This window comes from Rissa tridactyla, chromosome 12 (assembly GCF_028500815.1).
Source record: "Rissa tridactyla isolate bRisTri1 chromosome 12, bRisTri1.patW.cur.20221130, whole genome shotgun sequence".
Taxonomy (NCBI): Eukaryota; Metazoa; Chordata; class Aves; order Charadriiformes; family Laridae; genus Rissa; species Rissa tridactyla.
The window spans coordinates 4,685,812-4,920,689 of record NC_071477.1 but is presented as its reverse complement, the minus strand read 5'-3'; the positions used below and the strand labels follow the sequence as shown (position 1 = coordinate 4,920,689).

The 234,878-nt window shown below is 50.7% G+C and overlaps 11 protein-coding genes and 1 long non-coding RNA gene across 23 annotated transcripts; 8 read left to right on the top strand and 4 right to left on the bottom strand.

Annotated features, from left to right (window-relative positions):
- The first annotated feature begins 2,964 nt into the window (after positions 1 to 2,964).
- STK35 (serine/threonine kinase 35) lies at positions 2,965 to 21,986 on the top strand. Its single transcript, XM_054218720.1, has 5 exons — positions 2,965 to 3,066; positions 3,604 to 3,854; positions 3,918 to 4,582; positions 10,225 to 10,972; positions 17,827 to 21,986. Exons 1-4 carry the CDS (start codon positions 2,965 to 2,967, stop codon positions 10,935 to 10,937), a joined length of 1,731 nt encoding a protein of 576 aa, XP_054074695.1. The 3' UTR covers positions 10,938 to 10,972; positions 17,827 to 21,986.
- Positions 21,987 to 31,076: 9,090 nt separating this feature from the next.
- On the top strand, positions 31,077 to 35,773 carry FNDC11 (fibronectin type III domain containing 11). Its single transcript, XM_054218719.1, has 2 exons — positions 31,077 to 31,148; positions 34,229 to 35,773. The coding sequence occupies exons 1-2, from the start codon at positions 31,077 to 31,079 to the stop codon at positions 35,135 to 35,137; spliced, it is 981 nt and encodes a 326-aa protein (XP_054074694.1). The 3' UTR covers positions 35,138 to 35,773.
- A 205-nt stretch (positions 35,774 to 35,978) lies between these two features.
- HELZ2 (helicase with zinc finger 2) lies at positions 35,979 to 67,570 on the bottom strand. Of its 5 annotated transcripts, none has more exons than XM_054218083.1 (20): positions 67,427 to 67,570; positions 56,598 to 57,739; positions 56,315 to 56,498; positions 55,820 to 55,927; positions 54,643 to 55,166; positions 53,640 to 54,272; positions 51,810 to 52,593; positions 51,147 to 51,222; positions 46,260 to 49,773; positions 45,325 to 45,410; positions 44,787 to 44,918; positions 44,370 to 44,537; positions 43,961 to 44,102; positions 43,405 to 43,521; positions 42,626 to 42,818; positions 41,698 to 41,832; positions 41,231 to 41,449; positions 40,762 to 40,918; positions 40,157 to 40,324; positions 35,979 to 39,637 (listed from the first exon to the last, which is right to left on the bottom strand). In XM_054218083.1, the coding sequence occupies exons 2-20, from the start codon at positions 57,599 to 57,601 to the stop codon at positions 39,513 to 39,515; spliced, it is 8,469 nt and encodes a 2,822-aa protein (XP_054074058.1). In that variant the 5' UTR covers positions 57,602 to 57,739; positions 67,427 to 67,570; the 3' UTR covers positions 35,979 to 39,512. The 5 variants fall into 5 exon arrangements, with proteins under 5 accessions (XP_054074058.1, XP_054074055.1, XP_054074056.1 ...); XM_054218080.1 differs by lacking the exon at positions 67,427 to 67,570 and adding an exon at positions 63,913 to 64,109; XM_054218081.1 differs by lacking the exon at positions 67,427 to 67,570 and adding an exon at positions 63,113 to 63,247.
- A 2,741-nt stretch (positions 67,571 to 70,311) lies between these two features.
- Positions 70,312 to 88,450, bottom strand: GMEB2 (glucocorticoid modulatory element binding protein 2). 2 transcript variants are annotated; one of them, XM_054218547.1, is made up of 10 exons: positions 88,351 to 88,450; positions 85,180 to 85,371; positions 80,368 to 80,465; positions 79,442 to 79,569; positions 77,915 to 78,018; positions 75,550 to 75,707; positions 73,815 to 73,886; positions 73,104 to 73,241; positions 72,415 to 72,537; positions 70,312 to 72,208 (listed from the first exon to the last, which is right to left on the bottom strand). In XM_054218547.1, the coding sequence occupies exons 2-10, from the start codon at positions 85,308 to 85,310 to the stop codon at positions 71,562 to 71,564; spliced, it is 1,599 nt and encodes a 532-aa protein (XP_054074522.1). In that variant the 5' UTR covers positions 85,311 to 85,371; positions 88,351 to 88,450; the 3' UTR covers positions 70,312 to 71,561. The 2 variants fall into 2 exon arrangements, with proteins under 2 accessions (XP_054074522.1, XP_054074523.1); XM_054218548.1 differs by lacking the exons at positions 85,180 to 85,371; positions 88,351 to 88,450 and having other exon boundaries at positions 79,442 to 79,564.
- A 187-nt stretch (positions 88,451 to 88,637) lies between these two features.
- On the top strand, positions 88,638 to 94,869 carry LOC128916616 (uncharacterized). Its single transcript, XR_008469024.1, has 3 exons — positions 88,638 to 88,681; positions 90,934 to 91,034; positions 94,692 to 94,869. It is a non-coding gene; the product is annotated as an uncharacterized LOC128916616 (long non-coding RNA).
- A 3,884-nt stretch (positions 94,870 to 98,753) lies between these two features.
- On the bottom strand, positions 98,754 to 111,033 carry STMN3 (stathmin 3). The gene is made up of 5 exons (XM_054218448.1): positions 111,005 to 111,033; positions 101,772 to 101,867; positions 101,138 to 101,313; positions 100,127 to 100,318; positions 98,754 to 99,191 (listed from the first exon to the last, which is right to left on the bottom strand). Exons 1-5 carry the CDS (start codon positions 111,021 to 111,023, stop codon positions 99,132 to 99,134), a joined length of 543 nt encoding a protein of 180 aa, XP_054074423.1. The 5' UTR covers positions 111,024 to 111,033; the 3' UTR covers positions 98,754 to 99,131.
- Positions 111,034 to 117,048: 6,015 nt separating this feature from the next.
- On the top strand, positions 117,049 to 167,425 carry RTEL1 (regulator of telomere elongation helicase 1). 4 transcript variants are annotated; one of them, XM_054218804.1, is made up of 36 exons: positions 117,049 to 117,078; positions 117,490 to 117,607; positions 118,757 to 118,955; positions 119,319 to 119,412; positions 120,340 to 120,421; positions 121,027 to 121,087; positions 121,323 to 121,398; positions 122,123 to 122,207; positions 123,337 to 123,402; positions 125,290 to 125,443; positions 125,763 to 125,801; positions 126,460 to 126,538; positions 127,224 to 127,321; positions 128,643 to 128,698; positions 131,117 to 131,191; positions 132,088 to 132,169; positions 136,259 to 136,391; positions 136,550 to 136,663; positions 138,980 to 139,020; positions 140,141 to 140,226; positions 141,010 to 141,087; positions 141,798 to 141,875; positions 144,254 to 144,397; positions 145,224 to 145,339; positions 146,154 to 146,277; positions 147,369 to 147,522; positions 149,107 to 149,261; positions 151,602 to 151,697; positions 153,672 to 153,882; positions 155,156 to 155,293; positions 155,859 to 155,975; positions 157,827 to 158,069; positions 159,673 to 159,849; positions 160,434 to 160,619; positions 161,132 to 161,235; positions 166,377 to 167,425. In XM_054218804.1, exons 2-36 carry the CDS (start codon positions 117,506 to 117,508, stop codon positions 166,449 to 166,451), a joined length of 3,918 nt encoding a protein of 1,305 aa, XP_054074779.1. In that variant the 5' UTR covers positions 117,049 to 117,078; positions 117,490 to 117,505; the 3' UTR covers positions 166,452 to 167,425. The 4 variants fall into 4 exon arrangements, with proteins under 4 accessions (XP_054074779.1, XP_054074778.1, XP_054074780.1 ...); XM_054218803.1 differs by lacking the exon at positions 117,049 to 117,078 and adding an exon at positions 117,221 to 117,345; XM_054218805.1 differs by lacking the exons at positions 117,049 to 117,078; positions 136,550 to 136,663 and adding an exon at positions 117,221 to 117,345.
- Positions 167,426 to 175,307: 7,882 nt separating this feature from the next.
- On the top strand, positions 175,308 to 183,323 carry TNFRSF6B (TNF receptor superfamily member 6b). The gene is made up of 4 exons (XM_054218468.1): positions 175,308 to 175,674; positions 176,222 to 176,600; positions 178,805 to 179,002; positions 182,385 to 183,323. Exons 1-4 carry the CDS (start codon positions 175,633 to 175,635, stop codon positions 182,660 to 182,662), a joined length of 897 nt encoding a protein of 298 aa, XP_054074443.1. The 5' UTR covers positions 175,308 to 175,632; the 3' UTR covers positions 182,663 to 183,323.
- A 14,111-nt stretch (positions 183,324 to 197,434) lies between these two features.
- Positions 197,435 to 210,351, bottom strand: ARFRP1 (ADP ribosylation factor related protein 1). Its single transcript, XM_054218397.1, has 8 exons — positions 210,252 to 210,351; positions 208,775 to 208,874; positions 208,301 to 208,388; positions 207,728 to 207,810; positions 207,190 to 207,271; positions 206,876 to 206,946; positions 199,943 to 200,043; positions 197,435 to 198,336 (listed from the first exon to the last, which is right to left on the bottom strand). Exons 2-8 carry the CDS (start codon positions 208,865 to 208,867, stop codon positions 198,249 to 198,251), a joined length of 606 nt encoding a protein of 201 aa, XP_054074372.1. The 5' UTR covers positions 208,868 to 208,874; positions 210,252 to 210,351; the 3' UTR covers positions 197,435 to 198,248.
- Positions 210,352 to 210,578: 227 nt separating this feature from the next.
- On the top strand, positions 210,579 to 218,576 carry ZGPAT (zinc finger CCCH-type and G-patch domain containing). The gene is made up of 6 exons (XM_054218580.1): positions 210,579 to 211,600; positions 212,367 to 212,500; positions 213,279 to 213,437; positions 214,491 to 214,622; positions 215,457 to 215,874; positions 216,341 to 218,576. Exons 1-6 carry the CDS (start codon positions 210,966 to 210,968, stop codon positions 216,477 to 216,479), a joined length of 1,617 nt encoding a protein of 538 aa, XP_054074555.1. The 5' UTR covers positions 210,579 to 210,965; the 3' UTR covers positions 216,480 to 218,576.
- A 90-nt stretch (positions 218,577 to 218,666) lies between these two features.
- Positions 218,667 to 226,449, top strand: LIME1 (Lck interacting transmembrane adaptor 1). Of its 4 annotated transcripts, none has more exons than XM_054218584.1 (7): positions 219,076 to 219,926; positions 220,971 to 221,241; positions 223,270 to 223,422; positions 223,962 to 224,013; positions 224,113 to 224,200; positions 224,399 to 224,826; positions 225,173 to 226,449. In XM_054218584.1, the coding sequence occupies exons 3-7, from the start codon at positions 223,307 to 223,309 to the stop codon at positions 225,575 to 225,577; spliced, it is 1,089 nt and encodes a 362-aa protein (XP_054074559.1). In that variant the 5' UTR covers positions 219,076 to 219,926; positions 220,971 to 221,241; positions 223,270 to 223,306; the 3' UTR covers positions 225,578 to 226,449. The 4 variants fall into 4 exon arrangements, with proteins under 4 accessions (XP_054074556.1, XP_054074559.1, XP_054074558.1 ...); XM_054218583.1 differs by lacking the exon at positions 219,076 to 219,926 and adding an exon at positions 220,361 to 220,848 and having other exon boundaries at positions 220,946 to 221,241; XM_054218581.1 differs by lacking the exons at positions 219,076 to 219,926; positions 220,971 to 221,241 and adding an exon at positions 218,667 to 219,029.
- A 4,602-nt stretch (positions 226,450 to 231,051) lies between these two features.
- SLC2A4RG (SLC2A4 regulator) lies at positions 231,052 to 234,570 on the top strand. The gene is given in 8 exon segments (XM_054218877.1): positions 231,052 to 231,874; positions 232,736 to 232,845; positions 232,927 to 233,171; positions 233,547 to 233,647; positions 233,758 to 233,980; positions 233,982 to 234,023; positions 234,161 to 234,240; positions 234,333 to 234,570. Coding segments are annotated over 8 exon segments (990 nt in total). The 5' UTR covers positions 231,052 to 231,797; the 3' UTR covers positions 234,445 to 234,570.
- Positions 234,571 to 234,878: the final 308 nt, after the last annotated feature.

Sequence of the window (234,878 nt, the reverse complement as noted above, 5' to 3'; positions counted from 1 at the left end):
CCCACGTTTGGGTTGCCAGGCTCTGCTCCCCAGAAAGCATGTGGGACCCCATGGCTTTTGCTTGAAGGTGGATTTTGGCTCACCCGGGCTGGGGCTGTACCGGCACGGAGGGACTGAGGGATGCAGGGCATCCTGCATCTCCCCAGGGATGATGGAGGAGATGTCCCCCATGGGACCCATCCCGGGAGGCAGCAGCACTGCGGCAAAGGGGTGACAGAGGCTCAGGCCCCGCAGGGGCACGAGCAAAGGGCAGCCACGGACCCCCCGCTTGCTGCGGAGTGTACTGGGCTGTGCAGGCACAGAACAAAGCCGAGGAGAACAAAACGCAGCTGCAAACCACCACAGACACACTCAACTGGGGGCTGCCAGCATCCCCCCAGAGTGGGTTTAACCCTTGCTGCCGGGACCAGCGGTCCTGTGGGCACCGCAGACACGGTGCAGAGGAGCATTTCTTACACCAAAACCCATTATTTCTACCAAGTAGCCCTCCCAACCCCTCAAATCCTTCCCTAAAAGCCAGCCTCCCCAGTCCAACCTGTTATGTAGGCAAATGGCTCCGTCCAGGAGCCGTGACACGTCTCCAGGTGAGAGCAACAGCATCACCCCAAAGGCCGGTGCCTGCCTGGGGACAAGGAACGTGGAGGGGAGAAGGGTGGCCACAGCTCTCCCCCCAAAAGCAGACCTGCACCTCCCTGGAGCACAACAGCCCAGGGATCAGCCACCTCCCCATCCAAGGTAATTGCACCGGAGGGAGATGCGCTTCTGGAGACAGAGCAAACCCCACAGGAACAGAGAGAAAAGTCATTTGTAATAAGGTTACTTCCTCAGGGCAGATTCTCTCTGCTCCGGGAGGGAGGTCGAGTTACTCCTGTCCCCAGAGCATAGTCGTCTGATTTTCTACGTGTGCCGCAGATGTGCTGAGCCGGGCGAGAGGGTCCTCCCCGGGGCCGGTCGCGGTCTGGGCAGGCGTGGCGGGTGACAGGATCCCCCCCGGGAAAGGAGCTGGGAGCGAGCCCACCCACCAGCAAGTTTAATTAATATTCATCTGCCGTTTCCTAATGGGAAACTGTCTCTGAGTCACACTGACATTTCCCTGGGACAATGGTAATTAAGCACCTGGGTAAGAGAAATGTGCGGTAATAGAAAAGTTAAGTTTTCTTAACTACGTGAGTGAAAAGCGGGTTTGGCGAGGAGGGGGACGAGCGTGCGTACCAGGCTCCCGCGAAAGCAAGTGGGAGTTAACGGCAGGTAACGTCACCCGCGGCAGTGGCACGGCTCTGCCCCGACACCCCCAGCCCAGACACGGCACCGCTGGCTCCGCAGCCACGAGAGTGCCCGGCTCCCCGTCCTGAGATGGGGGTAAGTTGTCCCCACGGGCAGGATGAGCAATGCCAGCCACCTGGGCTGTCCTCGAGCAGTGGGACCGCGACAGCGCTGCCAGCGGGAGCACCCCACAGGAAGGCAATTGCTCCACTGCGGTTCCTGCAGCACCATCAGCTTTGTTCTGTTCAGTGGGATGGGGCTTTTCCAGAAACTCCCAAAATGTTGACTCTCCCTGCTGGCCCTAAAGTGACACCAGGCTGCCACGGGCAAGGCAGGAGGTGGCCTTTTCGCGGGCAGATGTGGGCACAGGGCAGCAAGGGCTCCCTGCGGCTGCTGCCGGGCTGCAGGTTGAGGGATGCATTTTGTGGGTCACGAGACCCACAACTCCGTGGGGAGAATTGCGGGGTGGGGGTTAAACCTGGGGGTCTGCTCCCAGCTGCCCACAGGAGCCGTGCAGTCTCCGATTGACCACGACAGCACCAGGGCAAACCTCCGGTGGTGGCACCGGGACAATCTGGAGGCAGATCCCAGGCAGGCAGCGCAGAGCAGGGGGTGGTCACTGCTGCGGGGGATGCGGCAGCAGGCACAGCAGCAGTGTGGGACCAGGAGCCGATTCAGCCCCTGCCTGTGTCACAGCGCAGCAGCCCATGCGGGCACACGTGCGGGCACATGGTGACCTCCCAGCGTTGGCAGGAGGCACAAGTGGCCACTCAACACCAGTACAAAAAGCAGAGCCCACGTAAACACAGCGAGTCACGCTGCTGCCATCGTCCCCGCCGCCGGCACACATCGTGCCAGGCTGCCGAGTGGCACCGGGAGCACGGGGCTGCGGCACGGCCCCCGCATCCCCAAGCTCAGGAGGTGAAGCGGCTGCATTTAAAAGCAAATTGAGTTCAAACCACTTGCAGGAGCTGCAGCCCGCGCCCTGCCACCGAGGGTCAGCCCCGCCATGGGAGCCATCACCCACACTGCACGTCGGGCCCTGGGTTGCCAGTGGTTCTGGGGGTCTCCGTCCCCCTCTGTGGGGGACGCACCAGCATGATGCAGCCCAACTGCGTGATCAAAAAGGCACATGCCTCAGAAATGAGTCAAGAAAGCAGTAATTTTTCGAGCTCCTCCATAAAGCGGCTCTGAGGATGCTCTCCTTGACCGTCAGCAGAGCGCCTGCCACTCACGTCACCCGCGTGGGGGGCAGGAAAACACAGGGAGAAGAGTCTGGAAAAAAACCACGTTAGGGTATTGCCATTCCCCCCCCTTCCACCCCATGGGGAGTGGCACAGCAGCATGCAAAGCCCCAAAACCTGGGGGCCACCAGTTGCCCACCCCCAGCAGCACGCAGCCCGGCATCCCAGTGCCAGGAGTAGCCCCCCCCGCACCACCCAGGGTGGACGGATGTGTGTGAGGTCCCCAGCCAGGGGGTGAAGAGCAGTTTGGGGACGGTGTGTGTGACAAGCTGTGTGGGGACACAGCCATCCCACGCCACCTGCCTGCGGGAGCAATGAGGCCAAGTGGGGAGAGGGGACCGCACTCACGGGGGACACGGCCATCCTGGGGGACACACCACCGCCCCGCAGGGTCCCAGTGCACGGCAGTCGTTGTGCCCCGCGTTTGGTGACGGACATATTTCTTGTCCCACGGGTGATGCCCCTCCAGGATCTCAGCAACTTTCCCGGGGAACTTCCAGCTGGAAACCCCTCGGTGAACCCCGGGACGGAGGAGGTCGCACCGTCCCTGACAGAGCGAGTGCGGTGCCCGGGAGGGACCCCTAAATGCTGCCGGGGGGCGCAAACCGCCCCCGAGCTCCGCGCCTGCCCTTCACAGTGCGGTTGCATGGCGCCGGTGCATCGGCCACCGACCGGCTACCCAACAGCCGGTGCACCGGGTGCCTTCTCCCGCCGCACGGCCCCCGGGGCGTCACCCCCTCCCCAGGGCATCACCCCCCGCTGGCGTACTGACACCCCTCCCGGGGCGTCACTCCCTCCCGGTGTACTGACACCCCTCCCGGTGTACCGACCCTCCTCCCTGGAGCATCACCCCCCGCCGGTGTACTGACACCCCTTCCGGGGCGTCACTCCCTCCCGGTGTACCGACCCTCCCCCCTGGAGCATCGCCCCCTCCCGGCGCACCGACCGTCCCGGTGCGGTGGGAGGGGGGCGGGTCACCCCCGCCGTTACATAAGGGGTTACGTCAGGGCGCACAGCCCCGTTCTTATCCCGCCGCCGCCCCGCCCGTTAACACGCCGCCACAGTGCCCGGCCCGGAGCCCGCCGCTGGGCCCCAGGTGAGCCGCGTGAACCGGGCCCATACCGCCCCGCCCCGCCTTCCCCGCGCCGTGCCAAGCGAGGTCAGCCCGGGCTCGGCCGGGGCGGCGGCAGCGGCGCAGTGCGGCCGCCCCTATGACCGGCCTGTTTACACCGGGGCGGCGCCTACCACGGCGGCGGCGGGGGGGAGAGTGGTGGCCGACCGCCGCGCTGAACCCCCCGCCGCGCTGAGTCGCGCGGGCGGCTCGGAGCCCCGGTTACCGGACACCGGGTGAGCGGAGCGGGCCGCCGCCGCCTCCACCCGCCCCGCCGCTGGGGGGTGGGAGTGGGACAGTCCTGGTCTCACCGCCGCCCCCCTCCCCTTCCCCCCCCCCCCCGCCGCCGCTGTGGTTCGTCCCGCCCCGCTGCGATTGGCCGAGCGCTTAAAGGGGCAGGCAGGGCGCGCTTTTCCGCCCTCCGACGCGGCGGCGCGTGCCCCCTCGCCCGCGCGGCGCTCGCCGGCTCCGCGCTCCCCGGCGGGCGGGGGGCGGGGGGGGGCGCGCGCGGCGGCGGGCGCCATGGAGCCGGCGGACGGCGGCCGCCGCGGGACACAAAGGGCGACGCGGCGGCGGGCAGCGCGGCGGGGCCCCATGGCGGCGGCGGCGACGGCAGCGGCGGTGGTGGCGGGGCCTGGCCCGGGTATCGGTGGTAGCAGTGGCGGGGCTCCACGGTACAGCCTGCTGGCCGAGATCGGCCGCGGGGCCTACGGCGTGGTGTACGAAGCGGTGTCGGGCCGCAGCGGCGCCCGGTTGGCGGTGAAGCGGATCCGTTGCGACGCCCCCGAGAACGTGGAGCTGGCGCTGGCGGAGTTCTGGGCCCTGACGAGCCTCCGGCGGCAGCACCCCAACGTGGTGCGCTTCGAGGAGTGCGTCCTGCAGCGGCACGGCCTGGGGCAGCGCATGAGCCACGGCAACAAGCGCAGCCAGCTCTACCTGCGCCTCGTCGAGACCTCCCTCAAAGGTACCCGACCCTCCCACGCACACACCACCCCCAGCACCCTCCTGGGCACCCCAGGGTCATCCTCCCTGGATGCCACCCCCACCCCCAGTGTCACCCCCACCCCTGGGTCTGCCACCTCCCTGCTGTCGTTGATGCCCCCATACCAGGTAACTTCTGGGATACCACTGGTATCACCCCCCCCTCCCCTTCCCAGACACCCCCTGCACCCCAGCATCACCCCATTGCTCACATCCCTCCTTGGCATCACTCTGCCCTCAGAGGAGCACCCAAAGCTCCCCCCCCCCCCACCCCACCTCCCTCCACTTTTAACTCACCATTTTTCCAGTATAACCGCCCCCAGGCTCCCCCCACTGCACCTCTGGTCATCCCACTCTCCTCTGTCACCCCTGCCAGCCCTGGGGGTCCCTCCACAGTGCAGCGGTACCTGCCCAGGTGTGCTCCCTGCTGCTCCCATCATCCTCCTGGGTCCTGTCCCTGAAGGGCTCCCCCACAGGGTCCCTCTGCTGCCCCAGCACCCTTCTTTGCTGCCACCCACCCCAAGCAGCCCCTGGGACCCCTGCAGAGTGTCACCTGTCCTGGGCTGTGCCCCGTGCCATGCCCTTGGGCTCTGTCTGTGTGTTCCCTCCACTTTCTCCCCTTCCTCCATCTGCTCCTCCCAGGGACACCCTTCCCTAAGTCCTGACCCTGCGCCTCAGCATCTCTGTGCCCTGCCTGTGGGGTCCCTCCCTGTGCCCTGCACCTCTGCAGCACCCCAGCCCCATGCTCCCCCTCATGAGGGACCCCATTGTCACCTCCAGACTCAGACCCAGCCCTGGGGAGCATCCCTGTGTGCTGTCTTCAGCCCTCCCTGCACCCCATGCCAGCGCTTTCCTCCTCCTCCATTACACCCCTTTCCTGGGGCTCCCTCCACTATCCTGACCTGTGCCACAGCCCACGCATGTCCCTCAGGGACCTTCACTGGTCTCTGCCCCAGTCACACCAAGGGGACGTCTTCCCCCTCTCCACCTGGTGCACAGTCCCATCTCCTCTGAGCACCCCAAAGCTGCAGCCCGTTATGGTGCCCTGTGTGCACCGGTCCTACAGATTTGGGACTGTTCTTTGTGCTCTCCTGTCCCTGTTCCCCCCACACTGTGGCCTCTCTGGGGACAGCCCTGGAAGCACCAGTGCCTGTAGCCTGGGCTGACACCCCCGTCTTCCCCTGGGGTCCCTTAGCAGCATCATGGGGCTGTCAGGAGTCACCTTCTCCTGCCACAGCCTATGAGTGTGATGGTGACATCTCTGAAATGCTCCCTCCCTCCCTCTGCTCCCTTGGCTGCTTGTCAGACCCAGCTCTGCCAATGTGCAGTGAAGATGTGGAAAAATACCAGAGCCCTGTATCCTCGATGCCCTCGTGCCCCCCAACCTGTCGCAGCCAGAGCCAGCTCACCCCAACCCCTCCCTTCCCCAAACTTGTGTGCCAGGGCTCGTGTCTGCTCCTTGAGGAGCTCAGTGTCCCCATGCTCCCCAGCGCAGGCAGCCTCCAAACCCTGTGCCAGGCACAGACTTCATGCAGGGCTGCTGAAACCCATCTCCGAGCAAAGCTCTGTCTCTCAGACTGTCCCTGCCCTCCGTGTTCCCTCTGCACTCCTGGGGGGACATGTCCAGACCTGATCCTGCTCTCCCTTCACACTCCACACACAACCGCCCACGGCAGCCTCCCCAGGAAGGGCAGTGTCCTAATTTCTGTATAGCCTGGGTGCTTCCTTTATGTGCTCTCACGGGCACAACTCGCCGGGAGAGGAGCCAACTCTTCCCTTTGGGTGTGTGACCAGCTGTAGCAACTCAAGCTCTTTCTGGCAGATGTAGGAGTTCCCTGTCCCCCCGCTTTGTCACGTTGCACACCCCGAGAAGAGGCAGCGTGGCATGGCTTGCGGGGAAAGCTCATGGGTAGCTATAGATGCCTCCCATCTCTAGGTGGGGAGAGAGCCCCCTGACTTCCCTACCGTGGGGAGAGCTTTGCTTGCGCCAGTCCTGCTGCAGCCCTCTGAAGAGGGGAGCAGAGCTGGGTTCTCCATCCCAAGGCCAGAGAGCAGCAGTTTCACTCCCAAACCCAGAGTGCGTTCTCCCCTCCATCTGCCTTCCTCCTGACTGCCCTCCGGGCTGTGCTCTGCTGGGCAGAGGCTGTTCTTGCTGCCTTCCCAAGCGTTGAGTCTGATATGGCACCGATAAATATTTTCAGAACAAAAGCTAGAGCTAGATGAGCCTCCCAGGTCTGCTCGCTCTCCTTCCCTGTCCGCAGTGCACGGGCTGCGTGTGTGGAGCCGCCGTGCTGTCACTCCAGCCGAGGTAGCCAGCACGTAGCTGTGCTGCCGTGCCATTCTGCACGACCGCAGCTGGGCTATTTACAGGCCTGCACAGATGCTGTGCCAACGCGCCGGGGCTCAGGGCACGGGGCGGGGGGGATTAGTCGGAGACTTTCTGGATCGGGAGCACAACTGTCGGGATACCAGGCAATGTCGTGTCTCGGCTACAGCGTGGAGCCTGAACCGTCATCATTTTAATGAGAAGTGGAATAATAAATTTAAGGCCAGAGTGCAAAAAGGAAGCTGAAAGCCCAGCACTGAGCCTGGAGGAGAGGTGTGTCCTTGAGCAACGTGCTTGGTGCCCCGATACACATTTTTGGGGCTTGTGCACAGCCACGTGCCCCTCTTGTTTTTCCTAACCCATGGCAGGTGAGGGAGCTACCTTAAGTGAACCCATGTAGGGCGTTGCTTCCTAACTGTCACCCACGGGTGACAGCAATTCGCTGCCGGTGCTCAGCCGCGCTCGCAGGCTGCCCTGGCGTCGCCCACGCATGTTACCATCGGTCCGAGCACCCAGGCTTTGTGCTGCTGGTTCTCATCTCTCTGGCACAGCCTCTTTGCGCAGAGGGAGTCGGAGGTTGCACACGGCAGTGGGATGCTGGTTCTGCTGTCTTTAGATTATTATTTCTTTTTCCCTGCGATGCTAAACAAATTAACAAGGTGTTAATGAGCTCCCAGGATAGGTGGTGGGAGGGCTGCTGCAGGTTTGGAGAGGTTAGCGTGTGCCGCCCTGTGTTTGGGCAGGGAGCGTGCGGGGATGCTCCCTTCGTGACGGAGAACAGGTCCAGCCTGTCGTCTGCATCTCTTCAGCTCTGGGCTGCTTGACTTCAGTTTGCTAACATCTCATCTTTAGGAAGCGGCTTGCCAGCTCTTTATGTTTAAAAGTGTTGGTTTTGAAGGCAGGAAGATGATTTAACAACTAAAACACTTTCAGATTATAGAAAGAAAATGAGGAAATATTACTCTTGGCTTAAGCGTCTCCTAGCAGTGCTCCACCCAAAGTGAAGTGCATGGTGCTAGCAGCTACTGCTGGGTCAGGGGCGTCCTCCCTGCGCTTGCCGACGTCCAGGGGCCAATTTTTAAATCAGAGGCTTCGTTATGCTAAAAACAAACCTCGGCTTGTTGGAGCCAGCAGGTCCTTGCTGCTGGTGAGCTGGTGTTTGAGCTGATTCCTTGTGGGAAGGGGCTTTGGGCAGCGCTGCCGTGTGAATGCTCTTACCCTCCCACCTGTGTGCCCTGGCTTGATGCTCCTGGCCGTGCGTGGGCACGGGGCACTGCCGTGCTCCTCGTCGTGGGGCAGTTCCTGGCTGAGAAGCCCCAAACCCTCCTACTCCCCGTGTTGGGGCTACATGGATGCTGACGGGAGCAGGAAAGCAAAGGTGCCCTGCTGTGCTGGGGTTTAGCAAAGCCAAGGTGGCAGTGGCGGTGGGAGCTGGGGCTGTGCAAAGGTCTCTGCTCCCGTTTCCATGCTGTCATGCTAGTCTCGCCAAAGGGCGGCTTGCACCAGAGAACCTGCTTTTTTCCTCGTTGGTGTTTTGGTCTCCAGAGCCAAGCTGTCCTGGGCTGCTCCCAGTTGGCTTGGGATCACGTGCTGAGCCCCCCTCCAGCACTTTGGGTGTCTCATTTGATGCCTCAAAATGCACCCAGTCCCCCACGTCTCCAGCCTGTTGATGGTCCCTCCCATCCCCCAGACCAAACCTTCGTCTTCTGCTGAGGGCAGGGAGGTGCAGCCAAATCTTTCTGTTGTGCAGACTTTCATTTCCATAGCAGTAGCCATGGATACAGACTGTTTGTGCAAATAACCAATATTCCCACCCACACTGATCACTGACCATTGCAGGCACAGGCGCTGGGCTTGGTGTCTGTGGTAGTCATTGGCTTTACCTGCTGCTGGAAGTTTGCTTTCCCAGATGCTCTCTAGGGCTTTGCTAAAACAAAACCCAACTTTGTCAAATGGGTGGAGTTATTTAACTGCTTTCAAAACACTTGGATTCGTCTCTGTGACTTGTTAACTGTGGCAGGGGTGAGTGGCGTCCTCCAACTTCTCCCTTATGGTGCTTGAGGGTGGAAAAAAACCCCAGTTCCTAGAGCAAAACGACGCCCTGGTTGTGTGTGCAGGCTCTGCCTGTCAGCTGGGTGCTCTGTGCAGGTGATGTGGGATTTGCCAGCAGGATTTGCATCCTGGCATCGGCTAACGGGGCCGGGTCTGCCGCCGGTGGTCCCCAGGACATCCTGGCATCGCATCGCGATGCCAGGATGTCCTGGGGACCACCGGCGGCAGACCCGGCCCCGTTAGCCGATACGATGCTATTGCATTTCTCCACGTGTCTAGTTTATGTGCAAGAGAGTGATTTGCCTCGGCAGGGGGGTTGTGGAGTAAAACCAGGATGCGATGAATTGGACGTGAAACGCTCTGAGCTTGAAGAGCTCAATGAGATGTCTGGTGAAGGAAGGAAGCTGTTGGGGGGCATAATACTGAGCAGCAGCGCTAAGGAGCGAGGCAGCATTTATATTCATAAGCGCGGCTGAGATTGCACTTACACGTTTGCTGTTTGGGCCTCCAATTTTCTGCTCTTTAAAGACTTGTTGGCACTTAGCGAAAGCTGTATGAAGTGGCAGAGCTCCCCTAGCGCAAAGGCAACGCTTAAACGCGCAAATTTTAGCCTAAAAAGTGCCCGAGTGCCGCAAGGCTGTGACACTGGTGTGACTGCTGTTAGCAAGGCTGTAGTCGCACAGCGTTAAGGGGTGTGATTTACTCCCCACTTGCAGTTATACTAGTAAAACATAAGGTATAAGCTAGCCTTTGCCCCCTGCAGCAGAGCTCAGGTGGGACAGCTGGCATTCATGCAGAAATGATTTTTTTTTTTTTTTTTTTGTGTAGACTTGCTGCTAATTGTGCTTTTAGTGCCTGCTGCTTTGGTTTTCAGAGCTTGGAGAGAATTGCTTGATGGTAGCACAGGAAAATAACCCTCTGCTCCCGAGTTCCCTGCAAGGAACTGAGAAGACGTGTGCTCGGTCTCACTCGCACGCCTGCACTTTGCTCCAGACAGGTCCCTGAGCTGGCTCCCAGGCAATAAACGTGGTGCTGGTGTGTGACACTCAACAGGATCCTAAAGCACTTGAAGCCACAGCAGCGCCAGCATCACTGCTGGTACCCTGCAGCGCGATAGGTCCCGCTCACATTCCTAAGGCCTTCACTATCGGCGTAAACCAGACCGGTTCCTTGCCTGCGCTGAGTTAGTGTGGACATTTTGCAATGTGTCTGAAAAACCCTCTCTTGTTTTTGTCCCTTTTGGTTAGGTGAGAGGATCCTGGGTTACGCGGAGGAGCCTTGCTATCTCTGGTTTGTCATGGAGTTCTGCGAAGGGGGAGACCTCAACCAGTATGTGCTCTCACGAAGACCCGACCCGGCGACAAACAAGAGCTTCATGCTGCAGCTGACCAGCGCCATTGCCTTCCTGCACAAGAACCACATTGTCCACCGGGACCTGAAACCAGACAATATCCTGATAACCGAGAAGTCCGGCACCCCTGTTCTCAAGGTGGCCGACTTTGGGCTGAGCAAGGTCTGCGCCGGCCTGACTGCTCGGGGCAAGGAGGGTGCGCATGAGAACAAGAATGTGAATGTGAATAAGTACTGGCTGTCTTCGGCTTGTGGCTCCGATTTCTACATGGCGCCCGAGGTCTGGGAGGGACACTACACTGCCAAGGCCGACATCTTCGCCCTTGGCATCATCATCTGGGCCATGATCGAGAGGATAACTTTCATCGACGCGGAGACCAAGAAGGAGCTGCTGGGGACCTACATCAAACAGGGGACTGAGATTGTGCCTGTTGGGGAAGCGCTGCTAGAAAACCCAAAGATGGAACTGCACATCCCTCAGAAACGCAGGACTTCCATGTCTGAGGGGATCAAGCAGCTCTTGAAAGACATGTTGGCTGCTAACCCGCAGGATCGACCTGATGCCTTTGAGCTTGAAACCAGAATGGACCAAGTTACATGTGCTGCTTAAATTCAGGGCAGGGCACTGCTGTGCTTTACCGCTGGGTGAGTGATCCACAGTTTTTATATTATTCTGTCTGCTGCACCAGCCTGATAATGCACTTTGTAGTGACACAAAGGAGTCTTTTATGTTCCCAGAGCTATTTCTATAGTGATTCATCAGAGCACTGCTTCGTAATTTTTTTTTTCCCACCTATTCTACTGCAAAAATAAAGTAGAGGTGGGAAACAGAATTAGCAGCTGCACATTCTGCTGCTGCCCAAAGGCCTGGCAGGGCTGTGTAGGAGCCCTGCTCCCCAAGAGGCCCTGGCCAGCGGCTGAGACGGGCTGGTGCATGGCGTAGAGACGCCGCGAGCACCCTCTGACATCAGCTTTGGGTACCTCAGCCTCTCCCAGGGGCAGGGAAGGAGCTGCCAGTTCTGCTGCCTCTTCTGCATGGTATAACTTCTGCGGTCAGTGGTGAGAGCACCTTGCTGTCTAGCACAGTCCCCTTCCCCTCTGAGACTCAGACGGGACGCCTCGGGGCTTGGCTGGTTCGATGAGCAGGCACTGAGTGGAGTGGCAGGTCCTCAGCGCAGACAAAGCTGTTCCCTTTGCTTTCACCTACAAGGCACGTGGGTCCGTCTCGTTTCGTTTCCTTGCTAAAGGCAGGACTTCCCTTTGGTGTGAACTGCAGTTGTCTAAACCCAGTAGGATGCTTTGGTCTCCAGCATCTGTGTTTTTCAGACCTGTGTCTGCTCAGGAAGGAAGCTTACAAAACAGTTGTGCTCAGAGTGAGCTCAGCTCCGTTCAAGCAGAGTCCCCTCCCTCCTCCCCCCCCCCCATCTTGGTTCCTAAATAGTCCCAAGCTCAGAGATCCTGGTCCTGAGGGTAGTCACACATGGTCTGCAAGGATCCCCAGGGATGTGGTGTCATTAGCCAGTGACACCAAAGGACTGGGAGGTGCTGCCTGCATGGCAAAGCAGTCTGTAAACAGGAGCTGTTACTAGGGTTTCTCCCGGCCAGCAAACCCCCTAACCAGCAAACACTCAGCTTGCAGCCTTGCAGCCGATGGCTGTGTGCCTGGTCCGCTCCCGAGAGTGAGCCTCCAGCAGCAGGGTGGTGGGGATGTTTGGGCAGGTTTTGCTAAAAAAACCTCATTGCTGCCCATCTGAGGGTTCCTGAGCTTATGTAAAGTGATGCGCTACCCATCCCCTCTCCATGTGGAAGAGGGTCTAGTGGGAGGTGTCCCTGCCCGTGGCAGGGGCATTGGAACTAGATGATATTTAAGGTCCCTTCCAATCCGAACCATTCTATGAGTGTGCCCAGGTGAGCTTTGTGCTGTTTGCAGAGGAATAGGAATATAGAAATGGAAAGGCCTACGGGCTAGGTCTAGTTCTGTCACTGCTGGTTTGTCCAAACTGGTCCACAAACAATCCCCTCCGCACCCCGGCACAAAATATTTAGCGCCCCTAAGATCTCTGGTGCAAGTAATTGATGTGACTGCTTCTGCCTGGGGCTGGGACTCGTTACTGGTCCCAGCGCAAGTCTGGGCTGGGGATTAGGGTGGGGGAGTGAATCCGCAGAAATGCGAGCCCTTGAGATGGGTGTGATAAAAGTCCCAGGGGCAGAAGCGGGGGCACCCCACCTCGTGCTGCAGGGCGAGGTGTGGGTCTCCCCTGGCTGTCCGGAGCGGCTCTGCTGCGTGGCAGAGGGTCGGGTCGGGGTTTGCGGCCGCCATCTGCCATCGCTCTGTGCTGACACGATGCTGCTGAGTTATGCAACCCCCGTGCCCTCTGGGGAAAATTCATCCTGCGCATATCTGCAGAATAGTACATGCAGGGATAACAAACACCGAGGGGACAGTCCTACCCCGGGGCTGTTTGCTTAAAACCCAGCTGCCTTCTGCAAACCTCCCCCCCACCTCCATCCGAGGACGGAGCCAGCCGTGAGTCTGCACCGATCAGTGACACAGCTGCAGCAGAGATGGATGCACTTGTATAACACAACCCGGCAGACATACATAGCGTGGCTGCTTGGCCCAGATAGGAACCCGGCGCCGGGCGTATGTTCACCACAAACCCTGAGCATTGCGCTGTGCGTCAGGAGAGAATTCCTCTGGCTTGTTTATGGGGCAGCAGAATATTTGGTGTCCTTTCCTATAAGGTTTTTCTGATGCGTCTGTGGATTTGTGCATTCAAATCAGCCTGCCTCTGGCTGTTGTTAAATGCAAATCTTAAATTGGAAACCCGCTTGAGAAGCTTAAAATGGGATTTAGAGCAGGACCTGAACCTGAATTCTGCTCTCAGGTAATTTAAGTTGACCGAGAAACTCAAGTAACCTCTTCCCAACTTAATTGTGGTGCTGGCACGTAGCTTATAGGGCTGCTGGGTCATGCAGTGGGTTCTTCTTCCCCAGGACAGCTTCAGACCCTGCGCAGCCTTGGTTCATGTCATAACCTGGAAAACTGTAACCCTCCCTGACCCAGGCAAGCAGATGTTTGCTTATTCTTTGGTATGCTGCTGACCTCTTCTGATTTTGCTTCGTGTTCCAGCCTTTAGTTCTGCTACAGATGCTGCACGCACCTGCCAGTCGGCAGGCTTCGTGCTCTGTTACCCTTCCAAAATGTAGACATTAAATGTCAGTTCTCAGCCAGGAAAAGCGTTCTGGGTTGGTTTCTGCCGGACACCAGGGTGTCTGGGGGGGTTTCTGCTGGGGTGGAGACAAGCCTGCTCATCTCCATGTTCCTCTCCCCAGTGCTGCTGGTAGCCCTGGGGTGGTAGGTTCAGCGGAGGTGGGCAGCATTTTCCTGGGCAAAACAAAGGTTTTCTTTCTTATTTGAACACTGTGCTTCCCCACCTTCTGCAGCAGGCATTATCTAAAGCTCGAGATCACTGTTCCCAAAAGCATGCCTTTTGGGCAAAGAGGACAAAAGCCTTTCTAGTACAATTTGGGAGTGGCTGGATTGTGCTGGGTACCTGCTGATGGTCTCTTGTTTGCCGTGTGATTGCCCAGCACTGTGACTGCACCGCACACTAAGGAGTATTTCACCCCTCCTTGTCCGTACCAGAAGGTTGGGGTGACTCTCCTCTCTCCTCCTTTCCTGGACATCTTTTTCTTTGCATGTTTTGTAGCTGCCCTGCGAGTTCCCCAGGGCAGGTGAGGGGCCTCCAGTGGACACTGCTTTGGTGGGACCCTCTAACATTGGGGAGTTCGTGCAGTGTGGATTGAGCACTTCTTAGATAAGTCATTGAGGAGCGAGGTACAGCGAGAGCACATGGCTGTTTGCTGCTCACTGGAGTAGCACTGGTGGTCCTGGCCGCAGAAATAAGGGGGTTACATGGGGAGCAAGTGGCAGCATTGCCCAGAATTCTACATTTAAGAAACTTTGTCATTTTAATCATGTAGGACATCAAACGGTAATGGTTGTGCTTGGTGTAGAAGGCAGCTTGTTCTGGTAGATTGTATCCCATGATATTTTCACTGTGGATGAAACAGTAGGTCTGATTTTGGGATGGATGCTCGAGGTGAATGGCAGGAACGTGTGCGTGTGGTGTGGTGCAGACTGCAGCATCTCGGGGGCTGCCTTCAGCAGAAAGGTGTCTGACAGCCGAGACCAGCCTGGTTCCCTCCAGCACTCCTCCTCCTCCTCCTCTCTCACTGGTTTTGATCATTCCAGTTTCAGATGGAAATAACTGTTTGCACTGGCATTGTTCTCCTCTTTGCGTTTTCAAAATGCAAGGGGAGCTGACGCTGAACAAGCTCGTCGGCTCTGCGTGATGGTGTCTGTCCCCAGAGAGAGCTCGCTGGTGCTGTGCCTGCTCCTGAGCACCGCTAATAAACTGCTGTCCTACAGAATTTCAGAGCTGGAGGGCAGGGATCGGACGCACATCGGCAGTGCCTGTGCTGGTGAGCTGTCAGCAAGTAGGGCCGTTGCATCCAGTTAAGTCTTGTCTGTTAGTACCACTCAGCTCAAATTCTACCATGCGGTAGAAGTGCCTTGACCCCGCTGGCCAGAAACAGGTGGGCAAGTCAAGGAAAAGGACAGTGGTTTCATTTCTCAGTGTTGGCTTTGACTTCAGAGTGGTTTCGGTGTGGTTTGTGAGTCTTGGCACGGTCAAAACAAGCCACGGGGCAGTGAAAGCAAGGTCAGTTCCTCCTCTTGGCCATAGCAGCGGGTGCAGCATTGCAGGGCCACCCTGCGGAGTAGTGACACCTTTCTGGGCAGCGGTGACTCTACCTGGAGAGAACCAGGGCCCTGAGGATGAACTGGTTCACGTCACCTCTGGCCAGATGTGTTAGTCTTTTCGTTTGCTCACCGTCACCCCGCTCTCCCTCCCGGGGGAGGCCACTGCAGTTGGATTTAAGGGAGCTCCCAAGGAGTGCGTCACAAACGTATGTACAAAGCATGAGGAAGAATTTAGGAGATAAAGCTGGCTCTCGGCCCCCTTCTCTCGTACCCTGTGTTCCCACGCAGGGGTCGATAATGTGATTAACAGAAGAAGGTGCTGGGTTATCTCTCCCTTTGCTGCCACGCAGACTGCCTTGCCACCTCCCATCTCTGCCGTGACCCACGCATTAGTGTCATCTTCCTTAGGTGCTGGCTGAGGACTCCATGGGCTGCTGGTTCATATCCTGCTGATGCCGAATGAACAATTCGAGCTGATTAAAACTATAAGTGGCATCAGTGGAGGGATTAAAAGCTCTTGAACAAGCCCCTGAAACAACGTGCGTCAATGGAGTGAGCTCTCCTGTCTCAGAGCTGTGAGCTCGGGGCCGCTCAAGGAAGCGCTTTCCCTGAAAACGCTCCTACTCCAGGGAAGCACAAACAGGAACGCTGCCCTACTTGCTAATGAAGCTGCGCCACAGGAGAAATCTTCCAGAAAATTCCTTGCGCCGTTGCCCTCGACCTGATATCGGGGTGCCTCTCGCAAGCTTTGCCTTCTCAAACAGAAAGGCTTTTCTTTCTGATCGCAGCCTGCAAAGGCAGCATCTCCTGGTTAACCTCTCTTGAAAAGCAGCGTGCCCGTGGCCCCGGCTTCTGCTCCGAGCAGCGGAGGCCAGAGGCAGCCTCTTCCTTCAGAAATGTGTTCCTCAGACATGGATTTCTTTAATGAGATTTCCTAGGGCTAAGGGATTTGAGTAATTTGCTGGGCAGTGGCAGTTTTTCTTCAGCAGGTCTCTCCCACTGCTCCGTCGCTCAGTGTCTCTGCGGAGTCCCTCGCTCGTTCCCAGTTAGGAGAGGACCTGGCCGTACTCCCCGGTGTGGATCTGCCCCTGTTGAAGGGGGCAGCTAAATGCACCCCCCCATTTTTTTTTTTCCATGTAACTGTCTGAGCTCAGAGCTCAAGTTTGGGGAAGAATCAAGCTGCGGGTAACTCCTGGAAAATTCCCACCTGTGCATAGCATGAGGGGTGACGAAGTGGAGCAAGGTCCTCCCCTTGGGGTGAAGGTTTGTGTTTCAGTGACTTCCAGCCCCGTCCCCCTTGAGGAGCCAGTGGGCAGAGCTGACAGCAGCAGGGAGAGCCCCAGGTCCCTCCATCAGGCAGGTGGGTCCCAGCTTTCATCGAACCATCACCGCCACTTCCCAGCACAATCCCTGGCCTCAGCTCTGCTGGTCCCCGCTCTGAAGGTTGAGACACCCTGAGTGATGTTGTTTCCAATACAGAAGTGACATGTCATGCACATGCGCTGTTCCTCTGCTGGGTCCGGCCTTGCTGCTGGATGGGACATCCACAGGGAGTTTGCCGGATTGCAAACAAACTGGGAGGAAAATGCTGGTGGCTTATGGGCAGAGTTGGGTGTTTCTGCGTCCGTGAGCTGGGAGAGCAGGAGGGTGCAGTGCCAGGGCTGTGGAGGAATCGGTGCAGCACCCTTGGTGTCTCAGGGCTGTGGGGGATGCTCTACATTGTGACTTTGGCCAGAACAGGGACTGGCGCAGCAAAGAGCTGCTTGTTCTTCCCTGAAATCCCTGGCACGGAGCATCCTCGTCTCAAGTGCAGGTTGTGGCATGGCTGCGCTGCGAACCCATCCTGCTCTGCTGTCAGCTGCACCGAAATGGATTTTAACCGCCTCTTGCAGAGCCACTTGAGAAGCCTGAGCTGCTGCTGACGCACATGCAGGGTGTCCTCGGTGTCACAGCTTGTTCCACCTTTCCCGGTGGAGAATCGGGAGCCACAGCGAGCGAGCACATCACGTGGACCCTCAAGGCCGAGCTGTGCTGTGGTAGCGCTCATCCTTCCAGCCAGGCTGTCACTGCAGCGAGCCCTGTGGGAAGGGGCTATGCCCCCTAACAAGGGGCATACGGAGCGATGCTCAACTCCCAGCCGACCCGTCCCAGCTCAGCCCGTGCACTGGAGCGGCTGGAAGCGTGTACTGACCTTGGCAGCGTGCTCTGCGCAGGGCTGTCTGAATCACTCCTGAGAAAGAAATGACTGTAAACCAAACCCAGTGCCTGGATCGATAACAAAAGCACTGTGAAGTAGAGAGATGTGTCAATGCTCCTCTCGGGCTAACTGGAACCAGTGGGAAGGCTGTGGGACTGGGTGTCCTCCAGCCCTTCCATCCAGCAGCCGGATGGCTCCAGCACCAGTCTGGTTACCTTTGCACCTTCCACCCGGAGCAGTTGTTCATAGACATTGCTGTTCGCAGTCATTGTTTGGGACCATGTAACAAGAAGGCGTGCGCTCATCTCAAGTTCTCCCAGTCCCTCAAATGATGCTTTAATTAAGGCTTGGGAATTAAAGGAGAGAGGCAGGGTGCACACTGCACCAGCAATCCTGCTTGCTTTACTTACCTGCAGCCTGGGTTGGGTGACAGCAGGAGGGCTGGCAGGACGTTGTCACAATGTAGTAACTGGGACAAAACTGCTGACACACCTGACCTCTTTTTTTTTTTTCCCTTTCTTGTTTTTCTTGCAGGTTTATTTTCCAGGGACCCATAATCTCCATTATTTACGTGCAACAAGGGAAGGCAAAGATAAGGGAAGATGATGATACAGAAGATCCCTGGTCTGCAGGATCTCCGGCAATGTGAAATCTTTGGGTGTTAATTTGTTTTGTTGGGAAGAGGTGTTCTGGCAGTGCGGGAGGGGGCTGCAGGGGCCTGTAGAAGAGCACGAGCTGGCAGTTGTCATGCTCACAAGGCTTTTAAACAAGATCCAGAAAGCAGAGCTGCCCTTGCCCAGCCCTCCCTGTGTCTCCTGGGCTGCCGTTTAGACTCGGTAGATGTTTCTAGAGAAGATCTGGTTCCATAAGGAGGTGGGAATTGGCATCCCGGCAGAGAGGTGTGCTGCCAGGCACCAGCTCCGAGTCCAGCTGGGCACAACTTTAGGTTTAAAGGTATTGCTTCTGTCTAGGGGAAACGGGAGCAAAGTGATTGCTGGGTTTGCGTCGGGCGTGCAATGCTTTAGAGAAAGTGAGTCTTTTGGACCAAGCAGCTAAATAATTTCATAGCCAGGCAGTTTCTCAATAGGTGGATGCTGCCCAGGCTATGAGCGGTTGACATTAGGGTAGAGTAGCATAAACAAGCTGGAAAACCATTCAGCAAGGCAGGTCTGCTGCTGCGACGGGCAGACCTTTGTTCTCCCCAAGCTGGATTTCACTAGTGACGTTTGTTACAGTCTTTCTCTACGGAGGGCGACGGGGAGCCCATAGGTACGTTTTCAGGTGGACATCGTCTCTGTACAAAAGAAACAGAAAGCAGTCCACTACTCTGAGCCATTTCATGCCAAACTTCAGTTGTTAAGAACAATACTCGGGAGAGGAGGAGGTTTGGCCTAAATGGCTCACAGGCTGGAATTCTAGCCTCCTGCGAAACACTTTTCCCTGCTAGATAACTGTCTTCAGGAAGCAAAAGGCAATGCTGCTGTTTGGGTTTGGTTACAGTACAGCTCAGGTAAGGAGATTGGAACCTCAGGCTGAGCAGTTAATACTCTATTTCCTTGCCTATATTTAGAGCAACACTAATATTCCAGGGCTGAGCCCGCGTTGATGGTCTTTAGGCTTTGCTCACTGTAAATGCAATGTAAAGCACCACCTCTTCGCACCCTGCAGGTTCTGAACCAACGAAACCATTTCTCATCAGGCTAAACCACCTGGTGGTGGTTTGAGGGGTGGGCTGGGCTGACCCAGCACCGCTCACGAGCTGCCCGGGCGCCCAGCCCTTACCGCAGCCAGGACTGGATGAGGCCACAGGGTCCCTCCGACGCCCTCGTCCCTGGCTGTGGGAGCTGCTCCTTGCCTCCTGCAGCTTTCCTGTGTCATCACTGACACATCAGGTTCCTGAACTGGCAGCACCTCCTTGTATGCTTTGCTGACCTCACAGGAATGAATGGAAATGCAGGAAATTCAGGTGGGCTAAGGCAGAGCTAAAGCAGGGAAAGGAGGGAGGGGTATCTTTTTTTTTTTTTTTTTTCCCATCTCTATTCTAGGACACAAAGCTAAGGCTGTTGCTGCAGGAAGGCCAGGTCCCTCTTAGGAGGACGATGCCAGGAGGTTCCAGACCATCAGTCTGTGACTTGTGAAGGTTCCGACAATACAAATCCAGCGCCAAGCCCCTGTTCCCACGCTGCTTTTTTGTTTGTTCTTAGGGATGCCTCTGTGGGCTGTGGCCAGCCACAGCCAGACCATGACTGTACAGACCCCTTCCAGGCTGGTTGCTGGGGTTGGAGCAGTTTGGGGCTGGGTAGCAGGTGCTGTGCTCAGCCCTGCCCGCAGAGCACTCGTGGGGGCTGTGAGCAGCACTTTGCTGGCTCTCGTTTCTCTCTAACTAGCAGCAGATCCCTGTGGCGGCCGTGCTGGGGGGCTGCAGGCGGGTTTCTCCCCCTGCTCCCGGGGAGGGCTTGCAGAGCCCCGCATCCCGCAGGAGGGACAAGAGCTGAACCCTGTAGTTCACAAGTACGGTGTTAGTGCCGTGATCACTGGACCATCCTTCCTCCACCTGACAGAGCCTTTGCTCCTGGCTGTTAACAACTGTTATAACCTAACCCTGGCTTGAACCAGTGCAGTAAGAGGGCTTTACCCTCCCAGCCCTGCTCGGGTGGCTTTCCCTGCTGGAAGGGCCCCTCACCAGGCGTTACATCCCAGTTGAAGGGACCTTTCCATGTGTGGAAACCAAGCCTGAAACGCAGGATGTGGAGGTGGAAGGTGGTGAGTGAGTTGCTCACCGGGACCGCTGCTTCCAGCTGGGGACAGGAGCGAGCCTGGCGGGCAGCGGCCAGGCAAGCCCTGGGAGGGTCAGCCCTCTTGGTCCACCGCTGTTTCAGGCTGTCTTCAAACCACACGTCTCCACCTCAGCTTTTGCATTGCAGATGTGTTTTTAAAGCAGCTTGATGTTAGTGAGCTAGACCGTAGTGCCTTACTTTAGGATTTAGCAAACACTTCCAAGAATGAGCTAGGGCTGCTAGCCTTTGGCTACTGTGGATGCTTCCCTGATTAGTTTGTTCTTTTAAGAGCCTTTCTCCCTGATTGTTTTGCTGCTGTTTGTGCTCGACTCCCCAGACTATACGGGAACCTGCCTTGTGTTTACAGCTCCCAGCATCTCTCCTCCCAGTTACTTTGGCCCAGACCAAGAACCTCTCGAACAAGGTGGGAACAGCTCAAACCTGCATGTGCTGTGGGGTGGAGGATGTTTAGGCTTTTCTTCCCAGGTGGGTCTATCGGGCATCTCCTGCCCAGTTCCTACAGGCTGAACTTCTCCCTCCGCTGTAGATGTTTTTGGCATTAGGATGCGCCACTGGGAAAACTCAAGCTTAAGAAAGCAGCACCGAGCCTGCAGCCCATTGCCCAGCCCAGGGCCAGGCTGTCTCCATCTCTTCCTGGCCGCAGCGAAGCTGAGCATCCAGGTGCTGGGGGGGGTCTGGTCAGCGTGGGGGGAGCCAAGCCCCCTCTCGTGAAACCCTGCTGCCCTCTGAGCTTGTGGGGCCGCAGCCGGTGCCCGTGCTGGGGGAGTGATTGTATGAAACTGTTTACTTCTGATTACGCTGTTTACAAGAGGGATGTGGGGTGGGTGGGGGGAACAAGCCAAGCCTCAGGAGGATTGGGAAACGTGTTATCTGCACCAGCCTGCAGCAAGGCTGACACCGCCGGCATCGTGCCGGTGTCACGGGGATCTCCCGACCAGCTTCAGTCCACAGGGAGGAGAGAGCAGAGGTGGCTCTAGCCTAGAGGGGATAGATTAGCTCCCCCTTGTCCCCTTGCTGCTGTGTTTTGAGGTTCAGCGGTGCTAGTGACAGATAAGAGTTACCCCTGTGGTCTTCCTTTACTCCTCAGGACCCAGCTCCTTCACATATCAGAGGCTCCCAGAGCCTTTCTGGAGCAATAAGACTTAAAACAAGCATTACCATCGTCGTGGAAATCCTCCGTTGTGTGCATTGTATGTCTCCTCCGTATGCAGTACTGAGTCTGGGTTTAAGCCTGCCAAGCGTCATGGGGCAACTGCTTCAGGGCACGAACTGGGATGGGTTTTCCCAGGGCTTTCTGCAGGTCACGAGAGCAGGGAAACCCATTGCTGCTTTCCTTCCTTACCCCAGGTGTGCGCTGCCCAAGCCTCACACTACAGCCGCCTGGGGCGAGGGGGGGGGCTCCTGGTCCCCTTTCAGCGACGCTGCTGCAGCATGGGCACGGGGTGCTCAGCCCCGGCTCCTCGCAGCCTCCCATCCCTGCGGCCGGGCTGCTGGGGTCCGAGGCTTGGCAGAGGGGCAGCATCCGGAGAGTAGAGCCGGATCCAGGGGAGCCGGGGGATCCAGGGGCTGATGCTCATGCTGCTGCTTCCTCGCTAACATCGCTGGTGGTGGGGAGAACTGCGCCAGCAGCTCCTCTGCTGCTCAGCTGGTTACTGGGCACATCCCAGCGTGTGGCCCTTGGTGTCCAAAAGCATTTCACGCTTCAGAGCGGGGTGTCGGGGTGGTGGGCACAGCTGGAAGGAAAGTGCAGGGAGCTGCTCTCTTCCAGCAGCACCCTGACAAGTTCCATTTCTCTGCAGTCTGCCCAAGTGCTTTTCACTCTGAGGGTGATGTCCAGGCTGCTGGAAGAGCTCACAGGGACCACGCGGGAGTGCTTGGTGTCCCCATGCTGGCACCCCAGCAAAATCCAGGAGCTTTGCGAGCCGCTTCCCTGCCCCAGCCCCTGTGCTGAGCTAGCAAGAGCAGAAGGCTTAAACCCAGACTCCAAACTAAAGATAATGATAATTAGTAAATGAATCTGTATTTTTTTTTTTTTTTTTTTTTTTTTGCACAGAAACTGGTAATCTAGGACCTACGTGTGAACAAGTTTATATAAATATTTTTTGTACTTGGTTTACTTGGGTTGGTATGAGACGTTCTATTTAAGTTCTTTGAACACTGTGGATACCCTGATGTGTATGAGTGGCAGAGGCTTTGTAAATTAAGGGGCGTTTGTGTGAATAAAGCTATTTGATGGGGTTGAAAAGCCACACACAACTTGAAACAGGAGCTTTGTGCGTTTGTCCTCAGCTGTGCTGCTGGTCTCTAAGTAAGGAAGGGGAATCCCCGAGCAGCGGTGGGCAGACCAAGGCCGTAAAGTGGTCTCAGCTCCATCCTGGAGGGCCGGACCAGCTAAGCCTGGGCTGGGCTAGCTGGCCTGACCCCAGCCGGGGGCACTAAACCAAGGTACGGTGGCCAGTGCCAACCAGAATGTGGCTCCCTGGCAGGCGGCACCCACAGTCCTTTATCCTTGCCCCGGATTAGGATTAGCCCCGTTCTCGCTGCAGACACCAAGTAGGCCATGGTGATTAGCGGGGCAGGCAAGCGTGGCCTCTGCCCGCGGAAACGCCTCCCCGTCCTCCCCCTTCCCCGGCAGCCCCGCAGCTCGGGAGCCAAGGAGGGCGAGCAGCCTCTCGCCCAGCTGGGCCACCCACTCCGGAGGCGGCTGCAAACCTAGCAAGGAAAACGCCCTGCAGAACCGCTGCTTCAGTAGCCACAAATATTTAATCCCTTTGCGCAGATCCTCTGTCCCAAATCCCACATGTGCAAACCAAAACCAAGCCGCTGGGAGCCCCCATAGCCCTGTTTCCAGCCAGGCCCCCCAGTGCCACGGCTGACATCCGTGATGGGAAAACCACAGCATGGCTGAGCCGTGTCCTGCAGGGATGAGTTTTCCTTTGGGCAGGGAACGGCAGGCAGCGATTTCCCGGGTGTTGAGCAGCGTGGGGCCACCCTGCGCCGGTGTGGGGACACAGGGTGTCCCGGCACCGGGGCCATGCACTGCCGCTCGCCAGCCCTTGCGTAACAGCCTCGAAACCTTGTGCTGGGACGTGCTCAGCGGCCAGTCCTTCCCCCCCCCCGGCAGCCCCAGCATCTCCGGCTGCGTGGCTGCGGGCTCCCCCCACATGGCCGTCAGCATTGTGCTGCTTAATTGCTGCCGACAGAGACCTAAAATGGATGCTTTCAGCCCAGCGGGGCCACGGCGGAGCTGGTTGGCCCTGGCCAGGGTGGTGCCGAGGGGCCAGAGCTGCCCCGCTCGCTGGCAGACAAGCAAGGGGGGGCCCAAGCTGCATTTCCCCTGCCCCCTCCAGCTTCCAGCCAGGTTATCTTGGGGCTGAGGGGCATTGACTGCATGGCACCCACTGCGAGGGCAACACTGGGTGCTCAAACATTCCCCCCCGGTCCCTCCCCAGCATCCTTCCTGCAGGCAGGGAAGGGGCCGGGTTGGCTCTGGTCGCACTGGGAGGTCTGGGACAAGCCCCAACACTGTCCCTGTCCTGGTGACAAGTGCAGCTGCGGTGAGCGGCCGTGCCACACTGCTGCCGCTGCGTGGTCACTGGCTCGGTGCTCACTGGGCGAGTGGGGATGCTCACACAGTCACCACAGGCTGGGGAGCAGGGCGGGGGCCCTGCCACCGGGTCTGGATCGGGATTGCTGGCATCCCACCAGAGGAAGAAAGGTTTGTTGGGAGACGCACGTTTCGACCTTGCCTGTAGAGATGTAATCCTGCTGCCCTGGGCACGGCCCACTGTCCCCCACCACATGCAGACGCCCCCAAACTCCCCAGCACAAATGCTGCTGCCCCTCCAAGGAGGGTCCTTTTGCTCCTGTGCCTTCCGTCTGTTTTAAGCTCCACCAGTGACAAGGACCATTTTGCCAGCCTCCAGGTTCATGGTAGCGTGCACTTTGTGACCAGACATGTAACATGCTCCGTGCGGCCCCCAGCTCTCATTAGCTCGGCCCCTGCAAATGTGATGAAGATGAAAACCAGCAGGAGCTTGGGGTGGGAGCCCGGGTCAGCTCACACGTGTGCCACCATACTGCAGGCAAGAAGCCGGTAAGGGCAGGTGACCGCATGGCACAGCCGACAGCTGAAAAGCTTTTAACATCATTAACAGAGAGAGAGGTTGGTGTCAGTCACCAGGAGAAATGTTTCACTCCGGATTTGCTCCCTGGAGACCTGCTATTCCGTATGCAAAGAGGGCTGCTGAGCTCCACAACAACACTTCAATGACTTGATAGACGACAAAAGTACCCCAGCACCAGCCATCCCCTGCCCCGCGGCTCCTTGGGGACCAGGAGAGGCCACGTGCTGGGGAAGAGCTGCACGTGGCAAAGGCCACCGCCAGGCAGGAGGGCAAGGGTGGGACAGGCAAGGAAACCCATGGCAGCTGCCATGGCCACCAGGCCAGATGTGGCCCTGGGTGCCAGCCGGGCAAGCACCAACCTCACCCCGGAGGGATTTAATGTCAGAGAGCCCATGGTGAGATGCTGCCACCAGCTTCACTCCCCCTCTCCCTCTCCCTGCTTCGACACATGGTAGGAACATTTTCAAGAGCTTCCTCTCCACAGAGGCTCTGGCATTGCATTTTATAGCTAGAGCACTAAGTCACTCGGTGCAAAACGTAAGTCTATATTTCTTTTAAGATCTCTTGAGCTCCTCAAGCAGCAGCCACTTAAGCAGTCCTCACTGGGCCACAAAGAGACACTACCTGCTCGAGCTGGTAGGAGGAGAGCAAGGCCCCTTTTATTGGTACAGGACATTCATCTGCCTCATCTCCACGTTGATGAATAGCTCTATTTTACCCCGTGTCAGGCTCCAGCAAAGCAGAGGATGAACAGCTAAAGCTGCGCTAAGCCCACACACTCCATTTAGCCGGGAGATGACTCAGACGAGGCTCTTGGTGCGGGTGGAGGTGACGATGAAACACGAGGGTACGAAAGCCGGCAAGCAGGGGCTCTGCTCTCCCCACCGGCCGCCGTGCTGCAGGGCAGGAGGGTGGACCCTCCTCATCCTCTGTCCCTCTCTTCGGTTGCAGGACAGTCAAGGGGGTCCTCGGCAGAGGGACAGCCCAGCCCCGGTGCTCTGCCACACAGCAGAAAAGGCCATGGATGGCATCAAGCTGTCACTTATTAAACACCTTTTATCCCAGCAGCTCTCCAGTGCCAGCTCGGACGGGAGCAGTGCAGCCCGCAGTGTTCGTGGGACAGCCATGGTCACCCCATCCTTCCTCCTGCAGAAACCCCAGGCAAGACCCAGTGATGCCAGCCCTGCCCGGGGGACCCGGGGGATGGAACAAGGGGTTGCCCAAACCACCTCCCGATTCCAACCAAGCCTTTGGAAGAGAAAGATGGCCAAGTCAGAAAGCCAAATATATTTTTTTGCCTGGTATCTGCCTTGAACGTACGTTTGTGGAGCCGCGCAGGGTGCCCACCCCGCACACCCTCCGCCTGCCTCTCCCCACCGCCGGGACCGCGCGTGGCGGAGGCGGCAGCTTCGCCCACGGCCGCTTCAGGTCAGTCTTCTGAAAAGCCACTTCTCATCTCCAGCTCGTTTCCTGCCAGAATTAACGGCCTGCGCTCCTCTGGGGACCCAGCCCTTGCGAAGGCGCGCTGGGAGGCAAGCAGCAAAGGAGGGAATTAAGACCTTATTTCCTCTGCCAGAGATAAGATCTTTAAACAAGCTTCTCAGCCAAGAACTTTAATATTATTTTTTTTTATATAGGTTTTTTGCAAGGGAATCTTGTTCTCCAGAATTGCATCCGCCTCCAACCCACTTACAGCTGCCAAAGCCCGCGCTTCCCCCGGGACCAGCCTGCGAGCGGCAGAGATGGATGAGCTGACACGAGCGTGACTTCACCTCTGCTGTCCTGCCGCCGGAGCCCGGGGCTGTCGCTGTTCCCAGAGCAGCCCCCCATGGATCAGCCCCACGGACCAGCAGCCCCCTGCCCCAGTGTCAGGGCTGGATGAAGCCCCCCGGGGCGAGCATCCCTGCGAGCAGCAGCAACGCCTGAGCCAGCCACACACCGCTCCGACCTCCAGCTCTGCTCGGATCTGTCTCCGGAATCACTCCTGTTTTAACCCGAGAAGGGCCAGCATCTGTGGTCTTGCGAAAGGCGCCCGTTCCCCCTCTGAAAAGACTTCTAGACATGAGTGAGGGGCACTAAAGTGGACGCCCAGGGTTTACCTCCCCTCTTTCGCAAAGCCAAGGTTGTTCTCTTACCCTGGGCCTCAATTCCTCCTCAATGCCCCAGTACTGGCCCTGTGTTTGGGAACACAGACAAACGTCCCCTGAGCCTTCACCAGCAAGAAATAAATGCCCCAGCCTTGCTCACGCCCTGGGGGTTTGCAGCCCTCCCTCGCTTGGAGGCTGCTGTGGGAACGAAGGCTTTGGGCTAATTTATCCGGCACATTGGCACTGCAGATTGACGCGCTGGCCCTGAGAGACGGCAGGGAATGGGAGCCGGCCGGCCAGGCGATAAATCACGGGACGCAGGGTCAAGCTCTGCCCGCTGGTACTAAAGGTGCTGGTCACCACGTTCCCAGCGGGACGAATGTTCCAGCCTCAGCGCTGCTTTTGTGTCCCATGCCCTGGGAAGGGGGGGACACCCGGCTCTGTCGGATTGCCGTGTCCTGATGTTAGCCCCCCTGCGCTCCCCGCCAGCCGCAGCCCCGCAGGTGACAACCAGGGGACAAGGCTGCAGGCTGAGTGAGTTTCCCACTTTCCGTCTTCGCTCTCTGTCCCACATCCAAGCAAACGTGACCCCCTTGGGAAGTTTTCCTGGAAAAAGGGGGCACGGATGCCCGCTGCTCAGAGGAGCCTGCCAGCAAGGGCTGTCTCGTGGGATCTGGGACACGGCAGCCTGCCTTGAACTTCTGCTCAAGGACGTCTGTCTTGTAAAGCGCAGCACAGCACGAGGATATCCTAATGGGCTTTTGATGAGCTTCCAGCAAGATAAACGAGCTTCCGTGACCCTGCTCCATCTTCCTGAGCCAGATCATCGGTAAAGGAGCTCCTGCCTTAGCCCGCAGCCCAGAGGAGCTCTCACCTCTTGCATCCCGCACGCGCGCCTGGGTACATTAATCTATGTCACCTGGGTACTCAGATTAATGTCACCGCTGGAGAATGGAGGGACTGTCCGTCCTAGGGCTCCCCTTGGGTGCCAAGCCCTGTCCAACCATCAAACTCTCAGCAGGGGAGGGAAGGAGAGCTAACAGATGACGGCTCCCTTTCCCGAGGAAATCCCGAGCCCTCAGCCCCGCACGCAGCAGGTCTCAGGGCTGGGCACAGACCAGGCAAGATTTTTGCCCCAAACCAGTCTCCAAACCCCCAAATTTCTTGGCTTGCTGCAGGCAAACAGCTACCCCAAGCTCCACCCGGGTCCAGGCTGTGGGGCTCCCTCCCTGGGTGCCATTAGTAGGTGTAATGAGCTGGAGATAATTGCTGCCTCCGGGACACAATTAACTCCTTCCTGGCCTGATCCAGCTGGGGCTTTTGCATCCCAGAAGAGCAGTTTCTCCCTCAGGTTCCTTAGAAAACTTCCATCCCTCTTCCTTCCCAAAGTGAGCCTTCTGAATCACAGCCCGACGAGCAAAGTGGGTTCACTGCTGCGTGGCGATGATTTAGATTTGGGATATATCTGGAACGTATCATTTATTTCAGGTATATGAGGCACCAGCGAAACTGGGAGGAAGCAGTGAGTAAATCAGTCACACCCTTGTGACGATAATGGGGTTTGAAGCCGCTCGGTGCAGCCAGGTGACAGGCTGCCCTGCTCTGAAAGTCCTGATCCCGTGGGGCCAGGCAAACATGACGAGATACGGGTACCGTCCAGGGATGCAGGGACACAGTCAGGAACCCTGGAGGGGGTGGTGACATTGCATTGGGAGACTTCTATGCCAGCACTGCCAGCAACGGCCGTGGGGACACAACCTCTGGCTGAAAGAGGCACAGGGCAGACAGCCCTCTGTCCCCGGGACCTTGAACCGGGCACTGCCCAAAGAGCTGCTCCAAACCTGACGCCCACCTTCACCCAGGAGGTCCCGCCTGGAAGCAGCAGAGGAAGAACCAGGCACAAAGTCCGTCCTCCTCCCTGGCCCCCGTGGTGGGTTTCCTTTGCAGCAAATTCCTGTTTCAGAAATGCAGAAGACATGAAATATGAAGACAGAAATTGCCGGCGACTTTTAATTTGGGTTCTGCCAATTTCTCTGTTCCAGATATTGATTTTCCATAAAGATGAATCCCCGCTCCCGGCTCTCTCTGACAGGCACTATCTGGGTGTTCTGCCTACCCCGAGAGTGGAAATATGTTTTATTAAGTGTCAGAGCTCACTAATGAGAAGAGGGAGGAAAATCAATTGTCTGCTTATATCTTGATCTCAAAGACAGGACTAACAAGGTCTTTATTTTGGTGCTGTGGGCAGGAGGACGGGGCAGAATGACAAACGTGACAGACAACGGCTGTCAGCTCTGCTACAGAGAGAGCTCAGCTGATGGCGGGGGGGGAAGTGGTACATGGTGTTTGAGTGCTTCAAACACATTTGTATTTGTATTAATTCAAAGGGATTCATAGAGTGCTATAAAATCCTATAGTTGAATTGATCCCTGATGCAAAGCTGCTGAAAACAGTAAAATTTCAGCTGCAGACTATAAGCAGGTTTATGCTCGTATTCCTAAAAGCGAGACGGCGGCTTGGCCTGCTGTGCTGGCTAGGGCAGCCAAAGGGATTCCATTTTTCCATGCTGAATTTGGGATGAAGGTTAGCATTTATGCCAAGGAGAAGCGAGCTCAGTGCAAAAGCCTCTGCACAACTCCGGCAATAAATCCTGTTTCAAAGGCACGCCATGCTGGGCTCATAGAGAGTGCTTCAGGTGACATCCCAACCCTGACAAAACGAGGAGCAAAGCTTGCTAAGCCCAGGACTTCGCCTTTGCTGCCTGAGAAGCTCAGCCGCGGCGCTCAGCTCAGCTCCGCAGTACTTTTGTCTTCTCCCTCCGCCTTTTCCAGGTCAGTTCTGGGGGACAGGAACACCCTGAATAGCCAAGACCTCGCCAGCTCGATGGCAGGCGTGCTCTCCACCGAGAGCTGTTAATTACAAAGACACCATCGCATCTTCAGAGATCGTGGGGTGGGAGGGCACCAAGGGAAACGGACACAAAGTGCAAGCCTTGCTTTAAACTCCTCCCGGGGCGCCTGGCACAGGCCGTGGCTGGAAGAGGAGGCGAGGTCAGCTGGACCTCCACAGGATTCTTCTTACGTCCTTAGGCCCTCAGACCACCAAGGCCGAGGGAAAAGGACACGGGCAATTCCCAGCACACGCAACCCGAATGACAGGGTTGGGACCCATGACACCACCAGGAACATTCATTTCCTGCAGAAACTTGGTGTTATTACCAAATGCTGATCTCTGCTAGCCCTCCCCGTCAAGCAAGGCTATCAACCTTCTTTCACTCATATTTGTTATCTTGTCTGTTAGAGAATCACACCTGACAATCGTATAGTTAATCTCTTGGCAGCTGTGAAATGAAATGGTAAGCTCCGGCTGCCTCAAGGAGATGCATTGATTTCTTAAAATGACAGATCGCCTCCTCCCTTGATGTTCAAGCAGAAGCTCAGGGCTGGCGTTGCGGATCTTGCCTATCATTCAATTAAAAAAGCTTATCAGAGATGCACCCGCTAAGCATACACGGCAGCATTAAGGCTAAGCCCTGACCCAAAGATTTAATCACAGGGGGTACGAAGGCACCTTCAGACGCAGGAGGCCTGTCCGGTTTGGTGATGAACACACACACCGGTCGCGGCATTGAGCTCACTGTGAACCAGACGAGCCCGGCTCTTCTCCGCCGTAACGCAGCTGACTGGCCAGCCGGGTCCCGCAGCAGCGCAGAGCAGGAGAATCCCTTCCTACCCAAAAAACAAAGTTTGCTGCACTTAATGGAGCCGTTTATATCCTATTTCAACACATCTCTTTAATAAGGATTATGTGTTTAAGTTAATGAAACTCCTGACGCTTTGTGAAACAGCCTGTCTCCCTGGGGAGAGCAGAGCACCGGAGCGTGTCCAGCCTCAGATGTAAAGAGTCACCCTCAAAAAGCGAAAATACCCCCCCACCCCACAGCACGCCGTAAAGCCCAGCAGATCCCGTTAGTCCCCCAGAACCACCCGTGCTTTCCTGGGCAAATATTAACGTGGGCAAAACAGCAAAGAGCAAAGCTGCAGCCTACGTGTGGGCATCCAGCTCAGGGTCCCAGGCAGAGCAGCAGCGGGGTGCTGAGGCTGATGTCCTGATGCTCAGGAACTCAGGGCAGCGTCACTCGCAATCCTCCTCCCAGAAATGCTACAAACAGCGCAGTTCGGAGCAGCCTGGACTGAGAGGACTCACCAGCCCCTGGGTAGTGTTGACCTAAACCTCCCGACTCAAAACCCAGGCGAGGTGCCTGCGGTGGGAGAAACAGGGCACCCGAGTGCCAGCAAGGCCCTTGGCCACGGCCACCTCGCAGGGTGCCACCGGCACGACCTTAAGGATTCCTGGGATGGAGCCAGCTTTTCTGCTACACCTTGCTCTCAGCCAGCATTTACCATTTTCTGGCTGTCCTGCCTTAGCTGCTTCCTCTCTGCCTGCAGGGACCCTTGGCTCGAGGTCGTGTCCTCATAGTTTGCTGCTGAGGTCTGGGCTCTGCAGGGAGAACGGAGCTTTAAAGCAGCCCAGAGCGAAGCGGCTCAGTCTCAGACTCCTCGGCTTTAGAGCTGGGACTCAGAAAACACTGAGGCCGCTGCCTTTCACGGAGCAGAGGCGAAACATGCTGGGGGAACAGTGTGAACGTCTCGCACAGGAGAGCAAAGCTTTGGAAATCGTATTTTGGGTGCCGCAATGGTCACAAACCCTGCACATGGTCCTTTCATCCGCGTAGCATTCCCACAGCCCCATCGCAACAGCAAGGGCGCGAGATGGGAGTGAAACCAAACGTGCCGGTTCAGGGGGAAGCACAGAGCCCTCGGCCCTTCTCCTGCCTGCCCCCGGTGGGGTGGGAGAGTGCCCGGGCACAGCCCTGGGCTGGGGGATGGAGCCTGCTCACACCTCGGAGAGCAGGACACCCAGCCCGAGGGTCACTCCGACCCCTCGCCCCGTGCCCGGCGCCGGGGGATGCGTCACATTGTGACTCCAGCAGCCAGGCATTGTGTCCTGGCGACCCCAGCCACCGCCGGCGGGGTAGAAACAGATGCCACTAACTAATCAGGCAGAGGACAACACGGCCACGCATGTGGCCGTCTCCCCCTGGGGCCAGACTGGTGTCACCAGACCTGCAGGGACCCCAGGTGCCACCTCTCCCCAGGGACGAAGTGGATTGTGACCGAGATTTACGGAGGGGAAGGTAGAGACGATTTTGGGGCCTCCAGTCCCGTAGACAACTAGCAGTATGTCCCCACAAACCGCCACCGCCAAGGGCAAAGAAGCATCATGGTGAAAAGTGGAGCCTTAGGGGGGACGTCGGTGGGTGCTGGAGGCTCGGTGACACCAGCCGGGGCATGGCTGGGTGGTGGGAACCGACAGCAGGGAGAGGGAACGGCACCCGCGTCCGCCCAGGGATGCTGGAGCCTTGTCCCTGGGTGGTTTGCCTCCGGCTCCCCAGGCCTGGGGGGTGGCGATGGCAGGCAGGGAACCCTTGGCCTGGGGGATCCCAGGGCCACGCAGCCCCCGGCTCGGGCAACTGGACATGGACTGGTTGGAGTGGGGCCAGAGGAGGCCCCGGAGATGCTCCAAGGGCTGGAGCCCCTCTGCTGGGAGGGCAGGCTGAGGGAGTTGGGGGGGTTCAGCCTGGAGAAGAGAAGGCTCCGGGGAGACCTTAGAGCCCCTTCCAGTCCCTAAAGGGGCTCCAGGAGAGATGGGGAGGGACTCTGGATCAGGGAGGGGAGCCATGGGACGAGGGGTAATGGTTTTAAACTGGAAGAGGGGAGATTTAGATGAGATATTAGGGAGAAATTCTTTTCTGTGAGGGGGGTGAGCCCCTGGCCCAGGTTGCCCAAAGAAGCTGTGGCTGCCCCATCCCTGGAGGGGTTCAAGGCCAGGCTGGACGGGGCTTGGAGCAACCTGGGCTGGTGGGAGGTGTCCCTGCCCAGGGCAGGGGGTTGGAACTGGATGATCTTTAAGGTCCCTTTCAACTCTAACCAGTCTGTGATTCTACAACTCCAGCCTCCCAGGCTGCAAACATAGCAGCGCTACTGGGGAAAAAAAAGCCATTTCTGGCAAGAAAAAAAAAACCAAAAGAGATATAAAAACAGAAAGGCAAAACAAGCACAATCACAGCTCTGTCTCTGTGGGCAAACAGACTGCTGCAGAGAGCCAAATCGCTCTGAAAGCGGGGTAACGTAACCTGGTGCATGCGCTGTCCCTGTTGCGCTCCCTACGGGGATGCCAGGAACCGGCACTGCTTTGGTTTGGGGTTTGGTTTTGGGTTTTGTTTTTGTTTTTTTTTTTAGTGGAAAGCAAAACAGTGAAAAGGAAATACAGCTTGTTTTTTCAGTTGACAGCTCTCTTGGAAAAAAAGTGGCTGTGGATGAGCGAATTAGTATAAATTGTAGTGCAGCTAGGGACCAGACATCTGAAAGGTTTACAAACACTTGAAACTCCTACAAGGAACCGTTATTAGCTCTGTTATGTCTATTTAGGGAAAATGAGGCTGAGAAAAATTGCTTTGTCAACTAGATATCACCATCTAGCTTCCACAAGACATGTAAGAATTAAAATATCCCGGTTAGCTACTAGAAAACTTAAATAATTATAACCAGAAAATTACATAGAATGAGGAAAGTTACCTGTTGCTAGATCGTATCACCGCAGGCTGGCTGGGGTCACACAAAGTCTTACTTTCGGGATTCCCTGTTTTTCCCAATCAAGCGTGTTCAGCTTGCGAAGGCCAGGTTCGCAACGTCAGGCTGGGTTCTCGTTACAGTATCGCCGACGGCGGGGACACAGGCATTTATTTAGGTGATTTCTGCTTGCGATACGTACGGTGTGAGAGCCACGGGAACTGCAGCGAAAGCAAAACAGGGAAACACCGTCCATCGTGGCTCAGCAGGAACCACCAAGCAGGGCCCGGCTTTGTCAGTAAATGGAACGGCCAAGACTAAGACAGAGAGCAGATACGGCGGTGCCAAGGACCACTACCCAAACACCTTCTTACCAGCAAACCCTTACCTCTCCACAGGCGCTTTACTTGCATTTCAGTACACTGTTTACGGACCAACAGAGTCCTTCTACAAGAAAGCGAGGCGATATCATGGGCCAAGCTGATGATGTAAACTAAAACCAAAGACAGGGAAAACAACACATCACTGAAAATGCTGCTGTTGAAGGAAAACAATACCTCGCCGACAATGTTGCTGTTGAAGGCAGAGGTGCAAGGAAAACCGCTAATGTTCCTCTTGAAAGCTGTTGTGAGGCGGCACTCGGCGTTCTGCGTGGTTCTGCCTGCTGCACAGCAGCTCGCTCGGGGGGCAGAGGGTTAATTTGAATCACCAAGGTGATTATGTAGCTGTAGGAATTGGCTTAGAAGACGGGTCTCAAACCTCAACAGCCTGGCAGATTTTTACAAAAAGAGAAAAATAGACATCTCCAGAGATGTAGAAGAATGGAAAGAAATGGCTTACAGGAGTACAAAAGGCATCTAATTAGAATGAAACAGAAGATAATAAGATAGGGAGACATTTTGGCAGAGTATATCAGAGAATAATTCCTGACAGTGAATCTATTAAGCAGAGGTAGAACCTCTCAAGGGGGAGTAGCAGGAGACCAGTTGGTTGGAATATATAAAAGTAAGCCTCTACAAAACATTAGAAACCATTTAACCAGAAAGGAAAATTCCTCTGGAACTACACCTAGCCTAACAGTTCTTTCCCATCTATAAATTTATAAGCTAAGCTTTATCAGTAAGAGAGGAGAGAAGAGTCTCAGCCATGATTAGCCATGACAGCGGGGTTGGACTAGATGACCTTTAAAGGTCCCTTTCAAGCCAACAGACTCTATGATTCTATGATTACTCTCCCTCAACGGCTGCTTTTCCTTTGCTTGTTGATGTTATTATTGCTGCTTTCTCACACAGCAACTGAGCTTTGGAATCATGGCTGAGGCTTTGAATGGATTTGAAACCAGTTCGGAGAGTGCTGTGCACGGCGGAGAAGACAACAATGCCAGCTGGGAGCAGTACCTGGAAAGGAGAACCCTTCTTCTGCAGTTCCTGCGCTCCGACCTGAGCCTCCACAACCTCCAGCACCACTGGAACAACGTCGAGCTTCTGAAGAAGTGTTACTTTTACTTGGAGGTTGAGCCCAAACACGTGAACGTGAGAGACCAGAACGACGTGCTGCATTGCATTGACATCTTGCAAGTAATAGACCCCATCCGACTGGAGAGGGTGAAGAAAGTGGGAAAAAAACAGACTGAAATCCAGCTGTTTCTTTTAACTGAGCTGCTAGAACAGCTGAAACGGGGTTGGGAGGAGCTGAGCTGTTACGTAGAGACCTGGGACATGATAACTTTCCTCTCCAGGTGGGACCTGATTGTGCAGAGAGTGTCCCAGCTCTCCATGTCGATGAAAAATCTCCGTTCCTTGCAAGAGCCAGGAAAGCTCTATATCAAGCACCGTTTGGTCTCACATGCAGGTCTTAGAGGCACCAGGCTCTCCAACATTAGGCTTTCTCTCTATACGAAAAGGCCACTGATTTTTGATCGAAAAGAATCAGTTGCACACAAGGACTGGGCTGAGCTCAAGTGGTTTACCGAAAACCAAGAGTCACACGTCGAAGAATGTGAACTGCATGTTAAGTTGCTGACAAATGGGAGTCAGACGGAAGTGGGATACGGTAGGCTTCAGCAAGTCACCTCCAACACATGCATAGTCCAGAACCTGCAGCCTGGCAGCTCGTACGAATTCACCATTCGAAGACTGCACACTCTAACGCTTGTCTTTGTAAGGTGGCACGATAGCATTACGCTGAAGACACAAGAATAACGTTGTTGAAGACATGGAAGCAGCCCCTAAGGCACCAGAATGATGAGATAACACACAAAAACGTTTTCCTTATTTTATCCATTTGAAAAAGCAGAATGAGAAAAATTAAAGGTTTTCAAACATTTCGCCTGAAACGGAACTGGTTTTGTTTTCAACAACAATTTTGCAAGCGCCTTCCCCAAATCTTTCCAGGTTCACAGTAACCCATTCCAAATTCTTCACACAAAATAACACCTTTAGGCAGCATTCAGGACTCAACACTCACTTCCCGCTGCCAGAACTCACGGGCGGGAGCAGGTCGCGGCAGGCAGTCTTGCAGGACACCTTGGATGCAAAGCACAGGGGATAGAAGCCTCTCCATCATCCGGTGCTTTCCATCCACCAAAAAATGCTCAGTGCCAGCTTCTTGCAATGATGTTGGGTTAGGTTTTTTTACCCCAAGTTTGTTTTTTTTCCCCCCCACGTCCTTCTTTCAAAGCACCTGAGCTCTTCAAATCACTCACCCTAACTTATCTCCGTCTCTGGTTCCTCTCACCCTCTACGCCCTGTGCTTAATAGGTCCAACATAAGCATGATTCAATGCTCACCCCCCTACAGTGCACGAAAAGATCACTGATTAAAAAAATACCCCCAAAACCACCAACAAAAAAACCTCAACCAACCCCTCCAACCCCCCCCAACAAACAGCGAAGGGTAATACATCCACACGACCAATCTGTAGAAAACAATCTTTTTCTGCCACGTACTGCAGTTATCGCCCATTTTCTTTTTTACCATTCGGTTCAGCCCAAACATAGCTGTCCCCACACAGAGTCTGGTCAAACCATCACATAAACAGGCCTTTTAGTAATAAAATTTATTATTTAAATAAATTCAAATCATTTTTACAATTATGGCTTAAATATCAAAAAAAGGAATGTTGAGGTTCAATCTTAGAAATGGTAGAAGCAGGTAGAAATATTTGTATTCAAAACGTCATTTGAGGTTCGCTGGAAGTCACGGACATACAAAAGATAAAAACCCGCCACATTTCAAGTTAGCCTTGATTTACACTTCATGACACTTAACATTTCATTTCTATTTAAAAAAACAAAACCCAACAATTTATTGCAGTAAATTGATCGTCCTACACAGATCTGTCCAAATCCTCAAAAACAGTCCAGTGGGCTTCTCCTTTGCCAGCTGGAGCCCAGGAGAGCTTTCCTAGTTCTGGATGTCTCTAATTTCACTGCCAGTCGGAGCAGGACGCATGGTGATGACTGCAACCGCATGGACCTGCTGCGTGCGCAGGTTCCCGGCGTTCAGCTTGGGCTCCAGCTCTGCCTAGTGCCGAGGAAATTAAGTTACCCTGTTGGATGAGCCCACATTTGTGTCCCGCAACAATGTTCTTTTGTCTGCGAGCCGGCGGCAAAGGTAGAGCCTGTGATTGGACAGATGGCCTGTGCACCACAGAATCACAGAATCGTTGTGAAGAGACCTTTAAGATCATCACGTCCAACCGTTAACCCAACACTGCCAAGTTACCACTAAACCATGTCCCTCAGCGCTACACCTACACATCTTTTAAGTACCTCCAGGGACGGTGACCCAACCGCTTCCCCGGGCAGCCTGTTCCAATGCTTGGTAACCCTTTCAGTGAAGAATTTTTTCCTAATATCCAGGCTAAACCTCCCCTGGCACACGTTGAGGCCATTTCCTCTTGTCCTATCGCCTGTTACTTGGGAGAAGAGACCCACACCATGCTGCCAGGGGTTTCCTACTGGAATTACCAAAGGTTTGGTGGTTTTGGTTGTTTTTGTTTTTTATAATTATTTTAAGAATATGTGCTTGAACATAAAATTCTTTCAAAAGTAAATTCAAAGCTCTGTGTGCAAATGAAACCAGACTACTTTGAACTTTTTCTCTCTATTCATTTCTATGATTCTCTCTATACACGAGCACAAGGGCAAGAACACGATATTCAGCTGGTGCTAACAGTCTATAAAAAGTTTCATTAATTGCACTTTCTGCTATCCCTGACTATTGCAGCTGCGGGACCAACTCTACGGGTACCTGCTCACAGCCCAATTCTAAGCACCAGGTACAAAATGCATCTTCAGAGTTAAAAAAAATATATGTATATTGTCTTGCAACACAGAGGTGACCAAGCATAGCATTTCAGCCTAGGCTTTAGCCTCCAAGGAGTAGCAGTAAACATTTTTTTCCCCCCACTAAGGGCAGGAGGAGACACTTTTTGAAGCATCTTTCTTGGTCTATACAAACACATGACCAAACCCCATACAAGAGCACTGGACTAAGCCACTACGCTTGGGTTGAGTCTCCTCATTTGTGTTACGTGTAATGAAATAACCATCAAAAAAAGGAGGGGAGAAACTCTACACTTACGTTAGGTCATGAAAATGAGACGCCCTGGTTCTAAAGGGACCAAGAACGACGCTGGCACCATGCTAAAGTATTTATCCCAACAATTCTAGCGCCTTTGCAATTCTCCACATCATCTTGGAGATACACGATTGTATTTCAGTAGTCCACAAAATGATTCCCATACAAGCTTATTTTGGAATTGTAATAATATTTGCAATTTGCAATGGCAATATGCAAAATCAGGCTGGCGCAGAGTCTTTTAAGATCCCAGGTGGGATGACTTCAAAGAGGAACAATGAACTTTACATCCTACCAGCTTTTATCAAGCATCTTTAGAACCAGCAGGAGGTATTTCCTACAGGCTTTTGTCCCTTATGGAATCGCCAGCCATATGCCCGATATTACGCTTCAGTAAGACGAGAGCAAGCCTGGGGGTTCTCTAACGTACAGATCAAGCCCACCAAATGCAGAAGTGCAGGAAGGTACTTTAAAATAAGGAAGAGAAGAACCAAATTTCCCCATAGGTTCTCGAGTCAAGTTTAACACAGTCATGAGAAGAAACACAGCGTTAAATAAGGACTTTTCCAGACACAACGCTTTCTTATTGCACATTCCTCCACACCGGAAAGAGCCATGCTGCATTTTCAGTTGCAAACAGGACAAAATTCACCCTTGCCATGGCGCTGTGAAGTCACGGGGACCCCTCCCTTAGGCCAAGGAGGACTCGTGTCCCAGCACAGTATATACCTGTTGCAAAACCACCGTGTTTGCATCTTGGCTCCATCCCACGTGAACGTTTCGCCACGGCCAGGCGCGTGGTCCTGGGGAGAGCTGAGGCAGGCACTTCATACATTCAGAATTGAAATGAGATAAAAGACACCCTCCCTCGAAACTATCAACCTTCACAAAAGCAGCTGCGTGATTCAGCAGAGAGCACCACTTCCCCGCTACCCATCTGTATCAGCCATACGTAACCGGGCAAAAGCAGCCTTCTCTAGTGAATCACAGCTTCCAGTTCACAGCAGTTTGGCTACTTAAAATAATAATAATAATAATAGAAAAAAAACACATTATACACAAATATGCTGTGGTACGTTTATCAAATTTCCATCCCCGCTCTTAAAAACTCAGGCCGTAAGGCTGTGAAACAAATTCACAGAGTTAAAAAGTTAATAAATTAGAAGCAGCTTTAAAAAAATCTGGAGTAGGAAAGGGGGGCTTTTACAGGAGGAGATTTCAGATAAGACTCAGAACAGTTTAAAATATGCTTACAATTTCCAACGGTCCCTGGTAGGAGCGGTCCTCGCTTTTCATTAACTTTATACTGGTGAGGACAACCTCCTTTGTAGAAAGAATAAGTAAATCTATTTACAAAATCAACTTGGCCTCGGCTCTGTGATATTTACACACTTGGAGAACAGCGTTTTGGCTAGACAAAGAGTGGTACGTGGTTCTCTCTTTGCTTTCTTCCTTCATTTAAAAAAAAAAACCAAAATGACGACAACAAAAAAAACCAAAACAAATTGTTTTTCTGCTTTGAGAAAAAGAGAAGCCTTAAAAATTCCCTGGCCTTGGTTTTAAAATGAGTGGTAGTACCCAGAAGCTTTGGTCCTCTATGGCAAATCGCAGCTTGCACACGGTCATTCCACCCTCGACGAATGGACTGAGTATTTGGTCCCCAAAACGCAGCTGCACCGGCAGATAGGATGGGGGCTCCACTGAGCATCTTACAGTTACAAAAATAGTGTCATCAATAAAGTCACACACCCATCCATCCATTTCCAATGATTTTTGGTTTGCTAGAGCTGAAAGTTCCTGTCCAAGGTTGCACTGATTAAAAAAAGAAACCACCCCACGACGCCAAAGCACACACTGAAGCTGAGCTGTCGCTGCGCAGGGGAAGATGCTGGCTCCATGGGTCATTAAATAATGGAAAGATTGCGTCCTTCCCAAGGCACACGTAACGCAGTTCAGGTAGAGAGGGACGAGCTCATCGAGCTGCAACCCATCCTCATCGGCGGATGGATGAAGTCTTCCTGACAAAAATCCCCTGGGCTGCAGTAGAGCAGTTGTGCTGTCGGTAATGCTGAAGCAGCCTCCTCCACAGAGGGTTGCACTCCAGGAGGTACCGGTTCCCTGTTGGCACGGGGATGGGGACAGCGGGTTAGTGGCCGGGAAAGGCTTGGATGATACCATCACAGACCAGTCACGGAAAGTTCTGTCTGACATTTCTAGCCTAAGGGTGCTGGATAACTTGCAGGGACATTTCCTTCGGACATTTCCTCTGCGGAATCCCAGCTCCCTTTACAGTGCTGTCATATCTGCGAGCAGCTCCCCTACACACCACAGCCCATCTGCGTGATTAGGAGGAAAACAAGCAGCCAAATGCTGTTAGGAGAGAGCTCTAGCATGCAAGTGATGGAAACAACATGGTCCAAACCAGAGGGTGAGAAAAACTAATTATACATGCTGTACCGGAGCCACGCAGGATCTCTGCTTTGTGCAGACTTCCCAGATAGCCCAGTTACAAAACCACAGACAGCCTAAGGGCAGAAGAATAAAGCAAGGCCATCGGTTATACTAGTTTGGATCTCCACCCCTTTATCCAAGCATCCTGTTCCCCTGCAGGCCTGTGCACGCTCCCAGGAGACCCACCTACAATGCAGAGTCCTTCCTGAGCTCGCGTGATGCCCACATTGACCTGGTTTGGGTCAGTAACAAACCCCAGGTACTTCTTCTGCCAGCTCTTTGTGGGCTTCTTATCAATCTCTGATCGGGGGCAGGAGCGTACGGTCGACAGGATCACGTATCTCCACTCACTTCCTAGAAAGCAGAATTGAAAGATTTTTTTTTAGAAGGAAGCATCTGGCCTCCCCTCCACCCCACAAGACACTCATTTCTCTACAGCGAGACCCACAAAACTGCAGCCACCGTTTGGGTTTCTCTAGCTTTGGAGGCCATGGGACCCCTGGTCGTTGCTCTCCAAAGAGTATGTGCTACGGCAGTTCTTTAACACCCCCTTCTGACATCCTCCACTTCCCTACCTTCATCAGTCTCACCCTGCCTGGGCACTCCAGAGTTTCCCAAAGGATTTATTACAATGACAAATCACCCAGAAACCTGGCCCAGGGATGCTTCCTCCATGGCTGAAATGACCCTGGTGTAGGACTTGCTCAAAGACCATCTCTGTGATAGGTTGCTTCCGTTCTGGGGAAGGCAGGAGAGCACAGAACCAACCCCCGCCTCTCCTGCCAGCTCACCTTGACTCTTCATGATGGTGCAGACGGTCACTCCACGGATGCCCTCCTTCAGGAGGCCCTTGCTGATCTCGGACACCTGGGCGTTGTAGGGGCTCAGGATGGCGATATTCTCTGGCCGGATGGTGCCATCTAGTGTCAGCTGCTTCGCTATCCTCACCTGGGGAGAGCAGGATCCTGCTCACTTGGGAGCGCGGTGGCTGGAGGGAACCAGTCCTCCAGCAGCCTGTCCCCAGGGCAGCCATGGTGCCCGGCTGCGCTGCTTGCCCTGCCCTGGGTCACGCTTCCCTACAGCTGCCTCTGGCCAGGAACATCGTGGAGTGCTCCAGACCCGAGAAGACGCCAGGCAGATACTGCACCCCACTGATCCTTGTCCTGTATCACTACCCATCATCCCACCATGATCCCCAGAGTCACCCAACACAACACCCTCCCTTGTACATCTCCAGCAGTTCCCCAGGACCCTCCTCACCGCCTGCTCCGCTTCTTCTAGGTTAGCTTTGGAGTTCTCGTTTCCTTCCTCAGTAGAAATCATGAGGCTCTGCTCCTTCCCTTCCATGTGCCCAAAGATGATGGGGCAGCAGCCATTGTCTTTGTGGTGGAAGACACTGGGTTTACGAAGAAGCTGGGGACACGTTTTCAGCCGCATTTCATAAAACTCCTGGGATGGGAACTCGCAAATGTCTTTGTGCTGGGAGAGAAAAGGGGAGAAACTGAGGTGAACAAAAACCAAGGAACTTCTCAACCTGCAGCATCTTTTTGGGGAGGCTTCACCTGCAATGCCACTGTGCTACAAGCCAGCACCAGGCGAGGGCATTGTTCATCACTCTAGGAAAGGAAAGCACTAATGGAGAATATCTGTTTCCCAGTGGCTTGAGGCAAGCCCCGATAGCAGCATTTTCTGTGATAGAGAAAAGACAATCCACTCGAGGGCCTCACCATGCGGTACTGCGTATCCAGCATCCACGCCTGATGCCGGTAGCGCTCAAAGAGAGACGTCTCCATGCCAAGACTCTTGCAGAAGTCATTGTTGACCACAGGCCGCAGCTGTTTGTGATCCCCAAGCAAAACAACCTGAAACGAAGAGTGGACACCTCAGCTATGAGGGTGGGTGGCACTGGTGAAGGCATTCAGCTCTTTGAAAAGCTATTTGCACACAGATATTTGGTGCTCCTTATTTCTGTTATGGTTAAAGCAACCTCAATCAAGGAACCATGTTGGGCCTTATATAAAGATCTCGACCCAGATAATGCAGAGCCTAGTTCTCTTCCGATAGAACTCATCATGCAGTAAGTCTGCTGAGATCTGCTCCATGCTTCTTGTCACGTCAATACTTTTTACCTGGGCCAGCACAATTTTTGGTGGCAGTGACACCCACCCTGTAAAGAAGCACCAAAAATCCAGCCACACCACCACTTGGTTTCTCTTGCAGAAAGGCAAGAGGAAGTTTAGAGGAGACACTATGGGTGTAACTGTTTGGAGACAAGGAGCTGAACTGATGCACGCAGCAGAGAGGTGAGCAGATGCAATAGTTCTCCACCACAGCTTTCAGGCCTACAGCAGGTCTTACGACTCTGCTTTGTGCGATACGAACAGATAATGCACAGCTCATACATCTAGTGAGAATACTTACGTACCGCATCTACCTCTCTGTGCCTCAAGATTTTCATTATAGTTAGTGAAGTTATACCACAAAGCAAACAACTCCCTGAAGGCTGAGACACTGACGCACCATCATAGATGCCACCAAGAACAACCCTCAAACCTGGTAAAACTTGGAAGAGTAGCATGGTAAGGGTGGAAGACATGCAAAGGTCTGAGAGCCCTGAGCAGCCATCCTAGAGACACATCTTTGGAAGGGACTTACCTTCTCAGCATGGCGGTGGCTGACCAAGGGGATGAGGGTCTCAGGCTCCGTGGACATGGCACACTCATCGATGATTACCTGCTTGACATTGAGCTGCTCCAGGGAAGAGGCGGATGCGGCGGAGCACGTGCACAGGATGACATCGTGGCCTGCCAGTTCATAGGCACGAGCAGCTGACAAGTGATTTTTGTACCTGGTGGTTGATGCAGAAGACACCAGGTCACGCATAGGGGAAACATCTCCAGGTTCCTCATGCAGGAACCAGGCAGAGGCTACACTTTCCCAAATGACTATGGCTCCGTCTCCCTACCCAGGATGAGCTGGTGTTTCCAGAAAAGGGCTTTGGATGGACACTGTAGGAAATGCATTTTGTCCTGAACTCAACAGGGCAGGGACTCAGGGTGGAGGATGCAAGTGTCACACATGCACAGTATGACTTTTTGGTCCAGAGGGACAACAGCACCAGAGCAGAAGCGATGCGGATGCTCTGCACTGTACCACTAACCCTGAGCTAATCACTTTTTATCATCATTCCAAACACACAGCTTGATTAATCCACCTCGATGCTGTCACCTAGTCCCTTGTCTTGCATGAGCCAGGACAAAGGCGCTGACTTTCACGCAGCCTACGAGTCTGTGTCAGCTGAGACCCAGCAAGTGTAGCCCCAACCTCTTCTCGCAGGGGAAGGAGATTGCTGCACTGCGCTCCTTCAGGCAGCGCTTCAGAGGTGGCACAAGGCCAGAGTCAGCCATCTCTCACCAGGGTCTCTTTCTACTCACTTCTTTGTTTCTTCTTCTGTTATAAGCTCTCCTTTCTTCATCCGAGCGTCAAAGTTACAGATCTCCTGCCATAAAGGGTTGGGCGGCCGCCGGATGCGATGATGCAGGATTATTTCGCTGAATAAAGAGTCAATATATAAATATTTTTCCCCACACAGACCCAAGTGATCTCTTGTACAGTGAAGTATACCACATCTGTCTATGTGGAGAAACCCCATTAGCTAAAGAAGTCACAGCCAGACTGTTCCATCTTTATAGAGCTCACCCTCGAGGACACAAAATACAACCACCTTTCTTTAGTAGTTGCAAGCAGGAATGAAGTCAGAGACACTTAGAGCTGTTCAAAACAGAGATGAAAACATCTAGGGTGTTTCCTGACTAGGTGCTACATTAGACTATACACCTTCACTTGAAAAAATTAAGTACAAAGCAGGTTAATAGTGCTGCTCCACAGTAGAGAGTGGAAACCACATTTGTTCTGGCTTGTTCGGCTTTACCGGTGCAGAAAACATCGCTCCCCAGCGCTCTCGCAGCCTGTGGGGCCATGCAGTCCTACCTGAGCTCCCGCTTTGGTTTTGCATCCCGCAAGGCTTTGCGGTAGAGGTGCCGGTTGCTCCCCGGGTACGGGAATTCCATCGTTTCAATGGCCTCCCCATAAACCCTCAGTGGTTTCAGGTTCTTCATCTTCAGCAGCATCTCTGGGGAAGGAGAAGAGGTCTGCTCAGGCAGCACCAGGCACCAGTGATGCTGAGAAAGCTCCTGCCCTGTGAGGTGCCCAGCGTTTGCCGGGCACTTGCCTCTTCTCCCCACCCCCTCGTTCACCAACCCCACCTTCACCGGTCCTCGCCCTGCAGCGAGGGATCTTCTGCAAGGACCAGCCCCGCTTTCTGCCCCTCCTGCTCACGGCCACATGTTCTCCCTCCCACCAGTACGAGCCAACTCGGGGGCTTAAAACCGATAGTTACCAGCAACAACATCAACAGACTTGTTGGACGGGCCACAGTACAAGATGCACCTTCTCCCCTTGGGCTTTTCTTCTTCAGCGGATGGTGTTTGCTCCTTCTCGACGCTCTCCTCATTCAGCTTATGGAACCAGTAGACAATGTGAGTTCCAACGACGGTTTTCCCTGTGCCTAGAAAAACAAGGAGGTTGCTGAGAACACTTTAACCGTGACACCCATGCTCTAGATCAGCATCTGGAGGATCAGCCATGACATAAAAAATCAAAAACTGAGGGGACTGCCTTGAAGAGCTGTGGGTGATGCCAACCCACGCTACCATCTTCTGTCTCGGGAAGGGTCCTCTGGAAAGCAACAGATTAACTCTAACCTGCTTTTCATAACAAAGTAGGCCTGTACTTGTGCCGTCCCCCCCGGCCTTACCTGGTGGGCCTTGGATGAGCGTGAAGGGTTTTCTCAGAGCCATTAGAATCGCCTGGTTCTGACTGTGGTTAAGTTTCCTGGGGCTGCCAGGGAGATCAAAGGATTTTTGATGCAGGATTTTGGACGTCGTCACTGTTACGGCAAAGAGCGAAAAAAAAAACCAAAAAAACCACAAGTTTAAAGGTTACTGAAGACAGCACACAAGGGATTCAACAGGAGGATGCAGTAGGTACCAAGCAATCATGGCCCATTTACAAGGCCACCTAAAAGGAATCCTTCTCCTGTGCCAAGATGTTCTGCCCGTGAGCCTTCTTCTGTGGGTCCTAGGGATTAAAACATCACCCATGCCACCCTCCAGACCGGCATCCCACGTTACCTTCACTCTGCCAGGCTGGCAGCTCCTCTCCTCCCCTTGGCAGGGGAACCTCCTGGTCCGGGAGCATAACCCCTACGGCAAGGACCCACTGAAGCTGCCAGGGCACCTGCCCGGCCAGAAGCAAGTAGCCACAAGGTAAGAATGGTGAATATCTGCACCTACCTTTTTTAGGAGGTTCGTGGCCCAGGGCAATGCTTCTAGCAAGCTCAGAGGCATACGCGAGCTTCCAAATTGCCTTTTCTTTCCGTCTGACAGAGGGAAAAATAAGAATGAATGGAATGTATCTTAAAATAGCAAAAATTGTAACACAGCTTTGTACAACTGTCTTGTTTATTCTTTCTCCCCGCTTTGGTGTTGCATTAAATCCACAAAGAACTTAAACCAAAACAACTCTTATTCTGCTCTTTTGCATCTGGGACTATTTCTCAACGGTCTGAAGAGCTGGGCCTGCAAAGACATTGAGAGCAAGAAGCACAGCTTCTGTCCCAACTCCATTTTATTATGGCCCACCCCATTTTATTGGATTAGCTTCCAGGTTTTTTTTCCTAAAATTCACGATACAAAAGGAAGCATATTCTGCCCTGAAAAAGCTACTGCAGTTGTGGGTGCGTAGCAGTCCATGCTGTGTACAAAGAAGGGCAAACCAGACATCAGCTCTGCTTTAATAAGAGCAGATCTTGCTTCACAGCACCAACAAAGGGGAACGATTGGGAAATCAGGGAGCACTTCTGCTAAGCAAACCCTGATCCAGTGCTTCATGCTGCCTTTCATGACACATATTGCAGCAATCCTGTAACATAAGAAACAGCTGCCCAGGGAAATTTCAGCACGGCACCTTTCCCTGTCTCCCCGTTATCAAGGTCAACCAGAAGAGCAAGAGGCCATCTGGAGAACAGATCTGAGAAATGCTGCCACCCCTACCAAACATCAACAGCCCAACAGCATGGCCAAGTGAAGCTGGGCAAAGACAGGTTTTTTTGGGGGGGATCAGCCACACCAGTGAGAAAAACCCATTTGGGTGCAGCAAAGGAGTCCCGTGAGAAGCCATTGCTCTGCACGGACAGGTCAACCAGAGCACAACCACTAAGCACACTTACACGTCTGGCAGCATCTTTGGTATGAGCTCCACTGTGAACCTGGCAGAGGCCTGTGAGATTTCCACGGGGATGTTCTCCATAGACATAGAGCGGATGTAAAAGTTCATGGTCTGCTGACTAGTCCTGTCTGACTTCTCATCGTCGCTGAACTCTTCAGTGACCCCGTGAGCCACCCAGGTATAGGTATCTGGATCAACCGTAAGTTTGCTTTCTGACCTGCCCTTGTTAAGAAGAGTCAGGTTCTGGAGGCTGTGGCTAAGGCAATCCTCATCGCTTTGAAGGCTCCCAAGCTTCAGCCCACCTAGGCGAATGCACAAGTAACAGTAGTTGAAGTCCACTTCAATGGAGCACTCCTCCAAAAATTTTTTGTCTAGGAGGAAACTCCCTTGCAGCTGTCCTTTGCTTGTCCTTTGCTTCGCCCAGGTTATTTTGACACCATGGAGGACAATCGAGTCATTTTCAGCTACCGCACACGAAGCAGACTCCATGGCGCTCATCGGCATCCAAACCTTGCTATACTCCGCTGGATGCTTGTACTTGTCTTTGGACGGCAGGGTGGCATAGGCAGAGAAGCAATCAATAGGCTTTTCCATGTGCTGCAGGCAGACGTCGAAACCCGGCGTCACGCACCACAGCTGCACGAAGGGCACCAGGAAGCCCCGGCAGACATCCGTGGTGAGCTGGAACCGCAGCGCGTCGCCGGCACTCAGCTCCAGGAAGAGCTCCGTGTAGTGCGAGCACTGGCTCTTCCTTACCCAGCCCACGTGCCGCTGGTACAGGTCCTTGCTCTTCTGAAGGATGGAGGCCGCGGTCTCAAAATCCTCCCTCCTGATGGCTGCCAGCACCTCTTGCCAAGTCTGGGTGCCAAAGAAGGTGACGCTGAGGTCGCGGAGAGGTCCTTCCTGCAGGCTGTGCTCCTTTGTCATCTCCACAAAGTACACCCTCCTCTTCCACAGCAGCCTGATGCTGCTCTTCTCCTGGATGAACATGGGCTGCTCTATCAGCTGAAGAGACCTGTAGTTAATTATCTGGGGATCTGGAAGACTCTCTTTGTTCAGTGGAAACAGGACTTTAAAATATTTTTGCATCCCTTCGATATCCACTACAAAGGCGATCTTCTGCAGGACCTGGCCCTTGAGCTGGGTGGCCATCTGCAGGCAGCGGGCTCTCTTCTCATATGTCACCGCCTGGGAATTCTTCCTGTTGAAGTCATGACAGAGAAACTCAATGTCATCTAAAGAATAGACAATGGGCTTCTTGCGGAGCACGGAATGAAGGTGCCGCTGGACCACGACATCCATGTACCGGCGGATGGGAGAGGAAGCCCAGGTGTACGAGTCAACGTGCAGGGAATAATGGCCCGCTTTCGACTGGACAGTGGAGTTGGAGCGACTGAAATAGGAGCGGCTGAGCAGTCTCCTGAACTCCAGGGCCACAGGGGCCAGCTTCGGATGGATGTCATCAGTGACAATAAGGTCTATCATCTTGTGGAAGTTGCGGACATTAGCAGCTGACTGCAGGTGCTCCCAGATCGGGGACAGGAGACTGAACACTACATTGTTAGGGGAGTCTTGGCCAGGAGGCACCTCTCCCAGGTGGTGCGAGAGATGGATGGACAAGGGAAGGATGTGTCTGTACTTGTTTTTCATGAGTGATAACTGTTGAAGGCTTGGCTCGCACTGGCATCGGAGAGGAGTGATGTTTCTGGTCCCCTCCTGGTTGGTGAGGAACTCTGCCACAAAACTGTTGAACATGATCATCAACTCCTCTATCATCTGATGGGACCCCCTGTTACCCGGGGAGCTTTCCTCGTCCATCCGGTCATAGAAACAGTCCTCCTGCAGCCGAAACTTCCGATGGATCCTGGAGAAGTGATAAGCCACAGCTATGCAATCCTCCACGGTATTGAAACGAAGGGCTCCTGCCGCTCCCCTGTAGTGGTCCTTAATGCAAAGCTCTGCCTCTTCATAGGACAGCTGCTGGTCCGAGCGGATCACAGAGATGGTGAAGACTCCCTTTAACATCTCATCAGTCTTCTTTTCTACAGTGACAAACAAGGAGATCACCCGGCGATCTTTCTGTGGCAGAAGGCTGCAGACATCTTGGCTAATGTGGGGTGGGAACATACACAGAGGCTCCTGGTTAGGAGCATAGTAGGTGACACCCCGCTTCTTTGCTTCCAGGTCCAAAGCGCTGCCTTTGGGAATGATGCCAGCCACATCTGCAATGTGGATCCCAATCTCATATTGATGCCCAAGATCCCTAACGCTGATAGCGTCGTCCAAATCCCGGGCACCTTGAGGGTCAACAGTGAAGGTCAGGTAACTCCGACAGTCCTTCAGATTTTCCTTGGTGAGGTTTAGTTTGCTGCTGGAAGTGTATTTGGCTGATTCCTTGGTGACAGCAGCTGGGTATTTCTTCTCCAAACCATATTCCAAGTCGAGGATCTTTAAGCCCTCTTCCAAAGTCAATGCTGCATGCAGAATCTCTGTTATTATCCCCAAAGGGTAGTAAAACCCTTCCCGCCAGGAGATAACCTGGACGCAGAACAACTGGCATCTTCTCGTCTCCTGGCTGATCTTCTCGCAGCTGACCACTCTGTACTTCCCATTGACAAGCCTGCGGATGGGAATGACATTGGGTTTCTCTTTCAGCCCTGGGACAAATATTTTGGTGACAGTGCGATCGATGGGTATCATCACCCGGGGATCAAATTCATCCATCATGCAGATGAAGGTCCGTTCTCTCTCCGCACGCTTTAAGATGCCCACCACCTTCCCCTGAGGGCGGTGGCTGCTGCTGTCAGCCGTGCTGTTCTGCAGGATTTCCACGAGCACCTCGTCCCCAGTGAAGGCCGTCCCACAGTGAACTCTGCCTTTGATCTGAATGGTCATTGCAGGGGAGTCGTTGAGGGTGAAGGCAGAAGCTCTGTCGAACCCTTCTTTGATCAGCTCACATCTCTTGTACATTTTGGGGTGCATGTGCAGATACTCCTGCATCATCTGAGAAGAGAAGCTGACGTATTCCTGCCTGTGTTTACACAGGTTTGAAGCCTCGGTCTTCACGTTCAACAGCCCTTCATCGGATACCGTCACCAGCACGTTCTTGCTCTCATCTAAGAGCTCCTGAAGGATGGGATCATCAGGATTCATGCTCTCAGCCTCGGAGCTCCAGGAATCTGTATCGCTGTCCTCCTCGTCCCTCTCTGGGCTCCTCCTGCTCCAGCTCTCCTTGTCGCACGCAGCCTGTTTGATCTGGGCCATCGTCAGGTCCTCCGGGAAGATGCTCCCCTTCTCGATGCACTGCTGGATGAAGCGCTTCCATACCTTGCTGCACTGGCCATGGGAGCACAAGGCCACCGCATCCCCCACCGCAATAACCAGTGACTGAGCCCGGGTCATGATGGTGTTGAGCACTCTGGCTTCGTTGAAGAACTCGAGGTGGTGGGAGGCTGAAACGCGCAGGCTCTCACTGGTGTGGACTGTGCTGATGATGATGACCCGGAACTCCCGCCCTGCACCATAGGGGACAAGGGAGAAGTCACTCACGGGAACCCAACGGGGAAGACCCTGTCTGGCTGCCACCCGGCGCTCTGCCCGTCTACACTGTGTTACGTGGCCATGGGCTGATGTAACCTCGCTCGGCTGAGTCACAGGAGTCGCCTGATGTGAATAAAGCAGCTCTTGGGGATCGCGAGGGCCTCCAGGTATGAACCAGGATGGACAGGCACCACGAGGCCACCACCACCCACGCACCAGGGAGCGTGGAGACAGGAGAAAGGCAGGGCACCGGACCAGTGCAGCCACAAGTGCCCAGGGAGCAGCCCCCGCCAGCCACTCCTCGCAAACATGGATAGTTTTCCGTGAATCCTAAACTCCTCGGGGAACTGAGGGGTCTCGCAGGAACAAGAGCTGTGACCGTTCTCAAGGAAGAATCCCTCTCCCCTCAAGGACAGCCCTGCTGATCGCACGACAAATAACAAACAGCGAGAGGCACCCTGGTGATTTCAGAGCTGGGAAGAGACTGCAAAGAAAGGGTGTGGAGATCAGAAACACACCCCAGGGGTCAGTTATTCTCACCACGAGGAGTCCCAGCTGCACAATAAAAAAAACATAATAATAATAAAAACATGGATGAGTCATAAACTAAGTCCTTGAGGATAAAACCAGCCCTATCCCCCCCTCATCATTCAGAGGAGCAGACTCCTCCTTTAGTGAGCTGTTCTGTGATTTTTTCTTTTTGCTGCGACTGGTAACCTCAGGCCATCCTGGTTTCAATTCCCTTCTATTACTAGCCTCCCCCACTGGGACTCGGGGCTTTCACATGATTCACACATGCTCAAGTCCCTGGGATCGCACTGACAGGGTTTGCACCCTCCTACAAAGCAACGTCCGTATATTCGAAACGAGTTGACAGGTGGGGGCAGATTTAATTCAGTGTGAAATCTTATTCGCTGAGGAAAGGACAAAAAAAAAAAAAAAAAAAAATCAAAGAATTACCAACCAGAAGGGGATGGAAATCAGCCAAAAGATTTCCAGGCACTCCCTCCCAAACAGCGCCAGGTGGGCTGTGGCCACTCGCTGCAGCGGTGGCAGAGCCATGGGGAAGGGTAGGGGACCTCTGCCTAACAGCGCCGCGTGCACCCTCCTGGAGAGGTATTTTGCCATGAGATCAGCCAGTATTTTGCATTTTAGCAAGGAGGACAATGTTAAAATGCTGGAAAGTCCTCTGTTAACAACCCAATATCTCTTCCCCCTGCCTGCTGTGCAGTGGCTGTAGCTGCTATAGACTCTCTTGTCCACCAACATGACTGCAAAAGTTCTCCCTAGCACACAGAAGACCTCAAAACGCAGCTAGGAATGATCTGCTGTTACGCAAAACACAAACCTGGCAAGTTTTCATAGTTTTCTACCACCACATCTTGCAGCTGCTTTTTTCTCAGCTCTTGTCTTGTTGCAGAAACCTGGTAAGAAGGAAAGAGGCACAACTGAGGACGTGGTTGAGTCACCATCCCTGGAGGTATTTAAAAGACGTGTAGATGTAGTGATGAGGGACATGGTTTACTGGTAAATTGGCAGCGCTAGGTTAACAGTTGGACTTAATGACCTTAAAGGTCTCTTCCAACCAAAACGATTCTATGATTCAGCTCAAAAACGCCCCCCCACCCAACACCAAGGTCCCTCACCCTTCTCGGCTGCAGGTTCCCCAAGAAAGTTTCTCGATAGCAGCCACGTGTCCTGGGCTGACTTCAGCCAGTGCTCCCAGTCTGCCCTACAGTTAACCTGCCTAGAGGATGCTGAAAGAAATCTTCAACTAAACCATCCCACCATGAGGCATCTCTGCTCTGACCACCCAGGACATACTACCCAAATGGAGGGCGCCTCAAAAAACCACTGGTGGCATGCAAGACCGCAGATTCCCTATTTTTACTAGCACTAGAGACAGGTTTATCATAAAGAGAGTCCAGCATTTATTAGGGAGTGTTTAGAGAACGGTCAGCAGTGCCTGCATAGACTCTTCAGGTGGGGAACATGTGGTTCTCCTACATACCTGCATGCCATGGGAGACCACACAGATCCTCTTCAGATCTCGGACACCCCACTCATCCGGCCACCTCTGATGTATCTCCTTCACTTTCTCAATCACTTGTATTATCTCGGAGGTGTTGTGCCAAGAAATCATGGACATATCCCTTTCAGCCACGCCAGACACGTGGCAGAACACAAGCGGGTAGATTTCGGGATGGGGTGGGATGTTCCCACTGGCTTGGATAGCATTGCCTTTGCCGATGTAGAAGTGCTTGGAGACAAACTCAATTATGCCTGCAGTGGAACGATAATTCTCATTGAAGATGATCCTGCTCTTTGTGGCCACTTCATGCCTCTCTTTCTGGTAAAACTGAAAGAGTCGGTTTAACAGGGTGTGATCGGCAGATTGTCGATCCCCAACAGAGAACAACTTTGGGGTTATCTGCATGTGGTCCCCAGCGAGGATAATCCGGGTCTGAAAAGTGGCGTAGGAGAGCGGAACCAAAGCTTCGCACTCCAGCATCTGAGCAGCCTCGTCGATCATGATGTGGGTGAAGTAGCCTGGGGCAACCTTCAAGTTCTTGGATAACATGGAGGTGGTAATAATGATGCGGTGCCTGTCGATCTCCGCCTGCGTGGGGTGGCGGAAGGAGCGCTGGTCTGGCGAGAGGCAGCAGTACATCTGAGTGATGGGGTCCGTCAGGTTGATGGGACGGTCAGTGGATATAATCCTCAGGGGAACAGCCCACGGACGCCCGTTGGTCACGTAGTTATGGAAATACTCCCGGATGTAGATGTCAGCAGCACTGGAGGGGAACGAAGGGGGAAACCATCAGGGAATTGTACGTGCTGTTCCCAAATGCTGTGACCATCATCCCCACACGCTATCTGATCGTTCACCAGCATGTTCCCAAACTCTCTCCCAGCCTTGGCTGACAACACGCTCGTCACAGGAGACATTCACATATGCACAAAGAAACTGGTGTTTACGCAGCCACCAACTCCAAGCCTATTTTGAGAGTAAGGTTTAAAATAGGAGCTGATACTCGAGGCGAGGGCATCTCTCGATGCTCATATGGAAAAATGCAATGTGCCCAAGAAGATTCTGTGTCCCACAGACCCCTCCTCTGACAGCTAACCATCCCCAGCCCGGGCAGGTGACAAGATCTGCAGAAGAAGCTTCAGTGCAAGCAGCCAGCCTGAAACAAGCTAAGATTAGCACTCACCCATCTATTATACATTAAAAACTAAGGCAGTAACAGCCTGCAGGAACGGATGTGGACACTCTTTTCAGCGTAACTGCTCTAATTTTAACAATCTTGGCCTGGTTTCTCTGAAGGTAGATTCAGTGTCAGTCAGACCAGATCTGCATTTACTCTTTCCCAAACTCTCCCCGGAAAAGTAAAAAAATTGGCATGTGCACAGAGCACAATAGTCTGCATGGGCAAGTAGAGCACAGTATTATCCCAGCAAGGCCAGGCAACAGCTTTCTACTTCCTCCAGTAGACAGTAAAGGCTAGAAAGAACTAACTGTCTCTCCCAACCCCATCCTCATTTTATAATGAGGCGGGAATATGCTGCCTTTTCCACAAATACTTCCACCCATGCCAGACTTCTTCCTAGCAGGGAGTGCTAGAGGAGTTTAAGACATTGTCCTGGTTTCAGCCGACAGACATATTAAATAAAAATTAATTTATTTAAGCAGGTAATTGAAATGCACAATAAGAAAAGGGCAGCTCAGCTCCGTCTCATACACACCGGCTCACTTCTCATCCCACCAGGCAAGCAATGGATGAGCTTGCTTGGACTCAGCCCACAGCTCTGGTTCCCTCTTCCCTCACCCCCTTCTAACCTGTTGGTGTGAGTGCAGATCAGCACCCGCGTGTTGGGCTGCCTGAGGATCTCCATGGTGGCCATGGCCAAGGTGAACGTCTTCCCCGTGCCAAAAGGCCCGTAGATGAGAAGAGGTGGGACCTGCCGGCTGGTGGTTGCCTGGCCCGTGATGAAGGAGATGGCTAGTTTCTGCTTGTTATTCCCTTTCTGTGGTGACCCAAGAGAGTAGGGGACAGAGCAACTGGCGACATCTGGTAGGACCAGCTTCTCATCCAACAGGTGGTCCACAGCCTGGTGCCACTGCCGGAACAGCAGCTGGTCAATTTGGAACTGGATCTCCACCTTGTGGGAGGTGTTTGGCTTGAAGTTCAGCTCTGAGCAGCATCTCTTTGGTATCTGTAGCCAGATGGTCTTCTCTGTGATGGCTTTATGCTCCACAATAACCTCGTAAACCCGATTGTCTACAGGTGGGTCAAGTGCCAGGAAAGCAGTGGGCACAGACCTGCTCAGCAGATACCCCTCGTCTGTGTCCGGTGAGAGGTTGTAAGGGGTAGGCACTTCAGCAAACAGCTCACCAGAGAGGGCAAACTTCATCCCCATGGAGAGGCTTTGCAGCATGGGGGTCAGCGAGATGAAGACCCGCAGGTTGAGCCTGAAAGGAAGAAACGCCCGAATGAAGAGCAGAGAACAGGCCCATCAGATCAGCAGCACCCACCCCCCGACCTGCTGCAGAGGGGGGATTGCCGCCTACACCCAGGGAGAGTCTGCCGGCCCCGAGCACACAGGGACAGAAACTGTGCTCCTAGCTAATCCACGGCTGCAGGACAAGACCCAGCCCTTCCCCTCCTATCACTACCCAGCAAGCCATCGTTCTTGGAAGGTTTCCATTTTTCTGGGAAGGCGCCCCAGGACCCAACCCAGAAGGGACAGGGACACCAGTGGCAACATGGCCCCAAGGGTGAGAAATGGACCCGTGGTCCATGGTGAGGAGGAACCCCTCTGGATCCACAGCTGGCACTTACTTGGCAATCAGAGCTTGTTCGGCTTCTTCCTCGCAGAAGAGGAAGCTGTGCATCCTCTCGCGATAGTTGAGACGGGTGATGGGAACAGTTGCACCAGCCTCACGTTGGTAGTCCAGGGCGAGAGCAGGAGGTTTGTACTTGGCCAGCAGATCCACGTCTTCACCAGTCCTTGGCACGCTGGGAACGATGATCCGGTTACCTCTATCCCATCGCACAAAGTTGACGGGGCGGCTGCTCTCCCTGCTGCTGGGGACGTGCTGGGGGGTGTCCCGCCGGCCCACCTTCACCTTGATCTTCTGCATGAGGACGGGGCGTCTGCCAAAGTCGAACACCACCCACTGCTCGAAGACGCCCAGCGTGCAGCACTCCATGCAGACCTCCACCAGCGCGGTGGGGGGGGAGGAAGGCAGGGTGGCCACGTGCTCCCCCCGAAGGTAGTGGACGCCCTGGGAAAGCCCATTCCCCGAGAAGGAGAAGTTGACTCCAGGTTCCCGCTTCAGTAGCGCCACGTGCTGCAGAGGCATCTGCCAGTTGAGGAGAAGACAGGGACACGGTGAGGGCAGCCCACGGGAAGAGTCCAGCAGCTGATGAGGTCCTCCCAGCAGCATTTCCTACCGAAAGCTGCTGCAGGAACCAAACACCATGCCAGACCTACAGCGCACTTGAAATTCTCCTTAAAGGAGCTTATTCCTCCTGCGACAATTATTTTAAGGTCTTAAAAAAACTCAGGTTTCAATTTTGTAGCTTTTGAGCCAGTTTGCTGTAAATGGGAGATCTCCTACGTTGGACAGGACAATTAGACCCAGCCTCTTGCCCCCAACACCCACGGAATCCTGGGCAGGAAAGCAGCTGAATCTTGTTATTTGTGATGATACGTGGGAGGTGCTGAGGGCAGCCGGGTTCGCCCCAGCCCCACCGCACAAGACGAGACAGGAGACATGGTGGCTGCACCCTTCACACATGGCCCCAGCTCAGGCATCACCTGAGCCTGAGCTGCTCCCAAATACCCAACACGTGTCCTCATTTGGACATTCCAAAATCCCTATCCTTTTGCCCCTTCTGGAAATAATAATTAAAAAAACCCAACCAAACAAAAAACCCCAAAGGACAAGCACTGTGCGCAGTGGCAGGCACCGCCAGCAGCTCGCAGCCTCCCCCTGCACGGAGCAGGGCTCACCTGGGAGCGGACCCTGAACTTCCAGCGGTATTTCACCTTCCTGTCCTCCAACTGCACGTGCAGGGGCTGCTCACACACAACTCTGACGCCTTCGACGTGCTCAGCCATCTGTGGGGGAGACACGAGAGGAACGGGACTGCAGGCAACATCCCACGGACGCGCGCTTCATCCTTTGCCTTTACACTGCATCCTCCCGAGAGGGGACCGTCAGTAAATCCTCATGCTCAGTCCTCACCCACCGCTGCTCAGCGTCCCCACGCAGCAGCCTGGGGGAACGAAAGGACCCACGGCACAGCATGTGGTTGGGAACCCCAAGCAGGCTCTCGGGTTGCTGCCTCAAAATGGGTGAAGGAAGGGGGACACAACATCCCTTTCTGCGTCACCGTCAGAAAGGCGAGCGGTACCCTCCGTTCGCAAGCTCTTACAAAGAGGCTTCTCATGATGCGCTGGGCTCCAGCGGACAAACACGCTCCCACCCCGCTGCCCACGACTTACAACCAACACCTCGTTGGAGCACGTCCGATACTCGGCGATGAGCCGGTCCTGGTAGGACAAAAGCCCTTCCTTCAGTGCTTGCTTCTTCTTCTTCATGGCAACCTTCACCCTCTGGATCCACTCCTGCAGCTCCTCGGTGGAATGAGCCTTGGTGCAGCTGTTCCCCATCTCGCACACCTCCGCTCTGTCGGGAGAGAGGTGTCCCATGGTGGCGTGGGGGGGTCCACAGGGCGCTGGTGGCTTCCCCTGCCCTCTTCCCTGCCGCACCGGGGGGATGCCTTACCTGCTACACAGCGAGAACTTGGTCACCCCAAGCGGTGGCGCGCGGTGGACCCACTGGACAGAGGTGTCGGCTGAGAGCATCTGCACGTGCTCGATGGAGGAGCAGTGGCTCTCGAAGCTCTCCTGCGAGCTGAAGGTCACCAGGCAGAGCCGGCAGTAGAAGTGCACGGGTGCAGGCGCCGCCGGCTCGCCGTTGGCGATGCAGGTCCCCGTGGCCGGCAGCAGGTCGGAGCGAACCAAGCCGCGTTCCCTCTCGGCCTCCCAGATGGCCATCTCCACGTCGCTGTGGGCGAACTGGCAGCGCTGCGGGCTGTGCTTGCAGGGCTGGCCCCTGGAGACGAACCGGCAGTAGCTGAGGGTCGGCATGAACTCGGGGCAGGGCCGGATGGCGGTGTACTGCTCCTTCCTCCGGCTGTCCGACACCACGTGCACCAGGAGGGGGTCCCAGCTCCGGTGGGACTCGCAGAGCCGCCCCTGCCCGCCCGCCGAGATGCGCTGGGGGCAGCCAAAGAAGCAACGCTTGCAGATCTCCTGGAAGTGCCCCCCGAATTCGCTGGCGATCTCGTTGGCAGCGCTGGCCGCGGAGTGGGGGGGGGCGGCGGCGGGGCGACCTCCCAGCTGCGCCTGCAGCACGGCCGCCTTCAGCCGGCGCCGCTCCAGCTGCTGCTCCCTCTCGAAGTTCCAGACCATGGCCTCCTCCGGGCTCCAGGCGAAGGTGCACTGGCTCTTGTGCTTGCTGCAGCCCAGCCCCACCATGTAGTACCTGCAGACGGCGTAGCGGGCTGGGTTGGGGAAGCCCGGCCGCCTGGACACCTTCCTCCAGGCCGTGCTCCAGCGGTTGCGGCAGCGGGCCAGGAGGATCTCATACATGCATTTGTGCTCCACCTCCCGCAGCTGGTAGGTGATCTCGTTCTCCTTCACGCTGCACTTGGAGCAGACCAGGCGCAGCTCCAGATGCTGCTGGAGGTTGCCCAGCGGCACCGCCGGGCCGTTCGCTGTTGGCATCCTCAGCGATGGCTTGAGCGGAGCAAAATGAACGGCGGGAAGTTCCTATAAGGCGATGCCCGGGGGAGGAGGCGCCATGGAGCAGCTGTGTCCTAGCTCGCTACGTACCTGCCAGCCATTGGTGTGAGTACACAAAGCCTGACAAAGAAACGAGGAACAAGCGACTTAGCAGGAAACATCAGCCGGAGCCTGGCTGGGTGCACGCCGAGGCACCGGCACAGCCTGGCCCCGCTCACCAGCAAGCGGCCAGGAGCCTCACCCAGCACCCAAACCCACCAGACGCCCTCACCCGTGGTACCCAAGCGCCTGGGGTCTGCTCCCACCCGCTCACCCACCAGCCCGGGTCCCAGGGGACCGCGTCCCGCAGGGACCAGGTTGCTGAGCGGCGAGGGCTCCTGGCAGGGCTCAGCTCGGTCCCCGGCGTGCCACAGCCTGCAGACCGCCAGCATTTGCCACCCCACGCAGGAGAGCTGGCTGCAGCATTGGCTGCCCCAGAGGGCCCAGCACGGTCCCCACAGCGGCCACCAACCTCCTCCCAGACCGTGGCCGGACGATTTGACTTCCTCTTCCCGCTGTCGGCGCCTCCCCCGCCTTGCTCCGCTCCTGCCAACTTTCTCTTTCTTTTTCCTGCTCTCTCCCCTGGTTCTGGCCAGGCAGCCCCACGGCTGCCCCACGCCGAGTGGGAGAAATCCAGGTCCAACCCCCCCAGCCTATCTCCCCCCGTGGCACAAAAGAGGAGTTGGAATTAATTAATAAGCAACCTCCCTCTTTGCTCCACAGATACAGCACCCGAGGCTGGGAGACGGGCATGCTGGAACAGGGACCTGCCGGCATCTCCTCCGGCCGACAGCTTGGAAAACATCCGGCTGCGAGAGCTCCGGCAGTGAGGAAGGTGATTCACAGCTCCCTGCCCTCCCCGGCCACTGGCTCCGGCATTTGCCAGCAGTTTCCTGGGTAACCAGAGGCCAGGAGCATCCCTGGGAATGATGCTGCAAGGTTTCCCGGCTGGCCCACGCGGCTTGGGACGAAGGGAGCTTGATGGGCAGCGTCTGCTGCCAGGCAAAGCCACCAGCCTTGTGCCGAGCACCCGCCTTGGGCTCCTGACCCGCGGTCATGAAGGACCAGCTCTCTAGAGATACAGGGAAGAGCGGTATTTACAGCTGCGGTCTGGCAGAAAATAGAGCCGGGAGGCAAACTTTGTGCTGCTTCTGCAGAAATACTTTTCATTTTTAATTAAGATTCCTTTCCCCACCGCTGGGATAAAGGGGGTGCTGGGGGAGGCGGGCAGGGGGGCGCTGAAGCTGCTGCTCCACTTGAAGCTCCAGGCAGCAAACACCGAGCCGGGACTGCAGGGGGAAAGCGGCTGGAGCATCACCCGCCCTCCCAGCTCACCGTTAGCAAGCTGCTTGCACCCCATCCCCCTGCCACAGCACCCACCTGCTGCCGAGCTGGGAAGAAATCACCTAATCCTACTCCTCTGCCGCGCATCAGGTTGGACACGCGCTCGGTGGATAAACACCAGCCCTGTTTATCTCTCAAGGTCTGGCAGCGAGCCTGGCGCTGGGCAGTTTCTGTTTCGGTAAGCTGCGAGACTCCGCTGGCGCTTCCTCCGCCACGATTCGGGTCACTGTGCCACACTATCACCGAGAGCTAAATCACCTCAGCGAGAGCTAAATCACCCCGACTCATCTCTCTGCCTTTATTTCCAAACTTTTACTTGCAGCACTCCCGTGCCCAAAGCCCCAGCAGAGCTGCTGGATGTGGACGCAGGAAGAGCATAAGGAAGAGCATCCCCGACCCGGAGCAGGGCTGGCACCGGCAGAGAGCCAGGGTATCCCCATCCTCTGACTGTAACAAGGCCACGGTCATCAGAAGAAAACTGTGTCTCCAGCCCAGACACTACGCAGGGGTCAAGAACTCTTTTCTTTGCTCTGATTCTACCACAAAAAAAAAAAAAAAAAAAAAAAAAAAGGTTGGGGCCGGTTTTGGTGCTGCCTGATGCAGAGAAAATGCTTTGCACTGAAATGAAATAACTTGGGAAACAATAAAAATATAGGAGAGCACCTATAAACAACAACAAGGCAGGAGAGGGAGTGGGATGCTGTGTCTCCTGCCCAAGGCACCAAGCGATGCTCCGCTGATCCCCAGCGAGACAATGAAGGCAACGCAGCGCTGGCATGGGGCTGTGGACCCTGCACCCGGGGGGGGCTCCTCCTGCCAAACCCCCACAGGGTCATTAACACCTGCAAAACTCCCGGCAGCTGGGAATGGAGGCAGCGGTTTGGGAAAGACACGCTCAGTCCCCAGCTCGGCTCCACGGGACCCTGTGCCGGGCTGCAGGAGGGGAAACCCCTGCACCTTCTTGGGGGGGGCAAACATCCCTCCTGCGCCAGCCTGGGGAGACTTGTTTGTCCTTATCCGAAGTGTGATGCTAAGAGGGAACGTTCCCACTCGGCTTTCCCCGGGAGGTCAGGAACAGGCTGGAGCTAAGCCGGACCCCAGGGCAGAGGCACGGAGGGGCCGGTGGGGACAAACCGCAGCCAGCGGGAATGCCTGGAGAGGGACCCGAGGTCAGGCTCGGCCTCCAAAAGCCTTTCAGCCCCTTTGAAGCCGGCGGGGGTGAGCAGCGCGCTCTCGGCCGAACAGGGGCTTGTTTTGGGGCTAACCTCTGCGGCTTTGGGAACGCTTCGCCTTCCCTCTGATAGCAGCTTCACCTTCCTTCCTCTGGAATTCTCCTCCTTCGGATGAGCCCTCCTGGGAAAGGCACTCACATTCAGGATTTGTGCAACATGTGTGCAACGCTGTCACTGGTGCAAACTCCAAAATACCTCAGTAAAACACATGAGAGAGGGTGAAATCTGATCGCTGGAAGTTGGCTCCATGGAGCAGGAGCCGAGTTCCCTCATCCTGGCATATCCACAGCCACAGAGCCCAGAGGAGACGTGGTCCTGCAGCAGCAACGACACCGACCTGCTCGGTTAAACGCATTAAAAACTACACATAAAGACCATAGAGGACTGCTGGGCTGTTATTGGTATTCATGCCTAGACAGGGCATTCCAGTCTCAAAAAGCTAAGAGGGAATATTCCACCTTTAAAGGGTCAATTCCCTTGCTGTTTATTTTTTTAAGAAAGCCTTTGATTTTGAGCAAGCTGCCAGAACATGCTCTGGGTCTGGAGGTGGGAGGGAAGAGGAAGGGGAAGTGCAAATCCCACTTAAAGTCTCCGCTCAGCACCAGCACCGACGCCAAATTAAAGCCTTTTTCTCTCTCCAACCAACTTATATCAGAGAAGAATGGAAAAAAAGGAAAAGGCTCTGGGAGCTTTTGCAATCCAAGCCCGGGAGGAGGAAAGATGCAGGGCACGAGGAAGCTCGGGGAGGTCCACATAAGATAACTGTGTTAGCGATAATAAAACTCTGATGTCAACAGGGCAAAATCCAAGTGCTCCAAGGAACATGGGAGCTCAGCGAGAGCAATATTTACCAGCAAGCCACAGACCACAATTTGCAAGCTGAATTTTGTACGTTTTAAGAAAAACAACCTTTTTCCAGTGGTCCTGAAAAGCCCAGCCTGGGGTTTAAAGCCACTTGCATCCTGCTGACGGGTGAAACGAGTCACTCTGACAGACGGAGAGGCTGGTTTATTGTACACCCAGCTCCGCACCCGCTCACAGCCCCATCGGGGCGAGTATTTTCCTCTCTCACGATAGTGACACACGCACCGGCTGCCCAGCACTGCTCCGGCCTCGCTGCAAACCAAACCGAACCGAACCGAACCAAACTGAACCAAACCACGCCACCACCTCGCTAAGAGCACTTCCTCCGTGCTCAGGAAGACGCTTCGGGTCAGGGCCAGGCCATGCTACATCCGAGCGTCGTCCCCTGGCAGGTGCCTTGCAGGGCTGCGCTGACGCCAGGGATAATCACATTTCCCTGGAAATGGCAAGTCGGAGCACGGCCGTGGCAGAAACACTCATTGCGGCTCCGCGGCTGAGTCCTGCCGCTCTGTACCGCTCTGCCATCACCAAGAGGAAGGTGGCCTTTTTGTCAGGTCTTGCCTCGATTAATTATTGACAGGAGATTAGGTGAAACGCTACGCTGGAGTGAGCCAAGTGCCCCTCGATCAGAGCAAGTGACGTGGGTCAGGGTTCCGGGACAGCTGTCTGCGGGGATGGGGACAGGCCAATGGCACAGCCAGGGGACCGCGCGCCTCAGGGGACCGCAGCCCTGCACCCTGGTTGTCAGTCCCAGCCAAGGACCGGACCTGGGCACCCACGGAGTTCTTCCTCTTGGCTGTGAGCACTCGGAGCAGCGGTACAAGACCGGCACAGCATCCCCCAGCACCCCGCGAGTGACCAGCATGGCTGGGCTGGACAGAAGGGTTGGGCACCAGTGGAAGAGGAGCTGCCCCGCGGGTGCTGCCCCGTGCCACCCCATCGCCTGCAGTTATCCTGGCTGCACCGAAGCCACGGCCCCTCCGGCGTTTCCCTCCTGGGCAAAACCAACCTCAGAAGTTCTTGGGGCCCCTCCTTTCCCCAGCCTTTTTCAACAAGCCCGCCCGGAGAGCTGGCACGGTCCTGCCGGCCCGGCTGTTGCGAAGTGACAGCCACAACACGCTGCCCGAGCGGGTGGGCAGGCACGAACCCCCCCGTTTGTGCACAGCCCCAAAGCACCTGCACCCCCAGGTATTGCATTTGCTTTATCCAACTATAAAAAGTTCACTGGGAGCTCCCAGACGCATCCCCGAAGCTCAGAAGCGGCAGCGGGGAGCGAAGAGCTGCTGGGGATTGCTCTCCGAAGGTGGCACCGTGCAATCCCCGCCAGCCCGGGTGCTCCCTGCCCTCCAACCCGGGGATTTGCACCCCGAAACCTGCCTCCTGCCCCTTGCTCCCCCTCCTCTCCCCGGGGGGTTCCAGCTCGGGCAGGGATGCTGCCAGCTGGGGCGGGGGCTGAGCACCCCAAAGGACGCTGCGGGGCTCCCGGGAGCACCCCGAGCCCTGCGGCACGCCAGGGTGCTCCACACACACCCACCCACACCGCCCCCCCCCCGCCCCCCATCCATCCCGCAGCCCCCCGCGCCGCTCTCACCGCTGCCGCGGCCGTGGGGAGCGGGGGGGACGGTCCCGGGGACTCGCCGCCGCCGCCGCCGCCGGTTTCGTTTCTGGGGCCTCCCCGCATTCAAAACGGGGCCGGACTTCGCGGAAATTGCATCACGGCGGCCCCGCCTCGCCCCGCCCCGCCCGCCGGCACCGGGGGGGAGCCGGCACCGGGCACCGGGCGGCCGCGGGGCGGGGGGAGGCGGTACCGGGCTGGGGAGGGGGCGGGCAGCGCTGCCCGCACCGAACAGGACGGACGGTACCAGCTTCCCACCCCGGTCCTGTCCCCCCCCGCCCCGCACACCGCATCCCGGGACGAGTTTCATCCCCACACCCCTCCCGGTCCTGCCCGCCCCCCCCCCCGCAGCCCCCCAGCGCGGAGGGGATGCTCCCGGGGCCGCCGGCCGCTGCTCACCCACGGGGGGAGTCGGGGCTCTCCCGCACTCAGCCTCCGTCCAGCGCCGGTACCGGCTCCAGGGAATAATAATAAAGCGAATATTAAGCGGCACGGCGACAGCCCCGCTCCCCAGCCCGGCCAGCCCCGCCGCCAGCGCAGGAGCCCCACGGCCCCCGCTTAAAAAGGGCTTGGGGTGGGGGGCGGGGGGGGCGGAGAGGAAGGGCGGGGAGGGCAAAACGCCGATTTCGTTTCTGTTCATCAGCACCACTTTCATTTTCCATTCCCTTCCCCGCCTGCCGAGGTGAGCGCCCTGCTGCAGAAAGTTCAGCCTCCAGCCAGAGAAGAAAACAAACCCAAACCGACCACAAGCACCCAAAAAAACATCAAACTCAAATCCACCCCCAGCAGCGAGCGTGCTGCGAGGCGAGCAGAGACGGATTTGCATCGGGCGGCAGCACCCACGCCCTGGGTGGCAAGAGCCCGGCACCCTGGGTTTGCTGACACGTGCCACGGTACAAGTACCATCACCCCACGCTCAGGTGGGGGCTCCTCGGCCCCCCAACCCCTCACTGAGCCAGACCCACAGCAGCCCAGTGCAGCGCAAGGGAGCATCCTGCCTCCGCTGCTGCAAATTTGAGGGTGGTACACACAGATAACCGGCGAAAGCGGTACCCCTGCTAAAACTGCAGCCCCAGTACCCCCCCCCCCCCCCAAAACACACGCATCCAAGCAAAAAGCCCTGGAGGTTCCTCTAACCCCCCCTCCCCAGCCCCAGGACCACACCACAGCACAGGGGCTGCCACAGCACATGGTCTCACCAGCCGGGACACGAGGCTTTGGAAAGCAGCGACCCGCAGGACGGATGTTGTGCTCCACACAGCGGTGCGGCCGGGCCCCAGCCTTCCCACCTAATAAAATTATCTTCATGCCGACGGCCAGCTGCAAGCCCTGGAAAGCAACCAGGCAAAACTACCACGCCTCCAACGCCGAGTGGCTGTAAAAGATTGCAGGCACCAGAGGCAAAGTTCCCCTGCTAACAGCGATGTTGTTAAATCCCTCCGTCAAAGGATGGGGACACCGGGTTTGGTGACGCCGCGCAGGGGCCCCGACACAAAGCCAGCGTCGGCAAGGGAAACAAAAGCTGGCCCTCGAAACAAGCAGGAGGAAATGGCGAGGAGGCGAGAGCCAGCCCGCGGGGCAGGCGGGCAGCGGGAGCAGGGGAGGAAGGAGGAGCAGGGACCGGTTTCCGGCATGTTTGTCAACACTGAAAGGAGGAGGAAGAGGAACGATGTTTTTTTTCCTTCCAGCTTTGTGCAGTCACACCCATCGAGTGCCTCAGAGGGAACTCCAACCCCACCGCACCCCGAGAGAAAGGGGCTTTCACAGCGGGGAGGGTGCGGCGCTGCAGGGGCCAGCGGGCACTGCATGGACCCCGCCGGAGCGGTGGGTGGTCGTGGGAACCATCCATCCCTGGGCAGAAAACCCGCCTGGTCCGTGCACCAAAGCCCCCGTCGCTGCCAGACCCGCAGCCGTGATGGCCACCTGTGGCGGGGCCAGGGCTGCAGGGCTGCGCCCTGCTCCGCTCTGCGTTTATTCACATGGCCCAAGCGGGCAGCTCGGCCTCGCAGGAGCAGCTGACCCCGCGCTCAGCTTTCCTGCCTGGGAAGGAGCCTCCCAGCCTTTCCTCGCAGCTGCCATGAGAACAGTTATCGGCTGGGGCTGCGCGGGGGCCCTGTCCCGGCACAGGAAAGGAGCGGTCCCTTCCCCTGCGAAGATGCAGCCCCGGAGCCAAGCGAGGCCAAAGAGCTCGGGAAGGCGCCAGCTCCGGTCCCCAGCCCCGGCACTGGGACATGTAAAGCGACGGAGCCCGTCCTCGTTTGCATTGCCTGTGGGTAGAAATCATCCTCTCCGCAGCACCGACTCTAAACCACAGCAAATGTCTCTGTAATAGCCCGGGCACCGCCAGACAGCAGTAAAAACCCAGAAACAAAATACTCTCGAGCAATTTCCCCCCCCCCGACAAGATGCCAGAGCCAGGACAGAGAGTGCCAGGCTCACCCGAGGAAGAGCAGCCTCGGCACTGAGGCTTCACTCTGATTTTACAGGTGGATATTTGGAGGTTCCACTGTGATTTTACGGGTGAGACATTTTCCCCAGAGCTCCAGCTCCAGGAGCAAGCAGCTTTCACTGCTGTAGATAAAGCTTCTGGCCGTGCTTGGCGTGCATAAAAGGCGATAGCAACAGAGAAGAAACCCAGGGGAGAAGCCGGGCTCTGCTGTTACTTAATCTCTGGCTGGCAGAGAGGAGGAAGCCTCTCCGGGCCGGGCAGCCGCAGCTGGAGCAGGGAGGAGGCAAAGCTGCGTCACCGCATCAGCAGCATCGGGGTGGGGGAGAGCCGAAAGGCAGGGTTTGCCGATTTTAGACAAACAAACACCCAGCTGAACACCCTGAGTTTCGGTTTCCATTCCCGAGGTGACATGACTGACAGCCACGGAGGGGTTTCCCCACGAAGCCATCGCTGCTGCCCTGGGGGGCGGGGGGGGGGGCCTCAGCTGCAGGCCCCCCCATCCCTGGACACGCTGCGTTTGTGCGCTGCACAACTGTCTGAGGACAAGCTGGGACCCGGGAGGGCCTCCCGCGAAGATGCTCGTGCTCCGGTACCACCCCTAAACCAGCCCAGAGAAACCCAGCGACTGAGGAACCGGCCATTTCTTGCAGCCCCCCGCTCCCTGGCAGCCCCCGGGCAGCAGCGCCGGCAGGACCATGGCATGGCCCTGCTTGCAGCGCTGCCGGCTGGATGCCCGGGTGGCCCTTTGTGCACCTTTCCCAAACGCTGCAGGCTGCTCCTGTGGGTACCCAGAGGAGAAAACGCAAGTGGCTGTGCCTCCATCACCAAACAATCCGGAGAAAAACAGGGACTTGGCATGAGTCATCCGCAGCCCTTATGTAATTTGTCTCTGGATGCGAGTCCTCCACACCCGGCTGGGAGCGGAGCAGCCCCGGGCTCCCCACAGGAGGGAAGGGGAGCACGGCTGAGCACCCGGGGGACCCCGGGAAGGCAGCTGCCGGCAGCATGGGGCTGGCAGAGCGGGGACCTGGGACCCCCAGCCCTGCTGCAGGGACCCCAGGCTCACACGGTGGGCCGACCCACTGGGATTCACCCCGATGCTCCAGTTGTGGGGTGCACGACCCCCGCTGCAGCCCTGGGAGCCCACCCCGGCTCCGTAACAGCACTCGTCCGGTAAGGGCAGCCTCACCGGGGAGGCCTCAGGGCATCCCCAACGCAGAGCCCCAAATCTCGGTGCTGCTGTCGGCGCTGTGGGGAGAGCCTGCCTCTGGCCTGCAGGCAGGACATGCTCCCCGTGAGCAATGCTTTGCCACCGCTGCTGAAACCGGGCAGAAGAACCAGGAGACAAGCCAACCACACGCACCCCGGGACTTTCCCCTGGCCAGGGCGTCTTGCTCAAGCCCCAACAGCCGCATCCTTTCTGCATCCAGCCCAAGGCCAGTTATCCACAGGCGAACTGGGAATCTCTGTTTACAACTGGCTGTAGATAACTTCCCCTTGCTTCTCCTTCTCAAGCCTTAGCCCCAGCCCTACCACGAGTTACCAACGGCCCTGCAAGTGCCCAGCCGCCCTCCGCAGAGCCGGGAAGCACCGCAGCACACTCAGGAGAGGCACAGCCCCCCCCGGGAGTGGAGCACACTGCCAGGGCATCCCAGAGCATCACAGCCGGTCCCTCCGGGGACACAGGGCTGCACCTCCCTGCCCGGCTGCCCCAAAAGCTGCTGCAAAGGGAGGGGAGGATTGCACCAGCCAAAATCTGTCCGCTGAGCTTTGTTGCTTGGATTGCTCTTTACACCCCTAGGAAGCATTGCTTTGCAGGGCAAAGTACACCCACACCGGGAATGCTTTGCCGGCGAAGCGATCTCTAGTCTCCGGGACAGGTAAAGGTGTGTGGAGCCGGGCAAGAGCTGCTGCCTCCTGCCAGCTCTGTCCCGGCACTTGCTACTCTTTGCCACGTCCCCAGCACAGCTCACACCAATGTGGAGATGTCACAAACCCTGTCCCACCCCACGCTCAGATGCCACCTCTCAGACACCCTTAAAGAGGAGCCAGGAGGCCCTTCCAGCCATGCCTCTTCAATCCAGCCATCTCCTCTCAAACCACAGCCCCTGGACAACCTGGATGGGTTTGTCCAAAGCAGAGGCGGCTGGTGCAGGGCGCTCAACCCGCAGCTCTCGAGGGCTGGGCAAATGCATCAATGCTTTCCAGCCCCCGGCACTGCGAGGGGAAGGTGCCCCTGTGGCCACGGAGGGACCTTCACTCACCGTCGCAGCGCAGGAGCAGAGGGCTTTGGGCTAGAAACACAGCCTTGGGTCCGGCTCAGCAACGCTCCTCACGCTGGAGAGGCAAGAGGTTCACAGTGATCACAACCCTTTATATTTCCTCGGTGCTGTCCCAAGTACAAAGACAGCACGGAAGAAATGACTGCGATATCTTAAGGTCAGGCACGCTGGGAGGGAAAAGCCTCCGATTAGGCAGGACTCCTCCTAATCAGCTGTGGCCCCGGGTTCAGGCTCAGCTGAAACGAAACAGAATCTAATGCCTTAGAGGAATAAATCATTTTTCCTCTTGATTGCGTATGGTAACTCTTCTAAATACAGCTCAAGGAGTTGGCTGCTATCAGCGCTGGGTGCAGCCGGGTCCGCCCCAGCCGTGCCATGGACGATCAGACTTTGGAGCTCACCAGCCCCGCGCACACCCTGCCCATGCCGGGCACAGCCCAGCCCCGCACGGCACCCCGAGAAGCCCTTGGCTCAGCTTTGTAACCACCGAGTGCTTTTCTAAATTAAAACCGGCGCTTTGCAGGCAGGACATTATGGGCAGCACGGCAGCGGGTGCCTGGTGCCAAGTTTGCTGCTGGTATCGGAGACGGAGATGGCATCTGGTGCCAGAAGCAAAGCCCTGGCGTTCAGGGACAGCCCTGCCACCCCACCTGCACCGTTTCAGGCTGCGGCTTTCAGCGTAGGCACGGCTCCAGGGAGATTTTTCCCTGGGATGATGCTGCATCCACCCATGTTCAAATCCCAGGCAAAGGGTGGAAAAATAACAAAGTGACCCGAGTGTCCCTGAACATGAACAGATGTGCAGAGTCCATAAACCCCAACTTTTTAAATGACACCTAAACTACCTCCAGAAAGACGCCGCTGCTCACAGCATCCACTGCGACCTGGGGACGCGCAGGCTGGACCGGTGAGCATTCGAGGGCTCCCCACCCACCGGTGGGCACACGGGCAGGATGGACAGACGTCCCTCTTCTGCTTCGCCCACCTCATCTCAGCATCTTTTCAAACTCAAAAAGCCTTTTGAGGTAACTGCCACCCGACACCTGCTGGTTTCAAAGCAAAGTGCTCCCTTCCTGATGGCCGTGTCCATCTCACACAGGTTGGATCTGACAACAAAACTCATTGTACACAAAATTTGCTGAAACCCCCTGAAAATACCAAATTGCTGAAGCTATGGCAGCTCCTGCCCTCAAGAGAGGATGTGGGAACCTTCAGCCAACCACAGAGGCACGGAGAAGAGCTCCCTTCCAACCTCCTCCCTGTCCTCCAGGAGCACCAGGGACCCCAGTGCCCACCGCAGGGGCTGGGGGACACCAGGGCCCCCAGCACCGCTGAGCCATGTCCTCACCCACCCACCCCAGTGACCGCGGCTGAATGGGCTGCAGAGTGGATGCCGTGCCAGAGCAAAACCCCCCCAGCCCCACACACCTCCTCACCTCCAGCCCCATGGAAGGGGCAGCCCGCCCACAGTCCCCCTCCCCGGGGTGGGGAATTATCGAATCACCATAGAAAGGTTTGGGTTGGAAGGGACCTTAAAGACCATCCAGTGCCACCCCCTGCCCTGGGCAGGGACACCTCCCACCAGCCCAGGTTGCTCCAAGCCCCGTCCAGCCTGGCCTTGAACCCCTCCAGGGATGGGGCCGCCACAGCTTCTCTGGGCAACCTGGGTCAGGGGCTCACCGCCCTCACAGCAAAGAATTTCTCCCTAATATCCAATCTAAATCTATCCTCCTTCAGTTTGAAACTGTTACCCCTAAATTAGTTAATATTGATTTACTAGGAGGAAGTAAGCGACAGTCGAAGCCAGCCGGCCTGGCAGAAGAGGCAGTTAGCCAATATGGGGTTGATTTAATGGTTTTGCTGGGGCTGTGACACACAGAACTGGAAGTTTCCGAGCAATGACCCCTTGGCTAATGAAGAGGGACTCTGAGAAATGGACTCTGCATCCATGCGGACACACAGCATCCATCCCTCTGCTGCCGTGGGAAAGAGCCAAGTGTCCGCTTAAAGCAGAAATGCAGCGCAGCAACCCCGGGGCTTTGTCTCTGGGCTCTTCCCCTGGAGCAGCACATGCACACGAGCTCTCCACTCCATCCCCTGCTCCCAACAGTGCCTCCCTGGAGCTCCGGGACACGCTGGCACAGCCACAGCTCCTAACTCAGCCCGGGCAGCCCCGTGCCACAGCCAGGATGGAAGATCTTCTCCATGACTGCTGCTCTCTTCCAGCCTGGTCTTGCAGGGTGGCACCAACCTTTCCAGGTCCTGAAATTAAAAGCATCATCTGCAAAGAAAAGAAAATAAATCCTTCTATAGCATGAACACGTTTGGGATAAAGCCGCTCCCGCTCACAGAGGTAGCACTGAAATTGCCCAAACTCACAGGTCTGGCAGGGTCCGCACCAGCGCCGAGAGGTTTCTTTTCCTCCTTCCAACAGGACAATCGCCCTCTCCTAATGCAAAACTCGCTTCTTGTCTGCCTTTAACAAATCTAAAGGGTTTTTCCCCTCAACTTTCACTTCTCCCAGTGTTTTACCAGACCAGCATCCCCAGAGACAGCAGATTCAGACAAACAAAGCACCCCCTTATCTTCCCTATGGTTAATAAACCCCCCAAATGCAGGGGCGCATCCCAACCCAGCCACTCCTGAAACACCCAGGACACAGCCAGAGCATCACAACGTGCCCAGCACCCTCAAGGGTTTGGAACATCGTTACACATGTGCAGACAACATGTATAGAGTACACAGGTGTGTGCATTTATGTTTAAATAAAAGTGAAAAAGTTTTCCTGCACCAACCTCACCCTGCTTTGCAACCCCGGCTGTCGCAACCAGACGCAGAAATACAATAAACCAGCAGCACTCTTTCAAAAAAAAAAAAATATTTATTAGCTCATTAAAGTGACCTGTCGTCGCTGCTGCTGCCAGATCAAGTTTGTAGAAACCCCAACACTTCAAGCACCCGCCTCCTTCCAGCCAGAGACAGTGTGAAATCGCTGCAGCCGCACGGCGCGTGTCCGGCCTACAACGGGACCAGAGGAGACTCGCAGCGAGTCCAACGGTGGAAGGAGAACGTGGGGGGGGTCACCACCTCGTCAGAGAACAGCTGCTCGAACCCGGCGGGGAGGGAATGGCAGCGCCCGGCTCCCGTGGGATGAGGCGCCCGGCGAGATGCTGCACCAGGGTCACACCTCGTTAATGAAGCGCAAGCTCCTCGGAGCGCTGCCATTCAGCTCATCTCTCTGCACGTTCAACAGCACGTCTCTGCCTTACGGCACAATCTTCACAACAAAAGGGCTTTGCTTAAAGTTCCAAAGAATGGACTTTTTTTTTTTTCTTTTTTTTTTTTTGGAGAAAACTATAAAGAGACCCTAAATCCTCAGAAGTTACAGCTCTTCTCGGCCCCTCTGGGGTTTCTCTCTCCCTGCTCCTTCCCCCAGCAGACCTGGGCAACCCACCATGACCACTGCCACGACAGCTCCCGCTTGTTTCCACCACCAAAAGCCAGCATCACACGCAGAAGGCAACCTCCCGGGGCTTGCACCCGCGCTGCCACGCAGACCCTCTCCCTGCTTTCAATGACCACACGCATTCCATGGACAACTCGCTCTCACCGTCCCCGCTCCCTCCCCGGAGCCCCCTGGGGACGGGGAGCAGCCTGACACCTCCCATCGGATCACACCAGACCCTCGGCAGCCGGATCGGTGCCCACTCAGCGCTTCGTCCGCTTTTCTTTTCGCTACCACCTTCTCCCTGCCCTGTGCCCTGCTCCTGCTCTAACTGATGCTCCTCCAGCTACGCCTGCAGACGAGGCAGGGCTGACGATCTAGAACGGAATAATTATTCCAAGAGAACGGGGGAGGAAAGCTTTATAAAAAAAGTAAGATTTTGGGTTTTTCTCCTCCAATCAGGGCAGAGCATTTTTGCCTTTCCCTTCTCCAGGTATCTTTCCTCCCCCACCTTCCCTCTGACCTGAACCTCCTCATTACCGACGTGAGCTGCTCTGAGTCTCGTTAACCCGTGCCCCTCATTACACCACTCCTCGTCCCGCAGCGCAGCCAGAGAAAAGGCAGTTCCACCCAGAGCGGCACGGCCAGCGTCCCTCCAGGCAAGTCCCCCTTTCACTTCTGCTCTGCTTCGTCGGCCACTGCGGTCACCTCAATGGCGGCGGTGGCGTGCTCATCCCCGGTGGCCTCGGTGGCACCAGAGGGGACAGTCACGACCGTACTCCCACCGGGAGCCATTTGTGTCACGTTCTGGATGGTCGTGCCAAGTCCCGGCAGCGTCAGCAGCTGGAAGGGGCTCACCACCTTCACAACCGTGCTGCCATCCTGGACCGCAGCCGTGCTCAGCACCGTCAGGTTGGAAGCGTCCGGGTGGATCTCCACCGTACCAGGGAAGGTGGAGCCGGCGGAGGCCAGTACCGTGTACCCTCCCAGCAGCGGGGAGGCCGGGGAGCTGGCGGCAGGAGGCTGGGACGGGCTTTTCCCCAGCACCGAGGGCGGGAGGGCTGAGACAACTTTGCCGAGAGGGAGGTTGGTAAGCTGGGAGACGGGCACGCCGGGGGTGACCGCGAGTTGCGCTGGCTGGGACAGGACTTGGGAGGTGATGGCAGCTGGTCCGGAGGTGGCCCTGGTCAGCCTGGGACGTTTTAAAGGCGTAGGGACGGAGACGGGCGTGAGGGTCATCAGGACGTTGTTGAGGTGCTGTGATTTGTGCTTCAGCTCCTTCGCTCGCTTGCGGTGCTCGTCACACTGCTGCTCCAGAGCTGGAGAGAGAAGAGGGTCAGCTCAGCCCAGACCTGGGATGAGCTTCCCAGGGAGCGTGGCAATGCCTGGAGCAGCAGCAGCCAGTCCCACCGTGGCTGGTTTAACGGGTGCCAGCTTTAACCCAAATCCCACTTTCTTACACAGAAAGAAAACATGCTGGCAGCGATGAGAAGTGCCGGAACACCAGCATGTCCTGGGGGCATACCTGCCAAATCCCGCGTGTACTGCTCCCTCGAGCGATCCATCTGACACTTGTGGCTGGCCAGGACCTTCTTGACCAGATCCAGCATACCGAAGTTCTGGACTACGTTGTTGAGTAAAACAGCATCTTAAAAATAAAGACACAGATCTTTGAGGAAGCAAAAGAAAAAAAACCCTACGCAGAGTATTTATAGCTTGGTAAAAAGCATTACGACAGCAAACACACTCAGCTGAGACAGCCAAAATCTGCAGGAGGGTAACGCGAGAGGCTGGGGAAGAGGATAAGACAGAAGAAGCCATGAGAAAGTGCAAGAGGTCACTAGCGTACCAACAGTCCCCTCCTGCTTAGCAGGGGTGATAAGATATCTGCTGGCACAGTAGCTGCTTGCTAGATCATTACTTGATGGCTTAAATTCCACCTCACTTCCTGAGCCAAGTGTTTGTCTAGACTCAGAGCCAGCAAATAGGAAGCCCCAGGCAAACAGAATTAGAGAATTAAGGCCACCAGAAGCATCCCCAAGCACAGCTGAAAACCTGCCCGGAGAGCAGCCAGAAACGAGATTTACTTAGGATGAACTATATCCCTATTGTGCCATCCAGATATCCCTAAGGAGAAAAAAAAAAAAAATAAAAAAATCCGCAAGCTCCTCTTAGTCCTGAGATGCCTCTGAGCGCCTGTGCCCAGGTCCTCACCACCGAGCTGCAGTGGGGGATCCTGCGCTCGCTGCTGCAAGCCCTTCATGGTCTCCACCAGCTCCTGGTGGAACTCGTGGATCACTTCTTCCAGGAGACCCGTGTCCTTCAGGCCTCGCCAGAAAGCAAAGGTGTCATCTGGAGAAAGAGAACACAAAGGAGAACCTCAAAATCCTTGGAGGGGGGTTTTAGTGGTGATCTGCTCTGAGGTCCCCTTCTGGCCCCTACGAGGGTGAAGTCCTGCTGGGCTGCAGGCACGGGGTGCTGGGACAAGAGGGTGCACCCGAAGGAGGGGCAGCTGGAAAAGGACATGCTTTCCCCATCCTCTGTCACAGACGAACAGGACACCAATGCTATAGAAAAGCCCATTGCTCAGAGCAACCACAGGAGCAAGAATGATTTTATGACCCCTCTGATTTATTTTATTTTCCTCCTAGAGCCTCACCAAGCATTTGGCCTACGCTTGTGGCATCTTAGTGCTTAGAACAGTTTCATCCCAAGACAACACTGTGGTCAGACCGCACACAGGCAGGACAGAACACAGCGCATGCGCTGGTAAGCGGCAAACGAATAATCCCGGTGGAGGCTCAAGCAGGGCTGCTCCGGCAAGAAGGGAGCTCCTCATCCCTGCTGCTTCCCTCTTTCCCTACATCTCCATCCTCTGTCCTGGATGCGCTGAGCCCAGCGGGATCCCAGGATCCCAAGCCATACCTCCAATGCTGGTGCTCCAATCGCTGGCCTCCTCACATGTTTCTATGGTAATTGTAGCCGGAGATCCATTCACTGCAACCAATAGCAAAAATGAAAAGAAAAAAAAAAAAAAGTCCTGATTTTTCTCTGTATTTTTCACAGGCTGTTTCTGCGGGAAGCACTCCTTCACTGCATTTCTGCAACTTCTCCTTTTTATTGCATAGGACCCCTTTTATTGGAACGCAGCTCTCAAAGCTGAAGGGAGGGAGACACCCAAGCGGATGGTGAAGCCGCATGCGGTTGCTGTGCCAGCAGTACTTATTTTTCCACACTGGAGGGCAATACCCCAGGGATCGCTTCTGCAACCCTTGCACAAGAACACATGCCCAAGAGCAGCGTTTCCCTCCTGGCCCTCCCTGCACACACACTAGTACTGCTGAGGGCAAAAGTCAAACACATTTAGACTCTGATTTTTTTGGGCAGTCCTTTTTTGCCCAGCTTACACTTTGCAGGACTGGGATGCCTGGAGGGTTTCTAAAGCCTCGAAGGGGAGAGCATCCCCCTGCTGCGCAGGGATGAAGGGGGGCTCCCCTCCCTCCCTCCAGCTCTGCTGAATCTCAGCGGTTTTGTTACCATAGAGCCAGGGAACCGGCATCACTTGAGCCATGCGCAGGAGCGGGATGAATGGGAATCTGGCCAGAGACCCACGGTGCTGCATGGAGCGTTTGTAATGCTCAGCCGCTGCCATTAAATCCAATTACTCTGCAGCCTTCAGGGCGCTGGTTATTCCAGTGCAGCCCAGCAGCGTGGGAAGCGTCTCCCCGTTAGCAAGCTGATGTCCACGTCTAACGGGAGGGCTCAGGACAGGCTGCGTCGTGCATTGTCATCCCCACCGCAGCACTGGGATGTGGTGCCCGAGGCGCTCTGCGGAACCAGCCAAGGGCTCGCTCTGCCCTTGCTCTGCTCCCACAGACACCATCAGGAGCTCGGGACGTGGGGCTCTTTGCGGGCTGTTCTTAACTCTCAGAAACAAAAGGAGTTAAAAAATATAGATGTACTTAGAAATTAGAAAGCTTTCCAATAAAATAGTTGCCAGTAATTATAGGTCAAATTAAGCGTAGGGCTACAGCTACATAGCCACAACATCATTTAAATCCAGTTTTACAAACTACCTACACAAATGCAGATAAAAAAAAATAAATCTGTTGTATCCTCTAGTTCTCTTTAATCTTTCATCAGCAAACCCGATAATAATTCAGCCAGGGAGCCTTAAATGAAAACGCCTAAATTATTCTGGAAGCAGTCAGGTTAGAGCTGGGAGGAGGAGGGATTCCTACCCTGGCACCCTGCACAGCAGAAGCCGAGCTGATCCCTGCGGACACAGTGCCCGACCGGCAGCAAGTAGAGAGGACTTCATCGAGCAACGACTACAGTTCCCTTACAGATTAATTGCAGTCTTCTGCTTCAGCTACACAGTTTGGGCTAAGGCAGGAGGCCAGAAGGGCAGCTCTTGGGGTCACGCAGTGTTGCAGAGAACTAGGTGAGTTATTGCATCTCTGCCGAGATGTTCTAACAATGACCCTGCCTAGCTCTGCTACGGGGAATCCTGCAACAGAGCAGGGAGAGAAAGCAGAGGATAAAACAACCCGCAAAGCCAAAAGGAGAGGCAATCACAAGGGGCATTGGTTACACGGCGTTTGTTGTGCTTTAATGCTTCAAAGCCCCTGTTTAGGGTGCAAGGAATGGCTGGACGTACCATCTGCAGAAGCGGGAGTTAGAGGGATGTACTCCGTCGATGTCTGGCTCGTCAAGGACACCCTGGCTCCAGTCAGGTCGATTTTGGTGCTCCGGCAGGTGTTGGAACAGACCTTCGTGTGCTGGTAGAAATCCAACTCTCCCGAGTCCATGATTTTCCTGCAAGTCAGGGAGCAAGCACAGGGACAGGCACGTCAGCGGGAGCAGAGAGCTCCAAGACGCGGCTCCTGGCAGCCTTCACCCTCAGACTTCTCAAAGTCCCAGATGAAAAGCAAAAGCCAGGAGAGCCGGCACAGGCAGCAGCCTGAGTTTCCCTTGACAAGTCCCCCCGTGTCCTGACCTTAGAGGTAGCATTAACTAACAGTTAATTAAAACAGCATCCACAGCCTGCTCTGTACTGGCGACACGCACAAGTCCAACCACCACGCAACATTCCAGAGATGGTAAAGCCTTTCAGGAAGCTGGGATGGGAAGGAAAAGGCCCATCGTGCTGCAGCTGTGGCAAAGGACTGGCGCAGATCCGGTTTCTGACCACTTCCCTGCCACAACCTGCATCCTCCTGTGGGATGGAGAAGGGGAAACGGGACTTCAGCCCTCTGAAAAGGTTCCTCTTCAAGTCCAACCCAGAGAGTATGAATTTCCTTAGTCCAAGAAAAAGTCCTTTTCTTTGCCGCCGGAGCACTCAACTTGGGCTGAGAGGCTCAAGAGACACACGAGCTTTTCCTAAGGATATATCCCTGTAAAACTAAACACACTTTGAGAAGCTTCAGGACAAACCACACTGCTCTCAGCAGATCTTCTGCTGGCTAGAAGCCTTCAGGGAAAACGTACTGTTTAGAGCCCAACCACTGCCATTCCCATAACGGCAGTGAAGCGGGGAGAGCTTTTCCCTGTCACCCCAGGCTATGCTCCCATGCAGCGGTTTTATCCCTGCCCTGTGACACTGTACAGGGTCCTCCTCCCCGGGATCTCCTGATCTGCTCTGAGGACACCCCTCACCTTTGTACGAGCAACACACACCAACCCCCAGAGTGCCCATGTGTCCCTGGGGCTCCCCACAGCAATGGCAGAACCACCCTGTCCTTTTGCTCTCCCACCTCCCAACAGTAAGGCAACGCTCGGCCTCCAGACAAGCTGATTTTGGAGATGGGCCCACCTCTCTGAGCAGGCTCTTCTGCATGGGGGTCTGTAATTTTAACTAGGAACCCGTGCTGGGACTGATGAACTCCTGGTTTGTTGAGGAATAAGGAGAAAAGAAGGTCCCAGTCTGGTCCCACCAGCACCTTTCCCCTGCAGCTTCCAGCAGAAGGGTCAGCTGAAGCCTCAGCCCAGGGTGAGACAGCAGGAAGTCTCTTCCTTCCCTTTTTGACTCTACACCTCAAAAAGAAATGTGGCATAACCCTATTTATAAACTAAAATAAGGCCTTTCAGCTTAAGCAAAGGGGGTTGCAACATTGGCATATGTGATCTTCCCAGTCTAAGCACATTGGCTCCAAAGTGTCCCCAGGCTTTGCTGGCCAACAACAACCTGAGCTCCCATGGGCCACTGGGCTTGCCTTCACACATTCCTCATGAAGTTTTGTTTGGGTTTTTTTGTTTGTTTGTTTTGTTTTTTTTTTTTTCCTTGAAAGACCTGCCTTGCCAAAGCATAAGCCTATTATGCAAAATCTACAAGACCAAAAGCTGCTTAGAAGGAGTATGGGAGACGCCTGCACTGAAGCAGAATAATACAGGCAAAGGCAATGTCACCCTGTGAAAAGAGCACAAAACCACTGACAACTCCTGGGCAAAGAGGTGATGCTTTGTTATCCCGCCTACAGGCAGAGACAGATTTTAATTAAATCACAGTCTCGGGCTGGTGATAAAGAAGACCAGACAAGAATTAAATTGTTGTAGTTAAGACTAGAGAAGAGAAATGCTTGCATAAATAAGCTTTAAGTAAGTCCTTGGGGGAAAAAAAAAAAAAAAAAAGTGATGTAAAGCAGACGTGCTGCAATGGGAGCGTTAGTTGATGACCAGACTGATTTCCAGTTGGTAGATCACACTGAAAACCCATAGACAGCATGGCCCGACCACCAGCAGCCATTAAGATTTTCAATGACCTTATGCCAGCTGAGAACTCAGGGCAGTTCAAGTCCTAAAAAGACCAGGGAAACATTTCTTGCCCCGGATTATTCCCTAGGCACAAGGACAAAGCAAAGCTGCACAGAACACATTTGGGGCCAGGCTGTTAAGACAAATGTCCAGCGGTGCATTCGCTCTCCCAGTGGAACAACTGTGCCAAAGGCTCTGTTCTACCCCACTGTTATCCCCCAGAAAGAAGAAGTCTCCATTGTTGTTCTGCAGATACAAACGAAGAGACTAACCGGAGCATGATCCCGTTCATCCGGATCGCCCGCTTCCAATCCTTCAGGGTCGACTTGCCTGCCAAGTGGACAAACTCCTTGGGACTAATTAGGTGATCGTCAAACTGCAAGAGGCAGAAGTGTGACATCAGCGTGACAAGCCATAAAACAACGCAAGCGTGTCCCGCGAGCATGATTCAGCAGCGGAGCCAGGCTGCCTGGATGGCATTTCCCAGTGCCCAGCAGTGGAGCTGCACCACAGCCTCAACGTGCTGTTTAAATAATAGCACCAAAACAGATGGCTGACACACACTTCTCCACCTTAGAGAACATTGACCGGGTTAAGACAATTTAAAGCCAAATATTGCTTTCACGGTCGGTTAACAGCTGCTCAAAGCCAAGGGTGTGGGGTGTGTACAGCACAGAGGAGTTTGCTAAATGCCCAGCCCAGGCTGTGAAAAACACCCGTAGCTTGTTCAAAGTATCATTAACCGCAGTGAGCTGGTGACACTCCCACTAACAAGATCTGGGCTGCCCACGGTGACGTTTGGATCCAGGGGCACACTATGCCCTGCCCAACTGAGGGAAGGAGAAGCCCATTCAGTCTTTGACCTCCTGCTACCGAGACCAACCACTGATACCAGTGAAACCTCTGGCCTCTCTCATGGCACACACCCATTTCTACCGAAAACCAGCTTTAGGGAGTTGGCATACACTGTGTCAGCTGCCAGCTCTTCTCCCTTCTTTCATTGTCCTCCGTACCCAGCTGTGTCTGAACCCATGTGCTGAGCTAAAAGCAACCTGCAGAACAAGGCAGCCCTCTAAAAAGCTGCTTTACAGCCCCTCTCAGAAAGGATTTCCCAAGACCAAGCCTCCTATGTTGACTAACACAGAGCTCACTCACCATTACTCATGAGAAACTGGTTCTTCTGTACAAGCACATGGGCTTTGGTGCAAAGAGAGGACTAATTTTAGGCAGCAGCAGCATTATCTGTGGCAGTACCTGTCCTCTGCCTCTGGGATGGAAAAGACCCTCTCTCCTACGAAGGGCAAGGACCATCCTTTAGAAATCCCTCTTGCAACAGAGCCCAGAGGCGGCACTCCCTCAGTGGGATATTGTTTAGTCTGTGTACAATGCCAGTGATGGCTTACGACAACATCACTCATCATATGTTCCTGAATTCATGCAAATTTTAAGCATGAGTTATCCAGGACACAGCAGAAGCTCTTCAGTAGGTCCCCTACCAATAAGCTTCTCAACAAATTCTCAACTTCCCAACTGAGCAGACACTGGAAGTGCCCAAATTTCTCCAACTCTCCAATAAAGCAGCTAAATTGAGGCAGCATCTCTCCAGCCAGGACTGCTCAACTTGGCAGAGAAGACCAATATCAGGTACCACAGTACCAAGAAATTTCCTCCTCTCCCACCACAATGTGGTTTTGATGCAAAGCAGCTTATCAAAGTCCATCAAAACCAGGATAAGTCAGGTGTGCCTGCATGTGGGCATGGGAAGGCACAAATCCAGCGTCGCAGCCCTTTATTCTCACCTGCACACACTTCACGTTGATCCCGGGGCACACAAACTTTCTCCAGATGAGATTGGCTTTGCTGTCCCCGCAGGTGATGGGGTAGACAATCTCTGCCTCCAAACTGTCCTCATCTTCAGCCATCTTCACTTCTCACAAGGAACAGAGGAAGGGAAAGATCCAGAAGAAATGTGAGTTGCGGCCCCCAGTTCACCACCCCAAGTCGCACATCCAGTGATAAAGCACTTTTGAAGCTCAGGATTAAAAACATAAATGTATACAACGCACAGTGTGGTGCGTTGAGGTTTCTGGCTACCACTCAGTTGCACTTCGCTACTAAAGCGTCCAACCACCCAAATTTCTCAGGCAAAACAGCACAGGCAGATTTATACTGATCTGGCTGCAGCTGAGTGCACGAAATCTGAGAAGTCAATGGCCAGGGCTGAAAAAATTCCATTCGTGATAAAAATTAAAGGAATGATGTTGTTCAGGTAATTACACATTCACCTTTGGTTTTAGAGCACAAATGTTTTTAAGGCAACTCCAGCCCAGCTGGTTACAGTCTTTGCTTGCAAAATTCACTTTTACTTGTAACCAAAGCTGGTGAATTTGCGGCAAAACTGACGTCCCCCATCACAAGCTGGAAGGGCAGGAGCCGGCGACGGCCAGACACAGGGTCTCATCCTGCACCAGGAGAGGGCAGCAGCAGCCCAGCCAGCAGCCAAGAGCTCCCTTCCAGTCACCCCGCAGCTGCTGGGCTCCCCTGGATGCTGAGGAGAGCATCCCTGGGGCCCCCAGGAGAGCATCCCCGGATGCTGGGGACAGCCAGCAGCTCTGCACAGCAATGGCTGGACCTTCTCGGCCAGCACCAGTGCAGGGTTGTGCCATATTGGGGTGGTGGAGCTGGCGCAGCTCAACCGAGGGGCTACTGCACGGGCTGAACCTACCTAGGACCGCTTCCTTCAGATGCGTGGAGGCTGTAAAGGCAGCAGCAGCTGCAGCAGCTGCATTTTCGGTCTCCAGCGTATCTTCGTTTATGTCACCACTGGTAAGAGAGTCAGAGAGGCAGAGTTAAGCCACGTGGATGTGCCACCCCCACACCCAATGCCCCACGGAGATATTGCTTCCAAAGTCACTCGGACTACATTTTCCCACAAGAGCAAAAAGTCAGCTCTGTTTTTGAGAGGCTCAGCTCTGTTTTTCCGTACGGAGATGAAGAGCCCCCTCCAGCAGGCAGGCATGCCAGCCCGCTGCCAGCAGCCCAGCCAGCTCTGCCTCGCCTCCCTTTTAATCCCATCCCCATGGAGCTGCCTCCGGCACAGCCCGTGCTGGGGAGCTGGCGAGGAGGGATGCTGTCAGCACAGCCCCTCGCTCAGAAGTCACTGCCAGCTTCTGGCAGCTTTGCCTGAGAAGATTTCCCCAGGAAAAACATGTGTGAAACATGCTGCCGCTGTCTGGGCAATGGACTAGCTGAATCCCCCAGTACGCGGGATGCTCCCAGGAGCAGGACCTCAAAGAGCCACAAACATGCTATAAAGGAGTTTGACAAACCCTAACAGCAGATCCATCACCAGAGATAATGTAACATGAGCTATAGACTCTCACAATGAAATCTCTAAGCCTTTTACAACTCAATATACCCATAATATTAACTAATAGCTGGATATCCGACTGCTTTCATCCTCCAAACCCAGAGATTTCGGGCTTCTCTTGGTGCTTTGCCGATGGAGACACACAACTGGTCCTGCACAGCATCCGCACCCCCACTGTTCACCCACTCCAGCTCTCACTGCAGCGTACAGAGCCCCAGGCCCCTCTAACGAGCTTCAGTGCACACTCAGATGGGAAAGGCATTTAGGGGACACACTCCTCGCCGCCTCGGCTCCCAGCAAGGGAGGAAGCCCGTGCTGGTACCCTTCTGGATCCAACCTGTGCATCCCAGCCAGGTCTCAGCATGGACCATTCCTAATGGGCTTTAAGATGTGCATTTGGTTTTGATATTGAAGATGTCAAATTACAAGCAAGCGTGTCCAGCGGGGGGGAAAACCAGTTGACTTTTCACATACTTCAACATATAAATTTCCTAAGGAAGACTGCAAGGAGAAAATAAACTTGAAATCTACCCCAGTTTGGTACCACGGGTGAATTATAAGAATGGTCCTAGTGACTCACTGGCAACCGCATTTCCCACCCGCAGTGCCACAAGGACAAGCAAATTCAAGAGCAACTGGTTTTTCCATGCTGGCCTCTTAACAGATTGCTCCAGGGTGGAACTGCAGCTTCAAAGCATCCCTCCCCTTGCCAGCCGCAGGGCAGGTACCTGGTGGGGAGCAACCCCGAGATAAGGGAACCTGTGTGGGCGGCAGCTCAGCCTCACCGGGTGAGTAACTCGGGAGATGCGGCTTCCGAGAAGCGAGAGCTGAAGGCAGCCCCAGTTGTGGAAGAAAGGCACCACAGGATGCCACACTGCCGCTGCAGCTCACAGCGACCAACAGCCCAGACCCCTGGGAGGGAAAGGTGATGGACAACGCAAAAGGACTCGAAAAGGTAAACTCGGAGCTAACGCATTTGCAGACAGGTAACTATTACAGAAATGGCAGTTCGACATGAGAAAAATGGAAGAATTGTAACCTGTTTTTTCTTCATCAGCGTGCTCCTTGGTTCTTGCATTTCTCCAGATGCATTTGGAGAAAAGCCAGCAATACTACTTCAGCAGGACGACAGGGATGCAAGACAGCAGCCACGTCCCGACGTGCAAAGCCCAGCAGTCCACAGCCCTGACTCTGATCTGCCTCCGCCTGCCACCAGCCCAAAACTCTCCACTGACTTGTCAAAAAGAAACACCCCAGCAGAAAGTGAGCACTTGAAACAGAGCTTCCCCCAGGACTCCATCACATTCGCACTGCTCCAAAAAATGACTGAAAGGCACTACTGGATTGGGAGAAATAAGCCAGCCCACACCTTAAACTCCATCCTCCAGAGAAAAACAAACAAACCAACTTGAACAGCTTGTATGAAAAACTCAAGCAACAAGTCTGTGTCTGCCATGGACATGTAACTGGGAGTGGGGGAAGAAAACCACAAGAAAAGGTGAGTTTCTCCACGCTGCTTCCCCCATCCCATTCCAGAGGAACAGACTGAGGCAGATGCAGGAGAAAACTCAAACACCTTCCAAGCCCCAGCGGTGCATCCCACCAAGCCGGTCCTGCCTTCGCCGGTTGCCATGACGAAGCCAGGGGAAGGATGGCTCTCATCTTCCTCCCTGGGAGGATCCATAAACCAGATGGGAGGGAGAGAAGAAAGTGCCTGCTGATAAAGCAGCAGGCTTGCGGCTCCTTACTCCTCCGCTCCTGCCTTGCCTGGAAACTTCAGAGAGAAAAAAAGTCTTCACCAGAAACCTGCGGTGGGGATGCTGATCAGAAGTACAAGCACCTCAGAGCATCAAGTACAGATCCCTTCCAAATGCAGAAGAAAAAGGAAAGTTTCTTGCTGATTATTACTATTTTCGCATTGCCCTCTGCCTTTTCCAGTCAATCTTAAAAACACGGGAACTAATGAACTCTTAACCACTGGTCATTTTTTTTTTTTTTTTGAAATAGCAAAACCATACCCAAAGGAGCACTAGAAAAAGGCGCCAACCCCCAAGCCGAGTCTGGCCGTGACCCCAGCCTCACGATTTTTAAGTGTCACATAAGACAAGTTCAAAGCCGGCTTCCCGCACAGCAGTGACTGAGCCAAAGCCGAGGAATCCCAGCCCGTGCTTGCAGCCGCTTTCCTTACGCCAGCTGGGGCTGCAAAGGGAAAACAGAGGGAGAGGGAGCCAGCACCGCTCCAGCGTCTCCCCGGGAGGAGCGGAGCCCAGCAGAGGCAACCACCCAAGGCTACGGAGAGACCGTGGGTGGCTCGTGCTGCCACCCACCACCAGCCCCACTGCCCTGCTTGGCAAGGGGAGTCCCAGTCCACAAGCCCAAGATCCACATCCTTCCCATCGACCCACTGCTGTCCCTGAGCACGTGGGAGCGAGGAGCTTGCATGGAAAACCCTCAGGGAATCTCTTAATGCCTGCTAAGATATGCTCTGCTCGTAGCTGCGACTAAATAAAAATCATCCTCTTTCTGCTGGGCAGAGCTGCCCTCCTCCTGACCATCCAGGGGACACCGGGAGGATGAGAAAAGGTTTCCAAAGAAAAATAGGAGGGGAAAATAATAATGAAAGAAGACCAAACCGACTGAGCCAGCCTCTGCCACGATCCGTGTTCCTGCATGGCGCTGCGTTGCTGCACGTGGGTCTACAAATGCTCAGAGCCACATTAAAACCAGAAACTGTTCTGCATCCAAGAGAAGCCACATCCCAAGTTTCACATCTGGCTGCTTCCCTACCAAGGGATCTAAGGAAGTCAGTGCGGGCCAGAAGGCAAGAATTAAGAGGAGCGGAGCCTTTCGTCCCCACCATCACCCTCTCTTTTGGGAATGGAAAAGGCTCTCGGGAGCACTTGCAGACCCGGGATGCAGAGGAGGAGTGGGGCAGCTCCTGCCCGTGGCGTCTTCACTGCCTGCCCCAGCGCTGACAGCTCTCGCCCCTGCCTGCCCCTGCCTGCTCCCTACCGGAATTTCATCTGTTAATGAGCTTTATACGAGTTACAGCACAACAGGGGGAATGGTGCCCACGCTGTGCCCTGCTGCCCTGCCCCGAGCCAAAGGGAACCGACATAGGAACAGCAGGGAATATTGAGAAAAGGAGACGAATCTCTCTTTTTTGTGGACAGCAATAAACAGCCGCTCGCTTTTCAAGTGCAGGGACTTCTGGATCAGACAAACCTGCCTGGATCCAGCTTCAGGCGTAAACTTGGATTTTCCGTCCACCGAAAGAGCAAAGCACTAGAGTGTCTCTGGGCACCATCCCAGGAAAGACTGTAGAGAAATAAAGCAGAGAGTCCATCACCACATGGGCCTCCAAGGTACCAGCCAAGCCCCTTGGCCATGGAAACAAAGACTTGACCAACGTGCACCTGAACAGGCCAGACCTGAACGAGCAACAGCCCCGAATCTGAAATGCCAACAAGAAAGGCAGAAATTGGGCAAAGCAGCAGGACTTTAAAAAAATCAGACGCATTCACTCTGTTTTTTTGCCTCTCCATCCAAGGCCACCTCTCTCCCTGCTGTTGCTGGCAGCGGAGGTTCCTGAAAAGAAACATGGCCCCAAACCCACCTTGAGAAGGGGAGCCCTGCCCCTCATCTCAGGCAGGCCCGCAGCTTAGCAAAGCCATCATTAAATAAATAGCAGAAAAACATTGATTTAGCTACTGGTGTCCTGTTCCAACCGGATTTGCGTCCACTCCAACATCCACATCCACTCAGAAAAGATGTTTTGGTTTGGTTTTAGGGTTTTTGTTGGTTTTGGTTTTTTTAAAAGACATTTCCCCCCATCCATCCAAAACAAACTGTTGCATTGCTTTTTATTCTGGGTAACACCAGCTTAAAATCACCAGCGGTAACTCAGCTTCAACAGGAAAAGTGGAGCCTGCTCTACCCTGTAAGCTCGGAGCTGCCGAGCCCACAGCCCTGGGTATGGTCCCAGGGGTGTCAGCGAGGACCTAACGAGGAACTGGAGACTGCCCGGGCATCGCTGAGGTCCCCACTGTGAGAAGTGGTGCCGAAGTAAGTAGTAGGTGACAAAATAATACCCATCCCAGATGACTATGACCATGAGTGGGAGGTTTCCAGCACGTCACCTCGGTGTGCATCAACTCCATCTCTTACCCGTGCTGGGACAGGTTGGTGGTGACCAGCACCGTTTTCACCTCCTCCACGCCGCCTCCATCCACCGTGCCGTCGGGTGTCGTCACCACCACCACCTCCTCCATGTGCACGCTGACGTCCGGAGTGGCCATCACCAGGCAGGGGCGGGCAACGATGGGCAGCCAGGCAGGAGGGCCCTCGGTCACCGGCTGCCTGCGGAGAAACGAGGGGAAGCCCCATGTCAAAAGGTCTCCTTGCTAAAATTGGTCACGGAAAGACCATCGGTGCGGTGGGAACAAGGGGAGAGGGGGCTGCAGGGAACCTGCACTCCTAAGAAGGGGATTAGCAAATCCCCAATGGCTCCATCCCAGGAGGAGGGATGAGGGGAGCCTGGTAACGCAACACACACGCTCCACAGGCTGGGTGAGGATGATGGGCACGGAGAGAGGCAAGAGGTGAGGAGGGACTGGGGCACGGGCGGCGAGGGGCAGAGTGGAATGGTCCTAGGGGATGGGAAGCAAAAAAACGGCCCTGGCATTCATCCAAACCTCTAGGAAGATATTTAGTTTGAAGGTGCGTTTCCAAATGTGTTTCAAACTACCTCGGAAGAATTTCACACTGCTGGAGGAGGTCGTCACCGTCTCCTCCACAGCAGAAACGGGGACTCTCCCCGTTCCTCCAAAGTCACACGCAAAAAAATCAAATTAAAAAAGCACTTCAAGCCTGCAGAAACAAAGTGATATCTGAAAACTGTTTCAAAGCGTGCATTTCTAATAAATCAGCAATAGTTTTAAGACAGCACTTAAAACCGACTTCAGCACCCACCCCTGCAAAGCCAGTATTTCACAGGCAAGAAGAAATCTGGAGGAAAAAAACCCGCCACCCCAGTTCACGGAAGGCACAAGGAGTCTGGCATCTTTACACGCTCCCGGTTGCGCCACATCCGCGGCTGCTCCAGCCTCCGTGCTCAGAGCACAGCGTCACCCACGGGGAAAAGCCCCGGTCCCCCGGGGACACATCGCCCACCTCTCCCGCCAGCTTTCCCGGGGATTTTAGGTAACTGTAGAATTAAAAGTAGTTTTAAGCCATTCAAGCAATAGGAGAAGAGAGGTCCGAAAGGGAAATAAATATCCTTTACCAACCCATGCATATACACGCGTGGATAAACATCTTCCAAACACCCCTGTTATCATTAATGTTACAAGGACAGCGCGATAAAGATAACATATACTATTTAGAGCCAAAAAGCTGTTTGCAAATCGGCTTCTGCTAAGATCTTCAGCCCTGTGCCACGAGGGAGCCAGGTCTGCGTTCCCCCCTAACGCCCGAGCGGCACTTGCCCGCACACGAACGCCCGGGAGTTGAGAAGCAGGTGACTACAAAGCATCTCCTACAGCACCTATAGCATGGTGCAGTCTGCACAGGGGTGCAAGGGTGTAGTTGTGCGAGCGCTGCCCTTGTCAACCTCCGGCTCCTCTGGAGTCCTCGGAGCACGGTGGAGGAGCCGCTCGGCCACCATTAGCCACCCCTGGAGCCGTGCACTGACCCGGTGTGTCTGACCTGGCTCTGCAACGCCATTCACGCCCTGCAGAAACACCTGCCTGACCCATGCGAGACAATCCACGGGGTTCATCCGTGCCATGTGGCTGAAGGTGGCCGGGTCCCTCCGACACAGCCCAGCGTGAAGTCACCAACACAACAGTTTTTGCAGCAGGACGGACCGAGGGCAAGGTGAGAGGGTTTGCTAGAAACCAGCATTTTAGCGCTTGCAGAACCAGGCAGGGCTGCAGCACACCAGCCACAGCCCCGTCCCCATCGCTCCTCCACCGGGACGGCAGCTCCCTGCGGCACCCGCTGCCTTTATCGAGATAAAAGCTGGGTGTCACACGCTGGTGACCAAAGATGCAAAACACAGTGCAGATGCTTGGCTGCATTTTATTTTTTTTTTTTGCTGCTCTATCCCCACTCCTGCCTGCCATTTTGGGGTAAAACCCCTCTCGCAGCCTTAGCATTGCCCATGACGGGCTCTGCCCTAGTGCCCGGTTTCGGGATGCTCCCGACATCCCGCCCAGCTTGGATGGAGGGGCAGCTGCAGGGGCAGGACGGGGAGGCTGGAGCTCCCCAGGCGCGTGTTGTTGGGCTTCCCGCGGGCAGGAACCAGCGTGGGACAGGGAAAAACTGGGCTGAAAACACAAGAAATCAGCAGCAGTGGGGTGCAGCTGGGGGGCCAGGGGCTGGCAGGGAGCTCCCCCGGCTCTACCCAGGGCTCAGTGCACCCCTGCAGGTCCCTTGGGTGGCACTGAGCAAACTTTGGCGGCTGCAGGAAAGATTTGGGGTGAGGAAGGGGAAAAAAAGGGAAAAAGAAAAAAAAAAAATAGCATTGCGCCACTGGAGAGGAAGGAGGGATTTTTGGGGTGGAGGGCACAGAGGTGGGGTGCTGCAGCGTGGGGAGGGGGGGGACGACAGGGCTGCTTGGGGGGGGTTGCACTGGGTGTGGGGGCACACCGGGCTGCATGGGGGGGTGCACTGGGTGTAGCGAGCGAGGGGGCTGCACACAGAGAGGTGCTGAGGGGGATGCATGCGGGGGGGGCTGCAGGAGAGTGTGCTCGTGGGGGGGGGGGGGGCTTCATCAGGGGTGCGGGGGGGTGGGCACAGCAGGTGGGTGTTGCACAGGGTGGGGGGGTACGGAAGGCGCAGGGGTGGGCGAGAGGGTGCACAGGGTGGAATGGGGGGGGGAAACGGAGCGCAGCGGGGGGATGCACGGGAGGAGGGTGGCACGGAGGAGGGTGCACGGGGCGGGGGGGGGGGGCAGCTCTCGGTGCTCCGCGTGGCGCCGCGCGGGGGGTTCCCTCCTCCTCCTCCTCCCTCTCCCCCCCCCCCCCCCCCGGCGGCGGCGCGCGCGCTCCCGCCGGCGGCGCCGGGCGCGAGGCCGGCGTGGGGGGGGGAGGGAAGGGGGGGGCGCGTGGGCGCGCTCACGCTGGCAGCGCGTGAGGGAGGGAGGGGGAGGAGGAGGAGGAGGAGGAGGAGGAGGAGGAGGAGGAGGCGGGGGGGGGGGGGGGCGGCCGGGCGCTGCCGCCGTCTCCTGCCGCTGCCGTAACGTCCTGACGCTCCGCAGGGACCCGCCGGCCGGACGGGCGCGTGCGGAGGCCCCGCGGGCGGGCTAGGCCGGGGCGGGCCAGGCCCAGCTCTTACCTCAGGGCCGGGGGTCCCGCGGCCCCGCTCCGGCTCCGGCGGCGGGCGCTGCGGCTGGGCGGGCGGTGGGTGCGGGGAGGGAAGGGAAGGGAGACCGGGGTTGGGGGGGGGGGGGGGAAGGGGGGGGGGGGGGGTAGCGGGGCTCCGCCGCGCGCGGCTCTCGGCCCCCCGCGCAGGCGCAGGGCCGGGCCCGGCTCCCGGGACTTATTTGGCGGCGGCGCCGCGGCCCGAGCCGCCTGTGAAATAGGTGCCGGGGAGCGCGCGCTGCGCCTGCGCGCGGGCGGGGGCGCGGCGCGCGCTGGACGCGGGGGGACCGCGGCTGGGGTCCCGGGTGCGTGACCTCCCCCCGGGTCCTGTGTGACACCCCCCCCCCCCCCCCCCCCCCCCCCCCGAGTCCTGCGTGTGTCACCCCCCCGCGCCCTACAGGCCCCGCATGTCTCCTGCGTGTGTGTCCTCCCCGGGGTCCTGCATCCCCCCGTTGTCTGGGGTCCTGGATGACCCCTATGTCCCCCCCTCCCCGGGGTCCTGCATGTCCACCCCCAGATCGCTGGATGCCCCTCGTGTTTCCCCTGTGTGTCCCCCTCCCCGGGTCCTGCATGCCCCCCTTGTCCACCCTACGGGCCTCTGTATGCCCCCCGTGTCTCCTGCGTGTGTTTCCCCACCCCGGGCCCTGCATGCCTCCTTTGTATTCTGTGTGTCCATCCCCGTCCCCCCCCGGGGCCTGCATGCCCCCCAGGTCTCCTGCGTGTCCCCCCCAGGCGTCCTGCATACCCACCCTGTCACCTGCATGTGTGTTCCCCCACCCGGAGTCCTGCATGTCCCCTTCGTCCCCCCTCTGGGGTGCTGGATGCCCGCCATGTCTCCTGTGTGCCCCCCCCCCCCGACACCCCCCATGGCCTGCGTGCCTCCCCCAGCTCCCCACCTGCGTTCCAGGGTTCGTGCATGCCCTCAGTGGTGCGTGCCCCCCCTGGGGCTGTGCATGCTGCCCTCCCCTCGCACGCACCCGGCGTGTGCCTGCTCCTCCAAACGTGCCCGGCGCTCCCGTGTGCCCCCCCACATCCCCCAAGGCCGAGTGCCGTGGGGGTGCTGGGTGTGTGTGTCTTCCCCCCCTCCCTGTGGGTGCATGTGCACGGGCCAGAGGGCGTGCGTGCTGTTTGGGGGCGCAGAGCCATGCTTGTGCTGCTGGGCAGGGCTGGAGGCTGCCAGGTTTCAGAGGAGGCGTCAAGGTGCCATCGGTGACCTTCCAGCCTCTCCCTCCCCCGCGCCAGGCTGGCCCCGAGGGAGAGCTTCACATGTCTCCTTTCCAAGACGTGTTTCCCTGTTACGGTTTTAAGAACCCAGGACAATTTATTGTCATTTAGACAGTGATTTTATCACCCAATGACCCCTCCCCACCCGAGAAGGGGGATCAGGAGAAAAACAAGGAAACACAGGGACTGCAATATAAACAGACTTAATAAGACTGAATAATTAACATTAATAATACTAAAGACCAATATTGATCCCAATACCAATATAAAACACGGTGTATTATCCTCAGCCCATTCCATCGGCAGGAAGCTGTGCACTCCCAGCAGGGGACAGCAAATGTCGGACACCGCGAGCCCTGTGGCTTCGTGCCTAGGGGTCTGGCACTGGGGCAAGGAGTTCTCAGGTCCGCCGCCATCAAGGGAGAGGAGAGCGCTACGCAGCAAACTTTCTAATTTATGTTGGGTGTGACTTTCATGGTATGAAATAATCCTGTTGGCAGCTTGGGTCAAGTGCCCGCGTTTCGCTCCTCCTTGTCCCTGCACCTGGTGAGCTCGAAAACACTGAGACTTGAAACCCACATAGCATAGCTGGCTATAGAGTAAATATTTTCACAAATTCAGACACTAGAGTCTTCTAAAAATGCCATTTTCCCTAGCAGTAGAGGAGACCTTAACCGAAAAGTAAAATTACTGCTGGAGAAATTAATCCTGTGTTGCTCAGGTGAGGACATTCACTGGCGCCCACAGCACGCTGCGCGGCGCTGCTTTGCCTCCCATTCAAAAGGCCTAATAAAAACTAAAGAGATAAAGAAGTCCTCCGGCGACTCTTTTACTGTCCTTATCAGCAATGAATTATAAAAGGGGAGATAGAAAAGTGTGTTTTGCACCTGGAGGAGAAAGTAGCCGTGTCCGTGTTTCGATGGAGTGGCAGTTTTTGACGCAGCCCAGGGACATGGTGCAGGTTTGCTCCGTCACTTCCCTCCTACCCCAGGTGTCTGCGAGCTGTCCCTGAGCTTTGCAGACTCTTCCGTGGGTGTCCTGTGCAAGTTGTCCCTGGAAGGAGGGGGGACACCACGTGGTGCCGGGGGGTGCGATGTGCTCAGGCACCACAGGCTCGGGTTTTCTGCCCAGAAGCTGACCTCGAGCTGCTGCGCCCGAGACACACGGCTGCGTATCAGCGCTAAACATCGTGCTGCAATTCCCCTCTGCAGGGTTTTCCCCCAGCCACCTCGAGCTCTCACAGGTTTTGGTGTCATTTCTGCCGTTTCTGGGATTGCCCTGCCGGCTGTGCCCGTAAGGTCTGGGGTTTGACTGACGTGCAGTGATTTTGCAGGGAGGCCTTTTCGCGCGATCTTACCACGTGGTGCTTTTTCTGCAAGCGGGTGGTTAACACGTTCTGAAAAAGGAAGAACCAGACCAGAGGCCCGAAAAGTCGTGAGTCCCTTTTTGGAAACACTCTCGATGTGTTTTAGTTCTGTCGGCTTTTCACACCTGCTTGGCCAGTGGCTTTTTCTGCCTCGCGTTCAGGTGGTGTGGCTGGCCCCTCGCATGCGCGTTTGGTCTGGTTAGCAGCATTTTTCACGTGAATTTCTGTCTGATAGATTTGTAGTGGTTTATTTAATGCTTATTTTTCCCAAGGTTCTTTCTTTCCTTTTTCCATCCCCCCCATCGACACCAACCCTGCCCGATAACCAGCTGCCAGCTCTGTTTTACTTTCCGATTTACCCAAGCTAATACTCACTAAAGTGATATTTCGCAAGGAATTGTCTTTCTTTTCCTTCTCCAAGATAGCCAGCAATGCTAATTCACCCGCTGGAAGTGGTGATGCCCTTTTCCATGGAAGCCTGTCTGTATTTCTGCCGTCTCTGTCAGTGGCTCCTGGGGGCCCTGCGCTGGCAGCTGTGTCCTCAGGACCTAAGAGGGGCTGGATGGGGCAGATAAAAGCTCCCTCTGCCACCATAACCGGCGCCCAATGGCAGAGCCATTATAAAAGCAGTGAGAAGGCGGCAAACCCACAGCAAGGCTGCTCTGCTCCAGTTTTCCCAGCAGCTGGTGGCCCCTTGGAAGGCAAAACCGTGCTTTTGCTGTCAGGTGCTGGGCAAGGGGGTCCTCCCTGAGCTCCTCCGTGGGCTCCTCCCCAGCACCCAGGGCCGGGAGGAATTCGCCTCCTGGCACCTTATCTGCCTGCTGCTCCCCGGTCTTATCGGCGGGCAGGCTCCTCGCAGCCGTAGCGCCTGGGAGGTTGCTGAGAAAGGACGGCTTGTTATTGTTCGAACCTTCAGAAAATTACTCTGCAAAATTTTTTTCTATTTTTTTTTTTCCTGCCCAGCTGTGCTTTTGCATTTACCTTGCCAGAGCCGCCATTCTCTTCCCCTCCCCACGCTCCAACGCGTGGCTTGAGCACTTTGTAGGGGTCCTTCCAAGAGACAATTAGAATATTTTGCTGTGTTGGATTGGTTTTGATCTTGGAAGAAACATTTCAGTGGGTGACACAATCTGGTCCAAGACTTTATCATGCCCCGCCAGGCTGCACACGTGGGAAGAAGCTCGAGGGTGGTGGGAGCCTAGGCAACGCCTGCCTGCTCCTCCTGCCCACCCTCTCCCCGGCACATCCCATTCCTCTGCGGTTTTCTCCTTCAGATCACAGGAGGATGAAGGATCTGACTTGAATTAACTAGTTAGAAGGTGACCACGCTTGATCTCTCTAATGTATCTTGAATTTTGTGTCACTGATGCACTGTGACTATTTTCCTGAGACAAATGCAGGGGCTTACTTTACTACATCCACTTTTCTTTGAGAGCCTGGGTTAGTGGCCTGTCGCAAATCTCAGAAGAAAAGTGAGCAACGCTGCATTTGCCATTAGGTCGTTATCTCTCAAACCGGGAAGGTCACGCTGCAAAAATAGAATTCCTGTTTGTGCGGGCGGCGGTGTCCTGCGCACACATGGGGAGAGCATCGGCCGCCGCCGCAGCGACGACCCCCAGCACCGTCCTCCCTGCTCTTACAGAAGAGCTGCCCCCGGAGTTAAAATTGCCCACCTTCTGCCCTCCCCTCGGTTTAGCTTCTCCTACCCCAAGGTGGGGGATCCCTTCCACAGCAGCTGGGGAAGCAGCCAGGCCCCTTCCCCTTGCCTGTCTCCGTGGATTACAAACCTCCCTGTGTTCAGTTGCAGCTTTTGGGGGCATTTTTGTGTATCGGGGCCCCAGGGATGTGATTTTGAGCGTTGGCCTCATGCAAGGTCTCCTGGGTTAGGGGTCCCTCTCCTTGGGAACCGCAGCCCCGCTCCCCCCCACTGTATCCAGCCCAGGGGGAAGCCTGGATCGTTTCTCAGGAAAAGCTCATTAAGCAAGCACTGGTTTTCTTTTAAAAAAAGGAAGCTCACATGTTTTCCAGAAATGGATTTATTGTATTTGTAATTGTCTTATGTTTTTTCAATCTTCCTCTGTAAAGACTTTGCATACCCTCCCCTTGCCTGCCGCAGGGGATGTCAGCAGTACCCTCATTCAAGCGTTTTATTATTTTTTCCCTCCAAGAATGGCGATAAGCTATGAATCTCTGCATCTTTTATGCTGGGTGCAAAGTACTTGTTTAGCATACAGATGCTTAAAGTCGATTTTGTTAAATCTTTAGGTGAACTTTCCGTTTAATGCATTTTATTGATATTCTCACAATACAAAGAGAAGCCTCAGAACTGAAACAATCCATTTACGGAGAGAGACGGACACATTTGGTTTCATACCAAGTTTATTTCTTTTTTTTTCTTTTTTTTTTTTTTTTTCATTTTCATAATCACTTCTTTTGCACAACAACAACCTCAAGTTGACAATGAAACGCACGCGGTAGACCGAAGGGAACCAGACAAGGCTCTGTTAGTGATGGAAAGTCCTTCCGCGACACCCCGCCGCCTCCCCCCGCTGGCCGCCCACCCGGCAGGAGCAAAGGTGGCCCAGGCTGGGGCAGGAGGAGTGAATCCTGCCCGGGAGGGCAGCCAGGGCGCTCAGCCCTGGGGTTAGGGCTCAGCCCCGCGGCCACGCAGTCATCTTCCAAACCTCTGCCTGCAGCCCTGGGCCAGTTTATTCCTTCCCGGGGTGGACGGTTGCGTCCCACGACTTGGTACTTTGGCACTTTCCATTTTCAGAGCACTTTAGAAACATGGATGCGTTGGCTCTCCCGTGGTCCCCGTGGGGTGGAGAGCGTCGGTGTCCCCTTGTCACGGGAATGGGGAAACTGAGGCACGGGGGATGCCGGGGCCGGGATGCCCAGCTGCCCCCCCACGCTCAGATCCCACCATCCCGGCGGCGGGTGGGGGCTGCTGCCTCCCTGCACCCCTGGGGACCAAGGAGCTCCCAAACATAGGCGTTGGCCAGTGCCCCTCTTCTGCTCTACTTAAAGACAACTGACTACAAAGGTGGAGTTTATTGGTCTTACGATGTCATCTCATCCCTAGCATGGATAGTATGAAATCTCTAGCACCGTAAACAGCCATTCCCTGACTCATTTCAAGTGGTATAAGAGTGTATGTGCATATATCGTTTCCACGTACGCGTTTCTGTGCGCGTGTGCACAGCCGAGTGCACAGCCACCGCGAGGGAGGGGAGTAATGCAGCGGGACGGGACTGAACGAACCCCATGAGACAGGCTTTGCAGAGCCAGGGCCAGAGAGTCACGCTGGGCTAAGCAAAAGCAAGCAAGCTGAAGTTTACATTTTAAAAGGAGCAGCGATACCAACCTACCCCCAAGGTAGGATGCATGCAATCGTGAACTGCCACCGTCCCTGGAAGGTCGACTCAAAGGTAACCCCACAGCTGCGTTAGAGCAAGATTTTTTTAATGACTCAAAAAATAATAAGACAAAGAACGGGCTCAGTCCAGAAGCAGTCTGAGGGGCCAGCATCCTTGAAAGCACCCATTTACGGGCAGAGCTGAGCTCTGCTCCAAGGGATAACATGAGCGCAGAGCTTTAATTTGGGATACGAGGCCAGTTGTCCCAGCTCTCACACAGCTTCGCTCATCGCCCGGTTGTCGGTGCCAGATGGGAACCCATTTAGCTTCAGCTTCTCTGTTTTGCTCAGATCAGAGGCCCTTCTCCAGGAGAACTCTTTGAAACATCTCTACATGCACATAATAAATTGTCACCATCTCGTCTTTCCTCCCTCACACAACTGCAAACGTTCGTGGTCTGGGCAGGGATGCTGCCAGCTGCCCGGAGGATGCTCTCCCTACCAGGCACAAAGTCTCGTGTCCACATGCTGCTGCAAAAATGGGGCTGCTAACTGTCCTTACAAAGCTTGATTAATAAACATCTACGGGAATCAATGAAGAACCTCAAGCCCTGCCATAAGGAAGGTGGCCCCAGGAATTGGGGGGGGTTGCATGCCATGTCCATGACTGCGGTATGTGGGAAAGGTCTGGGAATGAGGGAGGCTGGGACGGTAAGGATGTTAATGAGGATACTTAATTAGTCTCAATTGAGGCATGAAGTATGCTGCTGCACACAGCCATTAGCAGCCCTGGGAGATGGAAAGGGTGAAATATACTGTGATCCCGGGCTGTGCCGCATGTTGCCAGCCGGGCATGGCACCGTGCAAGCTGCTGGCACCGGCAGCACCGTCCCCGGGGGTTTGGAGCGGGCGGTGGGTGGGTGGACACCCCGCGTCCGGCCGAAACCCCGGGAGTTGGGGCACGCAGCCAAAGCAATCACACATTTCCCTGATAGCGTCCAGTGGCACCGGACAAACGTCAAGCTCCCCAACATCCCTACTACATTCATCCGCACCGGGCAAACATCGCTCTGCTACACTGAATGCATCTGGCCCCACGGATGAGGTTGTTTCCTTGGCACGACGTGTCTCAGCAGCGGTAACAGAGCCGGTCCCCTGACGTTACCGATGCGAAACTCTCCCTGCACATCCCTGCTCCTCCGACACGGGAGCTTACCCTGCACTGACACGTTTTCCAGCCACATCCACTGTCCCTCACAGCACCGACCCGACGGAGGTGAGAAAAACCAGTCTCCTGGCGCTCACACCTGCATGAGCACTGTGTGCCGGGCCACTCTCCTGTGCATTTCCCATGGGATTTTTTTGCCAGACAAAGCTATTGCAAGAATAAGCCCCCACCTGAGATCTGGGCTGGCCTCCAGGGAGGGGGAGGAGAGCGGGCACGGGGCAGCACAAAGGACCGAGATGGAAGATCCAGGCAGGAACCGAGTCCAGAGACTCAGTAGCTGTTTGGGGAGGACGGCTTCTGACCAGCACAACCTGCCACCGACCCCTCCTCCTCCAGCACACGCCAAACCTCACGGCTCCTCCGGCTTCCCCAGGGGCTGCAGCGAGCAGCCTGGACCCCCTCACACAAGGAGCTTTGGGTTAACACTAAATTATATGTACCAGAATTGAAGCATCACCCCTATTCCACCTCTCAGCCCTTCCTCCTCCTCCCAGCACGAGGAGCAGCCCGGCCCCGCTCTCGCCGCCCTGCCCGCAGGACTCAGCTGCCTCCAGCTCCCGACTCCCTGGTTTTCCAGCTCCTCTCTGGTCCGGCATCCCACCCCACCGGCACCCTGCCTTCCCCCGGCCCAGCCTCCCACTCCTCCTGAGCCCCAAGGAGGGAGTGAAAATGGTCGTTTCTCCTTGTTTTAAACTCCTGCTCATGAGTACAACATTTCTGATAATAATCATCATAATAATCATCATAATAATCATAGTACTAAAAACAGTATTTACAACAAGCTCCAGGTCAGAATTACACACCAAGCAAACACTCAGCACCACAGAGAGTAGGACGGGGTTAATATCTCGCAGGTACCTTCTCAGATCCCACCAACGCGGGAACACAGACATTTGACAGTTTCAACCATTTCTTACACACAAACATTTCGTTTAAATTACTTTTAGGTTTGTTTTTTTTTTTTTAAACTTTTTAAAATTTCTCGTCACTATATGAATGAGGTGATGCTGGCGGTGATGCCACGCTCTACACAGATGCTTATCTAAGACAGCTGCTACTATAAACTGATCATTAGCTACTGTTAAGAAATTCAACCTTCAGTTTCCTTCCTCTTAGCCCCGAATCTTTTTTTTTTCATCACTCGGCAGCGCTGGGGCTTTCTAACAGTCCTGTCCTACCCCCCGCCCGGGTGGAGGGGATGGGAGTAAGGTAGCCCTTCCTTTTAGGAGCAGAGTGTCCCCTAAAATCAAACCGTGGCCATTGAGGGATCTCTCCCGAATCCTGCTGGGACTTCTGGGGAGATTGGCAAAGAGCCCCGGGATTTGACCTCCAGCAGCTGCTGCTCTTCGGCTTTCCGTGGGGTTTCTGCAACCGCCTGATGCTCACCCCAGGCCATAATCAGTTCTTTATCTAATTAAAGCACAGGGTAGGCAGAAAACTTCAGCTTCTGACAAGACTCAGTGACGATTTCTTTTTCAGAGGGGAGGAGAGGCAAGGGGATCGTTATTCCCCATGCAAACCCCTCACCTGCTCTAGCTCCTCCTCACCGCCTGGCACCGCCGAGCAGAGCACGGTCCCCGGGAGCCCCGGACTGGCGGAATAACAGGTGCCCACGTCTGCACCCCCTGCGCACTTAATTATTCCCCAAGGATCCTCCCACCCCAGGAATCCCTCATCCCACCCACAGAATGGCTCTTTGGAGGCAGAGCGTGCAGTGAATGCCAATTACTGATAATGAAATGTCTCGGTGCCTTGGATGCCCCTTCGGTTTATTCCGGGGTCAGAGCGGGCAGCCAGGACGGAGGGGAGCCCTGGAGTAAATAGGGCACCCTGTGCCCTTTCCCCAAAATGCTGTCAAAAAAATAACAACCCAGTAAAATCTCTAATCACTGGAGAGAGGAGAATCCTTGTTACCTTCTGCTTCAAATGAAAGCAGCTTCCACCATCTCCTCTGCAAAACCTGGCCGTGGGACGGTGCGCCAGCAGGGCTGAGTCCCCAGCACTGCGGCCCACGAGGCCCCGCTTGCCGGAAGGTGGCCATTCCCTGCTCTTTGGATGCAACATTTCCACTGAGTTTTCCAAGGCAGGGGCGGAGCTGGGGCAAGGTGAGCAGGTCTGAGGATCTCAGCGGGAAGGTGGCAGCCCCTCGCAGTGCACGGCGGCTGCTTGGACCTTGGCTACCTCCATAAGCCGTGACTCCAGAAGATTAGAAAGTCCATGGGCTTTGACAGCTACCTAGATAGATCCGACATTACTGCCACGCTTGCATGTTCTCTGCTCATCCCTAGCTTCATCAAAAGACAATTTTTTTCTTAAGAATGGGCCTTGAAAAGCTAAAGATAGACAAGGAGTGAGCATGGGGCCACCTCTTCACCCTTACTGTAGAATCGCTCCCCTCTTAGCTCCCTCTCATCCGAAGCCGTAGGTCTGTAGGTACCAGGCAGGCATCTGGCATGTCCTGCCTGCCTCCCAGGGTGCTGCCTACAAGCCAGAGCTCCGGGGCTCATCTGGCCACCTCTGGTCTCAGTGTCTGCCTTGTAATGGCACCAAAGAGTCACATCTGTCTTTGGAAAGAGGGAAGGATGATTATTCGGTTCACTAAAAGGCTATTTCGCAACCATGCACTGTCTCTATTGCATTTGCTTTCTTACTGGAGTGAAACCACAAGCTTTGGGAGCACTGCAGAGCCCGCAGACCGAGTGCCCTCTCCCAGGGCTCCCGCGGAGCCGGGGATGCAATTGCTGTCTGTGGTTCTCCTGATCTGCTCAGCCGAGACCTGTCGGTCCCTGCTCTGCCGGGGAGGGGGCAGCTCAGTCTGTGGGCTCCTCCAGCAAGGGACAACCGGGCACCAGGCGGCGCCTGCTGTGACGGGGACCTTCCGTTTCCGTGACGTGGCACCTGGCACCGAGCTCTGGGTGGAGACCCTCACCTACTTTCACACAGCCTACCACAGAATCATCCGAGGATGGGGCCTTTGGGTCGCTGCCTGCCTGGGCTGGCTCCAGATACAGCCACGAGACAGGGGGGTCGCAGGCCACGACTCCTGAGCCATCCCGTCCCTCTCATTCCTCTCTCCTACCACTGGCAAACACGGGGCTGTTCCCTATTCCACTTCACACACAGATATTATCACTTACTTCCCATTATTCTGAAGCTGATATTTGGCTCAGAGCAAACACCAAGAGGAGTAAAAGCCCCGGATAAGAAATCCGCACCCCCGTGACACTGCTGGTTGAATTTATTAATATCTTAATTTTTTTTTTTTACATCAGTTTAAGAAATATTTTTTTTTAAAAAAGGACAAAACCCTCCAAAGAAGCTGTTTGATTGACTGATCAATTCTCTATTTCATGTGAACTAGTCGCTATTCTGCTTAGAGGTCCCTATGATCCGTGAATCCCCACAAGTACTGACGATTAAGGATGCAGAGATAGAGAAGCGTGTAGCTGGGGGACGAACACCAGGGGAGGGGGGGGATGGAGAACTGAATGTTGCATCTAGACAAACAAAATAAAATGTGTTGGTTGGTCGATCGGTTGGTTTGTTAACAGGAATCAGGTGCTAGATGTGTAGAAAAGCCCTTTATCCAGAGATCTCCTCCCGCTGTTCCTTGTTCCTGCGAACTTCAGCTGCGTGCAGTTCCTGCAAAGACGGGAGAGATGACACCAGGCTAACTCTTTCTGCTCTCGCAATCTCTATTTTCCTTCTTTCCCGCACACAGGATTTGCACCAGCCAAAAAAAAAAAGAGACCAGTTTCCCATCCGAGGCACCCTGAGGACAGTGGGTTACGCCTGCAAGCAGTGAAGCATCTCAAGTCTTATGAGGAGCATCTGAGGGAGCTGGGGGTGTTCAGCCTGGAGAAAAGGGGGCTGAGGGGAGACCTTATCTCATTACAGATAGGAGGGTGTAACGAGGTGGGAGTCGGTCTCTTCTCCCAAGTAACAAGTGACAGGACAAGAGGAAATGGCCTCAAGTTGCATCAGGGGAGGTTTAGATTTGGATATTAGGAAAAATTTCTTCACCAAAAGGGTTATCAAACATTGCAACAGGCTGCCAAGGGAAGTGGTGGAGTCATCATCCCTGGAGGTGTCTAAAAGACGGGTGGACAAGGAGCTTAGCAACATGGTTTAGTGATGGGTTTTGTCAGAGTTAGGTTGATGGTTGGGCTCGATGATCTGAAGGGTCCCTTCCAACCTGGGCAATTCTATGATTCTGTGATTGTATGATGTGCGGGAGCCCGGAGGTGATGCAAGCCCACAGTGAATGCATTCATGGCTCCCCTCTTCTGCAAAGCCCTTTGGCCACGCAGCCCCTGGACGCAGAGTGGGCCTGATCCTGTGCCTGTGAGCTTGCACTTATCAAGATCAGCCAAATGGTATTTCCTTTACTGACTGGAAGGACACATCCCCCCTTCTCACGCTGCTCCAGAGCAGAGTTGCTCCACAGCCCGCTTCCCACCAGCAACGAAACGCCCGCTCCCCTGTGCCCATCGCCCTGGGACGACCCCACAGGGACCAGACCCTAAACCCCGCCATAGGCATCGGCACCCAGCCCTCTCCCGGGACATCGCACTCGCCTTCTCGCGGAGCCGCTCCCTCAAGGCGGCGAGATGTGCTTCGCGGATCTCCCTGCTCAGCTCCATCTTGTAGTTGAGCTTCTCCTCGGCCAGGCGGCTGAAGTTGTTGTTCTCCTCCAGCGCCTTGTGCAGCACCTCCCGCTCGTGTTCCCGCTTCTCCGCCAGCTGCTTCAGCACCTGCGCCTCCTGGGTCTGCCGAGGCAAGGCGTCGGGAGAGGTGTAAGGCAACCAAAGAGGCTCTTCTAGACCTTAAGCTCCCCAGAGAGGCTTTCTGACCATCTCCTCTGCTCAAAACCACTTTGCTACCCTCCTCCATCCCATTCCTTGCTTGGAAGATGCTTTGGCACCTTTTTCCTGCTACGGGGCAACGTCTGCTGGGTCCGGTGCTCCAGGTGGGCAGGTGATGCCACGCTGTGCCCACCGGCTCAGCAAAACCGAGGTGACATCCATCAGGGTACGGAGTCCCCTCTCCGAGTGTCACCTCATTCTTTGAATTATTTCAGCTTGCTTTCCTCTTACCTGCCAACATTCACAACATTTATACTTTGTTTTACTCTGCCAATTTTCTCCTTTTCAGTAGTTTTCACAGGAAGACGTTTTATACAGCACCTACAATAAAATATGTGGCACAGCCAGCTGTTAGAAACCCCACTCTGTGTTTAAGTTTGAAGTTTATGTGGGGTGTGTGACCAACTGCTACATCTCCTGCAGCATTACCTGGCAAGAACTGTCCCCCCCCGCCCCCCCCAGCCAGGTCCCACGCAGAGGACCACGAGGACCCCATACTGTGTGGTTTCAAGAACAGGAGGACGATGATGATCATTGAGTCCAATTCCCTGCCTAAATCAGGCTGCAGAACCTCATTCCATGACTCCCACCTCTCACCTGACAATTTATAGTGAAAAATAATAATAAGCCATTTTAGATTGTTCCTGCTAAGCCAGTTTCAGGGTTTGGTGCAATTAGTAACCATCTCAGAAAAGTCTTTGCTTCCACAGAACATCTCATTACCTTCCTCCTCTCTTCTGCGGCCTCCAGCCTCCTCTGCAGCTCCTCCAGAGACAGGTCCTTCTTCTTGGGGGGGGAAGAAAGGATCGGGCTCTCGGGAGATAAATCTGAAGGGGACTTCAGGATCACTTCGAAGCTCTGGCCTGATGCCCTCTTATCCAGCTGCTTCACCTCCATATCTTTGGGGGGAAAAAAACAGACTCTGTGGACCTGCGACACTCGGGAGAGCACCTGAGGGCACCGAGCTCTTCACATAGGAATTAGGGTGTCCTGACCTGAGTGATTTTGTTCTGTCATCTCCAAAAAATTCCCAATCAGTGATCAGCTTCACCCCCCTCCAAGTCAATACAATTGATTTAAATTCACAGCGTAATTACAGAAAGGCCATATTGCTGTTAACGTCTTGTACGTCACCCCAGTACGAAGCAGGCAGCCTCTGCAAGCAGTTTCTTTCTGGGAAAATGTGGGTTACATTAATAAAATAAACTGTGAACAGAGACTAAACAGAAAGAGCCCAGGCTGCGACATGGATTGCTGCTCCGGGATGGGACAGCCCAGCGCGCTGACGAGCTCTCATGTTGCCTGCAGGAGCATCACGCAAACGATGCTGTAGCTCCTGCGGGAGCAGGTTACGTACCTCCATACTGGTAGATGGTATTAGGATGGGGCTGGGTGTGGAAACAGGAGCAGATGAGGGAGAGCAGAGACAGCTCCTTCATTTTCTCCTTGTAGGCTGAAAAATATGAAATAGCAATGAGAAGAGAGTCCAATGGCAATGGCGGCTCTTTTTTATGGAGAAAGGAAGCAAGTAGACACAAGGAAACCCATTCGCAGCTACCAGACTCTATGGAGGCTTTTCCAGGCTGTCACAGCTTGCCAAACGGTCCCCAAGGAGCGTCTGTCCTAGAGCACACTAAATTAGCTGCCAGTGTGGCAAATGTCGTGGGAAGACACACAGCAGGAAATTACCACATCTAGAGGTTTAAGTTTCTGTACAGGATTTTCCCTCCAAAGCAGCTGAAATGCTGCAGCCCCTGTAGTTAACCATGTCAGGACAGCTGCCCACCCCACTTCCAGGCTCAGAGAGAAAATGACACCCATCAATACCTGGAAACATTGCTCAGCCCCAGGCACATTCCTGGTATTTCACAATTCAGCATTTCTGCCATCAGGCTGAAGAGGCAAGATGCAGTTAGCTATGTGGAGAATAAATGGGCATCTGAGTGAAAAAACAGTTCAGGGATGCTGCTAACAGGGGGAGTTCCCGACTTCCCAAGGTACCTCCTTCCCTGCAGAAGCAGATGAGGGAGGGTGTACGTGGATTGTGTCACCACCTTGGCCCACACAGGCAGAGGTTGATACTGGTCTGCAATCACAGTAAATGCTGTCCTCTGCAAAGGACAGGGAAATACACGATCCCTTTGACCTCTGCTCCTGCAAGCCCTCCAGTTTGCTCAACATTCCCGTGACTGGAGCACACCCTGCAGCATCCTCAGTGATCACAAGTGCACAAGGTGCTGCCCTAATGGCAGCAGCACCCACAGTTTGCAGCGGGTTTGTTTCTGGGGCAATCTTCACCTGTATGTTTGGCATTCAGTACATTTAAAACAGCGAACTGTTAGCACATACTTGACAAAAAAACCTCATAATAGGAGGACTTGAAAACAGAGAGGTGCTCTGTCAGGCTGTCAATTTCTTGATCACATCAGCGTAACCCGCACAGCATCACTGCTATGTCACAGGTCAGCAGCTGAGGGCTCAGCAGTGGGTGCTGCTGTCTCACAGATGCTGGATTGGCTGCTCAGGGGACACCCAGGCACATGGGGACAGAGTCTTCATGGCATTGTGTCTCGCTAAACCTGCCCTGAGCCTCCTTGTGCCATCCTTCCTCCTGCGTCCACCACAGTGCACAGGCATTCCAGTGTCCTGCCTTGGCTCTGCCTCTGGATTTCCCACACGTCCTTGTGCTTCTGGTCTTGATTTGTCCCTTCCTTACTGAGCTCCTGGTTCGACCTCCAGTCAGAGGCGAATCTGCAGGCTGGCTGCCGATGCCACCTTCAGAGCAAGAGCCTCCACCAAGCCAGGAAAGGGAAATCCCCAAAACTTTGTGATATGAAAAGGCATTAGAGGCAGAACACCTTTGAAAAAAAAATCATCCTGTGTACCATATGCCCCCAGGAACACCTTTCAGATCTTCTCCTCTGCCTTCCCGCAGCTACTCGGGTGAGAAAACAGTGGTTTTGTACGCCTAGTTCATACTTGCACTTATTTTTCCTCCTAGGTACAGAACTTCATCCTAACTAACGCCCTCCTTTTGCTAACGACAGTCCCTGAAGCTCAGATCTTTACTGAGCATTTTCCAGTTTGCTCCATGTTCTGATTTTAATACCCTGCCCAGTCCTGCTCTTAAATGTAAACCAAATAGGAGCAGTTTACATCAGCAGTTCCAGCCACAGAGCGGGACATCTTTGATTTTGCTCTTAATGAAAATAGTCTTTGGAAAGCCTCTGAGAGTGCTGTACTGTGCTAGAAGTCGTGGCATGCAGCAGCAGTAAGCTAATGTATCTCATAATGTGCTGCCGGGAGCACAGAGGAGGGCTCCCTGGACTAAATGAGAGACATTATAATTTAATAGAAACAAACCATGCACCGAGGTCATTGCTCTACCATTATGTCCAGTCCTGGGTGAAACCAAGACATTAAGCAGATGTGCCACATCCTTGACCCCCTAGTTTAATTGTCTCATAGCTCTTGTTACAGAGCACAGTGCTTTCTATTTCATTACTTGAACTTCAGTAGGTCTCTCCAGTACTGGTTTCACGGTCCTCTGTGAAGATGAGTGCACGCTGCAGTCCCTGCCTTTCAGGAGGTCTCCTGTAGTGATTTCACAGCTGCCTCCACTCCATCGGGATCTTCCCTGTCCCGCTTTCCCTTCTGTAGAGCAAACTGACCGTCCCTCTCCGTCAATTAAAATGAAAAGGAGCGAGAGGACAAAAGGACACCGCTTCACTGAGCGGCTTTTAATGAGCTATGGAAGTGCTGTGAGTCCTTCTCCCGGCGCCGCAGCCTGCAGCTGCACCCCGGCGCCAGCCATCAGATGCAATTAGCAGTATGCGGGCACACGGGGCGGGGGAGCGGGGTTGGGGGCTGACGGGGCCCCGGAGACTGGGGGTGCGGTGGGGGGGAAAAGATCCAGAAGACCCCCGATCAGCCCTCACTGCCGGGAGAAACCGCTCCAGCCTCCCCGCTGCCGGGGTTGGGGGACACACGGGGAAAGCAGCGGGAACGGTAGCAGCGGACCGAGACCCCCCCGGCCGGTCCCGGGGAGGGTCCGCTCGGTCCCGGGACTCCCCCCTCAGCCCGGGAGCTGTCCTTTCAGCACCACCGCCCCGGGACCCCCCGCCCGGGAGCTGTCCGTTCAGCACCACGGCCGGGGTGCTTCGCGAAGGCCGGGGGCTTCGGCGTGAAGAGGGGGAAGGACCGACCCCTGAAGAACGCACCCCTGATCCACGTCCCGAGAAATAAATGGACGTCTGAACCGCCACCCCCCCCCTCCACCCCCGCCTCTGCTCCAGAGCCAGTGGTTACACCCGTGGGACACAGAAACATCCAAACCCTGTCCTCACGCACTTTTGATCTTACCCATTTAGTGATGAACAATAGGCGGTATGTGTGTCCAACACACTGTTAATAGGCTAAAATCACAAAATCATAGAATCATAGAATAATTTTAGTTGGAAGGGACCTTAAAGATCATTTAGTTCCAACCTCCCTGTCCTGGGCAGGGACACCTCCCACCAGACCAGGTTGCTCAAAGCCCCACCCAACTTGGCCTTGAACACCTCCAGGGATGGGGCAGCCACAGCTTCCCCGGGCAACCTGTACCAGTGTCTCACCACCCTCACAGTAGGGAATTTCTTCCAAATATCTAATCTAAATCTACCAGAAAAGGCATTCTGTGAGGAGAGGTAGATCCTCTGGTTCAGTACATAAAAGGAAGAAACATAACCTCTGGGCCACTATTTAGGAGACTGCGTCAATGAAGATCAAACCCACGATCTCCTGAAGCAAGACTATGTCTCAATCACAGCTGCATCAGAAAGGGCATGCTTAAAACTCTCAGAGGTAAAAGATCAGCATTGCAAACCTCAGCACTAAAATTTACTTCAGAAATATCTGTGCTCATCTTTGCCAGCAGATATAAAATTTTGAGGACGTATTTATTCCAGCGGACAAAATCCTTGAACCAAGATAAGTTAAGAAAGCTGGCTGGCCAGAATATGACATGGCCAACAAGTCCCTTCCAGGAAAGACTGTATGTCTTCCAGTGCACAAATGTGCATATTTTAAGAACAATTAGACAGGAAATGCTGAGCTTTTAATTTAAGCATCTAATTGCATTTTTTACTTCTGGTAAGCCAGTAAAAATAAATTCAGCTCACACTGAGCAAATCTGATCCTGCTCTGATTATATTCCATTACACACCCCATGCAACAATTAATCTTTATTAAAGTGTTTCACCTAACTATTCTCTGCACTGTATATATTGCATAGACAAAATTACTTTCTCCCTGTTGCAAGGAGAAGAAGGGAGATTATCTGGGCCTTCACCAAGCCACCCAGAGGGTCAGGGTGCACTCCACTTGCTTTCTCTCTAGCGACTCATTGCCTGTGCTCCCTCTAGTGCTGTAGAGCACAAACTGCATTTCCATATCCCTGCTGCTTTGCATGAACGCTGTCTACGGCATTTATCCGTGTACAGTGTTTATCTCCAATTTATCCCCCGGAGACACTACCCAGCTGCTTCCCAGCGGCTGCGGTGCAGGAGATGGAGAAACGGTTGGGGACGGGTGTGGTGCACGAGCAATGGGAACCATCTTCGCACCAGCGACGTGCCTGGACAGTGGGGCTCGCCACCTATTATTCATTAAAAAGTTTTGTTCTCTGCTTCCTAACCAGGTAAAATTAAACTGTAGACTGTTTGAGCAGCCTGTCTCTTTGCTCGGTGTTTAATGACATCCAGTGAAACAGAGTGAGGCCATTTAGGCACAACACCGATACAGAGTCATTCATAATGAACCAGAGGCACAGCAAGACTAATTTATCTGAATTCAGCCAAATTAAATGGATGAGACTGGATGAGCTATGTCTGATAGCAAGGTCAAAGGAAGGTTATTACAAGAAAATCATTTGGTTTGCAAAGATAACTTTGGAGAAGTAAAAATTGCTTCCATAAAGAATATTATATCATGAAAAAATTGTAACAGTACAATTATAGATGTAGCCAAAGCACAAACAGAAGGTAGAGAAGCTAGAGAGACAGGGAACCAAGTCCTTCAGCACAAGGACTGCAATGCCACACACACAACAAAAACAACCATAGTCCTCGATAAGCCTTGAGAGTACAACAGACTCTAGACAGTCTCACCTCCTATGAATCCTATCAGGAAAATAACAGCCAGATCTTCACTTCAGTCTAATTCACTTCCATCTGACTGCTTCCCAACTTCCAAAGACAGGTCATCAGGAGAACTCACACAACCAGAAAACACTAGTGGGTGGTTTGTGGTTTTTTTTCAGATCGGCCGTTGTACCCCACATTGATGCCGTACACCATCTCAGCTGCTCTCCATGAGATTTGAGACCCAGAAGTTACTGTGGGCTCATGTGGAATCATCCATGAGAACAGGCAGATGCGAGGGTTACTCTGCCTTCTGTTGGACATCTGCTAAACTATCACCCAGGAACCATTTCCAATCACCCGGCTCCTTCCCCCCTAGGTTTTATTTGCATCTCATGAACACCACATCAACCTGTGTTATGCACAGCCAATGGATTAGCAAATCACTCAAGCTGTAGCACTGGAACATGTGGGCTGCCTTCAGGAAAATAACCAGGGAAATCTCCTCCTCTATGGGCTCAGCAAGAGAGAAGAGCCCAGGCTGTGCAGCAGAGACCCAGCAGCCTGGGTTGGATGGATGATTGATTGCCAAGAAGGAGAGAAGCACAGCCTGGGTTGCCTGATAAAGCAGAGAAAGGAGCCAAATGGAGGCAGCTGTCCCAGAGTGTTTGTGGATTTGGGGCAAACATAGGTTCAGACGGTCAGGTTTGGATAAGACAAAGTGCTACAAGGAGCAGGGGACTGGATAAAGCAGCAGTTCATGAAACAAGCCAACGCCATGATGTGTCAGGTACAGACATTCTGCTTGAACACAGACAGTAGTTTAGTCTCTTTGGGTCTTGATTTCTTTTGCATTAACTGAGGATTATTGTACTTGCCCATTATACAGCAGCATTGTTCAAATAAACACATTCAGATAATGTAAGATTCTCTAATACAGCACCAAACATGTAGCAGTATCTTGAAAGGACAAAAGGATTGTTTGGAAATATGCTGAGCAGCTCTTCAGCAGGTGGGATGTGCAAAGTGCTACAGCACATACACGTGGTCTTTGATTGCTCTGGCTCTTCTGTGTTTCTAAATCACGGGCAAAGATGGGACCATCGGAAGAACAAAGCCCATGTCAGTAGGGCAACTGGGAGGGATTAGCCAGGCATGTTGTTTCCAGTTAATTTAGGGGTATAGAATTTTTAGTGAACTTCAGGTCTCTTCAAGAATTATCATCAACAATCATCAGCTCTGTTTGCCCTAAGAAAGCTTGAAGTTGCAATCCATCCTGCTGCCCACGCTGCTGTCACAAAGGTCTTATCTGCAGCCTTCCAGTTACCACATCAGACCACTGAATCTCAGCTTTTCCTTTGCAGAAGGAGAATGTGTTCATCTGATAAAACAATGCATTCACCAGATCTGAGCCAACACTGATAGGCTCCAAGAAAGGGCTCTTTTGAGATACCTAAGGGATCTTCACCGAGTCTATATGGTGCCATTAAAGAAGATACGATTTATATTTTAGAAAGGACAAATATTTTCCAAGGATTTAGATCCCTTGTTTGGATACAGTGGTAAAAAAATAATAATAACAAAAAAATAGATTCTTTTGGCTTATAAAACTGATGTCCCAATAAAAGTATCATACATTTCTAAGGCCATATAGACTCCATCAGCACCTGAAGAAAAAGACAATAGTGATTTCTTGAGAACAGAGAGATGGAGAGCTTGATAGAAAGGACTCTGACTCTCCAGCATGGGCAGTAGAAGTGTCAGGACAGGGCAACACCATACAGTGTCCGCCAATACCATCCAGAAAAGGGATTAAGGGGATAACCCAGACCTACATAAAGCCACACAACTCTCACATTTCAGTGTAGGAAGGGAAAATTTTGGGATCTGTCAAGGCACATTTCCCAGGCCCAGTCATGAGGCCAGGAGTGACAAACCGGTGTTCCCTCTTGGCTCCACCTTCTCAGAGACACTAACGTCGGAGAAAAGCCCATGAGGCTGTCATCTTACTGCATCGTTTCATAATGTTGAGTCTCTTATTCAACCCATTTGCCTACAAATGGTGAGGAAAGTCATACAGTCCTGCAGAATCCAGCCGGACACCCCTTCCGTGGAGTATAAAAGCCCCAAGCTGGGTGCAGATGCTGTGGGGAGGAGGTGTGAGGGCTCTGCCCCTGCAAGGTCTGCCCGGCAGCAGGGCCAGCACCGCAGCTGAGCCTGCACTGAGCATGTGCCACCGCGTCCCCTGCTCCAGCACCGAAAACAACCACCACAGCCAGGAGAAAACGCCTGAGGCGGCAGGGAGAAGAGAGAGGGGACTGCTGGGCTGGGAGAAGCAAACCCCGTTTCTTTTCATCCCGGGGATTTGTTTGTTTGTTTAAACAAACCCAAGAAAATTTTCCCAAGGGGAATAAGCCCCCGGGCATCAGCTGCAGACAATCACAGCTGCTCTCCCTTCAGCACGGCTTTGCTTGTGCTGCGGATAAAGGAGAAAATAATGAAGAAAGCAAACAAGACTCTTTCCTTAATTTAAGCAATTGCTTGCCATTTCCTCCTGCCATTCCAGGCTATTCTCCATTCCTGCTATAAGTGCGATAGGCGATGGGGAGCTGCTCCCCACACAGGCAGCTGGGCGAGGCTCAGCCCCACTCCCTTCTTTGGCAAACGTTTCCCTATTCCCTTTCCTTCTGCCACAGCACTGGTTTCCCACGGCTTTCTGCTCCTTGAAATTGTTTCTCTACTTGATCTGAGCCACAAGGAAGCGCAGCTTCTCTGAAGCACACGCTTCTTCATGATCCTAAGTCTCCTTTGACAGCAAAACTGCACCTTCAGGAAGATGAAATGTGCCATTGGCATGTGGCGGGTTGGGCGGGTGAGAATGCACCGGGCGGAAAATGCATGTTATGCCTCCGCCTGTTTCATCCACCACCTCGTCCATCTCAAGTTCGATGCAACCTTGGTTTAGATGGCTGGTAAGCCTGAGCCGTCCCTCCCACCCCCACCCTGCCAAGGAGGCCCAATCCTGGTCTGTAGGAGAGGACAGCAGATGGGTGGGACCTCCCGAGCGCACACTGCCGCACACGTTCATCGAGACAGGGATACTCACAGAAATATATACAATAGCCGGAGATTTTCTGTCTTAAACACACATTTTTACAACGCTGCTTTACCATCTTTAATTGCATGCAAAGCCCACTCGTGATCAGCTGCACCCTTACAACCCCACACCTCCCCATCTCTCTGTCCTTCTCCCCCCTGCATCTACTGGTCTTTTAAAAGGAGAAAGGAATAGAAAACGCCCAGCAGGAGACAGGGAAAGGCCAGTGAAAGGAGCAAGAAGTGTTGCCTGGTCCCCTTCTGGCTGGTTCCGCCTGGGGCGGAGGCAGGGGGGGGCACAAAGCACTGCCCGATTTTCCTTTTTGTCTGCTGCTCCTGCTCAGCCCCACATCCTCCAGGATTTACCTTCCCCCACCCAAGCCCCTCTTTATGCACTGCAGAATTCAGAGCCGTTGCAAGAGAAAACTTATCTTTGGGTTTGGGTTTTTTTTTAAAGAAAAAGACCCTCTAAACCCACCCACTGTTCATTGTACCATTTCAGGCTTTTCTTCTCCTTCACCCACATTCCCAGTTTCAGCCATTTGAATCCCTTCTCCCCAGTTAAAAGGGGCAAGAGAAATCTTTAGGATGCTGGACCGAAGCAGCAGAGCATCCTCAGGGCAGGCTGCCATCCTGCAGCCACAGCCGAGCCGGCGGGAGGCTCCTGGGCAGCCGCGCTGCCATTCCCGTTACTGCTGCAGGAGGGAGGAAGGGCTCCCTTTGCAGCATTTGCTTCCACCCAACGCCATCAGAGGACCGCTCCCCTCTAGCATCTTCTAACGAAGAAACGTGAGCTATGGAAGAAATCTAGGGATGGGAAGCCCTGAGAATACAGAGAAACCCATCCAGGTTATTCTGGTTGGGTTTGGGGGATTTTCTAGGGCATTACTGGCAGTCTCTTGCCTGTGTCTTTCTTTCCATTACCCATTTAGGCAATACACGATCTTCACAAATAAAAAATATTATTGCTGATTTCTCTGCATGCAGCTACACAGCGTGCAATTTCTTCTTAGGGGAAAAAAAAAAAGCTGTATCATGTTACAAAAATCATAATTAATTGGCATGCAGCAGCATCTTCTTACGGCACAGCATAACGCCATCAATATTTTAAATTGGCAAGTTTATCACACGTGCATTCGCATTAAAATAAAAAGCCCACCTGCTATCTTGCCTCAGAGGGGTGTGTGTGTACAGGGGAGGAAGGGGAACAATGCTGCCATACCAGCAGAGAACTCCCCCAAAACGCAGAGAGAAAAACAAAAAACAAACCACCAAACCCTCAGAATAATGATTAAAAAAAAAAAAATAATAAAATTTGCCGCTTCTCTAGGCGGGTTGACGCCAGACTCCCCCCCAAAGATGTCTGTCCTACCTGAGACGGTGCTGGCCATGCTGCTGGTGCGGCGGGAGCAGGAGCGGGTGCTGCAGGAGCGGGTGCTGCGGAGGTGCTGCAATGCTGCGGGGAGGGAGGACTGACTCAGCTGGAGGGGGCTGCAGCCATCCGCGGCGGGGAGAGGCTGGAGAGCCCAGAGAAAGGGAAGGGGTGGAAAGAAAAAGAAAGGGTCACTAGTTCAGAATATTAATTAGCGTATCAGGCCTCCTTTCCTGGGTGGCTTTGACGGCAGATCCCTCCCAGGCAAGGCTGCCTGCCAGAAACACAGACCCACCGCGGGGGGGGCGAGGAGACACACCCAGCCGGGCTCCGGCAAAAGATGGTTTTTCCTCCTCTTCCTCCCTTTCTTGTCTGCTCTAGACGGACTAGACTGCTTTTGCCCTTGCTGAAAGCAGAAATAAGCAAATTAATTGATTTTTATGTAGTTTTGTTTTGTTTTTTTTTTTAAACCAAGGCGGTGCCCACCCGCAGGGCCAGGGCTGGGGTCTGGCTTAGCTTAGGCTGGGGTGTAAAACCCGAACCCCAAACCTTGCAGCAGCTTTAGGCAAACAGCGAAGGGAGGAGGGATCCCAGGCAGGCTCAGCATTTTTAGGTTTTGGGGGTTTTTTTTTGCACCAGCGCTGGGGCACAAAAGGGGCTGCAGTTTGGGGGTGGAGAAGGGAAACTGCTGTAAAAGTAGGGGAGGAAAAACAGAACGGAGCCTTCTGAATCCAGTGGGACTTCTCTGGGTTTCTACCTCCCTCCCCAGGCAGAACCTCTTTGCTTTTCCTTTTCTCTTCTGTTTTCTATCACTTCCATCATTTCCATTTGTGGCTGTTGCTAGGGGCTAATGCATCCGTGTTTTCAGACTATCACACACACATTAGGACCAAGGAACCGTCCCCAGTCCCCATTGCCAGCGGCACCCATCCGACTGCAGCTGCACAAACCCCACCTCGGTGCCTGCAGTTTGATCCCATAGGATCCCACGAGATCCCACACGATCCTCCCAGCCTCTGGCCCTCTCGTGCCAGGTGTTATCCTGCCGGCTGCACATCCCCCATGGCTGAAAACACCCCAAATCTCCCAGCACGCTGCAATGCAGACACTCCCAAACAATTCCAGCAGCTGCAGGGAACTACAGGTTGCTCGAGGAGCTGCTGGCGCTCCGGCTTGGCCAGGGGCAGAGGCCACAGGCAGTTAAAAAGACAGAGATTTCCCTTTTTTCCTAATTTTTTTCCCCTGGTCTCCAAGTGTCCTATTCCCTCTACACTGTATGCAAAAGGAAAAAAAAATATCTAGAAAATAAGTCTAATTCAGAATAACATTAACACGACCCACAAATTTTCAGCGTGCGTTTGGAACAGGAGCTTTTTTATCACCATTAATCCTGGTTCTGTCCAAGGCTTGTTTTGTAGTTGCAACTCCCTCTACTTTCTCCTTGGGTTGAATCTCTAAGACTTTATAGGTTACCTTGAAGGCAGCAGGCTGAATTGCGTATGTTTCAAAACCAAACTCCCCATTAACAGACGAAGGCAGCTATCCCGGGCACCTGAATGCTGGAATCATTCCCCCCGCCCCTTTATTCAGGATAAGGCCTGGCTTTGACTTACCTACCAAACCTGAGAGGGTCTGTCAACCTCTTGCGAAATTCTGGAGTTTCTGGGTATAAATCCGGTATGCATCCTCTTCCTTTTATTTAGCAAAAGGTGCAGAACACTTTCGAGGTGCCATGGCACGTGTCCCAGTGGAATACACTGTATGAGAAAAGGTGAGCAAACTGGAGGATACACTGCGGCTCCAATATTGTTCACGCTTTCTAGGTAACCTCTCATATAGATAATGTTAATACAATTAATTCTGCATCCATCTGTAACACTGGGAGATATTTCTTCCTTATTTTACATGTAAATACCTTTTCAAGTTCTTCCTTAGGGAAGCATTCCACTAGGGAGCATCTGAAGCCACTGGGTATTTTATCCCAGATAAGGATTAGGGAAAATTGGTGAGTATTTGGCTCCTGTGTCCTGTGCCTTCACCACACATGACGTCTGACCGGGCAGACTACCAGGAAACAATAGATTTTTCACGGAGAATCAGCAAAGAAGTTGATTTTGTGGCATGCACTTCTTTCACTATCTCATTACAAACATTATCAACATTTTTAACAATTAAATATATTCCTAGATGTCTTTCCACACAGGAAGGGCTTGTTCCAAGAACTCTTGCTTTCAACAATGCTGAAAACAAAACAAAAATTCCAAAACTGACGGAAAAGATTCTCTCTTCAACTCCTCCCAAAAAAGGGACCCGTGATGATCCTCATGAGTCATTCCAGGGAACATTTGCCTGGGGCACTTCACGGGGGAAGATTTGCAACTTGTGGTTGTTACCAGAAGGGTCACAATCCCGGCACGCTTTACGTTGCTATTTGTGGCCACGAGGCTGGCAGAAGCACACCTCGCAACATGAAATATTTGGGGAACAATTTTATCTATTGACTGATGAAATAACACTGAAAGATGAAAATCATCTGGTCTAAAAGGGAGACTGCGATACGGGAGGCTGAAACTCCTGGTACCCAGGCAACAGCAGCGGCATGAGACCTCCCGCCACCATTTGCGGGCTCAAGCTGGGAGAAGCTGCCTTAGCTGGCAAGAAATAATAATAACAACAAAAATTACGCATAGGGCAGCAGTCAACCCCCTGAAATTGTAAAATAATACAAAAGAAAGGAGAAGAAGAACGGAGGGAGAGAAACCATGACAGCCACCTCAGCGGGGAACTCAGGAAAATGTTTCCCTGAAGGCAAGAGAAACAAGAGGGTTGTTCTGATGGTTCCTCTTCAGGATCCGTCGTGCGCCTGAGAAATGAGGCCACGTTGTACAAAGGATGTGGAAGAAGAGGAAGATTTGTACTAATTCAGTCACATAAAGGTGCGAATTTGGGTCAGCCTGGGGTCTGCCCAGCTACGATGGGCATCGCGCGCACGTACAGCCAGCAGCGCCAAGCTTCGTGACTGAGCAGCTACAGATGGTGGAGAGGAGGGAATTTTGAAGTGATCTCTGTGAGCTCTGCTCCAGTGATTCCCTTCTCCTCCACCAAAGCACTAATCCCACCTGCCTCGGTTTCTTCATCTCTAAAATGGGTGTTTACTCACCTTCCTAATAACAGGATGATTGTGATTAAAATTGGAGCGTCAAAGAGGAAAGCAGTTTCATTTCCCAACAGTAAAGAGGCAGAAAGGCTCTGGATTATCTGGATTCAAAGGAATCAAATCATTTTGTGGTCAAATAAAAGTTTTAGGCTGTTGCTATGGGAACCATCACATCGCCTCAGAAAGACAACGAACAGCAACTTAATCCACTCCCATCTGAAAGGGGGAAAAATAACCTTCATGCGATCTGCGGGAGTTTCACAGCTGGTGGTTGTGGTTCTTCAAACTCTTTTGTCCCATTCCTCAAGATTCTTGCTTATCTGGGAAGAGAATTCTGCCTAGGCAGCCTCTGAAGAAAAATGACGATTATCCACTTTGTATTTCTGTACCAGACAAACGTTCGGTTTGCCGGGTTCTCTGCAGCTCGGTTCAGCCACTCACACGCCCATTTCCTCACAGAGTTTAAGGATCATCTTTTCCAAGGTTTTTCTTCTGTACGTTTGTTTTTTTTTCCCTTGAAGGCACCACTTTCCCTCAATAATAGCTCACCCAAGATCGTCGCCATGCACTAATGCGTAAGCAGTGCAGACACCGTGGTTCCTGCTCTCTGGGTGGCACGTCAAGGCCGTTATGGGTGTAGGGACTGGCCTTTCATATAACCCTCTGTGCTGCTCCGACAAATTCTTTTACCTCTCCCCTTCTCCCTCATCCTCCCTCTCCAAACTCAGGGTTTATCCTGGGGAGCCAAACACCAGAACGACAATCCAGGTGCAAGACCAACACCTTTATTTATGATGTCTGTATCCCAACATAAACAGATGTTCTAGCTTCAGTAAACCTGCACAATTCTTTTGCAACCTTAATAAGAAATTTTTCTCTTCAAAATTTTGTTTTCTCCCTTCTCAGTCTTTAGAAGAAACTGGCGTAGTGCTGCTGGAGACAGACTCGCCAGTGCTGGCACTGCAGCTTTGGTCATGTAAGGTAAACGGTGCAGAGAACCAGCCCTCCAGAAGGATAAGGAGCGCTCAGCCGGTGCTGACTCACGTTGGCCGCTGGACACCAGCGCATCTGCTGACTCACACTCTTTTTTGGGTTTGGTAACCTTCCAGCTCCCCTCTCTCAGGAGGTAACGCTGCTTCAATCAACATCGCTTAAAGAAGTTAAAATAATCTGATACAATACACTATTTATTCTTCAATGTAGAAAACATATATTTAGAGGAAATAATAATGACCCAGTATTCCATGTATTTATGATGAGTTTTAAACCTTTATTCTCCATTATAAATATCTTATCCCACACTCTCATTTTACAGTCTTTACAAAGGCATTGCTTTTGCAGCTTAATCTTGCACAGCCGGTATCAAGTTAAAGAGTTCAGAGTCAGGAACACGAACAAAACCAGTTGTTACATTTTGTGTGGAATGCCATGAAGATCCCAAGGAATAACTCAACGCTCTCTAGCCCACTGGCTACAATTAAAGACAGTTTACAAGCCAGGCAAGTTCAGCTCAAGATGTTTAAAGGCTGCCAACTAAAATAGCAACACCCATAAACTCCCCTAACTGAAGAATGTACCAGAAGTTTAAGAGATTACCTAATATACTCAAGATTTGTTCCTTTTAAGTTAAGGAACTTAACTATTTTTCTTTAAATATCAGAACACTTCTACATACAAACGAGCTGTGCAGTTTACTAGGAAAAAAGGCATTTTAAAGTTACAATAAAATAAACGACATCCTGTTCCACACCTACGCAGCAACCACCTAACAGCATGGGATGCAGCAATAAAGTACAGAGAGATGCATGTAAAGTATTTTCTTCCTACCTTCTTCCTCATATAACTGCACCAAATACAGTTTTGCAAAATTTGGGGATACAGGTAAATGATGCCTATCCATTTATTAAAACACTTTAGTCTTACAGACTGAGTAATCCATCAATCCAGAGCAGTTCAGAATTCGCTATCATCACACATACGTGGAACCAACGCCCAGTCTGAGCAACTGAAATGCCGACGCAGCCATTTCTGGCCTTGTGCACGGACACAGAGAGGGAACTGAAGGCTCAAAGAATCGTGATGAAGCAAAGCAAGGAACAAAGGAGCTGCACATTCACCTCTAACAAAAGATACCCGTCAGACTTCATCAGTGTTGTCAGTGCAGAAGCTACAAGGCTCTATGTAATAACATAGAAACCCTTATATCTTAAATACTGACAATTTCAACAAAGAATCCTGTAATATTCTGCCTTCTCCTACATGCACTACCACTGAAGGGTGGCAGATGCATAGCACAAAGCAGAACAGTGTCCGGGAGAGAAATTCTGGTCAAGGGCATCACTTATCATATGGCTCCCCTGGGCCGTTAATGGAAGGGGAGAAATGCCAGTCCCGGGGGGCCCTCACCCCAGGGTGCTCACACACTCCGGGGGAACTGAGCGGCGCTGAGAGGCTTTAGAATGCAGCTGCTTTGCTACTTTTAGCAACCAAACAGCCAATCTTTTGCCTCTTCGGGCACAAACTTCGGCCTCAGCCCCGGGCACAGCGGGGGAAAGCGGCTGTGGGACCCTCCAGCTGAACCACCCAGTACCTGAGGCCTCTCCCCAGGCCCGAGTCCCGCTTCCCTGCGGGCCCAAACCCCACCGGCTTTGATCCCCTCCTGCCCGCGGCCCCTCAGGCCTCCACCACGGCTCACAGAAGACGACAGCAGACACCCCAGCCCCCCGCCACCCAGGCGGGCAGGAACCCCCGCCGCCCCGGCCAGGCCAGGCCCACCGTCAGCCCACCGCCACCTCCCCACCCCCGTTCCCCAGGCAACGCCGCAGCTCTCGCGGGAGCGCCGGGCGGAAGTTACGCACGGCTCGTGAGGGAGGTGGGTGGTGGCACGTGACACAGGCGCGGGGATTCTGAACGGGAGGTGAGGGGCGTCCGCCGCCGCGCTGCCCACGTTCCCATGGCAACTGCCGCCATGGGCCGGGGAGCCCGGGAAGGCAGGCCCGAGCAGCGGAGGGGCCTGGGAAGGCGGGATGGGGTGCCAGGAAGGCGGGCCGGAGCGGGCCGGGGGTCCCGGGAAGGCGGGCCCGGGCGTACTGGAGCAGGCGGGAGGTCCTGGGCCACGCACGGGCCGGGCCCCGAGTGCCCGTGAGCCTCCTGCTCGGGCTGCCGTGACCTCCCGTCCCGAAATGTGAGGCGAAATGCGGGCTTTTCGGTATTCCGTTGTGCAAACGAACCTGCCCCGATTCCGGTCGGTCGCTCTACGTGACACCGGCCGTGCAGCCCCTTCGTGGCGTGGCGGCAGGGTAAACCGCGGGCCTGCGCTTCCTTGCAGGTACGTGAGGGAAAACATGCCCAAGATAACGCTGAACGGCATCACGGTGGATTTCCCCTTCCAGCCCTACGAGTGCCAGGAAGCCTACATGGCCAAGGTGCTCGAGTGCCTGCAGAAGGTGAGTGCCTCCCCCCGCCCCGAGGCATTTGGGTTCATTCATCTCTAACCATAATAATGAAAAGAGGTTGTCACAATTCAAGTTTACTTTTTGTGGTCTGTATGCTGCCTTTTCCAAATCTTCTCTGACCTTGTTTCACTTGTACTTTTATTTACTATATAGTTATTAAAAACCCAGCAATGTGCTGGTGGCAGTCAGTAGAAAAGTAAGTAGAATGTTTCTCGAGAAAAGGAAGAGAAGCTGAACAACCAGTCCTTGTGTTGTGCAGTTTTGTCTTTAATTATCTGGGATTTGGTTTTGTGTGATTATTCCCTGGACTATTAGTGTAATTAATCATTTTATCTACAATAGGATAATCTTACGGATCAAACGTCAAACAAGAGAATGTTTTTTACAATAGTTAATCTTTGTTCTGGAGATGGTTAACAGATCTCTGTGGTCCCTGTGCTTCTGAGAGATCAAACAAGCTTATTGTGGAAACTTTGGCTATCCACATGGCTCAGCATTCCTCCTTGGCGTGGGCAATGGCTTGATTCCTGCTTGGTACCTTCTCATTTTAAAGTAAAAGTGTTGTAAGCCTGTTATATATATAAAACTTTTTAATATACTTGAACGTGAATTGTCACAGCAGTGCAAGCCAAGCTGCTAGTTTTTCTGCAACTTTTAGTGTTATGAGCTTTAAAACTGTAACGTCCGGTAGGACAAGATGTTTAAAAGTGCTTGCAAAATTTTATGCCTAAACTATGATGTGGGATATAGTCTTAATTGTAAAGGAAACTGTCAGTCTGTAATCTACGGGTGACTTTCTGCTTTTTTTTTTTTTTTGCAATGACTTCTAATATTTTCAGGTATTTTATGCTGAAATTGATGCATTCTAGTTACGCTAAGAGTGGAGAATTCTTAAATAAAGGATAATAGCTGGCTCTGGGTTTTTAGATTGAGCTTTGCTAAATTGATTAGAGGGTCCTAGAGGTTGTGCATTTGTAACAACTTTGTGAGGTGTCTGTGTGTTTCTGTCGTATGGTAGAGTTTACCAGGTAGTGATTGTTTTATTTAATGAGGAAATGCAGTACTGCACAAAGACCTGTTCCAGTTGAATCCCCAAATTGCTTATTTTTTCCCTTTTAATTTTACTTCTCTTCACTAAAGAAAGTGAATGGAATTTTGGAGAGCCCTACAGGCACAGGAAAGACCCTCTGCCTGCTGTGTTCCACTCTGGCTTGGCGGGAACACTTTAAAGATACTATCTCAGCCCGTAAAATTGCCCAGCGTATGAATGGCGTGGAACTCTTTCCTGACAGACCCATGTCATCCTGGGGCAATGCTGCCACAGATGCTGATATCCCGAGTAAGTACTGTGATTTTTATGCTCAGTAGGGGTGATACAGGAAGGTTAATGAACACTTGCTTTTATCTGTCTTTTGTAATAAGTACGTAATTATAAAAGTCACGGAGCCATTTAGCAGCTGAAGCACGGTTTCACCATTGTATAGATTTTAAAAGCGTTTTACATATTTTTAATTTTTCTTAGAACATTAGAAACTCATCTAGCTCGTTTTGTGTGTGAATACTTAAATGACAAAATTTCTTGCTCTCTCTACAAGGCAAACTGTTACCATAGTACCAGCCGGGAAAGGAGGCTAATAATATCTCTAGTTCTTCTTTCCATGCTAATAATATTTTTCTGCTTTTTTTCTCTTCTATTTGGCAGCTTATTACACTGACATTCCTAAAATAATTTATGCCTCCAGAACTCACTCACAACTTACACAGGTCATTAACGAATTAAAGAACACAGTCTACAGGTAAATATGATTTTGGATAATGTTCCTATTCAAAGAAAAGGCAGAGAAACCATTAATTATTGTTTGAATTTATGTGGATAAATGTATAAAAAAACCGTTATCCAGAGAAATGTAGTTCTCTTAGTATGTATGTATGTAATCTGGATTTCTTTGTTGCTGGGTTTGAGCTTTTTTCATACTCACGGTTTCTCTTATCTCCTTTGATCATAGAATTTCTTGAATTTGGTCTGGTTTTGATTCTTTACTTCACACATTTATTTCTAAAATTACATATATTTTTTCCTTTTTTTTTTTTCTTCCTGGGGCAGTTAAGGCAGTGGGAAGCCATTACAAAGTTGAATTCTTTAGGCTGATGTAAATCTATGGGGAACTTTGGATTTTGCTATACCAGTTTCTGTCAGAGTTTTCAGGTGGTGACTGAGCTCCTTGGACAAGCAGTAATCATTTGTTTGTGTGTTTCTCATAAAGATACAGCCTTGTAATAAGCAAAAAAAAAAAAAAAAAAAAGTATTGTGAATGTTTGTAATGCATTAGTTCTTGTCACAACCTTACTCTAAATATCACAGCCAGCTTGGAAGAGCCTGTCATAGATGAGAGGCCACGGCTTATGCATCTGAACTGTCATAACAGAACCCAGATTTATAGTGGATGATTTAAGTTGCTACTCATTACTTCCTGCTGTAAACTGCTGCTTATTACCACCCACTGCTACCAGGAGAAATACAGTACCATAAAGTCAAGTAACATATACAGCTGTTACAAACAGATTAACTTACTTAGTGTTTCTGATTCTGACCCTTATTTTGGGCTCATGTTTCTGCCGAACCTTTCGTTTTTGATATATTATAGCCAACCTGGGCGTGTACAACTGTGTTCTCCTTTCTCGCCTTAATTTTAACATCAGCTTTGTGTATTCTTTTTGAACAGGCCAAAGATATGCGTTTTGGGTTCCAGAGAGCAGCTTTGCATCAATCCTGAAGTGAAGCGACAGGAGAGCAACCACATGCAGGTCAGAGCAGAGCCTTGAAAGCACAGTGAGAACATGGAGGCTTTTTGCTTTGCTTTGGTGCATGGTGTGTAATTCTTAACTCTGACGTTGTTTAACTGCTGGAGGCTGTAGGGAAATATAGTAGTTCTAAATGTGTTTCGACGAACTTTTACTTTCTAGTTTTATGAGTGCAAAATTTAATTCTGAGTTTCTGGTAGCATTTTCTGTCGAGAGAAGGATTGTGTAGAACGTGAGAGTTAATTGTTTGCAGATTCTGATCTGCCACTTAAGTGTTTTTCAAGAGCAGCAATAATTTCAAAATAGTGCTTCAGTTATCGATTTACCCGTTATTTTAACAAATAATATCAAATATTACTGTTTTGAGAAGTATTAGTGGCAAAAAGTAACAAAATTTCCTCTGAGCATCTGAGGGTTCTGTGCTGCATAAAAGAGAGCATAACTTTTAAGGTGGACAGAAGGACACGTGATTTTAAAACTGAAGAACTGCGATTAGCATGTATTCATTAGCTGATGTTACAGAAAACTAATACCTCTTCAACCCTTAACCGGCTTTTCAGTGCTGACAAGCTGTGCTACTCTTGGCTAAAATATACTGTATTTTACAGATCTACATGTGCCGAATGAAAGTGATGGCTCATGCGTGTCATTTCTATAACAATGTGGAAGGTGAGTTTGGCCATGGAAGTAAAGCCCTGTCTTTTGGAGAGGGAGAGATTTGCTAGGCAGGAAGAGAAGTTTGGAAGAGTTGGCAGAATCTGCCTGTGCGTGAGTGTTTTGCTCTGTGTTAGTGTCTTTCAAGAACGGAATGTTAGGAAGTGGATGAGCGCGATGATCAGGGTAACAACAGGTCTTTGTGTGATACCTTTACCTAAGCTTGTGGTTGTGATGTAATTTTTCACAGAAAAGAGTACAGAGAAAGAACTGACTGAATCAATCATGGATATCGAAGACTTGGTTAAAAATGGAAACAAGCACAGGTAAGTGATCCCCGCTGACCTTACTCCCCCTTACTTGTGAAAATAGTGAAAACTATTCCTCTGCTTGTTTTTTATTAATACCTTGGTATGAACTTGACATACGCTAAAGTGGCAGAACAGTGATGAACGCAAAGTAGAGTGGCTAAATATGTTGCAGAGACAGCTTCCAACAAAATCATGTGTGCACTACAGCCTTAGCTTCTGTTACTGCAGTTTTCATCATACAACGATTTATTCCAATCCTTATTTGTGTAAAGACTGAATCGGATCAGAGTCAGGCTCACCAATATTTTATTTCTTGCTTGAGCAGAGGCTGCCAATATCATCTGTCATGACAAATGATATTGCAGTTTTGTTTCAGATCGAAGAGGATGAGGTGACGGATTTGTTGCGATAAAATAGTCTAGCGCAGCATTGACTTCTAGCCTAAAGAAGCAAAATGATAATGCTGTAATGAATGCCACTATTTCTCCTTTAATTTCTTTTTTCTTTGTTTTGTTGAACTGCACAGCTAGGTATTATTTCCTGTACTTCTTTTCACTTGTGTTGTGTGAATAGAGCTAATCATCTGCCCTAAAATTAAACATGCCAGTTTCAACTCGTTAAGAAGTTGATTAGAAACCCTTGAGAGTATGAAATATAGTACATGAACGCACTCTTAATATTTCTGCAAGTGTTACTTCATGGTTTGTACTACTTTTTTTTTTTTTTTTTTTTTAAACAGAGCTTGCCCTTATTATCTCTCTCGAAGCCTGAAGCAGCAAGCAGATATTATTTTTATGCCTTACAACTATTTACTAGACTCAAAGGTAACATATATCTTTGCTGTTAAATGCAATTGTTCTTCTATTTGTCTTACACTGGCTATTAGCGGGCGAGCTGTGAAGAACTGATGCAGAGCAAGTGAATGCATTATGCGATATACTTCAAAACTAATCAAAACCTAGTTAATTCAGAACCCCTTTTGTGTTTTTCTCTGTAAAGTTCTTTAACCCAGTTAAGAAATATTTCTTTTTTTGTTTGAGGTCTTGCTGTTGTTATAGAACTAGCTTTGCAGAAAGTGATGCCTTTCTTGTTTGTTGATATTCGCCTCCTGAATGCAAATCTTCAGTTGCATACTCTGCAGCTAACTGTGGGATTTCTAGAATAAGGAATCTTTTTCAGTAGAGTTTGGACATCTCTCTTGGAAAAAATTGCTGGCTTTGTAAAAAAAAAAAAAAAGGGAAAAAAAAAAAGGTGGTTGCAGTAAGTTGTCCATATTTCATGGATAGAAAATGAAACCTTTGAAAACTCTATTGAGGAAACAAATCTGCTGACATCTTCATGCAACTTGCAGTAATCCATGAATTATAGTAAAAGCCAGATTACATTCCATTGCTACAAATGGCAAAAAGACCAAATGTTTATAAATGAAAGAATAACATTAAATTTAAAAAATCTCTGACCACCTTAAGCAAAGAAGCATTGTGAAATGAAGTTATATGCTCTGGTAGTGTTGGGGGTGTTTTCGGAGCACCCACTTCTCGCAAAGATGACAGAAGCATAAATTTGTAAAAACAGGGCAAATCCCCCTGCTTCGCACCCCACTCCTCCCACAGCCCTGTCTGTAAAATAGGGACTGAAATTAATTCTGATTAAGCTTCTGTATCCTAGTACAGTACAACAGGTTTTGGTTTTTTCTTAAATTAGAATGTAAATAGTAACCTCCATAAACTTCTATGTCATGCATTTTATCACCTTCATTTCCAGAGAAAACAATTCTATGGTTTATATATTAGGTAGCCACAGCAATTACTTGCTGTTTTCTTAACAATAAATAAATAATTTGAAATACATGAAAACACAAATCTGTTGCCTGAGCCCATTTCTCAGTTAAATCAGTTCTATATTTCTCTCTAACTTTTTTGTCCATCTCTCTCTCTCTTCTTCATCTTTCAGAGCCGGAAAGCGCACAACTTAGACCTGAAGGGGACTGTGGTGATACTTGATGAAGCTCACAATGTGGTAAGTTTTTTCTGGTCTGTTTCCATTTTTCAAACTTCACCAAAAGTTTCACCAAACTTTCACCAAACTTCACACAAACTTCACCTGTGCCCTATTACAAACAGCCTGTAAAATCTGTACTTAGCTATTTCAGTTCTTAATGTTCATTATCATTAATATTTCTTGTTTCCGTGACATTTAAAGCTTTGTAGTTTAATTAACAGCCCTTTGATGCTACTGTGATTTTCTACAAGATGATAGTTTCTTCCTGAAGGGCGGATCTCCAAATTTATGAGGGCACTCATTTTCTTATTTGGACACTTCTGTTCCAGGGTGTCAGAAGTCATGAAAGATCCATTCTTGAAGCTCAGCCGCATCGGCTGTCCAAGTGCAGTAGACACCAAATGTCACTCTTACAAAATTTTCAAGTCTTCATTCATAAATAAAAAAAAAAAAAGAAAAAAAAAACAACAGAAAAGTGTTGCATTATGAAATCTTCTCTTAGTTGGCTCAAAACTGCAGCCCTTTGCCGAAATAATGAAATGCAAAGGAACATTTGAAATATGTCCCTTTTTTTCTGCCACATGAACAACCTCCCAGTGGGACTTCTGATAAACAGCTGCCAGGTTTATTTTCTGACTGTGTGTTGTTCTTTCAGTAAACAGGCCACTGGAGCACGTGCCATGTTTCACTAGAGATAGTTGCAGAGTTGCGTCCAGTATATTCTCCTTTCATCGGAACATCTTTTTTTTTCTGTTGAAAAATCGGTGGAAATCCAGTCATAGTTGTTTGGATTTTTGGGGTTTTTTTTCCCATTTATAGTGTTTTAAAAATATTTATTGATGTCTGCATGCAGAAATTAATTAGAACGTCTATTGTAGAACTACTCATTGTGCAATAGTTCTCCCGTGGTACTGTCTGTTTCATGTTAGTATGTGGAAACTTAGTAATTACTCTGAAGTAAAACTGACTTGCAGCTAGTTCAGTGCTTTTTTCTTTATAACTTATTTCTTCATAGCTATTGCAGTCCAATTTTTGTGTAGGTTAGTTCTTACTATTTCTCTTTATTCTTCAGGGAAGATGAGTCTTCTCATGAGTGAAAAATTTGTGACAAAACAGTATATGACTTATTTTTCAAGGTCATAGAGAGTTTTGTCAAACTTACCAGTTTGGTGAGTGTTGAAACCATTACTACTTTTTTTTTTTTTTAATTGAAAGTTTGTATGTTTCTTTCCTTCTCTATAATAATATTTGTTCTGGCATACATTTTGGCCCAGGTTTTACATATGAATAATACGCATTTTACTGATTTTTTTTTTTTTTTTTTTTCATGGTTTCCCTTCCCTTTTTTTTCTCTATGCCCCCTTCTCTGAATGCAAGATCATGAGGGGCAAGGACCATGTCTTCATATGAGTGAATATAGGGATACAAGTATTTCCTGCAAGTGCGAGAGGGGCTGGGAAGTAGCTCTTTCAAAGGACAAAATGATTCTGCAACTAAAAAATTTGCTACTTGAACAATTTGTCATCAGACAGCAAGCTATTAGGTGACTGTGTAGGAGAAATAAAAGGATGTCAGGGAAAATCTATCAGCCGCAACACTAAAAACACAGAGAAGGTGACGCCTATTAAAAACAAAAGGGGTCTTAATGATGACAGTGATTTGCTACTAGGTGGAAATGGTAGAATGTTGATAATGTGGAAGAGGCAAAATCTGTTCTATGTTTCAGAAAAAAGGATGTCTAGTAATAGTCAAAGTCTTAAGGTGTTTGTAAAATGTCCTCTGGCCTGAGCTGGAGATCAGAAATGAAATCAAGGCTGGTCATCTGGATTTTATCACCTATGAAATTGCCTGAGCATAGAACACACAGAGCAGTCCAAGTAATGCTTCCATTCCGTATATTTTTAGGAGAAGTTGTGTGAGGAGTCATCTTCTTTTGACTTGACACCCTACGATTTGGCTTCTGCAATGGATGCTGTAAATGTCGTACTGGAAGAACAAGCCAAAGTAGTTCAACAGAATGAAATAAATGCTGAATTCAATATGGAGTTGGCCAGTTCAGGTGTGTTGACAACTACAAACCACTGTTTCACTGGGATTATAGGGTGCCACTGCCAAGAACTAGAAAATAACTTTTCCTAACATTTTCTGGAAAATTTACTCTCATTAGTAGATACATTATTGTTAATTAGTAATCACTGTCAGACAAACATGAGAAGACTTGGCCAAACCAATGTGACATGAGGGGTGATGAAACAGAACAGTGGGTGGAATACTTATGGTTTTTCATAGACACGGTTCTAGCCTTCATATGCATAATTTCAGAAAAGCCATAAACTAGGAATGAAACATCCCCTTGAAATCTTTCCTTTCTTCAACAGGACTGAACATGGAACTTGAAGATATAGCAAAGATAAAGAGTAAGGTTATTTTTTGTTTTGTTGAAAATTGTTATTGAAACAGTTTCAAAAGGTCAACAACTATAAATCAGGTTCATGTAGCATTTCTGTAGACATTGCTCGTAATTGGGAAATTCATGGAGGTTTAAGTTGTCTCTTTTTTTTTCAGAGAATTTTGTGGAATATTTAGTTAGTTTTTTCCCCAAAAGACGAGAGATTTGGCAGATAAATGCATCACTTCCTTCTTCGCTAGGAAGTTCCCTTGTTTTCTAATCTCGTGAGTGTGCTGGAATTGTATTAGTTGCATCATTCTTCTGTAAAAACATGATGCTACATAAAGTTAATAGCAAGAGCTTGAGATAGCTCATGTTTACAAAGGATTTCCAAGAAGAACTTTCCCCGTCTATATAGAAGAGTTTAACATTTCGCTGACAACTTAAGGTTCATCTAAGAATCAAGGTTATAGAAGTTCTTAAAGTTGAATACGAATATTTAGAGATGATAGCTAGGAAGGTGTTTTTGATCATTTTGATTTGTTTACAGAATCAAGAAAACAGCTATGTTGCTGCCTTTGGTAACAGCCTTTGTAATAAAGTACTTTTGAAATTGAGGCTCAGATGTGTCCCAGAAGTGAGTTTCTGTGAACTCTAACTTTTTTCCCCTCTTGTTTCTCTTAAAGAAATTCTTCTTCAGCTAGAAAGTGCTATTGATGCAGTGGAGCTGCCACCGAATGATAGCGGAGTCACCAAAGAGGGAAGGTAAATTTCTTCTTGTTAATATGTTTGCACATTAAAAGTACAGCAGATTCTGGACCCAGGGGAAACTGAGTCAGGTGTCAGGATTGAGAGTACCATTCTAATTCCTGGGAATACTGTTTATTCAAGGTTTTGGGTTTCTTTAAATTCCCTTTCTGTAGTAATCTTTATTTCTGGTGGAACTCCCCTTTAAAGTGTTTCAAGAGTGGAAAATCCTACGCTGTGTGTTTGCCTATCAGGTATCCTGAACTGGAGGAAGCTCCACACTGTGCTTCTTTCAGTTTTGCATCATGGTTTAAACAGAGGTACTAGTGCTGCAGTGATTTGATTTGAGGTACCTCAGAGCTCTGTAAGTCTATTTCTGAGCTAAAGCGTATTGTACAGTGTAAAAAAATTAAGGGAAATTGCATGCAAATCTGTTTCTAAATTAATATTTATTGTATGTTGTAGAGAGGTCATGGAAAATGTGAAGGGTGTGGTCAGTACGCTTTCTTTCATGTCAATATTGCCTGCTGTCTTTATAATCAAATGCTTAGTTTTATTCCTGTAAATTTTTCTTTCTCATGGAGACAAGAACATGTTTTGCTACTAGGTGGTGAAATTGTTCTGATAAAAGAGTAACAGTAATTGTGTCCATGTGATTATTTACAGTGTTTACCCATTTGTGCTTTTTCTCTGTAAATTGCAGCTACATCTTTGATCTGTTTGCAGAGGCGCAAATAACATTCCAGACCAAATCCTCACTCTTGGAGTCGCTGGAGCAGATTTTACAGTTTCTTTCAGGCCGTAAGTTTAAATTTGTTAGTTATTTCACTCAGACTTTTCTCTGTAATGTAAGTAATCGGAAGTTTGCATTGATCGGGGAGAGGACAAGAAAGGCTTCTTTGGTTAGATTTAAATTATAGTGCTTTTAAAAGCTAAAATCTGACCCTGAGGACCTGTGTCTTTTTATTAGGGCTTTCTGTGAGGCCCTCTGCTGGGAAACATGGTTTATGTCTGTTCATGCAACAGAACTAGTTTTAGGAACTGCTTTGTGTCGAAACTTGAGTGTGCGCTAACATATGGGTGCACATACACGTGCATACATAGAGGATTTTTGCACACAACGCTCTTTCTCCAGACCCAGAAGAATTGTGGGGTGGAGCTTGTTGACATTTTTCTGATGGCACTTTTGATGTCTTGAGTCCTTCCTTGGTCATGGAGTCATGAAACGGGAATATTGGGAATCATGTAATCTGTTTGGGGTTTTTTAAAATTATTTTTAATTGATTTAACCAGCTTCTATTCTACTGTCTGTCAGCATTTGGTTCTTAATTTGCCCTTCTGCAAAGAAAAATCTCCAACTTCTACATGTGCTAAGAAAATGATTTAGTTAGTTCTTACTAGCAGACTTTTCAGTAAAAGCATTGAAGAGAACAAGCCCATCCATGGAGACTGTCAGTTCTGCAAGTGCATCCTTTGAGAACACATCTATCCTTCCTTTGTTTTTTTTCCCCAGCATCTTTCTCCTTTTTGGGTTGTTTTTGCTCTAGCTTAACAGGTGCATCTGTTTATCACTTCCATGGTCAAATTCTCATCATGGTGTATTTCATATGTTCTTTTAACTGCTCCTCTGTAGTCACTGTTTTAAGCATACTAGAGTCTTGGATGTGATTGTAAAGGGCTAGTTATAGCTATAGCAAAGGTTGGTTTTGTCTCTTTTTGCATAATGGGGTATTCGGTTTTCTATTCTTTTTTTTCATGAGACTAAAATTAGTTGTGTGAGCTTTTGAAAAAGCAACGAAACAGTTTAAGCATGCTTATCTTTGTCTTAGTTCTCTCCTTTCCATTTTTTTAATGTGGAGGAGCCTTAAGAAGTTCATGTAATTGTCTCAGGTGACAGCTTCCCAATGCATTAGAGACATGAAACTTCCTTTGGGATGCCAGTTTCACGTTTCTCCTTGCGTTCTGAATAATGGGGAAAAACTTGAAATAATTTATTTGGCTTAGATAATATTTTCAAGCCATTATATTCAGTGTTGTGCTGTTCAAATAGCATATGGAGATATATATATACAAGTGGATGTATGTTGGTGTTGTAAAAGTAACCGTGCATTACTCTCTCTAGGTACTGGGATATTCGTCAATACATCTGGATTGCATAAACTCTCAGATATTATCCAGGTAAGTAATTAAGGCTGCTTATGTATATGTCTGAAAGATAAAAGAATCAGTTTAAAATATGTGGAAAGATACTGAATTGATTTTATTCTTGATTGTACGCACATTTGTGCGTTGATAGAAGTCTACAGGTTTTTGAGGAGAAAGCTGCTGCCTAATGGGATGTTCTCCTTTGATTTTTACCCAGATTGTTCTCTCATAGTTTTGATGTCCCTTTTTGGACAAGCTCAATTTAAATTTGTCTGGTTTTAGCCTCCACCAGGTGGAGCTTGGTTATTGAGCTGTTTCTAGCAGTAATGTTTGGAAATATGAGACCTTCTCATGAATTGTATTATGCCTTAGCCAGGACAGGCTAAGGAAAAAAGCAAGCAAAATGTTAATTTAACTGTTGGGGTTTTTTTTTCCCATTTAATTATTAAATTCGGGGATCTCTAAAATAAAAATCTTTAGTGCCACAGGAACTGAATGTGATACTTGTGGGTACCCATATGGTGCTGTCAGTCCTCTCCCTGTTGTGCACTCGCAAAATATTCATTATGAAGAAACTGTGCCCCGGAAAAATAGAAGGTACAGTGGACCAGTGGCCTGAAATTCAATTTCTAGCTTCCCTTGGAAGTTTTCTTGAGTGATACTCTGAAAGAGGGTAATGTTTGGAGAGCTTAAAGTTCAAAAGAAGTAGCACCTTAGCCATAGTGTTACATATTGGAAAATCTGATGATGCTTGGGATTAAGTTCACTATATTCCCAGAATTTGCTGATTTAAGAACATCATCTTGGCCTGAGTTACTGGGTGTCAGGTTGAATAAAGACCTTTTCCTGACAGTGAAATAAGACCTTTACTTCCCAAATACTTGTGGTGTTTTTGGATCAAGAAGATCCCTTTACTCCCGTCTTTAGTAGGTGGGTGAAGACAATGACAACATTTTAATGTGTGTTAATCATTGCTTTTCTGTCTTGGTTCAATGATTTTAATTATATTTTTTTCTGTTAGAAATTATAATTCAGCCACTGATGCAAGAAATTCCATGATATTAAAGTCTGGTGTGCGTGGGAATGTTCAGTCTTTTCATAGTTTTCTGGTTTTGTTTTACTCGCTGGTAACATGCCTAATAGATTAGCTGCCAGATTTTTTTCAGAAATCCTTGTTGTCAGATCTTTCTTCTGGAAAGAAAGCACACAGATTAGTATGTGCTGTGGGATAACTGTCGGTGTGTGCTTTTTTAGCCTGTGGATAGGCGAAAGGTGATTTGAACTGGAAGAGCAGTCTTCTGCTGAAAGCTAAGATCCCTTTGCTGCTGAGGATGCGCACATGGACAATTATTACAAATCATCTGCCACATGGTAGTTTGTTAGCTTGACATATTTTTAAGTAGGACTAGGTCACTGAGTAATTGTTGTTTGAACGCAGTGCTTTCTTGTTAGAGCCTTGTCTTCAAGACTTAATTTATAAACAGCTTGTTTTTATTAATAATAATTTTTTTTCTTCCTTTTGGAAGAACACTTACTAGAATCTTTTTCATACATCATATCTTTGGCTATTTTTCAGAAGTCGGTATTTCCAGTAATTGTACTTTCTTTTCACTGGTAGAGAACATCTTTCTTGTTGCAATTAGCTGATATTCTTATGAGCTTGGATAATTCCTTTTAAATGTCTGAAGAAATTTTGTTTAGAAAAATTAACAGAAGTTATAAATATTTGAGAACCACAGCTGTTTTCACTGAAGTTGCACTGGAATGCCATGTGTTTGAAAGAGCATCGCCCTTAGTCATAAGACATCACAGGAAAGGGGAAGAAGCATAACTCTGTGCAGAAGAGTTGATAGAAGCTTTTAATTTAATGTATGAACAACTAGATATGATTACAACTTGCTTTTTTTTCTAAGCAGAATATTACTAATGTAGAGTACCATGGCGGAAATTTTAAACTAAAGGAACTCAAAAAGTTCTTTTACACTCAGTTGTGACTGTTCTTTTACACTCAGTTGTGACTCTGATCTCATGAATGTGTAGTGTGTTTATGTTTATCCACAGCCAGAAGTCTGAATAATCTAATTATTCAGGCAACAGTCTGAATAATAGTACTGTCATATGTATGGGTTGAATATATTTAGACACTGGCTAACATTTTTTGGATCAATGAGAAAGCCATGTGGCTAGCAGGAATTGCCTGTAAAAAATTAATTTATTCAAGATTCCTTGTCTTTATTTAATAACAGGAGCAAGGAGATACATTTAAGGTTATCACAGCAGTAACTTTTGTGGAGATACCTTGGCCTGAGTTACTGGGCATCAAGTTGAATTAGACCTCTTCCTGAGAGTGAAATAAGACCTTGTGGAGATACTTCTCAGTGCAAAGATGCATTAGACAGTTTGCTGGAAACAGTTGTTAAATCTTTCCATTTGTTTACATCCATTTTCCAGACAGTATTCAACATCGATCCTCCAGAAGGCACAACAGGTTTCATGCCACATCGGTCAATATCTAAATATTATAAGGTACGGGATGCTTTGTGTTCTACGTTTTTCCTCGCTGGCATTTAATGTCTGTGCTTAGTGTATCCAAGACTCAGAAGGATGTGGATAGTATAGCAAACGATGATGTTGATTACAGGGAGGATATATAACTTCTTCAAAAAAAAAAAAGCAAACCAAAAAACCACTAAAGGAACTGTCGTTTGTTGTTCAGGTTCCAAGGAAAAAGAGGACCTACACAGTATTTTTTAAAGAAACTCTAAAATGAAATTAGGAAAGTGCAGCAAATGTGCGTTATTGAAAACTTTGATACTGCATATTATGCAAGAATTAATGTGTTCTTCCAATAATCTGTTCTCTTGACTTTAGTTTAGCCTATTACCAAGCAAGTGCAGTTGAGCCACTGAACCTCCCCCCTGAAGTCCTGATAATTTATTTTGTCTTTGGGACTGATGGGCTGGGATGCTATAATGAATTTTAGGAGCAGATCTTTTTTTAGATAAAAGGTAACTTTTATGTTAAGTTTAAGACTTGGTACTATTTTTGTTGCTAAATGCAGCAAGTTAGAAACACAATAATTTTTTTTTTTTCTAGTCTGTGTGTTTTATTCTAATGGACAATACCCAAATGATGGGGTTCTTTGTCTCTGCTTAGGGCAGCCCAAGAAAAGCTGCTCCCATAAACGGAGTCAAAATGGCTGGTTAAATGGGGATATTCTTCTTCGCTCCTTGTTAGATGCGTTATGGAAGACTAGAAACAAAATAGGGAAGACAGACAGGAAATAATACAACCTTACTAACACTATAAAAGTGACACTAATTATGTTAACTACCCTTAATAGGGGCTAGCTTTTTTGAGGGATGAAGTCCAAGTTAATTTCTGTAGCTATGTCTAATAATGTTTCTGGTTTTTTCCTTCAGGTACATATTCATCTGGATAACGGTAATCAGAAAAAGAAACAAAGGACAGATTTCTGGAATTCATCGTCCGCAAAAAAACAAGGTATGGGACTCGGTTTTGGGGAGGCTCATGCAAAAGCTCAACCGCTCCTTTCTGTTTCAAATAAGAGAAAACAGTTGAAGACGTCCCAGTTTGCATTACGTCACATTTGTGAACAGGGAGTCCTCTTGCAAATTTTGGAGTGTCATTGTAGGATTTTGAGTTAAACACCACCTGTTATCTTAATGTTAAAAATGACTCTGAGGAATAAAGGGCTGAACAGAATAACTCAATGAGGGCACCCTCTGGATCTATATATATGCAAAATATTTTTTAAACCCAAACAGCATGGTACTATGCCTCATAGAGCTGAAAAGTCTTCGGCGTGTGATTAGTAAGCCTGGTTGCTGTCGTCCAAGTTAAAACCATCAGTAGATGTGGGATTGGGAAAGGTTTTTGTTTTTTTTTTCCCTCCGCTAAGTGTCCTGGTTTGAGTTAACTTCAAACCAGAACACTAAGTTAGCAGAGAACCAGTGGGTGTGGTTTGGTTGTAGGGGATTTTTTTGATCGTCTTCTGTAAGATGAAGAGACTTGGAGCATTCGTGTTGCCCTAGAGCTCTCTTTCTCTAGAACAGGGTAGGTTTTTAAGGCTTTGGGACTTTAAGTTTGAAGAATTTTAGGATTGTTTGAGGGTGTTCCTTTGCAGTTTTATGTTTCCAAGTACAGCTCCATTGTAGATACAATGAGTCGAGGAGATGTGTTTTGCTTTTAGAGTTACTTTGAAAGGCAATCTCAATATAAAACATTCTTGTACCAGTGCTGCTTTGTGCGCTTCTGGAATAGTTCTAATGCAATCATTCCAATGAAAGAAAATCATCTCCATTATGGAATGCTTGCTTGTATTGGTGTAGAGAAAATCTTCAAACCAGCCCAAGAATGGGAAGCTCTCCTTCCAGATTGACGTTGAGATTTATGAAATGCTCTGTTATCTTCATATCAGCTATATTTCTCTGTATAACTGTGTTTTGTTAAACACCAAATTAGTGTAGCTAATGCTGTAACTACCTTTTACAAGAAGGAGAGTCATGTATAGATATGATACTGAAAATGTGTGCTGAAGGTATTGTAATAGTAAATTCCATGAAAGTTCTTAACATCCGTTGAAATTACTCACATTTAGCGGAGGAGTTAGAATTGGTTGGCTCATTCTGAAGCTCTGTAGTGAAGATTCATGTGATGTGCCAGAGAAATAACGCGTGAGAATGTGAATTCTTAGCCAGGAAATGCCTGCCAGGTAACAGCCTGAGAGCACTGTTATCTTCTCTGAGATGATCTTTTTTTGAGCAACTTCCTAAGTTCTTCAGGGCATGTTGTCACTTCTTGATAGTTTCAACCTCAACTATACTTTTTGGTCCTCCTTGTTCAACTGAGATTTCTCCCTCTCCTTGTCTCTCTCCTCCCACCTGTTTTATTCCTTATGCTCTGCAGAACTTCGCATCTGGAACTACCTCAATATAACCATGCTTCAAAACAACATATTTAGAAGAAAAAAACCCACCTGGCTTCTGAATCAGAGGCTTTTCCTAAGGCTCCTATAAAGCAACACTGTTGTTGGACTTCAACATTCTGTCTTTCTAGAATTTTTATTTGTCTATTTATTAAAAAATACAGTTAGGTGGAAAACAAAATGTTTTCTAATTAGAGAAGACAGATGCAGATCCCTTCTCAATAGAATACTCTCCAAGGATCTTTGTAAATACTTTGCCTCATGACTATCTGCTTAATTACTCAGCTAAACACTCTTGAGAATGTAAGTAGTTGTTTCACAGAAGTCCTTTTCTTAAGGACAAAAGTAACATTTTTTCAAAGAATGAGTTTCCACAAATTTAGTGGTTTTGCACATAATGCCCCCTTAAGTGTTTCCACAAAGTAAGTTTTCCTTACTAGAAGTAAGTTTTTCTGAATAGAAGGCATGCCGTTTAGTAATCTGCAATTACTGTTTTCCTGAGATATTGCTCAATTGGAGTTTGAAGTTACAGGAATAATTCTAAGTAGATTTTGTTATATATGTGTGCAGGAAAAGGCTAACAGAAACACTTTCTGTTTATTGCATAATTTGGAGGATTTATACACAAAATCAGTACAAAGCAATCACAGAATTCTTCTGTGACTTAGTAGACATATACTGATATATTTGCTTTTCAGATAAAACCAGTGTTTGCAAGTATCTATGCAACAGACTAGCAATTTGTTGAGACTTGCACTATGTGGAAGCCTAGCAGAGGCCAGACAAGACTGATCAAGTCTCCAGTTTCCTGTAGTGGTAGAGCAGATTGTATAGAAATAATGCAAACCTTTTAAGAATAGCTGTTTTCAAAGGATTTTGTGGAAGTTATTCACTCAGCATAATTCTCTACAAACTATAATTGGTGAGAAGTGGCATAGCTTGGGTCAGCTGATGAGATTACTGCCCTGGGTATCTATTCTGTGTACAGATGCCACAATAGTGAACTGTTGCAGTTTTACATTAGGATAAAATATTCTTACTCTCCGTTTGCTCTAAATCACCATGTTACAAACTATTATCAAACCATTTCTCCATGGATTAGCTGCCCTTGTATCAGGAATGAAAAAAGCTGCTGCAGAGATCTGCTTCGTGTAACATCCAACAGCTCCTGCTGGTGAATGGGACCTTTAAAATAGATTTTAATATTGTTAAGCTTAAAGACATAATTACAGGACATGAGGCTAAAAATGTACTACAATTCCAGCTTCTCTAAGAACTGGGCAACTGGTGGCTGGCAGTCCTCGTGCAGGGTTACAGAGAAGTGTATTTCAAACTGAGCATTGGCGAGGCAAATGTGAGTGGTTGGTGGGATTCGCTTCTAAGCCATCCCGTACCAGCACAGTTTGCTTTTGTGCCGGAATTTCTTAGGCTGCTGACATAAACGACTTTACTCTTGTCTGTAGATACTTACTGGCCTGTCCATATACAGATCCTGACTGCAATTTGCACCAATTCATACTGTGAATTAAAGAGATACAGAATTTGCTAATTTTTGATTCTTCTAGAATCTGGACATTGTCTGGATGGATTTGCCCTAATGAGATGGAAGGATAAAACTTTAGCTTAAAGTAAATGTTCTCTTGTAATTCTAAGCAGTAAGTGACTCACTGGGCACATATTACTGGGGATTTCCTGAAACTGTCGGCTCCGTTTTGGAAATAAAGTCTTTGAATAAAGCGTGAACCTTTAAAAGACATGCACATGATATGTGTATGCTAGGTGGTTTTTTAACTGAAACTAATCATGCAAAACAGAATCAGAAACCGAAATAAAAGCTAATGTTTTATTTGACTGCTCTTGTTATTGATGTACGTGATTGTTTCGTTGCCTTGTTCCTTTCACTGTCTCTGAAAAGCTGTTGCTAAGTGTTCATCAAGACCAACAATGGTACAACTATAGCTGAGCAATGAAAGAAATGACTAGTGTGATTTATCCATTTTTCTTTATATCCTTTCTATTGATAATTTATAGTATGCCGGATTTTCAGTGTCACACGCATTGTATATCCACCTCCCACAAAGGATCTGAGCAGAAGTTGAAAGGTTTGGCCGTTGACTGTGGGGAAAAATGGAAAGTTTAGGTGAAAGGTTTATAGCCATTGGAAATTCCTGATGGAGAAGGGGTTCTTCTCTTTTCAAACAAGAGCAGAGGTGGAGATATATTTTTATTTTTTTTTAGTAACTTCAATTGTTTGTCCTTCATCCCAGTATTCTGCCGTTCTACCATGCTTCCCCTTGCAGTTGTCCTTGACAACAAGAAGTGAATCAGCAGATGAAGGACTGAGTAGTCTTATCTGCCGACAAAAAGACTTGATACTTTGGCTTTTCTATAACCATCTTTTGATTAAAAGTATAATCTACCTAAGGTGCGAGGGAGCAATGACTTTTTAAACTATATTTTGAACTGGCATAGTAGTTAAATCTGGGAAGGACCAAAGCAGAACATACCACACATCTGAAATTTTAGCTTCAGACGCTGGCTGTTTTACTTTCAGAAGTTCAGATGCAATGTGCTATATGCTACTCATATTCTAATTTTTCCACTTACGGACTTGCTTCTTAATGTCTTCTCTTTATTTGATACAGGAAAGACCTTAAGCTACTGGTGTTTCAGCCCTGGATACAGTATGCATGAGCTTGTTCGACAGGGAGTCAGGACAATAATCCTTACTAGTGGGACTCTCTCCCCCCTCTCATCGTTTACAATGGAAATGCAGATGTAAGTACCTAGATTTGTGAACAGTACTACTACTGAAAATGCGCCATCTGCTTTTGGGACTTCAGGTTTTATCTCAACATTTTTGAGTGTTCTGGACTGGTAGCTGGTAGGGAATCATGTAATTAGTGTGACTGGGATCTTACTTTTTGTTTGTTTAGCCCTTTTCCTGTTTGCTTGGAGAATCCTCATGTTATCGAGAAACACCAGCTCTGGGTTGGGATTATTCCTAAGGGACCTGATGGAGCTGTGCTTACTTCTACCTATGAAAGAAGGTAATGAACTTCCATGTGGAATTCTGCTGTGAAGTCTTGGGTTCTGACACTTCGGGTTCTGCTTACAGGAGGATGCTAGTGAAATGAGTGGTCTCTGTAGCTCTTTTCTTGGATAAACACCGTGCTGAATAACAACACCCTTTAACTGCTTGAAAATTTAGAACTGGAGGGCTAGAAGGGAGCAAGTATCAGGGCACTAATAGTCTGTAATGGCCCTGACCAGCCTCAACTGGGACCCCCACCCACAACCATCAAACCATCACCCAGGAGCTCTACTTAAGGTCTGGCATAGGCCTTCAGTCACTGCCCAAGCTGTAGAACTGTCTGTCTCCCGCTCCATCATAACCACACCTGGCCACGGACCCAGTTGATCTGACCCTGACCTACTGATTGACTTCCCGGTTTGACCTCGGACCTGCCTCGCCATCCCTGGACTGTGACACTTCTTACTGTCCCTGGACCTGCTTCTGGTTTACTGACTTGCATTCCTGGCTTGACCTTGGACCTTCCCCATCACCATGACTTTGCCTGATGATCTGGACTTGTGTTTGAGCCTGGCTACTGCATCCCAGTCTTTCCTACTTGCCTTGCTCTGCCAGTGTGGGTCTGGGCCAAGACCCCTGCCCTGCATGCCTTCAGAGCATGCTCAGGTACCACCTCCCTGACATGGAGCCCCATCCTAAATTTCTGCTGAAGGCTTAATTGATTTGAAACATGACTGGCCTTTGCAACAACTATTTTCATATCTAAAGCTTGTCACCATGACGAGCCTCTCTTTTACCTCTGCGGTGCCTTTTTAAGCAAAATACATCCAAATATTTGTCAAGCTTTTCATTATAATTTTTCTTGCTTTTCTCTGGTCTTACATCATTTTGCCTGCGTCTGTCTGTTTTTCAGAGCAGGCAGTGCTTCTGCTGCAGCTTCTGTCGACAGCGGAATATACTGCCAGCAAGGAAGGCCAAAACTTGATTTCATTGTATCTTGACTTCCGTTGTGAAACACAATAGTCTCATTGGCATCTCTGCATACAATTTGAAAAGGCAGTTTCATGCTTTGGTGCACAAGGCAGAGGGTTCTGTGCTTGCCAGTTCTCTGAAGTTACTAAAGGGTATCATCACACTGGTGCTAGTACTGTGTTCAGGGATGTAATCCTTCTGTAGCATCTTGAAATGAGGATCAGTTCCTTGGGTATAGATACATGTGTTCTTCCATTTAACTTTCTTCCTGTAATATACACATTTTTATGTGTGGGCACATTCTTAAATCGATTTCAATTTTAACACTATAGACAAACCTCTGGCTGAGAATTCTGTAATTTAGGTTGCTGCAGGCCTGACTTACTCTTTTTCATCAATACAGAAAAAAAAAAATAGATTTCCAAGAGCTTTCACTGAAAAAGAGGGGAAAAATGCCAGATGTTCCACAGAACTGGAAAGGGACTCAGCAATTGTAATTGATTTTTACAGAGAAGAAGTCTGGAAAACCCTTATACTGTAATTTTCATTTTCAGAAGCTTAGCATGCTGTTTCAGTGTGTTTTGTTGAAGATACTGTCTTTCGAAGGAGGAAGGTTGGGGATTCACTGCACCTAGAACACCTTTTTTTTTTTTTTTTTTTTTTTGAAGGAAGGGAATTCACAGTGTTTGCTGTGTTTTGACAACATCTGTGCCGTGACACAGGCATTTGTAGGTCTTATAAAAATAATATGTTCTTTTTTTCCACTGCATGTGTAAGTTTCCTGGGAAAACAGTATGCAAAACAAGAGGGCACTAAAAAGAAAGACGCATAAAGGCATGAGAGAACAGGTGACTTTTCAGTCAGGGCTGGAAGAAACAGATAAATACTGCTCATTGTAGAGCAGTACTTTTTCAGTCAAAGCAAAAGCAATTTATTTGGCTTATACCACAAGTAAATAACAACCATAGTAACCAAATTCACCCTTTTTTGCCCCGCAGCCTCACCACACCTAATTCAATCATTATTTTAAATAGTTGTAACGTTAGTCAGGCTTGGCAGCACCTGCAGGCTTTTCTGGCAGAACTTTCACCCTTACATTGTTAGTATTAATCATAAAACTCATATGGCTGCCCATTTCCACTTGTTACATTTTGATAATATTGAAGCTTAGATCATCTTCAGTGGTATTAGTAAGAATATTGAATAGTAATACTAATGCATAGTCAAGGTATTACTAATTTTGTGTCCATGGTATGGGTGCTTGCCACAGGAAGGAGAGCAATTGGGAGTATGAGTCCATATGTATGAAAAACAAAGAAAAGGAAATACAATGATGTTACTTGATTTTTCTTCTTCCTAGGTTTTCAGAGGATTATTTATCTTCTCTGGGGAAAACAATTGGTAAGTGGAGTGTGTGGATTTCAGAAATGGGTCGTTGCACAGGGTTTTTAGAAATCTGCAAGAAGGAGAAATACTACAGAAGACATAATAAGGTAGAGAAAGGTAAAGGATTGCATTGCATATCTAAATGCTGTCTGGTTTTGTATGTTTCTGTTTCTTAAGCAGCTGGCTACTGTAATTACACACAAAAATGAGTTTGAGTCCTTGGCTTAGTATTTCCAAGTCAGGAGTTCATTTTTATTGTCAGTTGTTTGTGTTTGGGTCAAAAATGTGGTTCCTACACACAATCAGAAAGTGGGGCAAACTAGAAAATCAGTGCACAGAGATGATGGAGCCAAGCGTCATTTGCAGAGCAATTAAAGATCACAAGAAGTCAATGCAATTTCTTGTGATACTTTTAAAGGCACTGTGTCAAGCGTGCTTTAAGTCAGCATTTATTGTTTTGGTAATGTTTTACAAATATGATAGAACTAGAAAGTTTTAACACATGAGGACAAAATAGAAGAGCACTTATGTAGCTTAGCTGAGATATGATTGAAAGGGATCTGTTAAATCTAGAAATGTTTGAAGGAAATAAAGCTTTGAGGTATTCAGCTTGGCCTAAAAGGTGAAACTAAGAACATGCTTTCACAAAATATCAGATTCATGTTTTTTTCAGTAAAGCGTATACTATTTGACCAGAAAAGTGTATACTCTTTGACTAGAAAACTCTCAAAAGCCATCTTGTAGTACCTCATCCATTGCTTTGTCCATTGTAGTCTAAACATTCAAAGAGTGGAGAAAATGATCTAAAAATAGCTCCTGCTGTTCTAAAATATAGCAGGTGATGCTGTATCTCTTCCATCTATGGTGTTTGGTGTCACTGATAATATCTTTTATCCTGTTAACACTATGCTTTAGAAAGGTATTCAGGCATCTGTATTAAAGCTTATACCTTGATGACAAGATTATTGAAATTATTTTTAAAATGAAACAACTTCTAATACGCGAATGTTCATGTCAAGAAAGCAGCAAAGCTTTCGGAAGGAATCCACGATGTTAGTTTGTTTCCTCTGCAGTCTGTGTCCTCCATCCCAGGATGAAAACGCCCTCAGCTGTACACTGGTCAATCTCGTTGCAGGTAACCTTGTGCGAGTTGTACCGCACGGACTTTTGGTGTTCTTCCCATCATATCCTGTCATGGATAAGAGCCTGGAATATTGGAGGGTACGTTAATTGCTCTGCCTTTATTAGGTGGTTTGGTTACATGCTCAGACAGTTTGTACTTACGCTATCTAACCAAGCTCATTAAAAAATTCTTTGTTAATAAGTAAATGATAAAATCTGGAAAGTAAAAATCCAGGTCAGCCTTCTTTTACTTTGGTCACAATACACTGAAATGCAGTGTTGTAGAAACCAAACCCAAAAGAATCTTAATACATTATCTCATCTGATCTGATTTCAGAATTCATTTAATTTCACCAGACTTCTCTTTATTAAACTTCCAAATTATAGTTGGTCTGAGTGTTTCAACTCCTAGGAAAAAAATCCCAATATGAGCATTTCTCTTTTATTTTTAGTTTGTAGCTGCTGCAGCTGTAACTTTTGTAACTACTGTGCTCGTGACTTGCGTGTGCCTAGTGAGACTTGGTAAAACAATTCTGTTCTAAGTGCTCCTCCTCCTTGAAAGTGAATGCTGGGACACAGGTGTCGTACTGCGGAGTGGGGCTCTGGGAGGTGGGTGTTGGCAACTTGCAAACTGGAAGGAAAAGAAATGGTTCTCCCATCTGCACAATGTCTGAGTTGCACCAGCTGCAAGGGGTCACCGTTAGTGTTGTTAGGATTGCACGTTTCTTCTTCCATCTCTTCCTATGTTTGGCAAGAGAGGAACAGACTGTGTTGGGGATGTCCGTGGAGACCACTCCTGAGCATTTCCTTTCTTGTGGGCGCTTCTGGTATGTCCGTCCTTTCACATGACCATTTCTGATATGTTCATTGTCTGTTTAACAGGAGCATGATTTTGCTAAAAGAATAGAAGACGTGAAACCAATGTTTGTGGAACCCAGGAACAAAGGAAGCTTTGCAGAGGTTGATTATTCGTGTTGTATACCCATAACGTTTTCAGAAACTGGTTTTGTGTTTAAATACCTTCCCTAAGATGTGTTTGAACACAAAGACTTTATCCTAGGATAAAATTAAAACTCTCTGAGAGCTTCTTTGAATTATAGTTCTCTATGCATCCCTCTTTTACTCTTTAGGACAGTTGCACAGGGTATAGTCTTCATTTGAAATCCAGTGATGCGACTGCGGCTAACAGACATATGTACTGAGTAATTGAAATGTTAGAAATCTGTGACTTCAGTAGTCAGCACCTTTTAATGTTCTGCGGGACATTTCCTCCCAGCTTGTTGTGCTTTGGGTGTTAAGGAATTGTGCAGCGTCATCTTATTTATTTATAGCCACATTTCTTAGACTAAATAATATCTCGGTTTTCCTATTTTCCTCAAGGATTTGCAGAAACACAGGACAGACCATATTTTACCTTCTCATCAGAAGTATCTGTTGGTAATCTTTTATGCTTACACAGATGTACTCTAGATTTCACACTAGTGTAAGGGTTTTGCTAAGCAAATGGCTTCTGACATTTGCAATTAGTAAAAGTAAAGAAAATTATACTAAGCCAAATTAATCACGTTTTAAATCTTAGTATACAAGTCAAATTTAGCTAGTACCGCTTTCTATTTATGCATATGCAAAGGATGATACCATTCTTGCTCTTAAACTAGTTTATCTTTTAGGTAATGGATGCATACTATGATAAAGTTGCCTGTCCTAAGTCCAACGGAGCTGCTTTTTTGGCTGTATGTCGGGGGAAGGTAATGTAACAGAGAATTTGTGTCATTTGAGATGGGATTATATAGTGGCATCTTCGCTCAGAGGCTTTCCAAGCTGGTGAAGAGGGCTTTAAACTAGAGTTGCCAGGGGAGGGCAACCTCAATTCATCCCACTCCTATCAGTATGATGCCAGCAATAGGTGCCCAGAGCCTGGAGAAGGGTTGCAGGTCAACAGGAGAGCACCTGGAGTGTAGCATGAAGGTATTCCAACCACTCTAGCCAGTAAGTTGGCTTCATCGGAGGCCCAATTTAAATGCCTCTATGCAAATGCACATAGGATGGGGAATAAACAGGAGGAGCTAGAGATGTGCACGTGCCTGCAGGGCTATGATTTTATTGGCATCACCGAGACATGGTGGGATGGCTCCTATGACTGGAGAGTTGGAATGGAAGGATACAGGCTCTTCAGGAAAGACAAGCAGGGGAGATGAGGAGCGGGTGTCATCTCTATGTCAATGACCATCTGGAGTGTGTGGAGCTCCACCTGGGGATGGATGAGGAGCCAACCAAGAGCTTATGGGTCAGGATTAAAGGGCAGGCTGGGACAGGTGACATTATAGTGGGGGTCTGCTACAGGCCACCTGACCAGGAAGATCGAGCAGATGAGGCCCGCTAGAGACAGATAGGAGCAGCCTTGCATTCACAAGCCCTGGTCCTCATGGGGGACTTCAACCACCTTGCTGTCTGTTGGAGGAACAGCACAGCATGGCATAAGCAATCAAACATGTTAAACAACACTGCTGAAAATCAAAAATATTGCTCAGCTTTAAAGAATTTACATTAATTTCAGGTTCTCTGGGCACATTTGATGGCCTTTAATTTACATTTTCCAGTGCTGATAAATTGATTTACGGTATCGGTGGAAATATTTGCAAAATCATAAATTACTCATAGGGCCTTTTTGCTGCTGCTGCTTACTGCCTACCAAGAGAAGGTTCAACTTATTTTGAACCTTCGGTCCCAGTCTCTAAAGTGGCTGTTGAATCACTGAAGAAAAGACGTAGCTCTTTTTGGGTGGAACTTCCAGTTGAATATGCCTGTCCTTCCAACAATACTGTATTACCCTGAGAGGAATAGAGTCTTTGGAGAGATCAAGCTTTGCAGTAACACACAGTGGAAGGATGGATTATTGTAGTCACAGGGTTAGTAGTGTGACTGCAAAATTGGAAATATTTGAGAAGATAAACCAAAAGAGGCATGTTGTCAAAAGCTGTAAAACTAGCTCCATTCTCAGCCATCACTTCAAGATTCCCTCCCAGGTTATTGCTCAACTTTTACATTGGTAGTAGATTCTAGCAAGCTTTTTGTGTTCTCTGTTCCCCGAAAGAAAAATGAAAAAACAGTCCTTTTTGTAAAGGGGAGATTCTGTCCCAGTTGCTCTAGTTCTTTTGCTAACTGTATCTAGGCCCGGAGTGTCTTTAAAAGTTCATAGGAATTGTCTTTCCTATTTTGGGAGAGTGAAGGGCAAGGTTTGTTTTTGGTTTGTTTTTTTTTTTTCTTTTTGTCTAAGGTTGGTCTTCTTATGCTCTTATTGGCCTGGGGGACTTCCTTTGTGCCCCAGAGAAAATGCCCATAAATATAATTTAGGCAATTGCTAGCTCCAGGTGGATTATAGTGCTTGCTGTGATTGCTCTTAGTGGCAGTGCTGGCTTAAGCTGAGCAGAGTTGGTCATTCCATCTGCCCATCCATCCCTAATGTTATGTTTCATCACAACTGCTTATATGTCATGGTAAATGAGATTGGATAATGGATTCAGATGAAAAACAAACCAACTTTTTTTTTCCCCCCCCTGAATTATTTTTCAGTCTGTTCAACTCTGATTTTGTTCATTTCACAAAGTGATTTGGCAGTACAGGATGGGACGTGAGCGTGTACGGGGGGAAGAGCAACAAATACTTGAGCAGCACAGCTGGTGGATATCACACTATGATTCTGAGCAGATTTCTGGTAGCTTTCCATTACTGCTTTGAAATGATTCTGTTAATTTTTAATGTCAGAGAAGGTTTGCTATGTTCTCACCACATCTCGTTAACAATTCAGGGTGTAGAAGGTTTAAACAGAGGTATTGACTCACATTTAAGACATCTTCTGAATACAACTGCTCTGCTTATCCAGGAATAGGACATATGTATCGGTGGTGTAGGCTGAGGTTATGCTTTGTGCAGGGCCTCATAGAGAAAAAAGCGAAGTTTAAAGCCCCGGTAATAAAAGCAAAAAATCTAAACTATTCATAATGTATTCATAAACTACACTTGGCTAGGGATTTAATTTAATGGAGGGAAAAAGGCCAATAACTGCTGAATTGCTCTGAAATGTCACTTCAAATCCTGTTGATAATGGACAACACTGTCTCTTCAGGCCAGCGAAGGCTTGGACTTTGCAGACATAAATGGACGAGGAGTCATCATTACTGGGCTTCCATTTCCTCCTCGTATGGAGCCCAGAGTCGTTTTAAAGATGCAGTTCCTGGATGAAATGAGAAGAAGTGGTGCAGGTGCACAGGTAATACTGGGCACCTTCTCACTATTGGCTCTTTGCAGGTTCGGGTCATTGTTTCTCCCTCTTGTCTCTGTGGATTTTGGCCTTTGTTATCCTCCCGGCCTCATGGGACCTTGAATATCAAAAAGTCAAACATCCTTGGGAGTTTGTCACAAATAGTCACCTTTTTTTTTTTTTTTAATAATTTTAAGGGTTCCAAATTCTGTCTTCATTGACATGGTCTCAATCAAATATAGGCTCAAAAACCGGTATAATGAAAGTTTCAGTCAAAATCTTTGTATGGATGTTATCCGTATATCTTTCTGAGGGAATTATTTCATCCAGAGAGAGGGTGGGCAGCAGGAATTGCCTGTGCTGGCTGGTTTGGGGATTTTTGTCTTGGTTGGTTGGGGGGGGCGTGTGTGCGCGTGTCTGTTTTGGTTTTTTGTGTTTTGTTTTGCTTTGGGTTTGATTTTTTTTTTTCTTTTTTTTTTTTTTTTATTCCTTCAGGCATGAGAATGGATGGCATTATAAACGTAGTTTATAACATTTTAGTTTGCAGGATAGCTATTAGGTCTTAAATAATATGGTGAATCTGTTGTACTACCAAGGCTATGTATAGTAAATAGCCCCTCAAGTTGGATATTACTACTAGAGTTTTCTGTGCACCGTCAGTCAGGTGTGATATTCAAGTCAACCTGTACTTGGTTTTCCAAGGCTTGTAGAGATTTGTCAGTAGATCTTGTTGGATACGTTTTTTTATTTCTTTAGAAAGAAATAGTGAATGTACAGCACGGAGAATAAATTTTACCTAGTAAATAATGTTAATTCTTTCTCCCACCTCTTGCAGTATTTATCAGGGCGCGAGTGGTACAGTCAGCAAGCTTCCCGGGCTGTTAATCAGGCTATCGGCAGGGTTATCAGACATCGCCAAGACTATGGTGCTATCTTCCTATGCGACCACAGGTGAAACCTTGGCTCTAGAACATAAACATACGTCAACATCTTTATATCTCAACATGGGTATTGGTATTGAGTATGCAAATGTGGTGACGTTACTGTTTGGAGAAGGCTACAGTTCATAAGTAATTAAATTATTATATATAACAGGTTATGTAAATATTGTAGTATTCAAAAAAAAAAAGTAACTAGCTTGTTATCTTGTGCTCCCAAAATATATTGTCTTGCAGCTGCAGGAAGAGATTAATGGTATTAATGCAAAATAAACCAATTTGTTGAATTCATGTTTGTAATGCTACTGGGAATTATGTGCTGATAACTTAAGGTTTTGCATTTTCTCCATCCCTCATTTGAGAAGGCAGTCACCAGCACTGCAGTTTTTTGAGAGAAGGAGGACAAAAATGAGGAAAGATTATATTGCTACAACAATATAATCTATACTAATATATTTAATATTGATCAATATGATATTAATTAATATAATGTGTATATAATAGGCAACGAGAGTTTAACTGATAGCCTTCAATGCTGAGGCTCGACTGGGGACAGTGAGTACATCACAGTTCAGTACTACTGTTACTGTTGCACACTTAAAGATTTTACGGATGCAAGATAAGAACTGGCTGATTGCATGGTACATGGTATCAACAAAGCCCTTTTCTCCTGAGTGAGGACATCGCCCTATTATATTTACTGCGCTATTTCAATCTTTTGTTGTCTTGCTGATCCTGCTTTGCCCTTTTGCACCCTGATCTAGCATTTATTTAATTCATGTAGGCCAACCTGGCAAATAATTCTCTCCTTGTCCCATGCCACACAGGTTCACCACTGGTGATGTGAGAGGCAAGCTGCCTTCGTGGGTCCGCCCTTATGTGAACGTTTATGACAATTTTGGGCACGCAGTCAGAAGTGTCTCCCTCTTCTTCCGTGTTGCTCAAGATATCGTAAGTGTCTTTAAATAAAAATAAAAAACCTGGCAAATTTTCTTGATAGAGTTGGAAACTGGAAGTACTAATCCAGGTGAGAGATGTGATGGAATCACTTGTCTTGTTACTTGTAAACATTGGGAGCTTTACGGGAAAGGAGATCTGCCTCATCTTTCTCCAAGAGCGAGCTGGGACAGGATGTCTTGTTATGATCTAAGTCATTAGGTTAGTTCATAAAAATAACTTCTTTTTCCTGTCCCTCCTAAATAAACAAAGCTTTCATTTGATGGTATGCAAATACTGGAATTGGTGTTAGCATCAAAAAGCACCCTCTCAGGGAGAGGGTGCATGTGTGGAAGAATCAGTCAAACCCTTAAATTTAAATCTAGGCTGACTGGTATAAGGATTGAGACAAACCCATCTGTTATTATTACAGTTCATCACTGGGTCATCTTTACTAATATGGCTTCTCTCTTAGCATTAAGAAACTCTTTCTCTCAGTAATAGTTCCTTGATTTAAAAAGTAATATTGTAAAAAGACTTTCTAATTGACGGGAGAAAGTCACAGCAAGAAACGGACTGGAAGCCAGAACGGGGAATTCTTGATCCCCAAAATGGAGATTAAGATTAAAATAAAAGCTTAAAATGTCACATACAGACTTGGATGACTTCATGGAAGATGCATTAGCCAAATACAAGTTGTTCAAAACAATAAGTTACAGATGGATGATACTGGATGACTTGATGATCTTCTCTTGTGATAAATGGGAGTTTCACAGTAAATAAGAACCACAACCCACTGTGCTCTGCCAGCTTTGTTGCAGGGGTAGTGTTAGGAAGCAATTGTTCTTTAGCAGAGTCATGACCCTTTTTCTGTTACGTAGGTCACTTGGTGCGAAGCCTGCTTACTACACTTTGTCTATTACTTCCTAGTTATTTGATCTGTCATCAAAAGCACATAAATCCAGAATGATTAACAATCTTGCTGACAAGGGTTATTTGGGAAAAAGGAGATGTCTTTGGGTTGTTCCTGGGATTTTTGGTTGCGAATGGAGAGGACTGGAACAGTAGCTTTTGCCTACAGTAACATTTTTGTAAACTGCTCGCAGATGCCCCTGCCCCTGCCACAACGCCCTTCTGGTTCTGCTAGTTCCCTAAGTGAAAGCGATACAGGACCATCTACTTCATCTGAACAGATCCTCTACCTGAAAAAAGCCAAAAACTTGGACGACCATGTTCCCAGTTTGAAAAGGAAAAGAAAAGGTACGACTGGGTCCTTACATTTTTGTTTTGGGAACTACTTTTTTGTTTTAAACTGAACAAAGGAGGAGCAAGAGACTAGAAATTGGAATGGGAGAGAAAGCAAGGAGAGTTCAAAGACCGGTATAGAAGTCTGATCAGCATTAGAAAATAGGGGAACCAGTTGCAACTACAGAGCAAAGAGGCAGATGGGGCCTGACAAGGTGTCCTGCAGAACAAGAGTTTGGCAGAATATCATAGATAGTTTTAAAAATAAGAACTAGAAGTCTGTTTCTGACCAGCAGTGACTTTCATACGCCCATCTTCCATCCTGTTGTAGAAATGACTCTCACACAGTAATCTGACTAAGAAAACAGAAAGAGGGCATTGACTTTGGAAGAAAATAGTATTTTAAAATTTGTGGTTAGTTAATACCAAAGAATAAAGTATTTCTTATGTCAGATGTTCTTTCAGAATGTTCCACTCTAGATTGCTTGCTGTTTTGTAACAGAACAATAAAGTTGTTTTTACAACTGTGGTTCCAAAACAGTTATGACTGAGTGTGAGGGTGATTTCCCATTACATCTAAGCCAGTGTTACTGCAGGTTGTCATTGAAAGAGATCGCTTTGGCCACCGCTTTTTTCCTCCCTCAATTTTCAACTGTGCACTTATGGTCCTTCCCTCGATTTGAATCCATCTATTGTGCAACTGCGGAGCAAGTCAGATGAGCTTGCTGAACCAGTTTCCCTTTCACCTCTGTGACTGGTAGATCTATCTCAGAGGATGGGCTGGAATGTGTGACTGGAGGTAAAGGGAAGAAGCTCTTGCCTCTTTTGATACAGATATTTAGTTGCATTGCATTAGCTGTAACATCAAACCGCACCTGTAATCATAGTTTTGGCTAAAGAATTTATTGGACTAACTTTTTAATTTATAGCTTAATATACTTCTGTTCTTCTCAAAATAGTGACTAGTCTTAGAAATTGACTCTCTTGAAGTCATTTCACAAAATAGTGGAAATATATTTTGAAGAGAATGCCTTTTAGAAGTAGCAAACTGATACTAACTTAATGCTACCTACAGCTCTAAATTCTTATATTTAAAACCAAATATACCTGGATCCTGATGAGTGAGAATATGTATTCTTGGGGCCTGAGGGTGACTGTGGAAATTGTAGGCTTAAAAAAACTTGTTCTGTTTAAAAATAATGAATCCTATTTCATGCCAGGATTTCTTAAAAACAGGAGCTCAATTTTGGGGAAATCCATAAAGCTAAAGTAGTTAAACACAGACAACTCTTGGAATAAGGCGCTTTTTTTTCCCATTGATCCTAAACCTTTTTGAAGTTAAATATGACTACCACTTAAGAAGAAGTTTTAGAGAAGTCCACCGGGTTGTGGTAACGAACACTTGAGCAATTTTGGGAGTGATTAACCAAAGCAATTTTCTTACTAAGTCATATAATGCAATTTTGCAAGATGTGGAGGATTAAACCAACACATCTGTGTGGATTGCTACTTAAGATTTTGAGGTATTGCTAAATCAAAGAAAATGCAAGAGATAATTTGGAATGCTAATTTGTCATCTGTATTATGCTATGATGCCAGTAAATGCAGATGGAGCATCCAGCCTATGCATGGAATATGAACAAGAGCTGGTCTCGCCTAGAAGACAATGTATTGGGCTCTTGGATGCATTGGAACGCAATGAGAAGAGCAGTGAAGATGCAGAGGAGGAAAGTGACTTGTCAGGAGAGGAAAAGGTAATGGCGATGGTGTAGCAAAACACTTGCCTATAAGTAAAACATATAGGCTCTCAAGCAAAATGAGTTTGGCGTTGGTTTAAGAGTACCAGTTCAACCCTCTTTCAAGAAAAACTTACTGTGATCAGCGCATCAGTGATTAGTCTGTGGTGTTCTTGCTTTCCTAAAATCCCTGTTTGCAGTCATTGGTGGGGTAGCTCCCTTACCTGGCTACCATCAGCAGTGCTGGCTTGCACACTCAGTTTGGCTGGTGACTAGTATGTGGACTCCAGGAATGCCTGTTGCAATAGATTGCAGTTTGCTTAGGGGAAGAGTGCCTGAGGGAAAGTGTGGAGCTGTAAGGAGTATCTGGGGAACTTGTATGCGTCTGCTTGAGAAATCGGCTCCATCACCCATGGGCCACCATGGCATAGACACCAGGACTTATTCTTTGGAAAGCTTGGCACATCTCCAGGGTCTTGGTAAGTCAACTACAGTATCTTGTTAACACAGCTGCACTGCTTTTGGCATACTTCAGCGTTTCCTTAACTCAGATAAGTTGATGGTCCTAATAGCTTGGCAGTGAGTCACCTCGTATCCGCTTTCTATATTTGGCATTATGACTCATCTGTAGCTTGCAGAGAACTGTGGTGTCATCCTGTGCTGCCCCTAATTGGTGACCTCTGGCACCGGAGAAGATCTGGGGAGTGTAGTCCTGAGACATGCCGTGCCTCTTTCATTATGAGTCTAGCATTGAGCTGATTTTAATAAGCACTGGATTTGGACTGATAATAGGGTTGGTGTGCTTTCATATCATTCTTCACCATCCATCATAGTATCTGTGTTACCATTTTTTCTTTTATCAAGGTTATCCTGTCCCCTTGTTCCCTAAATAAAGGAAATTTAGCTGCTGTCATTCTGAAACAATTTGCTTGCGGTGAAAAAGAAGAAAAGAAGCCTTTGTCACCTCAAAATAAAAAATCAAAATACAAGAAATAGTTTCTCAATCCATTTAAAAATAATGATTTGGCAGTTCCCCTTAATCGGTTTGCCTTGTGAGAGATGCCTTTATGGAAACTTGTCTTTCAGAAGCCTTATTTCTTCTGAGTCATGCTATCCAAGGTGGTGCCTTTACATCATTCAGGATTAAGATGATGTTTTTGATCGCTTTTCTGACTCATTGCATGTATCATAAATGCTTGGCTTGCCGCTTGTATTCCAATTCTTCATTCTGTTACCTGATGCTTAAATAAAATACATTTAAATGTGCACTTAAGTCATGGTCAGGCAGTGTTATGAGTGCACTGAAGGTTGTATTTCTCAGTATCAGCAACTAACTCTACAAACTGGCAAAACTGAGGTGATTGGCGTAGGGGCTTGTTTATTTTTAGTGGTGGTGTTTTTGTTGTAGTTAGTTTAATTTGACTCTGAAGCCCTGTGATCTGAATAGGCGTATTTAGAAGTCACAGTGGAATATGAGGGTACTGTTAGGTTTCTCTGGTTCCTCTCACAAACAGTATTTTGTAAATGCACTGATAGTCACATACTTGCTATGAAATTCTTTTATTGTGTAAGAGCAAAGAAATGAATCACTTCACATACCTGCTTTCTCAACCGGTGTGTAGACATCAACTGGCAGTATGGGGCTGGCCCACAGTTTCTTCTGTTACTTAGGTGATTGTTTTTAATATGGTTGATACTTGCTTGGTCTAATAGTGGAGACTCTGCTATTAAGAAATTCCAATCCTTTTATGCCCGCTCAGTTTCTCTTTTGAAGCTTTGAGTATACCAAAGTTCCCAGTCACTGCGGTACAAGTGCGATTCTTTGTTACTGGGAATGGGAGATGCTAAAGAGCTTGTCAAGCCACAGGTGTTTCTGATACTGTCTCACCCTATCTGCCCTGGTGTTTTCTACGAGACTGTGCAGGCTTCCCTTTTCAGTACCCCAAGAAAAAAGCCTGTTAGAGGTTTTCTTCAGAAGTACTTCCAGGCAGGAAAGCGGAGGGGTATGTGAGGCATCAGTTACGCACAGGTATGTGTACACTCCTAGGACTGCCCTGAAACAGTTAGCTCTAAGTCCAGGTTTGCTTAATCGGAAAGCTGCACCCTCAAGACCAACTGTGTCTTTAATTTCCTCTGTTTTGATCTGTCTTTCTGATTTGTCCAGTAAGTGATTCCGCTCTAGAAACACTTATGTGTCCCAGGCTCTGTTGCAATAATTAGGTTGACTTGTTTCACTTTCTTGAATGGTGTCACAAACTGGGTTAACAAGCTTTACTACTGGAAATGGATAAATTAAATGGACAGTAACTTTGACAAGCATTTTTATGGACCTTTCTTCTTTTCTTTTAATCTTCACAGGCACAACTTTTGTCAACACTTTCCCTTCAGTATGAGAAGCGGTTAACAGATGAACAGAAAGGAGGAAGGAAGAAAATAAAGCTAGTCAGCAATACAGTATGTGTTTTCATGTGTCTGTGCCACCCCTTTGATCTACAGACTGCTTTAATTTGAATTGGAAATTCACAGGCAGAGAGATGACTGATGCCAGAACAATTATGTTTTTTCTCCAAATTGTAAATATTCATCGATGCACATCTGAAATCTGTTTCTGTCATGCTCTTTCTCAAATCTAGGCATCACAGACTCAATCAAGCACTGGTCTAGGTAGGGCTAGTAGGTGAAAACAATTGTCAGAGGGCTGGAGCACCTCTGCTATGAGGACAGGCTGAGAGAGTTGGGGTTGTTCAGGCTGGAGAAGAGAAGGCTCCAGGGAGACCTTATAGTGGCCTTCCAGTACCTGAAGGGGGCCTGTGAAAAAGCTGGGGAGGGGCTGTTTGCAAGGGCATGTACCAATAGGACGAGGGGCAATGGTTCTAAACTAGAGCAGGGCAGGTTTAGATTAGACATTAGGAAGAAGTTCTTTACAATGAGGGTGGTGAAACACTGGAACCGGTTGCCCACAGAGGTGGGGGAGGCCCCATCCCTGGAGACATTCAAGGCCAGGCTTGATGAGGCTGAGCAGCCTGATCTAGTGAAAGATGTCCCTGCTCACTGCAGGGGCGTTGGACTAGATGGCCTTTAGAGGTCCCTTCCAACCCAACACATTCTATGATTCTGTGGTTTTCTGACATTGACCAGGTGCAGTGGGTGATTTATTCTTTTTGATTAGAATAGAATAGTTCAGTTGGAAGGGACCTACAATGACCATCTAGTCCAGCTGCTGGTAGAGCCTCAAATGGTATAACTGACCAGTTTTGTTTGGGTAAGCAGTCACATCTTAACCCCACCTGTGGTGCATCATTGTTGTGCGTTACACAACAAATTCAGCTAACTCCTTATGTGGCTAGTTGCTTAAAAGTCACGATAAAGTCATGAGAATCCCCTGGGTGATTGTGTGTGCCAGTAGTTGTCCTAGGTACTGTCCTAACTGGGTGCTGTCTGTCTGTCAGACTCTGTCACCTAGCAAATGAAAACAATAAAAGCAGTTGCAGATCCTGAAGCTGATAATATCCAAGGTTTGAGGAAGGGAGCAGGTTCATTGCAGAAGGTTATGTTTGCAGTTTGTTGCTCTCTGATGTCATGATGAGTCAGCCTTGCCCTCAAGTTTTGGAGTTAATATCATTTCTCTTAATTAAGCCTTCTCCTAAGAATAGAATTGTGCAACGAGACTTGGCTGCCTTCTCTAGGAATATTCCTCTGAAGCAGTCAGTTTTGTCAGCAGAGGCGGTGAATAGCATCACTCCTCTTCTGTGAGGGAATGAACGCTCACAGATGTTGGATTAATGTTTTAGCAATAGATATAATAATCATCTGGGGAAATTAACGATATACTTGTGCCTCGGGATTGTCCCAGTGACAGTTTTTTGTCATGAAGATATGTGACAAGGATCCAACAGCGCACATGTTCAAAGGGTGTGAGCACATTGTAACGCACAGTCACTTTGATAAGGGAGAGGTTGTTCTGAATCCATATCAAGTCCCTGCTGCTTGTGACTGTAGAAGAACATTTCCCAGGAGAGAGTAATCTAACTTGCTTATGTGTATAGTGTCTTCAAGAAATGTCTTAAAGGAACCAGAATGCTTTAACACCTTCTGTTCTCTGTATCTCCTGCTTCAGAGATTTTTTTCTTTTTCAGTTAATTGGAGGTAGGCCAGTTAGATAGTTAGATTTGTGTTTATTCTGTGGCGCTGAAGCTGGGTTTTTTGGTGTTTTTTTTTGTTTGTTTGGTTTTTTGGGGTTGTGTTTTGGTTTTTTTTTGAAATAACACATGGATATGGGGGTGACTGCCATAATTGCAACCTGTTTGTTGAAAGTATTCATTGTTCCATTTGCTGGCAGAATTGTAAATATATTGCTTCCATCTGAATTCATGTGAGAATGACTCCTCAAGTCATACTCTTTACTGAAAAGTCGTCCTGTCTTCGCAGCAAGCTGATAAGAAAGCAGATCTGACGGAGCCAAAGAAGGCCCGAGCTACCTTGTACATCGCAACAGTGAAGGAGACCCTAAGCCAACAAAACTATGATCTCTTCTCTAAGGCTCTTCAGCACTACAAGAAGACAGATGACTTCCCTGCTATGTTGTCTCAAATGAGCTCCCTCTTTATAGAGGATGAAAAAAAGCATATCTTGTTACGAGGTATGACAGCCTCCCTAGTATATTTGTATGTCGTGACCTTTGTCTTTTAAATAAACTTGGGTATTTCAGAGGTGTTTTAGATTTGAAATACAGGTCAATCAGGATGATAATCATTAACCTTCATCACTTTATATCCCCAGATCACACAGAAAAATCTTCTCAATTTTATTATCATATGTTAGTTTGCATCTCGACAGGCCTGGAAAAAAAATCACTTTCCGTGGAAGCTTGTGTTATTTTAAACTTTGCCTAAAAGTAGTATAGCTTATTCCCTGTGATTTAGGAGGTAAGATCAAGAGTGCGGTTGTGTGAGTTGGATAGATGCACTCCTAAGTGTTAAAGCAGTAAGTAAGTAAACAGAGTATCTAGAGAAATTTTCTATTTAAATAATGGTGAGTTAAAGCAAGCGATCTGGGCAAGCATGGATAGTTCACTGGTTTAGCTGGTATTTTCTTGGCTTCTAGCAATTGCATTGACAGGAACGGGACTACCACCAACGTTTCTTCATGTTAACATAGTCTTTTCTCTGGGAATTTTCATTTCCCTCTCAACTTGTGAGCAAATGGGCAGATTTTTCTTTGACTTTTTTCATCTACTAAAATAAAGAAGCGTAGTTATACGTCTTGTAAATTGTTTAAGGTTAATTTTAAGGTTAAGGAATGAGAAGCTGAGTATGAGTACTTAGTACTAATAGTAGCCACAGTCTATTTCTCAATTTGCTGATCTTAGTATATAAATAAGAACATATTTGATTGCCAAATTAAGGCCTAAGTCTAGTTTTCAAAAGTGACAGGCACCTGAAATCTAAAGTTCATTTGGTGTTTAGGCTTTTGGTTGGCAAGTATTTCATGGTAGGTAACAAAGATGAGGTGTAAAATTAACAGTATATCAGTTATGCAAAGTATCAGCTTAGCAGATACTTTGACCCCACGGTTTATGAGGTAGTTCGTGACCTTTTGCTCCAAATACCTGTTTCACCAAGAGGTAAGCTGTCATATTCACGGTGAAAAAAAATTGCCGTTATTACCTACTGGTAATAATATTGTTGGAAGTTTGCATCATAGGTGATCTTTGTGTATCTTATAAGCATGCTTATTGTATAAATATTGGATAACGACATTTAGATTTTAAGTTATTTAACAGCACTCTTTTATCTTCACGTTACCTAAGCTAGAAGTCCTGTCAATGTAGGTTTCTGTGGCATTTATTGCATTTATTACCTGTTGTGGACTGATTTTTGTCCCCCCACCCCCTTCCCTCTCTCTAATGAAAGAATTTTACCAGTTCGTTCGACCTCAGCATAAAAAACAGTTTGATGAAGCCTGTTGCAATCTGACTGGAGTGGGCTGTGGCTACAAACCTGAGCACAGCCTCCTGCGGGAAGAGAGAGAGATACTGGCCAAGAAAATAGGTAAGGAGCTTGTTACAGCACTGTGCGGGCAGTTGTATCGTTTGATGGACGTTGTCCAATTGTAGAGCAAGACACATCTAATATGTAGAAATATAAGTGTGGAAAGCAGCTTAGTTCAGTCAATATTGAGCTAAGTGTCTGCTCTGCATGATCCTCTTTTCTGCCTTCCCAGAAGCGCACACGGATGCCTGAGCATTAGTTACTGCATAGTTAGTAATGATGCCATTTTATTTCAAAAGGGGATTTTACAGATCTATTTGAACCTTGAATCTGATCTGTGGATTTAAAAACGTTGCGTTTATTCCTCTGTCTTCTTTGCTACCCACATAGTGGCACCAGAACAGCGCATAGAGGGTAACCATGTCCTCACATTGCTTGTGAAATCTTGGAAACTCTGCAACAATGAAGTCCTAAAAAAAGCAGGGTGTTAGCTCATCCCCTCTTATCAGAGAAATACATCTACATCTTCAGGTGTTTTCAGCATAGAATGGTGTACTTTAAAATGCACCATTCTGTGTTCATTCTTCCCTAAGTTCACTGTTAATGGACTGGTCTGATTTAACAGAAGAAAAGCAGAGTCAGCAGAAAACAGCATTCTCAAAGGACTCGTGCGCTCAGCTAAACCCTGGGCTCCACTTGAACCAGGGAGGATTCCACTTGACGACAGGACTGAATAGTGCAGGTACCCTTCATGTTAAATAAAAACACAGTCCCAAGGTAATACATGTTATGTTTTATTTCATCACTGTAAATTCTTCTGGTGGGAACCAATGTTTTTTGTGTTCACCTCGCACAGTGGCTCACTATCAGTAGGTAGGAGTGATGGTAATTTTCAGCAAGGATTGTACAAAAGGAAACACAAAAGACAATAAATTAGATCAAGGTGAATATGAAAGAAACCGGCTAAAGCGAAAAGTTTGTGCTAGAGACTGACCTGGCATAAGTCAATGAGAGAAAGGGTGACACAAGACTGCTGGGCTTCTGTTTGTCCAGGGTTCATAAAAGAGAGCCGTTTAGGGAATGCAGTTTTAGATCAGGTCAGTATGAATCCAGGTATGAAGAAGAAAACTGTTCCGCTTTTATTATTGGTAATGTGTACCCTCCTAATGCGAACGGTCTGTTTTTTTCTGCAGAAACAGACTAGTAAATGTATTCTCACAATTGCATGTAGTCTGTGAATGCATCCCTCTAATCTCATGCTGTCCGGTATTTGTCTTTGAAGTCAAAGGCTCAGTTATGATTTGATAGCAGATCTTCCTGAGAACAGCTGGGAATTTTCTGTGTTTCTCACAAGGAAATGAGTAGGATAGTTGACAGCTTAGAAGTCTTTCTTTAGAGAGTAAAGAATAGTCAGAGGCTAATCCTTTTTCTTAAAAAAGTATAAATAAAAAGCCAATGTTTCCTGGAGGCTTTAAAAGCTTTTCATGTATGAAGCCATATTGTTTCTTTTGATTTCTTTTCCTGTTTTGTTTTGTATTTTAAGAACATTTGCACAAAACAGAATCTTTAGTAATTATTTTGTCCTGAGGTCATGAGATTGATTTTCACAGACCTTGTTTCCACTAAAGTAATTGAGAGAATAATAGCAATAAATGCATGCATTATTTCTGTGGCTCGCTCCCTAAGTAGGGTACGCTCCCATGAAAGTGTCAGAAAGCTGTATGATATGCAGTAGAAGATACAGATTATAAAATTCACACCCATGTTTTTCCCCTTTCAGGAAGTTGAACTAAGCCCATCTTTTAAAAGTTCATTGTTCTCTTGAATTTTTTTTAAAAGTTCTTTAGTGAAGAATAAAAATCTAAATACCCAAAGATATGGCTGGTTAATTTCAATCAATTTTTTGTATTATACTTCATCCTTATTTGCATTCCTTTAATAAGCAAAAGAGAACTTTTTCCTCTAAAACGTATCAGAAACCAAAGACTTGCATTTTGAACAGAAGCCCGCGTGGAGTTTAGCAGGATGTCCACAGCTGCTCCCACCTTCCCTTATATTTCTGCATTGTTCTTGTGCTCTCTTGTGTATTATTTCAGGTCAGTTATTCTCGTTTAACCTTATGCTTTCCTGTTGGCAGGGGGGAACAGTGCTCTCAACAGTTTACTTGCCCCTGTGTCAGGCCAGCATTGTTGGTTAAGCCATCTGTTTCAAATGCGTCTACCCCTTCAAAAAGTAGCACAAAACCTGGTTTATTGCTGATCTCCATGCACGGCGTCTTCTGTGTCACCTTTTTGTCATTCCTCAGTGACCCTCTGACACATTGTACCCTTTAAAAGATCAAAAAAACTCCAGAAGATGCTACAAGCAATCCCCAGAATTCATTTGCTCAGTTGCCGTTTCGAGGAGCAGGTCTTGGCTCTGCCCGAGGCCATGCCAGAGGGAGGTGTGTGGCTGTGTGGGCAGTGTCGGCTTTACCACTTTGAAGGAGTCCAGGAACCCCCTTCTGAATGAAAAAAGAAGTTGATACAGAAGAGTGACCTGTTTGTCTCTGTTCCTCCCCAAGCCCTGCTCATGTGTGTTCTTTGTCTCTCAGGGCAGAATGCCAGTCGAGCTCCAACACAAGACACTGAAAAAGCTTCAAGCTCTAGGAGAGATCACCACCAGGTCCTCAGGGCCACCTACCTCAACGACGTGAAAAGGGCTTTAAACAAAAGCACTTACAGCCGTTTCTATGAAGCATTGTTAGCTTACAAGAAGACAGATAACTATGATGCTATGATATCAGTGATAGCAGCCCTCACCACTGAGAGGCCAGAAGATTTTCATCTCCTACAAAGTAAGGGATTTTTTTTAAAATCGTTTTTATTTAGTTCAGAAGAAGATGCAGGTGCTGTGATCTCATGTGAGCAATAATAACCTCTCACTGGTCATTAGCTTGCAAATCTCCACTTGTAGGCAGGATAAACTAAGGATTGGTAAAGTTCAACTCTCCCATCTTTTGGTTTAACAAACCAGATACACGGGGCTGCAGGAAAGATGTGTTAAATGAGTGTCAGTCAGAGATCAAAAAATGTCAAGGTTATAAAGTGCTGTCTCTGTTTTTCAGTTAGAAATTGTCTATTAAAAACATCCAATAAGACCTCAGTAATTCCAGTTCTGACCTTGAGTCAAGCTAACTTCATTCAAATGATTTCATTACCTTTTCCCCCCCCCCCCTTAATTACTTACTACAAGTGATTGCTTTTTAGAAAAGACAGCACTGACTGTTGCACTGACTCAGTTGTGTTCTTGTGGCCATTGATTGCTCTCCTGGTGCAAAGCTCTTACAACACTTCCAGGTTTTGGGAAAAGCAATCACACTTTTGATTCACTGTTCTTCTACAGAACTTTACCTGGGAATAGTTATGGAACTGCGTCATCATTGAGTATCCTTATCATTCATAATAATCTGGAAATTTCAAACTGATATTTATTTTCTCAGAAGTGGTTTGGTTTGGATATTTTTCCTTTCATGGGTTTAATGATGAAAGGATTTAGGAAGCAACAAGTTTTCAACATTTGAAATTGGGTTTTATTGTTAAAAAAAAAAAAAAAAAAAAAAAAGGAAGAAAAGGAATTATATGCTGGTCTTGATTGCCTTGCTGGAGCCCTCTTGTCTTGTGCTATGTGACACCTCGGTTCTACCTTCTCCCATGTCTCTGGCATGAAGTCCCCTGCAGGAAATGATGCATAGAGTGTATGCTGGGAAGTGCTGATGTAGTTTCGTTTGTTGTCTTTAGGAAATAAAAACAAGTATTCCATTGACCTTCAATAGATGTCATAATCTCCAAATTTTTGAAAATACTTATTTTCTTATGCATTAACTAATCAGATTAGTCTTGACACAGTGAAGAGTGGGAGGGAAATGAACTGTGTGGCATCGTGACTCATGATCTCCCCCTGAGCATTCTTTCTTACAGAAAGTCAGTATCTTTACCGAGCAAATGTTTTGACCTCAGAGGTAGAATTGTCAGTGCTTGGCAGTAAGTCATAATTAGGACTTTTTAGAATTTCTGTATATGTGTTGTGAATCCTTGTCAATCAAATAGTAACAAGAAATTTCCTTTTGAGCAGGTCCTTTCAGATATTTTGCATATCCCTGATTTCCCTAGATCAGTTGTCAGGTGAAGGGCTGGAACAGGTATTTATGCTTAGCTGTAGAGAACGGAAGAATACTGAGGTAAACTGAGGTTATTGTTAATACTAAATACTCATCTGTCTTCTGGCAAGGAAAACCCCATAATTATAAAATCAACAAAAGCATCAAGTGTTCCACCAGCCTGAAGGAATATGGCTAATATTGTTCAGCTTCCAAAGAATTTCTCCCCTCCAAAGCAAGGAGTCTTCCATGGTCAGGCAGTTGTTTTCCTATGCATTTGACTGTATTTTCTTTTGGACAGGGTTTTACATGTTTGTGCGCCCTCATCACAAAGAGCAGTTCAAACAGATGTGTAAAGATTTGACTGGAACGGTCTGTGGCGAGGGAGAGAAGCAATTGCAACAGCAGGTGCAAGGTGAAGGGAACCTTCTGAGTTTGGAGACCTGGTGCACTAAAGGAGAAAACAGCCACATTCAAGGTTGGGAATGAACATTTGTCTGAAGTTTAAAATCTTATTTATTATTGTGATAGCGTCCAGCAGCCTTAGCTGTGGGCTAGGGTCTCCCTGCACTAGATGTCTAAAGGGAGATCAAAGCAATTGGCCACGTCCAAGTTGTGTTAAAAAAAACCCAACCAAACACAGGTATAAGACAGAAGGCAATGTGAGATGGGGATGTGCAAGGAAACACGAAAAAAATCAGTTATAGTGCCATTTTCTTTAACCTGTGGAGTGCGTTATGGGTGAAGACAGAATTTTTGCATCTAAATGGGAACAGGAGTGGATCGAGATCTACTCTGTCTAGGAAGAATTTCCACGGAACTCTTTCAATGTAAAGAGTCCCTTTCAGTAACAAGATGTGGTTTAGTATCAGAAACCTCTGTTACCAACCAGTATGGCAAAAAACAAAAATAGTTATTCAAATTGTGGTTTTCTTCTTATACAACGAGAACTTACTGAACTTACTGCTAATTTTGTTTCGTGGAGTCTGTGGATTGTGTTCTGCATTATACTGTTTTGTGTGCTAGGTTGGGTTTTGTTGTGTTTGTTTTTTTTATAACCAGATGCGGCCACTTCTAAGGGTGAGGTGCCGGAAAAAATTCAGAGAAAGATTTCCTCCTTCTGCTTTAACCAGAAAAGCAAACCTGAATTGCCAGAGACCAAAGTATCAAAGGAAACCAGTAACGTGAGAGCACCCACGGGCTCTGGAGCTGTGCCTGTCTTTCCCCTAGAAATGGAGCCAGAGTGTGGTAGGTATAGGTGAGATTTTGGATGCAATTCTCTAATACTTAGGAATAAAGATACGTTATAGAGGTGATAATTTTGCTCATGATCCGTTAAATGATGACTGGCTCATGCCAGTATTTGCTCAGGTGCAATGATTACCATGATTTGCTAAGTAGAAATTGTACTTTCTGCCCCTTGCATACGTTTTCTCAAAGTACTTCATTGTCTTTATCACAATGATGTAATAGTTTCCTAAGAACTTACAGATTTTTCTCAACAACTTCCTTGTAAAGTGAGGATGTAACCTCAGTTTCTAAATGTGGATCTGAAGCACCGACAGACTGAGTGAGGTCATGCAAAAGAAATAGCATAACAGGGCAGGTATTGCACTGTTGCGGTAGTTCGTAAAGCTCATGGTCATTGTTTTCTGGACTGCGCTGAAAACGTACGCATGAGAATTTCACAGTTACTGGAATTTAGTCATTTCCTCCCTCTCTTTCTCTCTCCCCCTCTCCCCGCCCTCCCTGTGTTCTAGGAAGATTCCAGTGCTCTAACTGCAAATCTGAGGATGATGTGCCTTTTAAATGCCCATTATGTGACTTCACTTGCTGCAAAACATGCTGGGAGCAGTTCTTAAAGGTTATCTTGCTTTACCGGTTTCGGTTTTTCCTGAAACTGCTGGTGAATTTTGTGCTTTTCAGGAGAACCATGTGGACAGGCCGGGAAACAGACTTGCTCTGTTTACAGAGAAAACACCTAAATCCTGATGGAAGATTTACCACTTGTTTCATTACTTCCCATGTTCTGCGATGTGATTGGAGGCAGACCGCTGCCTTATGCTGTCTCTTTTACATCTTTGCAGCTCCTTCTGAGCTTCCTTCAAATGTTTTCCTGTCTAGAGCCATGCAGGCAACAATCTGTGGAGTCAACTTGAAAAAAATATTTTTTTTTTTTCTACATCTGAACCTTTATTTTAGTGGGTTTTTTTCCTTGCTTAGTTTCATAATTTTCCCCATCTGAAACCCTACTCTAAAGCACTATCACGATGAGATGAGGCAAACTCATGCTCAGATATCTCCTCTGTTATCCTGTCCTTTGTTTTTTCTGGTGGAAATTCTTTAGGTAAGAGGATGTAACCGATCCCCCAGTGCATGTGTTTGGTGGCATCTTACCCAATATTTGATTTGGCAGCCAGGTATTAATAACCTATGGCCCTGGGAATGGAAGTCTAATACAAGAGTTGAGTGCTTTCTAAACATTCATAGGTGATAAAGGCGGCTACTAATCAATGGAGGCACCTACAAAAAGAGGACGGAAGGAAAAGAAATTTCTTCAACCTGTGAATCTATAAGCATGTAGAAAATAATCAGTCATTCCAAGTTACAGAGAAAGGTCTTTTTCGCAGGAAGAAGACACTGAATTATGTCAGCTAAGTGTAGAAAATAAGCAGTATACTAACATCAAAATAAAATATAACAACCAAGACAGACTTGGTCCGAGAGGAATATAGAATAATGTCCAGACTGACGTTCTCAGACATGTATCTCCTAGAGGGAATTCAGAACAGCTGTTCAACAAAATTTTGTCCTCAGTCTTCTGGGCCATATTTCTTTAAAAATGTTAAAATCCAAAAGTATTTGCTGATAAGGAATATACGTAAGAGTGTACAAGAAACCCAAAGGAAGACACCTCGTGTTTGCTGCAGATTGGGCAGTCAAACCAATTGCCTTGAATAGACATTACTGCTGAATACTCATTTGTTCCTTTCATGCTGAAGTATAATGGGGATCAACATCTGACAGTCAACATACTGCACTTCAGAGAAGACTCTGAGAAAGTTGTGACAAGAATTTTATTAGCATGTGTTTGTAATCTCTGCTGCTTGAGACTTGAGTTGATTAAGGAACAGAATGAGCTCCCCGGGGAGTTTTTTTCATTAGGTAAGTATTTATCATCCCACAGGGAGATCATGTTGTCTCAGCCCACAAATTTTTACCTTATAAATGTCTGGGGAAAAACTCTCCCCTTTTGCCAGTAAGATTTATCTTGTAATTGTTGTTTCATCAGCTTAAGAATCCACAAAATTAGGACTGTTGTATATTGAGCAACTGTACTGCCCTGTTCTGTGTTTTTTGTCTCGAAATTGGTGATTCTGAGGTCTGGTTTTCTCCTTAATGCCAAGTTAATGTGCATTTTCATAGTTCATAGATAAATCGCAGAACTGCAGAACCTGCTCAGCCTAAAATTTTTTTAATTGCTCATTTATCTGATTGCGCAACTCTTAGTCTGGGGATTAAAATGGTCTGGTCTACTAGATCAGACTGTATTTCAGATTCAGGTACTTGAATGCATCCAGAGGAGAGCCACAAAGCTGGTGGAAGGCCTGGAAGGCACGTCCTAGGAGGAGTGGCTGAGGACTTTGGGTTTGTCTAGTTTGGAGAAAGGAGGCTGAGGGGTGACCTTATTTCTCTCCCCAGCTTCCCAAGGAGGGGATGTGGAGAGGGAGGTGCTGACCTCTTCTCCCTGGGATCCAGTGGCAGGAAGAGTGGGAGCCATTCAAAGCTGCCAGGGGATGTTCCAACTAGAGATTAGGAAACATTTCTTTACCAAGAGGGTCAAACGCTGGAATAGGCTTCCTGGAGAGGTGGTTGATACCTCAATGCCCTTAATAATACGCTTTAACTTTTGTTCAGCCCTGAAGTGGTCAGGCAGTTGGACTAGGTGATCACTGTAAGTCCCTTCCAACTTGAAGTATTCCTCCTGTTCTATTCAGATTTCTAGTACAAAGCCATGATTGAGGAAATGAGCCATTTCCCATGGGTCATTTGTTATTAATGGCTTCTATATTTGCCACTTACCTGAATCATCTTGCCTAGTTATAGTTGAAACTTCATCCCACGTTGTATCAGGTGATGGCAGGGAAAGAAAATATCCGTGTTTTTCTTAGCAAGGTGAATCAGAGCTTTGCTTTGTGGTAGCACACCACAGCCCTGTGAGGTAAATACAGTCTTAGAATTTGTAAAGATCAGGGAAGACGGATATAATTTGAAGCAAATAATCAGAACATAATAGCAGACATACTGAGTCAGAGTAAAGCTCCATCCAGCCCAACGTTCTGTCTCTGACAGTGGCCAAAAAAGGTTAGCTAGGAAAGGATAAAAGAACGTGGCAGGCATGAGTGATGATTCTTCCAGGTGATCTCTCGGCCCCAAAGCTATTTGCAGCACAAAAAAATCCCTCAGCCAAAGATTGTTTCTGTATATAAGAAACCTCTGATGCATTTCCATTGCATTGTCTAGTTCCGTTTGAACACAAATGAACTTGTCATCCGTGTCGTACGGCAGGCAATTCACAGCTTAGCCGAACGTTATGTGAGGAACCATCTCACTTTTTCGTTGTCATTTTGAACCTGCCTCTTGCTAGTTCAGTTTAACGCCCCACTTGTTCAAAAAGGACAAACAAAATATGCTAGCAGTTCTCAAGAAAACACACCATGGATATCCTGTCCTTCGTAAGTGCACCTTTGGAGCCTTTCTGCTCAACATTTCACCAACAGCATGAGCCATTTGCCTCCTCTGTAGACAACATACATCAAAGTCCTTATTTCTAAGAATGTTTTTTTTTTTCCCCTTGCTCTGAACAACAAACTATTGGGTGTGGAGGATGTAAGAAGCGTCTTCTCAGCAGCTGAGACCTTTTGCTCTACTGTTCAGGCACCTCTCAAGGCTCAGCATGACTGACATTCTAGTCTTTGTTGTGGAGAACATGAAACTATGTGGTCTCGTCACCTTTTCTTACCTCACTTATAGCATACTTTTCTAATGATGAATGGTTCTCAGTATACAGTAACGTTAGCTTGCTTATGACACGATTCAAGTGTAGTTTGGTTAATGAAAAGTCAAATATCTCGTAGTTTGGGGTATTACTTGAGGACTGATGGAGAGAAACGCTTCTCCCAGGGATGAGGCAAAACTGTTCTCTGCTAGTCATGCAGATGAGAAGGAAGAACAGCTTGGTTGAGAGCAGAGGATGGCAAACAGGAAGAAGGCTATTCCGCGTTTCTGTGAAACCGTTCCCAGAGGGACCATCTCATACCCCTTTCATCCGCATTCCTACCCACATGTTGGTTGTACAGACAATTGACTCCATTTGTGACAAGGGCCATGGTTGTGATAGAGGCACCTTTACCAGCAGGAAATGAGCAACCATGTTTGTTGTGTCTGAGCTCTGAAGTCTCATCCGATGGCACTGGGCTTTGTCACCACTGACTGGGCTGGGATTGAAAACTCATCTTTTTATCTTTGCTAACAAGTTACTCACTATGTTTCTTCAGCCCAAAAGCTCTTTAGCCTATATTGTCCTCTGAGGAAGTGACTAACAGCCTGTCACTTAAAATGCAATGACTTGGGTTTTGCAAATTGTGATGTCTCTTCCAAATTGTTGTTTTACTGAAATAGTTTAGTGGAGGCGAGAGGCAGTGAATAATTTTGGAACGTTTTGGAAGCTTTTGGAGGAGCAGACAGAATTTGCTACAGCTGGAGGGGTATTAAGAGGGATTAGTGCTGGTGCACGTCGGGTGTTTTTCAATGCATTAGGGGAAGCCTTGCCAAGACTTTGCCAATATACGCTGCATTTGGGTTTAGTTTTCTGTGCAGAGGTCTCTTGCTGCTTTTCAATGTTTAAGTGCATCTTTTATTCATGCTCTTTTTGCAAGTATTCCAAGAGAAAATGGTCTATTCTCATTTGGACTATCTGTAATGTGGGCAAATAATATAAGATTTCACAATTATATGTTACGCTTAAAATTTTCAGAGCTCTTTGACAAATCACTGTTTACGGGGAGGTAAGATGACTTTTCCTCTCCCCCTCCATTTATGGCATTTCAATTAATGTTTCTAAAATCAAAATACCGGTGCTCAAACCTACTTTGCAGTCTACATCTTCTGTTACAATGATTAACTTTAATACTGCAGGGAAGCCTGCACAGTGCCACTGATGCAGGTAACTATCACTTTAGCCTACTGAGCTGGTGATTTGCTCACAAAGAGTAATTTTTCCGAAAATTTTTTACTTTCTCACTTTTGAAATAAGCAGAGCGTTTTAGTTTTACTAGTAATTTTCAAGATAGAAAAAGAACGGTTGGGGTTCATCTGCAGGTCAAATGGCTAAAGACCAGACCTTAAAATTTAAGATTAGTGAAGAAGCAAACTGAAACCTGGGTGGAGAAATAGTTGCCTCATATGCCCAGTCTTCTGCTGTTAACCGAGAAAGGTGTGTAATGGTATGAAGAAATAAACGTACATGGTTCCCCTGCAAAACTCTTGGTCATGACCACGTGTATCACCTATGTCCTGGTATGCCCAGGAAATCACTTCCTTCTCATCTGTGCAAGAGGAAGCAGGATTTCAGGGAACTCTTAAGCTATCTTACAGGATTTTGCTAATAACAAGTACAGCTGTGCTTCACAACAGCTCTTGCAAGCTCTGTATTTCCTTGTTCCTGTATTTCAGTGTTCCAGGTATGTCATTGCTGTAGTTGATCTGAGACAACTGCTGTAAAAAGTTTGTTGTTACTGTACTGTGAGACTTTCTTTTTCTTCCTTTGTATTACTAGCAGTTAAATAACTGACTGAACAGTAACACTGCATTTAAAAATAGTAGGTACGATATCTTGGGGACTGTCAAATGACTAGCGTGGCTTATAGTTCATACTGGACAATAACAAACTTGACAGAGAAATTTAATATATTATCTATGTATTTTGTTCATTTATTTATATAGATGGTGAAGAAGTGCCCGGGGTGCCACAGTGATGTGAAAAAGCAGCGATTAATCCAAGTTTTCTTCTGGTCATAATCTCACTGACAGAAAGGGCAAGTATTTTGTATCAGCAAAGGAAATTGCTGCACTCTCGCTCTCAACCTGAACAGAAGCAGGACAAAGGTTCTTTTAAATGTCTTCGATCCTTGGCTCTGGGTTTCACGCTGTGCACCAACACGTATCATTTCTTCCTACAAAGGTGATCAAGTCCGAAAGGTCTCTCTCCTGCAGCGCTGGCAGGAGACAAAGCAGAGTATTGTCCTCTGTTGGAACTAAGAAGGTTAATTTCTTATTTTTATTAGCCTATAAATTCTACTGTGGCCACTCTTAGGCTGAAATTTTATATCCTGGGCTGTTATTCATGGGCCCTTCAGGTAATACCAGATCCTGGAAAAACCCTAGCAAGAGTACTACAGTGGAACTGAGCTGGCTAAATAAGGAGACCAGACTACCCATCCTTACCACACTGGTGTTCCTGGAAGAAGTGATTCACATTCGTTGCTTGGTGTTTGGCAGCAGCTGCTGTCTCCAATACCAGAAGATACTGAAAGAATGACTTTTTAAAAGCAAATTCCAGTGGTTGGGTGGTGAGCAGAAACACTCCCTTGTGTCTGCTGTGCACCTCAAAGCCTGATTCTTCCCATCATGCTGGGATTTTTTGGAAACTTGCTACTAAGGATGCTTTATTTTCTGCTCAATACAGATATTTCCATTGTGCCTGTGTTATCTGATGTTTACTTTCCACGAAGAAAAAGGAACGAATTGATTTAAAACTTTAAATCATGTTAGATGGGTTAAAAAAAAAATTCCTTAATGCTTCCACTCTCTGTGAGTAGTGGATATAAGTGGTTAACCTGAAAAACTTACCAATTTTAAATCTTCAGTAGCTGCTATAAATTAAGCTATAAATAAAACCATTTTTGACTTGATTAGATTTTGTTTGATTTAAAAAAAAAAAAATAAAATTACCAGATACAAAAACATTGGGTTTTATAGAATTCAAAACCGATGTCACTTCAAATCTCGGAGTTGCTGGGATATTGGTCCTCATTGAGAAATTTCTTTTTTCCAATTGGAATCCACTTTACCTAGAAACAGCCCGGTAGTGCCTGTGATACTCTGACTCTCGTGCCTTAAGATGTCAAATAACATGCGTGTTTTCAAGTCGGGGTTCACTGCGGTCAGACTATCAGAAGAACAGGAAAAGTGGCGTTCTTAAATGGCAGTGAAACAGGAACTTTCTGTACTTCATTAACTAATAATTGGAAATAATGAAGATTTAAACAGGAATGAAGGTGATTTGGGGCTGGCATGTATTCTGACTTCTAAATCAGTGAATGAATTTTACCTTCTATCCCTATATCTATTCAGTGCACTACCGATATGGGTTAAGATTCTGAAAACAAGAATAAATAATGCAGAGAAAACTCTAGGTATTTGAAATGTAAGTAGGAAAAAAGACAAAAAAATGTATGAATGTATGTATGTGTTGTAAAAATGAACAGAAGAAGATTTGGAGCGGTGGTGTCAAGAAGGCCGTAGTGTTAAACTCCTGTCTTTCAAAAGGACTCTGAATTCTGTAGCATGGTGACTGCGTTGTGTTTAATGACGGAAAAGCTACATTTTGCTGGACTGAAATCTTCCCAGAAACATGGAAGACAACTTTGTTTCCCAAAACCAAAGCAACTCCATACCTGAAATGTGCTTAATTTTATTTGTTGAGGTTGCAGCTACACAAGTCATGCCCTGACTGTTCTTATCAATTCTGAATTATTACTCTTTATCACTAATCTTTATCATTAGTTCTCTTTTGCTTTTTTAACAAGTATGGCAATAATGATTGCATTATAGACATTTTAAAAAAAAAAAAAAAAGAGGATGCTCTCAGGGGAAGCAGATCAGGTCAGTGCTGATGTTTTGCAGTCGGCAGCTTTGGGGTGATCTGAGTTCTCTACGTGGGGTAAAACCTCGCAGCTGCTTCCGAGCTGGTCCCTGCCGCTTCTTTCAGACGCTCGTTTTGAATTCTTGGTGCATTCTTTCGGCCTGGGCAGGCGGTGGAAGGGGAGGTCTAAGAGCTGAGTGAAGGCTGGGAGCAGTGAACAGTAAAATGTTATTTAGTGGTAAGATAGGGAAGAGCTCTCCCTGGGGAGAGCTGCAGCTTGCTGCTTATGCCACTGGAGGGAAACCACAGCACGGGACATGAGCTTTGAACACCTTCAGCGAAGCTTTGAACATCTTCAGCGAGGCGATGAAATGATGGCTTTGTTTAGGTTTGCCTGATGGAAATTATCTCCTATAGACTACAAAAATGCTGTAAGATCCAGCAAGACTAAAGGAAATACTTAAAAGGTATGCGTGATTTGCTGGGACAAACATTATTACAGACTAATTTTTTTTTCCTCTCAACTAGAATAGTTTCCTAGCTGTGCTTTTTCCTTGCCACTGGAGTTGTTTTAATTCTGGAGACTCCTCCTACCTGGGAATGCTCTGTCGTTACTGAGACAGGGCAGAGGAACTGCCTTAAAATATCTCAGTGCCTTCAAGAGATGTACATATTCCTTCTTTTATTCCTCAACAGTTAGATCATCTTGCTGAAGAGATTCACTGTTAGGTGCCTTCGCTAGCTGAACCCACCCCGGCAAGCTCTGAAACACTTCAATATCCCCATCAGCAAATCTGCTCTTTGCAGATGGAATCGGTTTGGAACCAGTCTGGTTTTGTTGCTGCTTTCTGGTGTTGTGGGAATTGCACTGCAGCAGGTCTGGAAGTCTCCCTCCTGTCAGCATCTCTCGGGCAGGGCAGATGGACACTAACGTGTACTGGTGGTGATGAGAGAGCATCCAGCCAGCAGGAGGGTTGTCCTTGTCTCCTCATCACCTAGTTTTAGTTTTAATAATGAACAGAATTTAATGATCCTGTCATTCCTCACCTATCTTGGAGAGGTTTGCTGAGAAGTTATTCCCATCAATTAAAAAAAAAAAAAAAAGGCAAACTGCTGCAATCCTGACCGGTGATGAGCAAATAGTCTTTTATGTGGTATTGTCCTTCACCAGGTTTTAGTGTAAGCCCAAAGGAACTCCTCTTGAGGGAGACCACAACTCTGAACTAAGGGTAAGTCTCAAGGTCTCTACCCTCGTAGATCACTTGGCATTACTAAATAGCAACCCCGTTACCTGTTAGGAGAGTGTTTATGGTGGGGCTTCCAGGGCATCCTTGCCTGGTTTATGGCAGACGCCCAGCAGCGATGTTATCTGACCAGCAATCAGACCTCTGGCCCTTCCCATTCCCAGCTCCCCAGCCTCTGCCCGGTAGCAGAGCGCTGTGTTGACGGTAGCAGGTTGCTCAAGAATTGCTTCTCACAAAGGACTACGTGCATGTGTTTCCAGCCCCCATCTTCCAAAGAAACGTTCAGAGGCCTGTGTGTCGCTGAATCTTTCATGACCTTGGTGTGGTCCTCCTAAATGTGTTTAGAGTCTTGCTTCCTCTCACCCCTGTCCCAGCAATAAAGCTGCTTCCAATGAAGCCTTGAAGAAGAGGGTCTCCAGGAACCAGCTGTCAGGGCGTGCTGCAGATAGAGATCTTCTGTCATCCTTGAAGTAGCTGGATTTACAAGAAGGAGAGACAGAGCGAATACATTATTTATGAAGACCAGAAAGTGAAAACGAATTGTTTCAGAAAAATCTATGTTGCTATAAGTGGTTAGAGGAACTGATCCAAACTTCTGCGTGCTCGGGGAGAGGGAAATCTATCATGGACACTCCTTGCTGATTTTGGGAAGCAAATGACACATGACTTACAGATCATGAAGGAAGTAGATATTAATCTCTCTATTGCCCCTGCCTTGCAGTCCTATGACTATACCTGGAATATTGTCTCCAATTTTAGCGGTGTGTCATTGAAAATTTTTTTGCCATTGTTTTCCCAAATAAAGCTGAAAGGACTTGGGAAAGAGACCAAAAATAACAAAGCAACTGTTTTATCTGGAAAGAGATGAACTGTGTTATTGCTTGGAGAAGTGGCTACTAACAGAGAGAGAGGAATTTCTTTGCTTTTCAGATTTTTCTCTGAATATTAGTGAGAAAACTGATTTTGCAAAAGTAGTTTCAAAAAGCAGTGCTGCCGTCGCCCTGAAGCTCTCGGAAGTGTGAAATGATGCCCTGTGTGGGGAAATGAAATCACAGCCATGAGAATATGATGCTGAATTCCTTTTCTACGCTACCTCTGCAGGTCAGAACGTCAGCAGTGAGTCGAGTTGTTCTTTCCAGTGATCGGGCAGTGACCCCATAAACCCACTCTGGGAGGTTCATTTGGCAAGTCAAAGAACAGAGAGAAACAGATTAATTGAAGGTTGTTGTTCTGCCAGACTCGTATCTCCCTAAAAGATGGAGGTTGCCTGGGGAAGCCCTTGCTGTGCCATTGATGTGGTATTTCACTCTCTAAGTATTAATCTGACAAATTTTTATCATCGTTGAATTCAGAATGAAATTCATTGATGGTACGATGTTGCGGCGTGGTGAGGAGCTGCGTACTCCCTGGCGCATTGCATCCGTCCCAGCACTGGTCACAACTAGGGTACAGGGACTGCCATGAGGTGCCACCCGGGATGTGCCACCTACCTTCGTCTTGTGGGTTCCTCCATCTGTTAACAGGTGTAACCAGATGTTCTTTGGTGGGTTTTCTTTCACTTTAAGCAGAATACAGAGGGAGACGAGGAAGAAACTAAGCCGTTCAGATTACTTTTGAGTAATCCTTTCACAAACATCGCGGTATGACTGTTCATCATTTCAACCGACTCACAAGTTTGCAAAAGTCTGGATGACTTGATTTCTGTTGCAGCTTCTTGGAAGAGTGTGGATGTGTCAGAAAGAGGGCTGGTAACAGCCTGAAGAACCATGTGAAGTCCATGTTAGGAAGACTGAGAGCAGCTTTCTGCCCATCAGAGAAAGAAACGTGCTGGTGTTGCGCTGAGGCTGCTCTGAAATGCCAGCCTGTCCTCGGATGGGACGCGCCTCCGACAATAAAGGTTTCACTTAAACTCTCCAGCAGAGCTTAAACTCTCCTGCCCCGTGCTGCAGGGTAAGCTGCAGTGTGGGCCGTCGTGCTTAATTCAAACTAGTGGTGAGTTTCACCCAAAAGAAATACCCTCCAGAGGCCATGCCTCAGTCCCAGAGGGAGTCCCAGGGGAGTGCTGCGAGATTAATTGATACCTTTAATTACTGAGGTGATTCATACTGAGGAAGCAAAGCCCCAGTAATCCTTGCCTCGGGCATTATGTCAAAAGGTGTTACATATCATCAGGATTACTTTGAGGAGCTACGAGTGACTGAGATAAACCAGCAGTAGAATTAACACCCATTTTAGAGTGGCCTGTGAAAATCAGCCAGTGCCCAGGCCCTGCCCCCCGCTTACCCAGCAGCGCTCTCGGACCGAAATGGTGAGCCCCTTTGACTCCACCTAGAGCCAGAGCTGCTTCTTTAACCATGGCGGGTAGAAACTGAGCTTACTGGAAGGAGCTTTGGATTCCTTCTGACCATGGGCGTTTAGTTCTCCTTCTGGGTAGCAGAAAACCAGGTTTGATTTTCTTTGTAAATTGTATGTTTAGCTCTTGTAGGCTTGATCTTTAACAGAATTAAGAATAAAGTCCAAGAGATTCACCGTCTGCAGATCCAGTGACTGGCACCTGGAGGTGAGAGGTTCATTCTGGTGCTGCGGAAGGCAAATGCTCAAATATTAATTCTCTCTAGTGATATGCTAACTGATTTGGCTGCTGGCTCCTGAGCAAAACAACCTCCGCGTCCTCCCACCTCCTCACTATGGCTCCTTCACGGTTCCAGAGACTTTGCGTTTGCTTTTTGAGTGCGTGATCTGGTTTCGACTCTCCATGAATGCCTGTTCAGGGGGTCTCTGTGAGAATGAGACACTGCCTCCTCCTCGGGGGCTGCGGGAGGACGGGGGGAGGCTGTTGGGGACAAGCTCTCCGTTCCCTCTTCCCCAACAAGTGCCTGCGCACCTCCTCTAGGTACAGCCTGCGTTACTCTTCAGGACTCCTAGTTAGTGCCTGGGTGTAAACAAGGTGTTTGTGCCTGGGCTGTATATGTGGGATAATATTAATGTAACGGATGTAGCTATACGTGGAGGGAACAAGTGAGAGAAGAATATTTGGGAACACTGAGAGATGAGGACATAAGGAGCCCAGTTCTTGCAAAGGAGAAAGATGCGGCTGTACGGGGTTGCAGCTCAGACCTACGGCTCGGTCATGTGTGTTACAACTCTAACAAAATGTAAAGAATGCCACTCACTGTGGTGTTGGGCCTCCTGACACAAAACAGAGTACAAAATTCTCCAAACTAAATTTTTGAGTGATTCTGTATCTGGTGTTTGATGCTCATAACTGCTCAGCGGCCTGAGCTAGCCCGTAGAGCGGAGGGTGCACAGAGGGATGGGAGATGCTTGAGAAAAATGCGGATTGTGACAGCTGCTGGAGAAGCCTTTGTAGAGAATGTTGGGCTGGCTTATAAAACCAGTCTGTGTTCCTTGTGGGCAGCTGTATTCCTGAGTAGAATTCCTTTCTTGCAGCTCAAACAATGGGGGGGGAAATTTTTTCAGACCCCCAGCGTTGGGGCAGGCAGGGATACCAAGGGTTGCTGTTTTCCAAGACAGCAGCTGGGGTCCTCTCCATCAGAGGTCTTCAGAGCAGATGGCAAAGCTTGACCTGAGAGCAGCCAGACTATAAATGGCAGTTCCAGAGAAAATGACTTGTTGGGAGGATATTTTAGAGGCCCTTCACATGGCGACGTTTGAGAAGTTGTACATATTAGGCAAGTGTGTTTATGGACTGGCTACTCTTTTCAAACTGGTCTCCTACATGCTTTCGTTGTAAGCAAGCAGGGCTTTGCCGGCTGATGGTTGTTATCCCTATTTTCTCTCAAGAGATGGGACGGGTGGTGGTGCTCTGTTGGTCTAAAACCTCCCAACTGTTTTTTTCCCAGTCGCACGCCTGCTGTTCCACATGCCAAGCCGGGGATGAGCAGAGCCCTGCCTGAGGCACGGGGGTGGCTGGGGGCCCTGGGAGCCGCGGGCTGTGTCGGTAGGAGAGGCCATGAGGAGCTGGTGGGGGTTTTGTGACGGGCAGCGACAGCAGCCCAGGGTGCGGATCACAGCATGCTCTCTTGCCCTTTTCACAGGTGAAGACGGCAAATTGGGACATTAACAGGGCTGTAGTACAAAACCCATCAGATTTCCCAGCTGAGTGCTCTGTGTGTTAGGATGTGATTTATATGTAGGTGTCTTTTCTTCTCTTCCATTGATTGGAAAGTTTAAAAACAAGAAAAAAAAGCTAAACTTTTTTCTGAGTTAGCTGGTTGGAATCGGTTGCAGCTACTGCCTTCCACTCTCCCTTTGCGGCACCGTTCCTGATAGGAGAGATGGTGTTTGGGAGGAGATGAAAAAGCAGGTTTTTGCGTACAGAGTGCGCTGTGCTCTGCATGGGCTCGGTAAGGAGCACTCCTGCTTTTACCCCAAAGAATAGGTAAATTCTGTGCCCTTTCTCCTTCCCCTTCTGCTTGTGGTACCTGAGCAGGTACAGCTGGAGTGGAGGGATGGCCAGCCTCTGCCTTCCCAGCGTATAAAAGCGCTTTGCAGCGGTGCCCTGGGATTTTCCTGCCTTCAGAGGGAAGAACAAAGTACATGAGTCTGATCTATTTAGGCCATGCAGAGCGAGCAGGCATCGGTAAACATGCTCCCTCCTGGCTCTGCTAAGCAGTGTACTTATCAAGCTAAGTTCAGTTTCCATCGAAATCCTCGCGGTCCAAGACTTATGGCAAAGTGTCACCTATAAGATATTTAAAAGCCAACCTCCTCCGCTGCTGGATGTTGTTCTCCCACAAAAGGTAACTCGTACGTGTTTTAGTGTTGCGGTGGGAGTTAGTGTCATCCTCAGTGCTCCTGAGAGGAGACAGCTGAAGCTCTGAGCCGGCTTCAAGAATGCGTTGCCTAACCAGTAACAATCTGGGCTGTTTTAGCAGGGTTAGCGCCCTCACAGCGTGCGGGGGGCAGGATGGGGTCTCTCAGCGGAGCCCCCGGGCAGAGCAGGGGCTTGCTCGCGTTCTCAGCAGCCCCCCCAGTGCCGGAATCGGTGTTTACGGCCAGGGCAAGCAATGACACCTCTGGACTGTATTTGGGGGCAAACTTTGTCCCCAACAGCAAGAGACAAATGCCGTTCCTGGGAAGCTATTTATCATTTACAACCAGAGAACAGCGCGTTCGCAGGGGACTTTCCCTGCCTTTCCCCAGCCAAAAAAAAAAAAAAGAGTCCTCAACGTACCACTATAAAACTTGCAGATTCCCAAATCCCACCTGCCTCCTCCCTCCGCCCAGGTAAATACGCTCTGTTGCCCTCGGAGCTCCGCATCTTGTACGCAGAAGCGGGCGCGAAAGCAGCGCTCGGGGAGCAGCGGGCGGCGGGGGCCGGGCGGGGGTGAGGGGGCCGGGCGGGCCCGGGATGCCGCCGGCCGCTTGCGCAAGAGGGGTCTTTCCCGGGGCCCGGGGCTATAAAGGTGCTGCCCGGCGAGGAGAGCGGTGCGGAGAGGCGCGGTGAGGACCGGGGATGCGGGGCGGGGAGCGGAGCCTCTCCCGGGAATGGGATGGGGCGGGGGAGGGAGGGCGGAAAGGCAGCCGCTCCCGGGGGACGGGACGGGACGGGACGGGACGGGACGGGACGAGATGAGATGAGATGAGATGGGATGGGGAGGGATGGGGAGGGAGGGAGGCCTCGGCTGCTCCCCCACCACTTCACCCCCTTCTGCCCGGTCCTTGGCCGCTGCTGCAGGTCCCGCCTGCTCCCGGGCTGGGGGTGATTTTCCTCTTCCGAGCGCTTACGCATGTCGGGGCGATGAGTGCGTCAGGAGAAGTCGCAGCCTTCCACCGGCGAGCCCGTTCTCCGCCGTGTTATAAGACTCTGTTCTGTCCCTGAGCTGGGGAGAGACGGCATCTCCCTCAGAGAAAGGACTGTCTGAAAAGCAGACAAGAAAACAGCCTTTCCAAACAGCCCTTACCCGTCTCTTCTCTCTCTGCTTTAAAGCTGGACAGCTGGATCGGCGCTGCTGCTACAGAGAGGAGCTCCAACCCAGCTGTTCTCCTCAGAGCCTGTGCCAGCCTCTGAGGAACCCTCCCTGACTCCCCAGGTTTCTGATCGCGGTGCTCGGAAGCCCTCGGTGCTATGCTGCCCTGCCACGTGCCGAATTTAAGGCATCCGTCCAAGGTAACGTACCATCTGCTCTTAAGGTTGGGCGCACGTGCTTTGAAAAGGAAAGGGAGGATGAAGAAGTCCCTGGGATTCTCTGGTCCTATACTGAGTAGCTGGGTTTCAAAAAAAGTTTTGAGTTCCTATGGAGCACCCCTGCATTTGCTAGTTTGGGAAACTTCCTGTCTGCGAAGGTCTCACCCCAAATGGTGGGGAAGCGAGTGGGCTGCAAAGAGGAGGAGAATGTGCTGGAGCTGCTTTTGGTGCCAAATGAGGCAAATGGGGTTGCGAAGGCACCACAAAATGGGTTTGGGAAGCGTTGTTTGGGAAGGATGCTTTGTCACCTGGGATGGCAAGTGGAGGGCGATGGGGAGGCACACGGGGCACAGCGGCTGGTCCCCGGTACCACTGTTGCTTTACCCCCGGGGCTGGGGGGAGCACCAGGTGGGAGAATACTTTATTGCATCTACAAGAGTAATGAATTCTGTAACACAACAGCCGTGTTTGCTGCTTCTGCCTCTGTGAGAGGAGGAGCTAAGGGCCCTTTGCGCTCTCTTCGCTGTAGTGGATGTTTGCCCCTCTCCTCCTTGTCCTGGCTGAGCTTGGCTGCAGCGCCCAACCCACTTACCAATGGAAAGACGCTGTGACAAAGAAGCAGCTCACCTGCCAGCAGTGCCCGCCGGGGACCTTCGTGGCACAGCACTGCACCAGGGACAGACAGACGGTGTGCGCACCCTGCCCGGATTTGCACTACACGCAGTACTGGAACTACCTGGAGAAGTGCCGGTACTGTAACGTCATCTGCGAGGAGAAGCAGGTGGAGGTGCAGCAGTGCAATGCCACCCACAACCGTGTCTGTCAGTGCCAGGAGGGCTACTACTCGGACATGGAGTTCTGCATCAAGCACTCCGAGTGTCCGCTGGGCTTCGGCGTAGTGAAACTGGGTAAGTACCCTCGCCAGGCGGCTGTGGCAGTGGGGTGTGGGCTTGTGAGGCTCTGTCACACCCCGAAATCTCTGCTGGAGCTAAAAATCAAGGAGAAATACAGCAGCTGGTGATTGCCCATAGCCTGACCTAGTCCCTTTTTGCTCACCAGCGCAGTGCCGTCCTCGCTGGCGTGTGAAACTGCTCCTGGCTCCTTTTCCAAGGAGTGATTTGTTGGGGGGAGGGGTTTTCTCCTGCTTTCATTCTGAAAGCCTTTGAAATCCCCGAGCGCCACGCTTAGATGGGGCACGGCGATCCTGGTTACCTGCTTCGCCTGCCACGACAGGCAGAGCCGGGCCGTGATTCACCCGTCCCCGGAGCAGCAGCTCGTCCTGCCGGGGCTCTCGGCAGGTGGAAAAGTCCGGGCGGCTCCTACTCCTCCGTCAGCTCCCTTCTCCTTGCAGGCAGGTAGCCAGGGAGCGGGGAATGCTATCTATCTGGACTGAAAAGTGCTGCTGATGATGCAAGGGTAGGGCCAGTGAATGTGTGTAGCTCTGGGGCTGGGTTTTGTGGTTTTTATTGAGCAATTTTGAGAGGCTGTTTTTAAAACATGAAATGGATATGTGGAGAGGTTCCAAAACCATAAAGTCAGCCTAGTTTCGATTCACATCTGGGGGAGATTCACGAGTCCGTGACTCGGTCCCCTGGTGAGCTATAAGTCATGGGGGATGTTAGGGGGTTTATTTTGCGCTGTTTCCCCACACAAATTTGCCTGCTCCCTTACCCCCTTTTGTGTGTGTGCATGCTTTCTGAAAATACACGTTGCCTACGTGTGTGTTTCCCTCTCGCTCTCCCCTGAATCACCGAGGACCAGGCTCTGTGTGGGAACCACGGCTGGGTCTAATACAACAGTGTGGGCAGCAGCAGTAAAACCAGCATTATCTTGCTCCGTGCTTTGAAACGTGGAGGCTTTTGAAGTCCTTCTGTGCATGGCACAGGAGAGCGCCAGGCTCTCAGGCCAGAGGAGAAATACCTGTTGCCTTCAGCTGATGCTTATGGTTGAGTTTCGGGGTTTAATTTTTCTATAGGATGTGACTGTTACAAAATGAGGTAATGCAGCCAAAGGTGAACTGGTTCTCCAGGCAATGCGGGGAAGCCCTTTGAAATTAGACATCAAATTTGGCTGGAGGGTTGGCTGTAGGACTGAGGAGCCCTGCCAGCAAGTTGGGCCATTTGAGGAGAAGCTAATTTTTTGTCATTGCTGTTTATTTTTTACAAATGGCTTCTTGCGTGGGGAATGATGGCATCCCAGCCCAGACATCTGAACCAGCAAGGACTGAGCATCCAGCGCGGGTGGGCAGAGCCCTGGGTGGGGACAATGCGGACCCCGTGATTGCGGAGCGGTGGCTGCGGGCAGACCTCGCTGGTTCTCGGGTTGGACGGGTGCTTTGACCCATGTGCAGTTCCTCTGGGGGCAACGAGCTTCTTGTGGGTTTCCCCTTTGCAAATACTGACTCGGGTGTCGGGGTCATCAGCTGGGCTGGCTAGGACATGTCCTGGTAAAGCCAAAGCAATGGCCTCGAGTGGGTTGTGACAAGGTAGAAACCTTGTCCTTAACTAAATATATGAGGAGGACATGAAAAGGGGTGTGAGATCTGCTGCCATCAGGGCCCTTCCGTCTTCTCGCAGAGAATGTGTAAGACGCCCTGATGCAATCTCGCTCGCGTGGCACTGTCCCTGAGAAACAGCGGCGGGTCTGGCCCGGAGCCTGGGTGGGAAATGGCAGCGCTGCAGAAGTGAGCAGAGCTTTCACCTTCTCAGCGACTTTTACTTTCACTTGGCCAGGAGCCTCCTGACTCTGCTGTGAATCAAAGGGCTGCTTTGGCACTCGGCTCGCCCATCGCCCCAGCTGGTGTCTCCTGCCCGGGACGTGGCCCTTTTCAGTAGCAGATGGGATCTCCTCTTGTGTCTGGAGGCTGGTGACTTTATCAGCACGTGCCAAACGCTTTGGCTTGGGAAATGACTGGGGAGAGTGTTTGTGTTCACCCAAAAGATGGATGCTTCCTAGGGGAGTTGCAGGCGGTGATCATTTCCAAAGCATCACTCTCGTGCTCGAGTGGTATCTGGCACTCTTTGCTCTGCCGGCATCGGCCCCAGCTCTTGCCCCTGCTCCCTTGCCAGCTTGTCACCCTGGGCTGACTGTCCCCTTGCCTCCCTGTGCACAGGTACCCCCTTTGAGGACACCCAGTGCCAAGCATGCCCCCGTGGCTTCTTCTCTTCCTCCAACTCCAGCACCAAGCCGTGCCAGCAGCACCAGGACTGCGAGCAGCAAGGGAAGGTGACCAACGTGCAGGGCAACCAGTACCACGACACCCTCTGCACCACCTGCAGACTGGGGAGAAGCAACAGCACGCAGGGACCAGGTGAGCCGCGGGCAGAGGAGGGGGGATGCTGGGACCACGGTGCTGCCAGGGCGAGAGCGAACTTTCTGGCGACTTTTTCCTATTTAGATCCAAAATGAGGTGAAATAGCTGGGAACGGTATGGAGGGATCCATAATTAATAGTAATTATGGATAAAATATAGACGGTCTGCCTTCCTCTTCCTCCAGGGTCGGTCGTGTAGGGCAGGGACAGGGTGCAGGGCTTAAGCAACGGCCACTGCTCAAACCAAAGCCCGTGCAGGCTCCTTGCCCAGTGAGAACAAAGAGCTGGCAGTGAAATGCTGCCACTTCTTACCAGGGACTGGAATAACCGGGGATACTGGGACACGAGGACAGATTTGGCTGTCACGGATAGCTCGCAGTGGTAACCGATGGCCGGCAGTCGTGTAACCAGGCGCGGTGTGAAGGGCTGAGCCACCCAGCTGAGCTCCTGGTGCGCCTCCTGCGCTCCCTTCTCCCGGGCTTCCACCCCATTTACCAGGAAGGTTTTATTGGGGCCGCAAACCTTGTCTCATGCAGATTAAATGGAGCACAGTCCAAGATACGTTGGAGGCTCAATGTAGGGTGGATTTTGACCCCTTAGGTGAAGAAGTAGGGCCATGGTGTCAACTGTGTCACCATGATAGCGCAAACGTAGCGCTGAGCCTTGGTGGAGGCTGAAGGTTGGGCAGGAGCTGCCAGCAGGCACAGATAGGGCAAAGGAGGGGGGGAGGGTGAAGGGCTGGCTTTGGGGTGCTTTGTAACATGCACCCCGACAACTTAGGGGATGAGAAAGGGACTGAAAACCATCTCAAGGGCCTGATGGCAGCTGAGGTGAAGCAGGCAGCCGTTTCGAACTACCCACTGTACTCAGAGCATCCAGCCAAGATACACAGGGGACAAATCCAATGTGACTGGTCTGGGTGCCAGTGAACCTGCACCCTTGGACTACTAAAAAAAAAATAAAATAATCAATTATAGAGCCATAGAACAGCCCATGCCAGAACAGGCTTTGAAAGTTCATCGATCCAACATTTTACGGAAAAGGGAGCCTGGATGAGATCGTCCGGCACCCTGCCCAGCCGTGTCTTGAAAACCTCCAGTGATGGGGACTCCGCTGCGTCCCTGGGAGGCAGTCCCAGGGATTGACTCTTCTCACCGTAAAAAAAATTTCTTTCTTCCATCAAGACGAAGCTTGAGCTTCAACAAGAGCGTCTCCTCCGTGGTGACGCAGCAAGGAGGCTGGTCCCTGCAGCAGCGTGCGAGAGGAGATCTTGCCTTTCTATCCTCTCCTGGCACGGCCGACACGGGCCATTTCTGCTTACGAAGCCTGACTCACGCCACAAGCTCCTTGCCAGGAGCGTGATCGCGCCGGAGAGCGGAGATGGGAAGCTCTGTCATCAGCTGGACGCGGTCCCGGGGAGGGGGCGGCTGTCAGGTGAAGGCTGCATCAGCAGCACGTGTGCTGACACTCGTTAGGCAGCAGCACCCGCGGCCAGACCGGCCTTTCAGCTATTTATAGAGCGAGAGGAGACCCGTGAGCAATGGGAACTGAGGGGTATTTTTAACTCTGGTTAATCATGATTTCACTCGGGAAGCGTGCGGGCACCTGCCTCCCTCCCGGCTGCAACGGCAATTGCAGAAGCAATTCAATGTAAACCCCGAGTTTGCAGGAGAGGCAGAGTGTGGGCAAGGGAGCCCAACCCACCCCGCTCTAACCGGCGACACCGTTCCCAGTTTACAATGGCACAAAACTGGGCCAGTCTCTCCATGATTGAGTAATCGTTTGGCCTTGATCTCTTGAAAATTCTTTGTGATTTCATTCCTTACGCTGGACGCGCTCCAGCAGCACTTTAACCAGCTGGGACAGAGTCTGTCCAAAAGCTCCCGTCTGGGCTGCGCCTGCAGCTTGTCCTGTCCCGAGATGTAAAAATCTGCGTGGGAAAATAGAAACTTTCAGGAAAAATAACATGTGTAAATACTTACTGTGATTACTTCACTTTTTGTGGACTTTCCCTCTTTCCCTGCTCCCCAGCAGGGAGGAGCATGGAAAAGGTATGTTTACCTTTTTCAAAATTACAGGAACTTTTACACATTGTTTTCCTAACTGCCCTGTACAGGATGGGCCACTGCTGGGAAATCCAGCCTGTGGCGGGGGCTGGACCCAGCCTTGTGGGGCAGTTGGCTGGCAGAGGTGGGCCTCAGCCAGTTCATGATACTGTATTCGGTGCTTTCCTCCTCCTCCTCCTCCTCCTTCCTTCCTTCCAACCTCATTTTTTCCACTTGCAAAATGTTTATTCTGACCCGCTTGTTCCACCGCACACCTGCCAGCAGCACAGCCAGCAGCTCTCCCTTTTTCCCCTCGACTTGGGCAAAGGATGAGCCCCTGCAAGCCCGATGCTGCCGCGTCCTCGGGCAGGGGCTCGCGCTCTGCTTGGGCACCCGTGTGCGTGGGCAGAGCGGGGCAGGGGGGGCCCCCAGCTCCTGTTCGTGGATGTACGTGGCCACGTGAGCTAAAATACCCTCCCGAATCTGGAAGAAGGGTTGTGAGTGGCAGGTTTCCTGGCCAGGGCTCACTGGGCTGGGACCCCTGGTCCCAGCTGCAACTGGAGAGCAGCACCCAGGTGAGGACAATGTCATAGAATCATAGAACAGTTTGGGTTGGAAGGGACCTTTAAAGGTCACGTAGTCCAGCCTCCCCTGCAATGAGTAGGGACGTTGTCCCAACGCGCTGGAGGGAAGGGATGCCATTGAGGGGGACCTTGTCAGCCTTGAGAGGTGGGCCTGTGTGAACCTCATGAAGTTCAACAAGGCCAAGTGCAAGGCCCTGCACATGGGTTGGAACAATCCCAAGCACAAATCCAGGCTGGGCAGAGAATGGATGGAGAGCAGCCCTGAGGAGAAGGGCTTGGTGGTGTTGGTTGATGAGAAGCTCAACATGAGCTGGCAGCGTGCACTGGCAGCCCAGAAAGCCAACCGCACCCTGGGCTGCACCCCCAGCAGCGTGGGCAGCAAGGCGAGGGGGGGGATTCTGCCCCTCTGCTCCGCTCTGGGGAGACCCCCCTGCAGTGCTGCCTCCAGCTCTGGGGCCTCCAACATAAGAAGGTCATGGGCGTAGTCTAGTGGGAGATGTCCCTGCCCATGGCAGGGGGTTTGGAACTAGATGATCTTTAAGGTCCCTTTGAATCTAAACCATTCTATGATTTTATGAAGATCAGGTTACTCAGAGCCCCATCCAACCTGGCCTTGAATGTTTCCAGGGATGGGACATCTGCCATCTCTCTGGGCAGAAGTGCCACGGAGAAGCTCAGTGTGGCTGTGACCTGCTCTCCTGGTGTCCCATGTCACCTTCCCTCTAACCTCCAGGTGGTTTTCTCCCATCAGCTCTAGGAGACGACGACTGTGAGCAAGCCATGATAGACTTCGTGGCATACCAGAACATCCCCATCAGAAAGCTGAAGCGCCTGCAGCAAATTCTGGAGCGCTCCCCTAGGAAGCAGGCGCTGGAGAACAGGGCGGTCATCCAGGAGAAGTTCAGGGCTTTCCTCATCCACCTCAAAGAGGGGCACTACGAGGTCACCAAGGAGCTGCTGGACGCGCTGCGAGCTGCCAAGCTGCACTCCATCGAGGAGAAGGTCCGCGAGCGCTTCCTCCTGGACTGAGAACATGACATGAACTTTTTGGGTGGTCTTTGTTTTTTTGTTTGGTTGGGTTTTTGTTTGGTTTTGTTTTTTTTTTTCCTTTCTTCTGTGGCTTCATTAATTTATTAATCTTTCCAAACCTAACTTGAAGTGCAGCGTCGAGATGAGCGATGGGTCAGAGTGAAACCGTCCTGTGGCAGCTGCAGGGGGTCCCGCGCTGCACGCGGGTACCGCTGCCTCCGGGCCGGGATGCAGCAGCATCCCTGCACCAGCAGCTCCTGGGCGCTCCCTGGGTGCTGGCCGCTGATTTTCCAGCACTCGGCAAGGGCCAGTATTTTATCAGAAGAGAAACGTGTGACCAGGGTTATATTTTTTTCTGCGGAAGAACCCAGCTCTCCCTTTTTAGACAACTGTCTGGCTTTGTTTTAAAATGTGTAGGTTTGGTTTGGTTGTGGTTTTTTGTAGTTATTTAACAGTATTTCCTGCAGAGGATTCATGTATGTTTGTCTGTTGTGCTTTGTTTTGAGAACATTTGAGACACACATTGGGTGTAGGATGCCCATGAAATCACTGGTACAGCCGGCTTTAAAGTTATTTCTAAACTACTTGTTTTTATACTGTGTGTGAGAGCTGTTTTCTAAAGAAAGAAACCAAAGAAATTATTTTATTATACGATTCTCTGTCACCAGAGTCCTTTCCTAGTCTCATTTGGAGGAGAGAGGTGATGTTGCGAGTCCCAGACCATCGCCTTCTGACTCGGTTTACCCTTGTCCCTTTTTCGCACGTGCTTCGCCCCACGATCGCACACCAGCCACCCGCATGATACGCCAGCCTCCGTGAGCCGCGGCGAGGCTGAATGCCAGCGGGACGTGGCCTGTCTGCCTTGGGATTTGCCGCCGGTGCGGCCGGGGTGAAGCTCACGCCTCTTGGGTCAACCCAAGCGTGTCACCCTGAGCCCCCAGTCTGTCCCCGCACCCCACCGGACGCTGTGGCCAGCAAAGAGGTGCTTAGTCAGCCAAGAGCTGTGACTTGGGACAGTCGTGCTGACTGCAGGCGGGTTTTTTTTAGAGCCTTGCAGATGTCACTTAGGGAAGTCAACAAGGGTGACCCTTTTCCAGCTTGTAGCGATGATGACGCAGAGCCTACATCTTCTGCCTTGAATGAGTTTGGCTTTTTTATAGCTCTTTTTTAGCTGAGTAATTGCCAGGAGTAGTTTGTGGTTCAAAAGCAGAATATTTTTCCCCAGCTAGGAGCTGTTATGAGCACTCTGAAACATGTGCTATGTGGAAGTGCCCCCACGCTTCCCCCGGGCGAGGAAGGCTGACATAACCCAGTACAAGAGGGGATTTTATCCTCCCCTTGCTGCCCACAGACTCATCCTGGGCTTTTCCTGCTGCAATGACAAGCAGTTCATCCATGGCGGGCTGGATGAACAGGGCTGGACCTGGGGGCAGCTCCGGAGCTCCAGAGTCCCCGGATGTCTGCTCGCGTCTCCCCCTTCCAATGCCCAGTTGTCACCGGGTCTAATCTCTGCCCTTCTGAGCTGTGTTATTCCAGTGGGCTGCAGCTGAGTCCCCTGGCGTGACTTAATCCCAGTCCCTTGGCAGCAGCGAAAGGCCGATGGCGCGGTCCAAGAGCAGCTGGGCAGGAGACAAGGCGGGCTTCCATCGGAATACTGTGAGCAACGAATTACTGCTGCAGCGTGGTGGTTTTCCCCGCCGCAGGGGGGAAGGCAGGACACCCAGGGCTGATGGGCCGAAGGCTGGAGCAGCCGGAGCCTCCGGCGTTGGCTGCGGCTTCTTGCGGGATTCCCATCCTGCTGTATTGCAGTTAGTCTTGACTCGGCACCAAGGATTCCGCGTCCTCGGTCTAAAGGAGAAGAGGAATGGAGGGTTGTTAGTGTAGGAACTGCCTCCTGGTCTCTGTCCACACCACCCTGGCTTCTTCAAATACTTTTACCCTGAGAGCTGGGAGGGGAGGGAGGGAGGGAAAATGAAAATATTGTCGGCAAGAAGCTGGTAATTGTTATCTTGGATGCTGGTTTAGTTGGGTGATTTTTTTCCAGAGAAAGAGGTGCCTTTTCTGCATATTTTTTGTGATAAAAGACCTCAATCCTGAGATGGTAGTGCCCATGGGGCACCATGGCTGAGCTCGGGGTCTTGGGACATCTCGTGTTGTCCTTGGAGCTTGTTGCCCTCTCACCAGCAAGGCCAAATCCGGGGTGCAGGCTGGAGGCTTCCATCAGTGAGCCAGAAGGCAGCCAGCTCCAGTCCCCGGGCTCCCAGTGGAGCTGTGGCTGCTCACCGGTGGCTTCTCACGGCTGCGACGTGGCCGGGGGCTCCACGCGGGCCCAGGCACTGGCAGAGGTTAAGGCGGAGCGGCTGCGGTTCAGCCGTGCGCCATCCTGCGCTCATCTCCCTGCGTCGACGCGCCGAGCGATGCCGGAGCCCAGCGGCTGCTGAACCCAGACCGGGCAGGGATCCCCCCACGCTCCCAGCACCCCTCCTCCTGCCGGGCTCGCCCGGGAAGCATCTTTCCTGCTGAATGCCAGCACAGAGTAGGGGTGTTTGGGTTTTGTTTGGTTTTTTTCTTGTGGTTTTGAGGGTTTTGTTTGACACCGTGAGTGCTCTGTCCCATCTGGACATCCGTCTGCACAAGACCCTGTGCAGATAAAGCAAATGCAGCAGCTGCTTTTGCAGGCTCGTTCCCACCCAGAGGTTTGCGAGAGCTCAGGTGCCACCGCTGTGACTCTGAGGGGACAAACACCCCCATGCGTAGGCGGTGCAGGCGTGAGGAGCCACCGGCTCCTTCCCGTCCTCCTCTCCTGAGCCGTGCTGCCTTGCTGAGCCCCCGCGGCCCTCCCAGCACTGAGCGTGGGTCGACCGCGTCTGACCACCGCTGGGACGGGCGTCTGTCACCCCTGAGCCGCGCCAGATTGCGGCGGGGGCCACAGACCTCAGCTCACCGGAGCAGGAGAGGATGGTTAAATAACCGGGGATGGCCCAGCCTGTGCCAGACGAGCTCCGCGCTGCCGGGCTCCCCCGGTACAACCGGGACCGAGGGTCTGGGGAAGGCAGGAGATGCTCTGAGCCACCCGGCAGCTCCCAGGATGTCTCACGAGCACCCACGTGTTGTTCTCTCGCTCTGCCCAGGTGGCTTTGACCCGGCGGTGGCTCGGTGGGCGTTTGGATGCTGGCGTGTTACAACCCAGGTTGGAGGGTCCCTTTGGGAGCTCTCCAGGCCGGCGGCGTTCCGGGCAGCGGTGCCATTGGCGGGCTGTGCGTCAGCAGTGCTGAGCTCTCCCCAGGCCCCCCCACTGCCGCGGTCCACAGCCTCCCCCCGCCCCGCGTCCCCTCATGCTGAGTTAGTTGGAATTTCTGCCCAGCAAAGGTTCTCCTCCTGTGGGCTCACAGACGATGCGACAGCGGGGGATCTTTCTGGTAAATATCGACCTTTCTAACAGCGTCCAAACACCCCAGCGTGAGTCCCGCTCGGTTTCCAGGAAATGGGCTTTGCTGGAAAACCCTGACAGAGCACCGCGCCGTGCTGGCTCCAGCTCCCACCCCCTCGCACCCAGACTGCCGCGGGCAGTCACGGACCAACCTCGGATTGATCGCGAGTTTAATTAATTGAAAAGGTGAAATAATAACTTCAGAGGATAAAACCCCCTTTTGGTTTTAACTGAAGTTTCCAAAGCCCAGAGAGAGAAGAGGAACAGTTGGTAGCGTGAGCTTCTTCCTGGTAATTTAAGTGACTGCTTTCCCTAAATAAGCTGCGGCTGAGGACAAGCACATGGTAACATTTAAATGTGGATGTAGCTCTCTCCTGGCAATGACTCAGATGTTTAGTGCGCAGGAGATGATTTCCCCAAATGCTATGAGAGTACATAACAAGCCCAAACCCAAACCCGCACCAGCCAGGCTTCCCCTATCACCCTGTGCTGTTAAATGCTTACAACAGGTGGGGGGGGGAAAAAAACACGCCACACAAAACCACTAGTTTATTTAAGGTGCTGAGGCACGGCCGCCTGTGACGTCTGTGCCAGGGGCTGACTCCAACGCCTTTCGCCGCAGCCAGGTGTGGCCATGACTCAGGGTGGCAACGGGTCCTTAAACCCACGAAACCGCCGTCGGCAGGAGCCGACTTGCTCGTCGCGAGCGGGGTTGGGACACGTTACGCGGGCTTTCACGCAAGGAGGGCACCACGTGTGCTGGCCCACCTAAACGGGGTTAGGTAAGCGACGAACGTTTGTTTAAAGTGTTGGTGCGTGTTTTTCTAGTGAGGTCACGCACAGCCGGTTTATGCCTTGATGTCACGAACCAGGACAGCTGGGATTGTAAAGGAAACCGAGGGGGGATTTTTCCAGGCGTGAGAGGGATGCAGAGGGGATGTCACCAGTTCTGACTCATGATCCTGCTTGTCCGGAGCGGCTCCAGCCACCCTTGGCTCTGGGGTTACAACCTAGTAACAGGACAGGTAAATTCACTCTTCTGCCTGCGCTTTTCCCGACGCTTTTGTTTTGCTGGAGGCGGTTCTTTGTCCCCTGCCCTGCTACATCGCTCCGCGGTTGATGGCGGGCTGAACCCTCCAGACACTGTGGGAGAGGACTCGGGGAGTGCTAACACACACCGATGTGTTTGAATTTGCCCATCATTATTCCCAAGAGGTGCCGATTTTATCTTCTTTTGAAGCGTGCGTCTCTATTTCCTCTGATCGTAGGGTTTTTTTTTCCTTCTGATTGCAATCCCCTGCGTTTCATGCCGGGGCTTTCCCCACTGAGACTCGTCCCTCGCTGTTGCACGTGTTATTTCTGCAGTGACCTGATGACGGGACCGAGCTCCTGCGGTGCCAGCGCTGCAGGTGGAGAGCCCTGGTGAAGCAGAGGTGAGACTGAGGAACTCGGCCATGTCCAAGAGCAGGAGCAGAGACAGCTGAAGTGTGCAGGGCAAACCAACCTCTGCTCCATTTGGGGGTCCCTCAGTTGGGGGGGGTACCTGAACTGAGGTGCCAGAGAGGACCCTGACATGGGCAGGGAAAGGGGTGCCATGATGTTCATCAATGACCTGGATGAGGGGATAGAGTGCACCCTCAGCAAGTTTGCTGATGACACCAAGCTGGGTGGGGTGGCTGACACACCGGAAGGCTGTGCCACCATACAGAGAGACCTGGACAGGTTGGAGATCTGGGCAGAGAGAAACCTTATGAAGTTCAACAAGGGCAAGTGTAGGGTGCTGCACCTGGGGAGGAACAACCCCATGCACCAGTACAGGTTGGGGGCTGACCTGCTGGAGAGCAGCTCTGTGGAAAGAGACCTGGGAGTCCTGGTGGACAATAGGATGACCATGAGCCAGCAATGTGCCCTTGTGGCCAAGAAGGCCAATGGCATCCTGGGGTGCATCAAGAAGAGTGTGGCCAGCAGGTCAAGGGAGGTCATCCTCCCCCTCTACTCTGCCTTGGTGAGGCCGCACCTGGAGTGCTGTGTCCAGTTCTGGGCTCCCCGGTTCAAGAGGGACAAGGAACTGCTGGAAAGGGTGCAGCAGAGAGCTACAAAGATGATTAGGGGACTGGAACACCTCTCTTATGAGGAAAGGCTGAGGGATTTGGGTCTCTTCAGTCTGGAAAAAAGACGTCTGAGGGGTGACCTTATCAACACTTATAAATACTTAAAGGGTGGGTGTCAGGAGGATGGGGCCAGGCTCTTTTCAGTGGTGCCCGGGGACAGGACAAGGGGCAATGGGCACAAGCTTGAACATAGGAAGTTCCACCTAAACATGAGGAGGAACTTCTTTACCCTGAGGGTGGCAGAGCACTGGAACAGGCTGCCCAGAGACGTGGTGGAGTCTCCAACTCTGCAGACATTCAAAACCCACCTGGACGTGTTCCTGTGTAACCTGCTCTAGGTGACCCTGCTCTGGCAGGGGGGTTGGACTAGATGATCTCCAGAGGTCCCTTCCAACCCTATGATTCTATGATTCTATGTTAAGACAAAGCCACTGCCACCACCCCCACCTGGGATCGCACCAGGGATGCGGGGTGCACCAGGCTGCCCAGGGAGGTGGTGGAGTCACCGTCCCTGAATGTGTTTCGGAGTCGTTTAGATGTGGTGTTGGGGGATACGGTGTAGGGGAGAACTTTGTAGAGTGGGGTTGATGGTTGGACTCAATGATCCCAAGGGTCTTTTCCAACCAAGTGATTCTACAATTCTATGCTGTCAGGCCGGACCCAGACCTGCTGCGATGCAGCAGCAGGTTTCACGCACCCTGCTGTTGTTTCACAGCCCTCCTTTGCTGCTGGGGCTCTTCATACACGCTGGTTTCTGTCTGAGCCTCCCATGGCTTTCAGGGGGCGAAGTCTGAAAATGAGCAGAAGCAGAAGTTGCAAAGGAGAGGAGGCTTGGCCAATGTGACCCGTCCCCAGCCCGGGCTGGTGGGACACAGGGACCCGAGAGGTGAGGACCAGGCAGCCCCGGGGCGGGTTGGTGTGGGTTCGGCAGGTGAGGAGATGCACCAAGTGCTCTTGGGCTGAGCGTGGCTCAAAACCATTGACCTGCACCCGGCCAGAGCTGGGCGAAACTCTGCCTCCTGATCACTTCCCTCATATTTTTTTTAATGAAATAGGAATTTTTGCCTCATGTCGACCAAAACCAGAATCCGACTGATAATTCTTTTTAATGAAAATGTGAAAAACTCAATGAAAACTATTAATCAAAAGGAAACACTTGGGTTTGTTGATATTATTCTTAGTAAAGAAGCTCAAACACTTTGACCCTACAAGTGTTGCCAAAGGGCCCCCACTTCAGAGCCACGTCTCACCTCGGGGTTGCTCCTCCCTGCCCCTTCCCTCGCTGCCCACCTGCCTGTGCTGGTCCCCAAAGGCCCCTTCCTTCCCCCTTGTAAAATGCGATGGGCTTTCTACGTTCCACGGTTCAAAGGAGTTTGGAGGTCTTTGCAGTAAGCAAGTTCCAAAAAAGCTATTTTTTTTGCATTTTCCTTTTTCCTTGCTTTGCTTCCTGCCGCTGAGTAAGGCAAGAACAGGTGACAGGACCTTCCATCCATGACTCCGTAAGTAGATGTAGTTATTCGGGAGTATTTAGCACCCAGCAGACTTGTTCAGACGGTGCTGTAGCACTGACTCAAGAGTTAAAATGGGAGCTAAAGAAACATTAGCATGAAACTGTTTTTTTTTAACAATACCTTGGATCTGGTTTCATATGGTTACAAAGCACAAGAGCGTAGTTTTCACTTATTATTTCCAGCGTTTGCTTCCAAGCAAGTGTTGGGAGGACAGCTGTCCTTCACAGAAAAGCTTGCTTTTGCCCTGAAAGGATTAAAAGGTCGCTTACGGGAATCCGTCCAGCAAACAGGGGCACAGCCGAAGCACGTTTCTTCTATTTGTTCAGCCATTGCTTGGCTCCCCTGAAATTTGCTCCCAAGGTATTTAGCCTATAACGCTCGGCTCTGGGTACTGCCTGCTCTTAGCTTGAATAAAAATACAATACATTAGTAAACCTTCTAATGCCCTTCAGCTTACATCAGTTTTCTGGGAAACATGGTCAGGAAGCTTGGAATGACTACAGCTATAATATCCTTACACAACACCCTCGCTGTTTAGAACCGCAAGCACTTCATGCATTATTATCTGGGTCAACATAAAATAGTCTTCCCAAAACAACTGTTTGCTTACTCTTTAAAAACAATGGCATTTTCCATCTTACACAATGTTTAGGGAGAAGGCTAGAAGAGCCTGCTGTGCCCTAATTAGCAAGCAGTATAGGAAATCAGAGACTTTGTGTGGCCACACGTACGCGGGGAGGGGGGATCAAGGTGCCGGTTGTTGCGTGCGCTGTCCCTTATCGCTGCTCACCTGGGAAAAGCACCAGGCATTCAAGGCACCAGGTGCCAGCAGCGTCCCATGCTCGGTTTGGGGATTTCCCGGCTGCTCTGAACATAGCGGAGCTCCAGCTGTGCAGGGCCTTAGCTGCAACAGAGAGGAGCGGAGCCGGGAGACTGGATCATTTTTCTATGGAAGCGCAGGGAATGGCAACTTCCCAGCTATTGCTACGAGAACATGAACTCAGCGAGGCTGCGCGTTGGGTGGTCTGGGTGCTGCTGGCGAGGCTCAGGCATGGGAACGTAAGGGCGTTTTTGATGTGAAGCGTAAGAGACTAGATAAATGTTTGGAGAGTTCAGATCGGCTTCAGGGCCACGCTCCAATGTGCTCGTTCAGCCTCAGTCAGCCCGTACAGATTTCCTGATGCTGGTTTCTGTCTCTGTCGCTACTTCCTTCTGTGATACTGGAGCTTGGTAGGTGATTTATTGGATTTCTCTCGGTCTTCCCAGAAGTTAAGGCAAGAACTCTTTAGTTGGGAAACTCGGAAAGTAGGAGTGTACATTCCCCACTTCACGACTCTAAACCCGAAACAACATATCCGCTCTGACAAGATCAAACCCAAGTTCTGCTTTCATCCAGTTTCGCATGCCGTGCGCTGCCGTGATGTCCCGCAGGAACGGCCTTCCCTTGTGATTCAGCACCTCTTGTTTACAGAGATTCCCCTGCCCTTTGATACAGCAGCCGCGCTCACGGGGCATTTACTAGGTCTTTCACGGTCTGTGGCGGTGACTGTCCTGTGATCGTGCCTCTTCTCGTGGCAGGGAGATGAGCTGGCAACATTTCCGCCACGCTGAGGATGTGGGTGCAGACTTGGGAGAGCTTAGTCCTCGCGGAGGACGGGGCCGCGTGGGATCAGGCGCTTTCGGTTCAGTAGTTGTCCTTCCCCAGGTGACGGGCTGCCTTTGCTGCCACCGCTTCCCTCCTCAGGGCAAAGCTCTGCTGTTAACAGTGTGGTGTTCAATTTATGCGGGTATTACCTATAACTGCAAATATCTCATGTAAAAATAAGCCTCGTTTGTGCCAGAGGAGCAAAATCTTTCAGGAGGGCAGGATAACCCTTGGCATCTCCCAGGTCATCTTGCTCCCCGACAGACGAACGCAGCTGACCGAGCAGCGGGCTTCGGTCACAAACCGGAGACAGCCACCAAAATCTCGGCGTGAGATACAGGGGCCGTCTGTGTATTCGTTTGTCTGTTACGGTTCAAAGGGGGAGGCAGTGAGGAAATGCTATCTGTAATACCAGTTTCTGGGAACAACAAATTCCTTATTCCTCTTTACGACCATTTTATAGAACCCCCCCCTTTTTTTTTTCTTTTGGTGGGAGTGTGACTCAAAAAAAAAAAAAAAAGTTGCTAAAAGAAATCTACAGCTGAGATGGTATCAGGTTATTTGACTTCTGAGAACTAGCAGAGGAATTCCTGACTATGAACTGAACTGGAACACAAGGAGAAACACAACAGAAACAACCCTGTAGGTTTCTGTTTCAGGAAAGCATTAAAGCACTTAATTTCACAGTGAATTTAGTTCATCCTCAGAGCAGCGCTTATGGCACGTACTGAGTACCAGTCGTGAGGCTGCACTGGATCAGAGGTTTGAATTAGTTCCTCCAAACATTTAGCCTGACATCCATTCAGCGGAAGGACGTACGCTTCAAATGATGAAGCTTTTACTAAACACCGCCGCCCTTGTACGCTGGCAGCTGCCTCCCCGGCGGCGCGGCGGGGAGTACGACGCCTGTAGGAAGCTGCTGGGGCCCCGTGGCCCCGCACAGCTGGCAGCAGATGGTTCCGCCCGTGAGGAGCTCGGGTTTAAGCAGGTGGGTTTGAGCACCTCCACGGTGCCTGCTGGCTGCTGTCACAGCCACAGCGGCAGGGAGCAGGGCCAAGAGACGACTGGGCGGAGGAAGGGTAGGCAAAGCATTTGTGGCTGGTAGAAAGACCGTACCATCTATGGACATGCACCAAAAGAAGTTTTTACTCATGAGTTATTGGTGTTAGTAAAGATTACTACGTATTCATCCAGCAAGGATTTCGTTTCAACGGTAGCTCATCCCCTGAGCTCCTAAGCAAAATAACCCCTGCCTCATCTCCGCAACTACCACTGCCAGCGTGTGAGAGCACGGCTGGGGGAAAGGTGCGGCTGCTGCAAAGACGTCCTCAAAAAAGGATGCGGGGAATGCGGTATTCAACAGAGGACGCCGCTAACAATACTGAAATTTGGAAACTCTTTTGGAATTGGCAGCTTTAAGACAGCATAACTGAGATGGAATGAGGAGATTCCTGCCTCCAGAAAGTCATTTTATGTTTAAACAAACGTCAGGCAGAATTCCACAACTGAGTAATTCACTGCAAATGTGACGCCTCTTCTTGTTTCCACTTGATAAGTACCTAGTTTATGGAAGAAATTTAGGTCATTTTTTCCCACAGTGATGTTGCATACTGTGCTGTCCAAGTTTTCCACGCCAGTCCTCAGTCATTTTCCTCCATGAGCTTCCAACTGCTTTTAGTACCAATTTGTTTCTTTCTTTCATCAGAAAATTTAACCTGCGCTCCCTTCCGAGGCAACAAGTGCCATGGGTGAAGGCTGGTGCTCACACCGAAGTCGTGCAGATGAAGTTGTGTGAGAGCAGGCGCTACTGACAGCTAGGACTACATCCTTGTGAAGTGGTTTTGGATACGAAAATCCCTCAGCATGCATAGAGAAACTAATGGAAAGCCCCCAGTAGTTGTCATGGAAGCTGGTTTTACCAGAGGAGCAGAAAAACAACTCTCGAAGGGATTTCAGAAACACAAGAAACAAAACCAAGGGGCACTGCTGCAGGAAACGCCCGAGGTCCAGCAAACACAAATCATGTGTGTTACAGACCAGGAACGCCTCATGTGGGATTTCCTACTTGCATAAAATTCCAGTGTGAAAAAGCACCTGCTCTAGTTCCTCTGGAATCCTTTGTCCTGATTGAGAGCTTGGCACAGGGCAAAGGCTCTTCCCCCACCTCTCCACTGCCTCTCATCTCCCTGGAGATAGATTCAAGCCAAATTTTAATAGAAAACCGTCCCAAAAGGGATTTTTAAGAGGGCAAGCAGTCTATAACCTGTCTCTGGGGCTGGTTTTCAGCCTGTTTTTCTTGATTGTCCAAATTACTTTTGGGAAACCTGCGGATAAACACTTGGGAGTAATTTCTTTCAGTCTCTGAAAAGACTGAAAGGCAAAACTCAATCTGCTTTTGGTAAAAGCGGAGGAGCATAAACAGGGCTACAGGCAGAGGTAGAACCCAGTGTCCTTTGTGCGTGGACACTGCTGTCTGTGGCTGCCAGCCAGTTACCATCTACATTAATCAGATTTTTATTTTGTTTTTAATTTAAAGGGATAACGGTCAAGACCAGGGACAGTACCGCTCTTTGCCTTTCTTAGCAGATCCCTCTAGAAGTTCTCTCCTTCAACCAACACCCCTGGCGAGCAGAGAAGTTCCACGATACTGTTTCAAGAAATTATGAAATGCCTAAATCAATTCAGAAACCTCCAAGTGCTTTAATCCAGGTTTTTAGCTGAGGACTGCTGTAACCTCACATTTTCCAAAGCCACAACGAGCACCTCATAGTCAGTTATTTATGAGCCGACACTTCTGGAAATTGTGACTAACTCAACAGTCTCATGCCCAGTGAAAACATCATCACCAAGGAGAAGCAAACTTCCAGACTTGCAGCTAAGTGCCCTTTCAGCTTGTGATTGCTATCTGTAACGCGTAAAGGCAGATCCTTACCTTAAATGAACTAATGGATGTACTGGACGTGATGGCATACAGATGATGTTATAGGATGTGTCAGCAGTACAGAAGCAGGATCAGGAAGAAGAGACTAAAACCAGCTCAATTAGGAATAAAACAACCACTGGAAAGGATATTAAGTCCACTTCTCTGTTACAGGCTTTAGGTTAGCAGAGAGCAGGATGTCTTCTGCTTGTTTCTTCTGAAACGGATGGTGCCAGCCACAGCCCTAAATAAGATGTTGGAACTGGCGCGAAGCTGTGTCTGATTTGTCCTGCTATTTCTCCCGGTTCTGTGGGACGGGATGTCGGGGCGGGTGGGGTAAGGTCTGACATCAGCCTCACTGAGAAGCCGGCCATCGGGCCGTCGCAGCGAGGGTAACACATCGCTGCTGCCCTGCAGCAGGAGGGGATGGGATTAGGTAGTACCAGCAAAAAGTGCTGTAATTCCGTCATTCCGTGTCTTTCCATCGTTCCAAACAAAGATGAAATTGCCACCACCACGTGGACAGCACTGTGATCCACAGAGTACTCAAAAGCATTAGCATCAGAAGTGGATTTGGGGATTTTTTTTTTTTTTAAGGAATGCTCTTGCCTCCCACTGCTAACAGCTAATAAATGTTTGTATAGCAGAGAAATTCCAGACGGGTGAGAGAAAGTTAATCTTCTGCCAGTGTTCAAATAAGGCAAGCAGAATAACTACCATGATTATCAGAAACTCGGCTTTATCTCAGTGTAATGCATGCTGAAGGAAAAAGTGATTACGAAGTACAGATGATTAATCTGCTTTACCTTGGGAAGATAAAGCACCTCTTCAGAGAAATAAATTGCTTTGAACAGGTGTGGGGAAAACAGGTCCATCTCAGATGTATCAAAAAATCGGAAAAACTGATTACATTCAAACTACTCAGAAAAGTCCTCGCTGTTGGTGAAGGTCTCGCGGGGGCGGGGGGGTGTCATATGCAACACAAAGGCATTTTAAGTAGGAATCTCTGCTTCCTATAAGGACTTAAATAAAGCACAAGACTAAAATACAATAAATTATTGATTACATTATTGATCAAAATATAAGATAGTTATCAGCTACCAGCATACCATTTTAGACTATTCCAGTGGGTTTTGTTTTTTTTTTTTAGGGGATCTTATGCATTGACTACCATCCCTTTTCAGAATGCTTTTCCATGTCAATTCGATCCTATTCCACTGGCCTGTACTGAGGCATCATTAGCAGAAGAGAGCTGCTTATAGAGACTGAAGCCGCAATAAAACCAACTGAAGGAGGAAGTCATCAGTGTCCTTGTGTGGCCATTTATGACCACATAGAGCAGATGCAACCAAAAACCCCGGCTGACTTAGCACCATGCCATTGTCTTTGTGCTTCACGTAAAGCAACCGCACGTGGTACGTGATCAGTGAGATCCAAGTCCAGGTTGTGCTGCCACAGCAAGATCTTTGTCTCGCAGCTGTCAGCTGATCAAGCTGAATTCCTTCACTGCAGTCATGCCGCAGCACGGAGGACACACCACGATTGGCGTGATTATTTCCCTGCTGGGCTTCCCCAGGAAATCTTTTAACAGTATCAGGTAGGTGTGCTTTATCTGTAATGCTGGAAAAACCTGACTGCAAGCTCTTTCTTAAAACCACCTTTAGGTGCTGAACAGCTGCCTCTGTGTGCCCCGTTAAGTGACTGCTGTTACTGCTGTAGGAGCTAACTCTGCACGACATCAAGCTTTTCACTCCCGGTTTCAGAGAAATCCTCCCTGATTCTTTGTGGACATCAGAGCACGCTCATACCTATGTATCGCAGCTGACGCATCTTTCTGGGTGAAAGACTCTCCCACTCTTGGAAACTTTGGATTCTGAAGTCAAAATGTCTGCTTTAATTTAAGACCTCCTGCTGATAGGTGCCACAAAGCCGTCTTTGTGTCTAGAAACTTGTGAGAACTGTTATGGCCTCGAGCTCAAAACTGTTTTTCCTCCCTAGCAAACAGGGAGAGGAAGAGATCTGAGAAGATTATGTGGAAAGCTTGGAAACCCCCTGGTATCGCATTAAACAGACATTTCAAGTTACTTGACTAAAGTGTTTTGTCTCTCAGCAAGGCACTTCTGTCCACCAGTGACTGTTTTACGACTTCAGTTTCATTGTTAGCACCAACCCTGCCAACCAAAACAAGAGCCAGGACCACAAAGATACCTTGAAAATATTCAGGCTTCCAGAGACGGCCAAGTAAGAGAGATTTTCCATTATAATCAGCAGCCACTGGGTATCCAATACTTTTATACGCTTGAAACTCTCATCCCTACACCACAAGCAGCACCTAGAGAAAGTGCCACTTCTTACGGTAGGCGAGTGATCTTCAAGGGATCCTCTACGTTCACGGGGCACGCAGGAAACCTGAGATGGGCCGCTAGGTCTAAGGGAGACTAAGGAAATCTCTGGTGTCTGGGTTAGATCTACTGCAGTTTAGTTCCTCTGGGATGTGATGTTGACATCAGCACCATTCAAATTCAGACTCGAGCACGGTGTTATACCACCTGTTCTAACAACAGCAAGTAATTGAAAGGGATTCAGTATCTTATCTGACAGTTCGCTTAGCTTTCTTCTATCCTAGCGCTACTGAGAAGTACAATTTTACTTTCCAGCATGCAATTGTTTCCACTGACTCCATGAGCTTAATGACACAGTCCAGCTGCCCTCACACTTTGACCCGAATGTGAGGGAATGAATTATGTTCTCTCAAAAAAAAAAAAAAAAATTGCAAATGAGTTACATAACAGAAAATTTAGCAGAAGGTTCTTTGACAGATGCTAAATAACATATCTTTAAACAAAGAATGCTGTCTAACTTGCTCAAGTAGAGCTTGAATAATGGCCCCCTTAGCACAGGATGGTCACCAGTGCCAGGAGTAACTAAAACATGCAAAGAGCAACACCCACTGCCAAACCACTGTAAAAAGAGATATTCACATAAAAAGAGACATTTGGAGAACTGTTAGTGATACATCAGCAGAATTCCTAGCTGGGTAGGCTACATAACAAGTGAGCACTTTGACAGCTGCCTTTCTGTTCTTTCTTGCATTTCAAAAAACTAGAGGGCTAAGTACCAGAATTTCCAAACAACAGTTGTTTCAGCAAGAGAAGTTCAAAGAAGTAGGAAGCTTTATTGCATACTGATTTCTCCCTGCCCAGAGGTTCAGCTTTCGGCCTAGAAAGATCACAGAGAGGGCCTCAATTCATTCCAGTTACAGAAGATACCAATTATTCTTACAATTAAAGAGAATGCACAACAGAGAGATTGGCAGTCAGAGCAAGGTAGTGCTTCGGGATTCGTGTCCTATTAAGAATACCCATTTTAAACAGCGTGCCATTGTGCAGTTGCTGGCTTCCATATCTGCATTTACCACAGGTAAAAGCTACAAATCAACATGCCGACTGAAAATTGAGTTATAATCAACACTGTCTCTTCCCATTATACGAACAGCAGCATAACAGGGCCAGTAACACCACCTATAGTAACCAGGGGGCCGGAGCAGCAAGGTAGCTTCTCAGTTAGAAGGGACGGCCATTCCCCAGGCTCTCCCTCCTCTTTCGTATTCACCTACACAGTTCCTTCAGGAGTTCCTTCATGTCACTGGCCTCTAGTCTGTTAGACTAACAAATCAAGAATCACAAAGTAATACAGTAGAAAATTAAGTGCTTTGCACCTGCAACAATGTGTAGATTGCCACTTGGTCTGTGCTCTCAGGCCAAGGACTTAATACTTAGTGTAAGAGATTCCCACCCCCCACCCAGCTGGAATCCTTTGCTCAAGTTTTTTAGACACAGAAAGAGAATGTTTGTCTCCAAACTTAGGAAAGAATCAGGTGTGATAGGAATCCAGTGGACCACCTTCTTTAAAGCGAACACAAAACTGTGTGGAAAAGGACTCTCCATTCCTTGGCTGACTTGGAGTTTCTTACGTGATGTCCTTCTTTCTCGGGGGCCGGTGAATATTCCTCACCACGCACTTCACCATCCATTCAATTCCCTCGTTCACTCCTTTGCTAAGGAAATAAGATAAGTAGACAAGATTAAAAAAAAAACAAAACAAAACAAAAACAGAAAACAAACACCACAACAAAAAACAATGACAACAAAACCCCAAGAACAAAAACGTGGCTCGTGTAGTCCCTAACTGAGCCCTCACAAGAGCAAGCGAAGGGTTCTTGCTCTTGAAGGGCATCTCTGCAGTTATTTACTGGCATTATTATGTTAGTTTCTCATATACACAAACAATGGGGAACTGATTTCTTTTAACTCAGTATGTAACCTCCGTCCTTTATTTTTCTTCTGTCTGTACAAGTCTACATTCAATTTAGTCATCAACTCTGTGGAAATTTTGGGATGTACAAGTATCAAACCACCTGACAGTCAGCTGGTTTGAGGTTATTTTGCTACAAGCCTCAGGCTACTTGTATCAGAGCTTCCAATCCTGGCTCCCAACTTTCTGTAACCACCAAATAAGTCACCAGCTCCCTGGGTCTGCACAGCTTCCCAACCAGCACTTCCACAATTTATTTTTTTTATTTTTTTTTTTTAGTGCAAACTCAAACTGAAATTTTGAAAGGAAATTCCACCCAGATCAAAACTAGAAGTGTTTGTACAAAACCCACAACAACTGAAAAGGTTGCATTTCATAAGACTGTTATCTAATGCTTCTCTTCCAGTCACTGCTTAACCGTTGTTCTTGTGGTCATTCAGCTGCTTAATGATGGCATTTGATTCTTAGGAATGCAGACAGCGGAGATTTTTCTCATGGTTTAAGAAGCTTTTCTTATCCTTTGCCATACCTTGTATAGTAACACAGCATTCTTGCTAGATTAAAAACAAGAAGAAATCTCAAAGCTCTGGATTCAGTACAGGCAGTAACTGAGACAGGAGTATTTGTAGCCATCTGGAACAGTACTTGGGGTTTATGCCAAATAGCACTTTTCACTCAAAGAACTGAAAGTGTAACCAAAGTATTGCAAGACTCAACGTGCAACAGCGATGCTAAGACATCAAGAATCTAGTGGGTCGATCAAGGTCACGGCATGCAGCTGTGGAGGCCTGAAGAAGAATCAGTCTCCCAAATTTTGGTCTGTTCTAGTCACTGTATCTTAAACCACAGGCATCTCCAGTGTAAGAACACCCTTGGAGATTGTTATATTATCTACATAACAAAGCTTATCTGCACGCCAAAAAATATGCAAGCAAGAGCATAATTACGCCACCAGCAATGGAACACCACTCATTTCTCTGGCAGTGTCATAAACAGCTACATTTTCAACTGACTTCTTACATGAAAGCCAGGAGCTGCAGCAAGCCAACGACTGGAAAGATTACTGTGTACAGAAAAGGGATAATAAAGGACAAGAATCAACAGCTCCATATGCCTCCAAGTCCCATTGCTCTCATCAGTAGTACATTCCTATTGTGTTTCATAGGCAGGGTTTACAGATGAAGTTACTGACCTGGTAGAAGTCCAAGGTTCACAGACAAGTATCTGTCACTGCTGGGAAGGAAGCGCAGCTCCCTTTCACGGCTTATTAAATCCTATAGTACTGCTCTGCCTGTGTGACGCCCTGCAGCTGTTCAGTCAACCACACCGCCATCCGTTCCCATACTTACCCAGTAAGAGCAGAGCAGGCCTGTGTCAGGCAGTCTCTCTTCCCAATTTTGTTAATGCAGTCACTAAATGCCGTCTTGATGTCCGGTATCGACAGACAAGTCTGCAAGGGAAACCAAAGAAGAGCTTGCTCTCTACGCTACAAGAGATAGCAACCTTCTTCCAAAATGAATCCTACCACATCCAAAGTTCTGCTTCAGCCAGGGTGGCACAACGCTCTTAGGTTAAACGCCCTCACCCACTAACACAGCAAATTCACTTCTTTACATTCCAAAAAAAATGAATACATTCTTTTTTCACCAAAGAGAATGCTATTTTCAGAAGTATACACACACTGCCACACCTCCCTGATCCTCAAGGTGTACACTTCTAAGCAAATAGCAATGAAAATGAGCACAACCTGCACACCCTCAGGATACTCCTTCCAACCGGCTCCAAGCACCACCGTCTACCAGAACAGCACGAGAGCCTATCTATTTACACAGCCTTTTGAAACAGTGTCCCCGCCAGAAGCCACGTCAGTTCCTGTAGCTGACTCCACCAATGGCCTGGATCGTGTCCCCCTACACACACACTCTCACAAAATGGCTTAGATGTGATTTTTCCTAAGTTCTCAGCATGCTCCTGGACATTAAAGCCATGGCTGCCGTGGACTTGTTTGTTTGCATTTTGCGTGCAGGAGGAAATGCTGACGGCACCAAATGCAGCCCATTTTCTGATGCCTGGTATCACTTTGCTCTTAATCACCATCACATTTTGCACTTCTGTGAGGTTGCTAGGAGATTGCTGGGAAATGGTTTTAAAATACACAAACGCATAAACCCACAATAAACCAGTAGATTACTCTCCTGACATAAATCAGTGTCACCACAAAAACTTTACTGAGTTACAAACACAACCAAAGCAAACCTGCCCTACCAAAGTCTAGACTTGGTTCTTCTTCCCTGAACACAGGAAACAGGTACAAGAAAAATCACCGACCTTTAAATCCTTTTCTCATCTCAGTGCTCACTTTTTCCTCAGAAGCCTTGGACAAGCCATTTAAGCACTTTAGCTGGCCACAAGCCCAGCTTCCTCTCTCTGCAGACATTTTGGATCTTCAGCGAGGCTCAAATACATGTTTTGGGCAAGCATTTACTCAAATGCCAAATCAGACCCTTGTGAGTCTTGAGGGTTAGTCCAAGTGGATCTACACTTTGAAAGAACTTGCAAACAGGAATTCAGTCTTCTACAAGTCTGGGCCTCACCTTAGCAGCAAGATGGAAATTAATGATACCACTTATCCATTTTGCAAAATACTGGTTCTGGAAAAATTAGCTATAGGAAGCTCCCGTAGGGATGACCACGTAACAAATAAGCAGGTTTCAGTGCTCAGCAACAAGAAGGGTTCTTAAGGAAAGGGCTTGAGAGGAGTTTAATGACACCCAATTCACCCAGTACCCTCGGATCCAGACTTGTGATTTTCCACTGCGAACGGCCTAGAATCCTTTAGTTGTGCAACTTTTGATGACTGTACTTTCTTATGACCTAAGTTGCGTTTCAAATTTGCAGTTTCAATCAATGAGCTGGAAATTGTATCCAGAAACGTCACATACTTAGAATCACAGAATGGTTTAGGTTGGAAGGGACGTTAAAGTCCACCTAGTCCCACTCCCCTGCCCTGGGCAGGGACACCTCCCACCAGACCAGATTGCTCCAAGCCCCGTCCAACCTGGCCTTGAACCCCTCCAGGGATGGGGCAGCCACAGCTTCTCTGGGCAACCTGGGCCAGGGGCTCACCCCCCTCACAGAAAAGAATTTCTTCCCTTATCCACCAAAGCTGTAACACCATAGCAGAAGGTGACCAAATTTGTCAGGCACAATTTGCCTTTAGTGAAGCCATGTTGGCTGTCACCAATCACCTCCTTATTTTCCATGTGCCTTAGCACTGTTTCCAGGAGGATCTGTTCCATGATCTTGCCAGGCACAGAGGTGAGACTAATCAGCCTGTAGTTCCCTGGGTCTTCCTTTTTAAAAATGGGGGGTTATGTTTTCCCTTTTCCAGTCGGCAGGAACTTCACCAGATTGCCATGACTTCTCAAATATGATGACGGACAGTAGCTAAGTAACTTTGTCTGCCAGTTGCCTCAGGACCTGCAGATGCATCTCATCAGGTCCTGTGGACTTGTGCACCTTCAGGTTCTTTAGATGGTCTCAAACCTGGTCTTCCCCTACAGTGGCTGGTTCCTCTTCTCCCAGTCCCTACCTTTACCTTCTGCGACTTGGGCGGTGTGGTTAGAGCACTTGCTGGTGAAGACCAAGGCAAAAAAGTGATTGAGCACCTCAGCCTTCTCTGTATCCCAGGTGACCCGGTCTCTCGCTTCCTTCCAGAAAGGGCCCACATTTTCCCTAGTCTTCCTTTTATCACTGACATACCTATAGAAGCTTTTCTCGTTGCCATAACACAGCAGAGAGGATAGCATCAAACTATCATTTCAGAGAAGCCTTGTTTTAGTGTACCAAGGGGAAGCCATGAACTGGAAATCTTGTCTTACAGCAGAGGATGAGGTGGATTTACCCATCATTTCAACTACGAGAATCTGAGCTTCTCGTGCTCGACAGAAACTGTCAGCTGCGGCTTCTAAGTTCCCCTCTTTTCCACCTCCCTACCTACATTGCAAAAACATTTGTTTACAGATGTGTTTTGTTTCTCAGCTGAAACCACATAAATCAAGAGAAAACTAGGGAAGCTGTGATCACATAAACAGTGTACAATTACAATAATAAAATCCACAGATGACCTTTTTACCATACATTTCAGAGGAAACTCACGCAACGTGACAAATCATAATTCTATCTCAACTTCCCCAAAAGAATCGTCTTTTCATGAAGGCTCTTCAGGGCACAATCTAGCCTGCCTGCACAACCAAACTCCTTTTACGAAGGGTTCAGAACAGCAGCACCCAAATTAAGACTCAGGAATGGTACACCTAGATGAATATGAAGCAGCAAAGCTCCAGTTGCTGGAGTCACCTGCAGAAAAACATGAGAGGCTGTTTTAGGGAAAAAAGGCCGGATTGTAGAGTCTTTATCCGTTTGCCAAATGCACTGCAGGAAAGACAACGCTGCCGCTTGGCCTCGTATCAGAATAAGTACAGACTCTTCAGCCATCTCAAGAGTAATCAACTAGCAGAATGGAACTAAACCAGAAACAACAGAAAGGTGGATAGCCTAAAGAAAACTATTTAATAAAAAGTGTAACCAACCTGACCTATGGTTTTTTTTTTTTTTTTTTTTTTTTTTTACACAAGCTTATTTTAAATTAAAATTGAAGCTTTGTTTAAATTAAAACAAGCTTATTTAAATTAAAACTATTTTTACAGGGAGGCTGTGGTACTTCTTAAGTTGGAAATTAGAATGGCCATCACGCAGAAGGCCTACTTTCTAGCAACTGTGTAGAAAAGAGATAACACTATGAGTCTTCAAATATATGCTGCTACTCATCATGACTCTTCTCATTTTCCAAAGACACAAGGAGGCTTTACAACATTCTGGAGATATTTCCAAAATTTATCTTAAGATTAGGATGGCAAAACTTCCTCCCAAAGACATCATACAACACCCGATTATTTTCGTATGCTATTTTTTCAGCTCAGTTTTTCCAGTATTTTTAACAGTGTTGCAAAATGAGCCATTCTATCCTCAAGTTTTAACAGTTAATTGTACATCTCAGAAACATCATAGCTTTGATAAACCTTTAAACAGCTGCATTCACAACAAAAAGACAAATATAAACTCTTATTTTGCAGCTTTTTCTGCAGTTAACAGCAGGTAAGCAAAACTGCCTAATATTTTCAAAAGTGACATTCTGACTCGAAAGGCAGTCCACATGAATTATTACCTATTAGACATTTAATTCCCTTACAAATCAATAGTTCCTTTAAAAAACAAATCAAAAACTCCCTCCCATACACACATTTGACACAGTCTTTGAATTACAAAACGATCCAAAACGAACACAGAGAATTCTCCTGGTGCAAAAAAAAAATTCACATACAGTATTGTTACCGTATTAGAATTGCCATTTTGCAGCCTACGACTGTATTTCATCTCCCGGTCCGGCCAAGCACCACTCATGCTCAGCAGTGCTGAGTGGATGCAATTTACCCTGGGGTAGTGGGTAAACAGCCTATTAACAGGGGAATTCTTTTCTACAAGGAATCAGGGCCAAAAATTTCTTAAATTTTACATAATTTCAGGCACTGAGTCAGAACTTTTATTAGCTAATTGGGAGGAATGTAAGTGGTAAAAAAAAAAATAAATGTCAGACGTACTACTTCTGATATATTTCATCACAAGTCTTCTGCTGGCCTTTAAAGATGTAAGCATCGCTAATTATCTTTTATCAGCAAATACCAACAAGGCTAAGAATCCACTTATCCTCCCAAAACATGATCCACATTAACGACAGAGGGATGCTGGTGGGAATTCCCCACTACAATTACACGTCTGAGGATCCAAAGCAGAAACACCTCTACCAACGATAATCCTGTAACGTTCAATTTTCTTCCAGATGTCTTCAATGCTGCTAGTTCAGTGTAAGAGGAACAGGCCTTCCAGCTTTCTAAACCTTGCTTAAGGGAGCCTGAATAATTACTGAAAAATAAGGTACAGTCTCTTTAATGTTTTATTGATAGCATTGGTGTCCCTCTGCTCCATGTCCATATCCAAGATCATACTCTAGGAATAGACCTCTGAATATACAATTTAGGTATTTCTTAAAAATAGGTATACCTCCAGACGGTGCGGTTTTGCTAATCTCTTGTCACAGTTCTACAACTGCATAAGGCACTGAATCTGGGGGCTGGTCTTGGATCCTCCAGAAGGGGCAAGGAGTCATTCAGAGTTTTTATCTTGAGAGCCTGCGCCAAAAACCTCTTTCTACTCATAAAAAGAAGTCCACTTTTTCAATCATTTTTCTTTAGTCTGGCTAGGATGCCAGAAGAGCTGGCTTCTGCAGTATGCCCATAACAAAATATGCATATACAGCCATAAGGAAAACTGGAACAGCTTTCCAGGTCACTGCATATAGTTTAATTACCAACAGCTAAAGGCAAGAGTACAGACTGCTCCCTGCTGTACAGCTGTAGTGTTGCACGGAAATACGACAGTTAATATTCTTGTTTCCACGCAGAAATGACAGTCAATTTCCCCACATTCCAGGGCTCACAACAAAAATCAGGAGTTCTGTCTCTTAATCTCATGCTGTCTTTAAAGTGGAACTACATTTCTTTTATTTCTATGACTAGATAACCTTATCATCATCCGTCGTGAGGTGTAACCAAATCCTCCTTCAAAGCCAAAGTGACCTCTATGTAAGTCTCAAGTATTTCTCACGAGTACACTCGCTGAGATTGGTGTAAAGTCCAGGGGAGGAAGCTGGGAAGTATTAGCATACTTTGAAAGAGATACTGATCACAGCTGCCGGGGCTGGTACTCCAAATTCTACTGGAAGTCTCTGGCTCCATCTAGAGATTAATCACTCGAACTGCAGCACTGCAATTCCAGGAACAATGCGTTGGAAAGGAGGAAAACATGGAAAATACCACAACCACTTTAGGCACTCTCTTCCTTTTTTTCCATGCCGCAGAGATGAAGACTGCCCTGGATGCATCACCTAAACAAGTCACATTGTAGCATCCATGAACTTGTCGAATATAAAACAAGAGGTCTGCAGTTCTGGATATCATACAATGGTTAGAGTTGGAAGGGACCTCAAAGCTCATCTAGTCCCACTCCCCTGCCCTGGGCAGGGACACCTCCCACCAGACCAGATTGCTCCAAGCCCCGTCCAGCCTGGCCTTGAACCCCTCCAGGGATGGGGCAGCCACAGCTTCTCTGGGCAACCTGGGCCAGGGGCTCACCCCCCTCACAGCAAAGAATTTCTCCCTAATACCTCATCTCAATCTCCCCTCTTCCATCTTAAAGCCATTACCCCTCATCCTATGGCTCCCCTCCCTGATCCAGAGTCCCTCCCCAGCTGTCCTGGAGCCCCTTTAGGGACTGGAAGGGGCTCTAAGGTCTCCCCGGAGCCTTCTCTTCTCCAGGCTGAACCCCCCCAACTCCCTCAGCCTGTCCTCACAGCAGAGGGGCTCCAGCCCTCCCAGCATCTCTGTGGCCTCCTCTGGCCCCGCTCCAACAGCTCCATGTCTCTCCTGTGCTGAGGCCCCAGAGCTGGAGGCAGCACTGCAGGGGGGTCTCCCCAGAGCACAGCGGAGCAGAGGGGCAGAATCCCCCCCCTCACCTTGCTGCCCACGCTGCTGGGGATGCAGCCCAGGGTGCAGTTGGCTTTCTGGGCTGCCAGTGCACATTGCTGGCTCATGTTGAGCTCCTCATCAACCAGCACCCCCAAGTCCTTCTCATGCTAGAAAGATTTTAAATTATACCATCAAGAAAAAGCATTCCTTGCTATTCAGTGTTGTCATTGGTGGAATGCTCTAGGACAAACAGAGTGTTTCACTGAACAGATCTTATCTGCTTATGGGAAAAGGAATATATTGCTCCACATATATTTGTCGTGCTGTTCCCAGGTTATAGTAAAGCAACATAAACAAAGTGCACTAAACATTATTTGGCTGAATAAACAGGAAAAAACCGCATCAAGATACCAAGTCACGATACAAGAAAGACCCGCCATAGCCATGTAGTCTGTTGTTTACAGAAAAGGCTCAAAACAGCTGAGATTGACATGGCTGTAACGAGCTTGCTTATGCCACTGGAAAAGGCTTGGAGGAGAAAGCAAAATAAGTAAAACTAAATTCAAAGCAATTATTTCCAGCAGCGGGAAAGTGCCATAGGAGCAGTCCAGGAATGCAAAATAAACTTAACACAAATGCAGAGCTCACCTTTCCAAGGGTAATTTGCTCACTTAAGAAGTAAAGCTGCAATAATCTTACCTCTACATCCTGCTTGTTAGCTAACACCAGAATGGGAACTCCTTCCAGAGCTTCGCTGGTAATCATCTTCTCTATAAAGCACAGAAACAAAACCAGAGGTTTAGCTAGTTCTAGAACATAAAGCTGTGTAAATGCCTGACAAACTACACACAGGGATGAAGCAAGAGGCTCCTTCTTGGATTATAGTTTAATTTGATCCAACCCTTCAGGCCACACAGCTTACTTCCAGAGCACAGGAACAGACATGATAGTAATGAGAACTGTGCCACAATACGTCATGAAATCACAGTATAGGTAAAACACAATGTACTCACCAAAAGCTCTTTTAGATTCTGAGAGCCTCTCTTCATCAGTGGAGTCAATAACATAGATCACTCCATGAGATTCAGCATAATACTGAAAGGATAACACAGATATTAGTGTATCCATCCGCTAGGACCATTTGTTTCTCTTCCTGATTTTTTTTAATTTGGTAAAATTTTAATACACGTGGAAGAGATCTACCAGTTAGAGCCAGCTGTTTCTGTAGTATGTCTGGAGAGAAGAATGCCAGCACACAAAAGGCACTGCCTGCTGTGTTTGCAAGCCTACTGAATACAGCAGGTGAAAAAGCCTATCCGTCCCCAAAAAAGTTCACCTCTATCCACACAACCCTCAGTTACGGGTTGGTGATCGCTGTCTCAATGCTTTATATTTGCATTATTGCATAATCTTCGCTAATCTTGCACAGACATAGTTGAGTCTCTGGAAAAATGTTGATGCTAAATACTAGGGTTACCAATAAGCCTATATAATTATTAAATGTTCATACTGCTTCAGCTCTAAGAGAGACAAAAAAAATATATCTCCAACCTTGTCCCAAAGAGACTGTAGTTCCTCCTGTCCTCCAAGATCCCAGAACATTAGCCGAGTTTTGCCAACATCAATAGTACCAACTAGAGGAAAAGAAGAAAAAAACAACCCAATGAAAACTAAAGGTGTTCTCTAAAGCACCAACACCTGCACCCCCACCAAGAAATCTGGGGTAGAACAGTCTTCTAGAGGAAGAAATCACATATGGTGGCTACTTTCAACAACAGAACCACCCCTTCGCAAAGAGTGACAACTAATATAAGACAAAGTCGTATCAGCGCAAATAATATCAGAATCAGGCCAGCAAATGAATTCCAGTGAAATTTAGCTTAACCTCTAAGTGCAGTACTGAAATGGGATACTTGGGTTTTTTTAAGACTTTGGGGTTTTTTTCCCCTTATAAGCTAAGCAAGCCTATTTTATTCTCTTACAAAAAGACAAGGGGAGCTGGGAGATAAGATCACCACTTCCAAAAACTATTTTGTCCTTGTTGATTCTTAAACATTTCAAACAAGAACCAGCTGTTGTCTAATGCACAGGTAAGCTGAGAAAATTCCAAATAGATTTACTTACTGTTTAAGCCTACAGTGGTTGTGATTTTGGACAAACTCATCCCTTTGTAGTTCTTGTTAAATCGAGTTTTAGTTTGTTCAAGGAAGGTCTGAAAAGGAACAAGAAAAAGTATTTACTCTCAAATATTTTACTAGCTAGGGTAATCCTAACTCAAACCTGCCTTTTCAGTTCTGCAGAATCCTGCTCCAACAGATACTGCCCTGCCTAACCTTGGAACAAACCACTCTTCTTGTTCCCTATTTTAGCAAGAAAAGAAGGGATCACAGGTGATTATGGGATTACCAAAGCCTCAGCTACATCCCTGAAAGCTTATACTAAATTTAAGTAAGAGGAAAAAGTTGCTTCTTTGGTGTGACATCACTAAAATAACTCACAACACAGATGAAGAAAGATTGACCTGTTGGAAGTTTTATCTTTTGAGGATGTTTAGAATTGCGTGTGCCCTCCACGCAATTGGTAATCAACAGCACTTACGGTTTTACCAGCATTGTCCAAACCAAGGATCAAGATGCAGTACTCATCCCTCTGGAACATGTATTTATAGAGTCCAGACAGCAGAGTATACATCCTGCTCCTGCAACAAGTACCAGGAAATCATTAACAAACAGGTCGTTTCCGAAAGTCTCACATTTCACAACGCAAGCTTCTCCCAAGACCAGATAAATAAGTGACGTTATTCTTTTATCAGTAACTCTCATATTTAGGCAATCCCAGGAGAAATCACAGATCCAAGAGAGATCACACAAATAGCTCAAAATCAAATTTTCTAACACATACAAGTGAGAGATTATCTTTCAAAGAGCTTAACCTCTGTTACTGCACGTAGTGCCCAGCATCTACTGCAAGCTCAACCCTCAATTGAAAACTATCCTGTCTGCTTTGGGGCTTAAAGGAGAGCTAAAGAAGACCTCGAATGTGTTTTACAGTACATATAAGACCCACATAAAATGAAACCAACTTCATATAAATACATAGAATAGGTATTTTGAGCAATAATATACAGGCCAGTCCCTCCCTCCTTCCTCCTGATCCTGTATTACGGGATCTTTAATGGTTAAACTGAGTGCAGCGTATCTTAAAGGCACATGAAACCCCCTACTTATCTTAATTTAAGCCTTCTCCAGCAACATTCTTCTGTTATGGTATCCACCATACAAGTATTTTGTCATCTTACAATGCCAGGAAGACAAGACAGGTAACTTAACGAACCAAAAGCACAAGACTAAGAATCAGACAAAGCGACACCAACACCTGCAGAAGCCCACACGTGTTTCGTTGTTGGATTTCCACAAACAAGGCAAAGATTTACTCAAGAGCAGGAAACATTGGTACCAAATGCTACAGCTGACTCAAACAACATTGCAACAACTCTTCTGTTTAAATACAGGCAAAGTGAACTCAAGGCAAAGACTCTGAGAAGCAACAGTCTCTGAGCAAGTGCGCAGATAAATAATCACTTTGAAGCCAAACAACAGTGCCGAAAGGAATAAAAAGAAGTGTTTCGGAGTAAAGGTAAGGGGTTTCTCAGGCGGGGCACAGCCAGGCTGAAGACAGGGCACCGCAGGGCTCTACCCGCCCAGCGAGAGGGGACCCTTCACCCCGGGCCGGGCCGGGCAAGCGGCGCAGGCTCAGGCCGTCCCCGGGAAGGCCTGGAGGCCGCGGGCTGGGGACAAACACCCCCGTCCCGCTCCCCTTTCGGGCCGGCAAGCGATTCCAGACGTGCCCAACCACAGGCCCGCTCCCCCAGGAGACCCCCCTCAACCCCCGCCTGACAGGGCAGAGGAGAGAAAACCGACCCTCCCCAACATTTCCCCCCCCACAGCCCGGGGCCGGGTCCCGGCGGCGCCTCACAGGCCCACCCCGAGCCCGCCCACGTCCTGCAGCCCCCCCCCCGCCGCGGCGCCGGACGCCCCCCGAGCGGTGGGTAGAGCCAAAGCCCACGGCCCCTCACCGGGTACCGGAGACCCCTCCCGTCACGCAGGGCCTGAACGCCGCCCGTCGGCACCGACCGCTGTCGCCGTCCCTCGCGCGGCGCTCTGGGAAATGTAGTTCCGGCGCCGCTGCGGGGGCGGTGCCGGCAGGGCCAGGCGGACTGCAACTCCCAGAATGCTCCGCGAAGAAGAGCATGCGCAGTAGAGGGGGCGGTTCGCTGCTGAAGTGGCGTAATGTGTTGGCTCGAGAAGCCGGAAGTGAGGGTGCAGGGGGACCGGAAGTTGGCGGGGTGTCATGGCGGCGGCACAGTAGGGGAAGGGGGAGCCGAGGGATCAGCGGGGCGGCCGAAGCGGGGTCAGACCGGGTGGAGATTGGGGGGTTGCTGCCGCCACCCCCGTGGCGGAGGGGTCGCGCTGCGAGAGCCCAGGCTGCGGGGGAACGGTGCCGTGCGTGGGCCCGGTGGGCTCCAGCGGGCGCCGTGGCGGGGGAGGGGAGGGCAGGGCAGGGGCTGGCCCGGCCTCTCCCCGGACCCTCTCATCGCCCTTCGCCGCCTGGTCGCTGCAGGAGCATCTCCTGGTTACTTCCGAGGGGAGAGGCCGGACGGCGGGGTAGATGGTAGCTTCTGCAGAGAAGGTCTTGTTATCCAAAAAGTTGCTCGTCTTAAGTAAACTGTTTGCATATGTTCTGAGTTCCCGGAGAGGACACAGTTAAACACACCTTTATTTTGCTGATAATGGATGAAGAGAGTCTGGAAGCAGCCATTCAGACCTACAATGCCCAGCTGCAGCAAGTGGAGCTGGCTTTAGGGGCAGGCCTGGACCCATCGCAGCAGTCGGACTTGATTCAGTTGCAGGAGGATTTAAAGCAGCTGATAGAACTGACCAAATCCAGCCTGGTGTCTGTTAAAAAGAGCAAACTTCTGGCTACTTTAGATACAAATGCTGCTTCCTCCTCCTCCCCAGTCAGTCTCCTGGAACAGGACACCAACCCGGACAGCTCTGCCCAAGATGAGGAGTACGCTGCTTTTAAGGAAGCCATTGCTGAGCTTGGAACCGAGGAGGAGCCTTCAGCTAATAAGATAGCATCAAAGGCAGATGAAGAAACTGCTGACAAAAATGACTCAAAGTACAGTGAAGAGGAGGAGGAGTCTGACAGAGAGGAGGAGGAATTGAGTGGGATGAAGGTTAAAGCCCCCTACTACAGTTCTTGGGGGACCCTGGAGTACCACAATGCCATGATTGTGGGGACAGAGGACTTAGAAGACGGCAGCGCAGGAGTTAGAGTGCTGTATCTCTATCCAACTCACAAGTCTCTGAAGCCATGCCCGTTCTTCTTGGATGACAAATGCAGATTTAAAGAAAACTGTCGGTAAAAAAGAAAAAGGGGTGGGAGGGAGCTTATGTCCTTCCTGTAGCTGAAGGCCTTGTCCTTCAGAGGGTTAAACCTCCTCTGAAAGTACCATGTTTGGCTTTTATACCCAATGAAATGTTGCCTTTTTGTTTATGTTTTTAAAATGTGTTATGGTAAGCAGTGGCATCAGTTTGGATGTTTTCTTTAGCTAATGCAGAGATGAAATGGAAAATCCCATGGGAAAGTTGCAGAGGTTTTACATAATCAGTTGAGTGTCTAACTTAATAACCGATTAAGTATTTTAAAATAAAACGCCAAAGCTGTCTGTTGACAGTACATACGTTCCAGTTGCGTGGAGAGGTTGTAGAGTCTCCATCTTTGGAGATCTTCAGAACTGAACTAGATAAGGCCTTGAGCAACCTGCTCAGTCTTTGAAGTTGGTTGTGCTTTGAGCAGGAGGTTGGACTGGAGACCTGCGTGTCTGTGTGATCCTGTTTATCTCAAAGGATCTGTGAACTTTTTTACTGGATGTGTCACAAGCAAGGAAAGCTTAACTCTCTGGGGTGGAATGCATTCTTTGTTATGTGGCCTGAATAACATGTTTAAGATGAAAAATGAATAACTTGTGTAATTGAAGTAATGCAGGATAAAACTTCTGCGATTACTGGTGAAGATTTATCACCAGTGACAACTTGTTTGCATTTCCTTTAAGGAGAGAAGGAATTCTTATTTAAAGCCTGCTCAAATGAGGTAGAGGTAATTCCTCTTCTGCCTTCCCTGGCAGGTTTTCGCATGGGCAGGTGGTCTCTGTGGAAGAGCTTCAGCCGTTTCAGGAGCCCAATCTGAGCGCGCTGGAGGTGGGCTCAGCCTGCCTGGCGAAACACAGCGATGGGATATGGTACACTGCAAAAATAACTGGTGAGTCCTGTGTGAGTGTGCTTTGCCAGGATTCTGTGTGGAAAATGAAGGTTCGTGCTTAAGTGAATATAAAACTTTACTATTTTGGTTAACGATAGAAAAACTTTAACTATGCTGCGTAGCTGCATCCCGAAACTGAAAATCTTGACATAGCTGAGAAAACGGTCTGAATTTTGTCAGGCTTGGGAAGGGAGTAGGTTAGGAAACAGGAGAGTGTTAGACAAAAGGGAGACATACAGAGCAGGAATGTGGAAAGGAAATGACTACATGGTTGTTAACTTCACTGAAGGGGAAGAGGCAGGTATTGCAGGAATTTGCATGCGTATTAGGTTAGAATTGCAATAATCTGCTCTTGTTTAAACAAAAGCCAGGGGAGCTGGCCCTGCCCACCGGCTCTTGATACGAGCTCCCCCATGTCCTGGGAAGGGTGAGGGTTTATTCTCTCTTTCTGTCTTTCTTTGACTATTATTAGGTCAGCGGGGAGCGAGTCTAACTTCTCTTTAATTCCATTTCTCAGCAGCCCATCTTTCTTCATTTTTAGAAATAAACCTTTAAGTATCAACACAGGCATTGTGGAAATAAATGTGCATTGCAGTGGGTGCTTCTCCCTCCCAGACAGAAATCTAAAGCACAAAAACCCCCAGAATTTTTTAAAACACATGTTCTGTGGGCCTTCCCCCTCCACCATGTTGTTCTGCTGTAGGTAGCTGTGTTTTAGAAAGCCAGTTGTGTATTGGAGACTTCCTTGAACTCTTGTTCCTTGCTTTTCCTTATGCAGACATTGACAGTGGTTACTACACTGTGAGGTTTGATTCCCTGCTACTCAAGGAAGCTGTTGTGGAAGGAGATAGTGTCATTCCCCCGCTGCGAAGTGAAGATGGTGCCGAATCTGCCGAGTCTGATGAAGACAGTGTTGATGATTCTGGTTATGCTAAAGGTAAGAGAGTGGGGATGGTGTGAGCGAAAGCAACCTGTGGTCTAGGTCAGCCTTTCTCTAGGACCTGTGGAATTACTTTCCTGGAGCTTTCATTATAAGTGTCTCACCTCTGATGAAAGAGTAGCTAATCTCTTTATATGTTGCTGAAAAATAGAGAACAGTAATTAGCTATTATGTTACAATTGCAAACTAAACTCTTTGTTTAATGCAAATTACTGGGCTAATGAAGGTTGGAGGTTTCCATGGGAACTTGTAACACATGCAAGAAGAGGGTGTGATGTTTTAGAGCCGAGTTCCAGGCTCTGAGTCTGTTTCTTATGTAGCCAGCTGAGTTGAGCTAATAAGTAAATGAGGAGACTTCCTCATCTCTGGGAGCTCCGTGTAGCTCCATGACCCAAGAGTATGAGACCCCAGTTATTGTGAGTGTTTGGTCGTCGATGAGGTCGCAGGAACAGCCATGCCCTCTTTTTCTATTGAAAGCTGACACAGAGAGAGGCCAAGTGACTTCTTTGAGGTTACGCAGACAGCACCGTCCCTGTGCTGGTGCCACAGTTACGTCACAGGGACAAAGTTGTGTCCTAGAGCTCCTTACATTTAGCCTAATAGAGATTATTGGATCCTAATAACACAAAATTAGCATTGTGGCCTAGAGGAGCCTCATACCAGAGACATGAGCTGGAGGCACAGAATAAGTATTAACATGCCACTGTGCCAAATTTTACTCTGGTATATGTCAGTCGGTATCACCATCCTAGAAGGAAGGAAAGGAAGCATAAAAACTTCTGGATGATTCTGCCTGGAACTATGAGATGGTATGTGTGTTAAATCAAGTGAGATCTCTCATTTAAGTGACTCGCTGTGCAGTGGTCGTAAAAGGTGACAGCTCAACAGGAGCTAAGCAAGGCTGGATGAGCATCTGAATAATTCTAGAGTGGCAGAACTATATTGCTTTGCTTCCTGAGGGGTTTTCATGCCGTGGGGGTGCCCCAGATGAAGGTTTTGCGTAGCAGCTTTGTTTCTGTGTTTCACCAGTTTTTCTCTTCTGTGCCACAGTGATAGATTCAGGAGTTCCAGAGAATGGGGAATGGGCTCCTGCGTGCAGTTCCTCTTTCGGTGGCTGGGAAGCCCATACTCGTGGTATCGGCTCCAAACTGCTTGTTCAGATGGGATACGAGTTTGGAAAAGGTAAGAGGGCAAGGTGGTCCTGGTGGTGTGAGCGCCTGACTGCCTCGTCATCTCAGTCTTGTGATGGATCCTAAAGCTAGTTAAGAAAAACAAGATTTTTGATGAAGCTAAAACTTTCCTTTGCTGAAGGGCCTGTTAGATAAGGCTCAAGCTATGTGATGAATCACACCTGTGTGGAAGTGTTAAAAGGAAAGAAGGAATAGCTATCTAATCGAAGTACAGGCATATGTGCGCACCAGCCCCTGTATGGTAATAGCTAAAATTGGAGGCATTTGGAACCATGGTCAAGTTCATGATTAAAGCCGTGAGAACTATTGTGTGAGATGTTCAAAGGCTTTAGGTAGAAGGGAACTGATCTGTGAAGCTTCTGATGTCTGTGTTAAAGTATCTCCTGGCTCTAGACGCAGACTTCAAAGCCTGCTGAACTAGCTTCTCACTACACAAATTGTATTGAGCCTTGGGGGCTTTACGAGGCCAGTCTGCTGCCTGCATTTGTCTCTGGTTCCCCCAGAGGAACCAAACCAGTTCTAAGAAGAACCTGGCTTGAGAAGCTGAGAATGTGAGGCTGAACCTAGTTTCACAGAAACCAGCCTGACGGATGGCCTGGGGCTTTTTATCACATATCTCCTGCTGTAGAAGGCTGCTGTCGTAGCATCTGCATCCGCCGTGCTGTGGCCTTTGCTGCTCCCCTTGACTTGGGTGGTAGTTACAGCTTTTTGTACCTCCAAAAGCCTGTTGTTCTAAGCTTGTGACTGTCAGTGTGAGCTTGTGGTGGAAGGTGACTCAGAGAGGGGATGTCCTTGCTTGCAGTAATCACTTGGTGTCTCTCCTCAGGGTTAGGGAAGAATTCTGAGGGCCGAGTGGAGCCGGTGCAGGCTGTGGTACTTCCTAAAGGGAAGTCCCTCGACCAGTGTGCTGAGGTGCTTCAGAAGAAGAAACAGGGGAAGCTGGACCCAAGCAAATCAAGGAAATGCCGAGCAAAGGGAAACAGCTCTGGACGGTTTCCTGCAGGCGGCCGTAAGCCTCCTCGCAATGTGTTCGACTTTTTGAACGAGAAACTGCGAGGGAAGAGCACTGGGGAGAAGGCTGGAGGGATGGCCATGCCAGAGAGGAACAGCAAAGAGATCTACCATGCTAGCAAGAGCACCAAGAAAGCCCTGAGTGTTCGCCTCTTCCAGACTATGGAGAAGATTGAACAAACGCAGAAGGATATCGTAGGAATCCAGCAGGCCCTGGCACGCAACATTGGACGGTAGGAAAACATTCTCTTTGGGAGTGCAGGAGGAACTGAGAATTCTTGGTGCTTCTAGGAAGGGGGAGACTTGAAATGAGGTACAGGAGAAGCAAGTAAAATATATCCAGATGAGACCTAAGGGCAAGTGGAGGAGAGAAACTTTAGTGTGTGCTTCAGACCAGCTTGGACACTGGCAGATGTGTCTGGGGTCCTTTGGCTGGAATTTGGGCTGTGGCACTCTGAGGACCTCTGTGAGGAAAGGTACTGACGTCCTTTCCTTCTCCTCCCCGTCTCTGCAGCTTTGCTGTTGAGCATCACAGGAAGACGTTTTCTAACCCAGATTGTGCTGAGCATCAGGTTCTTTCTGGTTTTTAGCAGGTCACTTGCGCTAATCCCCCGGGAAAGGGGAAACCCTCCTGGGATGGTGACAAGCCTTTGATCTTACCGTGCAGGATGACATTGCCGTAATGCCTTTTGCTTTCAGGCACAGCGTTGCTACAGCTCAGCTGGAGGAGAAGCTGGCTAATGCGCACAAACAGCTGGGGCAGCTGCAGGCCCAGGAAGCCAGTCTGCAGCGGGAGCAGAAGAAAGCAGACACGCATAAGAAGATGACTGAGTTCTAGTCTCTGCGGAAGGCGTTTGACTGCAGTGATTGTCCTTCTAGGCAGCCCCAGTGCTTGTGGCCTCTGAGCCTGGGGGAGCCATCCTGCTCCTCTGGGCCTCAGGCTGCCCAGCCTGAAAACTGGGCTGAAAAGCAGCAGTTTCTACAACCAGATGCTTCTGAGCTCTGCTGGGAGGGGGAGGAGTACACATCCGTTCAGCCCTGAGAGCATTCAGTAAGCCCGAGCCTTCTATGAGGACTAAACTACAAGAAATACGATTCTCTGCTCTCTTGCACACTTCTTTCCTCCGTTATCACTGCGGTAGCACCTCCATCCAGAGTCTGTAGCTACTCGGGTGATAACGTTGCTGGCTACGAACCAGCTGAGGAGGGGCTCTGAACGCCCCACATCCTGCCATCAACTGTGGCTTGTGTTTGCAGCCAACTGACGAACGCAAGTGGAGGCAGGGTCCCGAGCGCATTCTGGCAAAGCAGAAAAGGCTTGTGCTGGGTGAAAAAAACAACAAAGGCAAATTGCTTCGGCTGCTCTCTACCTTCTCTTTTTTGCTCTGGGTTTTATTTGAGAATTCATCTTTTTGGGGAACAGTGCCCTGTAGCCCTAGTAAAATGAATAAACAGAAAACTGACAGCTTGGAGGTGGGTACTAGTGGCCTCCAGCATCAGATTTCATCAGTTTGACTGTAAGAGTATCCCTAGGACATGCTGTAGCCTAACTCATTGACTTGGCATGGGAAGCTGCGTGGTTCCACAAGTAGAGCGCCAAAGCTGGGGGAATGAGATAGCGGAGTAACGAATTCTCAAACCTCCTAGCTAGGAGCGACTCCACAGGGAACCTTGTGGGTTTTTGTCATCATTACGTGAGTTTTTCTGTCCTAGGTGGCTCGCCGAACACAGATCCTTTTATTAAAAAACCTCAAGACCCAGATCCAGGTCAGACTGGGCCCTGAATGAGCACAAAGATGAGGAGGGCTGGATGTGCTCAGCGTGCAGCCCGGTCTGCGCGTGAGCTTCAGGCTGTGCTGGAAGCAGGCCAGGCAAACGAAGTGCCCTTCCCCGCAGTGTGGACAGTCTTCGGTCAGGAAGGATGTCTTCTCCCCTAGATCAGGTTCTGTGTTGGTGGCAGCCAGTCCTTGTTTCTGGTGGGACTTGTGCATTATCATTGCTTTTTTTAAAAAAAAAAAAAAAACAAACAAACTTGTTTCCAATGTCATGCATGGAACACAAAATGTGTCCATGCAATGGACACATTTTTTTCTTAATTTAAGAAATTGGTTTCCTTTTATTCTGTGAGTCACTTTTCTAATGAAAAGTTTTGCTCCTTTAGTACCACCTTTTTTATCTGTTATTAAGCAAACTTATAAAGCTGTCAGCCTGGGCAGGGCTGCACCTACTTGTGGGGTCAGGCTGCCAAACTAACCAGAAAATCTCAGGCTGAAGGAGATACGATCAGAGTTGTTCAAGTCATGTGGGATTTAGCGTTGCTGCAGACACACCTCAGAAAACACAGAGCAACAGCAAAAGTAAACAAGATGAACGTCTTCAGGAAACCCTTTTAGAGAACTGTCCTGGAAAGCGCTTGGGTCCTGCTGTGATGAGCACCGTGTAGATGCGGAAGGTGGCGTGGGCTGCCGTGAGCACTTCAGCATTCATCGGTTTCTAACTAAATTGGCCGTGCTGTCTTCATTGTTCTGGATTTTGTTCTCCATGCGCTGGGCTTAACTCAAGGGTTTGACAATGGCTGCTCAGTGCCCTTCCCTCACAAATGACTATTTGTTTCCCACACTCAAGCGTTGAGTGGTGACAAGGATTAATGTGCCCAGCTTAGCATGGGTGCTCGCTGAATTGGCCCGTGGCTGGTGAGCCGAGCTGGGCAGAGAAATTTCTGGGGTTTGTTTTGTACTCTGACTCTACTTAACATCATCTTCTCTTTAAGAATTGGATGCATTAGCCCTGTGTCTCAGCTAAGTCGTATTTTGACCCTTCCTTGGGATTTCCACAGCCTTACTTGTCAGACTCCTATTCAAATGGCTGCTGCTTCCCACCCAAGATAGTTCACGTCCCTGGTGAATAAAGCTGGTTTTTATTTTTTCCCTCGGTCCTTGTAAGGCGTTGTTCATTTGCAAGGTAATGCTGATCTGTGGCGACCCGTTCTTTCCTTATGTTCCCCTGCGGGGAGAGAGCTGGCGCTAAAACCAGCCGGGTGGGGAGCGGAGCGCGGCAGAGCGTGCTCGTGTGTGCCGGGTGCCTGCAGCGCCCGTCTGCAGCGCTGCTCGCGGCCGAGGCGGGGAGAGACCCAGCCTACCACGGGGTGAAGCAACCACCTCTGCGGGCCAGGAAGCGAGCTGTGGTGTGCCCTGCATGGTGCCTGCACTGGAAGGAGCTCAAGAGGAGTGGGAGAGCTCAGATCGAGATGCTTGAAATGTTTGGGAACACCTAATTAGGAGTAACTCTGCGAGAGTAAAGGAATGAAATTCTCCAGGCTGGCTGGCAAGGAAAGGAGCATGGTCGGATTCCTGCTCTTCGCGCTCATCAGCTTTTGAGTTTCTGCAAAGTAAGTGGGGTTTGCTTTATTGCCTGGCAAAACTGGGTATCTGCGACTAAATCAGGGATTGAAAAATACTTTAAAAACCCCCGATCTCTATAGAAATTGCAGTGCCGTTGGAGATGCTGCTGCAGGCAGCTAGACTGGCCGGGCGGGATTCCTCCTCCGCAGTGGGGAAGCATCGGCTGGGTTAAGCTTTGAGGCGGCTGCAAGGAGGGCTGCGAGCTTTGTGTCACTTCATGCTTTGTCGCTCTGGCGGCATCTGGCCTTAAAAAGGAAGAAAAGGTGCTGGAGCTTGGCGAGGTGTGCTGGGGTCCCATGGCTTGAATCTAGAGGTGGAGCAAGAACCCGTTACTTTCAGGGTGAATGAATTGTTGAGTTCAGAGGTGTGGGCCACTGGGTTTTTTTCAACAGAAAAATTTCCAGCTGTCTTGTGGGGAGGGGGACGTGCATCTCCTTAATGCCCCCGCCCTGTATTTTGGAATGGGGCTTCCCATAACTGCAGCACTGAAGTCTCCGCTGGTGTCCTGCTGCCACTCGGCTCCGTGGAACTCTGGCAGGTTCTCAATCTCTGCTCAGAAACGCGTTTCTCTGCCCAAGCAAGTGAGTTTCCAGCAATCGCGGAAGGGTGGGAAGAAAGAAAAATGCTGAAACGATGTCAGCCTCGACCGAAGCCACAGGGTGTGAGCAGGCGGGTCACTTACCCTCAGGTTTTAAGAACTGTATTTTCACAAAAGCCACTCCAGCGTGTGAGTAGCGATCAGGACTGTAATTAGGAGCGTGCATCCAAGTTTTGTGACATTTGGGTCTGACGTTTAGAAATATAGTTGGCCCTTTCTAAATGAAACGCCTCCAGAGGAGTTTGACCATGAAATCTCTCCCTCCCGCTGCGGAAGCGCGAGTGAAGTGGGTGAGATCTTTTCCTGCTCCATGTTTGAAATAGTCTTAAAATTTACTAATTGCATCCCACGGTCGAGGGCAGATTCAGTGGTGTTGACTAACTATTATGGGGCTTTCAATTTTCATAACAGAAAAGAAAAAACAAAAAAAATCTACTTCTGCTTCTCGGGGCTTTTCTTTTTTTCAGTACGAGTCCCCAGGGTCCCCGAGCTGTGCTCGCTGCAGCCGTGTTTGCAGTCACTGATGGAAATCAGCTCGCGATGTTTGTGCTGATTTCTTGCTTTTAGTAGTTTCGTAGACTTTCTTCTCCTCCCCCTGCGCTGAACGCTGCGTGCGGTTCTATCTGGGTAGGTGCATCAAAGGCCAGGCACAATCGTCAGCAGCAAGCGCTTAATTTTACAGTAAATTTAATCTGGTTTTCATGAAGCCCAGCTGAGAAACTTGCGCCTTTTGTAGGAGTCACAAAAAAAAAAAAAAAAAAAAAAACTCCCACGTCCTGGAGTGAACAGAGGGCACTGATGGTGCCTGTGGTCGGGTGCCGCAGGAGGGGGTCATTCCCTCCTCGGTGGGCTGTGGGTGCGCGTCGCACGTAGGCAGCGGCTGCGACGGCTCTCATCTTCAAAGCCATCTTGGCTTGCGGAGCCAGGGCGTGACAAAATGCCGCCTCTGAGTCTCCTGCCCCCGGAGAGTAGCCCCGGGGCTGGGAGATCGATAACTTTATCGGCAGGAAATTTCGGGGGTGCGTTTCAGAAGGTCTGTTTGAGACTTTGCCTTGCAAACCTGCTCGGTCCTACCTGGGCGACTTCAGTCAGACGCCGGGGTTTTCCTCTCGAATCGGTAATTCTGGGAGAACCAGCGTCTCGTCCCAGAAGTGGCTTCTCCCAGGGACTGCCGAGCCTGGAAGAGCGTGCGCTGGGCATTGCCGTAGGTCAGAAATCCAGGAGCAACCACCGACCTCCCCCCACCCCACCCCTGCACAAGAGAAAGTAGGTCAGAAGAATTTCTCTATATTAATTTTGATTTAGGAAGCTTCTCCCTTCGTTCTTCAAGCTTAAAAATTCAGGGGATGGAAAATCCACCCGCTATGGGATAAGCTGCCCCCGTTGTGTGCCTGCCTCCGCGCGCTACAACCTCTCACTCGGATGCGGACGGAACGCCAGCTCCCGGCCCTCGCCCCTCGCTATAATTTTGGCTGCTAAACCTCAGAGCCTGCTCGGTTCGGCCCCGAACGCAGTCACCTCTGCAGCCTGCGGGTCCTGTCACTCTAATGAGCTAAAACAAGTTCAGCGAGGACCGTCTAAAGCCACTGCCCGTGTTGCAGGTAATCCCTCTAATTAATATATGCTCAGACAGAAAAGCGGTGTTGTCTAATTAAAACATCGCTGGAGAGGGAACAGCTTTCCCTTCCCAGCTCTGATCTAAGCCAGTCTGTCCAGCCGGGTTAGTCCCTAAAAGCTCTCTGTCTCAGCTTCCACGTTGAAATAATTGCTCTCCGGGGGTGAAGGCTTCAGCCAGGGAAGTTTCTGAAGGCGTGGGAAGTTCTCAGATAAAAGGGCGCTGCGAGTGGGCAGAGACGCGCTGATACCGGGGTAAAGATGCGCCAAAGACGCAGCCGTGTGACACGGGGGGCAGGGGAGAGGGGAGCGCCGTCGGTGGGGCGGCTTCTCAGCGCGGCTCGTCTGATCTTCCTCGTCTGGATTAAGATACGTGAGTGGGTGAGTAGGAGGCGCGCAGCGTGGCCCACGGGCGCTGCGTCCCCAGCCGGGCCGGTGGAAGCCATCCTGCTCGGCCGTGCCAGCCCCGTCCTGCCTGGGGACTCTGTCGCCAGCCCTGTCTCCATCAGTTACGTGGCTTCTTCGAGCCGTGCTTCGCTCCAGCGATGGGAAACTGCCTCGTCTCCCTTCGGAGCAGGCGTTCCCCAGGTGCTGGCGCGCACATCTCCAGTGGCAGGGAAGGATTTTGGGCAGCGGGGGGTGCAGGGAGCGGGGCTTGTGCAGAGCTGGGGGCAGCAGCCGCCGTCTCGGCGTCGGCACAGGTGAAGGGGTGTCAGCTCTTGCTTTGGGCTCTGCAGCACGCTGACAGCCGAGCGGGGACAGGGATGACAGGACGGGGTGTCACCAAGAGCCACCCTGGGAAAGGCGTGGGATCCTGAGGGGTTGAGGAGCGTCTGCTCTTTGTGTCGGGCTCCCCGGCACCTTCACGCCTCTGCACCGCTTGCTCTGGCCTTGCCGCTGCCATGGTTTGCAGGGAAGGACCTTTTTCCTTGAATAAAGTGCAGGGAAGACAGCGGGGTTTGGGTGAGGCATGGCTTTTTCTTTAGGCAGAGGAAAGTGGTCGAAAGGTCGGGCGTTTTCTGCTCTTGTGCCGCGCTGCCTGTGCCAAAGAGCCGGCCTGGCTGGGCTGGTGCTTGGTTGCGATCCCGCAAGCTCCTGGCCCAAGCGCGGATCGTGCTGGGATGCTGCAGGGAGCAATTTGGGTTCCTGCAAGAGCAGAAACATCACGGTGGGGTTTGCAGGGTTGGGCTGGGCTCGTTCCCCCAGGAGCTCGCCATGCACCGCACTGCAAATGGGGGGATGCGGGTGACGCCGGCAGCACCGTCGCTCCCACCCGGGATTTTCCACCCAATTACTCCGCAGGTCGCATGGTATGGGTGGATGGGCCGAGTCCTGCGGGGCTCGGAGGGGGAGAGGGTGAGACCCGCTGTGGAAGGAGGGTGTCCTGGTGCATGCCACCAAGGCCGGGGTGTGAGGAAGGAGAGGCGGCTGCGAGGCTGAAGCTCGCCCCGTTTCCGGGAAGCTGAGTCAACTGTTTGCCCGTCCCATCTGGGTCACCCCGCGACCTGCGCTGGGGAGCGGTGCCACCCCCATCCCGCAGCCCGGGGTGGTGTCCCGGTGCCCCCAGAAAGCACACTGGCGCTTTTGGGGTGTCTCCAGAGGGCTTTCAGGACCCCTGGGCACCTCCTTTTCAACAGCTTGGTGGCAACTTGGGAGCTTGAATCCTGTTGGGTTTGTTGGGTGGTTTGTTGGTTTTCTTGTTTTTTTTTTTTTAAAAAGGAACAAAAATCTGAAGTTTTTCCAGGGGATGGCAGAGCACCCGCTTCAGGGTGTCTGCACCGAGCTGGGCAGAGCGATGGACCCGTCCCGGTGACCCCGGGGAGGGCAGCAGCTGAACACAAAATGGGACCCTCGGTGCACGTCCCCCTCCGGAGCATCCGGAGAGACCCCCTGCCTGGGGGGGGGCTGTGCTGCCAGTGCCCCGGCCAAGCCCTGGGGGCCGGGGAGCACCATCTCGTGCCGTGGCGAGCCCAGCAGTGCCCGGCTGCGCCCCGACTCGTGTTTTCTCTCCCCAGAGCTCGGCCCCGCGGCGCTGTCGGAAGCGGCTCCCCCATGGCTGCAGCCGGCGGCGAGGGGCTGGCGCGGACCCCGCTCCTGCTGGCGGGCGCTGCCCTGGCCCTGCTCGGCGTCCTGGTCTACCTGGGCGCCCTCTGCGCTGCCTGCAGACGGTACGTGCTGCCCGCCACCCCCTGCTTTCCCTCCTGGTGCTGGGGACCCCGCGGTGGCATTTGGTGGCTGCAGGTGGAGAACCCACCTGTGCCTGTCCTGAGCTGGGACCTCAGGGATCTGCTGCTCGGCTCGCCCCGAAGCCCCGGCTGCAGCCCCAGCGCGACTCTGCCTGGCCTGATCCTGCCCCTCTGTGCCTCGCTGCCCCCCCATTGCACCCCCTGCGCCCAAAGGAGCGGGTCCCAGCTGGGGACGGGGGATGTGGCATGGCAGGAGGAGCCCCGCGGGATGGGTGATGCCAGGGGTGGTGCTGGGGGTGCCCAACACGGCTCAGCAGGGTGCAGGATGCCACTGAGCCCCCGGCCAGCACGGACCCTGCTGCGGGGCTGGTGAAGGAGCAGGGTTGTGGGTTTGGGGGTGCCGCTGCTCCAGCGAAGGGCACAGGGCGATGCTTGTCATGACCAGGTCCGGGTCCTGGGGCACCCATTCCTTGCCCCCGGCTTGGCCGCCCACCTCAGGCTTATCCCGCTTTTCCCCGCAGCAAGGGCAGGAAGAGAAAGGTCCCTCCGGATGGGGTGAAGCTGGTGGATGAGGTAAGCTCATGCTGGGGGGGGGGGCAGGATCAGCCCCAGGGGGGCTCTGGGCACCCCAGCTCCCGGCCCCCAGCCTGACGCGTGTTCCCTGCCCTGCAGTCCCTGCTCAGACAGACGCAGCTGCGGTCGCTCAGCAAGTCCGACACGAAACTGCACGAGCTGTACCGGGTGAAGGCCAGGGATGACAGTGAGTGGCCAGCGAGCCGGAGGAGATGACGGGGGCCGGTGGCCCTTGGAGGGTGCCCACAGTCCCTTTACCTCCCGGCAATCACACCGTGGCATGCACACATGTGCCGCACTGCCAGCACAGGGGTTGGTGCTTGCTGCATCCCCGACATTCCCCCCATCTCCGACATCCTCCCCATCTCCTCTCCTCTCCCCGCAGCCCAGCGACCGGCCAGCCTGGATTTCCCCTGCACCGCGTCCCCCCCGGCCGCTGCTGACTCCCTGCACAGCTCCGGCGTCAGCGTCCTCCTGCACCGCGAGCTGCCCCAGATCCCCGTCCCCGAGCCCCCGGCCGCCTCCCCGGCCCCCGACCAGACCTACTCCAACCTGCTCTTCACCCCGCTGCGGAAGCTGGTGCCGGACACCGTCTACGAGTGCCTGGCGGTGGGGGGGGTGGATGCCCCGGTGCCCCCCGCGCCCACCAGCACCCAGGTGTCCCCTCCACGTGTCGGGCACGGGGCGGCCGATTACGCCTGTGTCCGTAAGGTGAAGAAGACGGTGCCCACGGAGGTGCAGGATGGGGCTGCAGCGGGGCCTGCCGCTGCCCCGCGGTGCTGGGACGGGGCGGGCAATGTCCCCCGGGCAAAGGTACGGCTCTGGGGGGGGCCAGCAGGGATGGGGCATGGGGCTGGTGCTGCGCTCGCTGGATGGGGCACGTGGGGGGCCGCGTAATGCCCTGTCTCCCTGTAACGCCCACGTTCGGAGCAAGGTGTAAAATAGGCTACTGCATTTCCAGTGGAGCTTTTGGCGGGGACAGGATGAAGCCGAGACCTCGAGGGCAAGTGATGGCCACGGTGCTGGTCTCTGTGCCCTGCAAAAGCCTCCCTGGGTTGTGCAAAATTGGGATCCCAAATGGGTAATTCACTGCTGGGGGTGTGGAAAGCCAGGGGGGTGTGCAGGGATCTGCCCCTGAACCCCCACCTTCCTTTTTCAGCTGGAAGAGATGTACTCGACGGTGTGCAAAGCCACCAAGAAGAAAACACAGGTCCCCGCATCATCCCCGAGGGCTGCGACGGAGGCAGGTGCTGGGTGGCCGCCCCCCCGCCGGGAGGAGGGTGCCACGGCTGGGTGCTGGTCCCCGGCAGCCCAAGCCCCCCCAGACCCCTGCTACGAGTCCATCAGCGACAGAGCCTGGACTGCTCAGGGCCGTGCCCCCGACCCGGACTACGAGGCCGTGGACGTTAACTGGAAGAAGGCGGCGAAACGGGACAAGCCGGGGAAATCCTGTGCCCCCGAGAACCTGTACGAAAGCGTCGGTGACATTTGGGCGGGGGAGTCCCGGCGAGCCTCCGCCAGGACGGCGGCCAACGGGCTGGAGGTGTACATCACCAACCTATAGCATCCCCCGGGAGAGGGGTCCTCGGCCGGCTTTCCAGGGCGTTGAGCCCCCCGGGGACAGGCACACACCAGCCCGGTGCCTGCCGGGCGGCTGCATCCCTGCGAGCGCGTTCTGTATATATTTTATGTTACTTTTCTTTGAGCATCCTTGTGCCATCCCCAGCCGGTGCTGGCGGGTTGACATCGGGATGCCCCGAGGTGGGCGGTTTACAGGTGCTGGGTTTACCAAGATGGGAACCGGGTTGGGACCGGTTGTGTTTTCGGGCGGGTGGTGGCCAGGGCGCTGTGGGCCAGTTCCCTGGCCCTGGGCTGCGGGATCAGGCCCCTCATCAGTGGGGTGATGCCATGAGTGAGGGTCTCCGTCCTCCTCCCTCTGCCTGGGGGAGAGCAGGGCCCCGTCCAGCCCCCGGGAAGCCCCGAGCAGCTTCGCTCCCATCACTGCGTGTCCCTGGTTATGGGGACCAGGGGCCAGCCCTGCGCCTCGGTGCAAGGGAGAGCAGGCTGCAGGCTCTGCTCCGTCCCCCACCACCCACTGCCGCCTTTCAGACACCTGCCAGGGTGTCTCCGTGAGCAGCCGTCTCCCAAACACCATTAAAACCCTGAGAGGGGGTTATCCTTGTCAGGAGAAAACGCTCTTAAACTGGGTCTGAAACCCTGGTTGTGGCGGCGGCTGCTGCTGCAGCAGCGACGCCGCGGTGCCGGTGCTGGGAGAGCGGCTTTGGGCACAGCGTAACCCTGAGCGGATGCACCCGCCCGCGCAGACGGTTCTGCACCTCCAAGGTGGGGATGCGCAGCCACCCAGAGCTGCCGAAATGAGGTGACTGTCCCTGTGCAGGGACTCGCTCTGGGGCTTGGCAGGGGATGGGGGTCGGAGCCGGGGGGCGTTTGCACAGCACTTGCTGCCCCCTCCCCTCCGTGTCACTCCTGGGGGTGCTGCGGCCTCAGCAGGTGCCAAAAATGCTCAGGAGAGCTGGACGCACACCTGGAGCCCTCGGACCCCGGGGCTTAAACTTTCCTCCTCTCCTCCCCACGGGGAGTTTGGCATCCCTGCCCCAAGGACGCTCGGTGTCCCCTGAGCGATGCGCTTATGGTGGCCCTGGTCCCATTGCCCACCCTGGGGGTAGCCCAGCTGCCTTACAGCCGGCCCGGCCAGGGGCTGCCTGACCTCGTGGCACAGTGGCCTGGTGCTCACGGGGGCTGGCCGGGACCTGCGGCAGCAGAGCCGCCGTGCCGTGCCGTGCCGTAGGCAGGCAGGAAGCCGCGTGCCTTCCTTCGGCAGCTCTGCCCCGACGTCGCAGCAGGCGAAGAGATTAAAAACGAAAACAAGGCGCTCAGCAAAACCCGCTGCAGGCTGAAGACGTTGAGGCTGGGAGGCAGCTCCGGCGCTCGTGCCGCTTCGTCAGCCCCGCGCTCGATGCCAAACCACAGCCGCTTGAGATAGAGGAGCCGGCCCCGGCAGCTGCTCCCATCCCCCTGCCAGATAAGGGCCCTGATAGAAAACGGCGCGGGGCGGCTGGCGCCGACGCTGCCGCACTCTTCCTGCTGCCAGCCGCACCGCACCGGCACGGGGGCTTCCCCCAAGCCGCCTCCGGCCCCATCCTTCCCCTGCTCCCTTTCTCCATCATCCCATCCCACAGCTCCCAAGGGCCGGGTCCCTCCTGCACCACCCGCATCCCCTGGGAGCCGCGTTTGGGCTGCACCGGCCCCATGCAGGAGCATCGCATCCTCGCAGGACTGGAACCGCTTTGCTGCCGGGGCAAGACGGGCCCCGCGCTGCCCGCGGGGTCAGGATGTGGGAACCACTGTGCCGCTCCCCCGGGGAAAGGCAGGCTCGGCACCGCACTGGGCTGCCCCTGGGCCAGGGAAAGCTGCTGCTCTCGCTGAGCTGGTGGTGGCCAAAGCATCTCCCAAACCTGCCCCAACAGCAGCGGGAAAAGCCCCATGTGCAGGGCTGCCCATTTGCCTGTAATTCCCATGCCGCCTCTGGGAATCAGGAGAGCCCGACTTGTATTTAAATAAGAGAACAACTGCCCAGTGCTTGGCGTGATGGAAAAATGAGCCTCAGCTGGAGGCTCAGAAACTGGATGGTGAATGAAGGATCCATCCCAACCCATCGCTTTGAGTCTCGTGGTCCGGCCGGGAAGGTTGGGGTCGGTGTCAGAGCAAGGGGAGCAGGTAGGGCTGGGAGTACCCCTCCTCGTCCCCAGGGACAGCCAGGTGCCAGGGCACCGCGGGCCGCAGGATCCACGCTCCTCCCCGTCGGCTGGGACCCCACTCGGGGCCGGGGTCCCTGTCACGACACGGGGGGCTGGTGCTGCGAGGGGTCGGTGCTGCACAGAGCCGTTCCCCCAAGGGGGAGTGAGCGGGAGCCCGCCGCAGGCTGTGCGGTGCCGCAGGGTGCTTGTGGGGCTGTATGGTGCTATACGGGGCTGTGCGGTGCTGCACTCTGTAGGGCGGTGCACAGTGCTGCAGGATGTGTCGCATGCTGCACGGTGCTGCACATATAGGGATCTGCGCCCCATATGGCCCTGCCCCATATGGCCCTGCCCCATATGGCTCTACGTGCTGTATGGCTGCAGGCAGCATATGGCTCTGCACCCAAACCAGCTCCGCACCCACACAGCTCTGCACGCCGCGTGGCTCCGGGGCCCGTACAGCCCCATAACCCAGGCAGCTTCACACCCCCCCCAGTATGGCCCTGTACCCCCTGCAGCTCTGTACCCCGCGAGCGGGCAGCTGGGCAGCTCGGGAGAGACGGGCAGCGTGGGCAAGGCCGCGGCTCCCTCTCCAACACCAACCGGGAGATGGGCATCACCGCCCGGAGCCGGTCCCTGCCCCAGCGTGGGCACCCGGGTACCACGGGGGCATCTCCCAGGGATGCCAGCGCCAGGATGCCACCCCACAGAGCCACCCTGCCCGGGAAGGGCGTCGGGCTGGCAGCACCGGAGCCCTTGTGCAACGGGCGGGCGATGCTCGTGGGAGTTGCACAACACCGAGGCTGCTGGAGCCGCCAGCTCAGCGCTTCGGCCGGCGTTAACGATTAATCCAGAGCGGGGGGCAGCCGGCGGAGCCACCATCCCGGTCCCACTGCCGCACAGCCCAGGCTGGACATCAGAATTCCAGGGGGAGGAGAGGCGTCGTGCCTGCGACAGTGCTGTGGGGCTCCAGCATTAACTCCTCCAGGGCTGCGCTAATGAAGGCTGCAGGGCCAGAGCCCACCGGGACCGGGCCAGAGCTGCGGGATGGGGATGAAGGCTGCTGTGGCCATGCGCCTCCTCCCTTGCTCCCCACCGCGGCCCTGCCAGATGCCGGGGATGCTCCTGGTCCTCGGTCTCCAACAGCCCTGGCACAACCAGGGCAGATTTGGGGTCCCGTGGGTGCCCCTGTTCCTGGGGGGATGCTGCCCTTTGCTTGGTGTCTCCCCCCTTTTCTGCAGCGTGCACGGGGACCCCGTGGGTGGCCGTGCCAGGGTGACACCCCATGCCTTGGCCAGGCATGTGGGGGCTTTCCCGGTTTGCTACTTTTTTTTTCACGTTTACGAAAGCACCTGTCCCCGGGCATGGCACAGGGTGGAGGTGACACCCTCAGCCACCCCCGAGGGCAGGGGACAAGGGGTGGCTGAGCGCCCCAGGACTCCTGGCCCTCCACCAAGCTGGGGACATCGCCCACCCCATGCAGGGGATCCCTGGGACACCGTCCCCAGCACCCCATGGCCCCGAGCTGTGGGAAACACCCGTGTCGGCCAGCCCAGGGCTGCCGGGGGGGACAGCCGGGGAGGGGGACCGGCGGGGGCCACCGGCCGGGACAGCCGCACGGACTCTGTCCTGGCCTTTGGGCTGCGGGTTGGCAAATCAAACAGCAGCGGGGCCTGGGCGGCCCCACGCCAGCGCCCGGCGCTTTCGGACCCACAGGTTTTGGGGCAGGCGAGGAGCAGAGCGTGGGGGGGGGTGGGGGTGCAGCCCGGTCACCCCACACACCCCAGGTCCCCCATGGACCCACGTACCCCACACACCCCAAGTCCCCCCATGCCCCCCATGGACCCCAGGCACCCCGGGCACCCCACACCTGCCGTTCTGGGTGGCTTTTGGCAGCGTTTCCCCATGGCGGGCAGGACCCACCCAACCCGTGTGGGGCCGGGACCCCCTTTCCCGCTGGGAACCGCTCTCCCACCCCAAAAATTCAGATATTCCCCCCTCCAGCAGAAGGACGCTGGAAATTCCACTGGATCTAAAACTTCAGGGGGGAGTTTGGGGGGACCCTTGTAAGTTTGGGGGCGAGTAACTTTGTGGGAAGCCCCGCAACTTTTTGGAGAACCCCAACAACTTACCGGCAGCCCTATAATTTGGGCGGAGGGAGGGAGGGGGGGAGGGGGCGATAACTTTTGGGGGGGGAACCCCGCAAGTTCGAACGCTGCAAGTTCGGACCCCGTCACTTCGAGTTGTGCGGGGCCCTCCGAGCTGGCGGAAGCCCCGCATTTTTGGCGGGGGGGGGGCGACGGACGGACGGACGGACGGACGGACGACGGGACCCTTAATCCCACCCTGTAATGAGAAAATCAGAACTTTCGGGGAACACCCGGTAACTTTCGGGGAGCCCCGGGACTTTGGCGGGACGGGACGGGGCGGGGCGGGGCGGGGGGCACTTAACGGGCGCCGCCGGTCACTGTCGGAGTCCCAAAACTCGCGGGGGGGTCCCGGCCCGCGGGGGGCTGGGGTGGGGGGTGGCGCGGTAGGGTGGGGTGGGAGGTTCGGGGGGGGCGCGGCGGGCAGCGCGCGCGGCGGCGGGAGGGCGGGGCGCGCGAAGATGGCCGCTGCCGGCGGGGGCGTGTCGGGGCGGCGGGGGGGTGGGCGTGGCCTCGGCGGGGTGGGGCGGGGCGTGCCCGCGGCGCGTAAAAGTGGCAGCGCGAGGCAGCCAATGGGAAGCCGGGAAAGCGGCGGCCGCGTTCCAACCCGCGCGCCTCCGCCAATGGCGAAGGGGGTGGGGGGGCGGGGGGGGCGTGGCCTGGCCGGCGCCGACACCGGGCGGCGCGCGGCGGAGCGCGCTCCCCCGCCGGGCCCGGCCGCGGCCGCCGCCGCCGCCGCCGCTTCCCCGCATGGAGCCCCCGCGCCCGCCCGCCGCGCTGCTGCCCGCCGCCCGCCGCCGCCGCCGCGACCCTCCGCCGCCGCCTCCTCCTCCTCCTCCTTCTTCTTCTTCTCTTTCCCAGCCCGCCGGCGGCGGCGGCACCGCCCCGAAGGTACCGGGGGCGGCGGCGACCGGAGGAGGGGGGGAGCCGGAGGAGGAGGAGGAGGAGGGGAAGGGGGGGGGGGGGGCGGTGACAGCTGACAGCGGCCCGCCCGAAACTTTCCCCGCCGCTAAAATGGCGCCGCTCGGGGACAAACTTTAGGGGGGGGGTGTGGCGGCGGGGGCGCGGGGGGGGTTCCCTCCCCGCGCCCCCGCCGCCACACCCCCCCCCCCCCACCCCCCGGTGGGTGACAGCGCTGGGAGCAGCCTGGCAGGAGGATGCTGGGTGCTCCTGTCCCTGCAGACTATCGGGGAAGGGGGGGATCCCTGCTGGATCCCGGCCCTGGTGGGATCCCCCCCGGGATCTACCCAGGAAGGACCTGCCAAGTAGGATCCCAACTGGGATCTACCCCAGGGGGACCTGCCCTAGGGTGATCCCACCTGGGATCTGCCTTGGAGGGACCCACTGATTGGGATCCTGCCCGGGATCTACCCTGGAGGGACCCACTGATTGGGATCCCGCCCGGGATCTACCCTGGAGGGACCCGCCAAGGAGGATCCCACCTGGGATCTACCTCCGAGGGACCCACCGTGTGGGATCGCATCCGGGATCTACCCCGGAGCAACCTGCCCTGATGGGATTCCACCTGGGATCTATCCTGGAGGGACTCGCCCTGGTGGAATCCCACTGGGGATCTACCCTGGAGGGACCCGCCATGTTGGGATCCCACCTGGGATCTACCCCAGAGGGACCCACCAAGTGGCTGGGCTGGTGGCTTGGAGGCACCTTGCTGGCTTCCCTGGGCTACCTCCCTTCCCCGCCGAGTTTGGGGGGGATACCTGTGGGATCCACTGCTCAGCGGATCCCCTGCTGACCACCACCATCTCTCCCACAGGCTCCTCTCCCCTGTGGCGACCAGGGGCTACCGGCGGCAGCTGAGGGCTGGCTACCACACCTGGGAGAGCTGTTGCCGCGCCGGGAGCCAGCCAGCCGGGAAGCCATGCTGCGGATGCTGGACGCCGGGCTGGAGCGATGCCTGGCGCTGCATTCGGCGTACATCCCCGTGCCCCGGCACAGGTAGGACCACCACGGCAGTGGGATGGGCAACGATGACGGCCACCACGCTGCCGGCACCAGCTTCACCACGGGAAGCCGGGATGTTTTTTTTTCCGCCGGCTGCAAGAGGAGGACTTTGGCCGGGGTCTGTGGCTGTGGCCGGCAGCACCCAGGGCTCTGCCTGGCCGTGGCCCTGCCGGGTGACAAGTCACGGTGCCACCTACGAGCCCTCGAGCAGCTGCAGTGCTCAGCGCCGGTGAGGCAAAACATTGCCGGCGCTGAGCGCCGCAACCGCTCAAGGGCTCGGAGAGCATCGCTGCTCTCCAGCGCCGTATTTATCCGTGCCCGCGGCACGAGAGCTTTGCAAAATGGCTTCTGTTGGTCCTGATCTCTCGCTTTTTTATTGAATTTAATTTTTTTTATAAGGTTTTGTTGGGTTTTGGGTTTGGTTTTTTTGGTTTTTTTTGGTTGGGGTTTTTTTTTTTTTTTTTTTTCCACTTCAGGAAGTTGTTTTGGCCCCAGCTGAGCAAACCCCGCGTTTCTCGGCGCTGACGGCAGGATGCAGGTGCCGGTACCCTCCGGTGCGGTGCTGGGTTCTGTGTGTCCCCCCCTCCGCCCTCACCAGAGCGGTGTTTTGGCCAGTTGCCTGCCCAGCGGGGTTTCCAGCCTGGAAACCCACGGAGCACCCATGGGTGCCTTTGCACATGGTGATGCCCCCAGCGCCATCACCCTCTGCCACCCGTGTCCCCTACCTCAAGCCACCCCGACCACCGTGGGTAGGGGGTCCCAGCGCCCCGGTGGGGGGAATGAAGGGTCCCGGGGGAGGGGGTGGTGTGGTTCGTCCATCCTCACTGCAGCCCCCTCTTTGGCTGTTGTTGGCAGGAAGCTCTCGGGCAAGGCGGGCATTGACGAGGTGATGGCGGCCACGGTGCTCACCAGCCTCTCCACCAGCCCGCTGGTGCTTGGTCACCCGCCGGCCACCCCCGCCCCAGGTAAGAGCGTGCCCCTGTCCCCCCCCCCCGCCATCCTCGGACATGTGTCCCATGGCAGGACCTGACCTTCCTCCTCCCCAGAGCCCGGCGGTGAGGTCTGGAAGGAGGTGCCCGCCATGTCCTCCAGCTGCAGCAGCAGCAGCAACACCAGCGGGGACTGGAGCTGGGACCCCCCCAGCGACCGTTCCACCCCCTCCACCCCGTCGCCCCCGCTCTCCAGCCACGTCCCCAGCACCTTCCTGCCCGCCCCGCTGCCGGACGAGGGCCCCGACGAGCCCGACGGCACCCACTTCGTCTTTGGAGAGCCCATCCCGCGGAAGAGGAAGGTGGGATGAAGATGGGGGTAGTGAGGATGGGCATGAAGAGAAGGATGAGGTTAAGGATGGGGAATGAAGAAGAGGATGAGGCTGGGGATGGGGATGATGTTGCGGATGGGGATAACGTTGGGAATGATGGGTTGGAGATGAAGTTGGGGATGAAGAGGAGGATGAGGCTGGGGATAGGGATGATGGTGGGAATGAGGTTGGGGATGTAGCTGGTGATGGGGATGAAGCTGGGGATGATGACGGGAATGGGGATAACATTGGGGCTGACAGTGGGATTGGAGATGAGATTGGGGACGAGGATGGTGACGGGGATGGGAATGGCGGTGGGGCTGACGCTGGGGACAGGGCTGCCAGCCTGACGCCTCTCTCCTGCAGAACTCCACCAAGGTGATGTTCAAGTGCTTGTGGAAGAGCTGCGGCAAAGTCCTCAGCAGCTCCTCAGGGATGCAGAAGCACATCCGAACTGTGCACCTTGGGTAAGCACGGGGAGTCCCCCTCGGACACCCCCAGGCCCCCCTGGTGCCCTCTGTGGGGTCCTGCCGTGGGGGGAGAGCGCCGCCCCAGCCAGACCCCGCTCTCCCCGCAGCCGGAAAGCTGACCTCGAGCAGAGCGACGGCGAGGAGGACTTCTACTACACGGAGCTGGACGTGGACGTGGACTCACTGACGGACGGGCTCTCCAGCCTGACGCCCGTCTCGCCCACCTCCTCGGTGCCACCCGCCTTCCCCGGCCCCGAGGCGCAGGGTCCGGTGCCGCCGCCGCTGCCGATCCCCGACCTGGCGCTGGCCTCCCCCCGCAGCCCCCCGGCCCCCCCCCGGCCTCTGCCACGTCCACACCGACCACGCGTACCAGGTGAGGGGGACGCGGTGATGGCGGGGGTTGCCGCCGCGTTCGCTGCCATCACCGCCACCCTCCGTCCCACCCAGCCGCTCGGTGCCGGCGTCGCAGCCGAGCTCTGACGCGAGGCCGTGTCCTCTCTCTCTCGGCAGGGCTGCCCGGCCCCCCCGCGCCCACCGGTGCCCGCCGCCGTGCCTGCCCCGCCACCGCCCAAGCCACCCGCCGTCCCCAGGTGAGCCATCGCCATCCCCGCGTGTCCGTCCCCTCGTGTCCGTGTGTGTGTGTGTGTGTGTCCCCGCGGTGACGTGTCCCCTCTGCCCGCAGGAGGCCGCGGGGGGAGGCCAAGAAGTGCCGCAAGGTGTACGGCATGGAGAACCGGGAGATGTGGTGCACGGCGTGCCGCTGGAAGAAGGCCTGCCAGCGCTTCCTCGACTGACGCCGCCGCCGTGGTGGCCCTCCCTCCTTCTTGCACATTTTGCACTCGAGGTGCCTTTCGCGCCCCCCCCTCCCCCACCTCTTGACCCTCGCCGCCGACCCGGGGCCCCCCCGGACTCAGGGAACGGCCCCCCCCCCCCCGAAAGCTTTATGCACACACAACCCCCCCCGCCACGGAGCTTGTTCCCCCACCTTTTTCGTCCTTTGAAAATAAGCTAAATCTGCCCCCCCACACCTTGCCAGCACCGTGGCGGGGGGCAGCCGGCTGCTCTGGTCCCGCCCCCCCCCCATCCCCATGCTGGGTTGGGGACCCCCCCCCCCCGGGGGCCGGGGGCTGCCCGTGGCTCCCATAAGCTGTGCCTGCGGCCGGCGGGGGCTGGGGAAAGGGGGTGTCCGTTCCTGCCCCCCGCCTGCTCCCGGGGGAGCACCCCCAGT

Excerpts from the sequence above, each read along its gene's own strand:
- STK35 (XM_054218720.1), top strand. The coding sequence starts at position 2,965 with ATGCCCCTCCAGGATCTCAGCAACTTTCCCGGGGAACTTCCAGCTGGA. Across the intron at positions 3,855-3,917 it reads CCCCGGTTACCGGACACCGG|TCCTGGTCTCACCGCCGCCC; the intron begins GTGAGCGGAGCG and ends GGAGTGGGACAG. Across the intron at positions 4,583-10,224 it reads CGTCGAGACCTCCCTCAAAG|GTGAGAGGATCCTGGGTTAC; the intron begins GTACCCGACCCT and ends CCTTTTGGTTAG.
- FNDC11 (XM_054218719.1), top strand. The coding sequence starts at position 31,077 with ATGGGAGTGAAACCAAACGTGCCGGTTCAGGGGGAAGCACAGAGCCCT. Across the intron at positions 31,149-34,228 it reads CCTTCTCCTGCCTGCCCCCG|CAACTGAGCTTTGGAATCAT; the intron begins GTGGGGTGGGAG and ends TTTCTCACACAG.
- HELZ2 (XM_054218083.1), bottom strand. The coding sequence starts at position 57,601 with ATGCCAACAGCGAACGGCCCGGCGGTGCCGCTGGGCAACCTCCAGCAG. Across the intron at positions 55,167-55,819 it reads AGTTCAGGGTCCGCTCCCAG|ATGCCTCTGCAGCACGTGGC; the intron begins GTGAGCCCTGCT and ends CTCAACTGGCAG. Across the intron at positions 39,638-40,156 it reads GGAAGGACTCTGCATTGTAG|GGAACCGGTACCTCCTGGAG; the intron begins GTGGGTCTCCTG and ends CCGTGCCAACAG.
- GMEB2 (XM_054218547.1), bottom strand. The coding sequence starts at position 85,310 with ATGGCCACTCCGGACGTCAGCGTGCACATGGAGGAGGTGGTGGTGGTG. Across the intron at positions 78,019-79,441 it reads TCAACGTGAAGTGTGTGCAG|TTTGACGATCACCTAATTAG; the intron begins GTGAGAATAAAG and ends TGCCTCTTGCAG. Across the intron at positions 72,538-73,103 it reads TCCCCCACTGCAGCTCGGTG|ATGCTGTTTTACTCAACAAC; the intron begins GTGAGGACCTGG and ends TTTATTTTTAAG.
- STMN3 (XM_054218448.1), bottom strand. Across the intron at positions 101,314-101,771 it reads TACCATCTACCAGTATGGAG|ATATGGAGGTGAAGCAGCTG; the intron begins GTACGTAACCTG and ends TTCCCCCCAAAG. Across the intron at positions 100,319-101,137 it reads CCGCAGAAGAGAGGAGGAAG|ACCCAGGAGGCGCAGGTGCT; the intron begins GTAATGAGATGT and ends TTGCCTCGGCAG.
- RTEL1 (XM_054218803.1), top strand. Across the intron at positions 140,227-141,009 it reads AGAGCCTGGAATATTGGAGG|GAGCATGATTTTGCTAAAAG; the intron begins GTACGTTAATTG and ends TCTGTTTAACAG. Across the intron at positions 155,294-155,858 it reads GATACTGGCCAAGAAAATAG|AAGAAAAGCAGAGTCAGCAG; the intron begins GTAAGGAGCTTG and ends CTGATTTAACAG.
- TNFRSF6B (XM_054218468.1), top strand. The coding sequence starts at position 175,633 with ATGCTGCCCTGCCACGTGCCGAATTTAAGGCATCCGTCCAAG. Across the intron at positions 175,675-176,221 it reads ATTTAAGGCATCCGTCCAAG|TGGATGTTTGCCCCTCTCCT; the intron begins GTAACGTACCAT and ends TCTTCGCTGTAG. Across the intron at positions 179,003-182,384 it reads CAACAGCACGCAGGGACCAG|CTCTAGGAGACGACGACTGT; the intron begins GTGAGCCGCGGG and ends TTCTCCCATCAG.
- ARFRP1 (XM_054218397.1), bottom strand. The coding sequence starts at position 208,867 with ATGTATACTCTGCTGTCTGGACTCTATAAATACATGTTCCAGAGGGAT. Across the intron at positions 207,272-207,727 it reads TACAGTCTCTTTGGGACAAG|TATTATGCTGAATCTCATGG; the intron begins GTTGGAGATATA and ends TTATCCTTTCAG. Across the intron at positions 206,947-207,189 it reads AGAATCTAAAAGAGCTTTTG|AGAAGATGATTACCAGCGAA; the intron begins GTGAGTACATTG and ends TGTGCTTTATAG.
- ZGPAT (XM_054218580.1), top strand. The coding sequence starts at position 210,966 with ATGGATGAAGAGAGTCTGGAAGCAGCCATTCAGACCTACAATGCCCAG. Across the intron at positions 212,501-213,278 it reads GTACACTGCAAAAATAACTG|ACATTGACAGTGGTTACTAC; the intron begins GTGAGTCCTGTG and ends TTCCTTATGCAG. Across the intron at positions 213,438-214,490 it reads TGATTCTGGTTATGCTAAAG|TGATAGATTCAGGAGTTCCA; the intron begins GTAAGAGAGTGG and ends TCTGTGCCACAG.
- LIME1 (XM_054218581.1), top strand. The coding sequence starts at position 223,307 with ATGGCTGCAGCCGGCGGCGAGGGGCTGGCGCGGACCCCGCTCCTGCTG. Across the intron at positions 224,014-224,112 it reads GGGTGAAGCTGGTGGATGAG|TCCCTGCTCAGACAGACGCA; the intron begins GTAAGCTCATGC and ends CCTGCCCTGCAG. Across the intron at positions 224,827-225,172 it reads GCAATGTCCCCCGGGCAAAG|CTGGAAGAGATGTACTCGAC; the intron begins GTACGGCTCTGG and ends TTCCTTTTTCAG.